The sequence below is a fragment of the Vicugna pacos genome, chromosome 9 (genome assembly GCF_048564905.1).
Source record: "Vicugna pacos chromosome 9, VicPac4, whole genome shotgun sequence".
In the NCBI taxonomy this organism is placed as follows: domain Eukaryota; kingdom Metazoa; phylum Chordata; class Mammalia; order Artiodactyla; family Camelidae; genus Vicugna; species Vicugna pacos.
Window position 1 is genome coordinate 13,530,031 of NC_132995.1, and position 238,601 is coordinate 13,768,631.

The window sequence follows — 238,601 nt, forward strand, 5'->3', positions numbered from 1 at the left end:
TGCTATACAGTAAGTCCTTGTTGCTTATCTATTTTATGTATAGTAGCTTGTATATATTAATCCCATACTCCTAATATATCCCTCCCCCTTCCCTTTTTCCAATGGTAATCATAAATTTGTTTTCTGTATGTTTTCTTTTTTGTATGTAGATCCATTTGCATTATTTTTTAGATTCCACATACAACTGATACCATATACTATTTGTCTTCTCTGTCTGACTTAAAGTATAATATTAAAGTTTAATATTCTTTATATTATCCATGTTGTTGCAGATAGCAACATTTCATTCTTATGACTAATATTCCATTGTGTATATATATATACCACATTTTCTTAAGCCAACTGTTGGTTGATGGGCATTTGGATTGTCTCCCTGTCTTTGCTGTTGTAAATAGAGCTGCTGTGAACATTGGGGCACATGTATCTTTTGGAATTAGAGTTTTCATCTTTTCCAGATATGTACCCAGGAGTGGGATGGTCTGCTTATATGGTAGCTCTGTTTTTAGTTTTAATAGGAACTTCCATCCTGTTCCATAGTGATTGCACCAATTTACATCCCACCACCAGTGTAGGAGGGTTCCCTTTTCTCCAAGCCCTCTCCAGTATTTATTATTTGTACACTTTTGAAGATAGCCATTTCTGAATGGTGTGAGGTAATACTTCATTGTGGTTTTGATTTGCATTTTTCTAATAATTAATGATGTTGAGCATCTTTCATGTGCCTGTTGGCCATCTGTATGTCTACTTTGGGACAATGTCTATTTAGGTATCCTGCCCATTTTTTGATTGTTTATTTTTGTTGTTATTGAGTTGCATGAGCTGTTTGTATATTTTGGATATTAACCCCTTGTCAGCTGCATCATTTAAAAATCTTTTCTACCACTCCGTATGTTTTTTATTTTGTTGCTTTCCTTTGCTGTGCAAAAGCTTTTAAGTTTGACTAGGTCCCATTTGTTTATTTTTGCTTTATTTCTTTTGCCTTTGGAGACTGATCTAAGAAAATATTGCTACAACTTATGTCCAAGAATGCTTTGCCTATGTTTTCTTCTAGGAGTTTTATTACATCATGTGTTAAATGTAGGTCTTTAACCCTGGAAGCGGGGGGGGGGGGGGGGGGGGGAGGTCCACGTGCATGTGCATGCGGCACTCTGCCAGAGGTCTGGGGACTTTCTCCAAATGTAGGTCTTTATAAACAATTTTGAGCATATGATTTGAGAGACTTGTAATTTTATTGATTTATGTGTAGCTGTCCAATATTCCCAGCACCATTTGTTGAAAACACTGTCTTTTCTCCATTGTATATTCTTGCTGTAGACTAACTGCTTGTGTGTGTGTGTGTGTGTGTGTATTTCTGGGCTCTCCATTATGTTCCATTGGTCTATATGTCTGTTTTACTTGTGCCAATTCCATGCTATTTTGATTACTGTAGCTTCCTAGTATTGTCTGGTGTCTAATGTGTTATGCTTCCAGCTTTGTTCTTACTTCAGGATTGCTTTGACAGTTCTGGGTCTTTTGCAGTTCCATATAAATGTTAGAATTATTTGTTGTATGTCTGTGAAAAATGTCATGGGTATTTTGATAGGTATTGCATTAAATCTGTAGATTGCTTTGGGTAGTATGGCCATTTTAACAATATTCTTTCAATCCAAGAGCATTGTATATCTTTCCATTTCATTAAATCATGTTTAATTTTGTTTATTAATGCTTTGTAGTTTTTCCATGTATAGGCCTTTTACCTTGGTTAAGTTTATTCCTAACTTTTTTTTAATTCCTAATTTTTTTATGTGATTAAAAATTTTTTTACATTCTCTTTCTGGTATTTCATTGTTAGGATAAATAAATGCAACAGATTTCTATGTATTAATCTTGAGTCCTGGTAACTTGCTAAATTCATTTATTAGTCCTAATAGTTTTTGTATGGAGTCCTTAGGATTCTGTAGAGTATCATGTCATCTGCAAATAATGACAGTTTTACCTCTTCCCTTCTAATTTGGATGTCTTTTATTTGTTCCTTTTTCTTGTCTGATTGCTGTGGCCAGGACTTCCAATACTATGTTGAATAGAAGTGGTGAGAGTTGGCATCCTTGTCTTGTTCCTGAAATTAGAAGGAAGGCTTTCAGGTTTTCACTCTTGAATATTATGTTGGCTGTGGGTTTGTCATAAGTGGTTTTTATTATGTTAAGGTATGTTACCTCTAACCCACTTTAGTGAGAGTTTTTCCTTAAATCATGAATTGATGTTGAATTTTGTCTGATGCTTTTTCTGCATCTATTAATTAAGATGATCATGTGGTTTTTGTCTTTTTGTTAAGGTGTATCATATTGATTTGCAGATGTTGAACTATCCTTGCAACTGTGGAATGAATCCAACTTATTCATGTATGATCCTTCTTATGTGTTGTTGGATTTGGTTTGCTAATATTTTGTTGAGGATTTTTGCCTCTGTATTGCTCAAAGATATTAGCCTGTAATTTACCCTTTTTTTTTTTTTTTTTGGCTTTGTCCAGTTTGGGTATCAGAGTGATGGTACCAGGGCTTCATAGAATGAACTTGGGAGTGTTCCCTCCTCTCCAATGTTTTGGGATAGTTTTATCAGGATAGGTATAAGTTCTCTGTATGTTTGATAGAATTCTCCAGTAAAGCCATCTGGTGTGGGTCTGTCTGGGCTCACCTTGTTTGGGACCCTCTTTGCTTACTGTAGCTGTATATCTTTTCCCTTATTTAGGCTTAGGAAGTTACCAGCAATAATTTCTTCAGATACATTTTCAGTCCCCTTTCCTCTCATCTCCTTTTGAACCCTTATTATATGTAGGTGGCCCTGTTTTATATGATCCCATAGATCTTGTATGTTACTTTTTTTTTTTTCATTTGTCTTCTTGTCTGCTGTACTGATTGAGTGATTTCCATTATTCTGTCTTCCAAATCACATAATCATTCTCCTGTGTCATTTAGTCTGCTATTCATTCCTTCTAGGCTGGTCTTTATCTTGGCAATTGAATTGTCTATTTTTGATCCATTCATCTTTATAGTTTTAGTTCCTTGTTAGTGACCTGCATTTTTATTGATAGTCTCTTAATTCCTTTAGCATTTCTATTACCTCCTTTTTTAATCTGGGGTCTGTTATACTGATGAAGTCTTTCACTATTTGTTCTTTGAGGGGATTTTCTCTTGTTCTTTTAATTAGGAGTAATTCCTCTGTATTTTCATTTAACTTTACCCTGTCTCTGTCAATTTAGGAGAAACAGTTATCTACTGTGGTCTTGAAAGTGTTTTTACATGGGAGCATGCCTGTGTAGACTGTGTCTGTCCAGTATTCTGGGGGCAAGGGCTGTTTTTGCTGTGGATACCAGCCACGTCTTTCCCTAGAGTTTGCTAGCTGTTATCCCCTTGATAGGGGGCATGGTTGGTGTTGTGTCTAGGGCCTGTGCTGGATGAGAGTCTCTTTGTTCTGTGGCTGTCATCACCCCTTCGGGCATGGGGTCTGCTCCCTAGTTGGAAGTAGAAGCCCTGAGGTCAAGGTCTGTCAGGTTCCATTGCCCTTGAATGCATGCCCTGCCCCAGAGGAGGTGATTATCGAACCACATGTGGAATAGACTGGGGCTGGAAGTTGGGATGAGGTGGTTTCAGGAATTGAAGTGGCTGTGCTGCTGCCTGGGATCGGGTCTCCCTCTGCGGCAGACTTCCTCATGACCTGTGCGCCCCAGATCTGGCACTAAGCTCTGGTGTGGAGTGGGTGGAGCCAGGGTGCCATCACTGTGAAACAAACCCCCGAGTACTCCTACCCAGGGCCTGTGCCCACATTTCAGCTTTTAGCTGCTGTGCATTGTTGTGGCACTGCTTAGTGAGCATGCTGTTGCCTGCCATGGCTGGACCTGCTGCCCCCATGTGCTCACTGACAGTGGGCTCTGCAGCTGGAGTTACTGCTGCCAAGCACACACTGACAGTGGGCTCTGTGGCTCCCCTTGGATCACACACCACAGGCCCTCTGGGCTGTCTGTACCCGTGTAGCTAGAGTGAGTCCTCACCTAGGACCTTTTCTGCCGAGGAGTCAGCACTTAGCCACTGTGCATTCTTGTTGTTCCACCCAGCGTGTGCACTGACAGTGTCTGCCCAGCTAGCCATGTAGCTCCTCAACGCGTGCACTGACAGTTGTCTCCATGGTCCTACCTAGAATGTACCCTAGGCGCCCGGGTGTGTCTCTGCACAGTTACATCAAATCTTAACTTAAAATTTAAACAGGATACCAGTTTATACATATCTGATTGTAGAAAGTTAGAAAGCTGGATAATGCCAAGTGTTTGGTAGTGTGGAGAGAAAGGAACTCTTAGACACTACTGGCAGGAATATACAGCTATTGTGGACAGTGGCTTGGCAGTTCTTGGTCAAATTAAATATAAGTGGACCCTATGATACAGCAATCCCATTTCTGGGTATATACCTCAGAAAAATTCAAATTTCCATAAGAGATACATGTAAGAATTTTAATCACAGCCTTGTTTGTTATGTTGTTGGAGGGATGGAGTTTGTTGGTGGGATTGGAGGCAATCTAGTATTCATCATTCAAGGAACAGCCAAATAAAATCAGGTGGAATATTTTGGAGCAGTGCAAATAAAAGAACCAGACATAGTTTTTGCTGAGTGAAAAAAGTTTTTAAAAGCCTACTGTTCCATGTTGCTTATGGAAATTTAAAGCAAAAGCAACAATAAATAACATTTGTGTTTTATTTTTTAGAAGAAGATACTTGAGGACACAGTGAGGTTGAAGGGATGAGACAGAGAATTGAGGGAATTGAGTAAAAGTTGCATAAAAATAATTGTAATAAAATTACATCTGTGTATGTTTTAGGATGTTACAAACAGTGTGTATAATTTTAAAGAAATTATTTTAAATGGAAAAGGTCACTCTGATAAGTGTATTTTAAACAACAGAAGTCTCTGGGAGAGCAGAAGAAAATATTTGACCTAGTTCTGGGGAGGGCATGAAGCCTTCCCTGAATGGATATAGCAGATTTAAATAAATCCCATTTAAAACTGGAAATACAGTAGCAGATATTTGAATTTTAGGTAAAGAGAACCTCATGTGCAATGTCATAGAGGTGGCAGAATGAATGGGGATTATGCAGACTGCAACAAAATCAGAGTCCAGAAAGACAAGTTTAGGCAACCAGAGGCCAGATGAAGCATTTGGTATCTTGTAGACAAGTGCAGGCATTATCCAGTGGATAATGGGAAACAATAATAGATTTAAGCTGGAAAGTGACTGTTGTAGACATTATGACACCACAAAGTGGGAATGCTGCAGTAACAATTACCCCCCAAAAATGTGAAAGTGGCTTGGAACTGGGCCATGGGTAAAGGCTGAAGAGTTCTGAGGTGCATATATGAAAAAGCCTAGATTGCACTGTTGATAGAAATGTGGACATTAAAGGTGGTCCTAGTGAGCTCTCAGATGGAAGTTATGAATATACTCTTGAAAACTGCAAGAAAGATGATTCTCATTAGAAAGTGACAGAGAACTTGGCAGAACTGTGTTCTAGTGTTTTGTAGAACATAGGTAATGGGCCTATAATCTCAGAAGAATGGAAAATACTCCCATGAAGCCAGAAAGATCATCGAAGTTAAGGGGAATGTAGCAACACCCTGTGAAGCACCCTAATTGTTATCACCTTTTCTGTTCCATCCAGTTTTTTTCTATAAAACTTCAAGACCCCAACTCCAAGATGGATTCACAGTCTCTAAGGCATGAGCCTGCTATGACTCCCCTTTGCCTGGCAGAGCAATAAAGCTATTCTTTTCTACTCTTCCCAAAACTCTGCCTCCAAGTCTCAATCCATTTTCGGGGTACAGAGGCTGGTTCTGAGGCAAAAACATGTAAGAAATTAATAAACAGAAACTTCAATTAAATAAAGTCAGGAGACCAGAAGGGGGAGTGCTCACATCCTGCAACGACAGAGCCCAACAGGAAGAAAGACTTCCTGTCAAGGGCCCAGCCAGTGAAAAGACCTGGACTCTTCATTTACTACAGCCCTCCCGACTTCCTTTCTCCTCTGTGAAAGTGTTCTTCCGTCTCCATCGGGGGGACTTGCACACGGCTCACCATGGCTGCACACCCAAACTGCAATTCTCTGCTGATCCTGAATAAACCCATCTTTGGTGGAGAAATATCGGGCAGTCTATTTGTTTTAGGTCAACATTTTGGTGACCCATCTGGGGATCAGAGAAGGCCCCCAACGGCTCCAGAGCTGGTGCCTTATCTTGTCTTTTGTCCTGAAGTCTTTCCAGGGTGTACTGTCAGTCAGCAACTGCAGTAGCTAATCACAGAATCCTGGTAGAACTGGATGATGGGCAATATTGTGTTACAGTACATATATTTATTTTATAAGATCTTTTAAACTATTTGTATTTTTCCCCATAAATACTAACTAGTAATTTCTGGAGTATTCTGGTTCATCACTATTTTATCTAATATTTTCCCTAATGATACTATTTATTTATTTATTTTCAATAAGTGATTTCAAAAAATGGGGAAAAACTTACGTCAAGAGAATGAGAAGACAAGCTGCAAGCTAGCAGAAAATATTTGCAAAAGGCATATCTGATAAAGGAGTTATCCAAAATATACAAAGACTCTTAAAACTCAACCATAAGAAGACAAACAATCTGATTAAAAAATGGGCCAAAGACCTGAACAGACACCTCACCAAAAAAGGTAACACAGACAGTAAATAAGCGTATGAAGAGATGCTCAACATCACGTCATCAGGGAAGTGCAAATTAAGGCAACAATGTGATACCACTACACACCCCTTTTAGAATAGCTAAAAATCTGTAACACTGACACCACCAAATGCTGGCAAGGATGTGGAACAACAGGAACTCTCATTCATTGTTGGTGGGAATGCAAAGTGGAACAGCCAGTTTGGAAGACAGTTTGCCACTTTCTTACAAAACTATGCATGCTCTTACCATTTGATCCAACAATCACTCCTTGGTATTTACCCAAATGAATTGAAAACTTATGTCCACACACACTAAAATATGTGCACATGGATGTTTATAGCAGCTTTATTCACAACTGCCAAAACTTGGAAGCAACCAAGATGTCCTTCAGTAGGTGACTAGATAAACTGGTACATTCAGACAATGTAATACTATTCAGTGCTAAAAAGAAATGAGCTACTATGCCATGAAAAGACATGGAGGAAAGTTTAGCTGCATAGCAGTAAGTGAAGGAAGCCAATCTGAAAAAAGCCACACACTGTATGATTCCAACCATGAGACATTCTGGAAAAGGCAAAACTAAAGAGACAGTAAAAAGATCAGTGATTTCCTGAGATGAGGGTAGGGGAAGAGATGAATAGGAGGATCACAGAGGATTTTTATGGCAGCAAAAATACTCTGTATGATAGATACTATAATGATGGATACATATCATCATACATTTGTCCAAACCCATACACTGTACAACACAAAGAGTGAGCCCTAATGTAAACTATAGACTTTGGGTAATTATGATGTGTCAGTGTAGGTTTATCAACTGGAACAAATGTACCACTCTGGTGGGTGATGCTGATAATGGGAGAAGCTATGCATGTGTAGGGGTAGGAGGTATAAAAGGAAAAATCTGTATCTTCCTCTTAATTTTCTTGTAAACCTAAAACTGCTCCAAAATACAAAGTCTTTTTTTTAAAAACTATGCTTTTTAAAAATGTTATGTAACTTTTCAAATATACAAAGGAGAACAATAAACAAGCACACACTCAACACCTGTGTTTAATGATTGTTTACAGAGTGCCTTGATTAACGTATACTTTGCTAACTGCTTTAAATTAGATATGATGACACTTCAGCTCTAAATAATTCACTTAACAAAATGGCACCACACCTAATGAAACTAACAGTAAGTCCTTAGCATCGTCTAATACCCACTGTGTATTTCACTGTAACTAATTTTTGAATAATCAAATACAATTCATGGTTGTACAAAGTTCTGTGATACACACAAACCATAAATTACTCAGCTATCCATTCACTGTAGGGCATGATTTAGGACAAGATTATTGCACACACCCTGGACAGTTCTTACAATCTTGAGATTCTAGTCCACAGGTTCTTGACACTTCAGTTGTTGTTACAGACTGAATGTTTGTGCCTTCCAAAATTTCTATGTTGAAATCTCATCCCCAAAATGATGGTATTTGGAGGTGGCGCCTTTGGGAGAAAATTAGGTCATGAGGATAAAGATCTCGTAAATGGGATGACAGCAACAAAGGGACCACGGCGGTCTCTCTGGGCCAGGTGAGGATACAAGAAGTTGCCAGTCTGTAACTCAGTAGAGATTCTCACCAGAACTCAACCATGCTACCTAGCACCCTGATCTGATGTCCAACCTTCAGAACTGTGAAAAATGTTTGTTGTCTAAGCCACCCAGTTTGTGGTATTTTATTATACCTGCCTGAGCTAAGATGGGTTATTTCTTTGGGAATCTAAGTCAAATTTTTTCTCTGACCCCTAGAAAACTACACCTAGGCCCCAGTATGCAACTGCATAACCACAACTTCTGAGAGTTAAAGGACCTCTGGGATCCTGTCCAGGGAGTCCCCAAACTTCAGGTCAAGGATATCAGCTCCTTGTGACTTTTAACCGTCCATTGGCCCACACTACACGTTGATGACAGACAGCTGATCAGGCTGACCCAGCATCACACAGGCCCCAACAACCTCGCCTTAATCACAGACACATGGCAACACACTACACCAGGTCATGCGTAGGCCCCCACAAACAAGCAATTATGGCTCATACACGCAACCCTCGTAGTAACAGATAAACAAATTTGGTACATACATACAGTGGAATATTATTCAACCACAGAAAGAACCGAAGTACAAATAAGGCTTACATGGATGAACCTGTTAAACATTATGCTAAAGAAGCTGAATAGAAAAGATCACACACTGTATGATTCCGTGTATATGGCATGTCCCAAACAGATAAATCCATAGAGATAGAACGCAGATTAGTGTCTGCTAGACAGATGTGGTGGTTGCACAACACTGTGAATGTAATAAATACTACTAAATTGTTCACTTAAAAATGGCCAATTTCATATTGTGTGAATTTCACTTCAATAAATTATTTTAAAAATGTGAATGGTCTAATCACCTCAATTAAAAGCAGAGATTTTTTCAGACTGAATTTTAAAAACAATATCCAGTTGTATGATCTTTATGAGAAATACATTTAAATAGAAAGACATAAATAAGTTAAAAGTAAAAGGTTGAGAAAAGATACGCTGTGCTAAGACTAATTAAAGGAGCACTGGATTGGGGGTATTAATATCAGACAAAGTAGGTTTGGGAGCAATGAATATTACAAGGGACTAAGAAGGTCATTTTGTAATGATACAGAGATAAATTGGCTAAGAGTACATAACAATTCCAAATGTTTATGCATTTAATACAAGAGCTTCAAAACACATAAAACAAAAACTGATAGAACCAAAAAAGAAAAATAGACAAATTCACAATTTTAGCCAGAGATGTCAAAATCCCTCTCTAAAAACAATTAGAGATAATAAATTAAGTTAATGCAACAGAATAGGAAATATATAAATGTACCCCACTACATCTGGTAATTTAGTATACGCCTAAGGTAGCAATTAAAATAAGTGGAAAAAGATGTGCTATCTGTAAATGGTGCTGAGAAATAGGGTAGCCATATGGGGGTAAAATTAGATTCTTACACACAAAAAATTTAAATATGGAAAAATGAAAGCACAAAAGTAAAGGAGAAATCTTGGGAAACGTTTAAAATTGTCTAAAGATGCAGAAGGCCTTTCAAATATGAACCAAAACTCAGAAGTCTTAAAGGAAAATAGTGGTAAATTGGATAACATAAAAATAAATTTTTCATGGCAAAAGAGGACTGTAAGCAAATTAAAAAAAAAATAGTACACTGAAAAAAATTTTTGCAAATCACATCATAAGGTGCTAATTTCCCTACTATGTGAGTAAAAGGTCACTTTTCAATTGAATATTGAGCAGGAGATATAGACAGTTCACAGAAAAGTAGTTCAAACTCATTCATAATAAGAAAAAGGCAAATAAAAACTACACTGGAATATAATTTCCCACCTACCAGATTGATAAAGATCCAATAGTTTGATGCCTTGAACTAATAGTTGAGAAATTTACACTCAAAAGCTCAGAATACATGTACAGAATATACATGTAACAGTTAAGAAAACTGATTACGTATAAGGCCAAAAGAAGATTCATTCAGTTCCAAAGAATTAATACAAACCTCTGACCACAATGTAATAGCATTAGGAAGAAGTAAAAAAAAAGATAAGCCAAAGCTTCTGAGTTAAAGAGGACCACCTAAAATGAGTTACAAAACACGTGGAAATGAATACTGTAACAGAATAGGACAAAATAGAACAATGAAAATAGTAAATGCCAAAACTGTAGGACACAACTTATGTACTAGAAGGAAATGTACAGCTTAAGTGCATTTATTAGGAAAACAAAAAATTAAATTCTCAATTCAAAAATGTAGCTTAAGGCCACCTCTCTGGCATTTGGAGACAGCCCCTACTCTGTCTATGGAGTGTGTATCTTCCCGAAGAAATCTCCACTGTCACTTTCCTAGATGACCCCATGCTCTGGGACCACTGTCCCTTCTGAGATGGACTGTATTCTGTCTATGGAATGTGTATCTCTAAATAAACTTGCTTTCATTTAAAAAAAAAAGAATGCAGATTAAGAGAGACAGGGCACACTCAAGCAAAAAAAAAAAAAAAAGATAAACATAAAGGGCAGAAGAAATCAATAGAGAATTAGGAAAAATAAGAGAAAACAATAACAAAATCAAGAGATGGTTTTTTTTTAAAGATCAATGATCAATACATTATGTAAACCTCTGTCAAACCTGGTAAAAATAAAAGAACAAAGATGCAAATAAGAAAATGAATAAGAAGCCAAATGAAGTTAGAATAATAGTAAAATAATCTTATGAATGACTATTTGCAAATAAATTTGACAACCTAAAATGAATGCATTTCTTTTCTTTTTTTTTTTTTGGTGGGGGGAGGTATTTAGGTTTATTCATTGATTTATTCTTAGAAGAGATACTAGGGATTGAACCCAGGACCTCATGCATGCTAAGCATGCACCCCACCACTTGAGCTATACCCTCCCCCCTACATTTCTAAAAATATAAAATACCAAAGTTGGCACAAGAAACAAAATTTGAATAAACCTGATGCAGTCAAATAGTATAGAAACATCCCCTCAAAAGAAGAAAAAGCCAAAAGCCCAGATGGATTTACAAATACATTTTAACTAAATTTTTGTGAACGGATTTGATGACCTATTTGATGAGATAAATAGAATTTTTTTTTAAAAAAGCACTTGATATAAGGTCCAAATGACAAAGAAGCATAGGGAAATATGCTTCAACTCACCAGTAGTCGTTAATAAAAATGCAAACTAAAACATCCAGGGAAGGTAATACGAAGTGTTTACAAGGACACAGGGTGCTGCTGGGGAGAATGTAGACAGCTGCAGCCACTCTAGAAAGTAATCTGCTTGTACCTCACAAAGTTGTGCAAACAACCCCCCACTGTACAATATTCCAGGGTAAATAGTCTAATCTAGTTCAGGTCCATAAGGGGGCACATAGTAGGGTGTTCTTTGTGGCAGCCAGGGGTTGTATCCAGCACTACAGGAATGAATGAATTAAAAGTAGTAAATGTATACTACGAATTACTCTGCAAATGTCAGAAGCGTTGAATAGCACTGCAGCATTGGACACGGAACATGATGGATCTAGACAACGGCGCTGAGTGGGAAACAATGACACCTTTACAGCATAATACCATTAATACAGGAAACGGGAGTGAGAGGATGGTCAAGTCCCAGGTCTCGGGCAAGTCCCTGGAATAGGCAAAGTGAAGGTCCTTGGATTCGCGCAGGAAAGAATTCAAGAGCGAACAGCAGTTGAGTAAAAGTAGATTCATTCACAGAGATGCACATTCCATAGATAGAGTGTAGGCCGGCTCAGAAGGCCAGGGAGGCCGCGAGGCGTGGGGTTGTTAGTTTTTATGGGCCCGGTAATTTCATATGCTAACAAGTGGGAGGATTATTCCAACTACTCTGGGGAAGGGGTGGGATTCCCAGGAACTGGGCCGTTACCCTGAGCCACCACCCTTTTTCTGACCTTTTATGGTCAGCCTCGGAACTGCCATGGTGCCTGGGGGAGTCATTACCGTGTTCATATACTACAATGGGAGTATAATGAAGTTCAAGGGCTACTGGGACTCAAATCTTCAACTGCTGTGTCATTGAACGGTTGTGCCCTGCCCCTTTTCCTCCTGTCTCACCATTAATATAAATTTCGAACACACAACATGACATATTTGATAAAGGATATGTACACATTTAAGCATGCATACCAAACAAGGTGGTGTGCACGCCTCTGGGGGAGATTTGGAATTGGGAATGATGGGGGAAGAACCAAGAAATGAATGTTGGACTAAACAATTTTGGTAACATTGTTTAGTCCAACACTATGCTATGAATTGAGGTCCAAAAATGCAAGTCCAAAATTAAAAAACTAGAGCCATACCCTTCCTGGCCTCTATCTTAATGGAAGGCAAGTGTCCTAACAGCCTCAAATATCCAAACAAGGAATCCTGAAACACTCTGGAGCTGCAGCTCCCACTCCAGCATCAAAGAGAAGGGCTGGGAGCACCGCTGTTCCGGACTCCATATGGGAAGCAGGACACAGGGGTAGGATTTACGATTCTGTCTCACATGAGCAGCTGGCTCTCAGGCATGCAATTCAACTTTCCGCTCGACTGCATCATTAATAATTGTTTACATATATTACATTGAGTAACCCTCACAAAAACATGAAAGGCTGGAATTATTGTAATTTTACAGATAACCAGTCTAAAAGACGTATAATCACTTTCTCAGGGTCTCCCAACTAAAAGAGCCGATGTCTATGTGAAGGTCTAACTCCAACACCTTATACATGTGCCAAGAATCTAAAGAGAAGTACTCCCACTACTCTTTCTGGAAGAATTTGTGAGGAATTACCATGCAAAAGCCTTAAGAAAGCTGAACAGGAAAGTGACTTGTTCTCCTGTCAATAAAGTACCCTTACCTCATGGCTTCAAATTATCTGCTTTTCTCTACCATGTAATCTGTTGTCTCCCTGTCTTACACTCTGTGACTAAAGTAGAAAATCTTAGCAGGGTACAGCAAACATGCTAAGCAGGAACTAGAAATCACTATGCAATCATGTTTCAAAAAGGAAACATTTTTTCCCAGCTGTCTCTAAAAGAGACCCAATCATAATAGCAGCAATTTTGCCCAAAATTCATGTGTAGTCGTAGCATCCAAATACAGTCACTGCTAAAAGGGTGCAGGACTCTGTGGAAAGTTTACTTATACCTCACAGAAAAACCTGCATTGCATTTGCTCAGGAAGAGATGTCTGAAATACTTTAAAAAGAAAACCCTCTATTAGGAGGGAGGGAACAAGTGGAATTTTCGCTCACCTGAAGCAGTTTAGCCACATTTCCTTTTGACTCATTTACATCAACTGAGGCAGTATTAAATTATCATTAATTTTCAAATGGACTTTAAGTTATTGAAACAATGTTTCACAAATCCTAAAACAAGTTCAAGTTTTATAAAGAGTAATTAACATGTATCTCTTATTAAAATGAACTCTACTGTGGGCCATCTTTTTCTCCTTGGGCAACAAGAACAATAGAAAATAGAAAATATATAAGGAAAATGCAATCTTCCTTTAGACTCTTTCTTAGGCCCCCAAATAGATCTAGCAAGACCTTTTACTGAGAAAAAATTATTTGGAAACTTCTATGTCTGATTTCATAACCTCTTTTGAAAGTATATGCTTGTTTTCTCCCTCCCTAAATTCCTTAGAAGGTAGTTAGCTTCATGACTTTGGGCAGGTCACTGATGGGTCTGGAACATCCTGTTATTGCCAGGAAGTAAGGTTGCTTGCAGAGATGTCAGGGCAGCGCTGAAGGGAGCAAGGAGTCAGCTTAAAGTGGCCACAGTGGATAAATTCTGACAATTTGAGCAACAAAAATATGTACATTATAATTAAAATGTAGACAGTAAAAGGCCATGAACTCAAGAGACTAAAAAGAAAAATGTGAAAATGCAATCCACAAATACATAGGCATAACAAAATATGAGAATGCATTTAGTAAGTACAAAGTATAAATAAAAATGCATATGTATACACACACACACATATGTATATACATTTCCTTTCCATTAGGTATATAAGGCATATAAATGTGTATACGTGCAAGTGTGTATATGTAGTGTGAATAGACAGACCACTTATCTTTCCCAGGTCTTTAAACAAAAGTCAGCTTCAAAGAGGCCTTCCCAGGCCACACAATCTAAAATATCAATCTGGTCTCCAGCAATTTCTTCATCTTTTTCTCCTTACAATTTACTGTCTCACATAGTATATATTTACTTATATATCTTTTTACTGTCTGCCTCCTTGATTAGAAATTAGGTCTATGAACACAGGAATTTTTGTTTAATTCACTACTATTATCTTCAAAGCCTGGATTAGAACAAAGCTTGGCACACAGTAGGCACTCAATACAAAATTTTAAAACACAAACACAAACCTTCTGCTTAATCAAGAATGTATAAAGAAAACTCTTACATATGACAAGCAAAAATTGCATCAACTGTAACAAGGCAGAAAGATATGTTCAGCATAACCAGATTAAAAAAGGAATCCAAAAGTTCATCACCATTGATCACACTCAAACAAGTGGAAAGGGTTTAACCAGTGTGTTCTAAATGAATTAGTCCATGTCCTAAAAAGAATTAACTGAACAAACTCAAATCCTCATTTTTATGACAGGAAATCTCTGGACAGTCCTATTGTATCTATAAGATACTAATAAAGCATGAGTTTTAAATAATGCTGAAAGATCGAGCCAATGTACCACAGTAAGACAATAGGTTGCATAGCTGCAGATTAAGCAAAATTTAGCACCTCATTGTGAACAGAAGCATCAGATTGTAAAGTACATCTGTGCTAAAGGCATGGCTGTTAAAGATTCTGTCAACATGACAAGTGAAGATTAACTGTAAAAACAGAATCAGTGGCTTGGGTTTACATCACCTTGGAGGAAGAAATCAGGTGCCACACTTAGATCAGGAATAAGTTAATGAGTAACTCGGACTTATCATGGGTCTGAGTCATTCTTTTTTTTCTTTAGGCCTAGTAAGTTTAGAGCAACCTTAGGGAACTTTCTGAAATAAATTATTACTCAACCCTTAGAAAATATTAAAATAAGTATTCCTATACCTCCAGGAAACATGAGAGAGAATAAACTAATGATGACATAAACTCAGCTTATGATATTAAGATATTTTAGATTAGATGTAATACAAGCTTGGCAGTGTTTTTAAAAGCATTATATTTGTTTCTGTTCAAGGTTTGACATTTTCAGTTACACTAAATCTGTAATTTAAGTTGTTTAAAGAGAATTTGTCTTAGTATGTAAGAAAAATAATTTTCAGGTTTTTATAAGTATAAATTGACTATTAAAGTAATTATATTAGTAATCATTGTTTCACACCATGCATATTTATGTGTGTATATATATATATATATATAAATCCTTCACTTTTTCATAATTCATTTGTTCTGATCTGTTTTTATAGATGCTTTCCAGACAATACCCAAGATTCTAACTGGTTCTTAACTGCTCAAAGCAACATTTCCGTATCAAATTTTACCTCTATATATCTGCTCAGATAAAACAGGAACATACTGCCCCACCCCGTCATGTTCCTCATTACTCTGAAGAATGGTAATGATTTACTCTCTAAAAATTTTAGGCTCTGCTATACTTTAATCGTTAGTTGAAAATGGCTCATTCTGTCTGCTAGCAATGTCTTGTCTAGTATCTCTAGTTTCAAAGAAGTTATCCATAAACTTCTTAAACCAAGTTTACAACCCACTTACAAAAGACCTCATTTACAATTCTAATTATAGTCTATCACACAGTATGTTTAAACCCACGCTGCAAGCAAGAGATCAAATAATTCCTTTACGATGAAGAGCCATTCATTAAACTGATGGATCCATTATTCTCTGAGCTGGGTAATCTTTCTTCAAGCATCTATGGTGAGTCACTGCCACAAATTATTTTAATTCCCTATGAGAAAGCCTGTTAAGTTTTACTAAGTAAATTGTAAAAATTCATTCTTACTGTGAAACAGACTAATGAATACTTAGTTTTTATCAACAAACAAAATGTAAAAATTCTCTCAGCTTTATGAAGGCTGTGTATGTAATTTCATAACTTTTTATAAGGTTTCTGCTTTGGATAAATAATTACACCATATAAAAGATTAAGGCTTTCTCACATGCATAGCAAACATGGGGTGTAGAAATGAGGACTCTGATTCCAAGAGGCAAAGACCCAAATTAAATTAACAAGCAAAAAAAGGAAATTTATTGGATCACAAAAATGAAAAATTAAAAGATGGTGTAGACTTCAGGCATGACTGGATCCAGAAGATCAAACAATATCCTCAGATTTCGGTCTCTTATCTCCATTTTCCCTTTATGTTGTTGGATTTATCTTGGGAAGACTTCCTTCACGTGGTGGCAAAAAGGTTACTGGTGAGATTTTAGCCTTACTAAATCCTTAAAACTTCCAATGCCAGGAGTGGGGAAATGATCTTCTCTTACAACCCATAACAATGCCCACCTAGGGCTCTTTAGTCTAGACAGGGCCATTTCTAAATCCCTATCCATCATTAGGTTGAGGAAAATAATTGGCCAGCCTCTGACCAATCCACAGCTCTCCCTGATTAAACAGCTTCACCGGAATGACGTGCATTGAGGGTGAGGTAAGTCTCAAATGGTGCGTAGAACAGATCCCAAAGTAAAGGACGTCTACTATTCAGGCTGTTTCAAATGAGGGATGCTCATGAACTGAAGGCTTTTCCACATGTACTACATTCATAGAATTACTAGCTGAAGAATTCGCTGATATTGATTTAATAAGGACTGAGTGGTGACCAAGTGCTTTCTTACACTTGTTACACACAGTCAGTTTCTCTACTATGAATTTTCTGATGTCGTCTAAGGGCTGAAGCACAGTTAAAGTTGTTCCCACATGCATTACAGTTATAGAGCTTTTCTCCAGCATGAATTCTCTGGTGCAGCCGAAGGGACAAGACCTGATGGAAAGCCTTCCCACATTCATTACATTCATACGGTTTCTCTCCAGTATGAATTCTCTGATGTTGACTAAGGTATGAGCCACAACTGAAGGCCTTCCCACATTTGTTACATTCATAGGGTTTCTCTCCTGCATGACTTCTCTTATGATGAATTAGAACTAAAGCATCACTGAAGGCTTTCCCACATTTACTGCATTCAAAGGGTCTCTCTCCAGTATGAATTCTGTGATGTCGATTAAGTTGTGAGTCAGTCCTAAAAAACTTCCCACACTTGATGCACTCATAGGGCTTTTCGCCGGTGTGAATTCTCTGATGTTGATTAAGGTGGGAGCGATATCCAAAGGTCTTCCCGCATTCAGTACATTTAAAGGGTTTCTCTCCTGTATGAATTCTCTGATGCAGAGTAAGGGCTATGCGTCTGCTGAAGGCTTTTCCACACTGATTACATTCATAGGGTTTCTCTCCAGTGTGGATTCTCTGATGTTGGTTAAGGTGTGCACTCTGTCTGAAGGCTTTGTTACATTCTTTACATTCATATGGTTTCTCTCCTGTGTGAATTCTCTGATGTTCAACAAGGAAGGCGTAACGGCTGAATGCCTTCCCACACTCATTGCATGCAAAGGGTTTCTCTCCAGTGTGGATTCTTTGATGTTGAGCAAGGTGTGCACTCTGTCTGAAAGCTTTGTTACATTCCTTACACTCATATGGTTTCTCCCCGATATGAGTTCTCTGATGTTCACTGAGAAAGAAGTCATGGCTAAAGGCTTTTCCACAGTCATTGCATGTGTATGGTTTCTCTCCGCTGTGAATTCTCTGAGGTTGAGTAAAGAATGAGTAACACCTAAAGGCATCACCACATCCATCATATCCACGGGGTAATTTAACAAAATGAGTTGTCTGATGCTGAGTAAGTAATGAGTGGAAACTTAAGAGATCTGAAAAATCATTACTTTCGTAAGGTTTCTCCCCAGGAGGAATTTCTGCCTCTTTACTGAGGTTTGTACTCTGGTTGAGTTCTTTACATCCATCAGCTATCAAAGATTCCTCCTCAGCATGCAGTCTTTTATGCTCAATTAGGACTGAATTTTGGGGGAACATTTTGTCATAAATATCAAATTTATGTACTTGCTCTACTGTGGGAACTCTCTGTTGTGTTAAAAGCACTGACTTCAAGAGAACGTCTCTCTCAGAATTATTATATTCATTGTCTCTTTTCCCAGCAGAGATTTCCTTAAGAGTTGTCGCTTGCCTGAAATGCCTCTCCTGATTTCCTTGATGCAGCTCAAATTCACCCTCACGTTTCCAGGCTCCTCTGAAACACGAGCGTCCAAGGCCGTAACTTGTCAGTCTTTCCATTATCATCCCCTGGGATATTTCCTCTTCATCAATGTACCACTTTGGAGATAATGCCTTGATTTCATACCAAGACTCCCAGTCTGAAAAATATCAAGAAAGCAAATGTCTCCTCTTTCCCTTTGCAAGGAGAAAGAAAACTCTTATTAATGAAACTGGAGAATTTACTTGGGGGAAAGAGAGAAGAAAGTCATGGTTTTGACACCTCTCAAATACGGCCATGCAATATGAACAAAATACAAAGAAAGCACAGAGGATGAAGACAGCTGACAGAGGAAGGTATATGAGGTGGTGATGGTGAGACGGTGAGAAGGAAATGCAGGGCGTCAAGATGCAGACAAGGCTAAATACCAAGAAGATAAGGAACTGAGAACAACTGATTAGATCGTAGTTACCATTTCCCTGCCTCTAGTCTTTAGTCTCCAGTCCGTCCTGCACTAGCTAAACTAAAAGCTCAATAAGGGCAGAGATTAATGTTTGCTTCTCTTTCTTCTTACTGTTATATTTAGCACATAGGAAAATGGCAGCATTTTGCTGAATGAATGAGTGCTGACAGAATGCTCAACAACTTTCCAGATTTTATCAAGGACCAGAGAAAAATGGGGTTTTCCCCCTTAGGTTTTAGAAGAAATCTGAAGGTCACCTTTTCTTATCATAGAAAAATGCTGCCTTACAGAATAGACACTTGATCTTTCAGGAGAGAATACTGGTAGAGGTGAGGTGGAAAGAAAACTATTTTTCAAAAGACGATCTCCAAAACAGGAAAATAACAAACCCACACCATGTTACACCACAACATGTTACACCATGTTAATCAGCTGATACACTTATACAGAGCCCACTACTATGTGCCCAACTTCTAATAGAGAGAAAAAAGTCTGAGACACAGGTCCTTCCCTTTTTTAAAAAACTGAGAGAGAAAACTTGTGCATACAAAAATTCAATATAATACATAATGCAGAACTAGTTAACATGACACAGATTATTAGCAGTACAAGTGTCAGAAAATCAGAGATCAAAGCTCGCTAGCTTAGTTAAGAAATAATTCCTGGAGAATATGAGATTGATTTACAAGGCTATGATCAAGCTGCCAAAATACAGTGATTATTTCAGTAACAGTATTTGCATACTTTGTATTCATATTCAGTATTTTCATGTTTTGGTATGCTTAGGGTTACTTTAGAACTAGACATGTTAGCATTCCTCAGATAATTAGATACAGTCTTTTTTTCATAACAGCTTCCCACCTGTTGAAAAAAAAGCTGCCTCCAGGCTACATCTGCACAAACTGAAAAGCAAAGAACATATACTCCATCTGTACCTTTCATCCCAACACACCCTCCACTCAAGGAAAGCTCCCATCTCTACCAGGCCCTCCTATGCACAGCCATGGATTTTTCTTACTTGGGTCCCCATCTCAACCTAGGCCTGAGAGTCTTTTGTTGACTTATCCTCTGTTAGCTCTACACTGTTGTTCATTCTTCTGGCAGAAGTACAACCACTGCTATTTCCTCACTTACTCTCCTAGAACCTCCTTTCCTGTATCCATCACCCAGGGCCACCACATTCCCTCTTACCAAGAATAAATCTTTACTCCAGGCAAATGACAGCTTTATACAATACCTAAGGTAATGCTGAGTAAAAGAAGACTGAGGAGAAGATGCCAGACATTCTCTAACATGGAGGATTCTCAGGTGCCTGGAGCTCCAACCACTCTCTTTAAAAAAAAAAAAAAAAGATGTTCTGGACTTAGACAAATGAATACTATAAGGGAAGGAACTTCATGTGGGGTACTCCAGGGGAAAGTACACAGTAGAGTCTGGGGGATGTATGGAGCACGAAATAAGTATTAAATATGTAGAAGAAATGTTCACTATGACTGGAATAGAGGAACACTTAGAAGTCAATGGCATTATGATGGCATTCAGCAAAAGGTAATTTACTCATATCAGTAACTGATTGAGGGGTAAAGGAAAATTATGGATTCAGGCAAAGCAGAAGACAGACAAACTGACATCCATGTGGCACAGCAGAAACACAACAGGGCTTGAGGGTCAAAGGTGAGTTTGAATCCTACCCCTGCACCCAGCTAGCCAGTTACTCTACTGTTAGTAAACTGATTAACCGACCTCTTGAGCCTCAGTTTCTAAGTAGGCAAAATAAGGTGATCTTGCAAGTGTGGTATAAAAATAAGGGATAACATATTTATACAATACCTAGCAGTGTCTGGCTCACTATACATGTTCACTGATACTTATCATAAAATGAGACAAATTAATACATGCTCATTAAGCTATCCCTACGCCTACACCACTAGTAGGTGCAGATATTATTACATCTCTGTCCAAAAGAATTATGAAATAGGCTGATGATCACATGGCAAGAAAGAATGCGAAAGGTAACCTCTTTGGGATTAAAACGTACCCAGATAGATACCAGAGACACATAATTTCCAACTGATCATAATCTATAAATGATGGAAGTTAGAAGTCAAATCATGAGCAACTTTGGAATCCAATCAGAACTGTATAGTAAGTAGGCTGGTGTATAAGGTTGGAAGAGGAAAAGATCTCACTAAGCTGCAGACCTGTGCTGAACTGGTGAGCAGTAGGTAGATATACTGATTCAGCAAACCGTCTTCTGATTCAGTAAACCCTCCTTTGATTCAGTAAACACTCCCCAGGCATGAAACCCAGGAGATTCTGGTGCAAGTGTGTGGAAAAAAGGGAAATCTTAAAAACAAAGAGGGAGTTTACTGCTAAAGCCCAGAATCCATGCTCCAATGAACAGCTTAACCAATGACCCACAGATTTATAGATTGGATCTCCTTGTTTAAGAGAACGTATAGCTACGCTGTCCAATATAGCAGCTACTAACCACATATGGCAATTTAATCAAAATTCAAAATTTAAGAATTCAGATTCTCAATCACACCTAGCATTATTTCAAGTGCTTAAAAGCCAAATGTGGCTCGTGGCTACTGTTCTGGAAAGCACAGATCACTTCTATTATCACAGAATATTCTATTAGACAGCACTGCATAGAGATCCAATTAATGACAAAGATCTTATGGCTGAATGAGGAAAAGAAAGAAAAACAGGCACAGGAGCCATTAGAGGGAGAGAGATACAGAACAGAGCTTTGGACAGAGAAAAAGTACCTTATGCATCTCAGTAAGCTGAGGAATGTGAAAATGAAGAAAAGCACCTGGATTTATTCACACTAGAGGGGCAGAAGTCAGACTGTAAGTGGTAAATAAGACAGTGGAAGAGAATCAGAACTAAACGCAACAAGTGAAGATTACAACTAGTATTTAAGGAACTGGAAGACAGAAGGGAGTATGGCGTGTAGGAACACCAAAAAGGTCCTATAAAATGTCACAAAATTATTTTAAAGACTTAAGTAAACAAAAAAGTTAAATATAACAATACTAAGTGAAAAAAATAAATATTCATACTCATTTGCCCCAAGTTATTTTATATCAGGTCACTTGCTATCATAATTCCATAAGGATTTTATTTCTGAATTTATGAAATTATTTTAAAGGATGCTTAGGAAAAAAATAATACTTATAAAAGAAAATTCTGGTGAAATTCTTGGACCAATAATACTACCTAAGCCTTGCATTTTACACCTTCTTCTCATTAAAGTCTCTTCCATAAAAGGACTGAATCAGGGTGATTTGTAAAATTATCTATCATTGTGCGGAAGTGTCAAGAAAAATACACCTAATGCCAAAAAAAAAAAAAAAAAACCACCCACAAAACCTTATGGGATGCAGAGGAGAACAGAGTGAAGGGGTACATCACCGTGCACCCCCATCCTGATTACACTTGGCTGAAAGGAATCTCATGAGAAAAACACACGGAAGGATTTCCCTACCCAACTGTATGTGTAAGGGAGCATCAGCTGAGGACAAGCACATTAGGGCTGCTCTACAATATTTTTCACTTTTTCTTTTAAACAGAAATAATATGTATTAGAAAATATTTAAGCAATGCAAAAATGTATGAAGTATACTCTCTCAAAACATCATCCCAAAGACCAGTACTATTCATGGTTGGGTCTGTTATCCTCCTAGAATTTTTCCTATACAGATAATACAACTTTTTTCTAACTTAAAAAATTAACTTACAACATTGTAGACATTTTTCCTTGTCAGTACAAACAAAGCTACCTCATTCGCAGAATGAATGAACCATAATTTAGGTAACCAGCATCTTAATAGATTTTTATACTTGTATCCCTAAAGCTAAGTTATCTGCTTGCCAAAATTCAGTTGTGCTTGCAACCTGTTTAGTTCACATTTATAATTACATAGCTTAATTAAATTAATTAATTAGATGAGTGCTGAAAGAGAGTCCTCTTAATGAAAACTAAGTTGAAAGTTGTAGAAAAACAGGCTAAAAGTCAGTTACTCAAAAACCCGATTTTGATTTAAGTATGGAAGAGAACTGTAGAAGCCTATTAAAAACATAAAACTCTGTAAGGATTCTATACTCATTGGTTTGGAAGCATTTTTGCTTCACTCTATAAGAAATCAACAATGAAAGTTTTTATTTATGTCAGAAAGACAATGTTGAATTTTAATCAACAGAGCATATTCAAGTAAAAGGTTTTAACACTGTATCAAAAAACTAATAAACATTCACTTATATGCCATAAAGTTAAAATAAAATGCCTCACATTTGTGTATATATATTTTTTGATTCCTCATAACCAACTTACAAATCAAATAAGCAGCTTCTACAATATGTTTTTGCATAATTTAATATTTTATAGGTTCTAGTGTGAAATAAAACTATACACATATTTTAAATAGTAATATCCACTGTCAAACTGCCTTCCAAAATAATTTTTATCAATTTACATTCCTATCAGCAATATAAAGTATATGTCTTCAAACCTAATCATACTGGCTAATATCATTCTAAAAATCTTTGCCCCTACAAGTAAGAGTACCTCATTATTGTTTTAATTTGTAATTCTCTTATTATTATATTATTGAGCATTTTTATATACATTCTGTATCTTTTATATACTTTGTGTCTTCTTCTTTGGTGAATTTCTTACTCCTATACTTTGCACATATTTTAATTACACTGATATCTTCTTTTAAATGGTTTATAGAAGACATTAAAATTTAAGGCATTAAGGCTTTATAAGCATTTTTCTCCCTCAAATCATCACTTTTTATTGTCACATGTCTTTATATCAGACCAATCTCCCTCAAGGATAACAGGCAAAATTCTTAAATATAAAAACTGAATCAAGCAGTATATTAAATGAATAATACACATGACCAAGTATGCAATTCAGAAACACAAAAACAGTTCATCAGTAGGAAATCTTTTACTATATATTATACTCTACACTGCCCTGTAATTTTAATTTCATCAATAACAAAGAAAAGAAATATTTCCTGAAATAAAAACTTGACTCTCCATCCCGAGAGAGAACACATGTACTAGGAAAAAGTGACTCAAAATGGTCAAGACTGAAACGTGCCCTAATAAAATGATTTTAAAATGAAAACAAGAACCATCTAGGCGTTCAGAACAAAATATGAAGGTACTTACATATAAAGGGAAAATATCAAATTGGCATCAGACATCTTTGTAACAATATTCATCACCAATCCTATTCTATATGAAACTGAAGGAAAGAATGGTCAATTATGAACAAGGCAGAACTTAAGGGGGCCACTGGTTCCATGAACTCTTTTTGAGGAAACTGCCAGAGGACAGACTTCAGCCAATCAAGAGATGTCTAGAGAAATTTCAGCAAAAGGACCTAGTGGAAAACACTAAATATATTTAACTACAAAATTAACACAAAATGAAAGATTGGCATAAATGTGACAGAACAGCATGTAAATATAATATGCTTGGACAAAGTACAATGCATACAACTAACAAAATTTGCTAAGGGAAGGTGGGCAGCAAAATTAAGCTACTTACTGACTCATCTGTTACAGGTTAAAAAACAAAGGCTAGTTTTTAAAGCTGACCAATCAAGTAATAGAAAGAATAAATACTGTCTAAAGAAAGAGAACACTATAACCATGAAGGTAAACACTAGAACAAAAGAAAAAATTTTCTAATTATTATAAAAACTACAGTATTACATGACCAAAAAAAGGCTAGAAAAACATAAACAACAAGGATGGGGTACAGCTCAGTGGTACAATGTGTGCTTAGCATGCACGAGGTCCTGGGTTCAATCCCCAGAACTGCCATTTAAAAAAAAAGTAAATAAAATTAAAAAAAAAAAGTAACCCCGCCAAAAAATTTTAATTAATTTTTTTAAAAAACAGATAAATGAAAGTCTTTTTTAAAAAATGATAAAAACCAGAAAATATAACATAAAACAAAATGCAGAATTAAGCCCAAACATATCAAAAATATGACTGGACTTTCACTTGTTAAACTGAAATGATGTCCAGACTGGTTCACAAAGCAGAACTCAACTCTATACTGCATATAAAGCCCATATTGAAAACAAAGTACTTTAACAAAGTTGGAAATAAAAAGATGGATAAAGACACTAAAGAAAGCATAAAAAGGCAAGAAACAGATTCTCTCCTAGAGCCTTCAGAAGGCAGGCAGGCTGCTGACATCTTGATTTTAGCTCTGTAAGACCCACTTTCAGCTTCTGGCCTCCAGAGATAGAAGATAATAAATTTGTGTTGCTTTAAGCCACTAAATTTGTGGTAATGTGTTACAGCAGCCATAAGAAGCTAACACAGAAAGCAGACTAGTACAACCTCTGGAGGGGAACTTGGCAATTCCTAACAAAACTTCATAAGCAATCTCACATCTTGGAAACTACCCTGAAGATAAAGCCTCAACAAAAGGAAAATACATATGTACAAGGTTATTTATTGTAACATTATAACTGTAAACTACTGCAAACATCCTAAATGTCCACACGTTAGTGAGTAGCTGCATAAGTTACTGTAAACTCCACATGACGAGCATTGTGCAGCCATTAGAAAAATGAGGAAGCTCTCCATGAACTAATATGGAGTGAATTCCTGTGCAGCTGACCCTTGAACAACTCAGGGGTCAGGGGTCTAACTTTATAATCAGCCCTCTGTATCTGGGGTTCAGCACCCACGGGTCCACAAACTTCGGCTCCTGTACTATTTATTTTTAAAAATTTGCATATAAGTGAACCCTTGAAGTTCAAACTGTGTTGCTCAAGGGACAACTGTACATATACGTGTGTACGTGTGTGTGTGTGTGTGTGTGTGTGTGTGTGTGTATGAAAAGAGCAAAATGCAAAGAGTATCCATGGCATACTACTCTTCATGTAGCATATAAAGAAATACAAGAAACTACATATGTATTTGTTCACTTGTGCAAAAGAAACATAAAAAGGACAAACCTGAAAATAAAGAGATTGGTAATCTACAAGGGGTAGGTAAGGAAGGGGCAGGAAGGAGTAGGGAACAGAGACAGGACAGGAGGGATGAGGAGGGAGCAACACTTTTCTGAGGCTATATTCTTGTAAAGACCTGATTCTTAGGAACCTAGTTTATAAGACCGAGCAGGCCCTCCCCCCAAGGACAAAGGCCTCTCCATGTCCCCTGCCTCTTGTTAGTAGAAAAACTGAAGTTTCCCAAGCCTCCCTAAGTCACTAAAGAGCAAGATCAAGTCTTGCTTGACAGGACAATAGAGTCACAGAATCTTTCAGTGTCTAATGTACATTCCTGAGTTGTTGTACAGATTTTATAACTGCCACCAGAGGGAAAAAACTAACTGCATGATGACCAGGCTGCAGCCATGACATCAGCTGCTCCATCTTGAGCAGTGCTGAAATCTACTGCCAGCACAATTCCAGGAACTGGCCTCAAGAGAATGGGATTAATGCTGTTGCTCATAAGGAAATGTATTTTTGTGGGCATCAAAATAATTGTAGCTTGCTTTGCCCATATATATAAGTAGGCAACTAAAGTTGCCAGTAATGAGATGTTACAGACCCATGTCAACATCTTCCACTCTGAGAATATGGTGCCCTATGTCAGCATGAAGAAGTTACAGAAGACAGACCTCCTGCCCTAATCCCACAGAAATGGAATGATGTCTGACAAGTGGGGGTTTATAAGCAGTTCTTTTTGCCCTTTCCTGTTTGCCTACTTCCATTCCCCTGAAACCTTAATTATAAAAATGAGATCCCTAGGTAATATTTAACCTAACTCCTGACATGCTCTACTGAATGCAAACAATGCCTTGCCTAACCTGTTGATTCTGTTTCTAGATTAAAGAAATAGGAACAAAGAATTAAGTAGTTAAAGAATTAAGAATTAAGTAGTTAAAGCTCTCTATCCCCAGCAGCCCCCTTAACAGTCCTGTAGGCAGACCATGTGGGCAAGATAACATCAGAAAAAAAGATCATGTGAAGTCAACCAGTCTACACACAATGGAAAATGATGCAGAACCTAACCTCCTGCCTCAATGATTAACTGAGATTACTTCCCCTTTTTTTCCCTTTAAAAACTGTCATGGCTGAGCAGAATCTTGAAAGTTGGTTTCGGGGACATGAGTTCACCTTCTCCCCAGGTTGCCAGTCTTCTGATTAAAGCAACCTTTCCTTTCCACCAACACTTGCCTCACGAGTACTGGCTTTTGAGTGGTGAGGAGCCAAAGCTGAGTTTGGTAATAGTAATGTTTCAGATACTAAAAAAATAAATGCAAAACAATAAAAACCAACCAGGATGAGGCAGAAATCAATAGTAACAAATGAACCTAGAAGAACTAACTTAAATCACTTTGGAAAATAGTTTTTAACTGAATTCTTAAGACTAAAAAAATACTTATATCTACATACAAATAATGTAATATAGATAGTAAATTTGTTTCTCACAGAGGAATAGGTTAGAAATTCTGAAACTACTTTATATGTATATTTAAACTGAGCAAAAAATTAAATACATCGCTTCTCATTGTCAGACAAAGAAATAACAAATAAGTAAAGGAGGAAGGCTACGATAAACCCTGTGGAGCAGGACTAGAATCAAGGTGTCAATATACACTGAAAATTTTAATATAATAAAAAATGAAGCAGAAGTAAATATAGAAGTGTATGTCTGTTCTTGTGTGTTGGTATATATACATATATTTCCCACCTCCATCTGCCAGGAGGGCCTAGAAGAAATGACATCCAAGTAGCAATGAGCACACCGATCACCCAGACCTTGGCTTCTAAATAGCATTTCCCAATAAAAACGGCTCCTTGGAGAAGTGGTTGATTCAAGGATGGAACAAGAAAAACAAGATGAACTTGGAACACCTGGAACCATAGAGGAAGGCAGTGCTCAAAAAAATGGATGGGGGCATGTTAAAAGATCACAGGAATGAACTTGAAGGAGATCCCAATGGTCAAAGCTGAAACAACTTGAGCAACAAAATAATGATTCAGTAGTTCTACTTCATAGAAGAAAAATCCATCATTCCATATATATGAAGAAATGATTCAAAATATAAACAAAGGGGAGAGATGGAACAGCTCTTCCCAACCAAATAATCCTAGTTAATATGTGTAAAGAAAAGAAGGAAACAAAAGTATCAATGTCAGGCCAATATCACAGCATTAATTGTAGCAGACAAGATCCAATGGGCCAATGGATGCTAAAATCAGTGGGCAAAAGTTCCAGAAGAAATTGAGTAATCTCAAAGTGTTTCCTCCAAATATTTATTAATAATAAATAGAAAAACTGTAACTTTACAATGGAGAAACCAAGCAGACACCACTTTCATCAAGTGATGAAAATTAACATCTTTGATAACAAGACACATCAATATTATGACTCCTTTAGTATGATGCACTCACCGAGAGGGACACATTATTCCTGCGGCATTCTTCACAAATGCATTACCTCCATCTAATCATGAGAAAACATCAGATAAACCCAAATAGAATGCAAGAAAATGTAATGAGCCATCTGTTAGAGTGAAGCATATCTGAAGACTCTGGGAGAGATTTCTCTAAGAAGATAAAATCAATAGATAACCTAATGTGTCTGAGTGTCTTAAGAGATTTAGATAATTTAGATGGGGAGTTGAGAACTGAGTTAGGAACATGTATATAAAAAACTAAGGGGGAAAAACAAACAGGAAAAAAAATCCAGAAAATCATTAATGCCAGGAAAAATATAAAGTTGACAGAAAAAGTAATCCTGGTACATGCACAGCACGGCTATGACTAGCACTTAATAGCCATAATAATGTAAACGATGATTCAATCAAAATTATGATACTGGTGAGATAGGGAGATGGCAAAGTGTGTGTGTGTGTGTGTGTGTGTGTGTGTGTGTGTGTGTGTGTGTGTTACAAGCATGTGTTGGATTCAGGATAAGAAAGTACTAAATTCTTATTTTCTTAGAAGATACTGGATGAGGACTAAATCCGAAAAAAACAGTCAAGAAATAGCAACATCACATATTTGTTAGAGACATGAAGAAAACACCAAAAAAAAAACTACAAAAGTGAAGAAAGTGGATCCCTCTAGGGAGAGGGAAACTGGGAAGCAGGGCGAGAGACTGCGTTTTTTAAGGGAGCAACCCTTGTGAGAGTAACCCTTGTAAGACTACTTGTCTCTTCAACCAATGTGCCTACATAACTTCAATAATAACTTTGATAAAAATAAAAACTCTGAAAAGAACTCTAGAAATGTATACAATTCTGCTCATAAAGGGGAAAGAAGAACTGAGAAGGAATGAGATTCAGGGTATAGGCAGAAGTATTCTTGAGAGTATAACTTGATAGAAATAGAGAGGAAAAGACCCCCTGACGCCCAGGGCAGCCTTCTCATGACCAGCTGGGCTGGCACCGTATAGCAGCCCTCCCCGCCCGGTTCCCCGTCACTTACCAGCATAATGACCATCTGACATCTCTCGCTCCACCAACCAAGGTTCCTTCCCTTGCTCCAATAAGGAGATCATGTTGGGCTTAGAAATGGAGAGCCCTGTTTACAGGAAAAGAAAAATGAGAGCAAACAAAAGACAGACAGATAGACACATCATCTTGCTACTGCTGTTCCAGAACTCAAGACTCAATCTCTTGGCCATCAGGCAAGAAAGGACATTAGAGGAAGGGCCTGAGAATGGAATGATGCTTGAATGGAGGATGAGAAAGATGAAGCTTCTTTCACAGCAGAAGTTCTCAAAGTACTAGAGCAGGAGAACCATCACCTAGGAATTAATTAGAAATGTAAATTTTTAGGCTGCCCCAACCCAGACCTACTGAATCAGAAACCACAATGGCTCTCAAAGTTTAATGGGCATCAGAACCATCTGAAGGGCTCATTAAAACCCAGCCTACTGAGCCTGTTCCCAGAATTTCTGATTCTGTAGGTCTACTGTGGTATCTCATAATTTGCCATTTAAAAAATTCTCAAGCCATACTGATGCTGCTTTCTCAAACCATCATTCTACAGCAAAGGGAACTACTCAATTATAACTCTATGAAACTGCTTCAAATAACTTTCTGGGAACAAAAAGCAGAAATCTAGCTAAGCATTTAAGATACCCTCGATATTCCCAATGGAGGAAGTAAAAACACCCCATAGGGGAGATGTGAATTATGGGGGAGACACATCCTTACCAAGCCATACCAAGTTCCTGTAGTTTTCCAACATGACATCTCTGTATAAATCCTTCTGAGAAGAGTCCAGCCATTCCCATTCCTCTTGGGAAAAATCTAGAGCCACATCCTTGAAGGTCACCAAACCCTGAAATTTAAAAAAAAAATTCTTGTTTGCCAAGTACTCCCATAAGGTCCTAGCAGAAAAGATGAATTCTGCTTCCAGCCAGAGTTCAAAACTCTAAGTGGTCAGAGGGAAATAATTATTGGGAAACAAGTCTGTGCCTAGGTTTGTCAAATATTTTGAGAGAATGAGAAATATTAGAAACAGACTCACCCCTTGAAATGACCACATTTTTGTAAAAGAGAAAAGATAGATACGCAGGAAAAAAAATAGCTTCTAGCATGAAACATGAGTTTATAATATGAACGTATGTGAGCAAATGCTAGGTTTTGTGTTACATATCTGAAGTATCAAGACATTCTTACAGGGAGAATTTCTTTATATTTCATAGACTGGGGTAACAGATGGGTCACAGTAGCGAAGGAAGGCCTTGAACTGGGCTTTAACAAAGGCGTCTGGTCTGAAAGTTAGACTTTATATGTAAGGAGAAACTTCCAGGGATGTATCTTGAAGAAATAATGAAGGATATGTAAAGAGATTAAGACAGAATTTTCACTGAAAGGGTACATAAAAAATCTGGAAAAACTCACATGTCCTAACATTGTATTTAGAGCTCAATTCTTTTTTTTTTAATTGAAGTATATAGTTGATTTACAATGTTGTGTTAGTTTCTGGTATACAGCAAAGTGACTCAGTTATACATACATTTGTATATTCTTTTTCATTATAGATTATTACAGGCTATTGAATATTGTTCCCTGTGCTATACAGTAAGTCCTTGTTGTTTATCTATTTTTCACATAGTAGTTTGTATCTGCTAAATCCAAACTCCTAATTTATTCCTTCCCCCACCTTTCCCCTTTGGTAACCATAAGATTGTTTTCTATGTCTGTGAGTCTGTTTCTGCTTGGTACCTAAGTTCATTTGTATCATATTTTAGCTTCCACATACAAGTGATATCATACATTTGTCTTCCTCTGTCTGACTGACTTCACTTAGTATGATGATCTCTAGGCCAGTCATGTTGCTGCAAATAGAACTCAATTCTTGATTCTTATTTCACCCCACCCTGTCTTCCCATCTCAGTAAATGGCATGACCATTTACACAGCTGCCCAGGTCAAAAATCTTTGCAGTCATCCATGATTTCTTTCTTCCTCTCACACTCCACAAACAATCCCTGATCAAATCCCATATTTTTTATCTCCAGTATACACCCTGAATCTCACCAGCTCCAATGCCACCACCACAGGCCAGGCAGCTATCACCTCCTACCTGGATTACTGCAGTAGCCTCCTGATTGGCCTCCTTGCTTCCACCCTTACTCCCCTGCTATCTATCTTCCCATTAAAACATACAGCAAATCACATCACAAACAGTCCAGTGGCTCTCCTTCACCCTTAGAACAAAATCCAACATTATGGTCATGACTTTCAAAGGCTTGTATAATTTAGTCCCTAGCTTCTGCTCTGACCTCACAGTGCTCACTAACCTCTGAGGATACTGGCTCACTTCTATTCCTGGAACACATCAAACATGCTCCCACTATAGTAACTTTATACTTGCTAGTCCTTCTACTTTTAAAGTTCTTCCCCAGATCTCCACAAGTGTACTCCCTACTCTCACTGAGGTTTTCCTTTGCTTTAATGTCACTTCCTCAGAAAAGCCATCCTTGACCTCTCTATTTAATAGGACACTTGATAGTCACACTCTATCCTTTATTTCTCTTGCATACATCTACAACACAACAAATCCTGATCCATCTAAAGAGGAAAGTTCAGTTTCATCACACATTTAAGCAAAACACTGAGTAAAAAAGATACTAAATACTTTATAGAAGGATTATATGAACAAATAGTGGAAAGAGAGAAGTGAAGAGAGTGCTCACTGGGCTATTTGTGACTCTCTGAGGTCCCAAAGTTAAAAAAAAAAATGAGGTGAAACTTCTGGAAACAAAGGGAAAACATCAACTTACCTGGGACATGACTTTACACAGTCCAACAGCCATTCTTCCTTCCTTCTTCAATTTTCTCTTCTGGAGAACAGAGTCCTGAGAAGGGAGAGTTAAAGAAGAGGAAAATGGCAGGCCAGCCCCATGGTGCTGATCTGAGACTGACAAGAGTTTTTTGCCCCGTTATGGTCCCAAGTCTCCTTACACGGACCAACCATATCCACTTCCAGATCTGAGGAAAAAAGGCCAAAGCTGAACTTAACCCCTGAAGTCCTGACTGATCTTAAGGACACACAGCCTGACTCAACAAAATCTAAAGTCCACCCTATGCCCGACAAGACAATGTATGATCTAGCCCCAGCTGCCCCTTAGACCTCATTTCCCACTCCTCTCCCACTTACTCACCCTACTCCAGGCACACAGATCTCCGTACAGTTCCTCAAACACTGCGCATACTCCTTTTTGAAGACCATTGCCTTGACTTTGCCTTCTGCCTGCACACGGCACACTCCTGCTCTTCATTCCTATCTGTACTCAACTGCTGGAGCGACCTCCCTATTCTGTCTAAAGAGAACCTCCCTTTCAGTTACTATTTTTCCTTATCTTGATTTACTTCTCTTCTTAGCATTTAACACCACTGGAGATGTAACTTCTCTTTTCTGTTTACTGTTGTCTTCCCAAAGAATAGTATAAGATTTAAGAGAGCTAGGACTTGTTGGGTTCACTGGTGTATCTCTAGTGCTAGAATAATGCCAGAACCATTGCAGATGCTCAAAACATATTTGATAAACAAATAAATAAATCTCACTGTGGCTCCTCTCATATAAACAGCAATGCTACACATGTTGTATATGTCATTGTCTTACTTAATCTTCACAAAACTGCCAAGGTAGGTATTATTATCTACATTTACCAACAAGTGAAACTGAGGTTCAAAAAGCTTAATCAGCTAACTCAAAGCCGTAAGAGTCAAACTGCAGTGTGACTCAAAAACTTGTCCTCTTTTTAAGAGACCACAATGTCCACATGGGCAATAGTCAACATAACCTGAGGATTCAATGCTATGTATTTTTTAGAGAAGCATCTTTGGAAGTGGCACGTGTCACCTTTATTACTCCACAGAAATTCAGCCTGAGGCAAACATTGCCAAATTTCAATACCAAACCAACAATAAACTGCACAGCCTGAAATAAGTTCCTTGCTTTCTTACAGCCAACATTTCTTCATTCTGAAAAGAAGGATAGTTGTATTTGATCTAGAATTTAAGATATACAACCCCCTAATTCTGGGCTACTCTGCACTAGCCAGCTTAATCTCTAAGAAAATTATTTCGTCAGTGCAACGCAGCTTGAAACCGTCCATAAAAGCCTTTGCAACCCCAGAAGAGAATCAATGAAGTCTTCTCAGCATCTGGGAACCCCAAGTAGCTTCTACATAACAGAAATATCTTTTAAATTTCTGTTTTAAATAGCTGTGTATCACTTGAGTGATAATTTTCAAGTTTGAGATGAACCATCAATCTCTGAAGGAAGGTGATGGAAAAGACTTGGGCTTTATATTGCCTCCCTCCCCCAGATGCACACTGACCCTCCATGCTTCCCTCATGGGCTACATGACCTTGGGCAAATCAATCCAACTGTCAGAATCTTTCTTTCCTCACTGTCAGGATTGCTTGAGCCAACTCCTGGCCCAGAGAAGTGCCACCCTTGTTCCCAGTTAATTCTACACAACATTTGAAAAGAAAATAAGAAGTTTTTTTTAAAATTAACTGGAAAAGTCAGAACCAAAAACTTAGCTCACTTGGCATGGATCAGCCTCTCTCTGCACCAAGCATGAAGAGTTTTAACAAAAACAAACCTAAAATCTCAAACTCCGCGGCCTAAGGAGAGGAATACTGGGCTTTCAGGTTAGGCTTTCCTCCTCCCAAGGCGGCCAATATGAGGATGGTCTCACTACAGGGTGTTTAGACTGGGTTCTGTGACTCACAAGGGGACCAAAGGAAGAGACCCAGATTAAATTCCATGTCCAGAAGGTTCCCAGTCCAAGACCACGGACAATCCTCTCCAATACCCTTAGAACCCAGGGCCCCCATTTTTCACTCTCACAACGTGGGAAAAATCAAGAGAGTTTAGTAATTAAAAGCAAGGATCTCTGGAGCCAAATAGCCTGGGCTTAAGTCCCAGTTCTGTCACTCAGTAACTGTGAATGTGGGTGAGTAATGTTGATCTTTCTGTGCCTCACAACCACACACTAGGTCTCACATACGCATACAAATTCACACCCAATCACACACATATATATGGACACACAATCGCAACTGTAATGTCACATACAAAGACAGTGGCATTAAAACAAAAGTAGAGATGACGATACACAATTACTCTAACAGACACAGTCACACACAATTTCATACACAGTGACATACCACACAAGATCACATATCCTGTCACGATTACTCATACAAAATGATACCTGGAGAGATGGTCATGGGCACATAATCACACTTTCTGTCACACACATTCAAACGCCGTTATATCCAGAGACAAGTGGTCAAACAAAATCACACACAGGTAATGTCACACCCGCAGTCTCTCACAAACCCACACACCATAACACAGTTATACCTGCGGAGACAGTCACACCCAAATACACATGTACTCAAAAGAGTTTTACACCGGAGACAGACGGTCACAATCGCGCGTACACACGGTGACACAGAAGCTCACACGCTGTCACACCCGCAGCCTCTCACATAGATAGACGCAGTGACACAGTCTCCCCGGCGGCGCCTGTCTGGTTCCCATCCCGGTCCCCGCCGGTTCACCCCAAGCCCGGCCCTGACCCCCGGCTCTCGCGCGCAGCCAGGCCCAGCTCACCTCCCCGCGCCGCCGCAGGCTCTGGAAACCCGCCCAACGACCCGAGACCCACGACGTCGCCTCCCAGAATCCCCCGCGGGGCGGGGACTGAGTCGCGCGGGACCCCGCCCTCGGCTGGGGAAACATCCAGATGCAAGCAGCTGGCCGAGCTCGGCGGACCCCGAGCCCCAGAACGCTTTGCGCCTCGGCCGTCTTTCCTTGAATGAACTACAGTTCCCAGAGGGCCCCGAGGCACACCTCGACCTCGCGCCTGCGCCAGAGGCGGCCGCGGCCGCAGGAGCGGGTACCCGGGGAGATGTGTGAGACCCTGGGCGATCTCGGCCACTCAGGTGACCCTGCGCGGCTAGGTGTGAGGGAACAATGAAGATGCGCGCGTCTGTGGCTGGTATTGAATGCTCAGGTGTGGCGATTTGTGTGTAACTGTCGCTGCACACGTTTGTGCTTGCGCATCACCGGGCAACGGGTTCTGTCAATGTCATGAGGCTCTGTATTTTATTTAATTTTTGCCTCTATTTTAAATCACGCCCCGTGATTGTGGGTCGTTGTGTTACACACTGTGGGTCTTTCACGCCGAGAATGTGAGAGCGATTGTGTGTGTGTGTGTGCGCGCGCGCGCGTGCAAGAAGGACTGTGGCTGACTTTGGGCATGACGTTTCTGTAATTGTGTTCTTATCCCAGACATCGCAGTTTTCCCATAACGGGCGTTTCTGGGCTTGCTTTATTTGGGGTTGAGTCTGTAGGAGAAGAGTCATTGTGCGTCTGTGTGTGTACCCATCTCCAGGCCTAACTGTTCTCCCACCCCCACCCCACCCCTGATCCCCAGCCAGGCGCGGGGTCAGTGTTATCCTTATTTTTATATCCCTTCTCTACTTGCCCCTAATTCACATTAGGGGCAAGAAGGGTAATTAGATTCCAGTTGCAGGAAGATGCTCATTTGCACCAAAGCCATTTACAATATAGCCCATAGTTTCTTTTGTTGCTGTTTCCAACTTTTCACTTTGTAACTTTAATTAGGGCCCAGCTTTAAGAAAACTGTCCAGTCAGGAGGACAAGAACCCCTGATTGATGTTAAAGTAAACCAGAGCTGAACAGTAATTGAAGGGGTTAAAAAAAAATTTTTTTTTAATTGAACTATCACAATACGGGAAAATAGACTTCAGTGTAGAACTAGGCTCAATTCTAAACATAACAAGAACAAACGGGGATTTACAGGCAAGGAACAAGTTGGGGCTGGAGGGTGGTTGGTGAATGGAAAACTACAAAGAGGAGACATCAAGGGTAGGGAGAAATTCTTGCAAGACTGACCAACAGGATTCTTGCTGAGGGCAGGCCAGAGTGATCAGATATCATGCGGGTGGATGAGGACTTTAATTAGATATTGAAAGTGATCATATATCAAGAACTCTGGCTAAACTGACTGACAGAATTCTTGCTAAAACTGAGTGATGCAAGGACAAACACTGAAGCCCAAGGATGAAGCCTAGTTGAGAAGTGGGTTCAGAGGAGTTTGACTAAAGTTTGGTCAAGGAGAGAGTCTTTGTCAGTGAAAGTTCCAAACAAGCCAACATTCTTCGCTACCCCCAGACCTTGGAAGATCTGGAAGGTGCACCTAAGTCAAGATCTCAGTAAGGAGGGGTACGTGGAAGCAAAAGGAAGTTCCTGAAATAAGAACCCATCCTTGGAGAGTAATCCCTCCAGTCCTCTCCCCAGAAAGAGCCCTCAGATAGCTAAGGCTAGAGAGTCTTGGACAAAGGGAGTCTGGCTACAAGGGCTGAAGTGATTTGAGGTTTCCTCTGTGAAATTGGGCATTGTTACATTCAGAAGAAAGCAAGCAATTATTTCTCAAGGGTCTACAAACATTTAATAGTTGAGTTGCTTTAATGGGGAAATGTATCAGTTAAGTGTTCTTTGGATGATAATTGTGGTTTGGTGCTTGACAAATACATCATACAGCTCTTCCCTGGACTTAACTATCACGCAGGTTAGAGATCATCTTGGATGTTTCATAATAAAGTGCTAGAAATTTAAGATACTCCATAATTGACTGGGAAGGTATACCTTCAGAGAAACTGTATGTGTATAACTATCTCTTCATATATCAGTATTTGATCATAAGAAGACTTTTTGTCCTTTATTTTTCTTGTCTCATACCACCAAGTCCAACACTGGTTTGAGTCTAGTCACCTCCAGTAGAGTAGGACAATGGTCTTCAAAGTATGCCAACTAAGTAAGTGGTTGTACGGCTAAAACAAATTGTCACAGACTCTGTCCATCAAGGTCTAGTCAAGAAAGCAGAACTACACTGGGAATTTCAAGCTGAAGATTTAATTACAGGAAATGGATTACACAATTTTGAAGGACTAAAAGAGCAAAAAGGGGAGAGATTTGTAACTTCAGGAAGCAGCCAACACCCTAGAGCATGGAAAGCAAAGGGGAAGAGATGGATTTACTAGAACCTGAAAGCTCTGAGGAGGCGTCACAGCCTGGCTGTTAACTAGGCTTGGTAGTTTGGTGCTCGGAAAGCAGAAGGACTCTGCAGGCACGTGAGGAAATACTGCTAGAGATATGCTAGATGTATCTAGATACTGCCAGAGAGATACTGAAAGAACTGGAAAATAGGAAGCAAGTTCCTTCTCCCTTTCTGCCTCCTCAAATCCCTTTAATGCCTCCATTGGCCAACTATAACAGGAAGCCAGCTAGCAAGGGAAAAGTCTTTGTCAGAGTTCCAGTCCTAGCATCACAGAATAGAGAAAGGCATGCTTGAAGCTGAAACAATGACATGGAAATAATCAGCACGTGAGCCTTTTTTAATTGCTAGGAAATAAATTAATATAATTTTCCAAGTTTATTTTTCTTCCCAGTCCATTTTCTCAATACTATTTCTACTTCCTTACAAAGGAATCCTATTAGATGACAAAAAGGGCTCATATTTTGTAATGGTATCTTAATAACAAAGCAATACAAATTCTGAAATAGCTTACATCTACTTTAATATGTAATTATTTCAATGCACTCATGATTTTACCTATTTTGTAATTTTTATAATAAATATACATTTACCAATGTTATGTTATTATCAAAATAAATATTTCATGGTGAACCACTAATTGCCCTCATGACTTCAAAGTGAGAATCATGTATGTGATTTGTTTTGTAAACTATTATGTACATTATTTTTTTAATTGAGGTATAATTGACTTATTGCATTAGTTTCAGGTATACGATGTAATGATTTGATATTTGTGTATGTTGCAAAATGATCACTACCATAAGTCTAGCTAACATCCAATACCGTACAGACAACAATTTTTTTTCTTGTTATGAGAACTTTTAAGGTCTACTCTCTTAGCAATTTTTAAATATGCAATACACTATTATTAATTATAGCTACCATGCTATATATTATATTCTCATGACATTTTATTTCAGAAATGTGTACCTTTTGACTGCCTTCACCCATTTTGCCCAACCCCCACACCCTGCCTCTGGCAACCACCCAGCTGTATTCTGTATTTATGAGTTCTGGTTTTTTAGTTATTTCTTATTAAAAGGCAGTAGTTCTTCTCTGAATTCAGAGTAAAGTATCCCTATCCACTGAAGCCAGGTTGCTCTAGGTCTCCAACATCACACCCTTGTACAAGTCCCTCTGTGGAGGGTCCAGACATTACCACTCCTGAGAGAAGTCAATGGAAACATCACTGAAATTCACCAACCCCTGAAATGAGAAACCTTTATGAATATGATCGTGCATACCACTGTTATCACAGAGAAAACTTTTAATTAAGGGCATTAATAAAAAGTCTTAATTTAAGCATTGTCTATGGTAGTGTTCATGGTATTAACTGCTCCAACAAAAGTCTGTAATAATCCTAGTTTTTAAAACTCTACCTTAACTACATTGGTTACTATATTTTAAAGAACAAAGATATTTTATACATATGAATAAAGAGCAAATGACAAACAAAACTAAAGATTTAATAAAAAATAAAAGTGTATATTATACACCCTGAATGCTTTAAAATTCCTTCACATGGGAGATGAGGGTGGCCTATCGTGCAGACTGGCATTCAGCCAGTCTAAATTCCAGGGTCAAATCCCATTATTCCTCAAGGAAAGTAACTCCTGGCTCACTGTCATTTACTCCAACCCAACTCCTGTCTTAATTCATGGAGATTTCAAGATATAACTAGATACATGTTTTATTAACTTGATCTATCAATTCAATAACCTCTCATCCCCCTATATTCTCATCCTATTGACTACCTCAGCCACTCACCCTATATCATTTGTTGTATTTGTTTGTTATTATTAACAATTTTCCATAATCTCAATTTTAAGTATCCAACACTGATTTTTTTTTCTTTCTCAGTCCCGAAAACCTTAACTGAAACGACTTCAACCATCCCGCTGAGATTTTCAGTTCACTGCTCCAACCATGTTTTCACTGCCTAAAACACCCCTAATTTTCACTCCCCTCCTTACCTATCTCAATGTCCATGTTCCATCATTTCAATTACCTACTCACATCTTCAATCCCCTTATTATGCTCGTTTCATCACATTCATCTTGCAAAAATATCAATCTCTGATTGCAAATTACTGATTTTTCAATTATTTGATATTTTGATTATTGATTACTGATTCCTGATTCATGCCTGCAGCTGCTACACTGCATATGACTGAAGAAAAACAAGCAAGCAGGCTTTTCTCACCTGAAAGCGATGGCTCCCAGTGCTTTCCCCAAAACACACTCTATTTTATAGTCCAGTAAGTTTCCTACTCCCACTGACAAATATTTAACATATTCTTAGCTTGCCTGAAACCCCCAACAACTCGCTGTGGTGGAGGAAATATGGCCATGGAAATTTGAACACTCCTCCCACTGATGGAGTCTGTCTCCTGTTCAGTTGTGACTGCTCTGACCGCCAGGCTGCGCTGGGAGTGACACTATGTCAGTACCAGCACTAAACTACTCTCTTCTCGGGTAACAGGCATGTGAAAATCAACCTAACTAAAACTAAATTCTTGCTCTTATTCCTCCCAAAATGTCCACTCCCAAATGTCCCTTCACCTAAGCAAATGACAACTCCACCTCCCATTTGCTCAGGCTGCAATCTTTGGAATCCACTCTAGATTTGCCTTTTTCTCATAGCCCACATCTAATTTTTCAGGGAAAACTTTGGCTCTACCGTGAAAATATATCCAGAGTCCTGACACTTCTACTAATAGTAATCACTTGATTATTGCAATAACCTCCTAATTTTATACTTTAACTTTCCCCACAGATCCTTATTTTTAACAGATAAGCCTTTAAAACAGTGCTACTTTTTAAATACAAGCCAATCATGGCACTCTTCTGTTTCCAAGTGGCAAATCACTCTAATCACTTAGAGAAGAAAAATAACCATCACTGGAGCTGTCTACCAGCTTCTACAAAACTTGGCCTGACATTAGCTCTAGGCCCTCAGCTCCTACTTTCTTTGCAAATTCAACTTGAGCCACAGCAGCCTCCTCCCTCCTTGAGAGTCTTGTAACAGCCAGACAAAGCTTCCTTTCAGAGCATTTGAAATCACTCTTTTTTCTACTTGGAATAATACTTCCCTAGACATCCAGAAAGAACGACAAAACTTTTCTTTCTCCCTCCCCTCCTTCATGTCTTCCACAAAGGTCGTATTTACTGGCAACCTTACTGAAACTGCATTCCTCTATCAGATTTTATGTCCTTCTCTTGCTTGAATTTTTTTCCCAGAGATTGTATCAGCATGTGACATATATTTTATTTCTCTCTGTGTTACCTGTATTTTCTATTAAAATACAGACTACAACAAATGTAGCACCCAGTCCAGACAAGTATCTGGCCCCAGTGATGACCAGTAATGTCAGTAGGAAAAAACAAATGAATAAAAGGATGGCAATGACTTCTCGCTCAAATAGTTAATTAAGAGCTTACTATAGACCAGGTTCCCTTTAGAGGTCTTTGCTAGTACTAGAATATAGAAGTTAAGAACATATTAAAGGCAGATAACACTTACTGCTATCTTATAGATGAGAAAATGGAAGCACTGGGAGGTTAGTCATGTGAAATAATCACACAGCAAGGAAATGTCAGAATGAGATGGGGACACAAACGTCTATCAAGAAAATACGCTCTCTCATCTGGATATCATTAAAAAGATGTTCAGAGCCGTGGTTCCAAACACAAAATACAGAAAATAATTTAAGTGTCTACCGATGATGACAGGTGAAATCAGTCACTATACAGGCGAGGTGACAGTACTGTCCCATCGGAAGTGAGGCAGCAGAGTGCATGTTCCCTGATGGCAGAGACTTTTAACAGAGGTTTCACTGCCGTGTATCCACGGCCACTAAACACTGATTGCCATAAAAATACAGTTTCATAGTTTAAAGAATGTGTTTAATAAACAGGATAACACTAACAAATTCTTAAGTATAAAAATGTGTTACACTATGAGCAGGATTTTTCCATGTAAGAAAAAACACAAAAGTACAAATATGTATGTGAAAATATTAAAAGCTGTATCTGAAAGCTGGGTGCAGAACTGATTCTTTTTTTAATGTTTGCTTGATTTTCAAATTTCTTAAAGAACTTTAGTGGATTGCTTGGTTAATATTAATATGTTTTCTAGAATTAAAAAGAACAAAGAAAAAGACCATTTCTGTGACATAAGTGTACATGAATAAAGTAGTCATTCTTATTGAATCCTACATCTTTTGTTCCAGACATAAATTCCTGTGCACAAAGGAGGCTGCTCCTATATTCCACAGTAAAAACAAAAACATAAACAAAATATCTGGCAAGAAATTATTTCATATTAAGTAAAACAGATTAAGCACCTTAATTAGCCTATTTAATATGAAATGGGTCTCAGTAAAAAGGATTTCCTGCCTAAAATGAGTACATATTTAAGTAATTATGCTAATAAATATTTTAAATTTAACAAATGTCTTATAACTATTGTTCATTCCAATCAACATCAAGTATCTTTTTTGGTGACAATTAATGGACATTTATTACAGCTCAGACAAGAAGCTAAGCACTTATAGACATCACAGAAAATCTGTCTAAGATAAATATAATTATTGTCACTTTAATCATAGGACAACATTTCCGCAACTATTTAAACACCATGTGACAAAGATTTTACTATTTGTTCCAGCCAACACCTGAGGATAGTGCCCCTCTCTCCCAGTCTCTGTGGGAGGGCAGGAGTCTAACTTCCATAAGCTCAGACTGCAAACTCAAATGGGTTTCACATGGACCAACCCAACCCCTCTGCCCTCTTTTTGTAAATTTTCACTTCCCTGATCCTACTGAGCCCCCGCTTACTGAAGCCCCCCACCCTACTCCCTCAACCTCCCTTCAAAATGCCCTATCACCACTGCACAAATTGAAGTGGAGTTCAGTTCACCCTGGACTCTTTCCTCTCCTGCAATAGTATATTACTAATTAAAATGTGTTCTCAGCACTTTAATGTTGGGATCAGTTAATCTTTGATATTTCAGTGGTAAAGGAAACAAATATTCAAATATCCTGATTTGTAATTCCTAGAAATCAATCAGGAAACTCATTCTCTAAAAGAATGAAATATTTTATAAATGAGGAACTCGGAATTATTAGTGTTGACCTGACATCTAAACCAATTCTTTTAAATCTATCCAGAAACATGTATATCTCCACCACAGAAAACAGATTAAAATCAAGTGAAGCGCTTTGGGGTTGGGGGGTATAGCTCAGTGGTAGACCCTAAGGTCAGCGTGCACCAGGTCCTGGATTCAATCCCCAGTGCATCCATCAAGGGGGTTAAAAAAAAAGATCAAGTGAAGGGCTCTTTCTCTTCAAAATATCTGAATACAGTATAATCGAGGGAGATCTGAACTACTAAACCACTCCACATAAAAAAGACACTGCATCCTTTCTGGAGATAATCAACATAGAAGTGCCTAGAAGTATTATCCATATATTTGTTCAATAAATGTTAAATGTTAAATGATAATCAACATAGAAGTGCCTAGAAGTATTATCCATATATTTGTTCAATAAATGTTAATTTAATTTCATCAAACGGACAAATTCCCAGGATGAGAAAGTTTGTCCTTTAGTCCTCTTTATTATCTTCACCCAAATCACTGATTTAAGCATATCAAACCCTTTCTCAAACACCTTCAAAACACAGTTTGCTCCAAAGTAGGGTCCCTATTCTTCAGCCTGGCATTCAGACTCTGCCTGACCTGTCCCCACCTAGACTAAGAGGTGATGAATCCAAAAAAACTTCCCCAGCTACGCTGGGAAATTAAGGAGTGAGGCAGGGAGGGTGTGCTCTGTTCAGTGGTTCCCACCACAGTGTCCAGGGGAGCAAAGGAAAAGGTAGGAAGTGTAACACGTGGACTTTACAGGCCACGTCTAACTGGAAATTCTGCCAACCCAGAATGTGGACCAAGCACAGGGAAAATGATTTTTTGACACAGAAGCAGATTATCCAGATTTTCAGGTGAAATTTTCCTATTATTAATGCTGAAAACTCACCCAAACATCATAATAAAGCCCGTCCCTGTTCCACATGTGTACAGCTACTGTATCTTCAACTGATATGTTAAAAAAAACCCCACAACAACCTTAAATAAGGTTGGCCATGACACTCTCCCACACTGTGGCAAGGGCAGTGTGGCACATCAGAGAATGACCACATTTCCTGCCCTCCTCTTTCCCAGTGGCATGTCTTCTCCAGCCTACCAAATCCTTCTTGTCTGCCCGTCCCTCTGGAAGTCCTCCCCTACCTCTCCAGCCCGTGGGCTCCCTGATATCCCTGCCATCCTCTGCCATCATCTACTACTGGGTATTCAAGCACTGACCTTCCTATATTTTTCTTTAAATGCTCCATCTATGCTGTTCAAAGCCACTTGGTGAAACTCCACACGGATGGAGCGGGGCGAGCTCCAAGACCAGTGCGGGTCAGGACCAGAACTGACCACAAGGCCGTCTCGCGGCCAGAGAAGGGAATGGATGCACCAAATGTCAGAGACGATGAAGTATCAGTAAACACTCAGGTGTATTCTAATTTTCCTGGGCCCCACAGCCATTTTCACATTTTCCTGAGTGCTTTACCTGGACATGAGCACAGATCTCCAAACTGCAGATGGGAGGAACTGAAGAGAAAGGAAAGGCGCTGGGAGAAAGGGCCGCTTCACAAACTGAAGAGGGGCCTGTCCGCGGCCGCAAAATGCGGCGAGAGAAGACGCTGGCGCTTCCCAGACCTCAGCCGATCCAAGAAACAAGCCTCGAGAGACGCCACGGGGCCGACTGCCCTAACTTCCGTACTGGAGTCGGAAGAAAGGGGCCTCTGGCACCGCGAGAGTTTGAAATCCCGCGGAGTGCACCTGCAGCATAAAGGCTGGTTGGGGAACCCCTTTCCGGGTGCCAGCTCCCTGTAGGCGAGGCCCAAGCTCGAGCCGGTCATGTGGGCTGCTGGGCTCCAGGCTCATTGGTCCGATTCCTGGAGGGTGGGTGGCCCAGGGGCTCGGGAAGCAAAAGTGGCATCTGAGGCCTCTGGGGAGATAGGACTATTAAACTTAAATCTTCTAAATCTTGTCAGAACAAAGAATAAACAGCAAGCACGACAAAGGTATATACCTTTAAGGTTTCAAGAGACAGATTAGCACCTACATAGTGCGTCAGCATGACCTTAGTGTCTGGGAAGGGAGACTTATCTTCAAAGGAGTACTAGCAGTAGTATCATGGGGGAGGCCGTTATCCGTGTTTTCAAAGTAGACACTCTAAGCGGTCTGGTAAATGCATTCATTTCTTTAATGGTTAAAGCAGATGTGCAAAATGCATATTTGACAGACTGTAAGGCAGGCTGTTCTAGTTAGCATAAAGTTCAACCAAAATCATGTGTAAGCCAGAATGATTTCTCCATACCTTAATACTGAAATTGGTGAAAATTTCCTTTATAAAAGCAATCAATGTGAAAATTATTACTATGGCTATCATGTGGAAATTGGAAGACAAAAATTATCCCAGAATATAAATTATTAACTTTGAAATACTGAAATAGAGTATTTTAAGTTAAACTAGGGTTCAACAAACAATAGCCTCTGAGCCAAATCCAATTCACCCAATTCTCTTCAGGTAGTATTGACATCTTACCAATATTAAGTCTTTCAATCCATGAACATGGGATACCATTACATTTATTAAGATCTTCTTAAATTTTATAGGTTTATAGTTTTTCTTTTTTTTTTAATTGTTTTGCAGTTTTCAGTGTACAAGTCTTTTTACCTCCTTGGTTAAAGTTATTTTTAGGTATTTTATTCTTTTTGATGCTGTTGTAAATGGGATGGTTTTCTCAATTTCCCTTTCTGATGGTTCCTTGGTGGCTATGAAAATACAACTGATTTTTTTTTTTTTCCAGTATACTTGCTCTACAATGTTGTGTTATTTTCTGGTGCATAGCAAAATGATTCAGTTAAGTAGAGATATAACAACTAATTTTTGCATGTTAATCTAGTATTCTGTAGCTTCACTGAACCTATATATTAGGTTTTTGTAGTTTCTTAATGAATTCATCTACATTTTCTATGTATAGAATGATGTTGTCTGCAAATAGAGATAGTTTTATTGCTTCCTTTTCAATTCAGATGACTTTTACTTCTCTTTCGTACCTAATTGGTCTGACTATGGCTTTCAGTACTATACAAAGTTTAAAATACTTACTTTGTGAATACTTTATTCACAAAATAATAATATCAAAATGAAAATATTACCAAAAGCAGTAAAGTAATTTTACTTAAAAAAGTAAATACTACCAAAAAAGGCAAGTGCAACACTATTGAAAGCAGACGAATTAGAAATACTGAATGGGACCTGAAGTTGCTCCATGGTTTTAGAAGGGAAAATTCATCAAGAAGAAATGTTATTAATTTCCATAGAGCTAAATAAAATAGCTTTGAAATGTATTAGGCAAAATTGGATGGAAATACATGGAGAAATGTTTCCTAACATGATCATAAATTTATTTATAATATCACTTATAGAAATTTAAGTACTAAGTTTTTAAAAATAATTATTTTTAAAAATAATAAGGCTTATTTCTTCTGCTGGGGTGAACATAATGGCATTTGTTCTATTAATAATATTTATATTTACATTTATATCACTAACTTTACATGTGCTAAACATAATATAAATTAATAAATAAAAGTAAAGATAGATCATTAATCAAAACAACAGGAGAATAAAATAACTATATTGAAAAACATCAAATTTTATAAACTTTTGTGTTAATTTTGGTATATTATTAAAATAGGTATATACACTCACACATTAAATATTTGCTTTAAGATTCAGAGCTTGATCACATTCAAAACTAAACTTCATGAATTAAAATGGAAGAAATCACAAAATACATTGATTACAATGCTATAACATAAAAAGCTAAATACTAGGATCTTGTAAAAATAAATATAGCCAACTAGCCATTTGTAAGCACTTTTTGAAACAGTAATTCTTGTCTAAAAGGGAAAATAAAATGAGAAATATGTACCATTTAGAAATGAACTTTCAGAATAGTAAAAAGATGATATATAAACCAAATTGATTAAATAAGCTTGAAAAACAATACAATAAAAAGGAAATTAGCTTGAAATTAGTAAATATTACCAGAAATTAACAAAATATAAAATAAAAAGACACACTAAAGAAATGATTAAAAGCATAAAGCTGCTTCTTTGATTTAAAAATGTAGATATAAAAAGATACATTACAAAGGAAAGATTAAAAAATAGAAAAACATAATTGGCAAGAATATTCAGAAAGAGATACACAGCCACAAGCATGGAGGAGATTAAGTAATTATATCATTTAGTTCTAGAAATGAATATCCCCCAAGTTCCTGTTTTGTCTCGATAGAGCAGCATGGCAGGTTTACCTCCGTCAGTAGGTGTTAACAAGCATTTTCTCTGCATTTGTTTCTTCTATGCCTAGTTTAAATTATATAAAGCATAGATGTTAATAGTAGTTTAGGTATTAGAATATAACTTTTTTTTTCTGGTGTATGTGACAGTGAAGTGTTTTCCACTGTGGATTATAGACCATAAACATCTAGAAACAATACACTTAAAGGTGAAAAGTAAAGTGTTTCAGTTTTACTTGGGTTTGAACATTTTCCACCCTAAAAAAAGGTGAGAAGTGTTGTTTTATCTTTTTGCAAATCTCTTCAATGTCCAGTTTAACAGAACATAGCTAGTATTTTATACGTGCTCCTACAGTTAATCTGTTGACATAAATAAGGAAAATCTGGCCTCACACAGATATAGTTAGAAAATGGACAAGTGTTTTAATGAACTTTTCAGTAATTGTCTCAATATTATTCTTTGATATTATACCAACAAGCAACAAGTGGTAATTTTTTAAAGGTTACTTATAATGTGGAATCTGGCTTTTTAGCTCTTAAATTAAAACCCATTTGTCTATCTTATACTTTAATATACCCACAGATGATACTGCAGCATTATGTACTAATCATTTGGAAAATATTGATTTAGTGAATTAGGCAGATCTCTCATTGCCATATTTCATTATATGGTATTATAAAATCACATTCATTATTAGCATCACCGATCTCATCACAAAGGACTAAGTATTGGGAGGGGGTCAAGTTCATGGTGGCGATATCTTGTTTTTCATGATATTCTAATTTTTTGCTTGAAAATCAAATTAACAAGAATTACTATCAGTGTTCTTTATTGTCAGTTTAAAAATCACTTCAATTTTGATAAAATGTCTATCAAATATCCAAGTCTGAGTCATCTTATTCAAAATCTGTCACCTAATATTTCAAATAAATTTGATGTCCATAAAAAGGTAGCTGGTTTGGCTCACAAATAAAACAATCATAGAAGTGCATTTCCTTGAAACAACTTCATACTTCAACATGAAGGACTTTATGAGTATTTCTCTTTTCATCACATAAAATTTTTAAAAGATGTGTTTGGATCAACTTTAGTATCCTAACTGTGATATTACAGTGCTGTTTTATAAAACATTACCATTGGAGTAAAACGGCCAGAGTACATGGGATCTCCCTATATAACTTCTTACAACTGTGTGTTAATCTACAATTATCTCAAAATTAAAAGTATAATTTTAAAATGTTTTACTCAAAGGTCAAAATTCAACAAAATTAAATTTTTACTATTTTATGAATAAGAATGTTATTCAAGTGGAATTGGCTTTTTTTTTTAACCACAAGTCAGGGGAAGAAAAGAATATAATAACTAGAAGTACGATTTGGTGACACTGCCTTGATTCATGTTAAAGCCAGCAGTTTTATCCACGCTGCTTTTGCACCATCAGCACAAATTCCAGCGCAGCAACAAAAAGCAAGCAATGCCTTAAGAGTTACAATGAAATTTGTTTTGGCCATGCAGATCACTTGAAAGAGCCCCCAAACACCCTCTGACCACACTCAGAGAACCACTGATCCATAATAATAGAACAGAATTAAATGAAAGTTATATTAAAATTTACTGCAAACTCTTTTTAATCTGGAACATTTCAATGGTGACCATAACAGGCTTAATGGATTTGAAGCAATACTCATTGTTTCATACTGTTTATCATCTTTTCTTCAAAAACTTCTCCATGCTTTATAGTCTACTACTTACCAGAGGATTGGCAGGATGGGCAGCGGTTGGTCTGGGCCACTTTTTCTGTCTGTTTTAAACATCTAGACCTAACACCTCAGGATATGAAGTGGGGGGCACTAGTGGATTGGTAATCCAGACATAGATTGAAAAAAATAAAAAATAAAAACACATGACTGAGAAGACTTATCTGAATACCATGTCGTGTTTGCCTTCTATTCAGCTTCCAAATTTGCACACAGATTTTAATGTTAGGCCCCGATGGACAACTCAGGTTACCTGTCCCAATTCTGTCTCCTCTCGGGCAGGAGGCCTTATGTGGGTTTAAGAATCAGTAGAGGTGGGTCTGGACAGGGCCAAAGGATGGGACTTCTTTCTACCCCTTTCTCAGAACATTTCCAGGTCCTTCTGTTTGGTTGCTGCTCCACAGAAATGTCTCCCAGGGTTTGTATCTCTTTGGATCTGCTTGACTCTTCATATACTGGCAGTGCTCTTTTTTTTTTTTTTTCCCTGTTGAGAGTTTTAAATACTTCAGGGCAAAATCTTTTTTTTTTTTTAAAGTACTGATTACACTGAAAACTGAAATATTCCTTCTAAAAGTTAAAAAGCAGTAAATGGTACACGTTTAATTTTGGAATCCTTCTTTTTGTGACATGATTTTATGCAAAAGAATAATTAGAGTCTAAGACTCAAAGAGATTAAAACACAAAATGTATTTTTCTGCTGTGAAAGAGCAAGGGCATTGGGCCAGGATTTACCACAGAGAGGAAGAAGAAAAGCCATGGCACTTGCTCCATCTAGGATAATACTTCATAATTTTCCACCAGGTTCTGCTCACTCCACTCAAACTCAGATTTTGAACAAAAAGTAAAACTCTACACCTCATACTATTTGAGATAGTGAGTCCCTAACACACTCCTTTGGGTGTTGAAATTTGGGGACCTCTTTTATTTCTTTCCCTAAATTGAGGGTCAATGATCCAAGCACTGAATCTTGTACTTGAAATCCTGCTTCACCACTTTCTAAATACTCATATATTTTGTTTTCTTATGGTTTTAAATATCTATTCTAAACACCTATACACAGATAAAAAGATGTATGTTATTATACAATTCCTATACTTCCTGCCCATTCTTGGAAATTTTTATTTTCCAAATAAAATTCACAATCATTAGTCAAGTTTCATGAAAAAAACCTGGGCCTTGGGACAAAATCCTAAGTGAATTTGTGGGACATGGTCATTTTCAAAAAGAGAGTATCCTCAACCAAAAAAGTAGTATATTTTACAACAGGTGGAAAGATTTAAACCAAATAATTACTAATGGGATGTTGTATGGTGATTCAAAGAATAGAAAGTAATTTCATTTTGTGTTTCTGTATATATGTGCACGTTTTCTTCGTAACACTAAATAACACATTTCTAGGCTAAATGCACTAGTTAATAAAAATAGCTTCAGTATGGATTCAACCTGGAAACCAGAGAGTGCCCCAGGAAGCGAGCAAACGTACGGTATTTCCAAAAATGGACACCTCTTCCCAAACCTAGAGCTACAATAGTTAGTCTTTCTTACCTGTCAGCCCTCTGTCTAATAAAACCTTCTACCCACGCACTCTCTCTGTCCCCATGAGTTCACCATTTCCCAAGCTCTCCCTAAAGCTGACTCTGCTGGGTTATGCTCCGGGGAACTAAGATTAAATCAGCCATGGTTTCTGTCAAGCCTCTTGTTCGCAGAAGGCCAGGCAGACATTAAATATGAGCTCTAGAACTGTTGTTTCCTTAACATCCAGGTTACTGTGGAAGGAGAGCTCAAGAATACTTGGGAAACAACATTAGAATAGTGTCCATTCTCTCATTTCAACCTACTTAAGAAGTACTCTCCCCCATCAAGTTACCTGAGAGCTGTCCACAACCTCCATCCCCACTAGGGAAAGCCAGAGCTCCTGAAAACGGGCCAGCAATTCTTCAGGTGGGCTAGAGACGTTGACCCTTACAGTCTCATGAGCACTCCCATCACACATAAGATGTCCCTGCTTTAGTGTCCGGCAATGGCGGATTTCTTACTAAAGCCACAGCCTTGGGTGTGACCTCTGGTGGCTCATGAAGGGTGATTATTGGCTAAAGGTTTCACTACACTCCTTGTACACTCAAGGTTTCTATCCTGAGTGTGTCCTCTGATGCCTGATAAGGTTTGATTTCCGACTAAATCCTTGCCCACACTTCCTACAAACATAAGGCTTCTCTCCTGAATGTATCCTCTGGTGTCTAATTAGGTGTGACTGTCGGCTAAAGCCCTGCCCACACTCCCTGCACACATGGGGCTTCCCCCCTGAGTGTGCCCTCTGGTGTGTAATGAGAGTTAACTTATCACAAAAGCCTTGCCCACACTCCCTGCACACAAAGGGTGTATCACCTGAGTGTGCCCTCTTGTGCCGAAAGAGGTTTGGCTTCTGGCTAAACCTTCTGCCACACTCCCTGCACATGAAAGGCTTTTCCCCTGAGTGTGTCCTCTGGTGTGAGATGAGGGTTGACTTATCGTTAAAGCCTCGGCCACACTCCCTGCATACAAATGGCTTCTCCCCGGAGTGCGTCCTCTGGTGTGTGATGAGGGTTGATTTCCGGGGGAAGGCTCTCCCACACTCCCTGCATAAAAATGGCTTCTCCCCAGTGTGTGACCTCTGGTGTTTGTTGAGGTTTGACTTCAGGCTAAAGCACTGCCCACACTCCAGGCACACGTAAGGTTTAAGCCCTGAGTGTGTTCGCTGGTGTGTCTTGAGGTTTGATTTCCAGCTAAAGTGACGCCCACATTCTGTGCACACATAAGGCTTCCCTCCTGTGTGTGTCCTTAAGTGTCTACTGAGGTGTGACTTCTGGCTAAAGCCTTGCTCACATTCCCTGCAAACATAAGGCTTCTCTCCTGAATGTATCCTCTTATGTCTGATGAGGTGTGAATGCTGGCGAAAGGCTCGCCCACATTCCCTGCAAACATAAGGCTTCTCCCCAGAGTGTGCCCTCTGGTGTGTGATGAGGTTCGACTTCAGGCTAAAGCTCTGCCCACATTCCTTGCACATGTAAGGCCTGACCCCTGAGTGTGTCCGCTGATGTGTGAAGAGGTTTGACTTCCAGGTAAAGCCTCGTCCACATTCCTTGCACATGTAAGGTTTCTCCCCTGAGTGTGTCCTCTGGTGGGTGACAAGGTTTGATTTCCAGGTAAAGCCTCGCCCACATTCCCTGCACACATAAGGCTTTTCCGCAGAGTGTGTCCTCTGGTTTCTGATGAGGACTGACATACTGCTAAAGCCTTGTCTCCACTCCGTGTACATGTAAGGTGTCTCCCCCGTGTGTGTCTTCTGGAGGCTGAGCTGGTTTGACTCCTTGATAAAGCCTAGCCCAAGCTCTCCATATCTGATTGCTCCAAATCCTGAGACTTCTAAACCACACAGTATTTCCTCTGGGCTGGGCCCTACATCCACCACTAAGTGGTCTTCCTTGGCCCTTACTGGTTGTTCTTCCGGGAGGCTGGAGAACACCTCCGAAGTCCAGCTTCTGCTTTCTCTCCCACACACGGGCTTGGAATCTTCTTCTCTCTCTTGAATGTCTGCTTTGTTGCTCAAGCAGGTTTGACCAGACAGCTGCTCCTGCTGCTGTTCCTGATCTTCTGAATAGGGTTTCCCTGGACGGAGATGATTTCCTGCACATAAACTTGAGAGCAGCTGAGGGAGATGACTGAGCCACACATGTTGGCTGAGGGCTTGCTGACTAGAGAATGCTGGAGGACAGGGGGAACAAGGCTGAGTTTCCAGCTTTGATCCTGCTGAATAAAGAATGTTTTTAGTCAGAGCAGTCACGGATAGGGCTGCTAGGTAATTTTGCTTTGCCCACTGGTCATTCATAATATGTTTGCATTACTGCCTCGCACTCAGCCACCCTTCCCAAGATCTACTTTTCATTTCACTTTATACATTACATTTTTTATCGCAAAAATCTGCAAACTTGATCAGTGGGCCAAATCCAGCCTGCAACCTGCTTTTTGTATGGCTACGATATAACATTTAAAATATCCAGTTTTCAAAGAAACAGGAAAGAGTGACCCACACTTAGGGACAAAAGAGATTTCAAAACTGATACTATGACTATATTCAAAGAACTAAAGAAAACAATGTGTGAGAAAGTAAAAACAAACAAAAAGAAAACACTGTGTGAAAAATTAAAAGCAAGTATGATAACAACTTAAAATGGAGAATCTCAATAAAGAATAGAAACCATTAATAAGAAACAAAAGGAAATTCTGAATTAAGAAGTAAAATAACTAAAATTACAAAGTTACTAGGCAGATACAATAGCATGTTTGACTTTGTAACAGAACCAGTGAACTTGAAGAGAAATCATTAGAAATTACCTAAAATGGTAGAACAGAGTGAAAGAATGACTGAAGAAAAACAAAGAGCCCCAGAAATCCATAGGGTTTCAACCAACTTGACCAAACTGACACGTATGGAACACTTCATCCAACAATTGCCAAATGCATATTCTTTTCAAGTACACACAGAACGTTCTCCAGGACAGATCATACGTTAGGCAAAAAACCAAGTCTCAGTAAACTTAAAAAGGTTAAAATTATACAAAATATGTTTTCCCTACCACAAAGGAATTAAATTAGAAACCAGAAAAGGAACGAAAGACGGAAAAACCACAAATATGTGGAAATTAAACAAGACACCTCTAAGTAACTCATGGGTCAGAGAAGAAATCAGAAGAAAAATTGAAATATATTTTGAACTGAATGAAAACTAAACCCAGCATAATAAAGTTTATGGGCTGCAGCTAAAGAAGTGATTAGAAAGATATTTATAGCTTTAAATGCTTGTATTTGAGAAGAATGGTTTCAAATCAATCATCCAAGATTCTATCTTAAGAAATTAGAAAAAGAGCAAATAAAGCATTAAACAAGCAGAAGGAAAGAAATAATACACATTTACAAGAAATTAATCAAATAGAAAATCATAAATGAATAGAGAAAAACCAATGAAATTAAAAGTTGTTTTTTGAAAAGCTCTATAAAATTGAGTAATCTTTAGCTAGAAGAAAAAATAAAGACAGAAACTATCAAATCAGAAATTAAACAGAACATCATTACTGACCTCACAGAAATTAAAAGGGAGTATTATAAAAACTTTATGCCAACAACTAGACAACAAAGGCAAAACAGAAAAAGTCTAAAAAGACACAAGCTACCAAGACTAACTCAATAAAAGCTAGACTATCTGAATAGACCTGTAATAAGTGACAAGACTGAATTAGTTAATTAAAAGTCTTCCCAAAAAGACAAGCCCCTGTCCAAGTGTCTTCACCAATATTTAAAGAAGAAATGATACAAATCCTTCACAAACTCTTTCAGAAATAGAGAAGGAGAGAAAATCTCCCAACTCATTCTACGTAGTCATTATCCAGATACCAAAGCCAGACAAAGATATCAAAAAGAAAGTGAAAAAAAAAAAAAGTAAAATACAGATCAATACCCCTTGTAAACATGAGTGACAAAATCCCTAAAAAATATTAGAAAACTAAATCCAGCAGTAAGCCAAAAAGAATTATACACTACAGTAAGGTGGAGTTTATTCTAGGATTGCAAAGTTCATTTAACATCTGAAAATCAATTAATGAAATAGATCATATTAACAAAATAAAGACAAATACTACATGTCCATCTCAATCGATGGAGAAAATCCAATACCCATAAATAATAAAAACATTCAACAAACTAGGAATTGAACTGAATTTCCTCAACCTGATAAAGGGCATCTACATAAAACCTACAGCTAAGATCACAGCTAACATCATACTTAATGGTAAAAGGCTGAATGTTTTCCCCTAAGTTCAGAAACAAGACAAAGGTGTCTGTTATCAACAACTCCACTCTACACTGCACTGGAGGTTCTAGCCAAAAAGCTAAAGGAGGATGAGGAGAAGGAGGGGAGCAGCAGAACAAGGAAGAGGAGAAGAAAGAAGTTAGAGACATCTAAATTGGAAGATGTAAGCCTCTCTTCCGTTTACAGATTATATGACCCCGTATGTACAAAATTCCAAGGAATCGTCAAAAAAGGGACAATAAATGAGCATTGTATTTAGTAAGGTAATATGATAAGAGCTCAAAATACAAAAATCAATTGTATTTCTGCATACTAGGAATGAACATTCCACAAATGAAATTAAGAAAACAACACCATCCACAGTAACATAGGTAATAATAAAATATTGAGGAATAAATTTGACAAAAGTTATCGTAAGACATGCAAACTGAACATTTGCAAACACTGCTGAGAGAAATTAGTCCTAAATAGATAATCATAGATTAGAAGACTCAATATCATTAAAATTGTGATTTTCCCTAAATTGATCTATAGATTCAATGCAATCCCTAACACAACCAGAGCCGGACTGTTTTGTTTTGTTTTGTTTTGTAGAAACTGACAATATGACTCTAAAATTTGTGTGGCAATTCAAGAGACAGAGAAGAGCCAAAATGATTTTGAAAAAGTTAGAGGATTTACACTACTCAACTTTAAAACTTAATGTAAGGCCCCAATAATGAAGATAGTGTGCTACTGTCATAAGAGGCATAGAGATCACTGGAACAAAATTAGGAGTACAGAAATGAACCCTTAGATTTACAGTCAATTGATTTTTGACAAAGGTGCCAAGACAGTTGAAAGAGGGAAAGCATACTCTTTTTAACAAATACTGCCAAGACAACTGAATATTCATATGCAAGAAAATTTAGAATTTAGACTTTCACTTGATACATAAAAATTAACTCAAAATGGATCACAGCCCTAAGTGTAAAAGCTGAAAGTATAAAATGTCTAGAAGAAACCAAAGAAGAAAATTTTTGTGGCTTTGTGTTAAGCAAACTTCTTAGTTATACCACCAAAAGCACGATTCATTAAAAACAAAATTGTTAAACTGGACAGCATCAAAATTTAAAACTTTTATGCTTGAAAAGACACCATTATGAGACTGAAAAGACAAGCCATGGACTTGTCTTTCCTCTGAAACTTCATTTTAGTTGAAAATAACTGAAAATCCTATATCTGATATAAGACTTGTGTCTAGAATATGTGAAAAACCCTTACAACTCAAAAAGAAGACAAACCACCCAACTTAAAAATGGGCAAAAGAACTGAGTAGCAGTTTCACCAAAGAAGGCATGCCAGTGGTTAACGAGCACATGAAAAGATCAACATCACCAGGCATTAGGGAAATGCAAATTAAAACCACAGTGAAAGACCACTACACACTCAGTAGAATGTACATAATCAAAATCGGAGACAATTCCAAGTGCTGACAAGGATGTAGAGAAACTGAGACCCTAATACACTGCTACTAGAAAAATGAAAAATAGAAAATAAAAATATGACAGAAATGTAAAATATAAATGCTAATAAAAATGTACAGCCACTTTGGAAAATAATTTTGCAGTTTCTTAAAAAGCTAAACATAAACACACCATATAGTCCAAAAATTCTGCTCCTAGTTACCTATCCAAGAGAAGTGAAATCAAATGTCCACATCGAGACTGGTACATGACTGTTCCTAGCAGCACTATTCACAATAACAAAAAAATGGACACAATCCAAATGTCCATCAACCTGTGAATAGGTAGACAAAATATAGTATAGCATATAATGGAATATTACATGGCAATAAAAAAGGATGAATTACTGACACATGCTGCAACATGGATGAACCTCGAAAACACTATGCTGAAAGAAGCCAGTTATGATATTTTTTGATACTATTTATATAAAATGTCCAGAAAAAAGCAAATCTATAGAGATACCTATCAATGGTTTCCTGGAGCTCAAGTGGGAGATAGATGCAAATACATCCAAGGTAACTTTTTGGAGTGATGGAATGTTCTAAAGTTGGATGGAAGTGATGATCACACAACCCTAAAAGTTTACTAAAAACAGTTAGACTATACACTTTTAAGTAGGTTATGGTATATAAGTTATACCTCAATGAAATTGTTAAAAAAGCAGGAGCCATGAAACTGTATACTTCTAAACCATCAGTGCCATCATAGACAGAGAGGTTATGGAAATGGTCTATGTTAAGAGAGACTAAAGAGGGTTGACATGTAAATGCACTACTGGATCATGTTCTGGAGAGGAAAAAGGATATACTGTGTCTAGTGACAATTGTAATATGAGAGGTAGATCATAGATATTAGATAAAATTATTGTATCAAAGTTTACTTGTTTCAGATTTACTCAAGTTGATAACTGTACTGTTGTTACATTAGAATATTACCAGTCTTGGAAAATCTTTTAACAAACATCAACATATGAGCCTACACATAGACACACACATATGTACATAAATATATACTCATACACATGGTGGGGGGAAAAGGGAGAGTGCACACGCCCATGACAAAGCAAACTGGGTAAAATATTAATAGTGATTTTGTCATGCCATTTTATATATATAATATATATACCATATATATTTATATATATACATGCGTGTAGACGATATAAAAGGTATTCTTTGCACTATTTTTGTTCTTGTAAACTTTCTGTAATTTCGAAGTAATTTCCAAATATCAAATCAAAAGTAAACAGAATGAAGCCCATTTCTGAGAATGGCAGCAGACTGAATTGGTATCCCCTGCAAAAAAACACCACCAAATGAGAGGCAGGGAAGCTTCCTGGTGGAGGAAAGAGACAAGGCAACCAGGAAGGTCCCTCCATCAACTCAAGATGTTGTTCTGGAAAGGAAGTCACACCAGGCAGCCTTACGGGGCCTCAGGGTCTTAGAAAGAGCTCCCCCCAGTACCTGAGAGATGTCTCCTTCTTCCCTACCTGCCACGCTGTGGATGGTCCAACTCCCCTGTGTCACACTCACCTGGGCAGAGTCTCAGCAGACTTTGTCTCTCCTCTTTCCAGGGCTCTTCCCCTCGCTCCAGCTGAGAAATGAGTTTTGGTTTGGAAAATGGGATTTCTGCTCAGAAGGAAAGAAAACAAGGAGACTCTTGGTTGTGGGCTCAAGGGACCACCCTGGAACTCAGAGCCAAAATGGGGAGGGAAACCCAGAAGGTGGTACAAAGGACCTATGAATAGTGAACTCTCTGCAGTAGGAGGGTTGAGTGAGCAAAGGTGAGTCCATTCAGAAAAACAGCATATTAACACTTGATAAATGAAAATCTCCTGAGTTTGGGGCAAGATGAAGTTTAAAAAAAAAAAAAAAGCCCCAGCCTTGGGAAGGAGACCTGGAAATGCAGGGTGACATATACAATACGAATAAATCTACCTGCTTTCAACTCTACTGAATACAGATCTAGTCTGAGGAAAAAGGTAAATTATTGTTTTTAAGTCCAACCCTAAGGCAAAGCTGCTGTGTGAGTAGCCTTTCTTCCTGGCGTACAGAAAATCCTCTGTGGAGCAGATTTTAAGTGTTAAGGGAAGCCATTCTTACCCAGTGAGATAAAGTGGCTGTAAGTCTCCAGCATCACCTCCCTGTGCAGGGTCCTCTGAGCAGGGCTCAACAACCTCCACTCCTCCTGGGTGAAGTCCACAGCCACATCCCCGAACACCACGAATGCCTTTTAACACAAAACACACCCCTGCTCATACAGGAGTCCGCCTTGCCCACACCTCAGGGTAAGGGATCAAAAGGCTTCCCTGAGGAGGTAGAGAAGATTCTAGACCTTACTATGAATGGTGAATGAAGGATGACAGAATATACCACTACAAAATATGCCACTTTGGCATACAGATTACTTTGCACTGAATTAATAAGCAGACACAAGAAAAGCTCTCTGCCCTCCATTTGCCTAAAAGCAGAACGTAAATTTGTAAAAGTGTCTCCCCTCCTCTCTACCAGGAGGACAGAAATTAATCCCCAGGGACAACTCTAGACCCTTATCAGCCAGAGATGTGCGCCAGAGAAATCTACACAGTAAATCTTTAATAACTAGCACTTATCTTCCATTAATTCCCACAATTTTCTATCCTAGAAGTGCAAAGCCCTTTTCCTTTGTCTTGTCACTTCTCTAAGGAGTTATTGTTCTTTTGTTAAGATGATTAATAAGCTCAAGTTCTAAGCACCTCTTTCAAGTTACCCATCACCACGTACTCCCATGTATATGCATGATGCACATGCTAATAAACTTCTCACTGTTTTTCTCTTGTAAATATGTCTTTTGCCTAATTCACAGGGCCCCAGTCAATGAACCTAAGATGGGTAGAGGAAAAGAGAATTTTTCTTCTACCCTACACGACCTTGGTGCCTAGAATTCAAAGACCATTATTCTCCCATCTCCATCCAGCCAGCATCATTGGGGCACCTGTCACTGTCAACGTCCTAGGTTCAATGCTATGAGGGATAAAAGCAAAACAAAAGTCCTTTCACATTGGGAGCTTTAAGTCTAGGCAGGAAGGCATCACACACACAAAATTAAAGGGAAAAAATAATCATCTTGCTGAGTCTGAAGAATTTAAGAGACTACTTGCTCTAAGCATTTATGTTCTACATGAAGCACCTCAGCCTCTGGGGTGGGGAACCTACCTATCCCCAACGAGTTTACCCTTAGGCAAATTAGTTAACCTCCCAGCACCTCAGTTTCTTCTTCTGTGATCTGAGAATAACAGTGCTTATCTCCTAAGGTTGTGCTTAGGATCCGATGAGTAGAGAAACGTAAGGACTCAGACAACTGACTGCTCCACACAGGAAGTGCTCGGGCGGAGGGGGTCCTCCCTGGCCGCTCTGTGTGAAATTCCATCCGCTCATTAGGATTCTTATTCCCCTTTCCCACTTTGCTGCACGCCCTTAACTCTAGAAATTGCATGTGTTATTCACTTTTATTTTCTGACTCCTCAGTAGACTATAAGCTCCATATGCATTACTTACTACCATTGCCCCAGTGCTTAGAACAGAGCCTGCAAACACTAACCAGTCAAGTATTTTTAGATGATTTCACATGCATTTGTTATTGTTATCCCTCTGTGACTTAGAAAGCTATACACTGGAGGGTGGGAATAGAAGCAGTCCTTGGCATGAAGGTTTTGGTGACATGTCTTAGCTTGAAGATGTGTAGAAACCAAGCCCAAATAAGCTAGGATATTTTCTATCCCATGAAATATTTTGTCTTTTAAAACAGGGCACAATCTGCAGTCCACAGATAGATTTAGTTTGACCCATACACCGCTTTAAAATTTTTTAAAATATCAATTATATATTAAGAGATTTCGCATAAAAAGCTCAGCTTACAGGTCCTTTTGAAAAACCCGTAAGTCTGACCGCTCTGGGCTCTGCACTGCTGCACAGCCACAGCTGGCTGGCTGGAGGTGACCTATGCTGGGGGTCCGTTAGCCTAGGCATGCTATTGGCAGACGGCTACAACTCCTGCCTTACCAGTTTCACCCACTTAGGTACATGACTGGTCTCTTCGGTGATTTGATTTTGCATCCCCTTCTCAGAATACCTTCACTCCTTGAGGGATGACACTGTACCTCTCAAACTAATTCCATGCTGTGCCCTCCTCATGGCTCTTACACACGTGGAGGACCTTCCCCTAAATTTCCTGTCCCCTACCAGCTGTTCTACGCTGGCTGGGCTGTGGAATGGTCTTAAGACACCACTCCCACCTTGCCCCCACCCCTACAATAACAGCAATCCCAGAATGCAGCCTGCCTCAACGTAATTAACCATAAAGAGCACAGAGAGGATGAATAAGAGCTATGGTTCCCACTCCTCATTCCTGATTATATTTTAGAGCTAACTGTGTGGTGTTTTAAATTATGGGTTTCTGGGTCCCACCACAAATCAATACAATCAGACTCTCTAGGGGCAGGGCTTTTATATTATACTTTTAAGGGCTCCTAAGTATAGTCATGGTTGAGAATCACTGGGTCAGAGGACTCTCAAGAGGCAGAGGACAGTGTGGGATAGAGAGATCAGAGAAGGTTTCCTGAGAGGGAAGTATGATCTTGATCTTAAAGGCCAGGCAGGATTGCAAAGAATCAAAGAGAGCGAGGAGGGCTAGGTACTCCAGATAAGGTGTGAGGATGGGAAGAAACAAAGAATAAAAAGTGGCCAGTTGCAAAAGAGAGCAGGCAGGTGGTAGCAGCCTACAGAGAGTCTGAAAGATCAAAGGAATATAAATCTCTATCCTTTACTGTGCATTTAATGCAGTATTTGAGTATTACCCTTGAACTGATGGTAGAGGATGGCACATGTGGACAGACAGGTGGTAAAGCACACGTAGCAAAATACTCATTGTTGAATCCAGGTGGTGGGTATGTGAGTTATCAATGGGCGAGTCTTTATATTTTTTTATGTAGGTTCAAAGCTGTTCAGAATTAAATGTTAGAGAGAAAAAGACTATTCACTTATTCAGGTATCTGCCTAGTCCCTGTGGTGATCTGATCTTACAATCCTTTTTCAGAATGAACATACACACACATACGCACCCATATCTTGAAAATCTCTGACCAAGGAGCTACGTTGGAGACCAGCCTATGTTATTTCAACAGGTTGAACACAACTGGTATTCCTGCAGCTCTAAAAAAATTCATGGTTTCCTTGTCTGCTTGTCTGTGAACCATGCATGTGTGTGTGTGTGTGTGTTGTGGGCGGGGGTTGGTAAACACTAACTGGATGTTCCATTCCAAATCTCTCCCACTGAGAAGCAACACAGCTAGAGTTGGGGAACTAAAGTCAAGAGGAGGCCTGACTGGTGTAAAAGTAATCCATCCCCTTGTCAGCTGAAGAATGGATCTATCAGCCAATGCTAACCAACAAAGTCACAAGACGCCTGCTCTAGGATTCTAGCAGAAGACTTCTTCATTTTTAAGACGGAGTAATGGGAAGCTAATACTTTTCCTGAGGCTCATAATGTGGGCACAGATTACCCCCAAAGAGGCAGCAGAGCTTAGTGTACTGGCTTAGAGTATGGTTCCTGAACACAGCACCGGCATACCTTGGGAACTTGTTAGAAATACAAATTCTCAGGCCCCACCCCAGAAATTTTGGGGGCGGGGCCCAGCAATCTGTTTTAACAAGCCTTCCAGGTGACTGATTTACAGTAAAGTTTGCAAACTACTCAGTAATTAAAAGCACACTCTGGAGACAAACTGTATTCAAATGACAGTTCTCTTTCTCCCATGACTTTGCATCAGTAACTTAACATCTCTGTGTCTCAATTTTCTAACAATGGACATTATAATAGTACTTACCTTTTAGGGTTGTTGTGAGAAATAAAGTCTAATTGTCTAAGTGGGGTTTCCTGTTGCCTGCAACCAAAAGCATCCTATCTGACTGATAGATCGTTATACTAAGGGCCCTGTTGAATCATTCCTCCCTGTTTCTACTTTTTATGCGTTTATACCCTTTCTCCTCCTAAACTAACTCTTGGCTTGCCATGTGACGTGCTTTATCCCATGGGACATTAGCAAATATAATGCAAGCAGAGGTTTGAAAGGCATTTGGGTTTGGGGCTGGGTTTCTTTCTTTCTGTGCAGGAAACCTTGAGGCCATCATGTAAAAAGATTGAGTCTGCCTCCTGAAGAGGCCAGAGAGAACCAAGAATGGAGACACCTCAGCCAACCAGCCTGTCAACCCCCGGGCAAGTGACACCATATAGCTCCAGCTGAGCAGCCACATGAGCAAGCCCCAGTAAATCATAAGAACCACTCAGCTGTGCCGAGCCTAAATGGTGACCCACAAAATTGTGAACTAACAAATGACTTTGTTTTAAGCCCCTAAACTGGCACATAGAAATGAAGTGACACCATAACAACTACCTGAAACTTTTAGCTTTGGGACTAGGACATGGCAGAGGCTGGGAAAGCATCCAAGAAACTGATAGCAAAGGTTGGAAAAATAGTAAACAAACTGTTAGCAGAGGCTAGAAAAGTGGTGAGCTTGAAAAAAAGACAATGCTTGCTATGTATTAGCAAAACTATCTCCTGCATTAATTTAAAATCCAGAAAAAATACCTAATGAATTTTCAAGTCTGGCTAAAGAGATCTCCTGAAAGCCAGTTAAAAGCTTCAGCTAGATGCTTCTAGCTACACATGATAATATACAGAAAGAGAAGAGCAAAAGCAGCAAGTAAGCAGTTCACAAACATAATTTAGACGAAATATAGACAAGCCAGGACTTGTAGGTTGGAAAATAAAACTATCGTACATCTCCAGTCTCTCCAGCCAGCAAGAGTCTGAAGAAAAGAAATGGCTTCAGGGTGAAGATTAAGAGTTTGGCTGAAAGGCCTAAATTTTATGACCTCTGAAACTGTTAAAGTGATGCATAGCAGATTCTAAACTAGACAAAAGGGCTTCTGAGATTCTTACAGGTATTGTCCCACAGCATCGACACCCCACCCAAAGATGAGAGATCTGGAAAAGAATTATATTTTTGTTTAATAGAATAATATAATCTGATACATGGGAAACCCAAAGAGTTTTTAAAGAAGTTGTATCAGCTTGACTAAAAGGACTAGAGACAGTTCAAAATGAAGAAGCCTCTTATGTGCCTCCAATTCCTCCCCTTTTTGAATAGGAGTGTCTACTGCAGTTTTCCTGTCTATGTCTCACCATTTTATGCTACGTGAGTAGTTGGGGGCGGAGAAGAACAAATAACTTGTCTTTTTAGTATGTCTTGGACTGAAAGGAGTCTCACTGAAGAAGCCTTAGCCACATCCAGACTGATATACATATGATACTGGACTTTGAGTCTGAGGATGAAATTTCCGGGGATCCTGGGAGGTGGGTGAGTTTATCTTACACATGGGAAGGATATGGATCATTGGGACCAGAGCATAGTTACAGTAACGAATCCCAGTGAATAATGTCTCCCTGTATCTACACCCTTGTGCTAGTCCCTTCCACAATTCTGGACTTGGCCATGGGACTTGCTTTGGTCAAAGGGACATTAGTAAACGTAACATAAGCTGAGGCTTAAGGTGCTTGTTCATTGGGGTTGTCCTCTCTCTTGCCGTGTAGGGAAACCCAAAACCATCATTTGATCAAGTCTAAGCAGAGTCTCTGGAACAAGCCCAAGCCCACACAGAAAAGAACCAAGAAGAACCAATGCACCCTAGTCAACCAGTTTGGTAACTGTCAGGCACGGGTGGTCACTCAGCCCCAGTCAAACCACCAGCTGACTGCAGCAACAAGAGCCCAAGTGAAACCTGCAGAACACCCATCTGTGCCCAGCTCAAAATACTGACCTATCAAACTATGTGCTAATAAATGATTTTAAGTCAGTAAGTTTGGGGTAGTTTGTTATGCAGCAAAGGCTAACCTATATACTGATAAAGGAGTCTTGTTATATGAAAAATACTTTGCAACTAATATTAACCTTGATCTGCTAAGAGATCCTCATGCTGTCAGAAACTCCTAAAACAGATTTAGAGAGCAATAAATTCAGTCCTTCCATTTCTCACTCACTCTTGGGCATGAAGGCATTACGTTATAAAGAGGATGGATTCATCTGAATGACATGAATGGTTATTTCTCTCCCATTTCCAGCCAAATGCCTAAAAAATGAACATATCTAAAAGGTATATATGAAATTACTCCACTGTGGTGGCAATAAACACACTTCCAGAATGAATAATCAGAACACGATGTCATAAAGAGAACACATCTGAAATGAGGACTGTCCTGAATATTAAGATGCTGTTGTGAGCCACAGAAGGAAGGCTTCTGAACAGAAAAGCGATGCTATTGTAGTAATGTTTGGGGGAAATGAGGATTACAGATGTAATGGGTAGCAAAGGAACATATCACCATGGGGAAACAAATCAGGACATTATGATGAACATTCACATGAGAGAAGAAAAAGATCTGCACTGGCAGGTATACCCTGGGAATGTAAAACTGCACAATGTAAAGCAAAGACATGGTGGTGGAAGAAGGGAATCTCAAAAATGGAAGAAATAATTGATAGGGTCAAAGGTTTTAGAACAGGCAGGGTTCCAAAGCTCCAACTGGTGTGAGTGCCCACTGCTTCAAAACACCTTGTCATTTTTTTTTTGAGAATAAATACAAATCTATAAAAAGAATTTCAAGCACAAAGTTGGTCATAGAAGCATTATTTACAGTTAAGTATTGGGAACAAGTTGAATGTTACCCTATATTGGGAAATAGTGGATGGGTTCATCCATTCAAAGCACTTTGTAGAAATCACTTTCAGTGGGATAAATGTTGGCTGTTCCTTCACCTATTTAAAAATGGGTCTGAGTAGACACACTGTCTCTAACTTTAATACAATATGATTTTATCATTAATATCTATCGCAATGTATGTATGTAGGGGCGTGTGTGTATGCACATAAATTAAACCAAATCCCAATGATAAAAGAAATCCAAAAATAACAATGGAAGGCTCAATAAGTGTGCAGGCTGTGCTTTAACACATCATTGACTGTGGTCTATCAAGTGTTCTGTACAGTAGATATTCAGCAAATTTTTTCGATGGAATCAATGAAAAAATGCTAAGAATCAGTAATATCATGTGCCTGCCAGCCCAACTCACTTGTTACATATCTAATTTATCCTCTCAGGCAGTGATAGCTAATATTCTACTGTATGTTTGCTTAAATTGTTTTCTGTAATTCAGATGTCATGCATATCAGACTACCTGGAAATCCTCCCCAACCCCCTGAAATATGTGGTTAATTATATGCCTCAAATAACATCAAAACAAACAACAGAAACTCCTTTGTTACTTAGTTCCTTCGAATTAATTTATTTTAGGTTGTGGTTCCTCCAGGCACCAAACATTTCATGTGTGCCAGGTACGCCTTGAGGCACAGAGGATTCATCTTAAACAACTTATCCATTCAAATGCTTGTGCACTTTGATCAAGTTTTCATAATATCTTTTTTTTTAAGTATCAGGGCAAGAAAAGTCAGCTGACACAAATTTTTCTGGCTTTTCCCAGAAAACCAGAATGCTTCCCTATTAACATTAGGAGTGGTGAAGAAAGTACCCACATACTATGATTCAATGTTACCTTAGGAAATGCCCTGACTTGGATTTCTTATGCATTCTTGGCACTAACACCTTCCAAATTAATGAAACACTTTACAAATGAGAAACAAAGAACTCTCAAAGTTATTCTGATAACACCCAAGAAGTTATAAATCTCTACCATGGGAGGCCAGGATTAAGAATAAATCAAGATCTCATTTCCTGTCTATATTCTACTCTGATTTTTTGGATGAGGATAGTGAAGGCAGATCTGAAATAACCAAGTTAATGCATATCAAAAATCATAATAAACCAGCCTGACAACTGTGTTGGCACTCAATAAATGTTAGTCACATTCAGTTAAGTCAAGGTCTTCAGAGTCACCATGCTCAGGGATTAGAAAGTTTCCCCTTAAGTCCCTGTATGCCTATATTATTGATTTCCTTAAAGAAAATCCTTTCTCAACATCCTTCAAAACTCATCTTACTCAAAGACAAAGTCTACACTCCTGACCCTGGCACTCAATCTGGCCACCCAGACTCAGAGCTGGAAAATGAAAATCCTTCAGGGACCAGACAGGTAACAAAAATGAGAGGGGCAGGCAAAATGTTAACTGTCAATGGTTTCAACTCTGCAGGACCTCAGTATGAAGGATACTATGGGAAGTACAAACAGACTCTGCAGGACCTGTCCAAATGATGAAGACACTGCTCAGCTCAAATGTCCTTACAGAGTACAGTGCAATTTATTTTCAAAGAGGCAGGTAATCTAGAATTTTTGGTGAAATCCCGTTGCCAGATGCTGAAAATGCTCTCAAATGTAAAATCCAGGTCAGACCATATCAAACTCCTCTCTGCTCCAAGTGTGGACAGCTAGTTTGTATCTTCACAAGTACATATCTAAAAATAAACGTAAAATAAGTCCTTTGGCCACTATAATCTTCCCACACTGTGGCAAGGGTAGTGTGCCCAGTGGCCCAGCCTCAGACTAATCATTCTTTCTGCCCTCCTCCTACTGGTATGTCTTCACCAACTCTCCAATTTACCAGACACTCAAGGCTAGTTCAGACAGCCCTACTTCTCCTGGAGGTCCTCTCTAGCCACTGCAGGCCACTGGTTACTCCGCTGTCCCTGCCTTTCATCCTTATCACTGGACAACTAGCCTGGATGTCCCTGTATTTTCGTCTAAATTGTTCCATGTGCTGTTCACAATTAACTACTTTGAGAATGCCTTAAGTATGGGTGGAGCAGAAGGAAATGTTGAGGGACGATTCCATGTAATATGAGCCACTTCTCCAGGACCAGGAGTCAACTTTGTCCAGTACCAACAAGGCAGCTTCCAGAGCAAGAAAAGGTAATGGATCCATCCTCTTGACAGCCAAGATGGAATTTAACGGAAATTCTCACCTCTTTCTTGGCTTTCAGGAGCCTCGTGGCCATTTTCCTGGTCCCCTGAGTGCTCTCCCTGAAGAAGGGCAGTCTCAGAAGGCAGATCTGAGGGTGTGAAGAGAAATGAGAAGATGCCTAGTTGGAAAACCCCTTCCCAGTGCAGGCGGGGTCTGCTCCAGAGCCCCGTTACTTGAGATTGGGAGTGTCACAGAAATCGCCGGCACAAGCCAATTCCCATCCAGAGCTCTAGAGAAAGGGCCCAGGGTGACGGAGCACCCTCAAGCTCAGCCCCAAATTCTGGCCGCAGTGAAGCCCATATCCCCCAGCAGTGGAGAAAGGGTTTGTCTCTAAACCTGTGGGCTGGAGTGAAAGGAAAATGGGTGGCCTAGGAATGCCTACAGGAGAGCGCCCGATTTCGGAGGTAGCCTGGGTCCCCGTGAATAAAACGGGGACAAGCAGAGGGACGTGCTGAATGGACGAGGCTATGACTACAGGGCACTCACGGAACGCGGGATACACGGTGCGGATCCTGAGGCCGAAGCTCGGGAACCAAAAGAAGAGGTGTGGAAAAGACCAGAATAACATCTACCCCACCGCCATCCAGTCTAACGGGCTGAACCCACCAACCGGAAGTCTTCCTCTTACGCCACCTCCTCCCGCTAAGGGGAAAGCGGAAGGGAGGGCGGGAGTGGCCGCAAAGGCCTCTGGAGAGTGTAGTCTTTTGGATGTAGAAGGGGCCGGCGAATGGGCTTCTCCAATACAGGGTGACTGGCATCTGCACTTACACAGCCAACTTTAGGAGCCCATTGTTAAGATGCCCAGACCGCGAGTTTCTCCACCGAGGGCCAGTGAGATCTGCAAACCACGAGAGCGTCGCGGACACGCCTGAGGATTCTAGGAAATGTGGTCCTGGCTACCGGTGTTGCGGCGGCAGGTGGCCAGACTACGCATTGACCTTCAGCGGCGCGCGGGAGCCGCTGGGGCACCTAGGCTCCCCTACGCAAGTCTCTGCCCCGAGTTCCCTTTCTGGAGTTGAAACTGAGCTCAAGACATGTGGGGCCTGAGTCGGTGAGGGATTGGGGTGGGAGGGTGAACGAGGCTCAGAGTAAAACACTTGGGGGATAGGGCAGGGCGGTGATGTTATGCTGGGACTGCCGGATAAGGGCGGACTTGCGTCCCCGCGGGAAGGACGGTGTGCCATTACGGATGGGGAACGCCTAGGCTGTTTTCGGAAAGAGTGGGATTTGGCTGGATCCAACTCCTGAAATGGCAGTGGGAGTGGGTCTGGTCACGTGTCCCCGGGATTTGGAAGAGTAGAGACTAGACTTAAGGCAAAGAGCAGAAGTTGCCCTGATGGTAGTAGTGTAATGAAGTCCCAAGGCTTGATCCAGAATTCCCTGGGGTTGTTATTGAAGGCTGAGGGTCAGGTACCGCTTGAAGGAAATTTCCCAAGTGGTTGTGGTGGTGGTGAGGGAAGAGGGGAGAGAAGTGAAAAGGAAGCACAATTTGACAGTTTTCTTCATAATGGATTGGGAAAGGGGGCATTTTAAAAAATAGTACATTAGAATATTTATCTTTACTACTGTTTTTGGAGCCCCCTTAAATTCTGTACCCAAAATTCCCACTGTAAGGAAAAGCATGGATCGATCTGACACTACATAAACCTCTCTGGCACCTACTGGCCTGTAGCTTTTATAAGAGATGAGGGGTTGGCTTCTGGGTATTAAGCAGCCAGAAAATCCTTTAGGAACTTACCCTGAATTGTTGAATTGTAAGTGATCCTATTGTTTCCTTCCTGACTTCCTTAATATCCACAATTTCCTGATAACCATCCCACGTAAAGCCCCACCCTTAAGGCACCTCCAAGACCTATCAATGATGCAGATATTCAAAGATTACTCTTTGAATCTAGAATCTCTTCCAATATCCCTTTGCCTGGAGAAGTGAAAAACAAGGTTTGCATGTTAATATTGGTGTCTTCCACTGGACAGATATTTAGGAAGGAGCAGTTGCCTGGGAACTCATTCCAGTCCTGGTGGTGCACCTTGCCAAGGATTTCATATCCATGAATGTGGAATGCTTGTTAAAGAACTCAATGGGCACCAAAGTCAGGCATGGGGCTCTAAGGGGCACAAATGAAATGGAAGAACTGAAAAGTGTCAGAGAAGGGATGGGGGATGGGGCTAGGAGGTGGGATCCTGAGATAATCCAAATCCCTATGTGTAGACATGTGTGTACAGTCAGTGCAGAGACCCCAGCTGATAGATTATAATAAATCAAGTATAATACAACAGCAGGTCAGGTGATGATGGGACTCTGGAAATTTTCTCCCCTTTCTCCCTTCCACGGAGGGGACAGGGGCTAAAAGTTGAATCAATTGCCAGTGGACAATGATTTAATCAACCATACCTATGTAATGAAGCCTCTGCAAAACCTGAAAAGGATAGGGTTTGTTGAGCTTCCAGGTTGGTGGAGATTCGGGGAGAACGGTGCAGTCAGAGAGCATGAAACCTCTGCACCACTCTTCCCTACCTTGTCCTGTGCATCTCTTCCAACTGGCTGTTACTAAGTTACACCCTTATTGGTGATAAGTAAGTAAAATGTTTTTCTGAATCCTGTGAGCCACTCTAGCAAATTAAATGAACCCGTGGAGGGGGTCATTGGACCCGCCAATCTATAGCCAGTTGATCAGAAGCCCAGGTGACAACCTGGACTTCTGACTGGTATCCTGAGTGGGAGGAGTGGGGAGCAGTCTTGTAGGACTAAGCCCTTAACCTGTGGAAACTGATGCTACCTCTGAGTAGACAGTGTCAGAATTGAGCTGAATTGTAGGACACTCAGCTGGTGTCTCAAAGCTTTGGAGATCCTTCAAGAAAGACACATGAAAAAAATGGGAAAAGTGTCTAAGTCAATTGATAGCTCAAAGAAAATAATCTAAAGTTCTTTTATTAATTTTGTATTTAATAATTACAGAAAATGTGAAATCAAAGATATTTTTGAAAAGTGTGGGGGAGGTTATAGCTCAGTGGTAGAGTGCATGCCTGCATGACTAGCATGCACGAGGTCCTGGGCTCAATCCCCAGTACCTCCATTAAAAAAGCAAGCAAATAAAAAACCTAATTACCTCCCCCCACAAAAAAAAGTATAAAATTAACTACTTATTAAAACTAAATATTGGCTATATGCTATCGACTATCAGAGAAAATAAAAGCAAAGAAAACATGGTCCAATGTGAATGAGTGAATGCATGAAATATGATCAAAGTACAACTGAACATATTAGTTACGATAAGCAAAAATGGGCTAAATTCTCCAATGAAAAAGTACAAATCTAGTTTAATTACCATCATGCTAAGGGTCCCCAAGTACTTAAAAATGTGTGCATTAAAAAAAATAAGAAAGAGAAGAAACTGAGAGAGAAAGACAGATGAGAGGTTTAAAAGGAAGTACTGCTTTTTTCCTCTGACCTTCAGCATTCCTTGCTGCTGAGAGGTCCAGTCCCAGCTCTAGACCAAGAAATGGAAAGATTTTAGAGTGGCTAGTAGTTTCTCTATTAAAATTATTAAGAAATTCTCAACAGTTTATGTAAAAAATAAAAAAACCATCACAGGTGACCCAGACATAGATTAATAATACATATACTGTCTCCCAGTTACCTACACACAGGCTGAAGGGCCATTAACCTGTTAGGGTCATTGTCTCTATTATCACTATGACACCTGGTCACACCCAGATCAGCAGGTACCACACAGACTGGATGTCTCAACTGAAAAAAATAGGCTGCATCTGGAGAAGCACTTATCCAGTGGGGCGACACCAGGAGGTGACACATGCATCTGTGTGTCTGAATGAGTGATCACACTCTCTTGCCCACAGTTCCTCCATCTCTCACTAGCACTGCAGTCTGTGGCCTCATGTCTTTGGTGGGAGTGGAACAAGGAAGGGAACCCACATTCCAGCCATACTATGGGGAAAGAGGGAAAGAGACACTTTGGAATTTCTGCCCTGATTTCTAAGGGACTTTTATCTTTTCCCTCTGGATTATGTTTAAAGAAAAACACATTTTACTTAAATCTAGTGTTTTATTTGTGTTTTTTTTAATTTTTAAATTTTTATTTTTCTATTGAAGAATAGTAAGTTACAATGTGTCAGTCTCTGGTTTACCGCATAATGTCCCACGCTTTGAGGAGACACATAAGCTCAAAAACTAAAACTCAACCTCATTTGGTGATAAGTACAAAGAAAGTATCTCTCCACATCCCTCAAGTTATTCTTCTTGGTTGGCATTTGCTCTGTGAGCTAGACATGTCAGAAGAAAAATAAGAAAATGAAAACCCAGGAAAGTAAACACATTTCTAAGCTGATGAATGGTCAAAGAACAGGAACATAATACGAGAATGAAAATGCCATTTGGCAAAACCAGCAAAATGAGTCCAAAGATTGGCTTACAAGGAAACTTGCCTTCAAATGCATACAAGACAGAGGAACAGGGCTAGAAAAGAAGCTCCTAACTTCTAATGAGGTGAGAAAAACAAAAGGAAATCAGACCACTCCACCCACTCAAAAAAAGGTCACAGACCAACTTCCAAACCAACCACTGCAGTGTCCAAGACAAATGAGAAATCCTGCCCTGAGCAATAAAACCAGGGCAGAAACTGCACCTCAAATCTGAGGAAGGAGCCTGAGCCCGTTCTATGTCTTAAATCCTTCCTGCATCTGAGAAAGTCCTTGAATCCTTTGAATCCTTTTCCAAATAATGCTATAAATTGCATTACATAAATTCGTAGGACTTCAAACTAGAAATTAACATAACATTGTAAACCGACTATACTTCAATTAAAAGAAATTTGTAGGATTTCAAACAACTACATGGAAATGCAGCTATCACAATATTTAAATTTTTTGATGTATTAATAGGCATGTCACTGTAGCAGTTATTTTTTAAATGGTTGCACATCGCTTGACACTCCTTCTATCTGTCTCCTTGACTCTGAGTAGATCTGTTGTTTGTAACCCACAGAGTACAGAAGTGATTCTATGTAACTTACAAGGCTATCGCAAAAGACCATGCAGCTTCCACTCTGATCACTACAACACTCGCCTTTGGAGTCTCGTGCTATGTGATAAGTCTGGCTACCTTGAGACTGCCAGGCTCTGAGGGAGCCAAGGCCATATGGAGAAGTCACGTCTAGGCACTTCAAAGGACAGTCCCAGCTGAGCCCAGGCTTCCAAACATCCAGCCCTGGCACTAGACATGAGAGAATGAACCTTCAGATGGTTCTAGCCTCTAGCAGTTGAGTCTTCCCTGGTAAGGCCACAGACATTGTGGAACAGAGACAAGCTGGTCACACTTGGGTCCTGTCTCAATTCTTGATCCCTACAGAATCCATGAGCATAATAAATTGCTTAGGCCACTAAACTTGGGTGTAATATCTTACGCAGCACAGTCCCTGGCCCAGCCACTTTAACACATTTGTAACAACACTGAGTGGCAGGCTGTCATTGGGAACCATCATCAGGAAGCTTTGATAACCCTAAGACTACTTGGAGATGCTGTATTATGACATAAAAGCTGCTGTGATGTCTCCACAAAGCTCCATACCCAGGGGGCCTACATTCAGGTTGGAAAGAAATACTCCATTTCAATTAGAGGAAGATGAAAATTTAGACAAGACTTTCTCATGGTCCTCTAAAACCTGGCTCATGGAACTGGGAGGAAGAACTCCTGAGTGAGTCAGATGGAGCCAAAGGCATCAAAAGGCTTGTCATAAAGGGGCTGAGGGTCACTAACTTAAGTTTGGACAAGAAAAGAGAGGAGAGAAAAGGATGAACTCAGTAGGAAGGTCAGAGAGAAATCCAATCATGATTTCCAGGCATCCAAGAAAAGGGACACCCATTTGAGGAATGGATTCAGTACAAAGATGTGGAGATATATCAGGGGGAGACAGTGGCTAGTACTGGATACTTCTGCAGCTCTCATGTAATGACAAAAACTTAGTTTAATTTTCAGGACAATGTCAGGGGCAGAGGGATGTTGAGAATTAAGGACAAGGCCTATGAAGAGTGTGAGGGCTGCTTTATAAAACCCCAAATATCCAGTCTTCATGAAGACAGGGATCTAAAGCTCGCATGAGGTCTCTCATCCAAACCTATGAAATAAATCTTATGAAAATGAGATCTACCTAGGAACATTTTAAAGGAGCTGTGAAGGTGGTGTTATAACCATTATTAAAAGAGTCAAAACCAGTGGTACATTTTTTAAACAAAACCAAAATCCCCAAACCTTAACTGTCTGTTCCCTTTCACAAAAGCCATTCCCTATTCATCTCCCCAAAAATAAGAATTTAAAGGAACTGGGAATCATTACTAATACCAAGATTTCAAAATCAGGAACTTATTTTACTTTAAAAGAAAAAAATTCCAAAGTAAGCTGCTGTGACTTTCACAGCAATTTCTCAAAATAAGATTTTATGAAGCTGGAGAAGTTGTTAGGACAACCAAAACTAAAATTTTGTTTTATTAACAAGAAAAATCCCAAAGTCACTGTAACTGGCTGCCTTCATCACAAGACATTCCACTAAATAATACAGCTAGCAAGAATAGGATTTTTAAAAGGTCGTGGTTGGGGGGAGAATATAGCTCAGTGGTAGAGAGCTTGCTTAGCATGCATTATGTCTTGGGTTCAACCCCCAGTACCTCTGTTAAGAATAAATAAATAAATAAATCTAATTACCTCCCCGCCCCCCTCCCCCCAAAAGGTTGGGGCGCTACACTATTAACACACTCTAAACCAGGAACTTATTTAATAAATCTAAACCCCTCGGCCATCTCCTCCAGGAGGGCGTTCTCAAACAAACAAACAAACAAAAAACCCAAAAAGCAAACCTCACCAAAAAATAAAAGGGTGTTTTACTGGAGTGGCCTGAAAAATCCCCGTTTTTACCTTTAATCCCGAGACCCTGCGAGTCGGAGGCTGGGAAGCCCTGAGAATCAGCCCAAGGGGCTGGGCGGCCCACCAAGGACGGCTGGAAAGAGGAAAGGCCCGGCCGCAGCTCGGAGTTTACCCCTCGGGTTCCGAGCCCGAGTCCCGGTTCCCGCCGTGAGAGCCGACCTCCCAAGCGCGCAACCAACCCGGAGGACTTCCCGCCGCGCAGTCCCCCAGCGTCCCCAGTCCCGCGGCCTTGCCAGGACAACCCACGGCTTCGGAACCAGGTTCAGCACGGCCTGCCAGGGCTACGTCTGCTGGCCCCGCGCTTGCCGGTGGCTCCGAATGCGGGCGAGCTTCTGGAAACCATGGCCAACGGGAAACAATCAAATGTTAATAGACTGGACTCCGTTTCCAGGCAACGGGGAGGCGGAAGGAAAGAATGCCCGCATCTCCAAATACAGACTGAGCTATTAGCCAATGGATGTGCAAGGGAGGGGAAGTTTCCGCCTCCCGTTGGGCAATGAGAAAAGTCTGGGGCGGACACCCCTACAAACTTTACCAAAAGGTTTCTTGCCGGTCTCAGCCCCAGGATTCCTGCAGTGGGCAGCCCACCCGGACTTCACAGTCAACCCTCACGTTGTTGGCTGCTTTCTCCAAGATTTGCACCCGGTGCTGGAGACTCCCCAGCCTTGTCTGGGTGCTACGAGACCCGACTTTGCCCATAGCAGGTCTCATTATTAATGGGCTAATAAATCATAATAAAATGAAGTGGACAGGGGAAACATTAATGCAAGAAATCAAACAGATGCTTTCAGTGAAGGGCCCCTTTGCAAAACCAAACCCAGGGGCAGGTTGCACAGCACATAGCTGAAAATTTCTTTGAATTTATTTTCCTATCTTAAGAGTCTTTGTCTTTCCATCCAACTACTCAACACATCCTTCTACTGAGTCAACAATAGTAGTCATAGTAGGATCATACGGTAAGTCTATTGTTGGTTTTTTGAGGACTCTCCATACTGTTTTCCATAATGGCTGCACCAAACTACATTCCCACCAGCAGTGTAGGAGGGTTCCCTTTTCTCCACACCCTTTCCAGCATTAATCCTTCATAGACTTTTGAACGATGGCCATTCTGACTTGTGTGAGGTGATACCTCATTGTAGTTTTGATTTGCATTTCTCTGATAATTAGTGATATTGGGCATTTTTTCAAGTGTATTGGCCAATTGTATGTCTTCATTGGAGAAATGCTTGTTAAAATCTTCTGCCCATTTTTGGATTGGATTTTTTTTGTTGTTATTAAGTAACTGCAATCCCACTTCTGGGTGTATATCAGGAGGGAACTCTAATGCAAAAAGATACATGCATCCCAATGTTTATAGCAGCATTATATACAATAGCCAAGACATGGAAGCAACCTAAATGTCCACTGACAGACAACTGGATAAAGAAGCTGTAGTATATTTATACAGTGGAATACTACTCTGCCGTAAAAAAGAATAAAATAATGCCATTTGCAGCAGCACCATGGATGGACCTAGAGATCATTCTAAGTGAAGTAAGCCAGAAAGAGAAATAAAAATACCATATGATATATCACTCATAAATGTAATTCAAAAAAAAAAACAGACACTATGAACTCATGTACAAAACAGAAACAGACTCACAGACTTAGTAAACAATCTTACAGTTACCAGGGAAAGGGGGTGGGAGGGGAGTTGGGGAGTTTGCGATTTACAAATGTTAGCCACTATATATAAAATTATGTTTTTAAAAGTTTATTTTGTATAGCACAGGGAACAATGTTCAATATCTTGTAATAACTTTTAATGGAAAAATATGAAAATGAACATATGTATGTGTATGCATGACTAGGACACTGTGCTGTACACCAGAGACTGACAAATTGTAATTGACTGTACTTCAATAAAAAATTGTTTTAAATAAAAATAATAGTAAAAATGATTTGAACAATTATGTGCCAGGCCTATGTGCAGTATTTTACACTGATTGTAACAATGGAGTTTACCATTTCACCCTGAAAAAAGATGTAAGTACAATAATTCATATTTTTCATGTGGAAATTAAAACCAGAATAGGCACTAGAAGGCTTTATCAACATAACAAAGCAAGTGGAAAGCAAGGTTTTGTACCCACAAGGTCTGGCTTCTAAGTCCACAAGCATTGTCACTATGATATATTTTGGATTCTTTTTGTTTTTCCTTCTTTTTTCCAATCCCTTCAGGCATTTTAAAATCAGTTCTCTTCCTTCATCTATTTAATTCTATACAGAGAAATCAGTATTCCCCCTCCAATCCCACCCACTGACCCAGTTCCAATGTTAACAAGATAATGAACATCTTTCCACAATGTTCTCCAGGATTCATGTCAGTATTTGCAAACATACAAAAGTATATATCAGGTTTCTTGTTTTCATTATTTTATTATAAACCATTTTACTTTTTCATATAACAATTTACCATGAATCACATCAGGACAGTAGATAAAGAGCAAACTCATTTCTTGTAAGAGTTAAAGTATCCTCCATTATATGATAGGATATAATGACAGGATAATATGATTATATATATATACACATGCACACACACATATCCCTATATATATCCCACATATATATGTATCATATAAATTATATATAATTTAAGATGTCAAAGTACTTTTTTATCACCAAAACTAGTATTTCAATAAATAGCCTTTTATTGATACCTTTATGAGTTTTTAATAAATAAAGTCCTAAACTTTCACTTCTGGCTGATCTTCAGGCTCTGTACAAGGAGGAAGTGAAGGCCAAGACACAGTTGCAACTTGCCTAACTAAGTGCTGAAGGTTGCCAAACAGAGATAAAGTACATCAGCAAAGACTGGGGGATTATTTTTGGTTCCAGGCAAAAAAAATCTTGGTCAAATCGCTAGCTCAACACAAGACAATGGAACAGATATTTGAAAATGAAAAACAATATACTTGATTCTATAACAAACTAAACAAACTAGTCATATCAACTGTAACAAGAACCAAAAATAAACCTGGGGAAAGGGGCAAACGTGATTTTCAGACTTGCCACATTATTATATTCAAGATATCTGGTTTTCAACAAAAAATTACAAAGCATGCAAAAAATAGTATAGTTCATACACAGGGAAAAGAAACAGAAACTGTCCCTGAGGAAGCTCAGACATTAGATCTAACACACAAAGACCTGAAATGAATTACTTATATATATGTTCAAAGAGCTAAAGGAAACCATGAGAACAATGTCTCACCAAAAAGAAAATATCAATAAAGAAAAAAAATTTATATAAAGGAGCCAAACTGAGAATTTAGAGCAGAAAAATAAAATAATTGAAATGAAAAATTCACTAGAAGAGTCAACAGTAGAGTTGAACAGGCAGAAAAAAACAACTGGCAAACTTGAAGATAAGTCAAATGAAATTATCTAGTCTGAGGAGCAAAAAGACAAAAAAAGAAAAATGAATAGAGCCTGAGGTCTGTGGGGCACTTTCAAGCATTCAAACATCCTCAAAATGATAATTCCAAACTGGATAAGGGGAGGGGAAGAAAGAATATTTGAAAATAATGATCTACACATCTAGGAATCTCAAGAAACTCCCAAGTAGGATAAACTGAAAGAGAGTCACACACAGAAACATTATAATCATACTGCCAAAAGCCAAAGATCAAATATTTAAAGTGGCAAAATGTACAAAGAATATTAACAAGATTAACAGCTGATTTCTCATTAGAAACCATGAAGGCCAGAAAGAGTGGGATGACAATTCAAAGTGCTGAAAAAGAAAAACCAAAACTGTCAACCAAGATTTCTATATTTGGTAAAATATAAAAAAAAAAAAATCAAAAAAAGGAAGAGAAATTGTCATGATAGTCCCAGATGAATTAAAATTGAGAAAATTCATCAGTATTGACATGCCCTTTAGAAAGTGCTAAAGAAAGCCCTTCAGGCTGAAATGAAAATGGCACTAGACAACTCAAATCCACATGAAGAGATAAAGAATACCAATAAAGGTGACTACACAGGTAAATATAAACAACAGTATTAGTATAATTTTGGTCTATAACTCATCTTGATTCTATATGAATCAAAAAACAACTACAACTAGACCAAACAGACATATATAAAACACTCCACCCAACAACATTAGAATAAACCCTCTTGTCAAGTATATATGGAATATTCATCAGGGTGGACCATATATTAGGCCACAAAACTAGTCTCAATAAATATATAAACTCTGAAACCATACGAAGTATTTTCTTTGACCAAAATGGAATGAAATTAAAAATTAATAGCAGAAGGAAATTTGAAAATTCATATCTAAATGGCAATTAAATCCACTCTCTCAAACTACCAGGGGATCAAAGAAAAAAATCATGATAGAATTTAGAAAATACTTTGAGATGAATGAAAATGAAAACACAACAGCAGATACTACTATACACAGAATAGATAAACAACAAGGTCCTACTGTATAGCACAGGGAACTATAATACCTTGTAATGGCCTATAATGAAAAAGAACATGAAAAGGAGTATATATATTTATATATATGTATAAATGAATCACTATACTGTATACCAGAAATTAACACAACATTGTAAACTGACTATACTTCAATTAACAACAACAACAACAAAACACAACAAAAGGTATGGGCTGTAGCTAATGCAGTACTCAGAGGGAAATCTATAGCTGTAAAATGCTACCCTAAAAAGATCTCAAATCAATAACCTAAACTTCCACCTTAAGGAACTAGAAAAAATACCAAATAAACATAAAGTAAGCAGAAGGAAGGCAATGATAAATATTAGAAAGGATACAAACAAAATAGAGAAAAGAAAAATAATAGAGAATCAACAGAACCAAATGTTAGTTCCTTGAAAAGATCAACAAAATTGATAAACCTTTAAATAGACTAAGGAAAAAAGAAGACTCAAGTTACTAATATTATGAATGAAAGTGGGGACATTACTACTGACCTTACAGAAATAAAAAGGATTATAAGATCATAACCAAGATTCTATATCCTGTAAAACTATCCTTCAAGAAAAGGAGAAGAAATGTCAGGACAGTCCCAGGTGACTTAAATAGACATTTCTCTGAAGAAAATATACAAATGGCCAATAAATGCATAAAAAGAAATTCAAATCATCAGTAATTAGGAAAATGTAATAAATCAAAACCACAATAAGACACCACTTCACAGTCACTAGCACGGCTATGATTAAAAGCAAAGCAGACAAATGGGAAATGACAAGTGTTGGTGAGGATGTAGAGAAACTGGAACTCTCATACACTGCTGGTGGCAAAAGCAAAATGGTACAACTACTATGGAAAACAACTGGCAGTTCCTCAAGCAGTTAAACAGAATTACCATATGACCCACTCTCCCAACTCCTATCCATAAATACCCGAGAGAATTAAAAAGCATATGCTCAATGAAAAACTTGTACGTGAATGTTCATAGTAGTATTATTCAAAAAAGCCACAAAGTAAAACCCAAATGTCCATCAGCTAAAGAATTGATTCTGAAATGCTGTATATCCATACAATGAAATGCTGTTCAGCCATAAAAAAGCAATGAAGTACTGATATGTGAACAAAGATGAACCTTGAAAACATTATGCTAAGTCAAAGAAGCCAGATATAAAAGGCTGTATATTGTCTGATTCCATAAATACAAAATGTCCAGAATAGGTAAATCTATACAGACAGAAAGTATATTGGTGGTTGCCAGAGGCTGGGGGAAGGAGAGAATGAAGAGTGATAAATAGTAATGGAGGATCTTTTTGGCCTGATGAAAACCCTCCGGAATTAGACAGTGGTGATGGTTGCAAAATGTTGTGAATGTACTAAAAACTACTAAATTGTACATTCTGAAATGTTTAAAACAGTGAATTTTATGTTATCTAAATTTCACTTCAATATAAAAAATTTTAAAGCAAAAGAGTGATTCTATGAAAGAAAATTTTTAATATCTTTTTTTTTAAGATCTACACTAAAGTATTTACAGATGGCACAATATCCTAGTCTATGATTTGCTTTAACTTCCTTCAGAATTGTGTGTGAGGGAAGGCGGAACAGGGAAAACAGAATTTATCATGAATTTATTATTGAAGCTAGGTGATGGGGATATGAGTGTTTGATATACTGTTCCATGTCTACGTTTGTTTGAAAATTTCCAAGTATAAGTAAAAATCCAATGTACAAAGTATTACTATTGATGACATAATATATATTGATATGTAGTGAAAATTAATCATGTATTTTTGGATTTTAATAAGCTGTTTTTAAAAGTTTTGGTATACTCATCAACTCTACTCCTAAGTATATACCCAAGAGAAACTAAAGAATATTTGGTACACAAAGATGTGTACCAAATATTCACAGCAACTTTATTTACAACAACCAAAACCTGGAAATAACCCAAATGTAAATGTGCATCAACAGATGAATGGACAAACTGTGGTTCATTCATACAGTGGAACACTACTACATAATAAAATTAAACTTCTAAATACGTGCAACGACATGAATGATTCTTGCAGATGTTAAGTGAATAAATCTTCCTACACGAAAGATTATATACTATGTAATTCCACTTATATGATATTCTAGAACTTGCAAAACTAATCTGTGGTTTTACAAGTCAGGACGGTGATTCCCTCTGTGGGGTCGTGAATGGAAAGAGGCAACTAGTAGGGGTCTTCTGGGAGGGCTGGGAATGTTCCATTTCTCCAGCCAAGTGCTGGACACAGGAGTGTTCACTATGTGAAAATTTATCAACTGGCACACGTAATCTCTGTTCCTTTCTGGGTACACACTAAAAAGCACCATGGACCATTAAGCCTGATCCATGCCATGCACCTCTGCTCCCACGCCCTGGCATTCCCCTCAGCTCTGGAAGGCACCTGCATGCGCGGAGCGCAATCCTGGACGCATCTCCCTACAGTGCATTTTCTGGTGCGTCTGCAGGTGGACTCTCTGACTGAAGCCCTTCCCACACAGCACAGAGACAGGGCTTCTCCCCTGTGTGCACCCTCTGGTGCCTCTTGAGGGCCGAGCAATGTCTGAAGTTCCTCCCACAAACAGCACACAAGTAGGGTCGCTCTCCCGTGTGGACCCTCTGGTGGATCTGCAGGGCTGCCCTGCGGCTGAAGTCTTTGCCACAGTCACGGCACCTGAAGGGTTTCTCCCCTGTGTGGATGCGCTGGTGGATAGAGAGGTTGGAGCTGCAGCTGAAGTCCCTCCCGCACACACCACAGCTGTAGGGCTTCTCACCCGTGTGTACCTGCCGGTGGATGGAGAGGTTAGAGCTGCGGCTGAAGTCCTTCCCACATTCCTCACACGTGTGAGCTTTCTTTCCCATGTGGTCCTTCTTGTGCCTTCTCAGAGCAGATCCTGAGTTGAAGACTCTGGACCACTCCACACAGTGGTGGAGCTTTTCCCATGGGAGGGGCACAGGAAGGTTAAGGTCTGTTGTCCTTTCACTGAAGGCTCCTCCACACCCGTCACATGGCGAGAGCTTCTTTCCCTTCTGCATTTGCTGGTGAATTACAAGCTTTCTGGGCCGGCTGAAGTCTTGGCCACTCTGGGGACAGCTACAGGGTTTTTCTTCTGGAGATACTCGCCAAGAGAGAATCCCATCATTCTCATCCCTGACTCCTGGGACAAAGAAAATTAGATGATGCAAGTGAGCAGGGGTTTTGCCTGACACTGCACGGTGCTTCTGGCCACACTCAGGCAGTACTGATAAGGTAAAGAAACTTCACTGACTGGAGAGTGTTGGGCTGCTGGTCTCTGTCCTCCTGACACTGTTTTTCATTTTTGCTTCAAGGGGAAAGGGAAGAAATGAGAAAGAATAAAAACAAACAAATAAAAAAGAAAATTAAAAAAAAACCCTCCAAAACAAAGAAAAGTGAAGAAAAAAAAAAGAAAGGGGAAGGGGAAGATACTGGGGACCTTTTCCTTCATCAAGGAAACTACATGTTACTAAAAACACCAAGTCAAATTCTGTGAGCTACAAGTGGGTTATGGCTGTCAAAGCATAAATTATCAAAAAATTAAAAACATGACTTTCATACAAATATGGAGTGACTATTTGTCAAAAGCTTTATCGAAGAACCAATAAGATGGTAAGGCTGATTTCAAGTGCATTTGAGGAGCCTGGGAATTTAATGCTTTTATTAAAAAAGATATTTAACCCCAGTCAAATAAATAGTTAAACATTTTCCATTGTCAGCATAAAAAGTAAAATAATATGTATTTTTAAAATTGCTACCCATGCCCTCCTGGATTCATAGGGTTATCAATGCCATTTACTCCTGGCTGACTGGTTCTCACCTGAATAGGAGCTTCTTGGTATTTTTAACTCCAACCACACATCATCTTGTTCAAAATGGGAAATCATTTCTGGTTTGGACAGCAGATGTCCTGCTTGAGGGGAAAGACGTGGATTAGGGCACTGTGATGTGGACAAGGACCCTCCCTCCAGGCAAATCGTATCCCTTGGTATTCATGAAGGTCCTCGGAAGACTGAGAAAGATGAATAAAACCATTACGCATGAATATCACGATTCACATTTACTTACATACACACACACACACACACACAGAGACAAATGAACAAAGAAATATTTTTCCTAAAAGCAAAAGTTCTAGGAGTTTCTGGGGACTTTGGTGAAGAGGCCCGCTGGTCATATACACCCGTACTAACTCTCATGGGCTGAACAGGCCGTAATGATTCTGCGTCCACTGGAGGAGCACTGCCCAAAGTGTGGTTTGAAGAGACTTGTCAAAAATGCAGACTCCATCCCAAATCCACTGACTCAGTAGCCCTTGTGATGGAACCTAGGGATATAGGTTTTTCTGGATAATCTTTTATTTTAGAGAAAAATGGCAAGAGTAATAATACACAGAAGGCCCAAGGAACCCTAATCCATACTCACCAGTTGTTAATATTTGGTCCATTTACTTTATGTTCGCTCTCTCTCTCCATACACACACACACACACACACAATTCTTTTCTAAACCATCTGAGAGGAAGTTACAGGCCTGTGGGTCTCTGACTGAATTCTTCAGTGTACATTTCCTAAGAACAGGGACATTCTTTTCTGTAACCGCAGTACAGTCATCAAAATCAGGAAACTTAACATGGACACAGTATTACTATCTAGTCCACAGTTAATTTGCAAACGATGCCAATTGTTGCAAATATGTCCCCTTTAGTGCTCTTTTCTTCAATATTTTTTATCTAGGCTAACATGCCACATTTAGTTGTCTTATCTCTTTAGTCTCCTTTAATTTGGACAGGAACTGGCATTTCTAATCATCATCTCAGGTATTTTTATGCACTCTCAAATCTGATACCTACTACCATAAGGGATATGGAATGTGTGGACCTCCAAATACAAATCCCCTTAGGATTTACTCCACACCACAGTACCACTGAGAGAGCAGGTGGGCTCAGGAAGATGCTGTTCTCACCCACGGAGATGAGATTCTCATAGTTCTCTAACATCACTTCACTGTACAGGTGCCTCTGAGAGGGGTCCAGATGCTCCCACTCTTCCTGGGTAAAGTCCACAGTCACATCCTTGAATGTCACCAGCTCCTAAAACAACAAACACAGTCACCCTCAGACATACCCATTCCCACAGAGTAATGCAGCTGGCAAGTACCAGTAAATTCTGACATCTGCAAGGGGTTCTGGCAGGTTCCAGTGTCCTGAGGGTCCTAACTTAGGCATGCATCCATGCATCTGGTTGTATTATATCACACAGAAGATGGAAAAGATAAGTGAGGCACATTTTAAAAAACTCTTCAGTCCTTAAAAGTTTCTTTGGTGAGAAGACTCAAACTTCAACCAAAGTACACCAAAAGCTACACAGTTCCAGCGGTACTGTTCACACACAAGTCTATGAATTAGAATAAACTTGAGATTTCCTCAGGGAAGGGTCTAGAAAAGGAAGAGTCCAGGGTGGACTGGGGCCATGAGGGCAGGTACCATGGAGAAAGCCAGGTCCTAGCCCTGTGAGATGGTTAAAATGTGCAAAGAGGGAAGGCAGGTGGAGAATTCCAGTTGGCAAGAAAAGTGAGTGGACAGTTGCGCAGGAAGGAGCAAGACATAAATCAAGAACCTGGACTCTTTGGTTAATGAGGAATGCTATCTAGGAAACCTCCTTCACAGGATTATGTATTAACAACGTTTATTACGGACCCAAAATCCCCACTCACGCACCCATAGTAGAAAGGACATGTGAACCGTCACATGAAGGACCAATATTCAGTAGCAGTTCTCAAAGTGTGGTTCAGGGACCCCTGAGGTTCCCTAAGACCCTGTCGGGCGGGAAGGGGGGGGTCTGTAAAGTAAATAATTAGTTTCACAGTAATTCTAAGATATTGTTGGATTTATTTACTCTCATTCTATTACAACTATACAGAGGAACTTTTTAGATGTTTATATGACATATGACCCTGCAACAGAGAAAATGTGGAAACAGATGACATTCCAGCTATCTTTTATTAAGTCAGACATTAAAGAGATCAGCAAAAATGTGAAACTTCTCCATTCTTCTCTTTAAATTTTTTTTGTTTTAAAAATTAAGTATTTTTCAGAAAATTTGACATTAACGTGTAATGGATTAATTTTTGAATGGATTTATAGACATTTTAAATTTTTGTTCATTTGAACTTCTAATATAGTAATACGGATAAGCCACAACACAAAAGCTGTTTTTAAATGTGTAAAAGCGTCCTGAAACCAAAAAGTTTTAGAAACTACTGATACACAGAAATGAAAATGAACAAGTTACAAATATATGCAACAAGATAGGTCATAATATTGAAATATAATGTTGAAAAAAGCCAGGCACAAAAGAGTATTTACTGTGTGTACTCTTGATTCTACTTGAGAAGTTCAAAACCAGGTGAAATTAACCTACAATACTAGAAGTCAGAATAGTGGCTACCACTGTGGGGCAGAGGGGGTTCCCTCCTGGAAAGGGGGTTGCTCGAAGCATGAAAAGAGAGGGGAAGGCACAGAACAGCTCTGAGGGGGAATCTGGGAGGGAGCAAGGATCAGACAACAGATAGGTGTCAAACCCCAGCAGCCTGGTCTCTGGCCGATTTTCAGCACAAATATTAAGCCTGTCAAATAAAGAATGAGGATAAGAGAGCTTACAAAGAACTGGTAACTCACAACGTGGGGATGATGGGAACACACGGAGGGCAAGAGAATGTCAAGCCAGCCTCCATGGTGCTTTCTGCAAAGTTGAAGAGGTCAAACAGATGATTCTGGGTAAAAAAAAAAATTACCTTCTCTGATCCTCTTTCCTCTTCTCTTAAAATAGGTATGTCCTCAATATCGAGTTGAGTTGTTTTTTTTTAATGTTGTTTCTGTTTACAATTTTTTTTCTAACTGAGGTTAAATATACAGTGAATTACATGAATCTTAAGTGTACCGGTTGATGGGATATGAGGGCAATCTGGCTGTGACATCTGTCACCCCACTGATCGCCAGGGTTGATTCGGCTGATCTGGCTGGCTGGGTGGATGTCCCCTTCCTCCCTCACGGCTCCATGTGCATCCTTCCCGAAGCTGCGAGCTTGGTCAAAGAGAACAACCATCCCTGAGGAGGAGGACCGTTCTTCTTGGTCAAGGGTATACGAGTAGCTGCGCTCCCCTGCTAGAACCTCCAAACAAGCTCTCTAGTGTACCAGTTGATGAGTTTTGACAAAAGAATATCCCTGTGTAACTCATACCAATCATGATCTAGATCATTTCCATCACTCCAGAAAGTTCCTTTGTGCTATCTGCTCCCAGCGGATCCCGGCCCCCAGTCCCTCCTCTCAACAACCACTGATCTGCTGTCACTATAAGTAAATTTAGCCTGTTCTAGCATTTCATATAAGTGGACACACATAGCACTTTTGTGTCTGGTTATCTCTCTCAGCATAATGCTTCTGGGATTTATTCATGCTATTATAAGTATCAGTAATTTGTTCCTTTTTTTTTACTGAGTAGTTCTTAATTATACGGATTAACACACTTTTTATTGTCCATTTATCACCTGATGGACATTTGGGTTGTTTTTAGTGTGAGGCTATTATGAACACAGCTGCTAATGAACAGACATACAGGTTTTTGGGTGGACATTTATTTTCAGTTCTTCTGGGTAAATAATAATATTGGGATTTCTGGGTCAATGATAAGTGTGTGCTTAATTTTACAAGAAACTCTGAAACTGTTGTCCAAAGTATATTATAGCATTTTACACTCCTACCAGAAGGGCTCAGACAGCTATTTTTTGAGAAACTGGAGTAGTATATGTCTAGCCCAGGGCCAGCACAATATATGCGTTATTTTGCTCTCTTTCCCCAGTATCAACAGGAGGTGTGTCGGTGATATTTCCAGGGAGAGAAGGTGGATTCTAACTTACCTGTAATTTGGGCATTTCCTCCTCTTCCTGAAGAAGGGCAGAGCCCTCAGAAGGCAGTGCTGGGGAAGAAGAAAGAAGCAGTGAAAAGTGAACCTGACTCACTGAGCATCTAAGTTACCAGGAAGGGAGAAGGGGGCACGTTGTATTCAGCTGGTAACACGGGTCCTTGTTTACCATTACCGGCCATGCCCTCCCCGACAAAGCTTTTTCTTTCTACTTTTACAGGTGGTCCTTCCACCCAGACACATTTTCCCTCCCTCTTTCCAAAAATTTACTGAATACCTACTAAGTGCCCGGTAACAATTTAACTCTCACCGTTCCCCTTAGACTCTGAGGTGGCTCCAGCTTCTACATGTTCCCACATCTTGCCCTCCCTGTTAGGAAGGCAATCCCCTGAGCCCCAGTGGCTCTGCTGGGGGAAACTCTCTGCAGCCTGTCCAAACTCCACCTGGAACATCCAGAGGGAGTTTCAGGAGGTGTTGTCTCTGCCAAAGGTGGAACTCGTGGGGGACGTCCCGCGGCCTTCATGCTCAGGCAGCTGCTTTGTTCCTGTAGCAGGAGAGATGTCCCAGCAGCCCAGACTTCAGGCTGGGTCCTGGGCTTCTCTATTTAAGTGAGAGCACAGCTAACTAAACTAAAGCACAGTGAAGGTGATAACCATTTACTAAGCACCCACTGTGTACAAGACATGACCCCACTTCCTAGGGGGCCCCAGCTCTGACTTTCTCAGGACTGTAGCTTCACAGGTTGATCAAGCCCCAGGGCAGCAAATGCTGCCTCTTCTGTGAAGCTTTCCTGGAATTCTCCCACTTTGGGATATAAATCCGCAATTCTCAAAAGGCAAACCAGTGAAATTCTTGAATTCCTCTTTTTTGCTATTAGACCAGTAAGTGTTTTAAAATCTGAAAACCTTATCACCTGTGAGGCCATGGGAAAATGATCAGTCTCATGTGCTGTTAGAACATAAGTAGGTACAGTCTTCTAGGGGGAGCAATTTGATGGTATCCATCAAACTGAAGGGGCAGGGAGGGTTAGGAGGCAGGGGTTACAAAAGTGAACAAGGAAACTTTTGGGGGTGATAAGATACATTCATTATCTTGACTGAGATGATGGTTTCATGAATGTATAAAAATGTCAAAATATATCAAATTGAACACTGTAAATATGTGCAATTTATAATATGTCAATCCTCAATACAAAAAATTCAGATCACTAAAAAAATGTTTTTTTAATGTACAGAACACCTTTGGTCCCATAGTTTCGAGTCTACATGTAAGACTTGTACAAGAGCATGAAGATATGAGTGCAGAGATGTTTATTGTAGTCACATTTGTGACACTGAAAGTGTATTCACACTGGACCACACAATACCAAATATCTGCTAAAGAATAAGGCAGTTCTGTATATATTGACAAAGACAGACAACTTTAGTATAACTTTACAAAGGCAGCCAAACTCTGTTAAGATTCACTTCTGTAAGTGTTCTTAAAGTATGACTATTTTACATAAGTGTAAATGATTCTCAAAGCATTGGATGGGAAATTGGACACAGAATAATTTCATGTTCAACTTTATATCCAATTATATTCCACTATTTTTAACAAGTGAAATATTATGCTATTTTGTTTTAAAACAAACTATGGAATAAGAAGTGAAAAACTAAACGTTAAGGTGACAGTTGGATGAATCTCAGAGATATTACGCTGAGTGAAGGGAGTACAAACTGTAGTTACACAAGTCTAGAATAGGCAAAATTAATCAGAAACAGTGGTTGCTTATGGTGGAAACTGACTGGGAATGGGCACAAAGGGAACTCTGTAAGGTGACAGAATATTCTGCATAATTATTTGGTGGTGATTTCAATGTTGTGTATATGTGTATGTTTAAATTCATCAAGGTACCTTAAGATTTATGCAATTTATTGTACACAATTTACATCTCACTTAAAAATTTTTGCAAAATTTTAAAAGTTACAGTGATTCTTAAAAACTGTAGTTAGCAAAGTTATGCAATAACATGCAGTTTTAAAATTTTCTTTAAAGAGAAGATAACATTATAAATTTAAAGAGAAGATAACCTCAGAAAGAAATCCATGTTACAATGTTTAAACAAAAAAATGCAAGTTGCAGATTATTAACATTTTCACTTCAAAAACCGTATGTACATCTATGTGTGGGTTTAGGAACAAATGCAAAAAAAATTTCTGGAAAGAAACAAGTTGTTTACAATGGTTACTTTTGGAGAAATGGGGGCCCTTTCACTTTCTACTTTCTATTTTTTCATTGAAAACTGGTAGAATTATGAGTTTCTTCTATCTTTTCTAGACTTACAAAAATTATCTAACTGCCTTGTGTTCATTAACATTTGTAATGAAAGCCTTTAAAAAGTAAGTACTCTGAAAAATGCCAAAGGGCCCTGACACAGTCCACCACTTCTTGATTTATAAACGAGATTTTACTACTATTACTATCTTTTATACTGTTCTTTTGCACTTCTAACTCAGTACAAAAAACTACCTGGTTGGGGAGGGTATAGCTCAGTGGTAGAGCGCGTGCCTAGCACGCACAAGGTCCTGGGTTCAATCCCCTGTCCCTCCATTAAAAATAAATAAATAAAATAAAAATTTTAAAAAAGCTATCTAGATCTAAAATCCACAACACATGGAGAGTGATGAACGTAAGCGCTTACTAAATGCTCATGTACTTTACAAACAGTATATTCTTGGCACTGATAAAAATTTACATGTGTTATGCACATGAATTTTTCCAGTCAGTTCTGGAACATCGATTTTTCCATAATGATTCTTAGCTTAAAACCATTTTATATTGTTCCAAAGACACCTGGAACTTTAAATCATCTCTTAAAATCTGAGAACAATGGGTAATGTTCTTGTCTCTTAGGGAGTTTTGTTATATTCTTTTTAAAAGTCTTGCATGTTTTTTCTTAGGTTCAAGGCAATGTGTTGGATATTTTTGTTGCTTTTGTGAATAGAAACTGTTCTCCTCCATTAATTTCCTAATTCAGTTATGGCTAATATAAAAAGACTCTTCATTTTTGTAAATTTGCTGTCTAAACTATCATTTTCCTAAATTCCTTTTTGTTCAAATAGCCTTTTTTTTCTAAGAATTTTAATTTTTTATTTTTGAAAAAGTATTACACATACTATGTGTCTACATGTGTAAAAGTACATATAGTGACAAGTTTCCCTCTCCTCCCTGGAGACAATCCCTGCTACACTTAAACAAACAAACAAACCAAAAACACCTACCCATTTTCTAGAGCAGTTTCAGATTCACAGCAAAACTGAGGGGAAAGTACAGAGGTTTCGCATATAACCCCTGCCCCCACAACCTTCCTCACATTGCATCAGCTCCCTCATTATCAACATCCTCCACCGTAATGGTACATTTCATACAACTGATGAACCTACATTGACACATTATAGTCACCCAAAGTCCATAGTTTATGTCAAGTTCTTTTGCTCTTGGTGTTGTACAGTCTGTGAATATAACAAAACAGAAACAGACTCACAGATATAGAGAACAAACTACTGGTTACCAGTGGGGAGAGGTAAGGGGGAGGGGCAATTTAGAGGCAGGGAATTAAGAGGGACAAACTACTATGTATAAAATAAACTACAAGGCAGGGAGGGTACAGCTCAGTGGTAGAGTGCATGCTTAGCATGCACGAGGTCCTGGATTCAATCCCCAGTACCTCTGTTAAAAATAAATAAATAAATAAACCTAATTACTGCCTCCCTACAAAAAAAAAGAGAAAAGAATATATTGTACAACACAGCAAATACAGCCAATATTTTATAATAACTATGAATGGAATAGAACCATTAAAAACTGAATCACTATACTGTACACCTGTAACACATGACATTATACATCAACTATACTTCAATTAAATAAATAAACATATAAATTATTATTTTTAACAGCATATTTTTCTCCTTTCCTCTCTTAACTGACTTAAAATGCAGTCATACTAAATAGCGTGCATATAATGAATCGCTGGGCCTGTAACTTAGAAATATAACGTGTATACACTTCATGCCAATAATGGCACAAAGAAAGTAAGAGCGAAGCTATATTGGAGTTAGGGAATTATTACAGACGGTAAAGTAAACTGTTACAGAGGGTAAATTATTACAGATGAGCTTGTCACATTAATAGATGTAACATGCATAACAATAACGAGACAAAAAAAGGAAGAAAGCAAATAGAGCTATTAAGTAGTAAGGTTTCTATGTATCACTAGAATTAAGCTAGTATAAATTGAATGCTGATTTAAATAAGATGTATTTGGGAAGCCTCAAAGCAAGCAAAAATTGAACTCAAATAATGAAAAAATTATTAAAGAAACTAAAATGCTACCTTAGAAAATACCCACTTAATGCAGAGAAAACTAAAAGAGGAATAGAAGAACTAAGACGTGAGACATATAGAAAATGTAAGTAAAATGACACACGTGAGTGCAACTACATCAACATTAAATGTGCATGTTTTTAAAAATTCAATCTAAGGGTAAAAGTCGTCAGACTAGATTTAAAAAAACAATTATGGGTCAGCTAGTCCCTATCTGCAGGAGACACACTGCAGATTCAAACATACAAAGTGTTTGTAAGTTAAAAGATGGAAAAAGATATTCACAGCACACGAACAGTAATCACAGCAAGCCGGGGTGGCTATACTAGCATCAGACAAAATATACTTCAAACAAAATCTGCTACTGGAGATAAAGTGGGACATTTTACAATGATAAGAGGGTCAACCCACCAGTAAGGTATAATGTTTATAAAGACAGATGCATTGAGTAACAGAGCACTACAATCCATGAAACAAAAACTGACAGAAACAAAGGGAGAAGTAGATAATTTAATAATGAAAGTTGGAGACTTTGAAACCCAATAATTGGAGACTTTGATACCTCATCTTCAACAACAGATCAAACAACTAAGCAGATCAACAAGGACACAGAAGACCTGAAGAAAACTATAAACCAACTAGACCTAGCAAACACATACTGAACACTCTAGCCAGCAACAGAATATATAGTCTTTTCAAGTATATTGGAACTTTCAAGTACATGGAACATTCTCCAGGATAGAACATATGCTAGGCCATAAAACACATCTTCATTAATTTAAAATTATAGAAAAAATGCAAAGTTTATGTTCTTTGAACACAATGGAATGAAATTAGAAATCAATAATGGGAAAACATTTAGAAAACTCACAAATATGTGTAAGTTAAACAACATATTCCTAAAGAACCAAAGGGTCAAAGAAGAAACCAGGTTCCAGGAACCGCTCTTTTTCCTAACCATTCCAGCCTGTGGTGGTAAAGTCTCCATTATGCTGCTAATCCAGGGATGTTGAAACCATCCCACAATGGTCTCTGAAACCCTTATAAATAGTCCCTTCAGGAAAGTTTCCTTGCTCATTCCTTATGAGTATGTTATGTTTCTTTCTGGGATTCTGACACACTGAGTCCTCATTTTCACACACACCTGCCAAAATCTGGTGCCCCCTCTACTTCCTATCTCAGAAAATCACACCATCATCCATGTAGTTACAAAACTCAGAAATCCAGAGCTGACATCTCCCTCAATTAACAAACTAATCTCATTGATTTTTACTTTCCACACAGCTCTTGAATATTTTTGTTTCATTCCATCTTCACTGCCATCACCCTGGTCCAGGACACAATTCTCTTACATGGATGACTGTGATAGTCTTCTATGTGACATTCTACTCCCTCTCTGTCTCCCACTTTGACATGCCTTCCACACGATAGTAACAGCCAGCTTAAGAGGTCTGTTCCTTTCCTCTCCAATTCCCAAATGGAAACTTTACAGTGGAGATAATTAAGTGATTAAAGTTAGTATCATAATGAAACAAATCAATATTATGTGCTATCTGATATGACACACTGAGGACACATCACTTCTGTGTTCTTCCTGCCAAAAGTGTATAACCTGAATTTAATCATGAAAAACCAACAGACAAATTCAACTCAAGGAACGTTCTACAAAATAACTAGCCTGTACTCTTTAAAAATGCATATGTAAGGGGAGGATATAGCTCAAGTGGTAGAGCACATGCCTAGCAGACACAAGGTCCTAGGTTCAATGCACCCAATATAGGAGCACCTAAGTACATAGAACAATTACTAACAGAGATAAAGGGGGATATTGATGGGAATACAATCATAGTTGGAGATTTTAACACTGCATTAACATCACTAGACAGATCTTCCAGACAGAAAATAAACAAGGCAACAGAGAAATTAAATAATACAATAGAAAAACTAGATTTGGAGGATATTTTCAGAGCATTACACCCACAAAAAATAGGATATACTTTCTTTTCAAGTGCACATGGAACATTTTCCAGGATCGATCATGTACTTGGGCACAAAAGAAACCTCAACAATTTTAAGAAGATAGAAATTATCTCAAGCATCTTTACTGACCACAATGCCATGAAACTGGAAATCAACAACAGAGAAACAAAGGAGAAAAAAAGGAAAGCATAGAGATTAAACAATATGTTATTGAAGGTCCTAGGTTCAATCCCCAATAACTCCATTAAAAAAAAATAAACCTAATAATCTCCCCCTTAAATAAAAATAATAATATTAAAAAACGTATATGTAAATGTACTGATCTTCAAAAGAGCAATAAAGACAAAGAAACACTGAGAAAGTGTCCCAGATTAAAGAAGACTAAAGAATTTGCAGGTCAATGAAATGAAATTGATGAAAAACAAAATTTTTTTAATTAAAAAAAGGAGACTAAAGAGAGGTAACAAAGAGGCGGAAAAGCCCTAAAGAAACTTATTAGGACAACCGGCAAATTTTGCTTGTAGGCTGGGCATTAGACAATAGTACTGTATCAATGTCAAATTTCCTGAATTATACTATGATTATTTAAGGGACTGTCCTTGTTTTTAGGAGATGCATGCTGAAGTAATTAGGGCTAAGAGACATAATGTCTGCAACTTACTCTCAAATGATTCTGAAAATGACGAATATACACATAGAGGTGGAAGTAAAGTAACTGTGGCAAAAAGCTGGCAATTGATGGATGTGAATGAAAGATACACAGGTATTAGTTGTATTATTCTTGCAATTCTTGTTAATTTAATACCACTGACTTTTTTTTCATTGTTTTTGTTTTTTGGGAGGAGGTAATTATATTGATTTAATTACTTAGTTATTTTAACGAGGTCCTAGGGATTGAACCCAGGACCCTGAGCATGCTAAGCATGCACTCTACCACTGAGCTACATCCTCTCCATTTCCACTGACATTTTAAAATCCACTGCAGTAAGGGAAGAACAAGCAAACAAACAAAAACAAACCAAAAAAACCCCAAACCCTCAACAAGGTCTACAAGCCCCCGAGGAAAGACAGTACTTCTCAATGCACATAACACACATCGGGGCATGTGGAAGGAAGGCTAAACCATTTGTGGACTAAATCAATGGAAAGTAGGGGCAAAGGTTAAGGTGTGCCAAGAGCACACAGTGATGGGGGAAAGATGGGGGTAAACTGAGGAGGGAGAGTGGGCTTTCCTCTAGAGTTTCCCAAACCTGCACCAAGTTCCCCAAGTTCCATGTTTGTCTTAGAGCTTTGAGGCGCTTTGAGGCAGTGAATAAACACGTCATCTAACAGGACAGAAATTACTGCGTAAAAAAGGTTAAATCCCACTCACTGGGGGTCTTGCTGCCAGGAACTCAAGGGCCATTTTCTCCTCTTTTCGCAGATCTCTCAGGGCCAGAAGATTCCAAAGAGGGCAGAATAGGGAACCAGGAGCAGTGAGGACTGGGTCACATGCCAGAAATCCTCATACACAATCTCTGCAGATCCACTCTTAAATCTAAAGGAAAAGAAAAGAGTCAGGAGCCAACCTTGACCTACAGGACCAAGGAAAACATAGAGCATGCACATCCTGCAGCCTCTGCACTCAGAGGGGCTTTGTAGAGATACAGCTGTTACCTGTGATACCAAATTCACAACTGGGACAGCGCCACCTTTAACACCTGGGACTAACTTCCACTGAGACGACAAAGGAAAAACAACTCCCCTACAGCCTTTACTGGCCAAGAGTATGGAGAATTCTCTTTTGCAGATAAGGAGGTGATTATAGGAGTGACACTCCTGGCTTTGCTACCCCAGAGGCAAGTTCCCAGGAGAAGGTCATTTAACTCCACAGCACCTGGGAGCTTAGAGAAGCTGCTGACCCTTTGAGCTCTGGGGTTTCTCAGATGCAAAGTGGCGGCAGTCCTTCGGCAATTCACAGCAGGCCTGGCTGGGGGAACAGCCCACCCTGGTGTCAAGGGCCGTCTGCCTACCGCTCTGATAACACACCCCTTGGCTCACTTATAGAACAAGCCCTCTGAGTCAGAGGTGAAGGTGGTCTCACCGGAGCATCTACAACAAAAGTGGAGATACAAGACTCTGTTCTCTCACCTCAAAGTCCAAGTCACACCTCCAAATCCAGGAAAGCCAAAACACACTGTCACCCTAAAGACCAAGACTCAAAACCCCCACTACATCCCAAACCCAGGGGCACCCACTTCCTAACTTCTCCCCACATCTCCCCAACCTGAGAATGCACAGATCTAGCCGCCCCTACAAACACCTAAGAACATACAGCCCGGGAAGCTCCCACTAAACCTGGACCCTGCCTCATTGCCTTCTCCCCAGCAACCTGGGGCTGCAATGCCCAGGTGCCTCCCAAACCAAAGTGGGCTGTCCCCTAAATCCAAAGAGCCCTGTCTCCAACCCCCCAACCCAAGGATGCCTGGAGACACACAGTCGCAGCCATCCACCCTCACTTCAATAAAACCAAGATGTCCCCTGCGTCGCCCCTTAGACCTCGCGATCCCCCAGACCTTCGGTTTTCCGCGATCCCCCAGACCTTCGGTTTTCCCCGTTCCCCTTTCGCACGATCCCCGTTCCCCTTTCGCACGATCCGGGGACCCCTGGCTACTTCCGCCGCCTTCGGCCAGTAAAACTGGAGGACTCACCTCCACAGGCCTGGGAGTCTTGGGCATGCTGGCCGCCACGGGGCCTTCACGAGCCGCTGTTTCACGGAACCAACGAGGCCCAACCGCGCGGCGGACCCAGAAGGCCCAGCAGCCGATGCCCGGGCGCTAGAAGGCGCCGAGACCGGACGGCGGGACCACACCTCCCAGAAGCCCCTGCGCGGGGCGCGCTCCAAGCCCCTCCCCCAAGGCACGATGCGGGAGTGGTGAGGCCAACAGGTGAGCTCGGAGTCTCACCTGGGAACATCCTGCGAGAGGAGTCTGGACACACAAATACAAAACCAGGATGTGTCTCCTCCCGTCTACAATTAGGAATAAGTGAGGGGAAAAAAAAAAAACCAAACCAAAAACAACCCAAAATACCTCTGTAATTTCCCCATTCAGACATAGCTATATTTAAGCTTATATCATTTCATATATTTACGTCATCTTAACCTACTTTTTAAGTCAAATATATATTGAACTTGTGTCCTCCCATAATATTTTGTAAATTCTATATGCCACTTTTGTAATTAATTTTTATCTTGTCATTAGGTTGTTTCAAATTACTGATACTACAGTCAACACTTGTGTTTGGCAGAGTCAGAGGCAGAGGAGTGGCAAAGCTTTATAGTGAAGAAAGGGAAGGTTTCAGGTATGTTCTGATTGGAGGTTATTGCCATGGAGAAGCTGGGCCAACTACAAGCAGTGCATCTTATGTGATTGGTTTGGGGGTTCTAGTTGGCTTTCCCCGGTTGTCCTGAGTTGGAAGCAGAGGTCAAAAATAGGGAAGCTGGCATTTAGTGACCAAATCCTGACTGTTCTGGGCTGATTGCTGCCAAGGTTGCTGTTTGATTTCCTGTTTGGAAACCAATTGGTGGCCGCAGAGTTTGTGAACAGAGTTCCATTGTCATATATGATCTGGCGTTGTCTGTTTGTATACCCAGCCTTTCAAGTTTAATGGTTTCAAACAACATCAATCATTTATTATCTTTCATAGTTTCTCTGGATTAGGAATTCGGAAACAGCCTAACTGTACAGTTCTGGCTCTGGTTTTTCATGATCGCTGAACCTGGAACAGTGTGAAGTTCCAGGAGCAATTGGGAACTAGCTGGATATCTCTTATTTCAAGTAATCTCAGGGTTTCTCCATGTGGTTTTTCTGTGTGGGCTAGTTTGAGCTTCTTAACAGCACGGTAGCCTCAGACCTCTTACATTGCAGCTCAAGGTTCTAAAGGCAAGAGTCCCAAGAAAGATCCAGATGCAAGCTGTATCCCCTCTTATATCTAGTCTCAGAATCACATGGCATCATTTCCATTGTACTCACAGTTTAAAAGGCCCATCTAGATTCAGAGGGAAGGGACATGGACTCCACTTCCCGATGGGAAAGTGGCAAGGTTCTGGAAGACCATGTGGAAACAAAAGTATAGTCATAGTCATTTTTGGAAAATACAATTTGCCATAAACTGCAAACAGATCAAAGTAAAGGAAGAAGTTTTCATTCTCATTCTACCATGAAGACTGGATATTTATATTACTGAGCTGAAATCATTTGTAGTAAGTAGGAGTGATGAAAAAAATCACGATTTCTAATTAAATGTTAACAGGATCAGGGAAGATCTAGCACCACTTGAGCATATTTAAAGTGACAATGAGAGACAAAAATGAAGCTGTTTTCTGTTTGCCTTCCTTGAATATTAAGTCCAAAGTGATAATAATTGATAAAGATGATTCTGCACAGTTAGGGAATTATGGCTAACTGGGTTCAATCAAAAGAGCCATAAATAACTTATTTAAGAGTGCCATGAAATATAAAATAGATAAACAACAAGTTCATACTGTATAGCCCAGGGAACTATATTCAATATCTTGTAGTAACTTATGGTGAAAAAGAGTATGAAAATGAATATATGTATGTTCATGTATGACTGAAGCATTGTGCTGTACACAACATTGTAAACTGACTACACTTCAATAAAAATATATATTATATACATATATAAGTAAATAATTGTTTAAAGTAAAAAAAAATAATAAAAAAAAAATAAATAAATAAAACTGCCTTTCTCAGAGTCCAGCTGGGTTTTTACAGAAACGAATTTTCTTTTCATTTTTTTTTTTTTTGACATATACTCAGTTACAATGTGTCAATATCTGGTGTATAGCATAATGTCCCAATCATACATATAAATAACTAGACTTGTTTTCATATTCTTTTTCATTAAAGGTTATTACAAGATATTGAATATAGTTCCCTGTGCTACACAGAAGACATTTGGTTTTTATCTATTTTTATATATAGTGGTTAACATTTGCAAATCTCAAACTACCAAATTGATCCCTTCCCACCCCCTTTCCCCTGGTAACCATAGGATTGTTTACTATGTCTACGAGTCTGTTTCTTTTACAGATGAGTTCATTAGCATCCTCTTTTTCCTTTTCTTTTTTTTTTTTAAATTCCACATATAAGTGATATCATATAGTGTTTTTCTTTCTCTTTCTGTCTTACTTCACTTAGAATGACAATCTCCAGGTCCATCCATGTTGCTGCAAATGGCATTATGTTGTTCTTTTCTGTGGTTGAGTAGTATTCCATTGTATAACTATACCACAACTTCTTTATCCAGTCATCTTTGATGGACATTCCGGTTGCTTCCATGTCTTGGCTATTGTACATAGTTCCACTATGTACATTGGGGTGCCTGTATCTTTACAGAAACTATTTCTTAATAACAAACATAAAGAGGCAAATTTTTATTCTCTTTTTACTGATAAGGAAAATGAGGCTTTCAGAGCAAACTTAAAGTGCTTCAGAATATATAACTAATACATTCTATACTAGAATCAGAATTTGAGCCAAATTCTAGCTGAGTCCCAGCCTCTATTTTCCCATTGTATCAAAGAGTTGAAATGTCTTTCTCTCTCAATATAATTTAAACTCCTTACGTGCAGGCCGTGTGACTGAAATTGTTCTATCATTCAAAGTACTTCATCTTAATTGGTGCTCAGACATTTATTTCCATTTTTTCAAAAGCATTTACCAAACATTGTCGATATATCTGGCACTAAGATGTGTGTTAGAAATTCAATAAATAAATAAGTTCATAAATCTGGTACTATTGATCTGGAAGACCCAGACCCAACAAACTGTTAAAACCATTCTACAAACTCACCTTGGTTTCATCTGCTTTGTGATATCAAATATCTATGGAGTCTCAGACTCTGTCCTGCTTGCTGTTCTGTCTAGAAGCTTGGAGGGGGAAGATAAGCTTTTTATCCTAATCCACAATCACACTGCAATGACAGTTGACCTTTGATATTTGAGCCAATCCACATTTTATCCAATCTAACTTACATAATCCAGTCTAAATGAATGTAATCCCTATTTCGTGCATTGGATTCAGGAATCCCATTCACCCACCACACTAATTGGATTTGGGAAGGAATGCTGGGTTGTTGAGTACTTTGAAAACGTTAATCCTGGGAACTATCACACCCTTTCGTGAAAATGTAAGAGTCTCCTCCAAGGTCATTTCTCTCCATCATGCCGTAAATGCCCGTGTACCCCAGGGTTCCATTATGAGGCCTTTTCTCTTACCACTCTTTAAGTGTGAAAACATTTTTTGAAGAGCATTATTGTAATTATCTTGCCTTTGAAACACCAAAGGTGATGGTTATTGAATAAGCTTAACTGTATATGTGGGATGATTAGGTTAAAATATGGAATATGTTTTAACTTATTCTGTACTATTTTGAGTTATTGGATAAGAGGAAAAAATGTGTCAGTAGACATCAATCACAAAAATGCTTCATTTCATATATAAACCATTGTTTCACCAAGCAGATAAAATGCTGCATCATTGGATGGCCTTAATTTAGTCATCTCATAGTAACAATAAAGACTAATATTAAATAATGTCAGGCAGTGTTCTAAATATTCCACACATATTAACTCTTTAACTTTTTGCAGCAACCCTATGAGGTATATTCTATCATTAGCCTCATATTTGAGGTAAGTAAACTGAGGTACAGATAGGTACACTGTCCAAATCACAAAGGTACAAAGTGGTAAAACAAGAATTTGATCCCAGGCAGATCTGATTCCAGTAAACTTTTTTTTTCTCACAGATTTCTTAAGATATAATTGACATATAACATTGTGTAAGTTTAAGGTGGACAATGTGATAATCTGATTCACATATATATATTGTGAAATGATTACTATAATAAAGTTAATTAACACATCCATCACCTCACATAATTACTTTGTTTTGGGGTGGCGAAAGCATTTAAGGTTTACTCTCTTAGCAGCTTTCAAGTATACAATACAGTATTGTTAACTATAGTCACCATCTGGTATTAGATCCCCAGAATTTGTTTCTCTTATAGCTAGAAGTTTGTACCCTTTGACCAGTGTCTCCCCACTTCCCCCATCCCCAGTGTCCATGTTCTTAATTACTACAATACCCTGCCTGTGCACCAACTAAGAAATGTTTCCCATTTCTAATACAATGACCTTGGATGGGTGGGCCTTGTGTGTCTTTTAGCCTGGAAGACCCAAGTGGCAAGCAGAACTTTCAATTAAACAAAAAAAAAAGTCTTAGAAACTTACCCCCAGATGATTCCAGTTCATATTCTTCTCCAACAGTCTCGAGGATGCCTAGGACCATTTCTAGTCTCCTGACTTTCTACTGGAAAGGAGTACAGAGCGGCAGGGGCTCCATGCTGCCAACCTGGGATCCACCAGCGGCAGGTATTTGATCTGCTGCCGGCTATAACCATCATCCATCCAGGAGGGGCTTCGTGGTTGTTGCCAGGATCTGCTTCAGGCCCGAATAACTTCAAGCCGTGGTGATAAGTCTTGGGGAAGCCAAGGCTGAAGGTCTGTTGAGCCCAACATAGCAAAATCCTGTGATCCAGCAGAGGCTGGGATTGATGCCTAAGACTCTCTGGACTAGAATTAAAAGGAGCACAGGTACACTTTCTGAGTATCTCATGCGGCTGTTTCCCAAGAAGTGTTCTCCACGGCTCATTTTTCAGTCTGTCATCCTTCAAGCCAAGGATTTCTATCCCATCACTTCTGTCAAGAAAAACTTAAAATTTACAATCACCAAATCTCCATCTCTCAACATAGGATGACTTCGTTCACTCCCAATCTGTCCACATCTAGGTGCTCAAACTTCTGACACTCACCAGGATTCTTCTTGAGAAACGTGGGGCAATACACCTAGGGACTTTTCCAACCTGTCCGAGTACGTTACCCAGGTGATGCTCACGCGGCGTGATCTGAGCACTGAGCACTGCGCGTGTGCGTAGACCGCCCTTGGCCTGCTCAAGTCCCTCTGTGCCGCAAGGGATCCTGCTCTGAGGCTGTGACACAGTCCGGCGGGGCGGTGTCATCTTGACAGGGCCATCCTCCAGGGGGTGCTGCGCACAACGCAACAGCCCTGACACTCGCACCTTCTGCTCCACTGTGATGAAGGCGGTGGCTGCCTGGGAGAAGGAGCCACTGACTGCTTGTGTGGGGATGTGTAGGGATGAAGAGCCTGAGCTGCTCTGCCAAGGCTGGAAACTGGGAGTAGGAGGTACTTGTACAAGCGAATGAAACTATAGACGAACCACCCTCCCCCTAAACGGCTTTCAACATTTTGTTGGTTTTGCTTTGTTTTGTTTGCACGAGAGATGCCACCTTAGGCCTACATGTTGAAGACGGCATTACTCAGCCTCTGGTACCATCGATTACAAGTCTATGACAATGTAATCAACGGGACAAAAAATAAGACTTTTATATTGGTCTGGAATTGGCACTGACTCTTACATTTTAATTTTACTTTTAAAATTATTTTTAAAACTTTTAATTTCATCATGATTACAGATTCACTGGAAGTTGCAAAAATAGCATATGAAGAGGTGAACCTCTCACCCTATCCCCAATAATGACATATACTGTTCAATATCAAAACTATGAAATTGACATTGTGCAATACTGTTAACCAGGCTGCATACCTTACTCCATTTTGCTATTGTATTATAGTTATACAAAATATCGCCTTTGAGGGAAACTGAGTAAAGCAATACATGAGACTTCCCTATACATTTACTTGCAACTTAATATGAATCTATAATTATGTCAAAATAAAGTTTTTTTTAAATGTAGGTCAAATACAAATTTTACAATTGAATTTATAGAATTATTTAAACCAAATGATAATCAAAATAAAATGTAAGAAATAAATGGGATGAAATAAAGCTTATAGGGACATTTATAGTCATAAATACACATTACATTACACACATAGGAAAGTATGGTTTTTATCTTGTTCAGATTTTCTTGCTAGCATGGGAGTGAACACCTTTCATATTCTATATTCTAATTCCGATGAAAGTTGAAATTCTGTGACTGTTTTAACAAGCCCCTGCCTTACCACCTCCCACTACATCTTCATACTAAAATACATGGCAATGATTGGATTCGTTGGCTATGATTTAAAGACTCTTCAATGAGAAGTAGACAGGGTATAAATGGATGAATGCAGTGATGCTGCAGGAGGTAGGTTACTCAAGTTTATTTATTAAATACATCTCATTCTGTCAAATATTGATAATAGAAGAAGGCTTTTGAGGCTTGATAATATATTTTCATTTATAGTGCTTTAGTTATTTAAACTCTAGAAATTCTATGTAAATTAGCTTGTGCTGTATTCCAAGAATCCCTTGCTATCCAAATCTATTTGTTTCCCAAGTTCAGATACTAAGGAATACTATGTTCACTAAATCATTTTGATTTCCAAGCTTCAGAAATTGGGTAGCAAATCTGTATAAGGATTTATTAGAAGTGTTTTGTTCCGAGGTGCGGAGATTGCCAAGATGGTGTAGAAGGACACGTAGCTCACCCTTTCCCACAAACACATCAAAAACTACATCTGCATACGGAGCAATTCACACAGAACACCTACTGAACTTCGGCAGAATATCTCTTACATTGGAAATACAAAGAATCCTTATAAAACCAGGTAGGAGAAAAAAAAGAAAAAAGAAAAGGGAAATTGATACAGGACCTGTCCCCCAGGGGGAGGAAGCAACAAAGGAGGAGAAGTGCTCTCACCCTGGGAAGCCCCCTCTCCAGGGGGCAGGTCAGCTGGGACAGGAAGGGAGATTCAGAGGCTCGGAAGAGAAAGTAGCAGCTGCTTGGCAGAAGTGAGAGAAACCAGTACAGAGGATAAACAATAGTTTTTCTACTGTACAGCACAGGGAACTACATTCAGTATCTTGTAGTAACCTATAATGAAAAGGAACATATGTATGTGTATGTATGACTGAAACATTATGCTGTACACCAGAAATTGACACATTGTAAACTGACTATACTTCAACCAAAAAAAATTTTTTTTTATGTTTTGTTCCAAAACTCAGATTGTGACAAATATTTATTTCAATAGATCACTAGATTCGATTTGCTAATATTTAACATTGCATTATTTTCATATCTGATTCTGGGCAGATTGCCTGCTTGCGTTCTCCTAGCAAGTTTTATCATTAGAATTATGACAGATTCATAAAAACAGGTAACTTGCTACCTCAGCCTACATCCTGGAAGAGTTCCTGAAACATTTCATAGTTTGACCTATAAATATATCTAACTTGGTATCGTTAGTGTTGCTGTGTGACATTTAAAGTATTTTTTGGTTTAACTTTCAAATGTTCCTTTCAGAGAGGCATCTATTAAGATTTTACATTTCTTCTCTAGTGAATTCTGATATCAAGCCAATCCAATTTCTTTATAAAAATCACACATGCTCTGTCCAGATTTATTATAAAAGTGTCTCTAGTACTTACTTTTCAGTTTTCAGGTTGAGAGAAAATTAATATACTGTAAGAATCACCTTTTAAAAGTATTTCTGTTCAGCAGTTTTTAATATATTCACAAGGTTGTGCAACCTACACCACTAACCCTAGAACATTTTAATCACTAAAAAAGATAACCTTTTAAATTTAAATATGCAGTTATTTTGATTTCTCATTCACAGAGCTGTTTATTTATCATCTGTACTTCCCCACCTGAGTCACTAGTTTGTCTACTTTTTTCAAATAATAAAATTTTCTAGACTGTTTACTTTCTTCTGTCATTTATTTCTGCATTGTATAACTAATAATGCCTTTCTCTATCCACTTTTTAGATTTATTTTTGCTAGTTTTAGCTCTTTGGGTTCTATATTGATTTTTATTAATGATCTTTCTAGTATTCTAATGTATGCATGAATATTGGGTTATAAAACTTCCAATACAACTTTGGCTGCCAGTCAGACAGGTTTTTCATTTGTGTTCTCATATTCACTCACATTTAAATAACATGTATGTCAAGGATTTAGTTCCTTAACCCATGTTAATCAAGAGAAGACCCTGAATTAATACTCAGATATTTGCTGGATGTCCTTTTGTTACTGTCTCTCCTCCATTCTGGTCGAAGAATGTGGCCTGTATATTTTTTGCTTTGTGGGGAGCCAGTGACTAGGAAAAATATTCTCATCTCTTCCTGCTTATTTGACAGCTGTACTTTCGACTACCCATCATTATCTCCACAGGGTTTCAGACAGGCATTAATCTTTGTGCAGCATAAAAAGTGAAGTTTGAATGTAGACTACCCACACATACTTCTTCTTTCCCTTTTGAAATTCCATGTTGAATAATGAGTGATGGGAAAAGCTTTCCTATCTTCATTAACTCCCATTTCTCTTTTTCCATTATGAATTCTTTGATTTAGACAAAGGTAAACAACATGGTTAAAATCCTTTCCACAAACATAATGAAGACAATTATGAAAATATGTGTATCAATGATAATAGTGGACAACTTTTACTAAACATTTACTACATGATAGGAATAGTTCTAAGCACTTTATTAATTCATGGCACCCTCACAACAAACCAATACATAATGGCAGGATTACATGTACTAAGACATAAAAAAAAGTTACTAAAATATACAAGTAAAAAATAAAAACAATTCTAGAAGGATAAATAATATTGGTAACAGTGGTTAGTTACTTTCTAGTATGAGGACTGCAGTTAGGGTTGATGAAAAGGAACAAAACAGTTTATGAAGAGAAAATGTGGATACTTTCAGCAATTAAAATAGATGTTATAAAAGGAAAAAAGCAAGCATCCAAAGATAAATGTTGGTTCATATTAATCACTGCATATAATGACAAATAATTAGATGCAAACATAACATGAAAAATAAGGTCATTTTTAAAAGTCATTCAATATATCAATAAAAATAATAAAAATCTATATTTACTGAAGTGGCAATAATACTTTCTGGCACTATAAAAGCAGATGAAAGTACAACATAAGTACCATGAGTATATTTTCTTTAAAACCAAACAAAGTCTGGTAGGACTTGCTCTACCAACTTGAGAGTAGTCATCTGTAGTTGGTATGATTACAATTAATCTTGGCTTTTCAGTTTCTTGTTTTCTGATATTCTGTTTTATAACAAGAAAATATAAATTTGTGAAATGAAACAAAAAAATTAACAGACTCAAAAACAGTTATAATTCTATAAGGAATTAAAAAGTACAAGGTCATACAATTTAAACAGTATGATGTTGGTATAAGCACAAATATGTAGATCAGAGAAGAAAGAGTAGCCCTGAAACTCAAGCAAATATAAACAGGAATATAACATATCACCCAGAAGGTAGAACAAAATAATAGGGAAGAAAAGAATTATTGAACAGCCATTAGCAAGTTGGGGGGCTGGAGAAAAAGGGTGGACAAGTGTCAATTTAGAATCTGAATTCACAACTTTGAGTAAGATAGATCTGGATTAAAAAGAGAAATAAAATTAAGAAACAAAAAATAGTGAAAGAAGGTAACTATCAAGCATTATTTTTGTTTGAGTAAAATATCAGGAAGGCGACAAGAGCTTTAACTTTAACTATTCATCAGTATGAATTCCCTGATGACGAATGAGGTCTGAGCCACTACTAAAGGCCTTCCCACATTCCTTACAGTTATAGGGTTTTTCACCAGTATGAATTCTGAGATGTCGAGTAAGGTTTGAGCATTTATTAAAGGCCTTTCCACATTCATTACATTCATATGGCTTTTCATCTGTATGGATTCTCTGATGTTGAAAAAGTTGTGAGTTCTGAGTAAAGGCCTTCCCACATTCAAGACATTCAAAAGGTTTCTCACCAGCATGAATTCTCTGATGCTGACGGAGCTGTGAGCTCTGAGTGAAGGCCTTCCCACATTCCTTACAATCATAGGGTTTCTCCCCGGTGTGAATTCTCTGATGATTAGTAAGTGCTGAGCCACTGCTAAAGGCTTTGCCACATTCTTTGCACTCATAGGGTTTCTCACCTGTGTGAATTCTCTGATGCTGAACAAGCTTTGAGCTCTGAGTGAAAGCTTTCCCACATTCCTTACATTCATAGGGTTTCTCACCGGTATGAATTCTCACATGTTGAAAAAGTTGTGAGCTCTTAGTAAAGGCTTTCCCACATACTTTACATTCATAAGGCTTTTCCCCAGTGTGAATTCTCTGATGGTCAATAAGATTTGAGCAATAACTAAAGGCCTTTCCGCATTCCTTACATTCATAGGGTTTCTTACCAGTATGAATTCTTTGATGTTGAGAAAGGTATGAGCTACAACTGAAGGCCTTTCCACATTCTTTACATTCAAAGGGTTTTTCACCAGTATGAATTTTCAGATGTCGAGTAACATGTGAGCCACAGCTAAAAAATTTCCCACACTCCTTACATTCGTAAGATTTTTCGCCAATATGAATTCTCTGATGTTGAAGAAACTGTGAATTCTGACTAAAGACCTTTCCACATTTCTTACATTCATAGGGTTTCTCTTCATTGTTAATTATTTGATGTAGAGTAAAGAATGTCTGTTGAATAAATGTAGGCATGTATTCATGAGTGAATATCTCTTGGCCAAAATGCCCATTTTGATATCCCAGTTGTCTTTCAAAGTGGCTTCTATATTCTAGAACATCTCTAAAGTTGGCGTATTCAAGGCCATGCTTGGTAAGTCTCATTATCTCCCTCTGGCATGATTCTAGTTCATAAACTTCCTTCTTAAGCGACAGTAACTTGGTTTCACACATTGATTCCAGATCTGTAAGAAAAAGAAATGGTAAATATTCTTCCCCTATCCCACTTGTGAAAAGTTAAACTTTTATAATAGAAATGGAAACATTAAAGTGAAAATCATATCTGGTCATAAATAACACACAGTTCTCAAGTGTATCTGTTTAATCTGAAAAAATGGAGAAGAAATGCATAGAAATTACTGAGCTATAATGCAGGAAGCAGAGGGAGGAGACTATGGAAACGGAACCACAATGATTCTCAGATACTGACATGGATCAGAATCATCTGGAAAGGCTGGTAACTCCTCAATGCTTCAGCATACAACTCTTCAGATGACTTGTTATATGTTTTATATACATCTATATATATAAGATAAGCTTGTATTTGTATTTAAGAAACAGAGTATATCACACTATATGTATTACAGAAACTGGATAATTTTTTACCACCATGAAAGGTCTCCTGAGAGGAATAAATGCACACAGGGGAAGATTCTTGGGCTCTATGGTATAAGATACACATTTGGTCTTTGTCCTCAGCAACTAAAAGAGCTTCAAAAAGCCTTGGAATTTCCTGAGTGATGGTGGTGGTTTGTTATGCTAATGAGGCGACTCACGGTGTGGTGTGTCCCTTGATAGTTTTAGGATGGGGACTGGTCACTAGAAAGACCCAGCATATGGTTAGAGGGTTGGGACTTTCAGCTACTTGACCTCTGGGGAGGAGAGAGAGGCCAGGGACTGAGTGGCCAATGACTTAATCAATCATGCCGATGTATTTCGGCCCCAATAAAAACTCTGGATACCAAAGCTCAGTAGAGCTTTCTGGTTGGTGAACACATTAATGTGCTTAAGGGGGTGACATACTTTGACTCCACAGACCACAGAGACAGGGTGTGGAACCTCTGCATCTGGAAGCCTACCAGAACTTGCCTGATATGATTTCTTCATAGTAAAATTGCAATTTCAAGTGTAGAGCTTTCCTGAGTTCTGTGAATCATTCTAGCAAATTATTGAGCCCGAGGGGGCCATGGAAATCCCTGCATCTTTTAAAGCCAGTTGGTCAGAAGTGTGGGTGGTCTAAGGACCCCCTGAGACTTGCAGCTTGTGCCAGAAGTGAGGGCAGTCTTGTGCAGGACTGGCTGCTAACCTGTGGGGTCTATGCTAACTCTGGGTAGTCAGTGTCAGAATTAAACCACAGCACACTCAGCTGAGGTGAAAACAGAACAGGGTCCACAATAAAGGCTATGTTGGATGCAGTTTGAAAGAGATTACGGAGGGTTAGCCACATGGGGGAATAACCTGAGATCAGTCTAAGGTACAGAACTAATCTGATGTGAGTGGCAGACAGGGAAGACTCAGAATATGCTATATGCTGGGGATTCCGGGAAAATACTGTTTGCTTGGAATTTTGTGATGCTGATCTTGGGAGAAGAGAGAGACTTGATCATGTAGCATTGTAGTGGCTGTGATGGGAGGCAGATGGAGTTTAAGACAGACAAGTTAAAACAGACATGGAGCGAGATACTGCCGAGGAAAGATGACAGGAGTCAGAAGCAGACTGATGACAGCTGAGTTTCCAACACTGACAGTTCCTACAGGTTCCCAGGCAATTATCTAACCTTTCTAGGCCCCATTTCTTCATCTGTAAAAGGGAGATAATCCTTAATTCATGATTATGGGAAGGGTGAGGAAAAGTGTAAGGAGATGTCTTTCAGTATTTGATAGCTAACATTATGAAAGAATTGATCAAAAATAGAGATATTAGGCAAATTAAATAATTTCAAGACATCAAAATGGAGCCTACTGGACATCTCAAGCCAGAAACAGGGACTTCATTCCAGCATACTCTTTTTTCTCCTACCTCCATAGGATCTTTCAGCAACTTTCATCTATCTAAGCTCCTCAGCAACTTTTTAAAACTGTCCTTGTCTATCTCCACTGCCAATACCCTCCTCCAAACCAGAATCATCTCTTACTCAGACGACTCAAGGAGCCTCCTAAGCCAGTCTCTCCACCAAGTTCTCAAACTCTTTAATGTATTCAGGGACTAAAATGACATTTGGCCTGGGCTTCCACTGTTCAAAATCCAAACTCCTTATAATCTCTGGCAAAGGCTGAACGGCGTGGTTCCCACTTGTCTCTCCAACCTCGACTCATATTCCACTCTCACTTGCTCAGGGGGCCCAGCAACACTGGCCTTCTTTCAGTTCTTCAAACACACCAAGCTTTCCCCTCCCGGAAGGGCCTTCATAGGGGTTCTTCCCCCTGCCTGGAGTTTTCTTCTTCTTTAGCACATTAAATAGTTTTATTAGCACAAAAACCTAGTGGTGAGCCTGGCATTAAAATCATTCTGAAATAGTCATGAGCACAAATGACATTTCAGGATGTCTACAAGTATAGTAAAATGATACAAAAATATCTGTGATTTCCATTCACATCAAAGTCACAAGAACTAAATACTACTACAGTTTGTTGCATACACCATAACAGGAAGAAATGCAAAATTTCAATTAGGGGTGACTAAATATAAAGATGCACCTTTTCTTCTTATCCAAGTTCGTGAATTCCCTAAATCCTATCCAAAGGAATCCAATATTAGCAACCTGAGTTGGAGAGATCCTTTAAAAAGATGACGTCACACTCCCCTGCTCAAATCATCTCATTCAGAATAGAATGGCTTTATGTCTCATTCAGAATAGAATTCAAAGCCCATACCAAGGCCACCAGGACCCAGAATCATCTGCAGGTACACTCTTCCTCCTGCCTGCACTCAGCCCAGACACAGAGACACCCTGAGACTTTGCTGGCCCTTTTCACACAATTCCCGCCTTGCTCACTCTGCTCCAGCCACAAGGGTAAGGGCCAAAAAGCTCCCAACTCAGGGACTTTGATCTTCCTGTTCCTTTTGCTTGAATCTCGTCTAACAGATATTTACATTACTTGTTCCCTCACTTCCTTCAGGTCTTGAGTAAAACACCACGTCTTCAGATGGGCCTTCTCCACCTCCCTTCATAGCACTTATCACCAGCTGGTATTTTTTTCCTCTCTCATCCTCTAGAATATAGACTTCAGAAGAACAGAGCTTTGTTTTGTTCAATCCTGTAATCGCAGCATCAGGACCAACGTTTAGTACATAGCAGAGTTTCAGTAAGAACTCCCCAGGTCACCCTGCTCTATACCAGATCTCTGCTCCTCTGCCACCTCTGCCTTCCCCACCTAGGCTGAGAGCTTTCTGTTTTTCCCAACATTGTCACTACAGACGGTGACTGCCATTACTTGCAAGGCTCCAACTGCTATTTCAGTATGAATTCATTCTACTTCTGCATACTTAGCCCCTGACTTTCTGCTAAGATCCCTGTCAATTTCTTTTACTAGATTCTACTCTGTGAAAGCTGTTCACGGGTATATTTTGGCACCATTGTTTGGCTCCCAGTTCTTAATGGCTGACACAATTAGCAAACTGCAGCATACGGCAGACTTTGTTCCACAAATTTAGGAAACCAAAAATACTGGAGAAAGGAAAAATGCACAACAAACTGAAAAAATAAGTCATTGGATATGAAAATGAATATATGTATATTCATGTATGACTGAAAAATTGTGCTGCACACCAGAAATTGACACAACATTGTAAACTGACTATAACTCAATTGAAAAAAAATAAGTCATTGGCAGGCAGCTATAGTGAAGACTGGTACTTAGAGGGGAAGGGTAATGCAGACACGCACACAGGCACACACACAGACGTGTGTTATTTTGGGAGTGGTGATAGAACACTGAGATGAGTTGGAGAGGAAGAAAAGCCAGCAAGGAACTGATTCTAAAATATGGGTAAGTTTTCTCTGTAGGGGAAGTAAAGGACACCTTCTACCTGAAAATATTTGTGGTCTGGGAGAAGAGAAGTAGAAAGCCCAGTAAGCAAAAGGAGGAATGAAACAGGTCACTTGTAAACTCGTGCTAAAAAGGCTTAGTTTTCCCCACAGGCCTACAGTTTTGATGGGAGCTTCCAAGATAACATCTCGAAGGTGCTGTTTCTCCACTTATGGGCTGAGTAATTACCCGTGATGCCTTGCTTCTCACTCCCAACCGTCTCTCACTCACCTGAACACAGGCCTCTCGTCAGCTCTCTGCCAACCATCCAGGGCTCTTTCCCTTGTTCCAATAAGGAGATAACTTGAGGCTTAGGAATGTAAAGTCCTGCTCACAAGAAAAGATACGGAACATGGTTATGCTGTGGGTAAATCAGATCCAGAAATAAGATCCAGTCCCTTGATGATCAAGGAAGAGATGCCACCACAGGAACAGTCAAAGGAGGAAGAAGAGGCTCAGCCACGGCCAATTGGAGGTGCCCATTTCCCACTCTTCCTTATCATTTCAGCTCAAACCATTCATTTGGGGACAGGGAGCAAAAACTCAGCCGGTAACTCGAAAAGCAGATGAGAAAGTCAATGCAGAGGAAACAAAATTGCCAAGGAGAACTCTAAGTTCCTGGTACAGACGCCCTTACCCATGGACACCAGGTTGCTGTAGTTCTCCAACATGACATCCTTGTACAAGTCCCTCTGAGCAGGGTCCAGACATTCCCACTCCTCCTGAGAGAAGTCTACAGACACATCACTGAACACCACTGGTCCCTGAAACAATAAACTGTATTACCTGTGGTCACAAAATAAACATCATGACTGTCATGCTTGCATTGTGGGGTAAAGCGAATGAGCAATTATACTGGTATCACTGAGAACCAGAATCTCTGGATCCTAGAATTAGATGCAAGAGTTATCAGTGTATTTTATATTAAAAAAAATTTGACTCAGTCCACAGAAAAGGCCTTTTAACCCAGTGGCAATGAGCATCCCTACTATCTAGATTGTAACCTCTAAGTACCATATTCAAATAAAAAGGAACCAAAGTTCTTTGGGGAAAGGGACAATTTCAGGATTGAATCAGAAATACACAGAATGAGTCTGAACATTCTGCTATATCAGAAAGCAAGAGAGTGATCAAAAACTATTAGAATCATATTAAAAGGGCTTGGGAGACAACTTGAAGTGCCTCCCACTGGCCAAAGATGATATAAAGTGAAGAGGAAATATAATGGACTGATCAGACCAAAAATACTTAAATCTATGAGTTCATAACTATACTGAATTAAAAAATCACTAGTTATCTTTATAGAAGTCTAAGAAACCAACTCATTATTTTAAACACTGGAAAACAAAGGGCAAGAATCAAACATCCGTTCCCATACAAACTGTCTTTCAGGGTAACCAAACAGTTGATAAGACATTTAACTTTACAGATAGTACTCTACCTAATCTATGAAGACGGAATGACAGAATTAAAACATCATTTTGAAACCACTAACGAATTAATGAATCTAGACAATAATAATCATTGGTGGTTAACATTAAAAAAGGAAAGAGAATCAGAAATAACATGTCTCCTAATGGACTCACACATCACCACCTATGAAATATTCTTGACAAAAAAATCCCAACTGAATCTGATCAAGTTTCTAGATCTAATGAGTGATTTGCAGGAAAGACTCAGATGATACCACAGAGAAGAAATCAGCAAAATCCAAACAGTGGACAAATCAATTTTTTCTTTTCGAACAACAACAAACTAAAAACTGCACAGATAGAAGAGAGACGGAAGGGGTACCTACAAAGTAAGAGATTCAAGAGACATATCAACCAACTACAGTGCACAGTCCTTATCTGGATTCTAATACAAATAAATAATTAAAACATCAGACAATTATGAAAATGTGAACACGGGATATTGATGACATTAACAAATTATCTTTAACTTTTTCAGATGCAATAATGGCATAAGGAATCTTCTTTTAAAAAAGAATCCTTATCTTTTAGAGTTACATACCAATTTCCTTCAAAATAATCCTATGTGTGGGAGTGAGGGTAGGCAGTGTGCATGGAAGAAACAGGAAGAGGCATGCATGAAACAAGACTGACTGTGAGTAGATAATTATTAAAACTTAATGGTGAGCATATGGTAGCTCATAAGACTACTCCACTTTTCTGTGTCTGGAATTTATTATAATAAAGTTTTCTAAAGAGGGGTGGTAGAGAATAGTTGCAAACGTGTATATAGCATTGATTTAAACAAAATTGTGATATAACTCTGTTGTGAGGAAAGGCAGTAGAGAGTGAGATATAGCATATCTAAATCCACACACACCTTGCAAGTAAAAAACTAGAAAATGTCTAAAAATTAATTAATCAAGAAATAGCATCATAGGAATATTAATTTAAAATACAGTTAAATTCACTGGATACCGCTAAAAGAGATGAGTGCCTGCCTTTATGGAGTAGGATGAAGTGGTGAGTCCAGAAACTTGATCAGATTCAGTTGGGATTTTTTTGTCAAGAATATTTCATACGTGATGATGTGATTCCATTAATGCTCCTTGAATTATTAACATGTAAAATTTGACAAATACATTTTAAGAAGAGCAATATTTCTGAAACAGCATATAATTTTAAAGACTCTCATAAACTCTAGTTTCTCTTGTGCCTTATGGTTATAAGAATAATTTCCTGTTAATACAAATCTTTAATAATTATTTTTCTGACACCAGAATTTTCTACAATATAGATATTACTGGGTGAGATTTAGAAGGTTCTTCTGAGCTCTTATAGTATGATCTCAGTAATTTATGAACTGGCTGAACTCACTGTAATCATCCATCAATACTATCATTATTTCTGAGATAAAGAAAACTGGTGATTCAGATGGAAACTCTCATGACCCACACTTCCTGCTCAACCTTAAACTGGACTTCTCTCATGGATATCCTAACAGAGTTCCAGAGATCTGTCTGTATCAGTTCCCACCCAACAGGCCTCCAAGCGTTATAAAACAGGAGATCTTGCAACAATCTAACATTTGGAGCTACCAACACCACCTCCCATCTGATCTGTAGAGATAATCTTGGCTTTTCCATGTTTGCTCTGAGCTAAGCAACTCATACCTCCACCTCATCAAATCACCATACAGACAGGACAAGTTCATTCTATAAATCTACTCTTGTTTCCTTTAAGAAAATGCATTTCCCCTCCATCATAGTCCCTGGGAGAGGACTGAGGAAAGAGATGCTCAGTTGTTTACTGAATGAAAATACTAAGGCTGGGTCAAAAGAAGCAGGTGTGTAGGTGTGGCACAGGATTATCTAGCAACAATGAGAGGAAATGGGAACCACGATCCTGAAGGGGGACCCTGATAGCCAGAAATGTCAGGAGAAAGATAGCAAATGCTCACATGCCCTTAAAATTTTTTTTTTTCTTAAAAAGAACTGAGTGTCGGGAAGGTAAGAAAGAACAACAACTAACTCACCTGGGCCATGGCTTTCAATACTGTAGATGATCAGTCCTCCTTGGGGCTGTTCTCCTGAAAAAGGATAGTGTTCTGAGAAGGCAGGCCTGGTGAAGCAAAGGAAAGTTCTAGAAATCACACTGGCCTTACAGTCCTCAGACTGTCCAGGCAAAACTACCTCCATCTCCCTTGGTCCATTGATAGAACTCTAGTTAGTGGGAGCATGGAATAAATCCTACTCCTTCCTCAACCCCAGAATCTCCAGGCTGCAGCTGTAACAAGAAGGATCCCGGCTAGCAGATCCAAAGGAATACAGACTGAGATTCCCTCTCCTTCACCCAGGCAATCCAGGTTCCCTCTCCTTCACTTGGGCAATCACTTGACAGCCAAGTGATTCAGGCAGCACCTTGCCCCGTTCCAGTGATGTTTTGCTCTGAACCTAAGACAGAGCTGCTATGATCGGCCCTGAGCAGAGTGCTCCCCTGCAGCCCTCAGGTCCCCAAGCCTGATTCACCCAAATGGTGCATTTGGTCAGGAACACAGTTCACTCTAATCAGAGGAACTAAAGGCTCCCCTAATCAAGCCTTCTCATCTCCCAGGCACCAGAAAATCAGTCAGCGCCCCCCACCACACACTCATACCCACAATGAGGCACTCCTCATTCTTATACTCTAGATGCTCTAGCTCTATTGTTTTAAAAAATAGTAACTTTTCTTATGTGTTCTTGCCACACAAAACAGTCAAAATGCCAACACTTCTAGTTTTGGGGTAAGATGTTTCTAACCTATACATATTTATATAAATGTCTCTTTTTTCTAAAACTTTTAACACTTTCATTTGTTACATTTAAGTCTTTTTTTCTCTTTTTTTAAAATTGAAGTATAATTGATTTACAATGTTGTATTAGTTTCAGGTGTACAGCAAAGTGATTCAGTTATACATACACACATATCCTTTTTCAGATTCTTTTACATTATAGGTTATTACAAGATACTGAGTATAGTTCCTTCTGCTATACAGTAGGTCCTTGTTTATCTATTGTATATATAATAGTGTGTATATGGTAATCCAAACTCCTAATTTATCCTTCCCCCACAAATTTAAGTCTTTAATCAATTATTATTTTATTTGGGTATGAGACTATTTGGTAAAAGACAGCAGACTAAGATTATCAATTATAATTTTATTTTAGTATAAGATAGGAGTTGGTAATCCGACTTAATTTTCCCCCAGAGGAGGCTACTCAAGTATACAAAATCACACATGAATAATGTAATATTTCATGGGACTTAAAATGCACCATTATTTTATATGCCACTAAGAAAGAAACTATTTAAGATATAACCTGACTTGAGATATGCTGAAATGAGAAAAGAAAAGTGAGCTTTAGAACAGATGACTATGGAATATATTTTCCTTACTGATTTAAATGTTACCATTATCACAGATACATGTTGGGATTTATTTGTGGTTCTACTTTTTTTGTGTGTGGTTCTGTTTTGACTCAGTGATCTATTTATTCTTTTGTCAGTACCACATTCTCTATTTATTATAATTTTAAAATGTATTTTATTGTCTTAATTCTAAAAAGACCCCTCCACTACATACCTATTAGAATGGCCAAAGTCCAGAAAACTGAGAACCCCAAGGGTTGGCGAAGATGCAGAGAAACAGGAACTCTCATTCACTTCTGGGGGAAATGCAAAACGGTACAGACACTTTGGAAGACAGTTTGGCAGCTTCTTACAAAACTAAACATACTCTTACCGTATGATCCAGCAATTGTGTTCCTTGGTATTTACCCAAAGGAGTTTTAGAATTATGTCACACAAAAACTTGTGCAGGTGCTTATAGTAGTTTTATTCATAACTGCAAAAACTTGGGAAAGAACAAGATGGCCCTCAGTAGGCGAATGGTTAAATAAACTGTGGCACATCTGGACAAAGGGGCATTATTCAGCAATAAAAAGAAATGAGCTATGGAGACATGAAAAGACGTATTACTAAGTGAAAGAAATTAATATGAAAGGCTTTATCTGCCACATATATGCCATATATGCATGCCATATACATGTCTGCCATTTTCAATATGAAAAGCTATATATGACTTTCTGGAAAAGGCAAAACTATGGAGACAGTAAAAAGATCAGTGGTTGCCAGGGGTTAGGGGGGAGGGGGGAAAAGAGGGATGAATAGGTGAAGCACAGAGGACTTATTGGGCAGTGAAACTAGTCTCTATGATACCACAGTAATAATACATGTTATTATACATTTGTCCAAACCCATGGACTATACACCACCAAGAATGAAACCTGATGTGAACTATGGACTTTGGGTGATAATGATGTGTGTTTTTTTTTTAATAATGATGTGTTAATGTAGGTTCATCAGTCATACCAAATGTACCACTCTGGTGGGGGATGTTAGTAATGGTCTAAGCACGTGCAGGGGCAGGAGGTATATGGGAAATCACTGTATCTTCCTCTCAAATTTGCTGTAAATCTAAAACTGCTCTAAAAAATAACATCATTTAAAAAAAAAGTTCTGACCCTGAAGCCTGACTAGCTAGATTAAAAAGATAATAACCCCCTCAATACTCTTTTTTTTCAAAAGTTTCCATGTGAACGTAGATCAGTTTAAAAATTGTACTGGTATTTTTCCCACGACTGCATAAAATGAGTAGATTAAGACATTCTTTGATTATGATGTTGAATCTTGCTTTCCTACAACACAGAATACCTTTGTTTATTCAAGTCAATGTCTGTATCCATCAGGAACATTTAAAATTTTTCTTCTTATGTATCATGTATGTTTCTTATTCAGATTATTCCTAGGTGTCTTACATTATTTTTTATGGCTTTTATTAAATGGTGTCTTTTCCCAATGTATCTTCCACTTTTTTTTTTATAACATACAAAGTCTACTGATTTCTGGATGTTGACTTTGTACCTTTTTGAATTTTATTATTTGCACTAGTTTTCAGTTTTAACAGGATGTTAAAATATGCCTTTCTCATCCTCAGCTTAAGAGAGGCCCTGGAAAAGGAGAGCAAGACAACATGGGCCACAGAATCCTGATTCCACAGTGAAAAACCTCGGCTATCTTATGCATTGTGCAAAATAAGCTGTCTGGAAACTGATTTTGTGCCCTTGGTTCAATTCAACATCTATTCCAAAGGTAGTTCAGAGATTTGAGAGTGTATGAGAGGAGGCCGCAGTGTAGGAGAGAAGGTTGTCTTTGACAGAAAGATGCATTTTTGGAAAGCACTGGTATGCCACCTCATAAAGAAAAGAGGGGACCCCAGTGCCATCAGGATTCCACGTGGAATATAACGAGAGTTCTCAGTTAGAAGGCACAAAGACTGGGGCCTAATTCTCTCCTGGGACTGGACATCACAGTAGGAGCTGGCCTGGGGTTAGGTTATTCTAAGTCTACCAAGAGGATTTTCAGTAGCACACCCTGCACTCTAGAGATGGGCTCCACGGGGGACTAACACCCAAAGGCCGAGTGTGGGAACTGCAGGCAGCCAGCTAGAGCAGGCCACTGCCCTCTCTTCACAAAAAGTCAGATGTGAACACGCCCCAAGGCAAGAGAGGACCAGTGTCAATACAACTAGGATTCTTTTTTTTTATCCCTTACTCTCTCCCTTCCCCTGCTCCCAAACTCAGGGAGTTCAGAATACCTAGTGGGACAGAGGAGAAGTTCAGGAAAAGGAAAGAAAAGTAATCAACAAGGCTACCTCACTGCAAGCTCCTGCTCAAGGAGTCAGGAGGCTTAATTTTTTTTTTTTTATAAAAGTTTATGGTGTTGATTAGTTCAGTGACATGGACATTTTATTATCCAACACTGACTGAAAAACTCATCCATGGGCAGGAAATCAACTAGCCCCTAAAGCAGCTTGATAGTAGAAATCATGGGAAGAAAAAAAGCAATTGCTTTCTAGTCGTTTCCTATGCAGTACTGTTTTTCTAGTAGATTTAGAAAAAAAATGTTAAATAATACTGTACCTTCTTCCTGATTTTACTATGAACGTGTCTAGTATTTCACCATTAGGCATGAGGTTAGCTTTTTGTTTTAACTTGTTAATACAGAAATTTCCAAACGTACACAAAAATAGAATTTAAATAGTATAAAAAACGTCCATGTGCCCATTAACTAGCTTCAACAATTATCAAGTCACATCTTGTTTTACCTGGACTCTAATCCACTAATTTTAGGTCAGCTTTCTTATTTTTTAACAGCTTTACTGAGATATAATTCATATGTTATATAAGTTACTCATTTAAAGTATACAGTTCAATGCTTTTTAGTATACTAACACAATCCAATTTTAGAACATTTTCATCTCCTCTAAAAGAAAAGCCATTAAAAGCCAGTTCCCGTTTCCCTTCCTCCCCTAGCCCTAAGCAACCACTAATCTACTTTCTGCTGCTGTGGACTTGCCTATTCTAGACATTTCATACAAATGGAATCATACAATATATGACCTTTTGTGACTAGATTCTCTCACTTAGCAAGTTTTCAAGGTATATCCATGTTGTAGCATATATCAGAACATCATTCCTTTTTATCAGCAAATAATATTCCACTGTGTGGCTATACGACATTTTGTTTATCCATTTATACCAGTTGATGGGCATTTGAATTGTTTCCATTTTTTGGTTATTGTGAATAGCTTTGAACATTCCTGGAACAAGTTTTTGTGTCAATATGTTTTCAATTCCCTTGGGTACGTACCTAGGCGTGAAACTGCTGGGTCATATGGTAAATCTGCTTAACTTTTTAAAGAACTACCAAACTTTTTTCTAAAGCATTTGCCCCATTTTATATCCCGCCAGCAATTTCTGCAAATCCTCACCAATACTTCTTACTGTCTGTTTTTTTAATCAGAGCCATCCTAGTAGGTATGAAGTGGTATCTCTTTGTGTTTTGATTCACATTTTCCTTATGACTAATAATGTTGAGTAAAATTAGTTTTTTAAGAACCCAATTCTTTAGAATGCTTTTCTAATGTAATTTCCATTACAGTCCATTACTTTCCCAACGCATCCCCACTCATGTTGGAATAGACAATAACTCTATTTCCTAGTAAGGAAAAGAAACTGAGGGTGGCATAAACATTCTGAGTGGCTAATGGGCGAGGGGAATCAGCACATCCTTGCTTGGTTTTGGCCAGGAAAATGGACTGGAGAGGAAATTAAGACAGAAAGGGCATAGGGCCAACAAAACTGGGGAGACTGATGCTCATCTTAATTTCTCTTGGGTAAACTCCAGATTTTCAGTAAACGTTTTCATCTGCACCACCCAAATTACTTTAATTCAGAGTAAGCCTGCTCAAAACACCAAGTGTTTAACTTGCAAAAATACTACCTGTATCCTAACTCTCCAACTCTTAAGGCTGCTCATTTTTAGGTTAATAGAGTCATAAAAAAAGTTTTTAGCCTTATGCAGTCATAGAATTACCACTGGAATGTTTAATCACTACATAATGAAGCTAATATTGAATAGCTTCAGTATGAGAAGTATGAGAAACTTCTGAAGGTTGAAAAAAAAATCACTTAAGATAAGAAAATTAGAGAAAAATAATATGAACACAAAACCTTAAAAAGAAAACTTTTGAGCTCTGGTACCACGTAAAGTAGCCCAATAATGGCAGCGTTTTTGCCCAACAAACTCTCAGGTATAAGATAAGTCACCTGTTTCTGGTCTTTTATTCATTTCTAAGAAGGAAAGAGGAAAAGTGAAGACAAGAGAAAAGCATAGAGGGTTCCTGGATAACAGCTGACTACATGTCTTAGAACAGAAAAAATAAAATTTTTTTCGGATAGATCTGGAACCTTCTGCTATTACCAAAAAGTGAGGCTATTTTCAAAAATATCAGGTGCTGCTGTACACCAGAAACTAACACAACGTTGTAAACTAAACATAAATAAATAAACAATTTTTTTTAAAATATAAAGGAGAAAAAAAAAAGTCTGCAACCCTGAAGAGGGCCCTCCTCACCTGACCATGTCTGAGACCATCCTGCTCTCAGACTTTCAGCATCCAGAACTGTGAGAAATAAATTTCTGTTGTTTATAAGAAAACAAACAAAAAACAAAAACTATCAGGTGCTGTGCTGAAAGGACTCCTTTTCAGAGTCTCCTGCAGGGGGCCAAGTAATGAAAATTTATGCAGCAACACACTCCTCCTGCCGCATTTGTGCTACAATGGAGCCCATGACAATCATCAGTTAACTGAAACATCTGAAAATGTTAAGTCCATAATAACATGTAAGAGGAAAACTGTTATAAAGTCCACAAAAGAGGAAAGTGAATAAGAATAGTTTTTTTCTTTAACTTGCCATAATTAGTGATTTCATTTGTGGGTTTTTTTTTCTCGTTATATTATTCAGATTCCTGGTAAAAGGTGCTTGTTTCCATCTGCGCAATCTGAAAAGTATAAATGCAGAGTACTTCAAAAAAGCCACTTAGCTCCAGAAAAAGGAAAAACTGTACCAAAACCAGGAAGGACCCATCACACCTGTGGCCTCACATAATAATCCAAGATAGAAAGTGTATTCCACAGTCAGCACCAGTGGACACACACAAAACCAAGTGGAAACAGGGTACAGTAAAGTAATAAGCTGAATGTTCCAAATGAGAGCTCACTGTATACTCAGTCCATTATCACCTAGGAAATGAACATTTTATTAACAATATTAAACCCCTAATAATTATGTAGCAACATTAACTAGGAAATTTAAGTTTTTTAAAAAACACCCCTCGCCCACGTCAATATATCTTCATGGCAGGAGAGTGAGTTGTAATGACGTTGCAGACTATGAAAACAAAGCACACTTCATGTCCAATAAAGACACTGAGTTACAAAAATAAAAATCTTTATCAAAATCAAAAATTTACACGTCTGATGAAATTAAAAAGGGAATCACCATAATGGTCACTGGCTCAGGTTCTAATATTGTGCAATAAGTCCCAGGTACCAATCAGGAATTGGGAACTCAGCCTTAAACATAATCTGTGGTGGTTTTGTTTTTTCCTTCCTATCTAATTTGGTAATCTGTGTCTTTTCTCCCTTTTTTCCTTCAAGTTTTGCTAGTGGCTTATCAGTTGTACTAATTCCCCCAAATAAACTTTTGGCTTTATTAATCTTCTCAATTATAAATTCACTTCATGTTTCAATATACATTTATATTTGTATTTGTAAGTTTATATTTGAGCTCTTATTGTTTCCTAGTTTTAGCTTTCTTTGGGTTTAATTTAGTATGCTTTTCCTTAATTTCTTAAGATGAACACATAGATCGATTTTTCAACATTCTTCTTTACTAGAATTATGTATTTACAGCTATATATTTCCCTCAGGTTCAGCTTCAGCGACACCCCACATTTTGATGTTATATTTTCATTATCATTCAGTCAGAATACTTTGAATTTCTATTGCAGTTTCTTCTTTGACTCACTAGTTGTTTACCATTGCTTAAATCTTGAACATTGGGAAATTTCTAATTATCTTTTGTTGTTGACTTCTCGCTGAATTCCATTGTGGTCAGAAAACATATAGTTTTATGTATGTTTCAATCCTTTGAAATTTATTGAGATTCACTTTATGGTCCAGCATATGATCAATTTGGATAAATGTGTCATATGCACCTGAAAGTAATATATATTATAGTTGTATTGTACACTGATCTACATATAACATTTAAGTGAGATTTGTCAATCACATTGTCCAAATGTTATATAACTTTACTGGGTTTATACTGATTGTCCTACCAGCTATTGAAGAAAGTGCTAAAAATCCCCTACTATGATTGTGATTTGTCTACTATCTCTATCAGTTCTGTCATATATATTTGAAGTCATTTTATGAAGGTCTATACATTTAGAATGATAATATCTTACTGGTGGACTAACCTTTTTATTATGAACTATTGCTGTTCGTCTCCAGTAAAGCTTCTCTCAAAGTCTATTCTCATCCACTAAAGTCAGGAGTGTAAACTGATCCAACCATTTAGGAAAATTGTCAATATATACTAAAGTTGAATATTTGTATAACCTATGCTACAGAAGTTTCACTCCTAGAAATATACCCAACAGAAATGCATTCATACGTGCACCAACAGACACACAAGAATGGTCATAGCAGTCCTGCTCATAATAGTCCCAACCTGAAAACAACTCAAAAGCCAATCAATAATGGAAAGGATAAACAAATTGTGGTATGTTTATACAACGCACTTTTAAGCAACAATAACAAATGACCTACAACTACATGAAGCAACACGGATGAATCTCACATATCCATACTACATAATATTATTACACAGTACATTCGTATTACATGTGAAATGTCATGGTGAACAAAAAGAAGCCAAGCACAAAAGAGCAGATACTGTGTGATTCTATTTATATAAAATTTAAGAACAGATAAAATTAATCCATGGCTATAGAAGATAGAATAATTGTTATCTTTGGGAGATGTGGGCAGTGAGTGGACGGGACAAGAATTAGGCTTCTGGAATGCTGGTAATGCTCTATTTCCTGAACTGATTTCCTGAGCTCTGGTTAAACAAATATGATCATTTTGTAAAATTCATCAAGTCTTATATTTCTATTTTTGTACTTTTTGGAGTGTGTATTTTTAAAAACCACATGCTAAGCCATTACACCAGCAGATTCATCAAAAATTAAAATACCAAGTGACCCAATATTAGAAAGAATACAAGATGATTAGGTTTATAAACTGCCGGTAAGAATTTAACTGGTACAACCATATTGAAAATCAGGCCAGCATTATCCAGGAAATTTGAAGATACACACATACCCTATGGCCCAGCAATTCCATTGGTATGTTTATTACCTAGGGAAGTATGCATATGTGCACCAGGGTACTTATAAAGCAAAAAGGAAACCCAAGCGCACCTTGTATTCGGCATGGCCAACAGCCATTCCTCCGTCTTCCTCTGGGGACCTCTCTGAGAAAAGCAGAGCTGAGAAAGGAGAAAGGAATCATGAAATGCCAGGCCTTTCTGGTGGCACAGACTGATCCGAGGTTACTCTGGACCCACACCTATTACCCATGGAGAGGACGGATGAAGAGAGTTTAGAGGAATTTAGACTGCCCTGAGCATTCCTGGTGTTAGAAGGGGAAAAGTCAATGCTGTCCAAGACCAAAATCTGTCCTGATGTCATATATCAACCACTGGGACACACAATCAGCCTGGCACAATTATAGGCACCCTCCAACCACACACACAGTGCCACAAAAAGTTACAAGTTCACACTCACACATCCTCACAGTCACAGACGTCCAGTACACTTAGTACTGCTAACATTTATAGAACCACAATCAATCACACACACGCAGCCCTTAGATAACAAAGTCATAGCCACATAATCAGATTCCCTACACTCCCCTCCCCAGTACACACAATGACACAAAGTTAAACAGACAAGCAAAATCACAGTCCTACCACGGGGACACAACCATACCTACACACAGAGCTCCGCGCACACAGTCACAATGACACACCCACCACAGGGACATACAAACACACCCGCACACACCGCCACACAGTCACAAGGGTCACAAACGCACATGTGGAATCCCACACTTCGGCCCACCCCCCAGACCGGCCAAATAATATGGCCCCGAGACTCCGGACCCGCCTAGACAGTCCCTTCAGACCCTCGCGGATGCACCTCCGGAACCTAGCCGAGCCCTCAAGACCTAGGCCGCTCACCTTGCACTCCCCCTTCCCTGGAGGCCGAGGGTCCTGCAGGCGAGTGAAGGGGCGGCCCTAAATCCGCCGGGGCCTCTGGGAAATGTAGTCCGGAGCCAGATTCGCTTGGACAAGATGGCTGCCAGCCCTCGGATTTTCTGTTAGAACACAGCCTAGGCCGAGCCACATCTCTTCTCCCCTCTCGGAATCGCTGCCAGTAGTCTTCAAGATCCAGGGGCAGCCCCCTACGCCCTAGAGACAAGCTGCCTCCATGTGTCTAGCCAATCCCAGGGAGCCATGTGTTCCCTGAGAAATAGAAACAGGTCGCGGGAGTAGCACCGAAGCCGCCCGAACTTCTGGGAAATGTAGTCCAGAGTTGGGATGGTTGAGGCGCCCGCCCAAGATTGTGTTGGCCTTCTGCCCTGAGCTTGGACACAGTGAAGGACAGAGTGGCGCCCAAGAGTCTTTTAGGAATTGTAACTCTCTCTGAGAATGTTCCAGACTGACTGACTACACCGCCATTTTTGACATAATTCATTTCTCCGCGGATTAGCCTGGCGCAGGACCTGTGCTGCTCTGGCAGCGGAAACCTGGGAGTCTCAGACCCAAACCGCACCAAAGAAACTGAAGGAGAGAAATCCTAGAGCCTGGAATGGGGCTGATGGGGGCTGGTTATTGGAAGCGTCAAGCAGTGTGTTTGTTGAGCATTGTAGTGGTGACTCTTATAGTGGCCCCAGTATGTAAGACCATAGGTGAAACTGGATGAGTTACCACACTTTCTTCATCTGGAAAACGATGATATATGGGGCACATGTTCTGGTACTATTAATTTTATTTGACTTTTGGAGAAGGATAGTAGAATAACGTTCAGTTTTTGGTTTGTGCTTCTCAGCCCAGCTCTACTTTGATGTCTTCAAAATCATTGGTCTTTTATGATTTTTGTGAAGATAATTTCCTATTTATAACAATTACCATTTGCTAACCACTTAATTTTTTCCTAAGGACTTTGCCCAAATTATTATCTTTTCTTTTTATTATAAAAAATTTCAAACATTCATGAAAGCAAAGCAAACAATACAATAAATTTACATGCATCTATCATCCAGCTTCAACAGTTAGCAATATTTTGCCAATTTTGTCCTGAATTATTCTTAATTTTAGCAATTAAACATATATATGTCAGATATTACCATCATTTTACAGATGAGGAAATGGAACTTACAGACAAATTTTTCAAAGGGCACAAACCTTGCAAATAGTAGAGCTGAGACTTGAAATCCAATCTCTTTGATAGAGTTCATTTGATTTTCATACTACAGCACTTTACATTTTGTTCTGTCATGCTATTCAGTTTTTCTTTTTAATTTTGGGGGGAGAGGTAATTAGGTTTATTTATTTATTTTTTAATGGAGGTACTGGAGATTGAACTTAAGACCTTGTGCATGCTAGGCACACCCTCTACCGCTGAGCTGTCCCTCTCCCTGTCATGCTATCTGGAGCTTGCTTTTACTTCAGACTGTCAATGGCTATAGCCTTTGGTGAAGTTATCTAGTTTCTCATCCTTGGCCAGCATCATCACATGCCAACCAAGTGGTATGTTACACAGTGTCTACTCTTGACGTGAAAGCCCTCTGCATCATCTGCTCACACCAAACTCAGTCAGTCCTTTGAACTTTCCCTAGGGTATTCCACTTTGAACAACCATACCCTTGTCCCCATCAAATAACATTCAGTGTTGTTTTTATTACAGAGTTTCTGGCTCAGGAGTCACTAATACACTCTTTGCATCACTGGAGAGTGCTAGCCTCCCACATCCACAAATCTATATGTTCAGAATCACATGAAGCTTAACTATATAGTTTTGCCACAATGCATAGAATATCATAAAAATTATTTTAAAATAATGATGATTATGAAACTTAACTGCTTTCCCTATTTTCTTAACTTCCTGATATTTTCCTGTACCTTCATTCTAATTCCTTTTCCTAACCCTTCATCATTCAATAGTTACTTAATTGAACACCTGTTATATGGTAGACATTGTGCTATAAGCTGATTAAACAGCAGTGAGTTAAACAGACATGGCCCATCCCTTAGATTTTCAATACATTGTACTATTATTTCCCTCTTCATTCTAAATAATTTGTAATATCCCTTGTTATGCTGTCCTTAACCGAAGAATTACTCACGTACGTATATTTTAATGCCCAGGCATTTAAAACATTTCATTATCTGCCTGTTGTTGCTTTCTATTTTCATTTTGATGTTGTCTGAGAATATGACTTATGTGATATAAATCTAGGAGCTTTGTAATTTCTTTTTTGGCCTACTTTGTGGAGAATTTTTATGAGTGTTCTATGTTTGGGGAAAAAATGTTCATTCTCTGGTTAAAAATTTTTTTCAATGTAAATGAGTGATATACCAAGCAAACTATTTATATTATTCCAGTACAGCCTAATCCTCACCTTTCTTCTGTTTGATCTGTTTCTGAGAGATGTGTTAATATGCTACTGTGATTGTAGCTTCCTCAAAATGTCCCTGTTCTATCACTTTTTCCCATATTACAGAACTATATTGTGAAATAAATGTTAGAAGTGTTGTATGCCCATGGTAGCTGCATCTTTTTAAAATATGGAATATCTTTATTCATTGTTTGCTTATGGCTGTATTATTTAATTCTGTCAACACACCTGCTTTCTTCTTCATAATATTTCTTTGAAAATGTTTTTAAAACGCCTTTCCTGTCTAGTTAAATTTTACTGTGAAAGTTTCATACAAATACTAAAGAAGAGAACGTTATACTAAACTCCATGTACCCATCATCCCCTGCTTCAGCATTTATCATCATTCTGTTACTCTTGTTTCATTCATCTACCCCTCTCCAGTGAAGTTTTTAAAGCTAATATTTCACCCATAAATACTTCCATATGAATCTCTAAAAGATAAACTTTTTTTTTTAACATAACCACATTACCAACAAAATTAACAGTAATTCTTAGGCCTCTGATAAAAATGTATGTTTACTAATGGACTTTCACAGGGTTTTCCTTAAATCAGGCTTTGGGAAAAGAAAGAGAACCTGGCATAAGCAGAGTCCAACCCTCTAACTTGTCCTATTTTTAAGCTGAATCCCAGAAGGGGACACAACTGGCCTGAAGATACCCAGGATGTCCACATCAGAGCCCAGGCCCAGTTCCCTCAAAACATCTTCCTCATCTCCTGGGACTGAAACAACACCTTAAGTAGGACATAGAAACTCCTACCATCATCAGGTGGAAGAACATTCTGGAAGAGGCAACATTTAAGCTGGGTTTTGAAGAATATCTAGGAGCCCACGAGATGAAAAGACTTGTCTTTACAAATCCCACTCATAGCCCCCCCCCCCCGAGTGGGGAACTGGGGGTGGGGAGAGTGTTAGCTGCTCCACAATTTCCATATAGGAGAAGCTAAGGGAGGAGTCAGAGACTGGACTTAAGGTTTCATTTCTCGTGTTAAAGACTGCACCATCCTTCCTGCAGCGGATTGCTCGTTCTGACATTTCTCTGTCTTGCTGAATGTTTTCGGCCCAGGAGCGGACTCCATTCTAACCTCTCCACACTCTCCCTGAGTACTTCCTCCAAAAAATGGATTGTACCATTCTGACTTGACATCCTGATCATCCCCCGGTAATTTCTCCCAGGATCCAGCCGTGGAATATAAGGCATCTGTCTTTCTCCTTTGGTGATTTTTCCTCCCTGGCTCCCTACTTCCCGGGTGGTTTCTCCAAGCAGGCAATTGCCCTCCGCACTGTGCTGTATCCCGAGGGGCATTGTAGGTTTTCTATTACATAACATGAAGCTCCGGACCGCATCTCCAATAGCTTCCTCCTCCCGGAAGCCTACCTAGCCAAGACCACACTCCCGTATTCTGTGTGGTAACCCCTGCCTACCTGTATGAAAACCGGCAGGAGGCCTATTTCCCCAGTGTACGGAATGGACACTCTTCCCAAAATGGCGCCCCGCAAGCCGAAGCGCCGTTGGGCGCAGCCATGTTCTCTGCCCGACAGCGCCTCTTACGGACACTGCACAAGGTCCCTAGCAACGGATCTTCGCCGGGTTGACTGCTGGCAGAACGCCGCTTCTAAGGCAACTCAGAGCATGCGCAGTACCAACAGTCCTCTAGGGGCGGTGCTAGAGGAAGCGGAAGTGGCCTTCGGAGTCGTTTTTGCCGTTTGTTTCAAGAGGATCTTCACGTTTTAATTCCGAGAGGTCTCTGAGGTGATTTTGGCTGATCTTGATTAGGAATCTGTGGGGTCAGTGATGGAAGGGTTGTCCGTGGAGTTAGTGATGATGGTTTTGGGGTTCAGCATTAGGGGCGGGGTCTGTGGCGTCGGTTGATGGGTGTCAGAGGGGTCAGTGATAGGGTTCTCTCTGGGCAATGAGGATCTTTGAGATGAGCAGTTGGGATTTGAGGGTCCAGTGATGAGGGTCTCTGGTCAGTGACAGGGTCTGTGGCGTCAGCATAGGGATCTCGGGTCTGTGACGAGCTTGCTTTATAAATATTCACAAGCTTAGGTATGTAGCATTTTCTTTACTGCTCAAGTCTGAGTGTTGGGGTTTTGTTTTTGTCTTTTTTTGAATTTCAGTTTTTTTTTCTATGACGCATGAATTATTTAGAAGTGCATTCTCTATTTCAAATACCTCTGGGTGATGATCAAGTGTAAAAATTGCTTTATGGCCCAGTTCACGGTCTGTTTTCCTAAATGTCATTATCTATTACGTAAAAACAGTGTGTTCTCTATTAATTGTATTGTATTGTTTCAGAAATACATTACACAGATTGTTTTGTCTGTTTCATTATAAAGATACACTCACACTGGAAAGGTGATTTGTCCACTTGCCCTTCCTTCTATCTGTTTTTGCTTTATATATTTGAAACTATTATTAGGAACGGTTATGTGTATTTTTAATAATAGATACGACTGAATAATTCAAAAGATATTATAGCAATTTAAGCTTCCACCAACAATTTATAAGAGAGTTCAATTTCCCAAATGCTTTCCACCATTTTTTTTAAAAAGCTTTTACAATTCTGAGGGAAAACTATACCTAGTTGCCTTAATGCATTTTCCTGTTAATAAAGTTAGCATCTTTTTCTTTAATTGCCATCTAAATTGCCTTTTCTTTGAATTTTCATATCCTTTGTTTTTTTTCTGGGCATTTTTTTTCTGTTTGCTAGATTTTTTAACATTAGGGATAACCTATCATCACATATTGAAAAAATCTTTTATATGTATATCTTGATTTTTATTTTTAAGGTGTATTTTAACATAGAATTAAGAAATATTTGTTTTTTCTTTTGTAGTTTCTGGGTTTTCTCTCATGTGTAATAAGGTCCCTCCTACCCCACCAGTGTTATACAAATGTATACTCTAAATTTTATTTTAATATTCTTTGAGATTTTTTAATTACATAAACTTAAAATGTTTGTTCCTGTTGGAATTCAGTCTAATGTGTAGTGTAGGTTGGGGATCTAGTTTGTTTTCTTCCAGATGGATAGCCAATTATGTCAACGCCATCTATGCGAAGAATGTCTTGTGTACACTGAGTTGAATGTCACTTTGGTCACGTATATAAATCAGTATTGTCTAGTCTATTGCTTTACTTGCTTTTTATATTTTTATATTAAATTTTAATATCCAATAGTGCGTGGTAGTGGCTGATATTTATTGCATGCTGCTTGCGTTCCAGGGAGGTGATGAGTGCTTTGCAAGCACCAGCTCATTTAATGTTCATAACTTTTTGAGGTTGGCACTTTCATCCTCATTTTTGAAACTGAAGCTGAAATAGCTTCTTCATTTTCTCATAACCGAAAAGTAGCAGAGCTGCAATTCAAATCTGCAATAACATTACTCCATATCTCATGATTTTCCCCGTATTTTACCATGACTATCACAGGTTTTTGTTAAATATGTTCTCCACAGCACTGGTTCTCAAAGTGTGGTTCCTGGAATAGCGGCTTTAGCATCACCTGGGTACTAGTTAGAAATGCAAATTCTTGGGCTCTGCTGTGGTCTAAATGTTTGCCCCCCAACCCCAAATTCATATGTTGGAATCTTAACACCCAAAAGTATGGTATCAGAAGGTTGGACCTTTGCGGGATGATTAGGTTTTGAAGGTAGAACCCTCATGAATGGGATTAGTGCTCTTATAAAAGAGATCCCATAGAGCCCCTAGCCCCTTCTACCATGTGAAGATACAGCTAGAAGGTGCTGGCTATGAACCAAGAAGGCCTTCACCAAAACATGATCATTCTGGCACCTTGATCTTGGACTTCCCAGAACTGTGAGCAATAAATTTCCGTTGTTTATAAGCTCCCCAATCTGGTATTTTGTTAGAGTAGCCCAAATAGACAGCCCCTACCCTAGACCTACAGCATCAGAGACTGTCAGAGTGAGTCTGAGGATTTTTAACTGTATTTTAACAAACCCTTTAGGTGATTTGAACGCACACTCAAATTTGAGAGCCACTGCTTTGTGGTGTCTAGCTCAGGAAACTACATCTTGGTGTTCCCTGGAAATGTTTCTGTGATGACTGACCATGTGGACATTGTCTTTTCAGGTTTCTTGGTGTCTCTAGGGAGCCACTGGGCCAGATCTTCCTCCAGACCCCAGCTCACCTCTCCCCAGCAGCTCTGCTGGAGTTCACAGATGTCCACCAAACTTTAGGCTTCTGAGAGAATAAAGGTTGAGACCCAGCATGACCATGCCAGCTAATTGGTCCTCTCCCCAGAAATCCCTAGGCCTGGCTCCAGAGGAACATAGTTCATGTGAGGTGAGGATGAGGAGTCCCAGGGGTGGGAATTCGTCCTGGGAGCACCAAAGCCTGAGGGCGGAGGGAGCTGGGTCACAGGAAGCAGCCAGACTCTCCTCTGCTCCTGAAACATCTTGATCTTTCTGCTGAGAATGAGCAACACACAGGTCATGTATCCACATCTAGAGGCCAGTAGTATGACAATGGAGAGGTACGATGTCAAGGAAAACTCTCCTTTATTTTGACCTCATGCTATATTGATCTTTTGGCTGAGAATGAAATTCCTGGTTAGAAATCAGTTATGTGCAAGACTTTGAAAGCATTTCTCTTTTCTTCCTAAACTGTTTCCCCTACACAAATACTTTCTCTAATCTCTCTCTGAAATTTGGTTCTCCGTGTTCTTCTATTTATTTATTACTTCTTATTCTGCTAAACTTAATTAACTTTGTCTTCCAGCCCTTCTATTGAGTTCCTCATTACTGCTATCAACATTTTAATTCAGAGTTTTAATTTTCAAAAACTCTAGTTGGTTTTATAAATGTTTCTTTTTATTAGCATCCTGTTCTTATTTCACAGATGTAATCTTATTTCTTATCTGAAAATATTGTAATAATTTATTCGGAATGGTGTAATTTTTTGAGTAGATAATACAAACACTTCAGAAATTAAAAAAAATATACAAAGCAGTACAGTTGAAAGGCATAATGAAAGAAATTCTGGGAAAGGTCAGGACTGTGTTTGGTGCATCTCTGTCCCCTGCTTGCCCAGGTTGCCCCAATACAAATGACCAGTTTTGTTAGTTTTGACTGCTTAGTTTCTTCCTTCCTTCCTTTCTTTCTTCATTTTTGGTGGGAGGTAATTAAGTTTATTTATTTATTTAATGGAGGGACTGGGGATTGAACCCAGGACCTCATGCTTGCTAGGCATGTGCTCTACCACTGAGCGATACCCTCCCGGCGACTGCTTAGTTTCTTTATGTAAATAAAAACAATTATAAACTTTTTTCCTTTCCATTTCACAAAAAGTGGCATACTAGACACATTTGTGCACTTTTTTTTCAACAATTGATAAAATTCAATACTGTATGGTGCAATATCGTGAACAACGTGGCAGGGTAATTCTCGTCTTGTCTTCCCTTTCTGTTGTATATATTAGAAGCAGTGGAATATCAGTGCAGGCTTTTAGTCAGATGCAGTGAATCTCAGCTGAATCTCAGTGAACCTCCACTTCCATTGCCGTTGGGCAGTTCTGTGATTGGGCATCTTTTATCTAGAAGGTAGGAAGAATGGAGCGAGTCAAAAGCAGCAGTCACTTGTATTAGCTAGAACAAGGGGATGTTCGGTCACTTTTGTGGTTTGAACAATGTTCTGATTTTTGTCTGTGCTCAGACATGATCACAGAGTGGTCTTGGTTTTGTCTTGCGCCCTCACGGTCAGAGAGTGGTCCTGTTTGATGTTGGTGTTCTCTGTGTTTTTCGTGTAACTGGAGAGCACCGTGACCTGGCTGATCCTGCCTGGCCAGCTCCTAGCAACACCCAAGTCTAAACAATAGTGCCAGGCAAGTTCTCAGCACTCAAGGGTTGCTTTTCTCCTTGTCTGAAAATAAAGGAATGGAAAAATTTACTCAGAAACAAAAGCCAAAAGAAAGCTAAGGCTGCAGGTTTAGAAACAGATCAAAAGGAATTTAAGATGAAAAATATCCAAAGGGAGGGAGAGGCCTGGTTCAAACTTACAAAAGTAATAATATACCAAAAAGAATTGTCAATATTTGTTTAATTAATAGTATGTATCTTTGAACTATATTAAGTAAAAATGAACAGAAATCATTAACTATACCATTGACCATTTTATCAAGTACTCTCAAAAACTTCATGATCAAAGCAGACAAAAAATACCTACCTTTGCTATAATGTTGATTTTATTTTCTGAGCAAGAGCATTATTCTATCATATAGAAAGCAAAAGGCTTTTTTACACAACATTTTGAGTGGACTTAATGCCACTTAAAATTTCTTTCTTCATAAATATTCTTTAAAAGAAAAATCACGAAATGTCTTCTTACAAAATTCTTTGAGTTGAAGTTTAGTAAATACAGTACTAGATCTTAAAGTTGTGTGGTGAAGCTAAACCATAAACATAGGGGAAAATATAGTTTTAAATGCTTTTTAAGGAATCCTGGGAGTTTGGAGAAAAAAAGAAACAAAACCTATGGTGTGAGTTATACTTTCAACTGAAGAAGTTAGAAAAAGAATAAATATGAGATAACAATCAGGACTGAAAAAAGATAAGAGAAGAAATCAGTCACAAAGAGAATGAAATAATTGAGAAAAATATTTGGCAGAAGCACATTTCTATGTGGAGGTGATCAAAAAAAGGGAGTAGAGATACACAGAAAATATGTAATAAAACAGAGATGGTTACTGCTCTATCAAATATTAAAATAATCTTGAATGTTATATAAAATCATACACAAAAACATGAAAACCTAAACAAAAAGGATGAAATTTTCCAAAACGTAAATGTCAAAACGGCAAATACAAATGGTTCAGAAGCCTTTGAAGAAATTAAAATGTTGATCAGACACCTCCAACACAGTCAAAAATGTTGGAAAACGTCGTATGGTTTTACAGTTTGATCTTTACAACAAAATTTTGGGTCAAGATGGTATGTCAACTTATTCCCAATCTTGTTTTTGGTGTTTGTTTTATTTTGTTTACTATGTTAATCTTGATGCTCAAACCAGTCAACGGCAGTTAAAACAAAACTAGAAATTGTGAACATAGATTCAAAAGTCAAGTGTATTAACTATTTACAGCAAAACAAAGCTCAAAAATAATCTAGAAAAATAATGTATCTCAAAGAAATAACACTTAAAACCTAGCTTAAATGGATGAATTTCTAGGAACATTAAATTTCCAATGAAACCTTTAATTACCATTTACTACATTTTCACTTGTAGGTGTTAAGATTTTTACTTAAAAAATTCTGCTTTTAATGAAATTAAGATCGCCATCTTTGGAGAGATTTATTTGCATTGATTTTATTCTACTTTTGGAATACTAACGTGTGTGTGTGTGCAAGTTTTATGTTTAATATTTCTCAATGTACATAGGCACTTGAATGTTTCTAGATACCAACTTTTTTACAATAAGATACATAGTTATGAGATTTTTACAATGTAGCTTTTATTTTCCACTTTATCTTCTTGAGCCAAGAGATGCTATTTAAAGTTTTCCATCACGAATATATTTCTCTCTGTATTTGCCTGTAGTTTCTGTTTATACATTTTGATGCTATGTAATTTGGTGCAGTGACAGTAATGACATCTAAGTTCTTTTTGTCCTTGTCACGTTTACTTTTTTTTCCCTAGAATTCAGCTCTGTCTGATGTTTGGATAGGGGCTCTTGTTTCCTTTCTGTTGGTGGATTCAGATGTGCTTTTTGCTTATTCTTTTACTGTCATCCTTTGGATCACAAAGAAATAAACTGTAATCTCTGAACACAATTAAATAAAAAGATAGCTTTCAAGTATCATAATTTTAAACATTAAAAACTGCAAGTATCTTTAATACTTTCTCTATCCTGTCCTTCCTGCACGTTCATTCCTTCCCCTGAATTCAGTGACCTGCTTTGTATATACAACTCCCAAATCTTCAACTCCATACTAGCTCTCTCTCCACCTGCCTAGTATGCAGTCTTGTATATTTCTTATTGCCTAAATCTCACTATTTACAAAATTTATTATTTCTGGTCTTCTTCCTCCTCCTCTAGTTTGTAAACTCATCTGTGACATCGAACCTACAGCAACACAAAACTGATTAACTGAGACTTACATGAGTCCTTTTTCGCACTTTCAACTCAGTATCAGTTTTACCTCCTTAATTATTAACAGCAATCTCTCCTGTAGCCTTACCACAGCCTTACTTTAGGTGAGTAAGGATTTTGTATTCTCTCACATGAATTGTGCAGTGCTTCTTGGGACTGACTTTCCTGTCTTGCCCATTTCAGAATACTCTGTTTTGAGGATAATCGTTCTTCAGTATATTTTTCAAATTTTTAATTTATTTTGAAATACTTATAGAGTCAAAGGCATTGCAAAATATACTACCGAGAGTTCTCCCATAAATTCCAGTTTATTGAGGTACACAATTCTTTTTATTCATTGCTGGATCTGGTTTGCCAGCATTTTCTTTAGGATTTTTGCATCTAAGTTCACAAGAGGTATTAGTCTGTAGTTTTCTTTCTGGTACTGTCTTTGCACTGTTTTGGTATCAGGGTAATAATACTGGTCCCATAAAATTAGTTGGGAAGTATTTCCTACTCTTCTATTTTCTGGATGAGATTATGTAAAAATAAGACTAACTCTTTGTTAAAAGTTTAGTAGAATTCTCTGGTAAAACTGTCTGGGTCTGGAGATTTCTTTTTCAAAAGCTTTTACATAATGAATTTAATTTAATTTAATGGTTGTAGGGTTATTACCACCTTTTCCATTTCATCATGTTAAGTTTTGGTAGTTTGTGATTTTGGAGTTATTGGTCCATTTCTTTTAACTTATTGACTCTGTTAGCACAGTTTTTGTATTCCCTCATTTTTCTTTTAATGGCTGCTGCATCTGTAATGATACTCCTGTTTCATTCCTGACATTGGTGATTTGTATCTTCTTTTTATCCTTGTCAGTCTGGTTGACTGCTAGGACAGTCAGCAAGGTTTATTAATGTTAGTGATTTTTTTCCCCCAAAATAACTACATTGTTTTATTGACTTTTCTCCAGTTTTTAAAAAAATTTTGTTTTCAATTTCATTGATACGTACTCTTTATTATTTTCTTCTTTTTTCTTGCTTTGGGTTTATTTTGCTTTTCTTTTTCTAGTTTCTTGAGGTAGGAATTTAGATTATTGACTTGAGAACTTTCCTCTTCCATTTTAAAAAAAAATTGATATATAATTGATGTTTAACCCATTAGTTTCAGGTATACAATGTTATTTGATGTCTATATATATTGTGAAATGGTCACTGCAGTAAATCTAGTTAACATCCATCACCATACATAGTTAACTATCTTTTTTTCTTGTGTTGAGAACCTTCAAGATTTCTCTTAGCAATTTTCAAAAATACAATACAGTATTAACTATAGTTACTATTGCTGTATATTACATCCCATAACTTACTTATTTTATACCTGGAAGCCTATACTTTTGACCACCTTCGCCCATTTTGCCCATCTACCCTCTGCTTCTGGCAGCCACCAATCTCTAATCTGTATCTGTGAATTCAGTTCCTGTTCTTTTGGGGTTTTTTAACATTCTGCATAAAAGTGAGATCATACAGTATTTTTCCTTCTCTCTCTGACTTAATTCACTTACTATATGCCCTTGAGGTCTACCCATGCTGTTGAAAATGGCAAGATTTCCTTCTTTTTTATGGCTGAATAATTTTCCATTGCATACATAAATACCACATTTTCTTTATCCATTCATCCATCATTAGACGCTTAAGTTGCTTCCATGTCTTGGCTATTGTAGATAATGCTGCAATGAATGTGAGGGTGCGTATATCTTTTCAAGTTAGTGTTTTCATTTCCTTTGAAAAAGTATCCAGAAGTGGAATTGCTAGACAATTTGATGGTTCTAGTTTTAATTTTTTGAGGAAACTCCAAAGTGTTTTCCATAGTGGTTGCACCAGTTTACATTCTTCCAGTAGTGCACAAGGGTTCCTTTCCCCCCCATCTTTGCCAGCACTTGTTATTTCTTATATTTCTGGGGGTATTTGTTTTTTGTTTTTATAACAGCCATTCTAGCAAGGTGTAAGGTGTAAGGTGATGTCTCTTTGTGGATTTGATTTGTACTTCCCTGATCATTAGTGATGTTGAACACATTTTCATGTACTTGCTGGCAATCTGTATATTTTCTTTGGAAAAAAATGCCTTATTCCAATCCTCTGTGCATTTTTTATTTGGATTGTTTGTTTCCCTTTTTCTAATGTAAGCATTTAATGCTATAAATTTTCCTTTCAACACTTTTATCTGCATCCCACAGATTTTGATATGTTATATTCTCACTTTCTTTCAATTCTGTGTATTTTCTAAATTTCTTTTGAGGATTCTTCTTTGACTTACATGTTATTTAGAAGTGTGTTGTTTAATTTTCAGATATTTTGTAACTTTCCAGATAGCTTTTGTTATTATTTTCTAATATAATTTCTTCAGAGATTTTTCTGTTATTGATTTTTAGTTTGATTCCATTATGGTCAGAGAACGTACTTCAGATTATTTCAGTTCTTTTCAGTTGTTGAGGTTTGTTTCACAACCTAGGATATGGTCTGTCTTAGTCACTGTTCTATGAATGCTTGAAAAGAATATGTATTCTGCTGCCATTGGTTGGAATATTCTAAATATTGATTAGATCCTGTTGTTCTTCTATATCATTGATGATACCCTGTCTAACTATTCTTATAATTTGCTGAATGTGGACTGTTCAAGTCCCTATAATGCCTTTTTTAAATGTTTATGATTCCAGATGAAAATAGCCATTCCTTCCATTATGCATTTCCAGATTAGATTTTTAATATCATGTTTTTAAAAAATAACATTTAAAAAAATAACATTTTATTATGAATTAAATATAAATGTAGTCAAGAGTAAAGAGAATAATATAAGGAGCCCTTGTATCTATTGTGCCTGTCACTCGGCTTTGGTAGCCATCAGCATTGTGTCATTCTTGTATCATCTAAAACCACCCTCCTCCCCAGCTGCTGGATTATTTTAAAGTAAATCTCAAACACCATTTTATCTCTGAATACTTTGATGTGTATTTCTAAGAGATGAGAATTCTTTTTTTCTTCCTTTTTGTTTAACATAAGCAGTAAGCCATGATCACACCTAAATCATAACAGTAATTCCTAGATATCATTTAATACCCAGTTATTGTTTGAATTTCTCTAAACATGCCATAAATACCTTTTTAATTTTGGTTTGCTTTAATTAAGGGCCGAACAAAGTCCGTAAGTTGCATTTGTTTGGTATGACTCTGAAGTCTCTTTTAATAAAGAGAAGATTCCCCTCCGTATTTTTTCTGTTGTAGTTTATTTTTTGGAGAAACAGATCATTTGCTGCTTTATGGATTTAGCTGATGTTTTGGTCTTGATATTGTTTACTATGTTACTCTATCCTTCAATTACCTATGAATGATTTGTTAGATCTGGAGGCTTAATGAGATTCAGGCTGGATTTTTTTAATATATTTGGCGAAAATACTCAATTGGGTGATAGAATGAAATTAATTACTGTATCATGTCAGGAGGCACATAGTATCTGGTTATCTCTCTTTTTGTGATGTTAAAACACATCAATCAGTGGGTGCAGATGTTGCTAGCTGATTCATCCATTTTAAACTTCTCTTCAGCCTTTCACCTCAAACAGTTGAGCAACCCTTAATGATTATTGTCTAAACCCATTATTTCACTAGGAGTAATGAAATGATGTTATTCTAATTCTATCCTAACTTCTAGAGTAGATTAGTGAGCAATCATTTTGTAAAGAACCTTTCCTCATTATTTATTTGGTTATTCTGCAATACAGATCTTACAGGGAAATATATTAATATAAATCTGATTATTACCTTTACTTAAAGTGAAACATTCATACTTGTTCTATGAGCAAACTGCTTTTCCTATAACCACCTTCCTATCATATCGTGCAGACTTCTCTCTACTTACATAGATCTGTTTGCTGTTCTTCAAATTCACTGTGTGTTTTCCTGTATCCACACGTTTGCTTTCATCTTTTCTGGCCTCCCTCACAACCCCATTCTGTATTACACTTCTCATCTTCCAACTTAAATTCCTCACCTAATATAAACTTACACCCCCATGTAGAATGGACTTTTTCCTGTTTGGGGACCTCAGTGTGTTCCACATGGAGATTTATTTTTTGACACTTTAGTGAACTTGCGTCTTCTTCTTTTCTTTTAAACCTTAGATCTTATTTGTTTTCCAATTCTTTTAAGTTGCTAGAACATTGGAAACATAAATAATTCATTTTTGTGTTTCTACGACTAGCATAATGGCTAGTTCTAAATTGCTCAGAAATTGTATCACAGGTCATTCATCCAGTTGCTAGAAGAATAAGAGTGTAGTTCAATCTTCAGTTTAGAAGAACAAATAATTGACTTAGAACCGTATAGAACAAAGCAGAAATTCTTTATTTGATGTCTGTCTTCCATAAAATATTATGTAAAACTAGATATTTAATATACACCCTATATGAAACCTTATTTTTAAAAGTTCCTGGATTACACAGGTGTGTGCATTTGTCAAAACTTCAAATGGTATACCAAGGATTTGTGCATTTCATTATATGTAAAGCTTACCTGAAAAAGGTTAACTATACTGTAGTTAGTGATTTGCATTCTGAAGTATTTATGAGGAAGTGTACTGGCATCTGTAGTTTACTTTGAAATGCACTAGAAAGTAAGATGGATTAATGAATGGGTAAAAGGATGGGTGACTGTGTGGTAAAACAAGTATAGTATGTGTTAGTGATAGATTCCAAGTGGTGGTCATAGAGGTTTTCACTATAAAATTCTTCTAAATTTTCTGTATGTTTATAAAATTGCATAATAAAATGTTAGGGAAATGATGGGAGGTGATTTTTTAAAAAGAGTGAGTGTATTAACAGCAGCAAAACCCAAGTTCTATGTTTCTAAATAGTCTCTCCATTCCCCCAAAGCTAATTATTCATGCTGAACAGGAATGTGCCCTTACAGGGATCAGTGTCCTTCGGGGATGTGGCTGTAGATTTCAGCAGAGAAGAGTGGCAGCAACTAGACCTTGATCAGAAAATCCTGTACCGGGATGTGATGCTGGAGACCTACAGCCACCTGCTTTCAGTAGGTAAGCACAGTTACCTGCATATCTAAGGGAAGGCCCACTGAGAGTGTTTTCTTTCTCAGTTGCTGAATACTGTGAGGTATCTGACTTATATGATGGTTTTGTCCTTTATTTGTCCAAGATTCTTTAGCCTTTGGGGCACTCTGAGTATTACAGTTGACCCTTGAACAACACAGGTGTTGTTGGTGTGTTAGAGGCACCAACCCCCTGCACAGTTGTAAATCCACGTATAACTTTTGACTCCCCAAACACTTAACGGCTAATAGCCTGCTGTTGACTGGAAGCTTTACCAATAACATAAACAGTCGGTTGATACATATTTTGTATGTTACATGTATTATATACTGTATTCTTGCAATAAAGTAAGCTAGAGAACAGAAAATGTTATTAAGAAAATCATAAGGAAGAGAAAATACATTTACAGTACTATACTGTATTTATCGGTACCATAGTTTACATCATCTATTTACAAGGTGAATTGTCTTCTTACAGTACCTACATCAATATTGTCTTAAGTGATGCAAAACACTGTAGAAATTTGTATGTATTACAACACTAGACATCAAAAATGAAAAGATAATGTGGAAAAGAAATTTGTATTATAGGTATAATGAACAATTCACTTATTGGTGATGAAGAAGCAGCAGTGTGATGGCTACACGGTAGCTGAGCCTATACACTAATAGATGAAGTGCTGTACAATTTTTATGGAATATGGTATTACAGTCAGATTCATAATACAGTATTGGAAACAGTTACATTAAAAAAAAATCACTATCTGTGATGACAGGCTGATATGCAATTTCTCCAGTTACAAGAGAGGCATACCATATGGTAATGCAGTTCTTTGAAAGTGAAGTTACAAAACAAGAAAACAAACACATTATTAATTTTATATTAAATATCACTCACCTTATGCCTATGTAAGGATAAGCTGTCGACTTTAATACAAATCTTGCACACGGTGTTCTACATGATGAATCCTTGATGATCATGATGATGATGATAAAATACATCTCATCCCATTCTTGCTACCATACAGTCACTAGATTTTCACAGGAAGACACACGCACACACAACAGGTAAGTTTATTAACTGTACAGCACGGTGATTATTTACTACTCATCAAACGGCAGTGGAGCATCATAAAGGTCTTCATCCTCGTCATCCTCACGTTGAGTAAGCTGAGGAGGAGGAGGAAGAGGAGGCATTGGTCTTACTGTCTCAGGGATGGCAGAGATGGAAGAAGTGGAGGAGGTGGAGGTGGAAGAGGAGCAGGCGAGGCAGGCCCACTGGTGTAACTTTACAGAAAAACACTGTAATTTCTGTCTGACCATTTTCTTGATTTTTCATTTCTCTAAAAATGTTTCTATGTGGTACCAATCCTTCTTCCACCATTTGCTTCAGTTTCAGTGCCCATATCACAGAAAAGCCCGTGTCGTAAAAGAAGTCAGGAGTCTTAAATAATCAGAACTTTTCTGCCGGATTATCTAACGTCAGTTTGTTTTCTGGCACTGCTGCTTCTGTGTCTTCTTCCTCATCACCTGGCGCTGATTCAGAAGCGCTCATCTTCATCAAGCTGTCTTCTGTCACTTCCTCTGGTGTGACGTCTGTTAGCTCTTGAATTTTTCCAAGATCCATATCTTAAAACCCTTCACCCACCTTTTTTTCCTTATTCACAATGTCTTTCATAGTTTCCCTCATTAGCTTTGTTGTAAATCCTATGAAGTCGTGCACAACATCTGGACACAGTTTCTCCAGCAGGAATTTGTTTCAGGTTTGTTGGCTTTCACAGCATTTTCTCTAACAACGGTGGCATCTTCAGTGGTGTAAGTCTTTTAGTTTGTCATAGTGTTCTCTCTTGAGGCTCTCTTCCATAGTGTTGACAGTCCTTACCATAGAGTACCATGTGTAATAAGCCTTAATGGTCCTTGTGATCTAGGGGCTGAATTAGAGATGTTGTGTTTGGGGACAAGTAGACCATTTGACAGCTTTGGTGAGGGTTCTGGGTGGCCAGTGGCATTGTCCAAATACAAAAGAACTTTAAAGACATTCCCTTACTGGCAAGGTACTTTGTGACTTCAAGGACAAAGCCTCAGTGGAACCAATCTAAAAAGGTTCTTGTTATCCAGGCCTTCTTGTTTTGTAACCAAGACTGGCAGCTGGTGTTTATCTTTTCCCTTCAAGGCTTGGGGTTAGCCGCTTTACAGACAGATAAAGCAGTCCTGATCATTAACCCTACTGCATTTGCACAAAAACAGTAGAGTTAGTTAGGATTTAAGTTCCTGCCTTAAATCCTGGTGCTCACGTCTCTTCTTTAGTAATAAATGTCTTTTGTGGCTTTTTTTTTTTCCAGAATAGAGCATTTTCATCTGCATTAAAAACCTGTTCAGGCAGATATCCATTCTCCTCAGTGATTTTCTTAATGGCGTCTAGGAACTCATCTGCTGCCTCCTGGTCAGCAGAGCTGCTTCTCCTATTGTCTTGATATTTTTTAGGTTGAACCTCTTTCTAAAATTATGAAACCATCCTCTACTGGCATTAAATTCTCTAGCGTTAGATCCGTCACCTTCCTTTTGCTTTTTGTTAAACACCGTTTTTGTGGTATGGTTCCTGTACAGTAAACTACACATATTTCAGTTGTACAATTTGATGAATTTTGATAAATGTATACACCTGTGAAACCACCACCACAGTCAAGATTAGCTAACATTTCCATCACTCCCCAAGAGGTGCAGTTTTCAAATTCCCAATTTATCCCTTCCCAACCCCTTTACCCCCGATAATCATAAGTTCACGAATGAACTTACCTACAAAAAGAAACAGATTCACAGACATAGAGAATAAACTTATGGTTACCTTTCACTTTAAGTTATAATGACTTCACTTTTTCTCAAATCATGTTAAGAGTCTCTGGTTGCTTTTCTTATAGCAATCCTGCACCCACATAAAAACTACATTTTTAGTACAAGATAAAATATTTCTCAAAAAATGCAAGGTTTTCATGCCTGCTGCTGTAGCTGCAGTGATGGTTCATGAATTTCCTTTTCTTTTCTTTTTTTTTTTTTAACGATAGTCCTTATGCTGGACTCATTTATCTTGAAATGGCCAGCAACTGCAGCTGCAGACCTCAATCTATGGGATGAGCAAGCAATTCAAATTTCTCTTGTAATGTCATGGCTTCTCTGCTCTTGGGAGCACTTCCAGCATCACTAGTGGCACCAGTATGGGTCCCGTGATGTTATTCTGGGTTTATCATATTGCATTGAACAAAAAGTACATGAGAACCTGGGAGAGATCCCTTTTTACTGTTGTATGCAATTTGCTAGAGAGAGGGACTGCTCACATGATGAGGGTATTTTAAGTGGATACTCACAGCACTTGAGCTCACTGCAGTAGAGTAGGAGGTGGCTACAAAATTACGGTAGTACAGTACTCACTACAGTTAATTTTATGTAGTTAGGATTTAATACAGCATCTTTACATTTGTTTACATTTCTCCACTGTGAATGGTGCCATGTAGGGTCTGTAAGTTTTTGGGGGGGTGAGTTTTGATAAATTTTAACTTTTTATAATAGATTTGTGTATATTTCATGGTAGTAAATGATAAAATAGACTAGTATCTACGTGTATTTTATGCATTCATGACATCTCTTTTTCTTAAATTTTTTTGATATTTCTAGGCTATGCAGTTTGTCTGTATTTTCAAATTCTCACAAATCTCCAAAAGATTTTCCAGTATTTTCAGTAAATATATTTATTGAAAAGAGTCCACAGATAAGTGGACCCATGCAGTTCAACAGTCCCCTGTTGTTCAAGGGACAACTGTACTCTGTTCTCAGAGATATACTATTACTTTCCTAACGAACAAAGCCTCATTGAATGACAGAACTTTATTGATGGGTCCCTGAAACACAATTAGCTGGACCGAGACTTTTTGTCATGTCTCACAAACAGGGTATCAAGTTCCTGAACCAGAGGTTTTCATGTTGGAACAAGCAGAGGAGCCATGGGCAATGCAGAGTGAGAGCCTGCGTCAGAGCTGTCCAGGTGAGTGGGACCCAGGCTGATGGGAGACAGGAGAGTAAATCTCAGCCATCTTGAGAAAGCCTGGCATTCTGAAATGCTGTAAAGATGGCTCTTCTCGAGGGTTCTAATTTTTTTGTGTTACTTGACAACCCTTGACATCGGCCTCTCAAATAACTAAAAGCCTTACTACATAAATGCCTTTGTCATTTCCATCTTCTTCCTTGGCTTTTTTGGAGTCTGGATCACATGCCGATTTGCCTCATTAAATATTTTCTATTTTCCTTGGCTCTGCTCCGTTTGTCTAACATTCTTTTATCTTTCTGCCTTCCCCATTGTCTGAGATCTTCTTTATGTATCTTTAAGATCTGCTTTCTTTCAAAGTTACTATATGTAAGACACTCCACTCCTCCTAGTCCTCTTTCATTTCTCTCTCTCTCTCACTGTGAGATGCTTTCGAACTTTACCTCCAATCATGCTCTCTTTCTGTTTCCTCCATAGTCACTGACATAAGATTTCTCACTTCCCCGTTCCCTATGCCTTTCCTCCAGCTGATGACTTAGGGGTCGCTGTTGCTTAGCCTTTGGGAGTACCATTCGGACTTTTCCTTCTTATGGTGCTTGAGAATTTACACTGACTAGTGGCTTTCTGCCTGGCTGGCTGATTTTTGTAATTGCTTTATTTCTGTACTTCGCATGGGGTTTGAATTTAATCATGTCTTCATTCAGGACTATCATCATCAGTATGGGTAAGGATTCTCTATTTATTTTTTGATTTATTCCTTTTTCCTTCTTTTCCCCAGACTCATCTCACTTCCCATCACAGGCAATTGTTTTATATGATGGAAACATACTTTTAAATTCATATATGTTCTTTTAAAATTTAAAGTAACTTGGGGTATGTATTATTAGTTTATATAAATGTTATTCTGATGTATATCTTATTCTTTGCCTTACTTTTTTCACTTAAGTGCATGGTGCATTGTCTTCATAAAGTTTCCTAAATAAACTGAATTGTATCCCAGAATGTTTCCTGTCACCACTGTCACCAAGCCTTAGCCAATGAGTCATCTCACCCTTTTCACTGTGTTCAACCTGGATGAGCCATATGACCCTCCCCTCTTGCGTCTGCTAGCTGCTCTTTGAGCTAAAATCATCTCCTCATTCTCCTTTGAGAAGGAGAGTTTGAGTTTCAAACTTCACAGCAGAGAATTTCTGAAAAAGCTTCTTTCTACATTGAGAGGGAAAGTGATGCTACACGTGACATTTTGTTGTATTTTATTCTAGAAGAATTTTGGCAGATTGCTGACCAGATAGAGAGCTATCAACAAAGAGAAAAGAAATCTTTAAGAGATGTTGCTTTCATCAAGAAAACACTGACTATAAAGAGAGATTATGAATATAAGGACATTCGAAAAATAATCCATGGGAGCCAAAACATTCCTTCCCCAAGAAGACCCCATCAGTGTGACTTATTTGGAAATGCTTTGAAGCATAATTTAGATTTACACAGTCATAATAGAAACAGTGGGTCAAGGAACATTAATAAGATTACTGAACATGGTAAAATTTCTTCCTCTACTGGCCGTCACTGTACTCCAGCAGGGGAGAAATTGTGGGACCATAATCAATGTGGAAAAACCCTCAGCTATAAGCAGGCATCCTCTCAACACCAGAAAATTCACATTGGGGAAAAGTCTTACGAATGTGCTGAATTTGGAAACATCTTTACCCAGAAGTCACAACTCAAGGTACATCTGAAAGTTCATACAGGAGAGAAACTCTATGTATGTATTGACTGTGGGAAGGCTTTTGTACAGAAACCAGAATTCATTACACATCAGAGGACCCATACTAGAGAGAAGCCCTATAAGTGTGGTGACTGTGGGAAAGCATTTTTCCAGGTATCTTCTCTTTTCAGGCATCAGAGAATTCATACTGGAGAAAAACTCTATGAATGCAGTGAATGTGGGAAAGGCTTCTCTTATAACTCAGATCTTAGTATACATCAGAAAATTCATACCGGAGAGAGACACCATGAATGCAGTGATTGTGGCAAAGCATTCACACAAAAGTCCACACTCAAGATGCATCAGAAAATTCATACAGGTGAGAGATCCTATATATGTATCATATGTGGACAGGCCTTCATCCAGAAGACACACTTGATTGCACACCGAAGAATTCATACTGGAGAAAAACCATATGAGTGCAGTAACTGTGGGAAGTCCTTCATTTCTAAGTCACAACTTCAGGTACATCAACGAACTCACACAAGAATGAGACCCTTTATATGCAACGAATATGGGAAGCTTTTCAACAGTAGTTCCAACCTCAATACACATAAGAAAGTTCAAATTAGGGAGAAATCTTCAATATGTAATGAATGTGGTAAAGCCTTTACCTACAGGTCAGAGTTGATTATACATCAGAGAATTCACACCGGAGAAAAACCTTATGAATGCGGTGATTGTGGAAAAGCCTTTACTCAGAAGTCAGCACTCACAGTGCATCAAAGAATTCATACAGGAGAAAAGTCATATGTATGCATGAAATGTGGGCTAGCCTTCATCCAGAAGGCACACTTGATCGCCCATCAAATAATTCATACCGGAGAGAAACCTTATAAATGTGGTCACTGTGGGAAATCCTTTACTTCCAAGTCACAACTCCACGTGCACAAACGTATTCACACAGGAGAGAAACCCTATATGTGCACTAAGTGTGGGAAGGCATTCACCAACAGGTCAAATCTCATTACACATCAGAAAACTCATACAGGAGAGAAGTCCTATGTATGTTCTAAATGTGGCAAGGCCTTCACACAGAGGTCAGACCTGATTACACATCAGAGAATTCATACTGGGGAGAAACCTTATGAATGTAGTACCTGTGGAAAAGCCTTCACCCAGAAATCACACCTCAATATACACCAGAAAATTCACACTGGAGAGAGACAGTATGAATGTCATGAATGTGGAAAAGCCTTCAACCAGAAATCAATACTTATTGTGCATCAGAAAATTCATACAGGAGAGAAACCCTACGTGTGCACTGAGTGTGGAAGAGCCTTCATCCGGAAGTCAAACTTCATTACTCACCAGAGGATCCACACTGGAGAGAAACCTTATGAATGCAGTGATTGTGGGAAATCCTTCACCTCTAAATCTCAGCTCCTGGTGCATCAACCAATTCACACAGGAGAAAAACCGTATGTGTGTGCTGTGTGTGGGAAAGCCTTTAGTGGCAGGTCAAATCTCAGTAAACACCAGAAAACTCATACTGGAGAAAAGCCCTACATCTGCTCTGAATGTGGGAAGACCTTCAGACAAAAGTCAGAGCTGATTATACATCATAGAATTCATACTGGAGAGAAACCTTATGAATGCAGTGACTGTGGCAAATCTTTCACTAAGAAATCACAACTCCAAGTGCATCAGCGAATTCACACAGGGGAGAAGCCTTATGTGTGTGCTGAGTGTGGGAAGGCCTTCACTGACAGGTCGAATTTGAATAAACACCAGACAACGCACACTGGAGACAAACCCTATAAGTGTGTAGTCTGTGGGAAAGGCTTTGTTCAGAAATCAGTGCTCAATGTGCATCGGAGTAGTCACACTTGAGAGGAACAGAATGAGAAAGCCTCAGTGAGATCAGATCTGGCTTTACATCACTGAATTCACGCAACAGAAAACATGCATATTATCGTAAGCAGAAATACTGCATCAGAATGTCACACTACAGAAGAGGACCTCTAGAAGGGCCCTGAGTGAGAGGAGCCCCTTCCCACATTGTCACTAGTCTCAGCAAACCTTGGGCTTTCATATTGAGAAGGAACTTGGTCAATTTGGTACATTAGAAGAAGCCTTCTCATGAAAAATATAATGGAACACTGTTACCAAATTCTGCATACGAAGCATTACGTGAAGTCATGTTGATGATAATCCTGTTTACTCTGGAGTGGGTAAAGTGCCAACAATTGAATGGTAGAATGACACAATATATATGAGAGTGATAAACCCTCAGTTCTGTGAGGTGTTTGTTGCAGAACACAATGTCTAACTGAATTTTGGGTGTTATTCTTCTGTTGAATCTAACATGGTTTTACGTATCCAATCCCCTACGGAATATTTTTATCAAGAAAGAGATGCCACAATAAAAAATTATTTATGTATACAGACATAAACCTAAGAGTGTATGTTGCCTCCTCCGCTATCCTCTAGCACCATGAGTGGCACCCACCTTCTAAGCCACCAGTAGAGTGTAGTGTCTTCAGCTCTCATACAGCACATTGTCTTCTGAGCCCTGTAACTGCATTGTGACTGCCCGTTAGTGCTAAACACCACATCTGCTCACTACCCTTATCTCCCAGACTCGCTGAGCCTCATTTAGCCCCCAGCTTAGGGTCTTACTGAACTCCCACTACCTTCAGGAAAGCTTCTAAAGAGAGACTGTTCAGGTCACCTCCATCAACTCCTCACGTCAGTCTCCCTTTTACTGTCGTGGTTCTTCCTTAATGACCTGACCTTCATGATGATAGTAACAAATTGAAAGCAAAACTCATCGAAAACAAATTCCAACATGCCTTCACTGTTTTCTCTCCAACTTCATGCCATGCACTCAAGGACCTTCTCCCCCATGTGCCTCAATCACATCAGATTAGGTCCTGCCTTGGGGCCTTTGCAATTGCCATGCCCTCTTCAAAGAGCACAGTTCTTCATTATATCTTTGTGGTTTCCTCCTTCGTATTTTTCTTCCAGTGGCATCTCTTCACAGAGGCCTTCCCTGCCCTTCCCTGCCTACCTGGCTTAAAATTCCAGCCCCTTCCTCTTCCTCCTTTATCCTTCTCCATAGCACTTACTACCATGACACCCTGTATATTTAACTTATTTGTCTGTGATTTGCACTCTAGAATGTTTTTCCCTCTTTTGTCCCCACTGTGGACCTAGACCTATGCCTGACATACAGCAGTCATTCCATGATGCACGTTGTGGAGTGTTGACCCTACTCGTCCCTTGACTTCCCTTTGATCCTTTCTACATTGCAGCATAAAATGCTCCAAGAGGAAAACCAAATTGCCTAAAACACACCAGGTTTTTCCACCCCCAGTCTTTACCTGGCCTGTGCCTCCTTCCTGGCCTGAAAGTTGTAACATAATTGTAAACCTTCTGGCCTGGTGCCAACTCATTTAAAGAAAGGAGAACTGTGGCACAGGAAATCCCACATACATGTTTGATGTTCCAGGATTCCCTTCAGTGATTCCGAAATACCACAGTCAGCTTCAAAGTGACCACAAGAGAGCCCCCTCACTCTGCCCCAGCACACAAGTCCTGCCCTACCCTACTTGCACCTTGACAGGGTCTTGCCCACCCCATGACCTGACCTACAGACCTGCTTATCATGCTCTGACAGGTACACCCAAAGCCAATAATATGGAAAGGTCAAGAGTAGAGAGAGGTTTGCCTTCCTTGGAAGTTTGGTGCACAACCAAGAGTTGGGCAGCAGTGGCCTCACAGATGTGTGAGAGGATCTGATTGAATGTTCAGCTGCTGGGTGGACAAACTGGCACCAGCAAAGTGGTTCCTCCAGGTCAGTCATTGGCACAAGTTCTTACAAAGTTAATTATATCCTTGCCTACAACACAGCAATCCCAATCGAGGATGGTGACAACCTGGTTGAGGGGGCAGGACTAAGGATTCTCCTGTAATCCGCTCACCCAAATTGGGCAGTGTGTAATGACATATCCCGTTACCACACCTTAGCTCCACGTCTAATCCATCGTCAGCTCCCCTTTATCTCACCCCTTCACAGTATCTGGTGAACCACCGTATGCCCTTCCCTATCTTAGAACACTATGGTGACCCACTACCCACTTTTCCCTCATTTGGCACTGCAGCTTCAGTTAATGTCTTGTGACCCACCACTGTCCCCCAGCTTAGGACAGTGTTAGCAGACCCCTCAGGAGAGTCTGGAGATTGTTCCATTACCCCTTCTTAACCCACTCCAGCACAAGGTCTGGACACCCTCCATTATCCCCCTTTTACCTGACTCCATCACTATGTTTATCATTCCTTATTAATTCCAAGAAGTAGTGTCTAGATACCTTCTCATTATACGGCTTCTCCAGTTACCTCCAGCATAGTGTATGTTACTTTACCCAACTTGTAAACAGTCTTGTCGCCTCCCTACTCCCCATTTATTCCCACTTCCACCTAACTAGTGACTAACGACCACTTATTACAATCCTCGGAGTAGGGAACCATGGTATATATACCCCACCTAATCCAGCTTTTAATAATATCTCCTGATACTTCCATTAAACCTCTAGCAGGATGACTTGCATCTCCCTCCATTAGCTGTCCATCACAATGATCGTTTCCAGTTATCTTCCATGACCCCACCTAGCTGTGTTTGTAACCATCCCCAACACAGTATGTGGTGGTGCCCCCAGTCCTCTCTCTGAACACTGGTGTGTGCCGTTAACCTGCTTCCCTCTCCCCAGGTAAGGGTAATGACTGATAAGGCACCATAAACTCCACATTAGCCATCTGTGTAAGACCCCCATTAACCAGCACAAAGCCTTTTGATGCCCATTACCCACTAATCCAGTACTAATACAGTATCTGTGGCTCTTACATTAAATCCTGGTAATATCTGCTATTTCCCTATTGGCTGTCACTAACACTGTCTGCCGATTACCCTTGGCACACGTTGCTTCATGAGGCCACTCAGTGTGGCTACTGCAAGTCCTCCAGCATTGCTTCTCCAAGTCCCCACCGTTGCATGGTCAGGAACCTTGGATGGAGAAGGGATGAGACACACTCCAGAGAATTGTTGGTCTGGAGTAGGCTGGGCAGGATCTGGGGTCCCAGGAGATCACAAACAGCTTCCCGTTTACTCCACGAGGAGTGATGCAAGCAGAATAGTGAGAGCTGTTGACATGGATTAAAATCCTGATGTCAACGCTGATGCCCAGCAACCTCTCTTGAGCCTCAGTTGCTTCACCTGTAAAATAGAATTAAGGAGGATGAAGTGATTTACTATGAGTCACTTGAGGGGAGTGGACTAGTGGAGACCGATGACAGTGTCCTGTTGTTAATAAGATTACCAGTTATAGGTGGACGTGAGCATCTGACCCTCTCTGTATGACTTTGCCCAAACCCCACAGAGGGAAACGTGTTATCTTACGGTAAATTGCTTCCCATTATTTCTCTTTTATATTTATTATAACATAATATCATAGTACTGAGATATTTTAAGTCAGATTTATTGAGGTATAATTTACATACAGTAATAGTCACTCTTAGAGTGTACAGTTCCGAGAGTTTTGACAACTGCATACAATCATGTAATCAACACCACAATCAAGAGAACAGTTCCTTCACTCCCCTAAATTCCCTCCTATTCCTTTTTAGCCATTCTCTGTACCCACTCTCAACCCCTCGAAATCACTGATCTGTTTCCTGTGTCTATAATTTTGCTGTTTTCATGTGTCATATAAATGTATGTATCCATATATATGTAAGTATGTATCTCTTTCTGAGTCTGACTTCTTTCATTTAATGTGATGTATTTGAGATTTATCCATATGACTGTATGAGATACAAATGGAAAATAAGTTGATGAAAAGACACTCAACATCATTAATCATCATGAAAATGCAAATTAAAACCATAATGACATACCACCACACACCTATTAGAACAGCAGTCAATCACGTAGTACCAAAACCTGGCAAGGATGCAGAGCAATGCACAGTTCCATGCATTGCTGGTGGGAAGGTAACATAGTATATCCACTCCAGATGAAAGTTTCACAAGTTCTTATAAAGTTAATTATATCCTTGCCTACAACACAGCAATCCCACACTTAGGTATTTACCGTAGAGAAATGAGAAATCATGTATATACTCAAGTGTTCACAGAACCTTCACTCATGATCGCAAAAAGATTGGAAACAATCCATATGTCCATCAGTGGGTGAATAATTAAACAAATTGTAGTACATCTCTACAATGGAATACTACTCAGCCATAAATATGCTGATTTATGACACCATAAAAAGGAAATATTCTGGGGGAAGGATATAGCCCAAGTGGTAGTGTGCATGCTTAGCATGCGCCAGGTCCTGGGTTCAGTCCCCAGTAACTCCTCTAAAAATAAATAAATAAACCTAATTACTCCCCCCGCCAAAAGGAAATATTCATTGGCACAAGCTACAACATGGATGAATCTCAAAAGTATTATGTTTTACTATGTGATAAATTATGTTTGCTAAAAGATTATTTATTAGATGTTAGGTTATAAATATCTATACATAATTAGGTTTGTACATTAGTTATAATTTTATATTGCATATCATTATATACTATAGTAATATTGTGTATTTATAATATATAGTACATTATAGTATCATTATTGTATTTTCCTTATTACAATAAAATAAGATTTCAATTTTATATGATATATATACTATATGATTATATATTAGATTATGTATCTTTTATATTTTGTATCCCAGCTTTTTACATAAAATTTCAGTTATTTGTATTTTTACGTGTCTACATTTAATGTTTGTAGTGAAAAGTTATAACTGAAATAAAAGGCGGTGTAGGGTCTGGAGAACCAGCAGTTGTAGCCGGTCAACATTTTTATTATTTGTCAGACAAGCCCGGTTCTGGCTATTCTTAACATCAAGGAAACTTGTTCCCCTTTGGGCCTTTGCCTGGAGAGACTTATCTAGCGTACCCCACTTCACCTCACCCCACTTTCCATACCATACGCCATGCCATACCACTTACTGTTTTACTTAATTCCACAATTAATCTATTCTTATTGATTTGAAGTATAAGTAACACAATTATAATTTATAACTAGTACATAATCCTTGCCATTATTTGTCGTACGCCTCTAATTACGAAGACAACATGAATAACTTCCACTCTGATGCTAAGAAATCCTGTGTCTCTTCTGCTTCTGCCACCTTCTGGTTGTTGTTTGCATTATATTAACACAACAATAGCCTCGCTTCTAGGGGCAGTTTTTTGGTTTTTTTTTTTTCACCTCTGTGAAATCAGCACAATTTAGATTACTCTTTTATTGATATTATTATTGTGCTATTTTAATATTTATTATAATAATGGGCTTTGCTTGTGTTCTCTGTAAACATCTATGAAACAGGAAAATGTAAGCACCACATTGATATAATCATTTGAATTATATTAAAGTTATAATTATCATTAATGCCAATTGTGAGAACACAGGGTGGGTTCCCCTGCACTCTGGAAAACAGCATATCTATAATACATTGCTGAGTACATTAGCTATCTATTGCTATGTAACAAATTACCCAAAACTTAATGGCTTAAAACAACAGGAAACAGTTATTTTCTTACAGTTTCAGAGGGCCAGAAATCTGGGAACAGCTTAGCTGGGTGGTTCTGGCTCAAGAACTCTCACGAGGTTGTAGTCAAGATGCTGGCCAGAGCTATGCAGTCCTCTGAAGGCTGACTGGGGCTTGTGGGCTCTGATTCCAAGTTAGTTTATATGACTATTGGCAGGAGACTTTTAAATACCTTACCATGTGGGCCCCTTAAGGCTTCTTGAGTGTATTCAAATATGGTGGTTGGATTGGTTACACTGGTCAACCCTATTCATTATAAGAAAAGACTACACAGAAGTTTGAATACTAGGAGGCAAGATTCATTAAGGGAAATCTTGGAGGCTGGCTGCCATGCTGACATTGTGATTATTTGCATTGATGTTAATGTCATTATAATTGATACCTCTATTAGGAATGATGACAATCTTGTAAAACCAGAGGGAAGTGATCCACACATTACAAGGTCTCTGTGAGGTTTAAATGGCATAGAACCCAGTACACAGTGCTAATAGTGATGATTATGATGATGATGATGATAAACAAATTTTGTTGAGTGCACCAGTCCCTGTTCCAGGGATTTTAAATCTATAAGCTCATTTCAATCCACACAGTAATGCTTAATATTGGCTCAACTATTATTCCCATTTCACAGATGAGCATCTGAGTCATTAAGAATTAAAGAGCTTGGGGGTTGGGGGTATAGCTCAGTAGTAGAGCATATACTTGGCATACACAAGTTCCTGGGTTCAATCCCCAGTGCCTCCACTAAGGGGAAAAAAAAATCGAGGAACTTGCTCAAAGTCACAAAGCCAGTAAACAGCTCAAGGGAATTCAAACCCAGGCTAGCTGACTACAATGTCTATTATATTAACCCTCATGCAATGCTGTCTCTGAAAGGTCTTTATTAGTAGTCTTAGTTATAGTGTTGTATACAATTATGCTCCAGTTAGAGTAGTTACAGTGTGGTTGTAAAACTTCTCTCTGAAAAGACTGGTTATTCCTATACCCCTACCCTTCCCCCACCCCATAGAAACATATATTATTAACATCATCATTATTATCTTATTATAATCATGCCTAGTATAAGAGTGATTAACATCTTTATATGGTGTGGCCTCATTTTTTAGTTTATTTTTACCTAGGAGTCTTTTCCTATCCAAGCTTTATGTCAGCACTTGGGGGCCATGGAGTCAATGAAGAGCTCCATGGAATCCTATCTAATCAAAATACCATAGACTGGGTGGCTTAAACAGAAATTTATTTTCTTACAGTTCTGGAGCCTGGCAAGTTCAAGATCAAGGTGTCAGCCTGGGTGGGTTCATATGAGGGCTGACTTCTTGCCTGGCCATCTCCGTGCCGTGTTCTCACGTGGCCTTTCCTTGGTGCATGTGTATGGAGTGAGAGGACGATCTTCCATTTCTCTTCTTATTTCTCTATTGGATTAGGGCTCCACCCTTATGACGTCATATAATCATAATGACCTCCCAAAAGCCTTACGTCCAGATACAGTCACACTGAAGCACCAGGGCTTCAACATGTGAATTTGGGGGTGGCACAATTCAGTTCATAGCACCCTGCAAAGGACACTGTCCTTTGAAATCTGTGGTGTTAACCACAGCCATCAGGGGGTGGACCTTGTCTCTGACTGTACAGCTTCAGCATCAGAGTCTGGAGTTGCCTTTGGTTCAGGAAGCCCCCTATGGTTCTTGTAGAGGCAAGCCCCTCTGGCTTTCAAAGCTGGAGATTTGGGGACCTCATCTTTCAGGTACAGGTCTTAAAAACTAGGATGCTAGATGTGGAGTTCAAACCCTTCACTCCTCAGGGAGAAGCTCCGGTTTGTCAGTTCCCTCCTGACTGTGGGTCACTGTGCCAGAGGTGGTCTCTGTGGCAAGACTGCGTCTCAGCCTCTCCTACCTGTTTCAATGTGGATTTTTATTCATTCACTCAACGTGTACGAGTCACTCAGCTAGTTCTGGGGTTTCTTACAGAGGAAATTGTTCTGTATGTAGCTGTAGATTTATTGTATCCATGGGAGGAGGTGGGTTCATGGCCCTCTAATTGGCCATTTTGAACCCTAGTAGTTATCTTTTCCTGTGACGTCTTTGACTTTGGTATCAGGGTAAAGATGGAAGTTTACCCTCCTCTTCAAATTTTGAAAGAGTTTGAGAAGGATTGGCATTAATTCTTCTGTCAATGTTTGATAGAATTCACCAGTAGAGCCATCTGTTACTGGGATTTTCCTTCTTGGGAGGATTTGGATTACTAATTCAAACTCCTTAGTACTTACACATCTATTCAAACTTCCTATTTCTTCTTGATTCTGTCTTGGTAACTTGTATGTTTTTAGGAATTTATTCATTTCTTCTAGGTTACCCAGTTTGCTGGTGTATAAGTATAGTAATCTCTTATGAGCCTTTTTATTTCTGTGGCATCAGTTATAATGTCTCCTCTTTCCTTTATATTTTATTTAATTTTATTTATTATTATCTGGTCTGCCAAAATGTTTGTCCAACTTTTAATTTCCTTGATTTTTCTATTCTCTATTTCTAAAATATTTCTGCTCTGATCTTTATTATTTCCATCCTTCTTCTAACTCTGGGCTTTGTTTTTCATTGTCTAATTCCTTGAAGTGTAAACCTAGGTTTTATTCTGGAGATATTACCTCTCTACTAATATAGGCATTTATTGCTGTAAACTTACCTCTCAGCCTGTTTTTGCTGCATCTCATGATTTTGATATTTTGTATTTTTTGTTTGTCTTGAGATAATTTTTGATTTCCCTTTTGATTTCTTCTTTGACTCCCTGGTTTTTCAAAAGTGTGTTTTAAAATTTCCACATAGTGAATTTTCCATTTTCCTTCTGCTATTGGTTTCTACTTTCAATCTATTGTCAGGGGGGAAAAAAAACCCCAAATCTTACCTAACCATAATGCAAACATCAGGTACAGGAAAGTAACTTTGAGACAACCTTCTTAACTCAACTGCAGATCTTATGGCAAATCCACTGTTTTTCCACTAATGTCTTGTTCTCTGCTCCTAGATTAGCATAGAAGTAGAAAGGAATTTCTCCTCAGCTGCCTCCAGCCTCTAAAATTTCAGTATCTTCTTGTCTTTCATGACCTCAAATGGTGTTGATTTGGCATAATTAAGAAGAAGGTCTCCTAATGAAAGAATGTCAATGCCAAGCTTCTGTGGAATCAGTTACATCAGTTTTCCTTCTCAGCATATATTTCTGAACGTCTAGGCAGGTGTCTGTGTTGACATTCTTGCTACATATAACGTACCTTGACTTTCATTCCAAATCATAGGACAATCTACATCATGAGATATATGTACTACACCTAGACTGTACTTCTCCTTCTAATTCATCATTCTGAGTATTTCATCTGCAATTGCCTTTCCACTTTTCAGTGGTAGATTTACGATTCCAGTTTACCTGCATGTTCTTGTTCATGCACACTTAATCTGGCTTCAACTGTTCTCACTGAGAAGTTAAACTTCAGGGCTGCTTGGGATGAGGTTTGCTCCTTTGAAATCATTCCTTTACTGCTTTTTCTCCTCACACTGCCCCCCCCCCCCCGCCTCTCGGATCTTGGGTTGGCCTTCAGAGCATTTCCTCTTGTGGACCTGGTTATGGTTTTCATTCATGACAATTGTTGGGGTTCTTTTGGGGGTTCAAAGCATGGCTTGGGGTCATTGTTGGTCCAAGGAGCCTCAAAGCTGCCTCTGAAGCAGTTTTTCCTCTCCATTTTCCATTCTCTCTAGGATGGATATGTCAGACTTACATTTCTGTACCTCCTGCATGTTTTCCTCTTCATTATATTCCTATTGTCCTGGTCCCAGGAGGAAGGTGCCAGGAAAACGGTGTGCCCCACCTGGCAGGAAGTAGTGCCCTCCACAGCCTGACCCTCCGGCCATGCCCAGGAGGTGGTGGGGGTGGTGAACAGGCCAGGAGGGGGAACGTTGAACAATCTCCTGGAAGGTGCTGAGACAGGCAGAGAGCTGTCCCCTGGAATATGGCGCCGAGGCAGGGGCCTCCTCTGTCCACAACTAGGGGAGGTACTGGTACCAGGGAAAACAGATTTTCAGTGGATACCGTCACTTCCAGCGGGGACTCGGGGAAATTAATCACCGTCAATTCACCATATTCCAGCCCTCCCCGCTCCATGTGACAGCATTCGCATCCACCCTGACCCAAAAATGAGTCCACAGAGGTGCCCGGTGTGTCTGTGTTTAGTCACCAAGTCCAGCCTCCACCAGGGTGGCGGACATGCTGGTGTTGGTGGCAGGAGCAGCAGCGATTCAGATGTGTGAGATCTCGGTAATCTGAGTAGAAGAAGGTGGGCACAGGGTCCTCCCTACCCACACATCCGCCCTGTTCTCTCCCCAGCACCACCACTTCACCCAGCGTCCTAGGGTCGCACCTGGCCTTGAACTGCGCATGTGCAGGCAAAGAGCGCTGTGCGCATCACAGTGATCACCAGGGTGACTAAGCTGGAGTCCTCCAGGCGCTGGGGGTGCGGGATCGCCCTCCCGCGGAGGCCAGGGGCAGGTGAAAGCTGTGAAAGTTTCTCCGGGGGGTCCAGTCCAGTGAATGAATGGGAGGACAGATATATGGATAGAAGGATAGAAGGATGGACAGATGGATATTTAGGGCTCCTGAAAGTGGAGGAAAGCCGGGTCAGGTTGACTAAACAGGTTCAGAAGCCTAGCAACAGTGTCTCTCCTCCGGATGGTGTTAAGGGTGTCCCTGGGGCTGTCTTGGAGAGGTACTGGTCTCACCGTCCATGGATTTTCGGTTCACACAACCATTACTTTAGTGGGGTCTTGGGGACCTTCATTCCCCCCACCTCGCTAGATTTCATCACCCCCCCCCCGCCCCGATTTGACACCTTTCCCACCCACCCTGATCTGAATTTGGACATACCCCATTTACATTTCCTTGGTTAGTTCTGTTTCGTTTTTAACTTCATCGATGAGATTTCATTCCCGTCCAGACTAAGCATTTCCCTCTGTGTCTATGATGAATGTGTGTTTGTACCTCCCCTGTACCTATCAATGAACTGCCTTGTGGCATGATCCACATCAAATGAAAGGTACTGCTTTTCCCTTTTGGTCTGATGAGTTTTAGCAGGTGTACCAGGAGGTGGGTGCTGCCACCACCAGGACCTGGGATATGGGAGGGGACAGAGCCTGGAAAACCTTTGAAAAAACTGATAGTGAGAATCACCGGGGCCTGGAATAAACTGCTTCTTCTTCACTTTAGTTCCTTCAAGAACCATTAGAGCCCTTTCCTGATAATCACCACTGCAGAGGTGACAATGGCTTGACACAGAATTTTAGTCAGTGACCCAAGTGCCCACCAGTGGTATATGTCTGAGCCAACATTCAGAAACAGCTGGCTTCAAAGTCTGGAATCCTGGCAATTTACCAAGCTCTTCTGTCTGTCTTAAGGCACAGTAAAGACTAAGATGCCTTGCCTGGAAATCAACACAGCCAGGCCAACCCCCAGACATGCTTAATTCTTACTACAGAATTGGACATATGTCTTTCCTCCAGATACTGCTGCCTCTTGCCCTGAACACCAGGCCTTCAGACACAGCCGATTACCTCATGTGCCCACCTCTCCAAATGATGCCCAGGGTACTTCTAGACAGAAATAAGGGGCTCCGACTGGGCCCTGCTTGCCAACTCCTGTCTGGAGAGAATCAAGGGCATCTCTTAGCTGGCTGGTTCAATGCAGGCCTCATTTCTTCCTCAACAAAACATGGCCTTATATCATGGCTTGGATGTTTCCCTCCAGGAGGAGGAAGATCCTTGTCAGGATAGGAGGCCAAGAAAGACTTGCCCAATGAATATGACCACACCAGGCAGGCCACCTAGGGAATGGGGAGCCCACTGGGCAGGCTCTTCCATCAGCAAGTCAAACTCATGTCTCAGGACCTTCATGTAGGATGAAGACCGGATTTCCTGCTCCCTAGGGCACTTGACTGGGGAGAAATACATGAGTAAGGCAGGAGAAAGGCATCAGGAGACTAGCCACCATGGACAGCAGGAATTTAGAACAAGCCCTCCCCTGGCCCTCTCTCTGAGGCCACAGATGTAGGGCAGAAGGAGAGAAGCACCACATGGCTTCCCTGCTTTGTCAAAGGGAGGCCAGCCATGGGGGGGACAAGACAAAGAGGGACAGGAATCTGTCAGTGGGACAACTACTGAGGAAAGAGCCCTGAGTCCTGGGACACTTTGCGGAAGCATCATCACCTCTGTCCAAGGAGGAAGGTTCTCCCACACAGAGGAGGCAGCACCCTCAACATCTTGGCCAGATACTCCAGGGAATGTCCTTTGGGTGATAGTGATGGTGGAGGTGAAGGGAGGGGGGAGAATGGTTGGGGAGCTGAGGAAAACGGTGAGAAGGGACTTTGAACAGATTTCTGGAAGGCACTGGGAGAGGCAGGGACCATACCCAATGTGGGTCCCCGTGTGGCATAGGGCATGGGCCTCCTCTGCCCACATCCAGGGGAGGTACCGCTCTCAGGAGTCAATGGATTTTCCAACGATACAACTATCACTTCCAGTAGATATTGAGAGATCTTCATCACTGCCTGCCTCACCGGATTTCATCCCCTTTCTCCTCCCGTTTGACACAATTCCCACTCATCACGATCCGGATTTATGTCCACAGAGGCACCTGGCAGTGTCTGCATCTCGCCACTAGGTCTAGCCACTGCCGCAGAGATCTGGGACATCGGTAACCTGAAGAGAGGAAGACTGGCGCACCCTCTCTACCTCCCACCATCTCCCTCTGTCCTCTCCCTCTTCCTCCCTGAAAACCCACTGCGCTGGAGTTGACCCCACCCTCCAGCTGCGCAAGCGGAGGACTAAGCACTGCTGGAGCCAGGATGCTAGCGGTTGGAAGGCGCGGGTGAAAGCTGCGTCCCACACTCTTTGAAAGGGCCTGTGGCGTGGCTTCCAGAGGTCCAGCGGAAAGACGGATGGATAAATGGATGGGTCAATGGATGGATGACTGGAAAATTGGATTGTTGGGCTCCCGAAAGTAGAGGAAAGCCCGGCCAGGCCAGGTTTGCCAAGCAGGATTAAAGGAGGTAGGGAGAGAGGCTGGTGGGAGCGGGAGGAAGAACCGCTGGGGGAAGGCGCTTTCAGCTGACTCCCGGAGGGCACTGGAAGAGGCAGAGACCGCGCCTGTGTGGCCCGTGTGGCGCCAGGGCCTGGGCCTTTTCTGCCCTTGTGTAGGGGAGGTGCAGCTCTCAAGGGTCAATGAATTTTCGGGTGACAGAGACCATAACTTAGAGCAGGAACTAGGGATCTTCATCGCACCAGATTTTATTCCCCTGCCTCCCATTTGACACCATAACCTCACACCCCAATCTGGGTTTGTGTCCACAGAGCATCTCACCACCAAGTCCAGCCACCACCCTACCTCCCAGCACTTCCCCTCTGTCTTCTCCCCGCTGCCCCTTCCCCCAAACCCAGCTTCCCAGAGTTGAAGACCTCTCACTAACTGCGCGTGAGCTGGCAACTGGCTTCACAGTGACAAGCCCAGTTGCTGTGCGATACGTTGTCGGCTAGGCTTTGGCAGAACCGGGTGCAGTTTGGTGGTTGGCAGGGTTAGGCGAAGGCTGTGCCCAATGCACTATTAAGGGCCTGTGGCCTGTGTCTTCTAGTTGTCCAGCGGATAGATGGAGGGATAAATGGATGGATGGATGGATGGAAAGATGGATGGATGAATAGATGTATTGTTGAGGCTCCCTGCCAGGCCAGGCTTACCAAGCCAAGATTAAGGGGGGTGGGGAAGAGATGTTGTAGGGCAGGGGAGGAAGAATGGCTGGGAGTAGGGACTTTCAACAGATTCCTGGAAGTTCCTGGGAGAAGCAGGCACCCCCCACCTCTTGTGGCCCCAGGGCATGGGCCTCCTCTGCCCATGTCTAGGGGAGGTACCACTCTCAGGAGTCAATGGATTTTCAGGCGACAGGGACCATCACTTCAAGCTGGGACTAGGGATTTTCTTCACCGTCCTCTGCACCAGATTTCATGACCCGCCCCCGACGTCCCCACTTCTGCCCATTTGACAGCATTCCCACCAACCCAGATCTGAATTTGAGCCTACAGAGCGTCTGGCCACCAGGTCCAGCTGCCATTGTGACAGTGGTGGTGTCAGTGCAGGCGGCATTAAAGATGGTGACATCCAGAGAGATCTGGGATGTCGGTAACATGGGAAGAGGAAGACTGATGCACCCTACCTACCTCTCATCAACTCCCCTCTGTTCCCTGGGCCCTCTCGCCTCAGACTACCCAGACTGGTAGAGTTGAAGAGTGCCTTCCAACTGCGACTGCGCGGGACCTGAGCACAACACAGCAGGTTGCTATGCGACAGGTCGACTAGGTTCTGATGCAAAGGGAGTGCCTCTCGGCAATTGACTGGCTTAGGCCAAGACTGTGTCCAGTGCTCTATAAAGGGTCTGTGGCCTGTGTTTTCTTGTGGTCCAGCGCATAGATGGAAGGATGGACGGATGGATAAACGCACAAGTGGATGGATCGATGGATGGATTGTTGGGGCTCCCAAGAGTAAGAAAGCCAGGCCAGGATTACCAAGCGGAATTAGAGTGAGGGAGAGAAGTTGGGGGGCTGGGAGGAAGAATGACAGAGAGAAGGGGCTTTCAACAGAATCCAGGGAGGCACTGGGAGGGGCAGCGTCCCCCACCCCGTGTGGCATAGGGCATGGGCTTCCTCTGCCCACTAGCATAGGACCCACCCTCAAGGTCAACAGATTTTCAGGCGACATGACCCTTGTTGTGAATGGGGATTTGGGGATCTTCATCGCCGCCCACCACACCAGAATTCATCCTCCCTCTCCCCACCCCCAGTTGAATCCATTACCATCCACCTAGATCTGGATTTGAGTCTACTTTGTGTCTCGCCACTTCAGCTGCTACTGCTGCTGTGGCGGTGTCAAAGATGGTGTACATATTCAGAGATATGGGTTATTGGTAACCGGAGGAGAGAAAGTCTGGCTCACCTTCCTACCTCCCATCATCTTCCTAGTATTCTCTCCCTCTTCTCATCTAACAACCCAGTTTGCCAGAGTTGAAACCCACCCTCCCACTGCTCCTGGGCGATGCAGAGGGCAGCTAGCTTGATAATCACAAGCACAGTTGCCACTGGAAGGTAACCTGGGTTGTAGGGGAGCCCGAGCGTCATTTGGCGGTTGGCAGACGCAGGTGAAGGCTGTGTCTTGTGCTCTATTAAGGGCCAGTGGCCTGTGTCTTCCCGTGGTCCAGCAGACAGGTGGAAGGATACTGTAAATAGTGCTTCTATAAATTTTGGGGTGAGTGTATCTTTTCGAATTAGAGTTTTTGTCTTTTCTGGATATATGCCCAGGAAAGGGATTGCCACATCATATGGTAACTCTGTTTTTAGTTTTTTAAGGAACCTCCATACTGTTCTCAGTAGTGGCTGTGCCAATTTGCATTCCCACCAACAGTGTAGGAGGGCTTCCTTTTATTATTTTCTCTACAGCCTTTATTATTTGTAGACTTTTTGATGACGGCCATTTGACTGGTGTGAGGTAGTACCTCACTGTAGTTTTGAACGGCATTTCTCTAATAATTAGCAACGATAAGCATCTTTCCATGTGCCTGTTATTCATCTGTCTTCCTTGGAGAAATGTCTATTTAGGTCTCCTGCTTATTTTTTTGATAGAGTGTTTTTTTTTTAATTATATTGAGCTGTTTGCATATTTTGGAAATTAAGCCTCTGTCAGTCACATCATTTGCAAATATTTTCTCCCATTCCGTTGGTTGTCTTTTTGTTTTGTTTACGGTTTTCCTTGCTATGCAAAATCTTCTAAGTTTGATTAGGTCCCATTTGTTTATTTTTGCTTTTATTTCTTTTGCCTTGGGAGACTGACCTAAGAAAACACTGCTACAATTTACATCAGAGAATGCTTTGCCTATGTTCTCTTCCAGGAGATTTATGGTGTCCTGTTTTATGTTTAAGTCTTTAAGCCATTTTGAGTTTATTTTTGTGTATGGTATGAGGGAGTGTTCTAGCTTCATTGACTTACATGCTGCTGTCCAGCTTTCCCAACACCACTTGCTGAAGAGACTATCTTTTCTCCATTGTATTCTTGCCTCCTTTGTCGAAGATTAGTTGACCATAAGTGCTTGGGTTTATTTCTGGACTCTCTACTCTGTTCCATTGATCCATATGTCTGTTTTTTTGTGCCAATACCATACTGTTTTGACTACTGTAGCTCTATAGTATTGTCTGAAGTCTGGAAGGGTTATGCCTCCAGCTTTGTTCTTTTTCCTCAGGATTGCTTTGGTAATTCTGGGTCTTTTGTGGTTGCATATAAATTTTAGGACTATTTGTTCTAGTTCAGAATCATACAAGTAATTTCTACTTCTTCAACTACATTACCACCTTTTAACCTACTTTATACTTATTGCCCAAATCCAGAAAATAAGGTAGGCTTATATTTTCTTTTGTCTCTGTGTGTGATTTAAAAAAAAAGATTCAGAAGTCCTTGTCTGTAGACATGACATGACAAATACATAATATACTGGCATGACAAGTATACCTGAGACTTGGGCCCATTTTTGGCAAATCTATTAATTACCCATAGCCCATCACTTTTTTACCACTCCTCTGTAACAAGGAGTAAAGTGACACAAATTACTTCAACATGAAAGCATTATCAGTTAAGTTATAGGCTGGGCTGCTCAGAACACATTAGATAACCTGTTCTATCACTCAGTGATACTTATTCCTTGAGATGTAATAGGCAAGGTGGAAGGAACATAAATGGTCCTATATAAAGTTATGGGCCCACTCTTAAACTGTAGATCTGTGAACTAATCAGCTATCATGGAAGCAGTAGAACCCATATATGAGGATTCAGGGCAGGAAAATAGAAATATCTCTAGGTATCCTAGGTATTTCAAACAGAAGGAGATTCAATATAGGGGATTAGATGCTTCCAAATCTTTGGAAGGGCTAGAGGGCCAAGCATCAGGAGATTGCCACTGGTTTTAAAATCACACTAATCAACCTGTCATTTGGAGGTCAGAAATTACAGGAAACTGTAATTTGCTAGTATTTGATGAGTTAGAAGCCTGCATCTGCTGAAATCTGTATATCAAGTAGAAAGGCCTCTACCTCCCTTCTTACTTTATCTTATATGAAAGCATCTCATTGGCAGTAACTAGATTATAGTCAGCGCTGTAGTGGCAAGTAGTCTAGAAAATGAAATTTCCAGCCCCTGAGACACAGGAGAGGGCATTAAAAAAATAAGTGGTAATTAGAGTGGTGGGGTATAGCTCAATAGTAGAGTGTGTGTTTAGCATGCACAAGGTCCTGGGTTCAATCCCCAGGACCTCCATTAACAACAAAAAGAAAAAGGTGGAAATTAATACTGATTAGAAATAAACAATATATAACACTACATCTACATATAGAGGGTAGAGTGGAAAATGAACCCCATAATCCAAACAGGAACAACTACAATAAAGACCTGAGGTGGGGTAGGGTTTATGGGAAGTAACTGGTACAATGTTATCTACCTACCAGTGACAAACAGGGCTAGCTATCACTGTAATGTATGGATTCATATTGCCTGAGGATCTCACAGTTGAGGGCTTCTAGAAATTGAAAGAGAAAAGCAAAAATAGCAAATAAGGGAACTCCCATTAGGTTATCAGCGATTGTGAGTTGCCCACCCCAGGGGTATGTGGCCTAATTATATCGCGAGCACACCCCTCCTACCATCCTGCTGTGGCTCCCTCTTTATGTTTCCAGTCGCAGAAGGTCTTTTTTGCTAGGTTCCAGTCTTGTTTTTTGATGGCTGTTTAGCATTCAGTTGTGGTTTTGTTGTCCCAAGGGATTCTTAATAGTATTTTGTTGTTCTTGATGTTTTATGTGTGGAGGCCTAGGCATAAGATAGGTATGCCCTCCTTCAGGGTGTATTCTCATTTGCCCTGCAAGGTATTACCCATCCAGCCCACCTCAAACCAAGTTCATAATATGAAGTTCCTTAATTGATTTAGGTTGCATGTCCACAATGTCCCAAATCTGGTAAACTTCAAAAATAAAAAAGATAAAAAAGAACCTTACCCCAGGAAAACCACACCAGAACTGCTGAGAGTGGATCCCAATCATTGGATTTTTAAAATCTGACTGAATTTAAGATGTAGCTAGAATTGAGAGTCCCTGGACTTGAAAGATGGGCAGAGTTTGGGAATCAAGTCATAAAAGAGAAACATCTTTACACTTAAATATTATGTCTAAACATGCTCTTAAGCTGTGGCCACTGGTACATGGCACTGACCATAAGCGAAAGACCAGAATCTACTGGGTTTTTTTAAAAAAACTTTTAATGTAGGGGGGAAAGCAAACATACACAAAAATCACCATGTATTCATTACTCAGATTCAATAATTATCAACACTTTGTCAATTTTGTGTTAAGAAAAATGATCAAAAACTGGGAAAGAAGGAAACAATACTGTGTTATCTTGTGTGCATTTTCAAAGTCATACTGGAGCATACTCTAAAAACCCCACCCAAAGACTAACAAATCATTTTAGAGGAAGGTTTCCTAAACTCAGCACTGTTCACATTTTGGGCCAGATAATTCTTTGTTGTGCCAGGTTGTCCTCTGTATGGTTGGAAGCATCCCTGGCCTCTACCCACCACGTGTCAGTAGCATCCCCCTTCCCCACAAACTGTCTCCACAGGTCGTCTAATGCCCCCTGGAGATTAAAACTGCACCAGTTTGAGAACCCAATGCTCTAGTAAAATGTGCCTTGTTTGATTGGCTTTTTACTACTAATTAGGATGAAGACTATATAGATAAATTTTACTTGGAGACAATTGGTACATTTCATATATTTTTTATAGACACAAACTGATTCTGTGGAGAAAAGATAACCTTACAGGTCATGGTTTTATTGCTCTGTAGGACATTAGTTTTGTATCTAACTTTGCAATCTTATTTCAAGATTCTTTATTCCACTGACTATATACCTGTTTACTCTTAACCAAAATTCCAATCCTGCTAATTCCCTCATTATTAAGTTAAATGAACCTCTGAATATCTGTAAGAGTTCTAATTTTTAACTTTTTGGAAAGTATACTTTAAGACTTGTGTCACCAATTACCACCTCCACCCCTAGTTCAAGACAGGACAGGATGGGGTGTGGCCTCTGCTCATGCCAGACTACTCTCTAGATCTACCTTGATCCGGGGGGACAGTCTCATCCCACTGAGATCCAGAACAGTCTTCACTCATACAAGGGCAAAGGCCTATTTCTACTCAGGCCAGGGCACAGTCCTTTCTGCTCCAGAGTAGGAAACGGTTGTGCCTCCTTTTAGGCCAAATTTGGGGCCCAGTATCCCTTTAAATGATGACAGTGTGGAGGGCCACCACAACTGGTTCAATAGGCTGAGACTTACCAACCCAGGGAGTAAATAAGAGCTGATGGTCACTATGGCTGGGTTAGCCCAGAGCCTTTAATTCGCTAAACCATGAATCCCTGGGGCTCCTTTCTCTCACCCCTCTGCCCAGAGCGGGCACTGTCACAAGCCATAGTGTTTATGATGGCCTTGCCTGGGTCCCATCTTTCCACAGATGATGGTAAAGTTGTGTGACTTCTTTCACATGTCTCCGTTTTCCCTAGCCTACATGATCACTCAATAATCTTGACACTCTTTTTCTTCAAAAAATTAAGTTTTAATGTACATAAAATAAATGCACAAATCATAAGTTAACTTTGATGAGTCTTGACAATTATATAGATGCACAAAACCACCACCCAAAACAATATATAGAACATTTTCATCACTCCAAGAAATTCTCTTCAGAGCCAACAACTGCTAGAGTCAATTGCTTTCTGATTTATAACTCAATAGATTTGTTTTGCCTGTTCCTGAGCTTCACATACAGTGTGTATGTACTCTTTTGTAAAAACTCTTCTTTTATCTGTTTTCTCTCTCCACCTGTACTCCTCCTCCCCCGCCCCCCACCCAAGACCTCAGCATCTTGAGTCCCTTTATTTTTACTGGAGACCTCAGTCTTCTCTTTGTTCCCTACTTCAGTGCCTTAGATACACTGAAGTAAAAATTTAATAATAATGGTAATGAACCTTTACCTCTATATAAAACAGACATACCTGGCTCTGCTTCCTTCTTTGCTTACTAGCTGAGTGATTATGGATTGGACATCTTAACTCTGTGTGCACGTTCTGTGAAATCGTGATGATAACACTGTTTTCATTGTGTTTGTCTTTAAGGTTGTTCCTTAAATATTTCTAGCTCTCCCCATCTCAACCTTATGGTAAGACTGTATTTATATCGTGGTTGGCTGACTGTTCAATGAGTAGTGGGAGCAAATGACATGTGTCATTTCTGAGGCAGTGTATTTAATTCCCAGCATAAGACACTCTAAGGCTCTCTTTCCTTTTGCCTAGCTGACTGGTGCGAGAGTGAGTAGTCCTTGAAGTGAGCAAGCCAGCAACAGGCCAGACATGTAACAGGCACTTTCCAAATAGTCATTTTTATTAATTACTATAATCACTTCAAAATACTGTCATATAAACCACTTGTATTAATTCAAATCAGGCAAGACTGTTAAACTCTATTAAATTTTAAAAATCTAACAGAGCCACAGGCCTTTAATTTCTCCATTATGCAAGATAAGAGGAAATTGCCAATAATCCCCTCTGACTTGACAGAACAATCTCACAAGTTTAGGAACTTGTTTAAGGAATCCAGAGACATCAATTACAGCATTTTTACCCCAGCATCCAAGTTACCTATTGCTGCATAGCAAATTACTCCCAAACCCAGTGGCTTAAAACAAACATTTAACAGCTCACACAGTTTCTGAAGGTCGAGAATCTGGGAGCTGCCAGCTGGGTGGTTCTGACTTAGTCCCTCATGTGGTAGCAGTCAGTCCATTGGTGGAGGCTGCAGGCATTCCAAGGTTTAACTAGGGTGCAGGACCTGCTTCCAAGATGGATATCAGAAGGCACTTGGATATAATAAGGCATCAGTTCCTCCCTGGCTGTTGGCAGGAGTTCTTTGCTACCTGGGCCTCTTCATAGGTGGTCTCTGTCCTCAATGATATGGCAACCAACTTCTCCCAAAGTTAAGTTGAGAGAAAGGGCTTGAACACCTCCAAAATAGAAGCTCAGGTGTCATTTACAACTTAATCTCAGTAGCGTCAGGCCATCACTTCTACTGTAAACTATTAACCTCAGACCTGCAATGTGGAAGGAGATGACACAAGGGTGTGAATGCCAGGCGTCAGGAATCGTTGGGAGTCATTTTGGAGGTGAGCTGTTTACCAGTTGGTATGATCACCAAATAGAATTGTTTTAGAGAGCTATTTTCATAGGAAAAGGCAATCATTTCTAGAGGTGTTCCAAAATGATGCCTGTGATGTGCAGAGCACTGCGTGGATGGTTATTAAAAACAGGACTGTGGTGAATGCTGTTGGTACCCCACTTTGCCTAGGCACTCACCATGCCCATATGCTGATGGCTGGCTTCTTTCTGAGCGCCTGCAGCCTCTGCCTGAGACCTGCCCATGAGGCAGGCTGAAAGTGCTAGAGCTTTAAGGCCCCTGCAGTAGCCCACAACAGTGAGGAACCAGAGATAACATAAATATCTCAGCTTCATCAGCCCTTGACTGGGAAAACTTGGAGGTGGTTTTCACACAGTCTATCAGAGTTCCCCACAGGACTGAACCCCCATTACTCACAGGGGTAATCTGCTTATGGATGCACTCTGTGTTGGTTTCCATCCCTCCCGTCTCACTGACCCATCCCCTACCTCCCAAATAAACTGCTTGCACTCACACCCTTATTTCAGGTGGGCTTCTGGAGCATGAAAAGTAATAAAGGAAAATCTCACTCAAATGGAGTAGGGAGGCCAGAAAAGGGAGATCTCAGGCAGTACCACTCCAGGTCCGTTTCAGGAAAAACTGTCAATTAGAGACCCCGACAGAAGAATCAACAGGAAAAAATCATCAATCACAGACCCCAACAAGAAGAGATGTACATTGCATCTCCCACAGGAAATCCACTACCCCAGCAACTCAGCCAATGAGAAGCCGTCTTCACTCTGATCTTTCACTTTTCTGCAACATACTTTGCTTCAAAACAACCCCTCCCAACTACCTCCTTTTTCTCTGTAAAATAACAGTTCCTCTTTGTTTGTTGGACTTGTCCATGGTTTTTGCTGTGACTTCTTGTCCCGAATTGTGAGTCTCTGCTATTTAGGAATAAATTCATTTTTTGGTCCCATAAGTTGGCTGTTTTATTTGTAAAGTCAACAGGGTCAAGCCACCTGAGACAAAGTTCCCACTTTCAACATACTCTTTTCAAGATCCTCCTACTGGCCCACTCTTGCAGCTCCGCCCACTGGGTGAAGTCCTGCCTCTTCCTCCCGGGCCTCAGGCTCCCCGAGAGAAGAGCTTTTCTTCTTCGCCGTTCTCCCACACCAGGAAAAAGTTTTACCTTGCTTTACGGGAGGGGAGTTCCTCGGGGGAGATGGCCGCGCTGGTTGCCCGTAAGAAGCGGTACGAACGTACGCGGCCATCTTACCTCACTGCTTGCGCTGCTGGAGACACAGAAAGCTCAGCTGCCGGGTCAGGGAGCCGCTCTGCTGGTCACAGGAGGTATGGGCTTCTGAGATGCGAAAAGCAGCAGTGACGTCTGTGTTTAGGGACTCAGGAACACTTGCTTCTCCCCGTTCTAAAATGGCCCAATCGCCTAACAAAGGGCCGAATCATCGGCTGCACGGCACAGGCGTAATCATGGCCGCCCCCAGCAAGTGGCTGACAAGCGGGCGCGGCCATCGTACCTGCCATTAACGTTCCGGAACCCAGAATCCCGTTCTCTGGGAGGTTGCCAGGGGGCGGCAGCCAGCCTCCAAGTCGCGACTGAGTCTGCGCACGGTCACTCGGGATGGGAAGAGAGAAGAGCTTGTACTGTGGTGAGGCGGCGGGGTACGACAGCCCATTTCAGGTAATGGGCGCTTGTGCAGGGAAAATGAGAAAGGTCCCTGTGAGAAACAGTCAAAAATCGGGACCCGGGTAATAGTGAGCAGACGACTATGGTGGCCCGACTGGGTCAGTCATGGTTGCCTGTAAGGGTCAGAGACTGAGGGGACTGGACGGTTAAGTGAATGGGCGTCTGAGCCCCGTGGGGGAGTCTGTGGTGGCGGATTTGTGGGAGTCAGTGGCAGTGTCTGAAGAAAATGGGTTGGGAGTTATGCAGGAATCAATAAATGAGAGTTCTTGATTGACAAGAGTGCGTGGGGGTCAGTTTTTAATGGTCTTACGGGGTCTGAGGCCAGGTGGGTTTCTTCGAAGACACTGATTTGAATGGCGTTGCGGCTCGGTGATCAGAATACTGAGGGAGTCAGTGATCGGAAGTTCTAAATTACGTTTGGGTACCTAGAACTGGTGATTGTGGAAACTCTGAGGTTCAGTGATGAGGGTGGTCAATGAGGATCAATGTTTGGAGAAATGCTTTTAGGCTAATAGTGATTGAGACTTCCTTTGGCTCATCGATGGGGGATCTGAGGTTATCAGTGACTGGACTTTTGTAGATAGGGAATGTGGAACAGACGGATCAAGGAGGGTGGTATCAGTGACTGAGACTGTCATAATTTTCAGGGGAGGTGGGACAATGGGAATCACTGATTGATCTCCAGTCATTGGGATATCATTGGAGATCAGTGTGGGTTCCCCATCTGGGATCTGTGTTATTCACTATTCTGCAATCAGAACGAATCAGTGACCTTTGTAGTCACTGACTAGTGGTCTTTGATGGTCATATTTGGACATATGGGGATATCATAGCTATAAGGACGCCCGGGAGCTGTAGATTGGAGACACCAGGTGTATCTACGATTAGGAGGCTTAAACGGAGTTGGTGCTGAGGCTTGTAAAGTGCAGAGGAAGGCAGTGGGAGAGTTAAGGATTTGAGGCTGCAATCCTGCACAGTGGGAACACACTTCACCCATAGGACATACCCCATCTGATGAGCAGCCAGTTCCCTCCTGTTCCTCAGGGCCAAAGCCTACCTCAGAACTCTTTTGGAAACCTCCCTCCCCCTTTTTGTATTGTTCCTCACATTAATGAAAGTGCTTTGAAAGGATTAAGCGTTAAACTTCTGTAAAATAAAATGTTATTAAAGATGTGGCTTCTCTTGCTTTTGCCAAGGATTTAATGCATATTTCTCCTAATGCTTCCTTTAAGGCTCTTTCTGGAAAATGTAATGACGTATCCATCTGTAACAGCATCCCAAGTGTGAGCCTGGTTTCTGGAAATCTGTTCTGACCTCATGGCAGCTAGGATGGATGTTCCTTGGCCTGTGGTCAGGAAACAAAGAGCTTACTGAGTAAGTATCTGAACTGATACTGTAAAAGATTTTGCTGAAGGGGTAAACCTTGAGAGTGTTTGAAAATCCTTAAAAATAATGTTCTCCCCCCCCCCACACACAAGATAATTACATGAAGTGATGGAGATGTTAACTAACCCTAATGTGGTAATCATTTTGCAATATGTACATGTATCAAATCAGGGGATTGAACACCTTAAACTTACACAATTATATCTCAGTAAGGCTAGGGAAAAAAAAGATGAATCACAGAAGGAAAAGAAACTGGTTCTGGAAGTTATCGTGTTCTAAGAATCTTTTTACTTTGTTCTGTATTTTTTAGGCATGGCATGTTTGACTTCGCGAACCTGTGCCTTATAAAATCCTGGTAGAACCATTCAATAAACCTAATACCACAATAACAATGACAAAACCAAAAAGCTACTTTTAGCAACTGCTCTTCACTGAAATTAAAGTCAAAGTACTGGTGATTAAGATGGACCAGGACGAAATCACAAATGAAAGGAAAATAAGATTTGATCATTAGCTTAATAAAAGGGTGAAAAGCTGAAACAGTCTTTTGTTTTTTTTTTCCCTTTGGGGGGATTTAATTAGGTTTATTTATTATTTTTAATGGAGGTACTGGGGATTGAACCAGGACCTCGTGCATGTTAGGCAGGTGCTCCACCACTGAGCTGCACCCTCCCACCCCTCCACCCCTGATTGTTTTAAGTATTACATTCAATCCTTAGGCAATCTTCAGACAAAGCGCAGTGAGAATAGCATCTGAAGAAACAAAGGAAGTGGAGAGGTGAGGCAGGTAACATCTTTCAGAAAACATACATGTCAGGCTTTCAATTTTAGAGCAGACATTTCCTATTTTTCCACTGCACAGAATCAAAGACAGGTAATTTCTTCGATGCAGGACCCACACGCATGGGTAAGGAGTCAGGCATTTTCTTTTTCTTATAGTTTCCTTCATCACCTACACTATGCTTAGTGCCAGGTTTGGGAGCAAGTAATATTTCTTTTTAAAGCTTTTAACATAAACCTTTTATTGAAGTATAAGATGCATACAAAAGTATGCATAAATATACATACAACTCAGTGAATTGTCACAAAGGGAACACCCCAGGGTAATGTGCTTAGATCAGAAAACAGAAGATTGTAACATCCAGAAAGCCCCATGATACCCGCTCCCAGCCACTAGCTTGCCATGGGACCAGTCTCCCAATTCTAACATCACTGATTAATGTTGTCTGTTTTTGAATTTGAATTAAATGGAATATTCATACCTGGTCAAGGGGCAGTATGTGGCCTCATTTGAAAAAATGTTTAAGTTTGAATCCAGATTATTTCATTTACTTATGCAATAAACATTTTTCCAGATCATTTCCAGGCATAACACACATACGGTTAAGTATGCTTATGTTAACGGCATAGCTCAATGAATTTTTACATTGAAGAGAACTGTGTACACAACCTAGATTAAGATACCTCTAGCACCCTGAAGCCTTACCAGTCAAAACCCACTGCCATCCCAGTTCTAATACAATGGATTAGTTTTGCCTGTTTTTGAACTCGAATTAAATGGAATCATAGAAATAATCTGAAGCCAAAACATTCATACAATGGGAAAGTTTTGTCTGAAATTCTGAAACCAGACACACACCAGGACAAAATTCTAATCTGTAGCTCTGGCTTGGCCATTTGAGATTGCCTTTTTTGTTTGTTTGTTTGTTTTTGGATATTCCTTCTGGAAGTCAAAAACATGCACATTGAACATTGTGCTGTACACCAGAAATTGACACATTGTGACTGACTATACTTAAGTTAAAAAAAAAAACAAAAAAAAAACAAATGCACATTGAACTGGACCCTGTGCTTTGTGCCTGAGAGCATCCAGATGATGGTATCTATATAGTAACATACGGCTTTTGAGTTCAAATGTCAGCGTATGGTGATGAGGATGTATGAGTTACTATCATGCAGGGAAGGAGATGGTATCCCTTCAGAGGACTGCCATGCTGCTGCTGGGGGACTGACTGCATGGTGGTACCGCTTATCAAGATTGACTAGCAGGAAAGATGACTGGCTTCATCTTCCATCAGATTATCTGGTGGAATTATCCAGATTATCCACCAGAATCATCTGCTTTTTAATGACAAAAGAAAACTCACTACAATAATTTTACCTTGTTGTTGAGGAAAATTGAAAAAAAATTCTCCATGGTTTCACCATAATGCACCCAATTACTGTTTCTTGTCCTTTTTATTTTAGTCTGTGTGATACTGTGATTTATGATAAGAAATATGTATGTGGTCTTCAGTCCTATTTTTGGCACAGAGCTCCTAAAACCCTTGGAATTTCCTAAGTGATAAGAGGGATAAAGGTGTCTTTTGTTATTCATAACTCAGCCCCTTTCAACCACTCCTGAGTTTGTGTTAAATGAGGTAACTTTTGGAAAGCCTCTAAGGAAGGGCTTTTTTTTTTTTTAAATTTCTACCTTTTTTGTGGGGGCGGGGAGGAGGTAATTAGGTTTATTTATTATTTTTAATGGAGGTACTGGGGATTGAACCTAGGGCCTCCTGCATGCCAAGCATGCACTCTACTGCTGAGCTATGCCCTCCCCACCAGGATGGGCTTTTTAAAATTATTGTTTATCATTCCTGTTTTCACAGGTGAGGAAAATGAGGCCCAGGGAGGTAAACTGTCTGGCCTAGACTCCTTCAGTCAGTTAAAGGAATCGCTTGGCTTTCAGACATCTGTCCGAGTGACTTGTAGGCTCAGGGTCTTACCAGAAGTTGCCCCTGCCCCAAACCCGGAGCACAGCCGTCACTCAGATATGTCTGCGGCTCAGCCCTCTTGCAGGCTTCTTCCTCCCTGGCCCCAGAGTATTGGGGGCTGCTGGATGACTTCTCACCATTGGGTCTGCTTATCTTCAGGTCTCCTGAGTGTACACCTTTGGGTCCCAGCACCTTGTTGGACAGCAGGGCTCTCCTTGGGGCCACAGGACCTCAGTCACATCTGCAGAAGCCTCTGTCAGTGGCTGCAGCTGAGGGTGAGTAACCTTTGAGAGATGGAGCTTGAGGGCCTAACGGGCCAGGTAAAAGACCCTGAGGTCCCAGAGAGGGGATCTTCTTCTGAAGGAGTCACCAGGGTCCAAATCTCTTGTCAGAGCAAAGACTCTAAGTAGCAGGCTTTTAGTATTTAGGGACACTGACGTCCTTTTATATTTATGTGACAGTTAGAATAAGTCATTTTGAAGTTCCCACGCTTACGTGACACATGAAAGTATATAATGAAAGTCTGTTATTCCAGTTGTGGCCAGTTTTTCTCGATCTCTTCTAGTTAATTTTCTTTGATCTGTGATCAGCTGTAAGACTTCGGCAGTCACTAAGGTTGGAGGGATTAATCATCATTATGTAAAGAAACCTTAGGAGAGTAATTGGCTAGACCTGTTTTTACAGGAGAGGACACCAGGATAGTCAAACATTATGAATGTCACTGTATTCAAGAAAAGCTCTTCTCTGTCCCATGGGAAGATTACAATCTCCTCTTTTTGCAGAGGAGAGATATGAGTTGCTCCGTTTTGAAAGTTGTCCTCCTAGACTATTTCTCAGTGGGCAAAGCCTGGATCTGGTGGGAATCAGCTGTGAGGCTGTCACTGAGTTGTCAGTCATCAGGGCCACAGCTCAAGAATGCCAGTCAGGAAAAAAGCTCTTGTCGCCCGCGCAGTGGTGGGATGGTTTTCCTGCCCTCAAAGGTGTGAGTCAGTTCTGGTGGATGTAGGAGTTATTTTGTCTACGTCTTGCCATTTGCTTTTTGCCTTTCTTTTCCTTGTCTCTTTTACTGAGGTATAAAAGACATAGAGCAAAACATACAAATAGTAAATATACAACTTGATGGATTTTTAAATACATACACACATTCATGTAACTATCACTTAGAGCAACGTTTCCACCACCTTAGAGCTGGGGTTGGCATACGATTGCCCATGAGCCAAATCTGGCCTGCCATCTCTGTTTGTAATTAAAGTTTTATTGGAACACAGCTGTACTCATTCACTTCTGTATCAATATCAGTGGCTGCTTTCATGCTAGAACAGCAGAATTGAATAGTTGTGGCAAACTCCATAGGACCCACAAAGCCAAAAATATTTACTGTCTGGTCTTTCAAATAAAAAGTTGGCTGACCCCCTATGCTAGAAGGCTCCTTCCTACCCCATCTCAGTAATATCCATCCCCTTCCCACATTCTGACTCTCTCACCATAATTTTACCTGTTCTGGAACTCCCTAGAAATGGAATTATCCAGTATATTCTTCCTAAGTTTGACTTCTTTCATTGGACATAATATCTGTGAGATCCACATGGATTGCATGGATGTCAGCAGTTCATTCCTTTTTATTGCTGAATAGTATTCCATTATATGGACACACCACAATTATCTCGTTCTCCTGGGCAGTTTCTGGTTTTGACTTACTATGATCAAAGCTGCCATGAACATTCTTATTCAAGTCTTCATTGAACACTATGCATTTATTTCTCTAGTATATACCCGGGGTGGGACTGCTGGGTCACGGGGATTCTACATTCAGCTTTGGCAGATATGGCCAAACAGTTCTCCAAAATGATTGAACCAAATTGCAGTCCCACCAGCCACAAGTCAGACCTCTTGTTGCTCCTGGATGTGGATTTTCAATGCCAGGCTGTAGCTTACTAGCACAGTATATTCAGACCTATTTATAAGGTTTCTCACTACTGTGAGTGAAAAGCTTGAATGTTCTTTATTAATGTTTTATATGAATTTAGTTCCGTATTTCCCAATATGTGTATTTTTTGGAAATAGGGAACCTCCAAGTTATAGTAGTCTTATCTAATTATAGTGCCAGTTATTTTAAAAGGAAAATTTTAATATTGTGATTTTTGATTATCACTACATATTTATAGTTTTTATAGACTAAAGCTTTGTGAACATATGCATTCATACGGAACTACGAGGCCATATTCATATGTTTAACTTGGGTAGATATGGCCAGTTTTCTCCAGCGCTACTGCTTGCAAGGTTGGAGCCCCTTGAGGCTGGCCTCTACTCACCCCCTTGCCTGGACCTATCCACTGAGGAAGGGTCCTTGCTTTCTGACACTCAAGATTGTAAAGGTGCACCTTGTATTCTTTGTTCCAGATGATGGACTCAGACATTTTCCAAGGAGCTCTAGTTCTTTCTGGTGAGAATGAGTGGTAGCGATCAGAATCTGGGTGCTGGCAGGCTTTTCTGGTCAGGATGACACTGTGCCCGGTTACTTCAGTGAGAATCGCCACGAAAGATATAATTTTTAAAAACCAAGAGTTATTCCACTGGTAATTTTAATATAGTTCTAACATTAAATGTTCAAGTACATCAAAGTATTTATTTATACTCTTAACCTATGATTTGCCCATTTAAAAATAATTTAAGCCATTACAGTTATTTCTTTAATTAAACATCTTGAGTTGTTTGTTGTCAGCGGTTGAACATTATTTTTTAATGACAACACTGAATAATCTGCTGGGTGAAGGGACAGAATGGGATTTCAAAATTTGTAGATACTGACAGGCATATGTAGAATAGATAAACAAGATTATACTGTATAGCACAGGGAAATATATACAAGATCTTGTGGTAGCTCACAGCAAAAAAAACAATGTGACAATGAATATATGTATGTTCATGTATAACTGAAAAATTGTGCTCTACACTGGAATTTGACACAACATTGTAAAATGACTATAACTCAATAGAAAAATGTAAAAAAAATTAAAAATAAAACCATTTATTGAAGAGGCAAAAAAAATAATAATCTGCTGGGTGAATAACAAGGTTTAGACTTCCAGTAATTATTTGTACCACAGTTTAAGTAACCATTAGTTTTGTTGAAGTTAGACAGTTACTTTGCTCTGCTTTGCGTTCTTTGTGATATTATCATAACAGATATGGAAGCCCCTTTTCTGGTTTATACTTGGGACCAGTGGCATAAGTTTGAAGGATTTTTGGCTTTTAATAATTTCCAGTTCTCACATGGTAGTGGCTTTTGCTTCCCAGGAAGTCTGTTCTGTGCATCCACATTCTGGGTTGAATGGCACCATGTTTTCCTTCTACCACAATGACTTAAAGCATGGGTTTTTGTGCAGGAGTTACGTAGGGAATTTGCAAGTCCTAAAACAAGCCTGGTCTCTCACAGCTCTCTTCTCTCCTTCTCCATCTTCCTCCCTCCAATCTATCTTCACAGGCCACAGATCTTTTTCCAAGAACAACAGAAAATGATTGAGTACCAGGTAAGTATGACATTAACAAGCCTACTTTCCCTTCTTGGGGAAACTGTTCTAGAAAAAATACATGCACTTCAACCACATATGCTCTGTCATGTGCTGGGTTCTCAGGAAAGCGGACTTGGGGGTGGAGATCTGCAAGCAGGAGGTTTACTAGGGAGGCTCTTGGAACACCTGTAAGTCAGTGAAGGAAGCAGAGTGGACAGAGGGAGTTGTTGAACAGAAGCATCAGCTGATCTTACAAGATGCTCTGGAGTTGGGATGGTCCTCCGTGTTGTCCTGAACGGAGGCACAGAGGCCACTGCATTCTGAAATCCATCAGTCCTTGGCTGTAGGCTGCCCCAGGGAGGGCGTGTAACCATGGGTGGAGTGGCTCCCTTTGACCAGGGGAAATTCTCAAAAGGCCTCAAGCCTGCAACAGCCAGCCGTCTCCTAGCAGCTGGGAGAAGTACCTTGGTACTCCAGGGGGATTTGGGAACGCCACAGCCTCTCGCTACACAGAGATACAGTGGCCAGACACTTATTATACATACTACTCTACCCTTTTCCCCCCTGATTAAAATGTCCAAGAGATGGTACCATATTGGTATGTTTTTTTTAAACAACATACATAATGCTCCATAATATGCATGGAACATACAATATACTCCCCCCTCCGTTTTATGGACATTCTGGTAGTTTCCAAATTTGATATTACAAGCAATGATGCAAGGCACATTCTTTGTTGTAACGTGTGATGTACAAGGGAGAGATTCCAGCAAGAGTCACTAACTGTGCGCTTCCTGGTAGCCCAGCAAAAAGGCAGAGACAGCCCATGGTTTGTGCTGGCCATAAGGAAGAAACATATTGTTATTTCCAAGAGAAAACTTAGCTTTTTAAGGCACTTTTTTCTAAAGACATTTCCCTGAGGGGCCTTCTTATGGCTGAGGTCGGGCAGTACTGTTGCTGACAGCGTGGTCCCAGGACGAGGGCATCTCCTGGAAGCTTGTTAGACATACCGAATGGCAAATCCCAGCCACACCTGCTGGACCAGTTAACTGTGGGTGGGGCCTGAGAATCTTTGCCTAACAAGCTCTGGACATCCTTATGCACATGAAAGTGTGAGCAGCACTGAAAGAGTGGACAAAATTCTTAACGATCACTAACAATACAGAAGCCTGTTTTCTGCAGGGCTTCAACTCATCCCTCGGAGTTGAGTGTTAGCCCCAAGGCAAAGCTCTCAGTTCCCCAGGTGACCAAAACCACCACGGTCTCAGCTTCCCAGTGACGTGACTGTTTTCTATCAATGTCAAAGTTGCGGGAAGTTTTAACTCCTCTGTGCTTTGTGGCCCATGGGTAACGGCAGAAAATGCTAAATTCCAGTTAAAAGAAAGTGAAAATATAAATATTACTTCTTCTGTGAGGGGGCAGGAAGATTCCTCCAAGTTTACAGAAGTCCTGATTTTGATCTAAGGTATCAAGATTGGGGAACAGATGAACTGCCCATTGTTTATGTTTCTGTCTTTCCCTTTAGGTGTCTCTGCTAGTTTGGCAGCAAACAGTTGAACATCTTATTCCCTAGCATGACTCGGTGTGAGGTCTTCCCGGCCCCTGTACCTTCCTCACTGATTTTGGATGGTGAAGGACCCTGTGCCCTGGGCGGAATCCCCGCAGCCCCAGAGCCCCTGCTTTCCTACGTCTCATTCCGGAGACCCATCTCTCCCCTCTCTGAGTTCTTTTCTCTCGTCCCTACAACCACTGTCAGTGTCTCCAACCCTAGAAACCATTACCATTTGTAAACCAAAACGTCCTTTCCTTTCTCTTCTGGTCTCCTTCATCTCCTGAAGTGATTTCCTCGCTCTTGATGTTTCTACCTCCTGTTTCTCATTTTTTCTTGAGTGCAGAATCCTCTCTTCCCACTTAAATAAAACTTTTCTGGCCGAGGTCCCAGGTGACTTTGCTGAGTCTGAAGTCAGGGATGCTTTTTGATGGTTGTGCTGAATTCAGCTGTACTTTTTGTCTCCTTCTTCTGTCTGAAAGGCAGCCCCATGTTCTGGGTGAGAGCGCTCAGACCAGACTGCTGAATCTGAATCCCAGTTTTTGGCAAGTCCTTGAACCTCTCTGCCTGTTTTCTCCTTTGTAGTATGGACGTAGCATTAAATAATGTAGGTAAAGTGCTTGGAATAGACTTTGTTATGACACTCCCTGAGGTTAGTCCTCCCTCCTTCATGCCGGGGACAGTGCTTCCCTACAGCTTCTCAACATCTTCTGTGGTTTCTCTTTCCGTCTTCTTACCTCTTAGGTGCTGATGTTTCTGTGGGGCCTCTGGGGCTGGTTTCATCCACTCTCAGGTGGATACTGGTGAGTGTACAGGTGACGCCCGCCTCTGCACCCAAGCCCAGGCCTCCTCCCAGAGCTGCCGCGCCCTTTGCCCACGACGTGATCGGCATCATCCCTGGCTGCCTCGTAGCACTTCACGTTTAATGTGTACAAAGTTGAACTCCTGGTTTCTGTCCCTTCTTCCCTGTTTCCCATCTCAGGAGATGGGACCATCCCACCAGGCAAGCCAGGACCCTGAGGTTTGTCCTTGATTTCTCCCTGCCTTCCGCTTGTCACACTCAGTCACCAAGTTTTGCTAATTTTACGGCCTTAGTGTTTCTTCCGTCTCTCTCCTCTTCTTCCCTGTGTTTGGTGAAAATGGCATGGCCTCTAGGGTGCAGAATTATATCTTTTCTGTTTTGCTCTGTTCTGGGCTATTCCCTTCCATTCTGTCCCACCCTACCCCACCCGCCCCATCCCAGTTAGCTCTGTTGGGGAAATGCTGACCCAGAGCCTATCACTGAGCCAGGCCCTGTGCTCTGTGGCGAAGCCTGACTGCTGCTCACCTGCTCCTGTGGTACGTTCTGGCATCAAAGAGGCTGTCTGGTTGGCACCTTCTCTGTGCCATGGCCTTTGTGTGGGTCTTAGGGTCTCCTGGGCCAGCCTACATGGCCTCCACCCCGGTTCTGGTCCTGCCTTCGGGTCCACCTGCCTGGGCCACTGCTCAGGTACCGCTGTGAGACCTGACATTCTTCAAGGAGACCTGAGCCTCTTGAGAGTGGAGAGTGGCTGCTCTCAGCCCCTTCAGCCTCTGCGGGGCCCTGTCAGCGCTTCCTTCCTCTGGCCAATCCCGGAGGGGAAGGGCCGGTGTCACTGGCACTGTGCAGTGCCCTAGGGCTCGCCACCCCACCGACACCCAGTCACAGACCCTGGCCACCCCCTCTTTTTTTTGTCCTTTAAATTGTTTTCCCTTTCTTAATAGATTTTAAAGTATTGATTTACAGTCTTTTTCTCCTTAAATAAAATAGTTACCTTTATATAGTGCTGTTATATGCCAGGCATAGTTTACACATGTTAATGCATGTAAACCACATAACTAAGAGACATACACTATTATTATCTCCATTTAACAGATGAGAATACTGAGGCACAGAGAGGTTAAATAGCTTCCCCAGGGTCACTCATTTAGTGGCGGAGCCTGTAGTTGAACTCAAGCAGTCCTGCCCTGAAGTCCATCCTTTTTGCTGATCTGCTCCTTTGCCCCTCGTGTCTGTCAGCCAGTGTGAAGTTAGCAAGCAGCCCACAGAGCCACCCTCCCTTCTGACAGCAGTGGTAAGTTTGGAGGGTCCCAAGACCACCCTCAGGTTTGATAATTCTCTAGAAGGACTCACAGAATGTTACACTCACAGTCAGGGTTTATTACAGCAAAAGTACACAGATTAAAATCAGCCAAGAAAAAAGATACTTGGGGCAGAGTCCAGGAGAGCCCCTCACACAGCATGTCCATCTGTCCTCTCCCAGCAGAGTTGTGGACAGTGCTGAATTTTCCCAGCCACCACGTGTGACCATGTAGAGTATTGCCAATCAGGGAAGCCCACCTAAATCATGGCGTCCAGAGTTTTTTTGGGGGATTGGTCACTAGGCATGGTTGACTGCTGACCTCAGTCTCCAGCCGCTCTGGAGGTTGACCTGATGCCTGTGACCCATAAATCACATTGCTAGACTTCCTGGTGCAGCCCAAGGACCCCCGGTGAAAAAAAGAAGCCACTCTTACCCTGGAGGACATTCCAGGCGCTTAGAGATTAACTCCCAAGAGCTGAGGGCAAAGATCAGACCTCTCCTTGGGCAAGATTAAATTCTCTACAGTTGCAAAACTGTTTCTTCTACTTACAGGAATAGAGGAAGTTTTTTTCCACCATTCCAACAATTCTCCCAATTCTGTGCAGACAAGTTAGGGACTCAGTCTCCCAAGACTGCCCACCACTTCAGATGCCAGTCACAAGTCTCAGATTGTCACCTGAACTTCTGGTCAACCAGCTATAAATCGGTGGTTCCCATGACTCCCTCTTCAGTCTTAACTTGCTGTAACTCACAGAACTCAGGGAATCACTTTATTTACCATCACAGGTTTATTATAAAGGATACAAATGAACAACCAAGGGGGGAGGGTGTAGATCAGAGGTGGAGTCCATGCCTAGCAAGCACGAGGTCCTGGGTTCAATCCCCAGTGCTTCCATTTAAATAAGTAAATAAACCTAATTACCTACCCCTCCCACATCCCCCCAAAATGAACAGCCAGATGAAGAGGTACTTGGGGCAAAGTAGGGTCCTGAGCACAGGAGCTTACGTCCCCGTGGAGTTTGAGGTGCCCCTCTCCAGCCCTGGATGTGTTCATCAACCTGGAAGCTCTCCAGGGATTTTATGGAGGTTCCATCATGTAGGCCTAGTTGGTTAAATTATTGGCCTTTGGTGATTAGCGCAATCTCAAATCCCTCTCCCCTCGCCAGAGACGGGGGGATCTGTGGCTACAGGTTCTGATTCTCTAATCACATAACTGGTTCCTCTGGCAACCAGCCCCCATCTTCCAAGAGTTATGTCATTAGCATAAACTCTGTACGGTTGACAGGTACTTGTTACAAGTAACAAAAGACACTCCTATTGCTCCTAGCACTCCGGAAGTTTCGGGGGTTTAAGGAGCTCTGTGCCAGGAATCAGGGCACAGATGCATTTCTTCATACATCACAATATCCCAGGTGCCTTCTTAGGTTAGTAGCGGTGGGTCTCCCTCAGCAGCAGGGTCCCAGGGCACTGGGCTCTTTGGAGAATTTGTTCTCTGTGCCCCAAACCAGAGGATTGCTGGGCTGGGAAGCCTCCTTTCCACAATTGCGCCTCTGGGTCTCCCGCTGAACTCTTCTGCTGTTGGCCTCTTACATATGAGTGTCCCTCGTGGCTCTGGCCTGAGCACTTGGCTCCTCTTGTCTCCTCGCAGGCGGATCCCGCACCGTGTGACAACTTTAGCTACCACTTCTGGGCTGATGGCTCACACAGCTTTAGTACGACGCCCTCTTTGCTTCTGCTGTTTTTCTTGACTCCACTTCATCAGCACGGTCACCCAGTTGCCTTAAGGGTGTTACCCTTATGCTCTCTTCACCCCACAACCAGTTAAGGTACAGGTTCTGCTCTTCTTTACAGTGGTTTTTCTCTGTCTTACTGTTAACATCCCACTTGTGAACCTCACTTTCCACCTGGGATATGAGTGAGTCTTTCCTTTCCTTTCCCTCCAGGTCACCTGTCACATTTCTCTTCCCATCCATTCACTTTCAGACTCTGTGAGTTTTGTATCTCTTGCAGGCAGCATTGCTTTTTTTTAAAATCCAGTGTAATTAGACTTTACCTAATCTCTGCCCTTTTGGAGTGTTCGTTGGGGGAGGGAGGGTATAGCTCAGTGATAGAGTGCATGTCTAGCATTCACAAGGTCCTGGGTTTAATCCCAGTACCTCCAATAAAATATATAAATAAATAAACCTAATTACTTCTCCCTTCCCTCCTCCCCCAAAAAAACTATAATTAAAAAAAAAAGAGGCTGATTTGCTTTACAGTTTAGGCTTATAAAGTGGAGTGTTAGTCATGTGTTAAATAACCTTATAATTTAATATAGTTTAATATAAATATAATTAAATTATATAAATATAAATTATATAAATATAGATAAACTGTATAATAGTTTACTATAAATATAATTAATTATATTTAATATAAATATAATGATGTAACCTATGGTTGGATTTATATCTATCTTTTTTGTATTTAGCTCTGTATGTCTCCCATCTGCTTTTGTTTCACTGTTTCTTTTCTCTTATGTGTGTGTGTGTGTTTGTGTGGATTAATTGGACATTTTTTAGAATTCCGTTTATTTACTTCAGGACACCTCTTCGCTATGATTACAGTGGTTACTCTAGGGATACGGTGTACAGTCTGCTTACAGTTACCATTGTACCGCTTGACACAGAATGCAAGAAACTCACCACATGCCTTCTAGAATGGGCTTTCTACACATACTTCTCCCTTTATTGATGTCTTATTGTCTTAAGTACATCGTCTCACCAGCCTCTGTATGCTCCCCTGTAGCTGAGTGATTGGCCGTCCTTAAGATCACTATTTGGCCCCAGGCCTTGGTTCATGCTGCTCCCTCTGCAGGGAAGGCAGTTTCTCCATCTTCCTGCAGACAAGGCTCAGCTGCACATACCCTGGGCTCTGAAGCCTGAAAAATGTAATGGACGATTCACCTCTCTGCGTGCCGTAGCCCAGATGTCCTGCCATCCTAGCTCTTACCCTTTTACCCTGATGGCTTTACATATTGCTTTCTCTCCCAGGCTGTGAGCTCCTTGAGGTCAGGAGCCATCCGTGACTGTGTCCCCAGCAACCAGCACTGGGTCAGACACACCGTGAGTCTTCAGTCAATATGTGTTGACCCAAAGTGTAAATGACAATAGCTTCCAGTCCCACCATATGTTGCCCAGAGCCAGGAATATAAAAGGCATCGTAGATAAATGATCGTAATAAGGTCTGACCTGTCAACATTATAAAAAAAATCACAACCATCACTGCTGCCTTCATTGTTCCCACGTGACTCAGTGCCATTTCATCTTCAGCAGAGACCTGTGTCATTTAAGGACGTGGTAGTGGGCTTCACTCAAGAGGAGTGGCACAGGCTGAATCCTGCTCAGAGGGCCCTGTACCGGGACGTGATGCTGGAGACCTACAGCAACCTCGTCTCAGTGGGTAAGATCAGCTCTGCCACACAATCTAGATGATGCTTGAATGACCACCTTTCCCTTTTTAGTTGCTAAAGGTAACTGAAGTGCCCAGAACCTCTCAAGTATCAAATACTTCCTATGTGCCAGATACTTCCAAAATATTAACTCATGTAATCATCATAGGAGCCTTATGAGGTAAGTACCATTGGTACCACTGTTTTACACATTTGGGGACCGAGGCAGAGAGGTGGATTAACTGCCCAGTGTCACCCATTCAGTATGCAGCAAGGCCAGAGCAGGATTTGAACTCCAGCAATCTAGCTGCACACTTTGCCTTCTTAACCCTTACATGTGCTGCCTCAGTGAGCTTGACTTGAGTTGCAGTGATCTCGGATGACTAATTCCTTTTGAGTTCTGGACAAGGTGTGTACAGTCTCCTCCCAAGTATACTGTCTGTTGCTCAGCCTTTCATGCTGCCTGAATGGCCCTGAAGACCAAGGAGCTCAGCCTAAGGCCTGGATCATTTCCTTGGAACAGGTTATGAAGGCACCAAACCATATGTGATCCTCAGGCTGGAGCAGGAAGAAGCACCATGGATCTGTGAGGCGGCATGCCCAGGCTGCCACTGTCGTGGTAAGTATGATAAATCCAGCTAAAGAGGTACTGTGGGAGGCTGGTACCATTGGAATTTGGTTCAGGGTCCAGCTCTTAAAAGCCTTAGAGCTTTAAAAAAGCAGCTGGAGACGTTTCTTTGAGAGCTTCAGCCTTCTTGGTAACCCTTCAGTCTCCATGTGTCCCACCTCCCTGTGTGCTTGCTCCATCTCTGTCCAGAATCCTTGGTCTCTCTTAAAGTTAAAGGTTCACCTTCTCTTTCATAGTCAGGCATTCTTACAAATAAGTTTCTATGATTAGCCCATTCTTGCTGGTCTCTTACTGTTTTCTTTTCTAACAGTTTCTAGGTAAAATGCCTCAGACCCGCCTGCTATGCCCACAGTCTCACTCCCCATCCTTTCCTTAATCCCTTATATTATCCCTCAGCCCCTTAATTTCCTTAAGTCACAGAGGAGGAAGCAGTGGATTCCAGGAGGTGACCAGGGATCATTGGGTAGGGAAGGAGATGGCTGCGCTTGGCCTTTCTTAACTACTTCTATTGAATATTCAGAATAACTGCCCCTCTCCCAACTACTTCTACTGAATATTCAGAATAACTGCGCCTCTCCCATCAGCCCTATAAAATGTCTCAACAGTACCCTGGTACCCGGAGTGTTAGTAGTCCACTCTTTAGGTTGCCTCTGGACTTCCACTTCTCCACGAGAGTTGTGGGCTTAGCAAGAAGAGTAAGTGCCATCTGTTCCCAGATCTCTTTATGCCACTTATAGTTAGTGTTGTAATCACATCATTGAATTAAATATTATGTAAACCCCAGAAACATTTAAGTCATTTTCATGCTTCTCCCCAAAATAACGTCTTTGAGATTACCACCATCCAGCTTTCACTGATTAGTAGTAGTAGCAGCAATGGCATCAGAAGGACTGGCCAGCACTCAGCGTGCTCACTGTGTGCCAGCTCTGTTCTCCGTCCTTTACGGCTGTCAACTCATTCAACCCTTCCAACACCTAGGGGAGGTATCCAGCCTTATTACCTCATTGACAAATGAGGAAACAATCACAGAAAGGTTACAAAACTTGTCTAAGAATATAAGAAAGTAAGGAACCGAATGGGGATTTGAACTCAGGTTGTCAGGCTCTTGAACCAGTATTCTTCACCGTCACACTCTGGTGCCTTCTGAGGTGTATTTTGCTGTATGTTCATCAGCTTTCCTGAAACCATTGTAACCTGGCTGTCAGCTGCTTTTCTTTGCCCTCTTTCAAGAATTTTATATAATAACTGGGGGGGGAGGGGGGATGTAGTCAGTCCTCCTGTCTCAGTGCTCTGTATCCTCTCTCCCTGGTTGCAGCCCAGCCTTTTCCTTCCCAGAGACGGCTCCATTTTCTGTTTTCCAACCTTGATTCTCTTCGTGGTGTAAGTCCCACAAAGAAGTCATCCATTTGGAGACCATACGATGCTCACAACTTGGCCTCTTTGCCATTTTGCCTCCTTTTGTCCCCCTTGTACCACCTAGGGCCCCTTCCCCTCATCTTACCAACCAGTGGGTCATCTCCACACTTGTGTCCACTTATCCCTGTATTTTGAAGGACAGAAACTGAAGTCATCCTCACTCCTTGCTACCACCCCTCCACCACACACACACAAAGTGCACGCACACACATACCTCACCTTTTCATTCCAGAGCTTTGCTACCATGTGCTTATTCTGAATCTTCTGTCTCTGTCACCGTCTCTGATTGTTCTATGCATATGTGCTAGTTTTGTTGTTTTTCCTTTGAGAAATGACTTTAAATCTTCCTCACTACTTTGCATTTTCCACTGACGTCTCCTAAAATTGAACCCAGATTATCTCATTCTTGAATATCTGTAAGTCAGGGGTTCTTAGCCATGGAACTTTTAAGCATTCTGGGGAAGCCTAATAGACCCCTTTTTTACATATAAAAATAAAATAAAATCCATAAGATTATAGAAGAAATTACTTAAATACAATAGTTATTGAAATAAAGTTAGAAAATGCAATATCAAAGTATTTTAAAAATATTAATGATATTAGTGATACTAGCAGGTGTACCTCCTTTTTTACACATTAAATGAGATCTGGCATCATGTCTAATAACTGTCATGATCTCAGGTAGAGATGATTGTGAAAATATTTTGGGAAATCTTCCACAACTATAATGTAACATGAACATACCATATTCCCAAACTAGTACAAAGTTACAAGAGTTAATACTACTGTGTTTGGTTGCTCAATTCATAATCAAAAGAAATGCTCAATTGTGGTTAGACCTTAGTGAAAATAAAGGTGTAATTTTTTCCCCCTATACAAATTCATAGCTCCCAGATTTCTGTCTACCAAGTTAAGAGCTTTTGCTTTAAATTCTAGTTAGCTTTGTTGATTCCTGCTTTTATCTAGATCATCTTAGAGCCCTTGCCATTTATATTATTACTAACCAGCTCAACATGGTAAACTTTCCGACTGCTGTAACAGTGCTCGTCAAACTCTTAATATGATAAGAAGCATCTGGGCAATTTGTTAAAATGCAGATTTTGACTCTGTAGGTCTGGGAATACAGCCCAAGATTCTTCATATCTATCAACATCAAGTTCCCAGATGAGGCTGAAGTTGACCATTGAGAACCACATGTTCAGTAACAAGGTGTTATGTGACCTTTAGCCCCCTTTCCTCCATAACAGAGACCAGCAAACTATGGCCTGTAGGTTAGCCACCTGGTTTTGTGAATAAAGTTTTATTGGAACACAGCTGCACCCTTACATTTTCTTACTGTCTGTGTTCCCACCATACAATGGGAAGGTTAAGTAATTGTGACCAAGGCAATATGGCCCCTAATACCTGACATACTTACTCTCTGATCTTTTAAGAACATTTTTGCTATAATATCCCCTCTTCTTTAAGATTATTTCTCTCTATACTCTATGACACATTCCATTGCATCCATGCCAGTTCCTGAATCTCTATTCTCTATTCATATGACGCTCTTCCCTGCATGGGTGATTTTAGTTATGATTCATGCTCTCTATTCATGTACTGTGCACCCCTTAAATTTTGATGGCATTTCTCTAGCAGTTTAATTCCAGATCATAATAACAGATTCATAAAGATTTGCTGTACTTTCTCTAGAAAACATTTGGCAAGTTAACGTCCAGAGGAAAAGACGGCAAGATGCATTTTTGAGGCAAAGTACATTCATCAGCAAGAAAACACTGCCCAAGGAAAGAAACCATGAACATGGTAAGTTTGGGAAAGTATCACATCTGAGCACTGATCTTTTCCCTTCAATTCAAAATCCCAATAACAGGGACCCTTGCGGGAAAAGTTTGAACCATAATTTAGACTTGAATGGTTTTAAGAGAAACTATTCAAAAAAGCAAGATGAATGCTATGGATATGGGAAACTGTTACAACATACAAAGCATGACAGACAACCTAATGGAGAAAAGCTCTGGGAATGCAGTCATTGTGAGAAAGCTTTCAGCCATAACCCAGCACTTATGTATAAACCAGCAGTCACCAGTTCTCTTGTGTACAAACGTAAGAGAGTTCCACCTACAGAGAAACCCCACGTCTGTACTGAGTGCGGGAAAGCCTTCTGCTACAAGTCTGAATTCATTAGGCATCAGAGAAGTCACACTGGGGAGAAGCCATATGGATGCACTGACTGTGGGAAAGCCTTCTCACATAAGTCAACCCTCATTAAACACCAGAGAATACACACTGGGATAAGACCCTTTGAGTGTTTTTTTTGTGGGAAGGCCTTCACCCAGAAGTCACACCGCAGAGAACATCAGAGAACACATACAGGCGAGAGACCCTTTGTGTGCAATGAATGTGGGAAGTCATTTGGCGAGAAGTCATACCTCAATGTACATCGAAAAATACACACAGGAGAAAGGCCCTATCGTTGCAGAGAATGTGGAAAATCCTTCAGTCAGAAGTCATGCCTCAATAAACACTGGAGAACTCACACAGGAGAAAAACCCTATGGATGCAGTGAATGTGGCAAAGCTTTCTACCAGAAGCCAAACCTCAGCAGACATCAGAAAATTCATGCTAGGAAGAATGCTTATAGGAATTAAAACCTAAGAATTGTCGGAAAGCCTTGAGTAAGATATCCTGTTTCATTATGTGTGGAGGAATTCTTCCTTAGGAGAAATCTTACTGATTTGGTGAATTTGAACCAAGTGTTTTACCATAAGGCAAGTCATTCTCCAATTGTGATAGAAAATTTTATATAAAAGATTACAGAAAATACTTTATAATACATAAACCTGGTCACTCTGGCTTATTAAAGTTTAAAAATATATTAATGGAATGATAAAATACAAAATATATATGAAGAAAAGTAGAGGTTTGTTGTTTGGCCCTTTTCTGAATAATAAAGTAATGTTTTTAATGGCTTTTGTTAAGTTAGCCAAAAACTTGATTAAATGTTTTTAATGTTAAAAAGGCACTTACTTTGTCTTTATTATTTTAATATATAAATATATTATTAACTAAAATAATAAATAATTCAAATAAGTTATTTGTTTTGCCTTTATTCATCTTGAAAAGGCAAAGCTAAGGAATAGTTTCACAACCTGACAGTGAACAAAATGCTGTCAACTTGATGACTCAGCACACTCATTATTTAACAACAAAAAAGGAGCATAGCCCTAGTATATTGTGCACTACTCCTGTTTTCTTAGTCTTGCTTAAAATGCCTGCCGCAAATTAGTAGGAGAGACACTTTTTATGAGTCTTATAATTCAGTAATGTTTCATGCACAGATCAATGAAGGAGAAGTCCTTTGTTTTTTTTTTTCCTGCAATTTAAGTTGGCCACATCCACTTTTCTTCCCTATCAATTTCTCTTTGAATGTCCTGGACACTAAATCCCAAGTTTCTACATCATTCCAATTCAAAGCCCACTTCCCTGAATGAGGTATGTATGTAATCTATATAAGAAAACAAATGGCTACATTGTTCAAGACTTGCCTCCCTATAAGAATGCCTGATCCAGAATGAACAAGAAAACATAATCACAGATAAAGATGTGACTGAAAGAATGGTAAAAGGTATTTCATGTAACTCTAGATCAACATATTTTTAAAACAAGAAATAGATGCTTTTTCAGCAAAACATAAGCTATGAAAATTGCAATAAGTAGTGGAAAACTTGATGAAACAATTACCATTGGAGAATTTGGAAAAGTAATTAAAGATTTATGATTGAAAATGCTCTAGGCCTAGATGATTTCATGATTTGTTCTATTTAACTTTTAAAGAGGGTAATACCAGTGTTACTTAAAATATTTTACCCCATAGACTATGACCCCCCAATTTATTTTATGATGTCAGAATAAGTTTAACAACAAGCCCAAATAAAAGTAGTTGGAAAAAAACAAAATTCCAGACCAGACTTACTCATGAATGTAGAAACAAAAGTGATAATTAAAATAACAGAAAATAGAATTTAGCGATATACCTAAAGAATGATATATATTTATGATGACCGAGTTATTTCAAGAATGCAGAGCCAATGCAGTAATAGAAAATATATCAGTAAAATTAACAGCTTAAAAGAGATGCTATCAGTAGACACTGACAAAGCATTTAATAGAATTTGTAAACATTTCTAATGTAATAAAATATAAATTAAATTATAATAGATGATAATCGCTTAGAGTTTCTTTACCAAAACCCCACAGCATATATTGTGCTGAAGCCATTTTATAAAAATCAAGAATTTAACAGTTTAATAGATGCCCACTGTCATCTATTTTTAATAAATATTATCTTGGAGTTTCCAGTGAAGTTGATTTAAAAAAAAGAAAGTTTAATAATTGGTATAAACAAAGGGAAAGAAAAGGTAAAACTTTTTGCTGATGATGTGACTGTATACCAATAAATGAAGAGAATAATGATTTTTTTTGAGTTAAAAAGGTAATTTTCTAAGAAGGCATAGAAATCAAGAATTTTTCTCTGTAAACATCTAATAATTTGTATGCAGTTCTTTTGGAATTACATGAAATCTCAATGATTGTTTTTTAATTTATGCGAAATGACTTTAAACTCCATATGGAAAAATAAATGCCTAAGTATCTAGATAAGAAAAATATGAAAAAGAAAATTTCATACCAAATGTCAGACTATAACATGAAGTCATTCTAATCAAATTAATATAGTATTGGCAAAAGAGCAGATAAATGCATCAGAGGAACAAAACAGAAAATACTGAATAGAACTCAGTGTATATGAGCTTTTTCATGTATGGAAAAAGTGCAATTTCAAACCATAGATGAAAGAAATTGTTAATTTAAAAAGGCTTCTGGCAAAACTGGCTTTTTTAACCAGGCAGAAAGTAAAGTTGAACCAACAGCACAAATCATATGAAAAAAAAAATTCCAGGTGGACTCAGGGTTTAAATTTTTCAATAACAATAAAATTCTTGAAAGAAAATGAAAGGAGACTACATGTACACAATCTAGGAATTGGGGATTAACTTTATCAACACAGGCAATGGAAAAGCTGTTAAAAAAAGTAATTGACTGTATTTCTCATTTGCATGGCAAAAGATGCCATCAGCAGCCAATACATAAACAATGATTTAGGGAAAATATTTGCAGAGCCAATCAGAGAAAAAGTCTTCTTGAAATTGACAGGAAAAAGATAACAGCAAAACATGGCAAAGAATGTGAATAGACAGTTGAGAGAAGAGCAAATTCAAGTGGCTGATGGCTCTATCAAAAAATGTTTAACTTCAGTAGTTGTTGAGGGATGCACATTAAAATTGTAATGAGAACAGTATGCAATTAGGCTGACAAAAAAGAGCAGGAATGCTTTTTGTTGTCAGAACAAAGGATATTCTTAGACACTGCTCATAGAAACTGTGAATTGTTACAGTGCTTTTGAGAATTAGTCTGGCAATATCTATTATAACTTAAAATACTTACACCACTTTGGGGAATCTTCTCTTAGAAGTAAAACCCCGGTACATGAAAGACATGTCCATTTATTGTGAAATTATCCCTAGTGGCAAAAAAAACCAAAACACTAGAGTCAAAATAAATGCACATTGGTAGGGAAATTGGAAGAGGGAAGGAACTTTAGTATCAATTCCATAGGATGTTTACATAGCCATTAAGGTGGACAAGTTAAAGGTGGGGAGGGCATAGCTCAGTGGTCGAGTGCGAGCATGCACGAGGTCCTGGGTTCAATCCCCAGTACTTACACAGAAAAATAAATAAATATATAAACAAACAAACAAACAAACACACCTAATTACCTTCCCCCCCAAAAAAGAAAAAAAGGTAGACAAGTTAAAACTACGCTAATGGACTTGAATGGAATTCCGCAATGTTTTCTTGAGTGAAAAAAGAAAAGTGGAAGTGTGTAAAATATGACTTTTTGTAAATCAGTTATAAAATGACTGTAGGTGTTTGAGTGAACATGTATCATACATGTTGGTGTAAGATTTTACATGCATGGAGAAAAGTATAGAAGAGTATGCATTGGGCTGGGGGGAGATGGGTGATGCAGGTGGGTAACTGGGGAGTCAGAGAAGGAAAATGAAAACCCAGAAGAAAAAATATGTAAGTAACTGAACCAAGTATGATATGTCAAGTGTGTGATTAAGAAATTTGACAGGGAAGCTAGAACTCTACTAATTTGTGGAGATATTTCTGGTATGTTGTTAAGTGAAAAACAAATCAAATAATGTATATGAATCTATTTTTTTAAATTAAAACCTGTATGTGTATATATGCATGTGTATGTTTATATGAACAAAGAAAATTGTGGAAGGAAATAAAAAATTTGTTAACACTGGTTATGCTGGTAAGAAAGGGAAATATATAAGTAGTTGTTTATTTTATACATATTTGTATTGTTTTACTTGTTGCAAACATATTACTTTTGTAATTTGAAAAACAAAATAAGGAGTGGGGAAAGCATTTTGAAATACATGAAACCTTGCAAATGTTTTTATTTTCTGACAAGATGGCACGCTGGCCTGATCTATTGCCTTTCCCTTAGCTCGGTACTTGGAATATCACCAGAGTAAAAGAATATGTGTAGATCTAAAGAGCAAAAGGAAATACTTAGAACCCCTCAAGTAGAGAGATGTTCTGGTTTTATTTTGAAATAATTTTTGATTTATGAGAAAGTTGCATTTTCCATTATAGCTTATTACAAGATATTGAATATGGTTCCCTTTGCTATACAGTGGGTCCTTGTTGTTTGTCTGTTTTGTATGTGGTGGTGTGTATCTATTAATCCCAAACTCCTATTTTATCCCTCCCCTCCCCCTTTTCCCCTTTGGTAACTGTAGTTTGTTTTCTGTGTCCATGAGTCTAGTTCTGGTTTGTAAATAAAATTTGTATTTTTCTTTAGATACAAAAAAAAAAAAAGTTGCAAAACAGTTCCCAAATACTCTTCCAAAAGCTTCCCCTAATATTAATATCTTATATAACCATAGTATAATTATCAAAACGGGGAAATTAGCATTGATACACTAGTAGTTAAACTATAGCCCTTCCCACTGATCCTCTTCATCAAGTCCAAGATCCAGTCCAGCTCCCACATTGCATTTACCTGTTATTTCTCTTGAGTATCCTCCAGTCTATGACAGTTCCTAAGTCTTTTCTTGTCTTTCATGACTTACCCACTTTTGAACAATACTGGCCAGTTATTTTGTAGAATATCCCTCAGTCTGGATTTGATTCAGTGGGTTATGCATTAATATTACAGAAGTGATTCAGCTTCAGTGCATCATATCAGAGGGCACATGTGATAAATCTTATTGGTGATGTTAACCTCGATCATTTGGTTAAGGTGCGCAGTGTCAGATCTCCCCACTCTAAAGCTGAGATTTCTGCCTTTGTAGTTAAATATCTCTGGCAAGATACTTTGCAGAGAGGTTTTTTTTTCCTTCAATACATATTAGCCCCATAGATTCTGTATGATTAGCTCTGGCAGAGGGTTTAAGCATCCTCAGTAATTCTGATGGTCAGACAAGGGTGGACCTCTGATATGAATCACATCCCTAATCATTAGCTCTGAACAAAGCAACCTCCTCACAGGACAGATATTAATGAGAAACAATTATGACATTTGCTAACACTCATCTTTAGCTTTGGTAACCTAAGTATGTTAGTTATCTAGTGCTACCTAACAAATTATCACAAATTGAGTAGCTTAAACCAACATACATTTGTTCTCTCACAGTTTCTGTGAGTCAGGAGTCCAGACACAGTTTAGCTGGGTCCTCTGGTTCAGGGTCTCACAAGGCCACAGTCAAGGTGTTGGTCAGAACAGTGCTTTCATCTGATCCTCAACTAGGGAAGGATCTGCTTCCAAGATCACATGGTTGTTGGCAGAACTCAGTTCCTTGTGAAATTTTGGATTTTAGGGTCTCCATTTCATGCTGGCTATGGGCCAGAGGCTACGTTCAGTTCCTTGCCACATGGGCCTCTCCAAAGTACAGCTCACAATGTAGCAGCTAACTTCACATCAGGGAAAGAGTCTGCTTCCAATACAGAAGTAACACTCATGTAATATCGTGCAAGTGACATCCTGTCACCTTTGCTGTATTCTATTGGTTAGAAGCAAGTCACAGGTCCCAGCTACATTCAAGAAGAGGAAATTATACAAGAGGAATCCCCTTTCCAGACTTCTAGGAGGTATAAATCATTGGGGGCCATCTTAGAGCCTACCCACTTTGCCAGGAAAATAGAATTGAAAAGTAGGAAGAATTCAGGAAGGTGATGTGCTGCGACAGAGATCTGAGTGAGCCACAGGTTCTAGATGTGCTCACTGGGAGTTCTTGAACACTAATTAGAAGTAATATATCCATTGAGCCACAAGTGCATAACAAGTGCTTACCATGAACCACACACTGCTCTTTGCACTGGAGTACAACAGCAGACAGAAAGGGAAACTGATCATTGTCAATGAGCAAGAAATGAACAGGGAAAGAGTACATAAAATAGTAGAAGGGGAGTAAAATTTTAGATATAGAAAGCCAGAAAGGCTTCAAAAGGAAGCTATGCACAAGGACCGGAAGAAAGTCAGGGACCTAATAATGCTTATGTCCACAAAAGACTTCCAGGCGGAGGAAACAGCAAATGCAAAGACTCTAAAATAGGGAGTGTGCCTGGAATGTTGGCGACCAGCAAGACACTGTATTATCTATTGCTAAATAACAAATTACCCCCAAATTTACCTACCTAAGCCAACAATAAACATTATTTCACATAGTGCCTATGGGTCAGATAGGAATTGCCACTGGAGCTTCTTTCCCCCCGCCCTGCCCCTTCCCAAATCTTTGTCCACCCAGGGCCTCTTTACCCACCCCAGCAAGCCAGAGCCCAAGTGCCTTTTGCACTTACCGGAAGATAGCCCCTTGCTACGGCCTCTCTGGTTTCCCCACCAGAAGCGGACTAGCTGCTTGACACCTCCTCCAAAATGTCAGCGCTTAGAGAAACCGGTTGCAGGGCGCCACCATCTTCCTCATGACCAATACCACGTCGATTATCAGGAGAAGCTGGCGGCTGCTTTGCTGCAGAAGTGGCAGTGCCAGAGCTGGGGTCCCCGCGAAAAGGATGGGAACAAGTCAGTGTCAATTTTCTATTGCAACAAGGACAGCCCAAAACTCTGGTCCCACAAAGACTGAGGAATTGTAGGAAACATTTTCGAGAATGGCTGCCTCCAGGGAAAAAACAGCTCAATGGGCGAAGCTACCTGCGTCACCACTAGAGACCCACCGCCTCAGCGTCCCGTGCTTTAGAGGTTCTTCCTCAGTAGTTGGCACCACACAGCCCTACATGTGTAACTGTGGGTGGCAGCAGCGTCATAGGCGAGAGCACCAGGCCTGCCCAAATAGAAGGTCGGTTTAAAGAAACCATGGCAACAAGTGGGCTCGCAGAGGGATGAGGCTCAGAGTTTGGGTGCGAGGGACTGAAAACAGGAGTCGGGTGGCAGGAATCTGAGGTTTAGGAATTGGGAGGAAGAGGGTGGGTCTGAGGGACATAGTAATAAAGGGGTCTGAGGAGTGACAAGAAGCAGATGTCTGGTTATCATTGATTCAGAAGTCCAGGGAAAGTCTACGATTGATATGGGTGTCCCAATGGGTCAGGTATGTGGGGTCTTGTAATTTGGGGGTGGGTGGGAGATTCTCTGGTAGGTGGGCTTCGGGGTACTGAAGGGATTGTAATGAGTCTGAGGAATCACTGATAAGGGATCCAAAGGGCTGGTGATAAGGTGACTTTTTTTTTTAATGGTGGTAAAATACACATAAACAAAATTCGCCATTTTAACCATTTTAATGCATACTATTTAGTGGCATTTAATACAGTCACAATGCAGTGCAATCATTATCACTATCTAGTTTCACAAAATTTTCATCGCCCCAAAATGAAACACTATACTCCTTAAGCAATCATTTCCCATCTCCCCTACTGCCCCCTCCCCTAGCCTCTGGAACCCACTAATCTGCTTTCTATCTCTATGGATTCATCTATTCTGGGATTTTCATATAAAGGAAATCATAGAGTGTATGGCTTCTTTCACTGTGATGTTTTCTAGGTTTAGCCATGTTGTATCATGTATCAGTACTTTCATTCCTTTTTACTGCCAAATAATAGTCCATTGTATGGATATAGTATATTTGGTATATCTATTTAGGTGGCCGTTTTTGGGTTGTTACACATTTAATGTGTTGTTACACTGTTGTGAATAGTGCTATGAATATTCTTACACACGTTTATTTTGGAACGCCTGTTTTCAATTATTTTGGGTATATACCTAGAAGCGGAATTGCTGGATCATGTGATAATTCAATGATTGATTTATTGACGAATGAACAAACTGTGCCTTATTATACTCCTACCATCAATGCACAGGGCTCCAATTTCTACCCATCTCCACCAACTCTTGTTACTTTTTAGAAGTTTTTTTTTAATTGTAGCCATCCTAATGGGTATGAAGTGGTATTGCCTGGTTTTGATTTGCATTTCACTGAGCAAGCTGTCCATCTGCTTGGACTGAAACAAATATTAGGCTAATAAAAAGAAAGTTAAAATTAAAAAAGTAAAATCAAAGGAATTAAGATTTCTACTTTAAAAAATACAACTTATTTTCTCCTCTCACACCATCTTCAAGTTTGTTGTGTAGATTAACGTAATAAATCACTTAGAAAAATGCTTAGCAGATAAAAAGACCTCACTAAGCTTTAGCTGTAATTATGGGTATCACATAATTTAGCTTCCAAACTAGGATGCTTTTGGGAGTGAAAGATATTCTTTTAAGCAATTATTTTGGGATGGTAAGAATGAAATCTGACTATCCTAGGAAAATCAGGATCTGTGCTCACTGTTGCTGTTAAGACATTGATCATCACTGTTACAGCCATAAAGACTCAGAACAGTACATGCGAAAGCTTGTCAGACTAAAACCCCACCTACGGTCATGTGAATTATTTACTTCATTTAAAATACACTAAGCCTGACAAAATACTCAGGAGAGAGTTAAAAGACCTCAATAAATGGAGATATATACTTTGTTCATAGATCAGAAGACTTGATATTAAGATGTTCATTCTCTCCAAATTGATCTACAGATTCAATGCAACCTCAGTGAAATTCAGTCCCAGCAAGATTTTTTGTAGATACTGACAAGGTGATTCTAAAATTCAGAAGGAAATGCAGAAGACCTGCAATAGCCAAAACAATCTTGAAAAAGCCAAACAAAGTTGGAGGGCTAACGCTAACCTTTCTAAATAATTCATTTCAAACTACAGTAATCAAAACCGTGTGGTTCTTCAGATCACATAAATAGATCAATGGAACAGAATTGAGAGTCGAGAAGTAAATCCAACTATATATGGACAACTAATATTTTAAAAGGTGTGAAAGCAATGCTGTGGAGAAAAGGATACTCAACAGATGGTGCTGGAACAACCAGAAAACCATGTATTTCTTTTTTTCTAAAAAGGAACTTGGTTCCATCCCTTGCATCACATACAAAACTTAACTTAAAATATATCGTACACTTAAATGTAAATTTTAAAATTTTAAAAATATAAACTTCTAGAAGAAAACACAAGAGGAAAATTTTGTGACATTGGATTAAGCAACGATTTTTTTGATACAACAGCAAAAACATGATTCCTAAAAGAGCAGACTGATAAACTGTACTCTGTCAAAATTTAAAAACATCTGCTCTTCAAAGTAAGATTGCTGAGAGAGTGAAAAGACAAAGCCAAGAATGGTAGAAAATCTCTGCCAAGCATATATCTGATATAGGACTGGTGCACAGAACATATAAGAAACTCTCAAAACCCAGCAATAAGAAACTCTCAAAACCCAGCAGCCCAATTTTAAAACTGGGCAACAGATTTGAACATAACTTGCCCCTGCACCCCTCACCCTACCTCCCTCCATCCCTTTATATCTGTCTTTTCATTAGCGCACTTACTAGTGTTTGAGAGTTTGACATTGTTGACTATGTCTCAACTGGAACATAAGCTGTTGGGACCTGTCCGTCCTGTTCGCTGCTGGGTGCCCCACTCATAGGAGAGTGTCCAGCACTCAGTCGGAACTCAGGCAGTATTTCTTGAATTAAGTGAGGTGCACAAGGCCATGTTGAGTTACTGGAAAAGCCATGCACTCTGGGTGGGAAATCCCCGTTTAAGATGCCCTGAGCATTCAGCGTCCAGGGAGTGAGTGGACATCAGCTGATTTATTGTTAAAAGGGCTGGCTTCATGGTCCTGCTGGACCTGAAGTACCAGACTCCATCATTCACCACACCACAGCCACGGTGAACTTCCTCCTTTTCCTTGAACACCCCAGCCACTTCCTGCCTCTGGATCATTGCCTTTGCTGCTGCTCCTTTCCACTGCCTTTCACCAGGAGTGTCCCCTGCTTATCTTCCCATCAAGAACCCTCCCCAACTGTCTTACTAGAGACCCTGAAGCCCCTACCCGGCTCTAACAGTTCTGAGGTTTACAGAACACCTAAGGCTGCCTGAACTACCTTGTTTATTTTTCAGCTTGATTATTATTAGACTTCTCTAGACGGCTGGAAGGCCTGTGGGAGACCATGTGTATCTTGTCCATCGCTGGACCTCCAGTGTGGAACAGAGCCCCATACACACCTGTGGCTCAGTGATACACACGTGTCTGCCGTTCAGCACTTTACAGATCCTCACCCTTGATCTTCCCACTGACAACAGACACTCACCCCCATTTTACATATGGATAAATTCACAAATCAAGAGCCTAATAGTTTGTCCAGTTTCATACCGCCAGGGAGAGTAGTGGTTTCTGCAGACAAAGATGGGAAATGGGTTTGTAGAGCAGAAGGACCAAGTAGACTAGTAGTTCCCTGAGAAAAATAGATCTTATTGTCCTTTTATCTGCAGCTGCTAGAACAGTGCTTGGCACTCACCCTGTATATAACAACTATTGAGTGAAGTGAGCTAATGGATTGCGAGATTCGATCTGGGGGAGCAGGATGATCTGAAAGACACTAGATCACTGAGAGTGGTTGGCAGCCCCGGCATCAGAAAGAGGTTTCTGAGGTAAAGGTCCACTCCAGACTGTCCTGCCCCAAGGCCCTGAGCATGTCCTGAACCATGGCTTTGAAGGAGCTAGACCGCCATTCTTGAATATGACCCAGCTCCCTGCTCTTTGGGTAGTCGTAGCACTCGACAGGGTAGGGGCAGACCACAAGCTTCAGCCCTGACAGCTCGGCCACGAGCTGTAGCAGGTTCTCCAGGCTGGACGTGGCGATGCGGTTGCCAGAGAGGCTGAGGCTGTGGAGGAGGAAGCAGCATCTCAGGGCGGGCAGGAGGCCCACGAGGTGCGGATCCCTCAGGCTGCAGTAGTCCAGGACCAGTTCCTGCAGGGAGCCCGAGGCCTCCCTAAGAAGAGCCTTCAGCACTCCTGGAACCATCTGGGAAAGGTCATTTTTGCTCAAATCTAATTTTTTCAGATGTGAGGCCTGAGGGCTCTGGGACAGCCAGCAGATATCATGAATAAGAAGAGCACAGGCGGGGAGCTCCAAGGTCACCAGGGCATCAGGCAGGTATCTGAGGAGAGACGGCGGCATGGGGTCACTCCCAGAGAGCAGGGCTGGGGCAAGAACCTTCTCAGGAGCCACCAGACCTCCTAGCCCCACAGACCCGGGTTAGCCCAGGCCCTAGACGGGGCCCAGGTCCAGTATGTAAAGACCTGCTCTGTGATCAGGTGACTGTGTTCCGGGACCAGCCCCACCCCCGAATGTGTGACACTGGTCGCTGACTCAACCTTTCCAGGCCTCAGTATTCAAGTCTGTAAGATGAATATCTTATTACTTAACATTTAAGTCTTTTCGGGATGTAGAGGTAATCATTTTTAGAAGGCTAAGCACATAAAATAAACAGTAAATATAGTTGGCCCTTGAATATCACAGCTCTGAGCTGCATGGTCCATTTATATGTGGATTTTTTTCAGTAAATACTACTGCAGGACTACATGAACCACAGTTGCTTGACTCCTTATTTGTGGAGAGCCTACTGGAAAATTACCCTCGGAATTTCAACTGCATCCCTACCCCACCCAGGTGTTCAGGGTCAACTCTACTAAAATAGTAGCCATGACCAATGCGTAGAAGTTTGGGGGCTGCTGTCATCTCTAGCTTCCCTTCCACCAGTCATCAGACTCAAGACGTTAGATTTCCAAGAGTTCCCTGGAGATATTCTTCAGGGCAGTTGTCACTGGGAGCAGGGGGACAGGGGTGTCAACTATGACCACTACGTTTTACCTTTACTGCTTCTCTTCCCTTATAAATTCACAAGCTCCATTGGGCACACAGTGGGTTCCCAAGAATTATCTGCTGAATCAGTGAATGAAGGTAATTTTCCCTGAGAGGTGGTCTAGCAAGTGGTAAAAGGAACAAACTTCCTGGGTTCACATCTTGGCTGTGTCTCTTACTGGCTGTGTGACCTTAGAAAAGTTCCTTAACCTCTCTGGGTCCTGGTTGCCCCCATCTGTAAAATAGGTGTAATAGAATAGACTTGCTGGAGTACAGGGCCTAGTGGATGTTTCCTGTTGTATGTGTGAGTTTTTTTTATCCCCCCGGCTATAACTTGCCCTCTCTGGGAGTTACCACTCATTAAGGGGCCTTAGACTCTTCAACTGGCTGGGACGTGCATCCAGTGTGTCCTGGCTCAGTCCCCTGCCCTATCCTGACGTGGAGACCATCATTAAGGAATAGGGAGAAGGGCCCCCTGTGCTCACCTGAGAAGGCGGTGCAGGTGGTCTGAGAGGTGGGGAGAGGACAGGCAGAGCATCTGGAGGCGCCCCAGCGAGCTCAGGCGGGAGAGGAAAGAGTTGAAAGCATCGGAGGACGGCAGCCTGTGAACAGCTGTAGTCCCAAAGATGGGCTGAGGCAGCGTGAGATTGCGCAGGTTTTTCATTTGTTCTACTTGTCTGGCAAACTGGCTTTCACCTGAGAACAACCCAAAGCAATCAGACATGTCCAGCTCTTGAATAAATTCCAGTTGCACCAAGTCCAGGATCTCCACAGTCTGGCTAACACCATGTTCCTGATGTGCAGCTTCCCACAAAACAGACGCAGGGGCCGGCAGCTGTGCTGCACTTTCCACAAAATGCAGGAAACTAATGTGTTCCTGTACCAGGTGTCCAAGGAGATGTTTATATATAGATCCAGAGGTTGCCAGTCCTGGGAAGGCTTCTTCCTCAAGCTTCTCCTTTGCCTGACTTTGGTCTTGGGAACCTCTGGTTCCATCCAGGCAGAATATAAGAAAGGGGAGTCAACTGCATCCTCAAAGCTGTAATTAGGCTCTATGAGGTCAGGGTCACGTCTGAAATCGACCTGTGCAATGGGGACTACTTTGCAAGTTGATGACAGTCACCTGGAAACCTGCTCTTTCAGGATGGGGCATTGGTTCTGCTCTAGCTGGAATTTTGGCCACAGAAATGCAACTTCACCTCACAGTTGCCTTCTATCCAGATCAAGCCTGTAGTTTACTCCATTAAAAGTACAAAAAAACCAGCCTTCCTTCAGGATTTGTTCTGTCTAGGTATTTGCACAAATGTTCTCCGGGGTTCCATTTCTGTTGCTAGTGATTACCATCACTGATGCAAGTAAGGAAGGTTGATTCATATAAAAGTACAGGGAAAATGTGCTTCAGGTTCTCGGGATTGACAAGAGCTTTTATGGTGTCTGTCTTTTAACAGCTTAATGAATGAAGTGGTTCATACGTCTCCAACCACAGGAAGCAACGTTGAAGAAACAGTCATGAAGAACACTCATTTTCTCACGTGGGATATTGGCGGTCAGGAGTCCCTGCGGTCATCGTGGAACACGTATTACACAAACACCGAGGTACGCTACAGGTACTTCTGAATTTGAATGAAAACAACCAAGGGGTAAACCCAGAGAACAGACTGGACATAAGGCATAGCGACATAAGATTCTCTTTTGTGAGGAATGTGAGGTCCTCAAGTAGAAGAGAAGGGCAGGCGGGAGGAGCAACGGGGGCTGTGGTCAGTGGAGTGCTTCCTGCAGTCCGGCTCGCTCTCGGCGGCCCCCCAGGGTGATACTGTTAGAGCTCCATTGTTGGAGAAATCGGACACTGGAATAAACCCTGTAACCTTTCCCAACTTTATAAGAGACCCTGGTTAGGGGAGGAATAAAATATTATAAGTGTAATTTAATACAGGATTTTTAAGTAATATGAAATTGAGCATTCACAATTTTGGGGGGACTTTGGTTTAATTGAAAAGCAAATGGATATGCAGGCCAGCCCCTCCCCAGTGTTCTCTTGTCATTTATTTTATTTTCCTGGTTCACAGTCAACCTGGACAACAAATCTGGAATATCTTCTATTTTTGTTTTTATTTCTTACAGGCAGGTTTTTTTGTTTTTTTCGTTTGTCTTAAACTGTGCAGTGTGATTGAGAGAGGTTTGTCCTTGGGACTACTAATGCCTATTTGGGTCTATAATTTTTCTTTGCAAAGAGGTACACAAAATTAATTATTTTTTCTAAATGGAAGCCTCTTAAAACTTTGAGTGTTTTTTGAGGGGTGGGAGTGCGGAGGAGGTGGAGTACTGATGCAAGGAATTCTGAGTGAATAAATTGCCTTTAAAAAAAGAACCATGTATTCCTCTAGGTTTATATTGTAATAGCATACGTGTATGTGCATATATAGTCCAGGGCAGTGTACGAGTGGTCACACCAAGATGGCACGTCATAGATGTTCAGCAGATGTGGGAGCACTAAATTTTTTTTTTTAATTTGCAGGGGGAAGATAAGTTGGGAAGCTAATATTTATGGTTATAGGTTAGTTTCATATATCTTTCTGCAGTAAAATAACATTCCAAAACTAAAATTTGTTAGAGAGAAGGAAAGAACAACATTGCAGCATAGCTGTTGGAATGTTTTCAAAGCTGACAGTTAGCTCCAAGTGTGAAAAGGACATTTATCTTTGGTGAATAGGTAAAAGTTGGTTCTGGCTGATCCACGTATATTTATAGCATTACTAAGTGGTAGTTTTTGAAATTGCTGGAACTTTAGAAGACTCTGTGTGGATCCAGAAAGAGGTACATTATTACTGATGCCATTTGCAGGAAATGTTCTTTAAATAAACCATTTCTACAAGAATATCAAAATTACTGCAAAGAACCTTTGGCCTCTGATGTAAGCCCACCAGCATAGCACATGGCACTTGCAGTTAGACTCTTGTAGGGCTCTCGTCTGTGTGGTGTTTCTTCCATCGCCTTGTTCACCCTTGTCTTGCTTCTTCAATTCTTTACATGGAGGGATCATTCAAAAGCTGAAATGTCTCCATTTTAATACAGCGAGTCAAAGTTGTTGATTAATTCCTGACACCTTCCTCTCATTAATTTATAGTTAGCTCCCCATAAGAAACTTTGCCGTGTTTCTTATATTTATCCTTTCTATTTTCTTTTCTTTTATCATTCTCAGCCCTTTCTCAGTTTATATTCAGGTTCCTATAGTTGTCTCTTTCCCTAATTTTAAAGCCATCTGAATAATCTGATTCTACCCTTCCTGTCTCGATTTCTTTTACATCACTGCTCTTCTATAACTCTTGAAACCACTTAATCTCACTTCTTAGCTTTTTCTTCCGCATAATGTGTTCCATTTAGGGGCCCTTTCTCACTTTATCTTCTTATTTTTCTTATCAAAGATACATTATTTTTAATGTATTACCTTCACCTTTTTTCATGCACACCATTACCAATAGCTTTCTCCTGTTCTCTTTGCACTCTTTAATTTCATCTGCATCTTTAGTATGTTATTAACACCCAAGTATATTTCTACTTAGCACATTTTTCTTGCTCTTTTATTGTTGATATTGTCATGTAAAAATGTCTTATTAGTTTTTTTAAACGTGTTTCTTTTTTTTTCTTTGAAACTAGCCTCTTTCTAATAGGCAGGAGACTGTCTTAAACATAATTATCGATTGCTTGAATGAGTACAGAGTACTTTTAAGTTTTAGTCAAAGTTACTTAAATTACTGTGACTTCTTTTTAAAAACTACTTTTTATTACCTGCATTTTAAAATAAATCTTAGTACATATTAGGGTATATTATACATTCAAGCATCACCATTTGAAAATAAACTTGGGCATGGTTTTTATTTGTTGAATTATGAGTTATTTTTCTTATTAACATTTGGATTTTGCTGCTTGATGTGATTCAGTATAATGTAAACTCCTGATGATGAAAAACGCAGTAGACTGTTTTATAGTGATGATGATGCCATCACAGAAAGTACTTCTAGCACTTAGAGTAGTTTTGCAGAGCACCTCACATCCCCTTCAATTTTCTTCCTTATTAAAGCTGAAAATTCTTTAGTGAAAATTTGGGATCATTTTTTGAAATAGTTCTTAAATACAAAGGACTTGGATAATAAAATACATTCATGATCATTTTTTGAAATAGTTCTTAAATACAAAGGACTTGGATAATAAAATACATTCATGTACCCACCAGTCAACATAAGATACTAAATCTTAGACCTCTCCAGTCTGATTTCCTTCCCTTGTCTTCAGAGAATTCTAAAAGAATTCTCTCATCCTAAAGGTGGTGATCATTACTCCTGTGTGTAATTTTATACTTTCATTACTTTTTTTATATACCTATCAGTTCTATAGAATATAATATTCCATGTTGATAAAACAACTGTATATGGTGGTATCCTGTGTGTGTTTCTGTGTGTGTAATCTTTCTGTAACTTGGCTTAGGGGGTTTTTTGTACAAAACTGTGATTTATCTATGTTAGTACATGCAGCTTTAGTTCATTCCTTTTAACAACTACATAGTATTCCACTGTATGAATATACCACATTTCATCTATTCTTCTATTAATGAACACTTAAGTTATTTCTAATATTTTGGTAGTATAAACAGTGCTGCAGTAAGCATTAATCAGTGAGCTTAGGTTATACAAAGACTAGTAAGTATTGCCCAACTGCTCCTGCAGTACTCTCCTTTAAACTTTGGAGAAATAACCAACCCTTAGTTTCATCTCTTCCATTGCCTTTTTAGTGTCTATTTTGTGTATTTCTGCTCCAATCTCATTATTTCCTTCCTTTACTGACTTTAGGCTTAATTTGTTCTTTTTCTAGTTCCTTGAACTATAACCTTAGATTGTTTAAGATTTTTATTGTTTCTTAATGTAAGACTTTGTCACTATTCACTTCCCTGTCAGAACTTCATTTGTTGTGTCCCGTAAGCGTGGGTATGTTATACCTCCATTTTCACCTATCTCTAGATGCTTGAAAATGTCTCTTTCAGTTTCTTCGTTGACCGATTGGTTGTTCAGGAGCATGTTATTTAACCTCCACATATTCGTAAATTTTCCTGTTTTCTTCTAGAAATTAATTTCTTCTGGTAATTGATTTCTAGTTTCATACCATTCTGGCTTGCTTGATATGATTTCAGTCTTAAATTTATTAAGGCTTGTTTTGTGGTTTAACATGTGATCTATCCTGCATTATGTTCCATGTGTGCTTGAGGAGAATGTGTTCTGGATGGATGTTCTATAAACGTCTTAATTCTAACACACCCCAAAGAGCTACGTCACCCTAGCAAATTCCTTTAGCCCTTTGGGGCTGTTTCTCCACTGTGCAATGGGAAGAGGAAAGACATCAAATGAATTCCAAAATCCCTTACTGCTCATCAAGTAAGAATTAAGTCTCAAAGTTTCCTTTACCTTAATTTAAATTCAACAAACACTTGTATTCATCCTAGGCACTGAACATTTCCAGCCACCACCAGGAAGGTAACTATGGTTTAGCAAAATGAGACTCAATTCCATAGTACTTAAAGTTCCACACAGAAAAATTAATATGCAAAACTAAAGGACTTAACTTTAAAGAAAACTCTACGAAGACATCACAAACCTAATGTGATAAATAAAAGTAATTTAGGGTATACCTTAAATTATTACTCTCACTTTTTTATTTGCTGGAATGGAAGATGAGGCCTAAAATAGTTACACTGTTAAGTCTATAACAAAAGACTCATGAGCCATTTAGGTAAAGCAACTGACGCCACTTCTAGGGGGGAAGAAAAAGAAATGAGCAGTAAATTTCTCTTCCCATGGGAGTTTTATGCCAGGCCTTAGAATTTAAGAAACTTGTATCATTCTGAAACAGGGGAATAAAATTTATTCTGAGAGGTGTTTTACAGTGATAAGCATTAATATAAGACGATAATTGAGCATGTTCTCCACATTACTTTTGAATTTCATGTATCGGATTTATACTCTCTAAAAATAAAATGTAATTTAAATGCTTGAATCTTGTATGCTAGACCTGAGGAAACTGTAGCTGAAATATTAACTGAAATTAAATGAAAATCTTAACTACAAAGTTTCTTCTCTTCTTCCATGAGGAAATCATTACCAATAGATTTTTTGATACTGATTTTTAAAAGACTTATTTTTGCAAATAACATTCTGTAGATTCAAAATGTATTTAAAATCATGACTAAGAGCTCCCATGGCTTCCCAAAAATTCATTTGTGGTTTACCCTGTTACCATACCTGTCATATACTATTCACTTACATTATAAAATTTTAGAATACACATCTTAGATGATAAAACATCAACAATATAAAAAACCTTTCCCTTTTGAGTTTGAAGAGACAGAAAAGACACATTGAAATATTTTTTCTTAAATGTCTGAAGTAAACAATATAATATTTTTTAAAAAATCAGCAGCTGTATAAACAGCTCATACAACTTAATAAAAAGACTAACCATCCAATCCAAAAATGGGCAGAAGACCTAAGCAAGCAGTTCTCCAAAGAAGACATACAAATGGCTAGTAGGCACATGAAAAAATGTTCAATATCGCTAATTATCAGAGAAATGCAAATCAGAACTACAATGAGGTATCACTTCACATCAGTCAGAAAGGCCATCATTAAAAAGTCCACTAATGATAAATGCTAGAGGAGGTGTGGAGAAAAGGGAACCCTCCTACACTATTGATAGGAATGTAGTTTGGTGCAGTTGTTATGGAAAACAGTATGGAGATTCCTTAAAAAAACTGAAAACAGACTTTCCATATGATCCAGCAATCCCACTCCTAGGCATATATCCAGAAGGAACTTTAATTCGAAAAGATACCTGCACCCCAATATTCATAGCAGCACTATTTACAATAGCCAAGATGGAAACAACCTAAATGTCCATTGTCAGATGACTGGATAAAGAAGTTGTGGTATATTTATACAATGGAACACAATTCAGTCATAAAAAATAATAAAATAATGCCATTTGCAACAACATGGATGAACCTAAGAGTGTCATGGTAAGTGAAATAAGCCAGAAAGAGAAAGAAAAATACCATACGATATCATGTATGTGGAATCTGAAAAAAAAAAAAAAAAAGACAAACTTATTTACAAAACAGAAACAGACTCACAGACAGAGAAAACAAACTGATGGTTACCAGTTGGGGAAGAGCTTAGGAAGGGGTAAATTGGGAGCGTGAGATTCACAGATACAACTACTATATATAAAGTAGATAAACAAGTTTCTACTGTACAGCACAGAGAACTATATTTAGTATCTTGTAGTAACCTATAATAAAAAATATGAAAATGAATATATGTATGTATATGTATGACTGAATTATTGTGTTGTATACCAGAAATTGACACAACATTGTAAACTGACTATATTTCAATTAAAAAAAAAATCAACAGCTGTGTTATATGGGCTTTTTTTTTTTCTTTTTGGTCCTAAAAGATGATAGAGAGTAAACTATGCCCCCAACATAAGTTGTGTGCAGAGGTCCAGAGAGCCACAGAAATGTGCTTTAAGCATATATTTATGGCAAGCATAGTGTGAACCAGAGGCAGAAGGCCTGGATCCTATTTCTGTTGTTAAAAACTTGATATGTGATTTTTGGGCAAGTCACTCCACCTTTCTGATCTGCTCCTTTATCTGTGAAACAGGAGGAACCATCTGACCTAGGATTTCTTCCAGTTCCTATAATTAACATCTGTGTGAATCCTCAATACTGCACCTGAGGGGCACAGGACATGGGCAGAAGCACTCACAGGAGAGCGCTTACTCTGCTGGTCATGCATGCTGCCAGGACGGGCCGGATTCTGCAGAGAGCCGGACACTAAATGGCCTGGCTTCATGCCTTGGTCAAAGAACACCATCGATGACTATGAGGGCACTTAAAGAGACTCAGCAAGAAACAAACTATTTTCTGAACATAGTCCAAGAACTAGGTAGGGGGTATGTGAGCCTTCACAACCTCAGACCCCTTGTGTTTCCAGCCTTTTATCTTGGCTAGCAGAAGGCCTGAGTTCATTTAGGTGACCTGTACTTTCTAAGCCTTCAGAGACATACTTCTGAAAATAAATGGTTCTCATCCCCAGCCCCTTGTCTGACCCTTGAAAATACATACACTTTTACACAGCAGCTATAATACATGCAGCACTCAGGACACCTTCATTAGACAGTTCAGCATAGTGGTTAAAGTATGAAATGAGCACAAATCCTGGCTCTACTACTTAGCTGCTTTGTGATCTTGGGAAAGAAACTTAATCTCTCTGTTCTTCAGGTTCCTTTTTGGTAAAATAGGGAAATTAATAAAACCTAATTTCATACAATGTTGTGAGGATTGATCAAGATAATGCATGCAAAGCAGTTAGCATGGAGCGTAACATAAAATATATGTTAGTAAGAGATAGATAGATAGGATCCATCTTTCAATCCTGGGACCTGGGACTCCCTGAAAAGGCTTATGTGAAGGCCAAAAGCAATTTTCTGGAAGTAAATGGCATCTGCTGATCTTTCCTCTTCTGAGCGAACAATATGGCAAAGATTCAAAGCTAGGCTCAGCTCTTACTAATAGGATCCTGCAGGAATCAGGAGGAAATGAGATTATCCTTAAAGTAGGAAAGAGTTATGCTGGTTTCAGACAAGATCCTTGTGAAAGAGATAGAAGGACACACACACACACACACACACACACACAAACATTGAATATGGTCCTACAGAATCGAAGGAAAAGGGCTGCTTTTCATTTATGCCTTCTCAAGCATTGCCAGTATTAAAAGCTGCAGAATTTTATAACTGGATGGCTCCTTCGAGACCATCTAGTTTAACTCCCTTACTTGATAAGTAGCTGAGGCCCAGAAAGATAAAGCAACTTATTTGAGGTCATTCAGCAGTAAATGACAATGCCAAGACAAACAAGTTTTCTGACTCCTCCCATGTGCCACCCAGTGCTCCTGCTGGTATCTTTCACCAAGTCATCATCCTGTCCTTGTGCCAAAAGGGCATTAAAACACGCACACGCACACACACGTTTCTCACTTTTGCCCAGTTTCCCAAGAGGTAGAGAAGCAGCTCAACCCCTAAAACCTTCTTCCCACTGGGATTTGAGGAGGATTCCAATCTATACCCTCTCCCAGGCACTCTTTGGAGTTTCAGCTCTCCTTTCTGTTCACGTTCACTCTTAAGGGCTCTTAGGAGTTCCTCACCCCAAAGATCAGGCACATCTCAGAGCATAAGTTATCACCTGCTAATTTGTAACTTTGCACCTTCCCACAAATGCTATACCTTCAGGCAGGAAAATACAGAACTATTATTGAGCTCACCAGATTTCAGTGCAACATCCCTGTCGGGGAACTCCCCTCTGATCTCCGGAGGGTTAGAGAGAAACACGGCATATCTCAGCTCTACCAAGAGCTGCCCGTCCTTTGCCCCTTGCCGGGGAACTGACTTGAGAGAACGGTTTTCACAGACTGTTTGAAACTGACAAACGCGGGGTGCTTCTTGTCCCTAAGCACATACGCCTGCCTGGGGTGTCCCTCAGCCTGGGTCTCTGCTTTGACAGTGGGAGGCGTTAAGTGTCACAGCCATGCATTCCTTCCCCACACGCTCAACTAACCATGAAACCGGAAAGAAGACGTTGCTTTTATCTTTTTTCCCTCCTTACCTGAATTCCGGGACCAGGTTAGGCTGCAACCCATAGAAAGCAGCGGAGAGAGTGACCAGCCACCCGGGCTTGTAACTCCTGTTCTCGCACTCCAGATAAGGCGAGGACCACTTGACATGGCTCTTGTCCCCGCTAAGTCCGTCCCTGCGCCGCCAGCTATGGCCCAGGCCCCGGGGCCCCTGATTGGAGCCGCGGCGGTGTAAGTGGGTCCTCCACTTGTGCCGGAGGCCGTGGAACAACTCGGTCTCCAGCGTGGCGTTGGCCAGGTGGTGTGCCGAGGAGGACAGGTCCTGGAGCAGTATGCGACTCTCCTCACGTGTGGCCTGGAGGAAGACCTGCGGGGCCGGCGCGGACAGCGACTCCGTGCTGAAGGTGATGGCCACCCGGGAGATGCTGGGCTCACCCTCCAGGAGGCTCCGCACTAGTGCCCGGTACCACTCCAGGTCATCCTGCAAGTTCTGTTCCCGCGACTTATTGCTGTGCAGCATCATGTTGAGGAAGTTGGTGGCGTGTGTCAGCGTGTCCAGCGCCCCGTGCAAGGAGGGATGGGAGCTGGCTAGGGCAGGCGACTTTCCCGGCAGGCCCGCCAACTCGTAGCGACTGGAGCAGTTGGCTCGCTTCAGCTGGTGGGAGTCCCCGGTGTAGAGGTAAGAGGCCATGTCCATGGGCACGTCCTCGGCGAGTTTCTGCGCCAAGATGGTGCCGTCGGTGGAGCGGCTCCAGGGAGCTGAGGCGTCCGAGGCAGAGGCTCGAGCCCACTGCTGGGAGTGCTGCTTCGCCCTCAGGGTGCTCTCTCGAGGGGAATCCGGCCGACCCGGAGGGTCGCGGCTAGCGCCAACAACTCCCAATCCCAGATGAACGAGCAGGAAGCAGAAGAGTAAGGGGTAAGCCATGGCTCCCATCTGCCTCGCAGAGCGGAGAGGAGGTTACGGGAGGAGACACTTAAAATTTTGGTCGTCAGTCTATCAACAGTACGACTTTTACTAGGGGTCTTGCCCCTGCTCCAGATGGCACCTAGTCCAAAAGGACTTTAAAGTAAAAATGTTACGAAACACGCCTGGCTGACTAAGCTACCGTCACAGGAAATCAAATCACCTGTGGCAACGCTGGCATTGGGTCCGCTCGGGGTTACGCACCTCGCAGCCTTGAGCCGAAAAGGTTACATCCCCTCTCGCTGCCGCCAGCTAGTTAGCTTGCTTACGTCTTTCTGCTCAGCAGCTTCCACCGCCGCTTTCATTGAGGTGTGTTCGAGAGCCGCTGCCGCCCTGCCGCCGCTGCTTGCCGCTGCCCTGCCGCTGCCGCTGCTTGCCGCTGCCCTGCCGCCGCCACTGCTAACCTGCCGCCGCCGCTGCTAACCTGCCGCCCCCGCTGCCCTGCCGCCGCCTGCCGCTGCCCTGCCGCCGCCGCTGCTGCTTGCCGCCGCCGCCGCTGCCCTGCCGCCGCCGCTGCTAACCTGCCGCCGCCGCTGCTAACCTGCCGCCGCCGCTGCTTGCCGCCGCCGCCGCTTGCTGCCGCCGCCGCTGCTAACCTGCCGCCGCCGCTGCCCTGCCGTCGCAGCCAACCTGCCGCCCCCGCTGCCCTGCCGCCGCCGCTGCTTGCCGCTGCCCTGCCGCCGCTTGCCGCTGCCCTGCCGCTGCCCTGCCGCCGCCGCTGCTAACCTGCCGCCCCCGCTGCCCTGCCGCCGCCACTGCTTGCCGCTGCCCTGCCGCCGCCGCTGTCCTGCCGCCCCCGCTGCTTGCCGCTGCCCTGCCGCCGCCGCCGCCACTTGCCGCCGCCGCTGCCGCCGAAGACGCTGCTCCATCATCTCACCCGTGGCAGGTCGTTCCCACCTCCCGGCAGTGGCTCCTCCTTATTCGCTTCGCCCCAAGGCGCGGAACGCGCGCACACGAACCCGCACCGCGAGCTCAGCAGCGAGTCCCAGAGAGCAAGGGTTTCTGTTAAGACGTTTGTCTCTCTTGAGCCGAGGGGGCCAGTCAGCTGGCTAATTGGAGGCTTTAGGTTTGGCCGCAAACCGCACTTCCGCCTCTCCGTGCTCTCGGGAGGAAAGCCGGTTTAAAGAGGCAGCTTGGCCGCAACCAAACCATTGTAGGGCGGTTTCGGTTTCGAGTTGTCTTGCTCCCTGTTTGGCCGGCTTCGCTGTCAATCATCCGACTGCCATTTGCTGGGCTGGGCGGGAGTCCAGCGCCGAACCCTCGGCGGCTGGGAGGAGGCTCAGGAGGAGGCGGTGGCTGCGGAGTGTAGCCGCACTGAGTCCTTTCAACCCACTCGCCTTCCCTGATGACTCGAGAACCCGAGTGGCGGGGGGAAGGGTGGGCGGGAGTGAGGGGACAAGCAAAGCTTTGCTGGCTCAGAGCGAAGGAAACTTGCGCGTACTGTGGAGGAGAGTGTTGGCGTCTTGCATGCTTAGTTAAAGCAGCCTTTTTTGCTTGGAAAGGAGGGAGAAAGTAGTTTCATTGGAGACTTAAATCGGAGGGGAGGGACGTAGGATGGAGACATGTCCTCTCGAGCATCTGCTCATTTTAGGCAAATTATCAAATCTTCCTCCTTGTTGTCGGTTAAAGAAATGATTAAACCCTGCTTGCCGAGGTCTTAGCTATAAGGGAGCAATGGAGACACCTACAGGCTGAACTTTAAGAAAAAGTGCCATATTTAAGGAACCTCTGAAAGGGATGAAGGGGAACCTGTGAGAGTGTGTGCACGTGAGGGAGACAACATGGGCAGGGTCAGGACTCGGACTGTGAGAGAATGAAAGAGAGTGAGTCTGTGTTGAGTGAGAAGGGAAGGCGTTCTGACTGGGAGTTCCTAGCATTAGTGGATGTAAGAACTGAAACATCTGGTTGGGGTATCCCAGCTGAAGAAAGAAAAGCTGAATAAGTATGCCAAGCCCCTCCCAAAAATGATTGGAAAATCCCTAACACAGCCTCATTGTTTTATTTGAAGCTTTAAGAGTGTCTTCTAACATTTTCATTCTGGAAATACTAATTAGTGCTGGATAGGTAGTGTTTTATGCCTTTGCACCTTCCATTTGCGCCTCCATTTCAAATTCCCCAAGAAAAGCATATAGAAAAATCTCAAATTCACTTCAATTCCCAACTTAAAAAAAAAAAAGTCACCTGTGGCATTTTAAGGTAGCTCTGCTTAGACTTACTTTGCCATCTTATTTTGTTGTCCTTGTTGAGAAAATACCTAAGCATGGAAATGTAAGCTCCAAAGAGCAAAGATTTGTCTGCATTGGTCACCATAGTATCTTGGGCACCTAGAACACACAGATGCCTGGCATACAGTAGATTCCAAATAAATGTTTGCCAAATTAATGAATGAACCAGAAGATTATGATGATGATGCTAATTATTTAAAAATCCTTCTCCTTACCTAAGAAGAGAAGTCTGATATGTCAGTGGTGAGGGCTTTTGGAATAAGACATAGCAATCAGTTTTCCAAACTGTAATGTATGGTCTCCAAGGGAGTTTTTATAGCTATGCAAATAGTCATTATTAGATTTGTGTTTATTTACAAGTAGGTTTCATGTTCATATTTGACTTCTTTAAATTTTGCTTTGCAGCACATACTCCTTTACTAAATAAAGGTCATCTCATTTTAATCCTCTACTATAGTACATGTGGCAATAATAACAGGAATCTCTGTTTCTTTAATTTATCAATGTATACAATATGATTTTCTCTCTATTTAATCATCTGAAGACTGAAGTGTAATTTCCTTATTAACTGATTTTTTTTGGAAAGCCTGCATAACTTATTAACAATTCTTTAAATTTTTCTACTATTACATTTTAAAAGGAAGATGTAATTTTATTAGTAGGTGCTTCTGTAAGTAATTCAATGACTCAGTATTATTGAAAGACCTGGGTTCTGGTCCCAGCATTATTTTAAGCAACATATATGACCACTGGCAAGACATTTAAAGTTTCTGTGTCTTGGGACACGAACTGTATGTGGGCCTCATGATTTGACATTGAGGGAGTCCTGAAATGGCACCTGAGCCACTCTCCAGAAGTGCCAGCCCTTCCCCTAGCACACATCTAACAAGAGTGAAGCAGGCTATGAAAGGCTCTTGCAGTTTTGGCATTCCCTTCAGTGGATCACCTTCAGTCTGCATCGCCAAACAACAGAGGTGAACTAGTTAGGTCTAGAACATCACTGCCCAATAGAAATATAATGTGAGCCGCAAATTTGATCAATACATGTAACCTTAAATGTTCCAGTAGTACATTTAAAAAGTAAAAAAAAAAAAATGAAATTAAACGTAATAATATATTTTATTTAGCCTAATGTGTCATTTCAATAATTAAACAATATAACAATTATTAATGAGATAGTCTATCTTTTTTGTACTTAATCTTCAAAATCCAATGTGTATTTTATACTCACAGCATATGACACTTCACACTAGTCACATTTCACATGCTCAATAACCACCTGTGGCCAGAGGCTACCAGAGAACTCAAGCTCTGGAAAATAGTGCATCATGATCTAGGATGCTCTAGACAACATGGATCCACTCAAAATAAGGTACTACGGTCCAAATGCTCTTGGGGTCAGGAGTCAAGCTGAGTAGGTAGACAACCCTATGTCTATGTTAGTGCCCATTCCTGAAGGAGATAATTCAAAAAAGAAGTTTTTGTAAGGGACCAAGGTATAACACATACTCATACCCCTCTAAGCAGACTGCAAAATTCCACACCAACTCACAGACATATTATTCATTCAACAAATGTTGATTGAACTATATATCAGGCGTTGTGCTTAGTACAGGGACAAACATCTGCCTGATAGACACACGGACCTTATATATGTCTTAGGTGGATAGAGAGATAATAAAAAAGCAAACAAATAACTTTTACAATTACATACAGGGATAAGTGCCATGAAGAAATAAACACTGTAAAGTTACAAAGAGTGCATGGTATGGGGGCAGGGAGATTCTTACATAAAAAGATAAAAAAAAAAAAAAAGAAAGAATTCAATGAGAAGTTAACACTTGAAGTGAGACCTAAAGATTAAGGAGTAGCTAACTAGGTAATAATTAGTAGCAAACAAGCTAAAGGTGAGATGAAAAGAAACTAATCTTGGGTAGAGGGAGTCGTGTACGAGTGCACTAAAACTGCCAGTGTTCCACTCTTAGAAGGAAGGAGGAATGGAGAGAGATGACTGCATTAAGATAAAGTTCATTTGTCATATAAAAAGTGCAAATAATTGAGACAAAAAGAAAATCATCTTATAAGATAATCAAGTGATCCTGGCATGATTAGCACCTCCCGACCACCACCAATTACATGGACATGATTTGTAGAGCAGATAAATACCCTTGTGTGGCCTCAAATTAAGAACTATGTTATCTAAATGCATATTAACACTATGTGGGAGCTTGACTGTGATAGAACAATATATACAAGACCTGTAGGCACTGTGTGAAAAGGCCCAAAGCATTTCCATCACAGCCCCAAAAGTCAATCTAATTGCTTTAGAACAGTCAGATTCATGCTGTTGAAAAAACAATATGCAATGGAGCTTTGAGTTATTAGTTGTCAGTAGATTATTGATTTACTACTATTATAAAAAAAAAGATGTGATGCTAGCATATCTTTAAGTAAAAGAAATTAAAGGAGGTAAAAAAAAACTGCTTAGAGCAGATTTTATGTGAGCAGTATAGGTAAAATTATTTAAAAATTTTAAGTGCTGCTTTAAATCATGAAATCAGCAAGGATTAGGACAGTGGGATATGGTGAAAGGACACTGGACTGGCAGTTGGGAGACCAAGCTCTACTCTTCTGCTCTGCCGATATCTAGTCATGTGACTTTTGACAGTTTTTTTCAATTTCTCTGAGCCCTTTTGCTTCATCTGTAACACAAGAGAGATGTATTAGATATAGTCACAACTGAACCAATTTTAGCTGAGTGATGGATAATGGTCCAGGTGTATTTTCCAGGAACTCATCATTCTTGATAGTTCTAGATTTATAAGGTAAATGTTATTTTTAGATTAAATAGTGCTACGTCTCAGTAAACAAAGTGGCACAACCCAAGTCAAACTCTCGATACAGCAAATAAAGCCACAAAGAAGATGCATAATCTGTTACTATAACTCAAAGTCAGAAATCCAGTTCTTATTCCTGGTCTTACTGAGACTCTGGATTTCCCTAAGCATATGCTACCCCTATGCCTCATGTGCCTGTTTGCAAAATGAAGATCACAGTCCTTGTTATCCAAGGCATTGGTTTTGAAATTTCTGGATGCAGAATTACCACTAGAGAATTCTGATCATCGCTCTGGGTCTAGGGGGAAGTTAAGAATCTGCATTTTAATAAGCACCACAAGTGATTTTGATGCAAATGGTCCAAGGAGCACATGCTGAGAAAAACCGCCTTGAGCCACGGAAATAACTCTAAGATATTAGGAAAGAAGATCTCCTGGTAAACACAAAGCCTTGCTGTAAACTGTAAAATGAAGCCTGTGAAGGAAAAAAAAAAAAAAAAAAGAAAATAGCACCTATCATCGTCATCATCAATCATCATCCTCCTCTAAACATTTCTATAGCACTTTCGGTGGCCAAGCATTCTTCTAAGGATTTTACACACTTTGCTTATTTAGTATTCATCGCTGCACTGTGAGCTTGGTGCTAGCACCATTTTACAGATGAGAAACAAACAAACAAATGAATTGCCCTAAGTAATATGGTCATCTGGCTCCAGACACCATACCCTTCATCACTACATCAGTGGTTCTCCAACGTTGGTACACACTAGATTTACCTGGAGCGCTTTTGTCAAAAGCACAAATTAGTGGCCTTAGCCCCCAAACTGCTGACTCAGTAGGTCTGGAATAGGGCCTGAGAATCTGCATTCCTAACACATTCCCACGTGATGTTGATACTGCTGGTCCAGGGGTCATACTTTGAGAACCTCTGATCTGAGCTGTGCTTTTCACCATTATAATCTGTCACTCTTTGGTAACACTTTTCCATCCATTTTTATACGAAAAAAGGAGAAAGTCAACAGTAAGGGATGAAAAGATGCCTGAAATCTATTAAGGAAAAAACTCTCTGGTTTTCTATTTCCAACTTAGAAAGCTTACTCAAGATGTTTTTGTTTTTCGCTTAGCAGTTTATTCTCATCTGCCTCCAGTTTACCCTTAAAACTCTTCCTCCCTGTCAGCATCACTTCTGACAGCACTCCTCTTTCCAGTCATCTCTGCTTTTCACTGTGAAGTCATGACATGTGCTATTCTTGCCTCCCCAGTGAAGTGCATTTTTAGGTACCACTAAACACAGTGTCATCTAGGACTTTGACCCAAATTGCTAATTTCCCCTAGTCCCCCTGCTCCCATGCACACAATATAGTTCTGTAAACTTAAGACTCCCGAAGAACTTTCTGACCACAAGGGAAGAAAACACCAGGAAATGGCATTTATGTGGGAAAATCCTGAGTGTGCTAAGGCCACGTATTTCCCCAAACAACTTCCCATGACACTGACTGACATTCAGCAGTGGAGGAAGGGGCTGATCTGCCACTCATGGAAAAATCACACCAAATTATTTAAAAGCTCCATTCAATGCAAGGATTGGCTCTTTTTTGTATTAAGTAATAAGAACAACAAAACAATCTGAAACAAAATTTACTGAAAAATAGACTTTGTGGCTAGCAAGAGATGGGAGATGGATGGATTTGTCTTTGCTCAATATTGTCTGCTTTCATTGCTGCAGGGAGGCACCTCACTCCCTTGTGTATCTATACGTTGTTACAGTTCATGCTGTTGTTTTCATCAGCTTATTGCCTTAGGCATAATGGGGGCTTACTTCATGCTCAGTTTAGGACTTGTCTCTTCATCTGAACACAGGAGCTTTTGAAAGTTGGGCTCTTTAAGTGCCCAGGACCAGGTACTCATAGGAGACACTATATAATGACAGTTCCTCATTGATGAATAGCAGGAATTTGTAAATCCAAACAAACTTAAAAAGAACATGTTTAGATAGCAAGTTCCTTGTAAAATTTTTGCTGCTATTTTAAAAAACTTGAGAGACATTAATCCAGTAATGTTGATATCATTGAAATTTCAGACATCATCTTAATGTCAGGATTGTATGGAAATGGAAAACAAAGAAACGTAACAGAAATATATGCCAACCAAATGTAGTGAAAGAAGATAATCACTGCATGTGTTCCAGAAACACCTTCAGGCTAAGAAAATGAGGAACCTACGTATGGGTCCAGGTACAAAATAGTTTTGGAAATCTGTAATTTTATTTTGACAGTAATATTATGTGTGCCTAGTTTTTAAAAATGCTTCCTCCAGACCTCTGCTAGCCCTAAAAAAAAAAAAAAAAACAAAAAGAAACAAAAACAAAAACATGGAGGCAAAGAAATTTAAGATTTCCTATCTAATCTCTGGTCAGTTGGTTTCTCCTCCTCTTCTTCTTTCTCTTCCTCTTACAGACATCAAGCACTCAGTGACAAATTAGCTGTAAGTCTGAATTGTCCCAAAGGAAAGGGAAGAGAGAACGTCCATACCTGTGAGGTAGTTGAAGTTTACTTGGAAGTGCCTTCTTTCCATTGCTTTTGGCACTAGCATTTACGTAGGTCTGAGGCGGAAGCCCTAATCCTGTAGCATATATACATCATTTCTACTTGTCTTTTTGATGTACCCTTTAGAATCAATAGTTTTGGGGAACTTTTTGCCTAGTCTTTACCAACAGCCCCCTATTCAGACATAAGAGAATTTTAGAGAAGTTGAGGCACATGAAGCTTTCAGCTCATTTTGTTCACTGTGTCAATGAATGGTCTTCAGTGATGGGGCTGACTTCCAGTAATCATTTATCACAGCGTCTGGGGAGGAATGGGTTCCTCATGAGCAAGTTCTTATATATGGCATAGAAAAAGCAGACTAGGGAACAGAAGGCTAAAAAGAGAAACAATTTTCCAGAATCTGCGGTATCATGAGTACCAAATGTGATGAAAAGTAACTGTTTGAACTGTTTGTTTTTATATCTCAAATCAGATATTTTAGAGTAAGAAAATTAAAATGTAATTAAAATTCAAGAAAGAAATAAGAAAGTAATAAGCTTTTCTGAATGTCAAGGTTGTTTTTAATTGAGATGGATTAACCAAGAGCAGAAGAGAATAAACTTCATTGAAGAATGATTTGTGATCTTCAGTAGAAACTATATCCATGTATCAAAAATGAGTTCTATTTAATTCTGCCTGGATAGGCAGATGAACCAAATGGAACTGGAATCTGTTCTTTTCCCATAGCTCTATCATAGACAGAGGAATATATCCTGTTATGTCCCCACGAACAAGAAAACTCGTACATACATATTTAGCCCAAATACTTCTTTTAGGCATCAAAATTTAGCCTCTTTTTACTACCATTCCTCTCCTGCAGCATTTCTCAACCTGGCATTCAAGACCACTTACCAACTTTTTTTGCCCATCCCACTCGTCCTCCACCACCTTTTGGAGATCCTCCATTCTAAAAAAGCTGTGCTGTTTACACTATTCCTTTATAAGTAATTTGTACACTCCAGTCCTATGTCTGCCCTTGTAGAAGTTAATTCTGTCTATTGAGAAAACTTCCACAGATATGTTTTCTCTCCTTTAAAAGCTTTAAAAAATGCCAACAATTTGAATAGACATTTCTCCAAAGAGGATATCTATGCATGGCTAATAAGTTCATAGAAAGATTCTCAACATCATTAGTCTTTAGGAAAATGAAATTTAAAACCACAAGAAACCATTACACACCCACTAGAAGGGCTATAATAAATAAGACAGACATTAACAAATGTTGGTGAGGATGTGGAAAAACGAGCCTTCGTGCATTTCTGGTGGGCGTGGCGCAGGCACTTTGGAAAGTAAGTTAACAGTTTCTCAGAAGAGTTCAACATAAACTGTTCTAAGACCCCGCAACCTCTCTGTGGTTCCATCTCCTCCTTTGTCAAATGGGGTTGATGACAAGACTTCTGTCAGAAGGCTGTTGAGATTAAGTGAGATGCATGTACAGGACCAGCAAAGCCCTGGCGCATAATACAGATTCTTTAAATTTTAGATTGAAAAAAACTTATTTTGTCCCCAATCTTATTCCTCTTCCCCTGTCCCTGATCTAGGCTAATAGCCTTGCCCTTCAGCTAGTTGGTCTTTCTGGAAATCTGAGTCATCATTGATTCCTTCTTCTTCCTCAATCACCACATCCAGTAATTCACCAAGTGTTATTGATTCTAGCTGCTCCGTCTCTCAGATGCAGCCACCTCTCTGCATGCCCTCCGCTACAGCTCTCACACGCGTCTTCTGCACTTTGTGAAAACAGCATCTCTGTTTCCAATGTGTTTGCTATAAGACTTCATTGTACAGGTTACACTTGAAAGGAGAGATTTATAGAAACAAAAATAAGTATGCATGCAAGTCTCTGTTAGACAAAGGAACAAGATTAAGCCTTCTATGCTCAAATTGTTACCTATTAGAGTCTTTGAGCTGGTTAGATGTCTGCAGCTTTGTGTAGAAGGCAAGGAGGTATGTCCTCTTAATTTTTGAGAATATTTGTGAAAGATATTAATCAGGAAAAAAATTGAAATCTCAAGGCTGGATTCTGAAATGAGTTAACATTTCAAGAAAGAACAGACCTAAAAACCTAAAATTTTACTGTAGCAAAAAAGAGAAGCACAGAGGGAATTTTTTTAAAAGAATAATCAAACAAAGGATGTGAAATATTCTTTACAATTTTATAAATTAACAGGCAAGGTTTATTAGGCATCATTAGGTGCTTTTTATATGGCACTGAAAGTACTTTATGTGTTTTATTTAATTTGATCCAGACAGCAACACTTTGAGGTCATCATGGTGTTATTCCCATGTTACTGATGAGGAAATACAGGCAGTTAAGTAACTTGGTAAAAGGCTACACAATTAGTAACAGCCAAAGATGAGATTTACAAACTGAATTTTGAATGATAGATTTTATGTGCTTTATCATGATAGTACACAACCTCCAATCACTTTTAAAAATCTTGAGGGGGAGGGTATAGCTCAATGGTAGAGTGTCTGCTTAGCATGCACAAGGTCCTGGGTTCAATCCCCAGTACCTTCAAGTAGATAAATAAATTTTTAAAAATCTAATTATACCCCCCTCCAAAAAATTTTTTTTAATCTGATTATCTCAATGAATAATTCATCAAAAAAATTTTCCTGAACATTTACTGTGGATCAGTCATAATTGTTAAATACTACATAGATATTGATAACATATAGCTCACCATAGTTTAACCTATTGCCTACCCTTAGAGATTTACAATTATCATAAAATACTCTAATATCTTTGTAATAGAATTTTGTCTACTTTTTTATCTGTTTCTTAAGGAAAAAAATTAGGTATCTATTTATTTATTTATTTATGGAGGTACTGGAGAATGAACCCAGGACCTCATGCATGCTAAACATATGCTCTACCACTGAGCTATATCCTCCCGCCCAGAGTTTTAAAGGTGATTGGAGGTTGTGTACTATTATGATAAAGAACAAATATGAAACAAAAAGCAGCGTAACAGGCTCAAATTCTGTAATGTACTTTAAAGATAAAGGGCATCAACACCAAATTAAAGACAAATACTTTCAAACTGGATTTTTAAATTTTGTTATTTATAAAGGAGACATTAAATTTTTGTTTGTTTTGGGCAGGGGGAGTAATTTGATTTATTTATTTATTTATACATACATACATAGGGAGGTACTGGGGATTGAACCCAGGACCTCATTCATGCTATGCATGCACCCTGCTACTCAGCTATATACCTCCTCCCGCTAAGAAAGACATTTTAAATCAAAGGACCCAGAAAGATTGAAGGTAAAAGAACAGAATAAGATGTAGTATACTAATGCTTTGTGAAAGTAAATCAAAATTAGTGTCTCCAAAATACATTTGAAGCCAGGAACATATTTCATAATAGTAAGGAGCCGTTTCAAATGAAGATAAATCACTACTTATTTTGTTTTGAGCAAAGTATGTAGCTTCAAAGTGTATAAAGCAAACACTAACAAAATTAAAGGAAAAAATATAAATCCATATCACACTTAAAGACTGATCACACGTCTTCCAGGAATGTATACATGTATTCTGAAAACCTATGCGGGCAGGTACAGTTTTAGGGGTGCAGAGGCTGCTAAGATTTGTTAGTTCTATTTTCTACTTTCTGTCTGTGGCGACCAGGCAGGAGGTTCTAGTATGGATGGTGTTATCCCTTCTTAGCTCTAGAAAGTGCAGGTGGAGGAGGAGCATCTCCTAAGGGTGTGTCTGAGTGGCACAACCTCAAGTCCCAATCTGCATCAACAGAATGGTGGCCTGGCTAGAAAGCTTTTTGCTGCAGTGTCTAATTCCTCCACCAATGCAGGTGGAGTCCCTTACTGCTCTGAGTCCGTTACTGAAGAACTCTGTTCCCTGAGGTTTATCCATTCTCCCTCTTTATTGCACATTTTATGTGTGAGTTCAGGAGATGTTTGAATGTAGGAAGACACAAGAAAACATTGTATTTATTCCAGCTTAGGGGAACTATAAATCACATCTAGTCTAATAGCTCCCTTTATTTCCCCCAGCTTTGGCTTATACGGTACCTGCTTCTGCAGGCAGTGAACCACAGAACGATTGACCATTTTTTTTTTCTGCTGCTCCATATTTTTTATAACATTTATTGAGCTATAATTCAAATACCATACAATTCACCCAAAGTACACAATTTAGTGTTTTTTAATATATTCAGAGATTTGTGCATGTATCACCACAACCAATATTAGAACATTTTTCATGACCTCAAAATGAAACCCCATACCCTTGAGCTATTACAATAGGCTTCCTCTTTTATTCCCCGACCCCATGTCTGAGCCCTCAGAAAACACTAATCTGCATTCTATCTCTAGATTTGCCTATTCTAGACCTGATTGCCACCGCCGCCGCTGCTGCCCTGCCGCCGCCGCTTGCCGCTGATTGCCGCCGCCGCTGCTGCTGCGCTGACGCCGCCGCTTGCCGCTGATTGCCGCCGCCGCCGCTGCTGTGCTGACGCCGCCGCTTGCCGCTGATTGCCGCCGCCGCTGCTGCTGCGCTGACGCCGCCGCTTGCCGCTGATTGCCGCCGCCGCCGCTGCTGCCCTGCCGCCGCCGCTTGCCGCTGATTGCCGCCGCCGCCGCTGCTGCGCTGACGCCGCCGCTTGCCGCTGATTGCCGCCGCCGCTGCTGCTGCGCTGACGCCGCCGCTTGCCGCTGATTGCCGCCGCCGCTGCTGCTGCCCTGCCGCCGCCGCTTGCCGCTGCTTGCCGCTGCTTGCCGCCGCTGCTGCTGCCCTGCTGCCGCCGCTTGCCGCTGCTTGCCGCTGCCGCTGCTGCTGCGCTGACGCCGCTGCTTGCCGCTGATTGCCGCCGCTGCTGCCGCTGCTGCCCTGCCGCCGCCGCTGCTGCTCCGCCGCCGCCGCTTGCCGCTGCTTGCCGCCGCCGCTGCTGCCCTGCCGCCGCCGCCGCTGCTGCCCTGCTGCCGCCGCTTGCCGCTGATTGCCGCTGCCGCTGCTGCTGCGCTGACGCCGCCGCTTGCCGCTGATTGCCGCCGCCGCTGCTGCTGCGCTGACGCCGCCGCTTGCCGCTGCTTGCCGCCGCCGCTGCTGCCCTGCTGCCGCCGCTTGCCGCTGCTTGCCGCTGCCGCTGCTGCTGCGCTGACGCCGCCGCTTGCCGCTGCTTGCCGCCGCCGCTGCTGCTGTGCTGACGCCGCCGCTTGCCGCTGATTGCCGCCGCCGCTGCTGCTGCCCTGCCGCCGCCGCTTGCCGCTGCTTGCCGCTGCTTGCCGCCGCCGCTGCTGCCCTGCTGCCGCCGCTTGCCGCTGCTTGCCGCTGCCGCTGCTGCTGCGCTGACGCCGCTGCTTGCCGCTGATTGCCGCCGCTGCTGCCCCGCCGCCGCCGCTTGCCGCTGCTTGCCGCCGCCGCTGCTGCCCTGCCGCCGCCGCCGCTGCTGCCCTGCTGCCGCCGCTTGCCGCTGATTGCCGCGCCGCTGCTGCTGCGCTGACGCCGCCGCTTGCCGCTGCTTGCCGCCGCCGCTGCTGCTGCGCTGACGCCGCCGCTTGCCGCTGATTGCCGCCGCTGCTGCCGCTGCTGCCCTGCCGCCGCCGCTGCTGCCCCGCCGCCGCCGCTTGCCGCTGCTTGCCGCCGCCGCTGCTGCCCTGCCGCCGCCGCCGCTGCTGCCCTGCCGCCGCCGCTTGCCGCTGATTGCCGCTGCCGCTGCTGCTGCGCTGACGCCGCCGCTTGCCGCTGATTGCCGCCGTCGCTGCTGCTGCGCTGACGCCGCCGCTTGCCGCTGCCTGCCGCCGCCTGCCGCCGCCGCTGTTTGCCGCCGCCACTGCTACCCTGCCTCGCTGCTGCCCTGCCGCCGCCGCGATGGTTGAGTGAGTTGAAAATTGTTGAATTCAGGATTATAATTTTTTGAAGGTTAGGAACATGGTTGCCCATTAGTATCCTCTGAATTTCAGATGCAAAGAAGATTTTCCTAGAGTAAGAATAATAATATAAAATTATGTGTGCCAACTCTATTTGGGAATAGAATCCTAAATTTAGAATAAAGATTATTTTTTTAGAAAAATGACTCTTCCTACGTACCAGTTTAAAGTACTCATATCCCAATTGAAAAATGAGCAGAAGCCATGAAAAGAAATTTCAAAATGGAAGAAACATATATGGGCAGTAAACACAGAGAAAATGTGCAACCTCATGAAAATGAATGAGACACACAAAACGTGAGACACACAAAGTAAATCTATATGATTGGCAAAAATTGAAGTCCAGTAATGCCAAGTTATTGGCACTGGATGTGGAAAGGATTGAGGAGATGTGGATCCACAAAATCTTTTATGCTTTACTGGTAGAAATGTAAATTACTATGATCGTTTTAGAAAATAATTGAGGATTATCTAGTAATGTCAAACATTCACCTACTCTATGGTCTAGTACTTCCACACTTCATATATACACAGAAGAAACTGCACATGTGTACCCTGTGATATTTACCAAAATGTTAATAGCATCACTGTTTAAACAGCAAAACCCTAGAAAAACCTAGCTGCTCATCCGCAGAACAGGTGAATGAATTGTGTTATTCTCAAACAGATGAAAATAAACACAAGGAAATTATGAACAGAGGATTCAGGGAGATCGCTGACCTCCATGGGTGGAGTAAGGCATTGAAAAGGAGGTGGGCAGTAGATTCATGACTGCTTATTTAAAATAATTAAATAAATAAGTCAGATCATGCACTGCCTAATGATGAAAGCATATCGGACAAAGGATGACGGTAAAGCCAAAGTCCTGCGGTCAATTAAAGGAGCTTAAGAAAGAAAAGGTGAGGGAACAGAAGGGAAGGAAAGAAATCACTGTCAGTTTTCATTGCTTCTATAGCCTTGTCCCCAAATAAATTATCCCCACAGGCTATCTGCCCCCCCCCACCTTTGCAATTCTCTGGACTGTTAAATCTGGCAAAGCAATGGTACAAATGTTCTAGTAGTTGCCAACTTACTACTCTTCCTGAGTAACACAGTCAGCTTTTCTGGCTGACTTAGCCCAACAGCCAACCATCTACTTGTGAAAAGTTTCAGTGCTCAGACAGGCCTCTGGGGGAGGTATTTGAGATCAAGAAAGATTGGCAGTGCCTGCCTTCAACTAGATCTCTGTGGGAATAACAATTTTTCATCTCTGATGCAAGCCACTTCAGGCTGAAATTTGATTTCACTTTCTAAGAGTCCAGATCTTTCTTCTCTTCCCTATCAGTCTGTGTCCAGAGCACTATTTCCAGGCCCCCAGTGTGTCTTCTCAGAGACTGGCTGAGCCACTTTCCAGATGGAGCCAACATCATCCTCTATCTGATCCACAAATCATGAACAGAAGGCTGAGGAAATGAGAAAGGTATACCCACCAGCACGGGGTACAGAGCAAGATCACAGAGGCACAACGTAATTCTCCAGAAAACCAGTTCGGATCAATGACAGGACAGGCTGGTTCCAGATGAAACTCTCCTGGATTTTAAAACACAAATAAATAGTAACATTGAAATCAGATAAGATTTACCACAAATTTAATCTGACATATTTAATGATATATATTATGATAATTATGGCACCTGAAGACCAGATATAAAGAAGCAGCCACTGACATATTTGACAATATTAGCTATTCCTGGGATTCCCTCAGACAAAAGATGGGAAAGAGAAAAGAGAAAGTGCATGAGCGTCTCTCCTGCCAGAAGGGCACAGGGTACTGCTCCGGTCCCCCTTCCTTAAGAAGGATTTAAGGTGTCCCACAGTACCTGGAAGGAGGAACCAGCTTGATGCCCCAGAGAGACTGACTTCAGTGTTCATTTACAAGTCAAAGGTATCAGGTCAGATCTCTCTCTGATAACAGCAGAGAGAAGCCCTGCCTGGGGAGGGGGGGTGGGGAGGGTGGGCCTTTGTTCAAACATCAAAAAACTGCTGGAACAAGCTGCTGGTTAGTGAGAGATGGTGGGAGGACAGCTAGGTACATCAGCAAGCTGGAAAAATAGCCATATTTTCAGTACAACCTAATAATAATCTTTTTTCCTAGTATTTTCTTAAAGTGAAGCTTTTTACTACTTAACTCATTCCAAGTATACTAGGAATTGAAATGACAAAGTTCATATCCCAGGGTACCTCTTAAATACAGGCAGAGGATTTTAGCCTTCATATACCAGTTCCTCAATCATCAGTAAACTCGTCTCTAAAATTTGACCTAGAGGTCATTGGAAGAGTAGTTCTTAGGTTAAAAAAAAAAAAAAAAAAAGCCCAGAAATAGGTCCCTGTGCTGCCAAATGAGTTCTGAATTAGTGAATTTCTAAAAAACAGGACACAGCTTCCTGCAAATTTTTGGAAGTGGTTTTCACCTCCAATTTACTGGCTTCGTATTACAACGTCTATCGAGGACGCTGGGTTTCCCCCGCCCTCGCACTCACTTCCTCCTTGGATGGGAGCAGATTTGGGAGAAGGACCAGGAGAAAACTGAGCTGTAGTGCTAATGAGTAGATACGTGAAGAGTGAAGAGGATATATATTTTTTTAAATCTAGTCTCTGCATAATGCACCTACCTGAATTCCTCTTTTGGATTCTTTATCTTTATTTAAATTTGTCATTTGAGCATCTGAAGTAAAAATACGGGCCCAGGATCTCCTTCTTAATTAGAGAAGCACCTCTTCTCCCCAACATCCTCACACGGACAAATCAATTAAAACATCCTCCAGTCAAAGGTCAAGAAGAAATCAGAGGGGAGCTGGGGAAAGTAGCAGTGAGCAGGCAGGTGAGCCTGGCCATGCTAGGTCTTTCCAAGATCTCTAAGTTATCTCTCATGAACGATCTTTCCCTGGTTGGGTTTGACTTTTGTGGGTTTTGGTTTAATTTTGCTTGATTTTCTTACTGTCGATATGTAAGGCATTGCGGTACTGTAGGATCGGTAAGGCATTAAATTTTAGGAAGTGAGCCAGGAAGGAAAATGGCCAAGGAAACAGCCTGGCTGCCTTCAGACTAGGCTTCTAAGTCTTGGGGACAAATGGGGTCCTTGCAAAAGCTCATGGTCCAGCTGAACTCACCAGGGTCAGAAGAGCTACGTGCAAATTGGAGTCAAAGTGCTGTCATAATGAACAATACGGACTCCTTGGGGGTGGTTTTCACTTACACACACAGCTCCTGGGGAACCGCAGTCATTTGGATTTTTTTAAAATGTGCATTGGGTTTTTTGAGTTTGTGTTGAGTCTGCATTTGAGTTTGCAGATTCTGGTCATGGCCACTTTCTTTGTGACCAACACTTACTAGCATCTCCCACTCCTGTCGTGCAGCTCTGAGGTGGCTGCGGGAGTGCTGCCCATGAATGGGCAGGATAAGCTGGGTGCACGCCCTGCAGGTCCCAGCTGGGGAGATCTCTGCCTCATACCCTGTCCTCTGCAACTCAGAGGCACCTCGGGGACAACAGGGGAACCACATGAGGGCATCTTCAGATGCAGAAATAGGTAGTTGTCACCATGCCATCACCCTGAACCCTTAGTTCCACTTCCTGACTGGTACAAACAAAGCCTTTTCCAGAGCTCTGACCATTGCAGAAAAAAAAGTTAAGACACGAATCACCTAGATTTTGAAACTCCAGACTTTTCTGGTTTGGTTTTGTATCATCACAAGGTAAGAATCGCAGTTTACTAACTCAGATGTGAATGGAATATGGCTTTAAAATATTCTAGGAAACAATATAATTTTTACGTGACTATTTCATCTCACAAGCAAATCAGAAATTCAGCCTCAAACATTTTGGAAACATCTACCCGTCCCACACCAGATTGGACCCTGGTTCGAAGGCTTCACACAGTGACCAACTGGAGGGTCTTAGTCCTCAGTCATCTGTTCATCTCCACTTAGTACCAAGATATCTGCTGTCACTGTTTGTGGAACCCAGACCTGGTGGCTCTCTGATGCATGCCACACTACACATGGACCTCAGGAATCTCTGTCTAATGCAAAGCTGAGCTCTAAAGTGCCTGTGATCTAGGGTTGCCAAGTTGAGCAAAAATAATAATAATAATAATAACAAAAAAAAAAGACACTTGATTAAATTTGAATTTCAGATAAACAGCAAATCAATCTTTTAAGTATGCTCCATGCAATATTTGGAACATAATAATACAAAAAAAGATTGTCTATGTGAATTTCATACTTAAATGGATGTCCTGTATTTTATCTGAGAATCCTGCTGTAATCTCTCTGCCAATGAGATCTTGCTGCCTCCCTCAGGCATCTTCTGTAAACAGGACCTGGGTTGCTACGTCTCTGAAATTATGAACCTCTTCTAACACTAACACTAGATGAGGGGAACTTTTTTCTGGGGAATTATTGTTCTCAGTGGGCTTAAACTGTTTGAAACAAAGCCAGGAACATTCTACAGATGGTTCTGCTTTCCACCTGTTATACTGGCCAAGAGGCAATGAATTAGTCTATTACTTTGAAATTGGAGGCAGTGGGCAAGGCAGGAATTAAGGTCTCAAATTGTTTATCCATACTCTCCTCACTTTTGTTCTTTCTCTCACTCTGTCCCTCTCACCCCTTTCTCTCTACTTTCTTTTTTGCAGTATCAAAAGAAAATGTTTGGAAAATGCATTTTTCTTTAGGTCAAGAGATCAGGCAGTTTTTACACTATGAAAGAGATTTATAAAAATACAGTAAGATCCTATGAATCCTAGAAAGTCAAAGTACCTTAAATCACAAATACAAAGGAGAATATAAACTCACATCACACAAAAATTCTTTTCTAAATGTACATTTCAAGACCCTACACTTTTTTCATAACAATGTGATCCCATTGTAACTCAAAGCAGAGGTTACTAAGAAAATGCATGGTTGTCTGGTAACCACAGATACATATTATAAAAATATTTTAAACATATTTTATGTGCATTTGATTTAATTGTTGATTGGACTATTCCAAAAAATCCAGGAATACATTCTAATGAATGAATGAGGCAACTGCACAAAAGCATGTGTGAAAAGATACTCATTGCAGCATTATTTCTGAGAAAGAGAAAACCAATTTAACTGTCCTTCAATAAAATATTAATTAAATTGTGCTGTAATTACCTACTATGGCTCTTAAACCTGATATTTTATTTTCATTCAATCAGAGTTCCTAAAATAAGGAAGAGAAATTAAAAGACTTAAGTAGTGGAAAAGAAGATAGAAAACTGTCATTTTTCAATGACAACATAATTATGCATGTATAAAATTCACAATAATCCACAGATTAATTATTTGAACAAGTAAATAAGTTTAACAAAGTTGCCAGATACAATGGCAATATACAAAAATCACTTGTAATTTTATACCAGTGTGAATAGTTCGAATGTGAATTTTTTTTTAATTTACAGCAGCATCAGAAAAAAGGAAGGGAAAAGATTTTCAAGGACTCTACCCAGAAAACTGTAAAATGATATTTAGTGGAATTAAAGACAAAAGCAGGACGAGGGATAGATCAACTTTGTGAATTACAAGACTCCATGTTTCTAAAATGTCAGTTCTCCTCTAATTGAAGCTATAGATTCAGTATAAACCCAGTTAAAAACCAAGCAGACATTTTGTATGTGTGATCATTGACGGACTAGTTCTAGGACTACAGTAGCAATGCAAAGGGCCAAGAATAGCCAAAACAATCTTGAAAAACAAAATGCCCCAGACGTCAAAACTTATGATAAAACTGCAGTAATTATGACACCGTGGTATTGCATCAAGGATTGGCAGACACCAATGGAACAGAATAGAGTTCAAAAATTAGACCCACGCATATGGTCACTTGACCTATGACAAAGGTGGCAGTGCAGAACAGTGGGAATAGGACACTCTTCTCAATAAATGGTACTGAGTCAACTGGATTACTGAGATGCCCTTTCAGGCCTGAGGTACTCAGTGTTCCGGTGGCTGGGAGAGTTAGATGGCTGCTCAGTGCTCACAGCTGCCCCTCCTCCTGGGAGTTTCCCGTAGCCAAAGAAAGCAGCTTCTTCAAGATGATTCTCTCTCCCTGAGGACACTCCTACATCAATGACTGGTCAGCGCAAGTATGGAAAGTCCTGGCCCTTCCTGGATTGGCCTCTCAAGGACCATTCTAGTTTAAGAGGTCCCCTTGGGAACAGCTTAGGTCATGAAAGCAACTGCATCCTCAAAACTTAAGTCTCCCTCCACCCCATCCAACTCCCTCTACTCCCTCTCAGAAGTTTACCCCAGTAAAACTTCTGCACACAAATCTTAGTGTCCCAGATTCTGTTTGCTAGGGAACTCAACCTGGAACACACTGGAAAAAATTAACCTTGACACTACCTCATACCTTACATACAATTAATTCCCAGTGATAGTTTATCTAACGTGAGTCATAAAAGATAAAATTTCTATGAGTATCTAACATAACAAAGCCCCAACTAATTTGGAGTTGAAGAAAGATTTCCTAAACAAGACACAAAAGCACTAACCATACAGAAAAAGACTGATAAATTGGACCACATTCAAATTAAGATGTTCTGTTTATCAAAGGATACAATTTAGAGTAAAAAGTCAAACCATAAAGTCAGAGAAGATAAACACAATGCCTATAAGCAACAAAGGATTTGTATACAAAATACATAAAGAAAGACCAAAACATCAATAAGAAGATAGAAAAATGCAATTGAAAAAAAAAAAAAAGGGTAAGAGATTTGAATGGGTACTTCCCACTCCCCAAAAGATATCAATATAGACAGCAGACAAGTGAAAGGGAATTCAAACTTATTAATACTCAGAGAATGCAAATTAAAACCACAATTAAATATTCACCTCAAACCCACTGGAATGGCAAGATTAACACTACCAGTTGTTGGTGGAAAATGTAGAGTAACTAGAATACTCAGACTCAGCCTGAAGAAACTTGTATTACATAGTCTAATAAAATTGCATACTTGCATGTATGTCTCTTTTAGGAGTAGCCCCAACAGAAATGAGTGGATGTATATATCAAAACACTTACATATAAATGCTCATAGCAATGTTATTCATAATAACAAAAAATTAGAATAGTCCAAATGCCTGTTAATTTTTATAGACAATAAAGATATAAACAAGGCAAAGAAAATTGAGTCAAAACACAGGAAGTGTAATCAGGAAATGCCTGAAAAGCAATCAAATTATGTTAAGGTCAAGGATCTAAAAATTAGGACATTCTTGAGTAAGAGAATGGTAAAGGGGGATAAAAATTTAACATTTTAGATATGGTGTCTCAAACAATTAAAGAATTATTAATACTTGATGTATTTATAGAAATTTATATAATTCATTCCTTTCTGTGACTGGAGTATTATACACACCCAACTTATAAATTGAAGTGAGCCAAACACCAAGAAATTAGTGTATCCCTTTACTGGGATCTCTGCTCCTCTGAGTTGTTCAGCACAGTAGCAGCGCACCAGACACTGGCACCACAACCACCAGCCTGCTAGCAGGCAGCTTTCCTGAATGTAGGCCCAAGATAGTTAATTTTATATGTCAACTTGCCTCGGCTATGGTGTCCAGATATTTGGTCAAACATTGTTCTTGATGTTTCTTGTGAGGGTGTTTTTTAAATAAGATGAATATTTAATTGATGGACTTAGAGCAAAGCAGATTGCCCCCCATCATATAGGTGGGCCTCATCTAATCAGTCAAAGGGCTCAATAGAACAAAGTCCCCACCCCCACCGTACATCTCCCTACCTCGGCAAGAAGGAATTCCGCCAGTAGACTGTGGACTTGAGCTGCAACTCTTCCTGGAGTCTCCAGCCTGCCAACCTATTCCATCACATTTTGGACTCACAAAGCCTCTTACAATCGTGGGAACCAATTCCTTAAAATCAACAGATCAAACTCTCAGTCTCTCTCTGTCTCCCTCTCTCTCTCCCTCCCTCTCTCCCCCTACACACACGCAAGCACACACACCCCCTCTTGTTTTCCAGAAAAGCCTGACTAACACAAGGCCTAATATCTGGGAACAGCCAGTTCCGCCACCTGGATGAGCCTGGCATGAATATTACTGGTTTCCTAGTCCTACGTGCAGCCTGCCTCTTGAGTCCTTCTATGCTCTCTGAAACTCACAGTCGTAAACGCATCCTTTCCTCCCAGTCTTTCAAACTCTACCATTTCCTCTGTGTCTTTACAGGGACCAAGCTGAAGACTCCCTGCATCTGGGGACAGAGTCATGTATCTGTGCCAGGCTCTGGTTCCCCGCTGAGCTTCCGTGTCTGCTCTGACATCTGCTTCTCCTCTGAGCTGGCTTGTCCTCTCCTGAGTGTCCCCTGACACCTCAGTCTCTTCAGGATCCTTTCCGTTGAGTTTCTATTGAACAGGTTGAAACCGTCTATAAAAGAAACCCTTCTGTTTAGTGTCAAAAGCATCTCGGATTTCAATTTTTTTCTTTAATAAAAGCACATTCCCCAGGGTCAGTCAGTCTCGCTCAGCGCTGCTACTCAACAAGACTAATATTCTAAGGTTACAATTTCTTCCCTCTGGCTCACTCCAAGACATCCTTTCCGGCCCTAAGGTTGATTCACTACCTGATCATTCTTCAGCTTAGAATCACTCAAGAGCTTATAAAGACATGGTCTCAGGCCCCTTTCCCAGAGTTTTTGACTCAGTATTTCTGGGTGGGGCCTGGGAGTTTGCATTTCTAACATGTTGCCAGGTCAGGCTGAGGCTGTGGATCCAGGGGCCACACTTTGAGAACCACTGTTCTGGCTCTAGTTCTTTAAGTGCTACCTCCTGTGCCTGTTCCTCCATTGACTCCCTGTAGTCCCTAAATCTTTTATAGATCTCTCTCCTGGTCCAGGATGAAACTCGGAGGGGTAAAGGGAATGGGAGCTCTCACAGGCTTCCGCTGCAGGGATAGGCCAAAAAAAGTGGGAATTCAATTCAACATAGCAACCACTATTTTTTTTATTTTTTTGAGTGTCTGTTGTGTTCTAAAGCACTGGCGGGGAGGGGTTAGAGAGATAAATGGGTTTCTGTTCTCAAGAAACTTAACATGTAACAAAGGGAAAGCCCAGCATAGCACTAACTATACGACAAGAAAAAACGTATTATACTACAGTACATTCCAAAGGCCTATTGGACTAGAGCCGACACTGTTGGTGTACCAAGCATGTTCCCTAGGCCAGCCCCAGAGGTCAAGGCCGGACTTGTTCTCAGGGTCATGAAAGTTCAGGGTCAGCAAGTCCACAATCCTGACGGAGCATCTCCTTAAATTTCACATCCTCAGGGTCTCGCTGTCCTCCTACCAGTGTTGGCCCTGCCAGAGGTCACAAAAGAGTCCCAGGGCCCCTGATGGATTCCAGCCTTTCTCTCCATACAGGTATTTTCTACCAGAGGAGTTGGCTAGGCGGGTCTGAACCACACATACAGTTGCTGATGGAGCCAAGAGCTCATGAAGTGAAAATGCGAAGTGCATAGAGCAAGAAAGGGCAGAGGGCCTAAGGCTGATATGTGAGGAATGCCAGCCTTCAAGGGATGGAATTTAGAAAGCCAAATGGAAAGAAAAGCGGGACAGTTGGAGATCGGCTTTGATGCCTGGTTGAAGTGTGTTAGATGCGCACTTGCCTTCGGGAAGCTTCCAGGCTAGTAGGGAAAACAAGATAACTATTCTGGCAGCAAACACTAAGTCAGCATTAAGGAGAGAGTGTAGCAAAGAGGGATGAGCTAAGGCCTGCCTTAACTTGGGCAATAGGATCCTCAGTTCTTCCATTTAAAATCGGTGACAGTGATGTTGATTGCAGAGTGTTTTTATGAAAAGTACATAAAATAAACTCCTAAGCACAGTCACTGGCTCACAGTAATCATTCCTTAAGTTATTTTTATTGAAATTTCTGTTGTGATTCTGTTGCTGGTAATGACGAGTCAAGTTTACAAGAAAGAGAGGGAGTTGTGGGCTGCACTGGGGGTGATGGGTGATGGACAATGAGGAGTTGGAAGAGTCGGAACATAGAGCAGGATTCACCTGCATCCTGGGACAGGACACCTGAACAAGGAGCAAGGTCGGTGATTGTCGAAGTGTAGGAATGAGTCGTAGGATCAGTTGGTTCAGAGTGCGTACTGCGTGGGGGGGAGACATTAAGAGTATGTGTGTTTTTCGTAACTAAGTATGGTGGGAGATGGCAACCAGACTTACGTGGTGACCGTTTCATAATGTATACTGAATTATTATGTTGTACATCTAAAACTAATATGTTTTATGTCAATTATATCTAATTTTTCAAAAAAGGAGTAGATAGGGGCCACACTATGAATCTTGGGATAGGAAGCTTGGGCCCTGTCCTCGGGTTAATCAAGAACCTCTGAAGATTGATGACAAAAATTAACATATTATTGAAAAGATTCTTTTAGTGAGATTAATTTATAAATTGCAGGTAGTAGTAGGGGAGAGTGATGCCAGGTATCTCAGCATCTCAAATATGAGATGATGCAATGTTAGTAGTGGAAATGGAAAGAGAATATTCAAGACATATGCAAAAGAAAAAATCAATTTAAAAGAGAAGACAAAGGCATTAGGCTTAGATATGAAGGTGTGGGCGGAAGCAGAGGCATCCCTTTCCTTCATACCTGGGCTTCCTACCTGGCCAGGAGTCTTACAGAACATTTGTATTAACCTGCTTGGACTTCCATAATGCAATGCCAGACTGGTGGCTTAAACAAGACATTTCTTTTCTCATAGTTCTGAAATCCAAAAATTCAAAATCAAGGTGCCATCACGGATGGTTTCTGGTGAGACCTCTGTTCCTGGCTTACAGGTGGCTCCCTTCTCAGTGAGTCCTCACCTGGCCTTTCTGCTGTGCCCTTGCTGTGAGGCAGGGGTCCCTTCTCTTCTTATAAGGACGTCAGCCCTATTGGATTAGGGTCCCAGGCTATGATCGCATTTAACTGTAATTCTCTCTCTAAAGGCTCTATCTTCAAATACAGTCACATTGTGGTGGGGGGACTAGAGCTTCATCATATGAACCTGGGCCGGTGGTGGTAGGGGATGCAGCTCAGCCCATAGCAGTGGTGTCATATGCTGCATGAGACAAAGAAGTATGAAGTTTGAGCTAATGGAGAGGAAGATAGTTTTGGCTTTAAACACAATGGTTGGTTAATCTATAGAGACATCCAGAAAAACATTCTGTAATGACAAATATGTTCTGTGTCAGCATTGTTTGTTATGGTAGCCGCTAGTTACAATATGACAACTGAGCATTTAAATGTGGCTAGTGAGTCCAAGGAAGAGAGTTTTTAACTGTATAGAATTTAAGTTTAAACTGTACTGAACAGCACAAATTAGAACTACAGGAACCCTAGGCGGCGTAAGGAGGTTTTATCAATAATTAGGTATTTAAGGCTTCTCCTTGGCTATAAGGTCTTGTACTCTAGACACTAAACTTCAAACCACCTCTTGTCAGCCAAGAAAACTCTGAAGCTCTGAAAAGATATATGACTGTTCCAGGTTGACACAGCTGGTTACTAGACCCTAGATCATCCGTTAGGGATTAAGTATTTTCATGGCATCAGCCATGCAATTAGAAATGCTTAACAGGCAGCTGGAGCCAAATAGCTGTTTGTCAAGGACCGAGATCCGTGCTGGGGAGTCAGTGCGTGGGTGTGAAGGTGCGGCCATGGCAGCGGATGCAACATTCAAAGAAAAGAACATGGGGCTCCATGTCAAGCCTTGATAAATACTGACACGTAAATAGAAGGAAAATAAGAACAAATCATAAAAGGAAATAGATTTTCATGTGCCAGATTTATACCAACAATCAGATAGCCCCAGATCGCCACCTCCTCAACAATGCTCACATTTCATCTCAGAGAGGTGGACAAAGATAAAGAGCGAGAGCCCTTGCTGCACGCCTCCCCGCCACGAGAGAGCTGGCTGCCCACAGCAAGGCACTTAACCTCTCTGTGGTTCCATCTCCTCCTTTGTCAAATGGGGTTGATGGCAAGACTTCCGCCAGAAGGCTGTTGAGATTAAGTGAGATGCATGTACAGGACCAGCAAAGCCCTGGCGCATAATACAGATTCTTTAAATTTTAGATTGAAAAAAACTTATCTTGTCCCCAATCTTATTCCTCTTCCCGTGTCCCTGATATAAGCTAATAGCCTTGCCCTTCAGCTAGTTGGTCTTTCTGGAAATCTGAGTCATCATTGATTCCTTCTTCTTCCTCAATCATCACATCCAGTAATTCACAAAGTGTTATTGATTCTAGCTGCTCCGTCTCTCAGATGCAGCCACCTCTCTGCAGGCCCTCCGCTACAGCTCTCACACGCGTCTTCTGCACTTTCTGAAACCAGCATCTCTGTTTCCAATGTGTTTGCTATACCGATCCATTCTCTACACCAGGATGGGATTTCTACACCATGGGATCTCCAGGGTGGGATTTTTTTTAAACCCTGGGGTGTCCAGGGGAAGATTTTAAACCCCAAGTCATTTTGCAGCCTTCCCCAGCAGTTTCTTTCTGCAGACAGGATGAAGTTGACATTCCTCAGCACGGCACTCAAGACCCTTCACAGCCCGCCTGCAACCTACGTCTGTTTTCATATTTCACCTTTTATTTTGAGCCAAGAATACATAAATAGGAACCCCATGCATCTTAAAAATTCAAATGACAAAAGTCTTGTGACTCAGTGTGGACCTGGGAGGGAGAAGCAGGGTTTGTTTTTGTTTTTCAGCTTGACTTCTAGGGGAAAATGCAAAATTCCCTGTGAAACCTTGCAGACAGGTTCCTTACCAGCACCTCCTGTAATTAGATACTATTCCAACCCAGCCTTGGCATTTTCTTCTCTCATTTTTCATGGCAGGGAGGTTCCTTTTTCAGCGCCTACAGCTTCAACCCTGCCTCCTGGAACACATGCTGTGTGTAATGTGGATCGTTCCTAGTCTATGTGAGCATGAAGTGAAGAGTCCCTTAAAATAAAGGATTCCATTGATTTGGTTGCAGATGGTTTGGTGTCTTTTTTCCTAATCCTCCACTTACATGGTCTTCATTTGGACCTCAGGTCTCCTGCTATTGGGGCGCATGGATCCTTTCTCCAGGGGTTCCCGTGTTAACACTCCATCCACGTAGCCCGGTCCATGGGCACTCCAGTTGGCTTTTCTCTCTCTCTCTTTCATCTTCTCCAACATTATTCCCTTTACTGGTTTTCCTACAATATTTTATCTTTACCTTTTTTTGGAGTATTTTCATCCTTTCCACTCCTGTTTAATCTTTCTCAGAAGCGCAAGTTCACACACACACACACACACGAGTTCCCCATACCTGTGTTTAGGTGCCAT

The 238,601-nt window shown here is 40.2% G+C and overlaps 7 protein-coding genes and 2 long non-coding RNA genes across 20 annotated transcripts; 2 read left to right on the plus strand and 7 right to left on the minus strand.

Moving 5' to 3' along the window:
* Positions 1–16,351: 16,351 nt before the first annotated feature.
* Positions 16,352–35,237, minus strand: ZNF527 (zinc finger protein 527). Of its 5 annotated transcripts, XM_072968672.1 has the most exons (6): positions 35,036–35,109; positions 32,689–33,511; positions 32,308–32,382; positions 30,231–30,357; positions 29,497–29,592; positions 16,352–18,707 (listed from the first exon to the last, which is right to left on the minus strand). In XM_072968672.1, the coding sequence occupies exons 2-6, from the start codon at positions 32,803–32,805 to the stop codon at positions 17,128–17,130; spliced, it is 1,995 nt and encodes a 664-aa protein (XP_072824773.1). In that variant the 5' UTR covers positions 32,806–33,511; positions 35,036–35,109; the 3' UTR covers positions 16,352–17,127. The 5 variants fall into 5 exon arrangements, with proteins under 5 accessions (XP_072824773.1, XP_015103978.2, XP_072824772.1 ...); XM_015248492.3 differs by lacking the exons at positions 32,689–33,511; positions 35,036–35,109 and adding an exon at positions 35,160–35,237; XM_072968671.1 differs by having other exon boundaries at positions 32,689–35,153.
* Positions 35,238–48,699: 13,462 nt separating this feature from the next.
* On the minus strand, positions 48,700–67,808 carry ZNF875 (zinc finger protein 875). Its single transcript, XM_072968678.1, has 5 exons — positions 67,691–67,808; positions 67,206–67,292; positions 58,299–58,425; positions 57,729–57,824; positions 48,700–52,632 (listed from the first exon to the last, which is right to left on the minus strand). The coding sequence occupies exons 2-5, from the start codon at positions 67,236–67,238 to the stop codon at positions 50,975–50,977; spliced, it is 1,914 nt and encodes a 637-aa protein (XP_072824779.1). The 5' UTR covers positions 67,239–67,292; positions 67,691–67,808; the 3' UTR covers positions 48,700–50,974.
* An 8,087-nt stretch (positions 67,809–75,895) lies between these two features.
* On the minus strand, positions 75,896–114,115 carry LOC102539297 (uncharacterized). The gene is given in 12 exon segments (XM_072966409.1): positions 75,896–81,156; positions 81,158–81,812; positions 82,491–82,583; positions 83,635–83,761; positions 86,588–86,646; positions 86,903–87,049; positions 100,360–100,510; positions 100,820–101,198; positions 105,567–106,761; positions 110,837–110,932; positions 111,243–111,369; positions 114,092–114,115. Coding segments are annotated over 12 exon segments (3,153 nt in total). The 5' UTR covers positions 114,101–114,115; the 3' UTR covers positions 75,896–81,041.
* LOC140698390 (uncharacterized) lies at positions 88,766–95,780 on the minus strand. The gene is made up of 3 exons (XR_012076177.1): positions 95,631–95,780; positions 94,313–94,477; positions 88,766–90,086 (listed from the first exon to the last, which is right to left on the minus strand). It is a non-coding gene; the product is annotated as an uncharacterized lncRNA (long non-coding RNA).
* A 6,305-nt stretch (positions 114,116–120,420) lies between the features above and the next one.
* LOC140698391 (uncharacterized) lies at positions 120,421–128,378 on the minus strand. Its single transcript, XR_012076180.1, has 3 exons — positions 127,719–128,378; positions 122,991–123,058; positions 120,421–120,500 (listed from the first exon to the last, which is right to left on the minus strand). It is a non-coding gene; the product is annotated as an uncharacterized lncRNA (long non-coding RNA).
* LOC102539540 (uncharacterized) lies at positions 127,952–147,663 on the plus strand. Of its 3 annotated transcripts, none has more exons than XM_072968656.1 (5): positions 127,952–128,046; positions 130,390–130,602; positions 139,339–139,465; positions 143,420–143,512; positions 144,775–147,663. In XM_072968656.1, the coding sequence occupies exons 2-5, from the start codon at positions 130,528–130,530 to the stop codon at positions 147,108–147,110; spliced, it is 2,631 nt and encodes an 876-aa protein (XP_072824757.1). In that variant the 5' UTR covers positions 127,952–128,046; positions 130,390–130,527; the 3' UTR covers positions 147,111–147,663. The 3 variants fall into 3 exon arrangements, with proteins under 3 accessions (XP_072824757.1, XP_072824758.1, XP_072824759.1); XM_072968657.1 differs by having other exon boundaries at positions 127,958–128,081; XM_072968658.1 differs by having other exon boundaries at positions 127,969–128,037.
* A 22,113-nt stretch (positions 147,664–169,776) lies between these two features.
* On the plus strand, positions 169,777–193,116 carry ZNF793 (zinc finger protein 793). Of its 2 annotated transcripts, XM_072968705.1 has the most exons (7): positions 169,789–169,910; positions 171,149–171,290; positions 174,215–174,330; positions 177,540–177,585; positions 184,533–184,659; positions 185,172–185,267; positions 188,385–193,116. In XM_072968705.1, exons 4-7 carry the CDS (start codon positions 177,571–177,573, stop codon positions 189,338–189,340), a joined length of 1,194 nt encoding a protein of 397 aa, XP_072824806.1. In that variant the 5' UTR covers positions 169,789–169,910; positions 171,149–171,290; positions 174,215–174,330; positions 177,540–177,570; the 3' UTR covers positions 189,341–193,116. The 2 variants fall into 2 exon arrangements, 1 of the variants encoding a protein (XP_072824806.1); XR_012076147.1 differs by lacking the exons at positions 174,215–174,330; positions 177,540–177,585; positions 184,533–184,659; positions 185,172–185,267; positions 188,385–193,116 and adding an exon at positions 171,613–171,842 and having other exon boundaries at positions 169,777–169,910.
* On the minus strand, positions 174,342–212,133 carry LOC116282233 (metabotropic glycine receptor-like). Of its 5 annotated transcripts, XM_072968707.1 has the most exons (5): positions 210,746–212,133; positions 195,630–195,822; positions 192,195–192,270; positions 186,912–187,070; positions 181,431–184,138 (listed from the first exon to the last, which is right to left on the minus strand). In XM_072968707.1, the coding sequence occupies exons 1-2, from the start codon at positions 211,645–211,647 to the stop codon at positions 195,681–195,683; spliced, it is 1,044 nt and encodes a 347-aa protein (XP_072824808.1). In that variant the 5' UTR covers positions 211,648–212,133; the 3' UTR covers positions 181,431–184,138; positions 186,912–187,070; positions 192,195–192,270; positions 195,630–195,680. The 5 variants fall into 5 exon arrangements, with proteins under 5 accessions (XP_072824807.1, XP_072824808.1, XP_072824809.1 ...); XM_072968706.1 differs by lacking the exons at positions 181,431–184,138; positions 186,912–187,070 and adding an exon at positions 174,342–176,573; XM_072968708.1 differs by lacking the exons at positions 186,912–187,070; positions 192,195–192,270.
* On the minus strand, positions 198,706–202,544 carry LOC107034604 (melanoma antigen preferentially expressed in tumors-like). Its single transcript, XM_015248503.3, is given in 4 exon segments — positions 198,706–200,329; positions 201,519–201,816; positions 201,819–202,116; positions 202,506–202,544. Coding segments are annotated over 4 exon segments (1,164 nt in total). The 3' UTR covers positions 198,706–199,800.
* Positions 212,134–238,601: the final 26,468 nt, after the last annotated feature.

Coding starts and splice junctions, on each gene's coding strand:
- ZNF527 (XM_072968671.1), bottom strand. CDS start 32,805: ATGAAGAGCAGGAGTGTGCCGTGTGCAGGCAGAAGGCAAAGTCAAGGC. Junction 32,383..32,688: donor ATCTGTGTGCCTGGAGTAGG/GTGAGTAAGTGG, acceptor CTCCCTTCTCAG/GACTCTGTTCTCCAGAAGAG. Junction 18,708..29,496: donor GTCAGATGGTCATTATGCTG/GTAAGTGACGGG, acceptor GATATTTTTCAG/ACTGGGAGTCTTGGTATGAA.
- ZNF875 (XM_072968678.1), bottom strand. CDS start 67,238: ATGGCCACGAGGCTCCTGAAAGCCAAGAAAGAG. Junction 58,426..67,205: donor TCCTGAAAGCCAAGAAAGAG/GTGAGAATTTCC, acceptor TTGTGTTAAAAG/GCATTCGTGGTGTTCGGGGA. Junction 52,633..57,728: donor TCTGCTGAGACTCTGCCCAG/GTGAGTGTGACA, acceptor TTCTTTATTCAG/CAGGATCAAAGCTGGAAACT.
- LOC102539540 (XM_072968656.1), top strand. CDS start 130,528: ATGACCATGCCAGCTAATTGGTCCTCTCCCCAGAAATCCCTAGGCCTG. Junction 139,466..143,419: donor CAGCCACCTGCTTTCAGTAG/GTAAGCACAGTT, acceptor TCTCACAAACAG/GGTATCAAGTTCCTGAACCA. Junction 143,513..144,774: donor CCTGCGTCAGAGCTGTCCAG/GTGAGTGGGACC, acceptor ATTTTATTCTAG/AAGAATTTTGGCAGATTGCT.
- ZNF793 (XM_072968705.1), top strand. Junction 184,660..185,171: donor CAGCAACCTCGTCTCAGTGG/GTAAGATCAGCT, acceptor TCCTTGGAACAG/GTTATGAAGGCACCAAACCA. Junction 185,268..188,384: donor CCCAGGCTGCCACTGTCGTG/GTAAGTATGATA, acceptor TACTTTCTCTAG/AAAACATTTGGCAAGTTAAC.
- LOC116282233 (XM_072968706.1), bottom strand. CDS start 211,647: ATGGGAGCCATGGCTTACCCCTTACTCTTCTGCTTCCTGCTCGTTCAT. Junction 195,823..210,745: donor AACCTGGTCCCGGAATTCAG/GTAAGGAGGGAA, acceptor CGGGGACCCCAG/CTCTGGCACTGCCACTTCTG.